This window comes from Rhamphochromis sp. 'chilingali' (genome assembly GCF_963969265.1).
Source record: "Rhamphochromis sp. 'chilingali' genome assembly, chromosome: 10".
Classification (NCBI taxonomy): Eukaryota; Metazoa; Chordata; class Actinopteri; order Cichliformes; family Cichlidae; genus Rhamphochromis; species Rhamphochromis sp. 'chilingali'.
Window position 1 is genome coordinate 20,376,779 of NC_137937.1, and position 278,328 is coordinate 20,655,106.

Genomic DNA, 278,328 nt, shown 5'->3' on the forward strand with positions numbered 1-278,328 from the left:
GTGGTTTGTGCTTTTGTTGCCAGGCAAGCTTTGGGACACAAAGGAAACAGTAATTTAATAATGTGGGACTGCCTGATTTTTTTTCTTATGTTTTTGCTCTCAAGCAAAGACAAATGCAGGCTAAGTCACAGTATACACAAATTTTCAAAGTGAAAGCATCTCCTTTGATGGTTGGACACACAAGCTGCGGCATAATGAAAGAACAGACCTATAAAATAACCACTGAAAAATTCCCTCCAGTTAAAACACCAAAAACCATTTACACTTGTTTTTTTCACTATATTTAACTCCATCGCTTATATTATATAACAGTCTAATATCAACTCATCTATAGGAATTGTGTGTTGAGAATTTTCCAGCACTCGAAGTAACTCAGCATACACTTAATCTAAATGTTGAACAACACAGGTACCTTCAACACCTCAATATTGACACTTTTCTTCTCTTTTCTCTCCTCACTGCCAGCCTCTCCACCCACCTAAAACATCAGATAAGTCGTAGACTGATGAGCCAGCTGCCTCCACCAGAGCGTGTGGTAGTGGGAGACTGCACACTGATTTCATACACGCTCGCTCAGATAGAAAAAGAGCTCTGTGGAGCAGAAATGCTTCTCTTATTAGCAAAACTCATTCACCTGCACGCCACATTGAGTCCCTGGCAATTTCACAATAAATCATGAGAGATGCCTGTGGAGGCCGGGCAGCCGGCTGAAACTCTGCCATGGCCATGCCCTCGCCTGTCAGTTTAGACACTCTGAATCATTTCGGGTTCAGCGGCCTCGTTTCATCTTAGATGAACTGAAAGGTCATCTCACACGCCGCCTAACCAGTATGTTCCTGGCTCCTCCTCTTCATCGCCCGGTGCGTCAAGTGATTGCTCGCTACGTTTAGAAGCACCCCACTGCGGTGAAATATTTCACTGGGGATCATGGAAGGAATTATTTCGAAAAGACAATTAGCACTGGCTGAATACAGCAGAAAATGTGCTCCTGGAGTTATCTCTCAGGTCTGAGCCTGACATAATCTTCCCTTGTAGAGCGTCATTCAGTAACGATTTATCATCTCTTTTGCAATGAAAGTTGGAGAAATGATTAGTGGGAGTGTCACCAATATGAGCTTTCTTCTCTGTGCTGGTCTGCTGGACCTCAGGCAGACAATTAATGTTGTACTTTAAGTCATCAGACAGTCTGGGCTGTTGTTTGGTGATGAAAGAATGAGCTGGCCCAAGTCCAGTTCAGTATCCACTCATCAGCCTGAACACCTTAAAGCTTAACTGGCCAGACAATAGCGGAACAATTTGTTCTGCCAGTATCTAAGGTGGTTAGTTTACTTTAAACTTTGCTGAGACTGGCAACTTTTCCTTTTGTGTGGTTACTAAATGAAGGGCAGTTACGACATGATCCTTCTTGGCTGTCACTTGGTTTGTTGAGACACATTTGTGGCAGCAAGCATGCACATGCTGCAAGAGAGTGAGCCATTTTGTTAACAGTTCACACTTCCTGTGTAAGTGTGCGGTTCTAGAGTTGCTGACAGTGACACTCGCAGGACCGAGTCCTGCCCTACTTAACAGGCTACAGAGAGGAGGGAAGGCCAAGTTGTCAGCAGCGCTAGGTGCTCACTGCTTAGATAAACCTGGAGGATTAGTGGCCCAGTTAAAGTTGGGGCAAAGAGGATTAGCCTCTTCTCTGAGGTGGCGAGAGATTCCCTGTGTCCTTCAGCGCTGCTGGCCTCAGTGAGCGAGGAGAGAGAGGAGAAGGACAAGAGGTGTCCAGTCAGGCTTTGGTTATCATTAGTGAGAATTGCCGTTCCAGCTCCTCTTTAAATAGGGAAAGGTGAGGTGTAACGATGAAATGTGAAAGGCAATGAACCAGTCCATAAATTGTTGCCAGCTTGTGCTTTCATTAGGAAGGCAAAAGCCCATAATCACTGGCCAGGTGTTTCCAAGGGCATCAATAAGACCTGAGGTCCAGTGGGAAAATATATTTCATTGGCGAACCGCATTCTGTTCACTTTACCATATGTTTTTATAACAGTTAGCCCTCACAATTGATTATTTACAGCTATAATTAAAATATACTATATATAGATGCCCTAGAGTCACAACGGTAGACATGGCTAACACTCTGTCAACTGGAATCTCAACTTGCAACAGCGGTAGAGGAATTTAGAGCTCTGCAGCCATCAGCAGGCCAGAGAAGGAACTGCAAGTGATGCAGATGAGGATTGCAGAGGTCAGGAATACTGCATGAGTTTATGAAAATTAAGGTTCATTTTGACTTTTGTATACATTTTATGTAATTTTAAAACACTGTAGATAATGCAGATCTTAGATTGTAGAATTGTATTTTTTTCATGGAAAGAAAGGGAATATTCTTTATAACTATTATGATAATAGCCTAACTACATATGCTCACTGGCCACTTTGTTAGGCACATATGTTCAATTGCTTATTAATGCAAATCAGTCAGTCACCTCCCGGCACCTCACTGCATTTAGACATGCAGACATGGTCAGGATGACCCACTGAAGTTCAAACTGAGCATCTGAATGGGGAAGAAAGGTGCTTTAAGTGACTTTGAACATTGCATGGTTGTTGGTACCAGACGGGCTGGTCTGAGTATTTCAGAAACTGCTGATTCACCGGGATTAACCCACACAACCGTCTCTGGAGTTTAGAGAGAATGGAAAGAGAAAAAAGAAAATATCCACTGAGTGGCAGTTCTTTGGGTGAAAATGCCTTTTTGAAGTCAGAGATCAGAGGAGGCCAAACTGCTTCCTGCTGATAGCAAGGCAACACTATCTCAAATAACCACTCATTACAACCAAGCTATGCAGAATACCATCTCTGAATGTGCAACACGTCAAACCTTGACGCAGATGGGCTACAGCAGCAAAAGACCGCATTCTGTGCCACTCCTGTCAGCTTAAGAACAGGAAACCAAGGCTACAATTTGCACAGGCTCACCAAATTTGGACAAAAGAAGATTGCAAAAACAGATGAGTCTGAATTTATGCAGCAACCTTTGAATAGTAGGATAAGAGTTTACCATAAACAGCATGAACACGTGGCTCCATCCTGCCTTGTATCAATGGTTCATGCTGATGCTGGTGATGTAATGGGGTGGGGATATATTCTTGGCATGCTTTGAACTCCTTATCATTGTTCAAACCTCACAATTTACCTTGGTATTGTTGCTGACCATCTGTATCCCTCTATGACCAAAGTGTACCCATCTTCTAATGGTTGCTTCCGGCGAGATAACGCACCATGTCATGAAGTTCAAATCATTTCAAACTGGTTTCTTGAGGATTAAAATGAGCTCACTATGCTACTGACTGCCTCCACAGTCACCAGATCTCAATCTAATAGAGAACCTTTGGGAGATTTGCATCATGGATGTGCGGCTGGCAAATCTGCAGCAGCTGTGTGATGCTATCATATCAACATGGACCAAAATCTCTGAAGATTACCTTGTTGAAACTGCGCATTAAAAATTAAGGCAGTTCTGAAGACATAAGAGGTCCAATCAGGTACTGGCAAGGTGTAACTAATAAAGTGGCTGGGGACTATTATTAAATGCAAACTAAACAACAGAAGTCATAAACTGATAGCAATTATTGGCACAGAAGAAAAGGAATCCTTTCAGCATTTCCTCAGATGGATTAAACCACATTAGACCGTCGTCTCACTCACTGTGGTCTAATGTCAGGTTTTATTTACCTTTGGGAGTAAAATAGCAACATGGATTTTTAATAATTCAAAACCTAACTGGAGAGTATTTTCTGTAGAAAAAGCACCCAAAAGACAAACAACATATAAAACACAGTCAGTGTTTACTGTTCTGTGCAGCAACGTACAAACAGTATAAAAATGAACAGTCATAGATTGGAAATGTAAACATAATGTGACTTTTAACAGTAATGAATAAGTGAAAATGAAATGTACAGCCCATCAGCTGTTGTGTAATGCAGTAACACAAACAAGCAGTGTTTTTAAAAACAAGCTATATAGGGCAAGGAGCCAATTGCAATGAAAACACTGCAGCAAATAAGGGGAAGTACATAATGGAGGGACTGAGAGTTGATTATGCAAATACCCCAGCTGCAAAAGAACACGGAAGGCTATTGTCTTCCATTTGCATACTTGCTTGACAACTATAACCTGCTCATCATGCCCACCATGTTCAGAATAATGTCTCTGTATACGTGTAATAATGTAAATAGTGTTTCAGTCCAAATGACGGCTGTGTCTGCCTAAGCTGGAATTCCTAGCCTGAGATTGTCAAAGTTTGGAAACTATTTAATTAATATCATATAAAAATGGAAAGAAATAGACTTTCTATAATAGATGTGTCCTCTTTGCAGACACTGCTCCCCTACACTTTAGAAAATGAACATTTAAATCAGCATGTGGAGCGTAATTAAGAACACACGGGGGAGGACTTTGCAAAACACAGTAAGAAAATTAAAAGTGAAAAAGTTCTATTCTATAAGTCTATAAATATTTATTGATATGTTTTCATAAAGAAGTATCTCTTATTGTAAATATAGGTGCAAAGTTTTATTACTATCACAAAAAATGCAATAATATTGTAATTATGCTTCTGCTAGCCTGCTACGATTGTGTTTTCGAAAGTATACGGCACTGTAAATGCTGAAATATTCTCGCTTTCTTATATCCCTGAGTATTCTGACACTGATGTCTGAAAAGTGGAGGTACAGTACATTTTTTTGAGATTTTCCATTCTTATGTGACAAAACAAATTACAGCTCCCTGCTTACAAAACACATTTTTTGTTATCCTTTTTTGGTCTCAGGGTTAGTTTCTAACAGCATTTAATGTCTTTAACTCGGCAATTCTTTATCCAGTGTCTCTGCATGTCGTCTGTCCTGTTACACAGAGTGTGCTGCTTTTATATTCGCGACAGCTTTTCTGAACAAAAGGCACAGGAGACGCGTGCAAATTAGTACACTTATTGGCCAAATCGTTCCCTGCAGAGTGATTTCACTGATGCTGATGGCTTTCTGCTGTCTCCTCATCACAAGGACAGCACTCATCATCTGCGGGAATCAGTGCCTGGGTGACAGCGGCTCCATCTCCACCGCGAGATCATGAGACTGAGAGCCTTTGCTCAACTCCACCGCCCGCGGGACCACTGTGGACCAGCGATCTAAGGCCGATAACAAGGAAGATTAAATGAATGTGTGGTCCAGATGAGTGTACATTGTATCTGTCTTTTTATTTAACCACGAGAATGCAACGAGAATCTCTCACCTCTCCTCAAAGCTCTAACGCCCTGCTGCAACCCGTTGGCTTGGATGGTATCACTCTTTCCCGGATCCTCGTTAATTATCGCCAGGTTCTGATTCCAGTGACACCAGTTAACCTCGTCCACCCTGATTACATAAAAGGACCCCATTAGCAATGAGATTTCTTAGTTGTAGCGCCGGCGCTGTTGAGTGGCACAGATTACGAATCAGACAGATCACCTGAAACACCAGCGCCGATCAGGTGTGCCATCATAGTTCTTCCCCACCGTCACCATCTCTCCAACTCGAAAAGACTTGCGAAGACAGACCGGGAACGAGCGCTCGATGTCCAAGATAGTCGTTGCCCACTGGGAGTACAAATTATGAAAAATATTTGAAGTAAACAGAAACTATCATAACAAAGCAGATTTTGAAATTCAGCAGTAAAGCTGTAACCACAAGGGCAGCTTAATTACTGGTGGTTGTAAATTAGGGAAATATAACACAACATTTTGTCAGTGCTCGTTTACAGTTAAATACTCACAGATTTGGAGCACTTTGCCACCAAAAATAACAACATGAACTGATCTCATAAGTTTTAAAGTAAAGGTAAAATTATAGCCTAAAAAAAGTACATTTGGGATCCCAGAAATGGGTCTTCTATCACTGTTAATTGTTCTTAAATGCTGGATTTACTTGTAGTAGATGCTGTCTGTTATTATTATCAATATTATTATTATTTGCTGCTTTTTGAGTTATATTTGTATTGACATATTGTGTCTAACCAGGGACAAGGTCTGCAAACTAGCGAACTCCTGCATCAGCTGCATTTTTGTTTAAAGCAATGTTAATATCTATTGTCCCTGTTTTATGTATAAATAAATATCAAGAAGTTCTTGATAGTTTGCCATAAAAAATTTGTACATGTTATTATCATTATGTCTAGAGAATAAATCTTTGGCAACTATATGCTTCACAAACTGAAGATTTCCACAGGATGAACTGCAGCCTGATCTCACTGACACGTTTGAGGGATGCTGCAGCCCTCTTAATCACAACATAGTCATATTCTGAACTCTGTCATCTATTTGACTCCACCAGTGTATGCCCATGCTACCGTGTCGTTTTATCCGTTTGTGCTGTTGGCATACTGATATGTTTAATCACAACGAGGAAAGTAACCAAATACGGGTGGCAGGTGTTCATACACTAAACATGGGTCATTTTAGGCCGTTGTTAGGTGGTTGTTATGCATGTATAATTCAACTTCTCTGGATATGAATGAGACGTTACTGTGTGAATTTAATACGATTCAGTGCTTTCATCAAGTGTTGTAGGTACATTAAAGCCAAAAAAACAGGTGTGAGCTTGTTGCTAGGTGGTTGCCAAGTAAAGTGATGGTGTAATAATATACACCATTTTCTGGATTTAAATATGACATTAGTTTGGTGAAATGAAAAATGATACAATGGTCATATAAGGTGCCTAAATGCTAAAACAGGTTATTTTATCATCATCATCATCTTTATTTATAAAGCACTTTAAAAACAACCACAGCTGACACAAAGTGCTGTACTAAATTACTAAATAATACAATTACATTAGATAAAAATAAAAGCCAAATTAAAGAAGAAAAAAGGTAAAATAATTAACTAGTTAGTTAATAAACGGTTTAATTTAAAAAAAAAACAAAAAAAAAAAAAACAACTAAGTCTCACTACGGTCAAAAGCCAAAGAATAAAAATGGGTTTTAAGACATGTTTTAAAAGTGGACAGTGAAGGGGCCGCTCTAATGTGCAAGGGCAAGTTTTTCCATAATTTAGGAGCAACAATAGAAAAGGCTCTGAGCTTCCTCCTGGATCTCAGTACTTTGTTACGTGTTCTCTTTTACAAGTTCCTGTTATGAGTTGTGCTGCGGGATTTTGAACCAGCTGCAGACGTGAGAGCAACGACTGACTGACCCCCACATAAAGTGAGCTACAGTAGTCCAAACAGAAAGAAATAAAAAAAAAACGGGGGAAATGAAAGCATTTTAGTCTGTTGCTAGGCAGATACTGGGCAACATGATGCTGTGCTAATAGCTGAGTTAGATAAGAACCTTCAGGGGCCTAAGATGCACCTGTGCTCAAGTCTGGTTGATCATGTAGGAGGAGCGGGCAGACAAAATAAAAAGAAGAAAGACACAGACAGAGGTGCTTTGTATTACAGTAAGTTATGGTTCTATAATTTTAAATAATCATCATGCTCTTTAAAATAAAACTTGTCAGTAGACACTGAGACCACAAATGTGTTAGGAAAGTCAAAAATCCAGAGTGCAGGAAGTTTATTTTCTCATTGGCTTCTATGTAATCAAACTCGTTTATGCTAGCAGAAGCGTCGCCCCCTGCTGGCAGTTATAAGGCTTTCATTTCTTTTCCATTTAAATTATATGTTTAAATGAGCCTCGTTTTTCGTCGGCTTCCACAAACAACTGACTCACCTGAAGCTTCCAGATTTTTTTGCTCTCCTTGGAGACCTGACCCACTGTCTCTCCCATCAAAGCGATCAACATGTTGAGTAGCAGCACGAAGGTGAGAATGATGTAAGTAACTAACAGGATGAGAAAGACGACTGGATCCTGTGCACTGTAGATCATGTCCAGGTCTCCCATCCCAATGGTGAGCTTGAAGAGGTCCAGAAGGAAAGTGCTGAAAGTGTTATTGTCCCTGCATGCAGGGTAGGTTGTTTGGTCGGTTGGGCAACTACCGTTACACACTGGGCACACTGTCAGCAGAGATACCAAGGCTGTGGGATGGAAACAAAAGGCAGGTTGGCTAAGAGTCTGTGAGCACTTACATGAACATTAACCTGAGAGGCAAGTTCTACCAGTCTGATTATTATAAATATGATGCTACAGCCAGCAGAATGTGTGATTATCATAAGGATTGAAAGCAGTTACTAAAAGTGTGACGATTGTATAATTTTTTTCAAGGTGCTGTTGTCCCGGTAGCTTACCTGATGCAAAACCGATCATGAAGAGCACATACACCAGCAGAAACCTGAAAAGGTCCTTGATAAGAATCTAAGAAGAAAACAAATGTTAAGACACACACAAGCCTTTGGATGTCTTGCATTTTTTTAATTAGCTGTCCATTTTCACAGTCTAACCTTTTGTATCATGATGCTGTAGGTGCCCGTGAGCTTCAGGCCCCTGGTGAAGTAAAGTGTGTTCATCCAGCCCAGGGCGAGTGCAAACACCATGACAGAGACGTAGGCCTTAATTCCAGACAGGTAGAGAGCAGCTGTGACTATGATCAATACAGAGTAGATGAAGCTAGAGAGGACAGAGAATAACTTTGTCAGTAAACCAGTATCACTGGTGAATTGTGTAATACTGAAGTAGGGATGATGGCAGGAAGATACGACTGCTGGCATTTGGCATTTTAACAGAATGTATACATCACGGCTAATGATCTAAATCAACACAGTTCAGAGAGGATGCTCGACATCCTCTGCTCTGTGTTTGGATCATGGGGTGAATTAAAGATTTAAAATATAAAACATGCCAGCGAGGAGGCTGACAAATTAATTAGATGACTCAATTAAAAGGATGCGAAATTTGCCTCGGGTAAAAGCCAGCAAACGATATAGCGGAGGTGAGGATCAGAGCCTGTGAGTACAGAGGATGGAGACTTACTACAGCAGTTGAAAGGATCCATCAATAAATAAAGACTTCACCCCAGGGCACTTTTTCAGGAAGAGGTCCTTAATCTGCAAAAAGAAAAAAAAAGTGAGAGAAACATTTCCACAGTGACAACAACACTGCTGAACAGGCTGAAAGAGACTGGGAGAAAGCATCAACCAAGCGATGGTCAGAATATAACAAGAGGTCGGAGGGCACACACTAACATTTGTGAGGAAGAAGAAGATTCCTGATGCCAGTGTAACAATCTCCCCGGCCATCCGCCAGTAGTCAGACGATGTGGTACGTGGGTATGGAGGCTGGAAGGAAGAACATCTGAACATCTTAGCAAAACACACAAGAAAAGCATCATATGCAGAATGTTTATAAGGAAAAAAGTGACTATGACCAAAAATTAAAGGATTAGTTTATCTTTTTGGAGGCCTATGTGGCTTCACTTCCTCGCTGAGAGTTGGATGAGAAGATTGCTATCAATCTTATATCTATCAGAATAAACCCCAAGCCTGCAGCTTTTATCTTAGTTTAGTATTAGCATGTAATCCCCCGTAAGATTTCAATTTGTCACATTTTACTCTGGAGTTTCACATTTCAAAGTTTGGATAGAGGTATGCTCACTGTTTCCCTCCTGCTTATGCTAAACAAAGATAACTGTCAGCTGCCTGTAGCTTAATATTTATTGTAAAGATATGAGAATGCCATCAATCTCCTTATCTGCCTCTTGGCAGGGAAGCAGATCCCCCGCACCCCCAAAAAAGTAAATATTCTTATAATGTAGAGCACTGAACTCCTGTTAGTGTAGAACTGAGCAAATATGGGACATAAAATTGCTGCTATAGCAGAGGATGCATTGTATTTTATACATGAGACAGAACATAAAATTAAATCCCTGCAATGATAAATGAAAATATTCAAGTGGTGTCTTGAAAAGTCATTTTCAGTCATTTCACACCTACCTTTCCATCTGTTGGTTGGTAATAAGCCACCAGGGTGAATATGATCATGGTGATGAGGTAGGAGAACACACTGATGTAAAAAGTGACAGCAGCAAACCTTTTCCATTTGGCCCTCAACAGCTCATTGATGGGCTCCACTGCCAGCATCTCATGGCGGTTCTGACAACAGAGGACCAAAAACATGATGCTAATAGATGTGATGAAAACATAAAAACATAAATAAATCCTGATATTTGTATATGTATACAATGTGCCAGGTTTCCCGTGTATTTTTTATGCTTAGTTTAGATGTTTTAATAATCAAACGGTGGGCTCAAAAACCTTAATTTCAAGTTTTGAAAGAAAAAAACTAAGAAAATACTGTCTTTGTTTACCTCATTGTGACTGGTGTAGACAAGGATTTCCAGCACAGATGGCTCCTCGCCACATGTATCCAGTGAAGAGAGATCATAGAGGGAGGAGTACACTGGACCATAGGCCCAGTCCTTAAACTTACGGGACAGATGACGAACTTCCTCGTCTTTGATCTCACGTCGGATAATGTGTTGAAAAATCTGGAGGAACATGAACAAGGTGGCCTAAGCATCTTTGATCTGGACTTTCTATAATAAGTGAAAATGATGCTTAAAACATTTTATCTACCCCTATCTTGCCCAATCTGGCAGCCATCATGAGAGGCGACATGCCATCATTGTTCGGCACTGTCTCCAGGTTGCAGTCTGGGTAAAGCTTGGCAGTCTTGATTAGCAGCAGGTCGTACATCTTTGTGAGGAAACGCGTGTTGTCCTTGGTGTTGTCTGCAATGTGCACCAGCGCGTGCAGCACCGTGTTTCCACGTGAATCCTGGCGTCGCAGGTCAGCTTTCTTGTGTGGATTCTCCGTCAGGTAGTGCACTATGTCAGGCTGGTTCGTGCAGGCAGCCAGAGAGAGAGGCAGCTCACCTGGGCAAACAGACAGAGAGTGTGTGTGTGTTCACTTAATTCTGAAATCACAGGAGATTATTAGGAAAGCTGCATTTCAGATTAAAAATAAGCAAACCAACAGGAGGGTTAATTAGGAACTGTAGCTGGTGTCTGTATGTCCCTGCAAAGCATACAAAACATGGATCAAAGATCTGACTTAAATCCCCCCTATGAAAACAGCACAATTAGCAGTTGTTTGAGGGAGGGGCGCAATGGGGCCAGAGTGCCAAAAGCAGCTGCTGAAAATGAGCCGTTGCCATGGGTGACAGATTACTTTGTCACCCCGCATAGAAACGCTCCTCTTCATGGATTTGCACGGGTGCATGCAGAGTGTTAGCGTGAGTCTAAATCCCATTAGCCATCAGCCCTGCCAGGTTCCTGTACACCTCACTGCAAAGCTCCGCAGCAAATTACTCACACTGTGCCCGGACACGCTGGGATTTGGGAATGACAGCCATGCTAAGTGCAAATAGAAATCATCCCCTGTTTGATGAGTAAGGAGTGTGATGCTCGATTGTGACCATACAAACAATTTTTAAATTTGGTTTGGGTAAAAAATACAATAAAATTTTTAAATAAAATTAAAAATAGAGCCCATAATGTAGCAAATCTACTTGTCTTTTGACGTTTTAGGAGAAAAACAATGTGCATCATTTATATTGTTCGATTGCAATTAAAAATGATAACATGTATATAAAGACATTTTTTTCTGGGTACTTCACACAGCTGATGTCAAACCTGTTATATGCTGTCCCTTAGTAAAATCTGAACATTACCCAGCAGAGGGCAGTGTTGGGTTTACTTTACCGGCTCTGATGTAGTTCCCCTACTGCTGTTAGCAGGTCAATGAGGTGCTTTGCACCAGCAGAGGATGTTTACATTTCTCAAATGCAGGACACAGACACCTTTCACTGGATGCAGTCCTTGAACAGCTGACATAAGGTTCGTCTTTTCATGTGTTTTCAGAGCGTGACTAATGAAAGCTCCTCAATATGTCAAAAAAATCTGGGTAGAGGTAAAGGTGGAGCTCACCGCTGGACCACAGCAGTACCCTGAGTGTATTGGCTCTGCCAAAATGTCACTTCATTTCTCCATGGAAACAGCTGTTTATTTGCCAGAAAAATACTCCATGCGTTAACTACTTGATCTTGGCAGCTCCTGCGTTGCGCTGATGTGAATTCTGCATTGTAAAAAAGCTGAATAACCGCTTATGAGCAAAGCAGTGAGAGTGGAAATTGAAAATGTGACCGGTGAAGTCATACAAACCTCAAACAAACCTCCCAATTATATAAAGATTATATGCATTTCCAGGACTCTGTATGTGTGGCTGACTGGGACTGGGAATAGGTGCGCTAAAAGTAGAAAAACAGAAGCACATAAGTTTTTATGTGCTTACAAAGGTCTTTACCAAAGTAGAAGTAACCACCCTCGTCTTTGGGCTGGAAGAAGCGTCCCCTCGCCTGGGCATGAACGTCAGCTCCCTTTTCCACCAGCAGCTTCACATACTGCTTACAGCGTCGTTCGATGGCAATGTGGAGCGCTGTCTGGCCTGAGAACGCCACCGAACCCAGCAGAAGAAATATTACGTTATGTCATACCACTGCTTTGTGTTAATTAAATCAATGTGGAGTAAGGGTTGGGTTTGTGGACAGGTTTTCAGGAGCTCAAAGTTTTAGTAACTGTCTTCTACAATATTTCCCAAAAGTGCAAAAAGGAGTAAAAGCTCAGAGGTTACACTGAGTGACCTAACAACTCATTTTTTGTCACAAGGTGCTACTGTCTCACAGCTAACAGTGTAAGGAGTGAAAGCCAAACAAATGGTGTCTGGACTGTAAACAGTTGTTGTTTACTTCACCATTTCCAAGACATTGCAAACATATTAACTATAAACACATTTTCCCCTGCCAGCTGTAACTCAGGGCAAGAAGAAGGGACAGCAGCCCTATATACTAACCGCAAAATTCACATTAATTTAAAGCACAAATGCATTTTCTGCAACTGCATGTGGTCGTTTTGGGATTATTTTCATACCTCTGTAGTAGACGTCCCTGAAGGGCGTATTTATGAACTCTCTGAGACTCCCATTCTTCTCTGCTATGTCCACCAGCACTGGGATGGTGTTGTTCTGACGGCCATAAAGGTTCATCAAAGCTTTTGGCAGACATGTCTTACCTGTGTATGGCTCTGGTAGAAAGAAAAAAGTTTACCAGAAAGAAAAAGAAAAGACTTTAATCCAGACATATTTTGTTTAGAAAGGGATTTTATTTCTTTATTTAATCTAATCTAAGTGTGATACAAAAGCTTCCAATACCCCTTTAGGCCTCCAGCATCCAAGGCTACCCCAATCCTATCAGATGTGCTGTAGTACACCCCAGAACATGTACACGATAAATTAGCCCAAGTTTTGGGAAATAAATCAGTATTTGGGATTTACAGTAACAGGCTGTTAAAGACAGGGGTCAAACAAGCCCTTTTAAACAAGCTATTATGAGATTCTGAGCCTAAAAATAAAGCACTATTTAAACTCTCTCACAGAGGCCACAGTTTGCTGTGATTTCTCTGTGCTGCCTGACATAAAGCTCCTCAGACACACACAGGAAGCTTTGCACTGGGTCACACAAAGACTCTAACGTCATTCCACCTTTTCCTCTTAATATTGTCAGAGTCAAAACCAGATAGAGACAGGGAGAGGCGAGGAAGTGCAAAAGGTCAAAGGAGCCGGAGGACAAAGCTGAGCGCAGAGCTGACAAAACTTAAAAAACCCCAAAAAACATTAGAAAGAGTAGGAAACAAATATGAATCAACTGCATCTTAAAACGTACCTCTGAATTCCTCATCGGTTAACCTCTTGTTGTTACTTTGCAGGTACTGCAACAGGCCCTCGAGTTCCGCGGGGTCTCCACGTGACACACAGTCGAAGAGAAGCCAGCGGTTGAATACTTTCACGACTTTTGGAGGATCAGAGCTCTGGCTCTCGTCACAGGATGCCTCTGTTTTACTGAGATGACACAGAAACAGGATTTACGTTGCGTTACATGTTCCAACTGAACTGATGATCCAACAAGAGCAGGAACTCCCTGTGAACCAGTGAATTTTTAATATTTCACTGATAGAACATTAAGATTTTTTTTTTACTTACAAACTATATAAGCAATCAAACAGCCTTCACTGCTCCAATAAATAGACCTCTGTGCGTATGGGGCAGGTAGGGCAGCCAGGAACAGACAGCAGCCTTAATATTACCTCAGCGGCTGCAGGGGAAACAACAACATGCTCTCTGTTGGCTTTTAGGGACTGTGCTTCACACACAGTGCGTCTCTATGTGTTCAAACTGCACCACTTCATGTGGCACACCTCTGTCTGCAGAGTGGCCAATGTGGGAGGATTTTGTTTTTAATGACAAAACTTTTCCAAACTAGCCCTTTTGTCCACGGATAAAAATCCAGTATATTTTAACGACAGAAAGGTAAACGCCTAAGGCGAGATGTTTGAATCATTTGAATCATTTTCCATGTTTCCTGGAAGCACACAAATGTTGCAGTTTGAGAACAGCTTAGATCTTTTCTCTCACCCTCTTGGGAGCTTCTTTCTGCGTCTCTTCTGGTTGCTTGAGCTTCCGTAGGTGCCATAGTCAAAGAGTGAGTCCATGGGTGCTTTCTTGGGAGCAGGAACCACATTTGACTCATATATGGTGGATTCCAGGAGGTCCATCGGGTTGGATATGCCCTTCTTGAAAGCACCGTGGAACTTCATCCGTAGGTACTGTCTGCTGTCTGCGGGGTGGCCCGGCTGGGCCGGCTCCAGAATTGACTCCTGACTCGAGTCCTGAGTTGCTGGGGATCCATCCTGGCTCTCGAACAGGTGTGAGAGCTCAGATAAAGGGAAGGCTCCATCACCCTCAGGCTGAGCAGCCTCACTGTCTCCCAAATCCACCGAGAGAGTGTCTCTGGTTGGTTCAGAGCTGATGGTGTTGGCCTTGGGCAAGGCAAGGTGCCGCCTTTTGAAGATAGCAGATCGCCCCTGGAATACAAATGATAAAAATATTGTGAGGAAGCAGCAGGTTCTTTAAATGTCACAAAGGTCTTGTTTAAAACAAAAAGATAAATATTAAATCTGTTTATTTATGTAGAAAAATAACTTTTTCTAATATATTAATAAAGAAAGTCCCAGCTAGAATATTTGATAAGGATCTTTGGTCATTTCATTATTACTATTATTTTATTTCAAGCTCTTGCTTACTATTACAAGAGAGAGAGCTGAGCTGTATTTAATTATAGTGGACCTGACCATTTTCTGAGGTCACATTAGGAAGGAGGATATAAGACACAAGCACAGTCTCCAGTGGTCACCATCGCAAAGCTGCTTGCTGAAGGGTAAAAGCCTTAGAAAGGCGTCAGTGACTCCCATTTATATGCTGTCTGTATGAAATGGTATTAGACATGCAATTTTAAAAAACAAGTTGGTAAAAATCCCAAGATACTGATCAATACATTAAAAAAAAAAACCCAGATTAAATACTTTATATGGCATTTGCTGTGCAGGGTTAAATTAAACTGTAATATGCCAGTTTTATTTAACGCTGCACAGCAGTGCTTTTAACATTAGACAATATGATGAGCAAACTGCACTCAGCAACACATTATTCTGACTAAAGAGAAGATGTATTAAGACTGCAATTACCACAGTGGCACTTGAAATCCACATTTAAAGCGTAAAGTAGATTTAACATCATGCATTTAGGAGTGCTCTGTACCTCATTCATCCCTTTTATCACAATGATGTGCCAAATTCCTCTTCGGGGGGAAACTGGAAATGATGCTGAAGCATGTGGGCGCTGTGCAGAGCAAAGAAAAGTAAGCATCAAGTGAAACAGTGGCACAAGAGTACAGACGAAACATCGGTATGTCCCTAGTGATACAACAAGAGTGTCTGTGTTTAAAGGAGGAATGTATGGAAAACTTTAAAAAAGGAGCAATGCCAACATCAGTACGAGTCTTGACTCCCATTGGTCGGTTGAGCGTGTTTTCTCTAGAAGGCAGAATCACACCACCTTCCTGTTTAACACGGGACATTTAGTAAATGAATGCTCTGAATGTTTTCCTATTACAGATGCGTATATTATAGTATCTCTATGCAAAACACATGCACACACACAGTACAGCTGCAGCATACTCTCACACTTTGTGCAGCATGGACTTTAAAAAAAAAAAAAAACAGGTCTTTATGAATTTGCTCAAGACAGCCAACCAATCTAAGCCAAACTCTGCTGTAAAAGAAGCAATACAAACAAGAAACCTGGGGTCCCACTGAAGCAGGAGAAATGACTCACAGCCCCTTTTGACACACTGGATTATCATGCCTTTACACCTCAGTGGGCATTTGATGGTAAAAAGACAGGCATAACAAAAGGCTGCCCCTGATTATTAGAAGACTGAAACACGAAGAGCAAAGACTGCTTTACTAAGGGTTTAGTGATAGGATGGGATCATAAAACATCAAGTTGATCCAAGGCTCATATCATCCATTAATGGGGTCGAGAAGTAGAAATTCATTTTTAAAAGTTTCTCAGTGTGAGTGACACTGAGGGTCCCCTCAGGGATGTGGGATTTCCTGCTTTGCCAGAGCTAACGTGACATTATCCAGAGCCACAGAGCGTGACGACTGTGCCAAACGAGCGCAGGAAAGAAGAGCAAGCAAAAGAACAAGATTAGAATTATGATTTTGAGTAAGTCGTTAGTTGAAATACATTTTAAGAGTTCGAAAGATAATAGCGTAAAAAATACAAACATCTCTTTTATATTTATTCATAAGTGAGAAAATAAAAGAACACGGGAAAATATTTTTATATTTTTAAAAGCACAAAAACGACGTTAAAAATAAATTATGATGAAAACTAATAAGAAGAATAATGAACATACAAATTCATATCACTTTTTCTATACTAAGGTATTATTATAAAAAAAAAAGTTTGTGCGCAACTCTCATTAATTATTCAGCTAACACAGATACAGTAAAATATATATATTTTTTAATTTCTTTAGCAGAAGAAGCCGTTAAAGAGTATGGCATATTCCTTACCTTCCTCTAACCAGTAAATCCAGTTTTCATTTTCTTAGAAATGTTTACAGCCTGCTCCGTAACTTTATCCCATAGAACGTTTGGACGTGTTTTCTCTGATCTACTGTGCGCTCCTTGAATGCATCTTCTGCTTTAATGCAACTCCAGGCATCCAGATGAAAGTGAATTACCTAAAACAGTTGCCCTAAAGTCTCACAGAACAACGGCCGCTTTCACAAACTTTGGGTGGGACAAAGTGACCACATCCTTGCCTCAAAGCAGGAGCCAACACGGAAGTTTTGAGGTGAAGTACCACGTGTGGCCGCCAGGTGTTGACTCCAATGCCGCTCGAGGCTGACTTCACTGAAGTCTCCGGATTTTTCCTGGAATTACAAAGACACCTGAGCACAATTTACATGCCATTACAAGCCACTATGGTGCACCAGGAATTTTCTCCTCTTCTTGTACCGCCATAAACAACAGTTCCGAGCTGACGTTATCTGTTTCCTTGTTTGTTTGTTTTATGTCTACAGTACCTCTCATTCTGTCATATCAACATTACTGTGCAAAAGTCAGGAGTCATTCTTTATATTTTGGTTACAGTGAGCAAAAATATAAAGAATGGAGCCAGAATTCATGTCATTTTTTAAAAGTAGTTTTGAGCAATAGTTCTCCAGGCTTTCTGAAAGTCTTTTTAAAAAAATTCTTTGGACATTGGATGCTTTTTGAGTCCAGTCCTTGCACCATATCATTTTCACAGGTACAGTATGCTTTTTGTTTGTTAAGCCACTTAACACTGACCTATGACCCTTCCATGCATAAAAAGACACCTAACTCAAGGGATCAACCAGTGTTTTGTTTGACAGCTTAGGAAAGAAACTATTTTAAATTCTATCTTTAGTCTCTTTGTTAATAGCAGCCTGTCACAAAACATATAATTTGTGCTGATTTACTCAGCTGAATCTATTGAAAATGTCAAGATAACACAGTTTGACAGGCACAAAATAGTATTTTTGCATTAACAAGGTGGTCTCAGTGAAAGGGTGGCTGTCAAGAAACCATTCTTATGGAAGGGAAAGAGAGAGAAAAAGGCTAAGGTATGCCAAATCATACAAGAACTGGACTGGGTAGGACTTATGGAGTACTGAATTTCAATGTGAAATTTTTGGTTCAAATCATCGTTGTCAGAATGTACAGAGGAGGTCAGGGGAGAGAGGTGCAACAGTGTCTACACCCATCTGTAAAACACAGAAAAACTTGGTGCGTTTCAGGCCGGGATGTTGTAATCTTGTCAAAACTGATGAATTATGAAAGCAAAAAAGTGCAGTCAGACTTTGATCCACCCTGCAAAACCATCTGGAAAGCATCTGATTGGCAACAGCTTCAATTTTCAGCATGTCAATGATGAAAAATGTAAATTTGATAGAATTGTGCAAAGTCTGCTTTTTGCCTTATATGCTGTATTTCCATGAATATTTGCACACAGTTCAATAAATCACTGCACTTGTTTTCTTTTGCACCACACTATTCTGGAATTTTCATTTTATTTTGAAGGCATCTAATTTTATGCTAAACCAAAGCAGAGATTGAAAGTTAAGTTAATTGTTAACCTGGTTTTCTGTGCCAAAAACACATGAATGCACTGCTGAAACAACATACCTTCACACAGCAGCAGTTTGTCAGATTCTGACACTCTATTCCACTCTTCAAACTCGCACAATGGAGCGGAGAAGAGTTTACTAAATTCCTATGAGGAGGGTGTGGCAAGACCAATAAAAGGAACATGAGGCGCTATACAAAAGAATAAGAATGTCTGAGCAGTTATCAAAACAAAGAGCCACTTCTTTTGATGTTGTGATTTACTGCTTTTAAAGCTGCTTCACTGTGTATAGTTTATCACTGACCCCCACATAATGTAAAAAAGCTTTAGCATTTAAGGTTAGCCCAAGCACTGAGATTGCTGTAAAAATAGAGATGTCTTATTGTAAAAATATTGACAAACAAAACTGTCGTTGGTGGTCACAGAGAAGATTACTATCAAAAAGTATTTCATTACTAGTATAGTACAAAATTTGAGCCACCCTTCATTTCTTTTATATTTTGCTAGAAAAATTGGAAACAAGTGCAGCGATTTAGTATAAACATTAAACGTGGAAACACCGTACATAAGGCAAAAACTGAGGTTATAAAATTCTAATGAGTTTGAAAGTCAGCATTTGGAATGGCCATCTTTTCCTTCAACATGACCTGGAAAGCCAAGCTTCCCTGTATCTTAATCCATGTTAAAAAAAAAAATCCCGGTGAGGAAATCCAAGTAAGTTGATTCTGTTACTGTAACTAGAAATGTCACATTTAGATTCGTCACTCCATGAAACCTGTTGCCACTGATTTTCATTCCAGTTCTTGTGTAATTTTGGCTCTCTGTTTCTCTTCCTTAACAATGCCTATTTGACAGCCACCCTTCCCCTGAGATCACATTATTGGTGCAAAAATACTATTTCATGCCTATCAAACTGTGTTAGCGTTGGCATTTTTCAGCAATTCAGCTAAAGAAATAGGGAGAAATTATATGTTTTGTGACAGGCTGGTAGTAGACAAGTTCCTAAAGATAGAATTTAAGATAGTTTCTTTCCCAAGTTGTCTTTTAGGTGGAGCAACAACACTGGCTCATCCCTTGTGTCGGGTGTCTTTTTTATGCATAAATAGGTCATAGGTCAGTGTTAAGTGGTTTAGCAAACAAAAGCACTCCTTTGAAAATGATACGGTGCAAGGACTGGACTGAAAATGAGTGAAAAATCAGCCAATGGTTAAAGAGAAACTTTGAAAGACCTTCTGAAAGCGTGGAGAACTATTGCTCAAGGCCTCCTTTTAAAAAATGACAAGAAAGTCTGGCTTCTTAGAAGCAAAATATAAAGAAATGGGGGTTGAACAATACACATTAATTACACACATTAATTACACACATTAATTACACACATTAATTACACAATGATAGGGAACAAATTAAAGAAGACAAATAATTTCATTGATAATCACACAAATTGTCATTTTTTTAATACATAATATGAAAGAACAATATTCGTTTTCTTGTACAGTACACACACTGCAACATAATGCAAGAAGACACACCACACTCATCAATCATTTGACATTTACTTGAAATTACTCCTTTAGAGATGTCAAAAACTGGAATGAAAAAGCTTTTTAAAATTATGCTTAAAGGGTAAAAAGCACCTTTAGAATGAGAAACATTGATGAAGCACTGCTTTAGAAAGACAGCACAACTTAGCATAGCAGCTAAGTATATGTTAGGCAGACTTTGCCTTTAATAGTGACGGACGTATAAAACAATAAAAACAATCAAACACAGAAAAGCTGACACAGTCGCTTAAATGAGCTGCACCTCCAGCTTAAGGCACAAACAGGTGTGTGCAATAGAGAATGTTCATGTAGAGCAGGAATAGAGAGAGGAGCCCTAAATACTGGAAGTCATGATAGTGATTGCTGGTTGTAGTGCAGGTAATGATTAAGTTTAACTCCAATCACAGACAGTGTTTGGTGGATAAGCTGAAACATATGGATTCTTCTCTCTCTGTAGTCACTTCAGTGTAACTACCATAGAGCCCTGTGTTAGAGAGATATTGCTTAAAGGTAGCATGACACTATGACAGTCCCATTATAATGGCAAAATTAAACCGTTTCCCAGTTTATATTGTTTCCTCCGTGTGATTAGAAACTTTTTAATTCATAATTAATCTTATATTTTGTGATGACTTGTTACAGGCTGATTAAATATGTCAGCATCAGATATCCCACACATTAACGTCTTGGTCCTGTCTGGTTAAGTTAACTTTGTATAGTTCTAACACATTTCTGTGTACTGAGTACTCATAAGAATAGATATAAACACCCAACAATAATTTAAAACCTGAATGCAACACGAATGTTCAAACACAGAGTAAAGAAATGCAATTGTTATGTAAAAACAATATTTACTTTATAGCTATATTTGGATTTCTCGTCCCAGAATCAAATAAGATTGAGGAAAAGATTCACCAGCAAAGCCGGAAGTGAATATTATGCTCTGTCACAGTGAGCTGTCTTTTAAACATGCGGACTGCAGAGCTGCTGAACATAAACGACTTAATGATTACATCACTCCCACTGAGGAAAACGCAGGGAAGTCCTGCATTCACACTGTGTAGTCTAGATCAGCATTCATCTTATTGTACATGTCGTATATAGCATCAACAGTTGCAGAGAAGTTGATGAGAAATTTTCTGATTTTTTCCAAGCAGTCCTCTTCCTTGACATCCCGACCCTTGGAGAGGGCTCTCAGGAAATCGGACTTATACGGAGCAGCAAAAAGAGCCGCCTATAAGAACAAGCACAGATTTTACTCACAAGCCTATGCGTCTAATGAGCTTATGACACATTTATTGTATAAAGAAAATTTTTGTAGCTACTTTGAATGCACCTTGAACAGTTGTTGCACAAACCAGCCATGATATCTTTTAAGTGCTATTTCATAGGCTTTGGTGACATTGACTCGGATAAGGTTTGGATTGTTCTCGTCCTTTTCACCGTCCACCAGGCTCTGAAGGAAAACTTGGATGAATTTTAGACCCCTTTTGGACAAGAAGACATGCACAGTGATTATGGACGAGGACTTTTCTCAGCTTGACGAAGCAAGTGCAGCACAACAGTCTAAAACAGGGATGTCAAACTCATTTTACATCGATGGCCACATTAAGTGGCATTGACAGAAGAGTGAAACTCCACTTTCTGTCAATGTAAGGACTTTTAACTACACAGTCAGTCCCTAAGATATATTAATAAAAGATGAAGAAGTGTTGTTTCAATAGAAAATCTCAGTTTTTATAATGATAAATGTGTAAAATTACAGAAAAAGTTCTGCTAGCACTCTGGGCTCAGAGTGCTAGCAGAACTTTTGCCGTGGTATGAATGGCTGTTGGGGATTCTTTATCAGCAGGAAAAGATGTCAAATTGATAGTTGAAAGTATTTTTAAAACAACATTTTAAAATATAGTTAAAAGTTTAAAATATATGCCCTCCTTCATGTTTTAGAAAATTGTCCACCGGGCCTACTTGGAGTCTTTGCTGGGCTGATTCTGGCCCCTGGGCCTTATGTTTGACACCCCTGGTCTAAAATGTAGAGTTTCTCACACCTTTTTAGCCACATAAGTGCCAAAGTTGCTCCAACTTTGGGCCATTCTCCTCCATGCATGTCCTTCTCTGCCTCCAAAATCTGCTGGAGAGTCTTGAACCGTCCGGGGTTGCTATCATAAACAGACTTGATTTTCTGTTAAATAAAACAGTTATTGTATCATTGTATCATCCATTAGCAATGTAGAAGTCAAGGGGCATACTTACTGTGATGTTACCCGATATGTCAGCCTTGATCGGTGCGAAAATAGTAGAGCCGAGGCAGTCTGAGGAGGAATATTTACACAGGCTGTGACTCGCAATTAAAGAAGTCAAAACTTATTTCCCCACACATGTGAACAAAAACTACGGAGCTCATATGAGATGATGAACATTCTCTTTGGAGGTAATCAACATCTCCTACTAATTAACACAAAAGCTCAATTTGAATCTGTATTAAACTTGACTTAAACTCCAGTTTGAATGCACAGGATCATCTGTGGGGACTTACGAACAATCTCACAACCCCTTTAGAAGTTAGATTTTTTTAATTATAGCTGTCCTTCAAGATTACAATGGAATCCCAAGAGCTTAATCCCATGTTTGCTATTTGACCTGTCCGTACTTGTAGACTGTTGAACAGTAATGTCTTTAAAAATCTAAGTGGTTTACACATTCGTCCCTGATTTGTTTCTGAAAGCAGACACAAATCCCTTTGGAGTTGCATCAGGCATCTGGTTTTTAAAAGAACTGAAAACTACCAAATCAAATAAATAGAGCTGTGTGCTGTGGCGACCCCTCATGAATAATGATATAGCTTTAGTAAAATGATGGAAAAAGCATGTGCAAACTGCCAGTGGTTTTTTTGCACCCTCTGGTTAAAAGTTTTAAGCCTGTGTAACCTCTGACCGCACCCTGCATCAGTGCTGCACGGCAGGTATGTTGTAGGGTGACAGGTGAGCATTGACTCTACAACTATGATTATAAATAAATAAAGTGCAGGATTGTTTAGTGAACATTTGTTAAGAAAGTGTTTTTCCTTTGTTTTCCCACCAGTGACAGGTCAAAATGTCTGCGGTGACAAAAATCTGCTGTTGGACAGCGAGTATCAGACACATAACACTGTTTTCATTTGGTATCTGTTAATTAGGCGATGCTGAGTGAATAGTAATAATGAACAACAAGACATCTCGAGTGCGGACCTCCCATGGTTCATGGCTGACCTGCTAACACAACAGACAGCCTTTAGCTCTTGAGCTGTTACTGGAAACTACCCATGACTAAGCCTTTTCTATTGTGCAATGCAGTGTAATGCATCGCCACAACACTAATGGCATCATTTAATGTTTCAGATCCCTTTAATTTCCATACACTCCACGGGGAAAAGGTTTTTGTACTAAATATTGGACTTCTGAAACTAATTATTTATCTACTAATTATTTATTACTAATAACAAGCATAAAGTAAAACTTACTAATTGAAATGACTCAGAATGATTTGAGGCAAAGCCATGATGACATTTTACTACTAACTTTTACTACTACAGGTTAAATAACAAGTCTCTATTTAGATATAAATAAAAATAAAATACACTGGTGTGTTGAAACAAGACTAACAGGAGAGTGAACGTGCCAGTGGAGTGAAGTCTATTAGGACACTAATTAGGGAAGAGAGTTTCAGACACCTGTGTGAATGTACTATGAGTGTGCGGGATGGTAATGGCCTGTAGGAAAGTTGGCTCAAAAATTTCTGGGTCAGGAAGAATAATGGTGACAAGGAGGAAAGAGCCTAATATCGACATCAGACTTGGTTCATCTCAAGGGTTTCACGTGGCAAATTCAATGGAGGGACTTTGGCATATTAATAGAGAATGAAGCCGCACAAAGATGCCCTGGCGCACTGCGGCACCGGTGAATGGGCATGGGGAACTCAACACCGTACTAATCAATTTTCACAACTTAAAATCCAGGCCAGTGGAGTAAATTATGCATGCTAAAGGATTGTGGACAGGTTGGTGGAGAGAAACACGATCCAGAAAAGATTATCATTAGGAAGAGCAACATCGTTTTGTTAAACGAGATGGAAGTGTTGTGACAGATTTATCCTCACCACAAGTTCAGTGTTTAATAATCAGACAAATTCCAAATGAAGATTCACAGCAGTGGAAAAAAACACGTCCATTGCATGGGTGGTAATTTTAACGTAAACTGCACATTTTGTGCCTACTGGACCAGTTTAACAGTCCTGGAAGTATAAAGCACGATCGGTCCGTGGCATTAATCTGGAAGCCTTTGAGAGGTTAATCATAAAGCACCACAACTATACATTTTCCCTGCTGTCATCTATTTTTAAAATTCACAACTTCATTTGCAGTCCCATTAATGTAGTCTCCCCTGTGTTACACTGTGGAAACTTCACTTACCAAAGAATGGTGGAAGGTATGACACAGCTTCCAGAAACGGTCTTGTTTCCACTTGTCTGTCAGCTGGCAGCTGTCTGAATTGGTGCTCCATTAGCAGAGCCATCTCTTTAGTCCGGATACACTCCTAACTGTTGAAATGATAGCAACAGGCTGTCAGTCCTCCACTGCAGCTTCACAGTGATAGGAGGAGGAGAACACAGAGAGAGAGAGAGAGAGAGAGAGAGAGAGAGAGAGAGAGAGAGAGAGAGAGAGAAAGAGAGAGCGACATCTCTCTCTCTATTCACACACACACACACACACACACACACACACACAGATAAATCTCTCTCTCACACACACACATAGAGAAACCTCTCTCTTTCTCTCTTTCTCACCCTTACACACACACACACACACACACACACACACACACACACACACACACACACACACACACACACACACACACACACACACACACACACACATCTCTCTTTCTCTCTCTTACACACACATGGAAGTCACCTACACTGAACTCCTGGCTGCAGAGGAGCTCATGTGATCGACATGTTAGTGATAGGTCCGGGCCATCGCCACCTGCCGGGGTAAGAGGGCGGATAAACGGTACCAGACAGAAGAAACAAGTCCAGAGTAAACAGCACCTGATGTGCTCCATCAGCTGACACTGGTCTTCCTCTGCGTTTAATCGCATGTGCTGCTTTGCTGCCAACTAATGGAGTCTGGTGGAATATCGCTCTTTGGTTCCACTTAATTTATCTGTTTATCTGTTAGTTAGTTATAGTTATCCCGGGATTCGTGCAAGCATATAACAACTATGTAATATCTTACTGTAAGAGACAGACAAAATAGTATCACACATGAACTCCGCAGTTTGGTATTTTACGTAGATTATTTTATTTTAGTCCTTTTTAGTTTTAACATTTTGTGTTAAATATAGTTTAGTTTGCAGAGTAGGTTTGCTAGTTCTTATTGTTAATTATTAGTTTCATGTAAGTTCTAATTAATATTAATATTATTAATATCAGTGGTAGTAATAGTATTAGTGGTAGTATCAGATAGATGTGTCGAATCATATCTAATGAAAATTTAAAGGAAAGTTACAAAATTTCAACACACTGACCGAAGAGATAATCACATAAAATCATGACTTATCGACGACGACAAAGACAAAGAAAATTCAGTGGCGGAAACAAACTTCCAATTGTGCGTTTCGCGTTTTCCGCCGCTAACTAAATTTGACCTTCACTTCATCCCGTAGCGTATGAGTAACTAGGAAGTGTATGTATCGGTAACTAAGGAAAGCTGTAGTGAGTAAATTTGAGCTTTCCTTGTTTGAAAGCAAAACGTCGATTTTTTTTATTAAAAGCCAAGGGGAGGCAATCCAAGGTAGCACCGAGAGGTAAAGTGGCTGCTATCGGTGTAGCTAAACGCTCCTTATATCCGAGTGCAGACGGGTAGTTGGAGCTGGTAGTCTTTTGTTCTTATTGTTTTCTTTATGGCCATGAAATTATAATTTTTTCATGGGCAGATCACCTATAACAGTGGAGATATTGAGCTGTCTTCGGCGTCAGTATTTGTTAAGTAACTAGTTACTTTAAAAAAGCAGCATTAGTGAATATATGATGGGGCCAAGAGACCTTTGACTTGTGATGTCTGCATTCGTGCATACTGACTGGCTACATGCCCTAATGAAACTATGTCTGCACTGTTATTTTTAGCAAATTTAATATCAAGCTTTCATTTGTGCTAACTGTTCAGGTTCATGGCTCTGCCGACACTTTCGACCCGTGTGCCCAGTCGATCTCGGGTCTTGGCCGACCAGCTGGCCCGGCAGCGGGAGCAGGAGGCCCGGTGGCGGCAGCAGTGGGAGCTGCATGCTCAGTACTTCAGAGAGCAGAGCATCCGCAGCCAGAAACAGACGGTGTGGAGCTCCCGTCAATCCTACCAGCAGAGGTAACTTCCTCCAGCATAGATGCTCTCACTCACACGGTCTCCGAAACGTTACACAAATATTGAAGCAATCCAACTAAATAACTACACATTGCTTTATATTTGGTGATTTTATTTTTGTATCCTCCTTTCATTTTCTTGTCATTAATTTTACATGATTGCCATAACGTACTCCAGCATTATCATCCTGTTTCTCCTTTATTGCCCTCGGAGATGGCTCTGTAAGTAATCACGCCATGTCATATATAAGTTTTGTGTTATAAAAAAAGTGATAGTACTTGACACTACTCCCTACCTATGGCAAAACTAGGCTAACCTTTATGTTGAAGTCTCGATTTTACAACAGCCAGGGATTGGTCTCATCTCAGGCTGGGAGCAGAAAAATCTTAAAATCTAAAACCTACAGGAATCCAATGTGGTAAAGCCAGGAACATCCTGGAAATACCATAAATACTGAAATTACAATAAATAAATGTTTTCATGAATTTCTTTGGCCTATTAGAATATGCTGGTATGCTAAGAGAAGTAGTGTTAAGTTGTTTGTTGTATTGTGAGTATACCATAGTGTATCTTCCTTTAAATCTGTGTAACAACATATATATATGTATGTATGTCATATTTGTTTGTCTGTATAAATTAGTTTAAAAAATAGATAAATAGCCTTATGTTATTATATTTACTGTGTTGCTCTTTGTCATCAGTTGACAAAAATGCTAGTATTTATTTAATTTTTTTACCCAAGCATTTTTCTTCTTTTTGTTTTCAGTATGTCAGCATACCATAAAGACAGACTGAAGGAAGAAAAGAAAGCCAGCTTGGAGCAGCGCAGGAATCGACTCAGGGTAATGCTGCAAGAGGAGCAAAACCAACTTGAGGCAGAGCTCCGAGAGATGGTGCCCGACAGGAGCACGTTGGCAAGTCAGTTGGTGCAAAAAAGTGAAGAGCTTCGCACGGCAAGAGAAGACAGAAGAAAGAAAGTTGGTGGAATATTGCCCCATAAATATTCACCACAGTGTTGTGCCATGTAAGTTTGCAATCCCCGTTCATTTTTTTTGTCATGCCTAGCTTGCACAGGAGCTGCTGAGGGAGCACTGGAAGAGAAACAACCAAGAGCTGAGAAAGGTAGGCAAGTTTAAACTATTGATGCAAATGTGACAAGTTGCCGAGCCCCATACCTCAGACCTCGAGGTGTTACCACTGATGAAGTGTTTGACGGCTTCAGGAATCTAGTGACCACCCCATACGTCTAGAGAGTTCACCAAGTAGAGGAAACAGACACTTTTTGTCAAGACATCCATTTGATCTGGAAACCCATATGGCCTGTGATGCAGATATTCCATGACTTTCTGTTAACCTGATTCCAGTGTTGACTTAAGAAAAAGAAATGTTCTGGTATCCCTTCCACCCAGGGTCAAGGTCATCAGTATCTCTGTCTCAGCTTTGTCACAACTCACTCTTTCAATCTGTCTGCAGCTGGAGTCAGGATTACATAAAGATCACATTGTCAGCCAATGGCAGGAGCAGATATCTGAGAAGAAACAGGTAGGTGGATCATTCCAGGCACCAGACAAAGTCAGTTATGTTCATTTCAGTGTTTTAATAACTTTGATAGCCAGTATTGAAGAAGTTGCTTCAGTACTTCATAGTATAGCCCTTCTCAGGCCGGTGTTGACACATATGACCCACAAGTCATTATCTTTTTATGTGGCCAAGTTTTTATGTAACACATCTATTTTTAATTGAACAGTGTTCGTGTACTCTGTGAGCACAGTATCACGGCCGCAACCTACTCTGGTCAGCCCCTCAAAGGTGGTGCATAATTAAGAAAGCTTTGACACTTACTGTAAGTGACCCAGCTTGTCAAACATGCAGAAAGAAGTGGCGTACCAGGAGGAGACGAGACGCTTTGAAAACGAGTACGAGAGGACCAGAAGAGAAGCTCTGGAGAGGATCAAACAAGCGGAGGAGAAAAGGAAAGACGAGGAGCGTAGGAGAGGGGAGGAGCTACGCAAGCAGATGGAAGAACTGAAGCTGAGAGAAGAAGAGGTATTCAGAGCATCAGCAAACAATTTCTTCTGTGCAAAACCACCTTTGCAGGCTTTTTTTTTTGTAAACAAGATTATTTTTTATTTTTCTCTTACAGGCCACTCGACTGAAAAAGGAGCAAGAGGCTCTACTGTTGCAGCAGTGGGAGCTGGAGAAGATAGAGGAGGACAGGAGGAAGGCGGAGGAACAGAGGAAGAAGTTTGAGATCGGGTATGTGAAGCTTATTCTCCAGATGACCAAACAAAAAGAGTGGTATGATATTTCAATCTACTGAGGTACTTTACATATGGGATTCATGTTGCACTAGGCGTTTCTTGATCCGTCAGTATCGAGCTCAGCTGAGAAGAAGAGCCCAGCAAGTGCAGGAAGAACTGGTAAATACTTTTTTTACCTGCAGATTTTACTGTGTGATCATCCAGATAACTTCCCCAGACCTTTTCTTTGAAATCCTTTTTACGACACCAGGAGGCCGATCGTAAGATCCTGGCAGCCTTGCTTGAAGGAGAGGAGGAGGACAGGAGGCTGGAGACTGCAAGAAGGGAAAGAGCTGTCGCTGATGCAGCCTGGATGAAACGTGTGATTGAAGAGCAGCTGCAACTGGAGCGTGAGAGGGAAGCTGAGTTTGAAGTCTTACACAGGTGAGCGCCAAGATTTAGTAAGCCTCAACTCTCCAGAAAGGCGCACGTGCGGCTCTGTGAATACAAATCAATGCATCCCATTTGTTCGTAGGGAAGAAGCTCAGCATGTTTGGGAGAAACGAGAAGTTCAGTGGGAGAAAGAGAGGAAAGCCAGAGAACGGCTCATGCATGAGGTAAATTTCTCTTGGAGTAAAACTTGAAGTAAAGCTTAAAGATGTGAGTTCAAATAAAAGTTGTCCTGTTTTGGGTTTTTCCTGTCTTTTTTGATAAGGTGCTTGTGGAGAGACAGCAGCAGATAGAGCTGAAAATACAGAAGAACCGTGAGGCTCAGGAGGAATCTCTAAAGAGACGAGAAGAGCTTATCAAGGAGCTTGAGTGGGAGAGGAAATTCAGACGTCGGGAAAAGGAGCAAGAAGAGGGCCGAAGGACAGCGCGGATGCAAGAGATAAATGCTCAGGTTGGATACTTTTTATTTTGTTTTTTATGGGAGGGGGTTCTCAGGTTTATTTCCCCAACTATGCATTAACCTCCTAGGACCTGGCGTCCACATATATGGACATCACATTTTGGGTTATTAAGACCAAAATACTCAATTTTGCTCTACAAGGGCCTTGATATCTACTTACGAGGACATTATACTGCTACTGTTCGATCGAAATTTTATACGAATATCCTCATTTGTGGCTCTCATTTTTCTTAGAAACAAAAAAAGGTAAAAAAAAAAAAAATCTGGTAAATCTTTGTTTTTACATTCATCAGGTCCCAATCAGCCCAAATATCAAAGAGAAATTAAAATTGCATGCCATGAAAGAGTTTGGTCTTAGGAGGTTAAATAAGAAATCATATGTGAAGTTGTTTGTTTTCATGTTATGTAGGTGGAGCAGCAACAAGAGGCGCAGTGGGAGGAGCGGTGTAGGAAAGAACAGGAGGAAGAGGAAGAACGGGAAGCCCTTCGAATCCAAGAAGAGGAGCTGAGGCTTGAGATGCAGAGGATCGCCAAGAAAGGATACCAGGACAAGGTGAAAGAAGAGTGAGGCAGCCGTATTCATGATTCCAAGCTTAAAATTGCTCTTTAATATTAAAATATGCTTGAAACCATCTCTTTCAGATTCACAGCAGGCCACGATCAGCCTGGACATGAGAGACCTGCCAGACTGAAGTGAAGCCGAACATGAGCTGTTGTATTTTTTCTGTTAGGAATTAGCCTTAAAGGATATTTCATGCTTTTTAAAACAGCCCTATGAAGACTTAAAGGCCATTTGTCACAGTAATTACGCTGTTGGTCAACACTGAGCATGAAGCATTATGTGTTGTCAAATGATTTCAAAGTGACAGATGCACAAAGAAACTCTCCGTCCAAATTCAGGACAAAAACGTCCAATGTTAAAGTTAAAATAAAAGCTCTCACCCATTGCAGTCTTTGAACACATCCTGTGGAAGCAGGCCTGCAGTGGAATTTGACTTTTGTTGTACATTAGTGTTTTTTAACAGCCAAAAGAAAACTTTGTCCTTTGAAAGGATAAAACGTAAAAAAAGAAAAAGAAAAGAAAAGTAGGCCACATGTGCCTCCTGTCATGCCATATTGATTTAATTTCTATTTGTTGGATTCGAATCGATTCGTCTCTGCTCTTAGAGCTCTTGAATGTCTATAAATTTTCTATTCTGTGTGTATTAAAGCTGTTGCAATCAAATCATTTGAGCATTTTGTATTTACAAACCACAACCAGTTATAGTTATAAATTAAGTTTATTTAGAAAATAATTATTTCCCCAAAATGCACCTTCTGCTGCATCACGCATCCCTGCACTCCATGCAAGCACAGAGATGGACGTTACTTAGAACAGATTTCAGAAGGAAAATGAAATCTGCAACACCTGGCGATGATGAACATTGGCTAGCACAGTATTACAGGATCCCATATGTTGCACATTACACACAAAACTAGCAGCAACAGAACGGAGCACAATACACATGGACATACATACAGTATGGTTACTAGCACTAAATATTAACACCAAGAGTGGCTGTAGTGTACAGTGCAATGGGTAGCCTATTAGAAACACACCAAATAATCCTAACTTGATGCAACAACATCTCGGTGCTGGTGAAGATGATAACTTGGCCCCTGAACAAGTGTTTCTTGCATTTATTGACTTGACAAATGGGCACACATAAATAGCTGCAGTAAGTGCACTGCAGACTGGATTACACTTGGGCAGGGAGCAGGTCATATTAATAACTTTTTTTTCCCCTCAGTGTAACAAACATTATCAGCATTGCGCTGAAACTGAAATGTGCGTAAAGTCTTCAACTTATGGAAGCTAACAAAACCGTACGCTCGTTTTTTCTTCCTTTTTTCATATTAAAACTTTACAGTGTAGTGATGCTTAAACAGTGCAATATATTAGAGGAAGCTCCTTTTGCTACAAGAGTGTTTGTAATAGCATCCAATGATAACGATTTCATGGCTCATTTATGGTTTTTCAGCATCCATGCATGGCTTTGGTTTGATAACACTGACCAGTATCATATCGATTTACTGTGCTCTTTGTCCTAATGCAAGGCATTAACTCTTTAATGATATTTTGTAATTCTAATTATCAAAGACAGAACAAGCTATTTCCCCAGCATGTTAGCTGGAAAGTCATATCACCCCCCCCCCCCATCAGAAAATGTGCTTCTACAAAAGCTGGCTAAGTTTCTGACTTTTCCCTTGACACCAAGACTTTGTCTTTAAATATTGTCAATGCTTATTCATAAATAATTAAAAAAACAAGGCATGCATATACCACATATACAAAAAACAAAAACAATAAAATAACTATAAATGCGTATAAAAACAAAACTGAGATGCTGACTTCTTTGCAGCCCTGTAAGTGCTGTTAGTTGGTATTTTCCTTTGTGGTGATGGTGACAAGCTGCTTGGCGGCCTTGGCAATGTCATAAGCACATTGGATGACCTGCTGGGTGACCAGCTGCATGTCCGGTCCTGGGCAGCCCTCCGAAGGCACCGCCTTCCGGCACTCGCCCTGGAGCCTGCACGCACTGGAGGTCAACAAGCGCAGAGAGCCTCTCACCGTCTCTGAACGCGGCTTCTGCAGAGGAAGATTAAATGATCTTAATAAACATAGAAAAAGTCTGCTCACAGGCCTCTTCAGAAACGGGGTGCAGTGTGCATCCAGGTGTCAAATAACAAACAATTAGCAGATCCATTCTTTGCAAGAAAAAATCTATTTACCTTAGGAAATAGGGCAGCCATTTCTGTTACAGCCACATGTATTCTTTCTGAGCAGGGTATGAAGCTGTGAGGTGAAAAGATTGAAGTCACAGTCAGAAAGTAAACTGAAAGTAACAAATACAATGGTTATAAAAGTGATACGAATGATCAATTAGCTAATCACCACTGCAATCAGGTTACTTCACAAAGTGGAGGTGCAATTTAGTTTTCAGAACACACCATGCACCATCATCATCGACAGATTACCTACAAAACATGCCATTTAAAAGACATTTTAAACCTTGTAAGTAAACAGCACTTTAATTCTACAGTAAAAAACGTCAAGATCAAAAACAAATATGCTGTCAGCTATAAGTCACTGCACAGATGCACCTTACCTTTTTTACCTAACTAAAGCAAAGTCAGCGCTTGAAGATAAAACATGAAATGAATTGATGTTTGAAACTCGGCATACTCAAGCATGCAGCACAATATGACAGAAAAAGAGACAGCTTGTTAGCAGGTGAGGCAGACCAGAAGAAGAAAGTGTCTGAGGGAGAGGAAAATAAAACTGTGCCTGGGAGGCAGGGACAGAAGCCAGAGTACCAGGAGGTGGGGTCGGGGGACCGGAGGCTGAGCGGCTGAAGGGGAGAGGGGGCCTTCTCAGCCCAGGGTACCAGAGTGCTGAAACATCCCAGGCTGTGCCTGAGCCGACGCACACCTTCACGCTCACATGGTCTGATGGCAGGAGTGATTGGTGGCGACACCAAAACAACATGATAACAGCGGAGCAGAGAGGAAGTAGAGTGAGGAGGAAGAGTGACAAGAGCAGGACAAAAAAAAGGGGGAAATGACAGGGCTTACATGGAACTAATTATAACAGAGTAGCTATGAATGTAGGAGGAACTTGAGGTTTAAAATGAGAGCAAGGAAACGAAAGTTTAAAAAAAAAAAAAAAAAAAACACACACATATATATATATATATAAATCAGTTGCAGAACGCATAAAAAACCCCAAAAACCTTTCATCTCATTCTGACCTGTCATGTTTGTTCTCCTGAGCAGCTCGCAGCAACTCCTGGATATTCTTGGTGATCTGTTCGGTCTTGCGGATGACGTCCTCTGTGCTGGGAAGCGTGGGGTCAGAGTCCATCTCCAAATCATCAAGTTCAGGGATAGAGCTACCCTCCCCCAGCCAGCCACTGCTCCTCAGCCTCCCTCTCCTGCAGAACCTGCTAAGTGGGTGAAAAAAAACCCAAACAACAAATCAAGCCCCCTGCAAAAACCTGTTTTTTCCTATTGAACTGTACATGAAGACCACTTTGCCTCACTGACTTCTGGGTGATTTTCTTACCCCGAGTCATCCATCTCCGAGTCATTGAACGTGTTGTCATAGTCACTTTCTGGCATGCTGCTTTGCTTCTCCAATTTTGAAGCCTGGGAGGGAAGAAAGAACAATATGAGAGAGATCCAGTATTACTCACGGCAAAACCCAGCAGCAACTGTGGTGAAAATACATTTTCTTCATCTAAAAAGCAAAAACATAAGACTCATCTGTGTGCTGTGCCAACAAGAAACTGCACAGCCACATCAAAGTGGAGTATAAACAAGTAAAGGTGATGCAGAGGACTGAATCAAACAAGCCAGTAAAGCTGTAAAGCAAAAGCACATCTACAGTTTAAAGATTTCACATTAGTAGAGCAGATTATGCTGAGATCATATCATTTATTTGCATTAGTATGACACTTGTTGCCTTTCCTAATACCTTATGAAACCTCTTGAAATGCCAAAGCAAGGCTGGATTTACATGTGACATTTGAAAACAGCCACACAGAAAGCAACAAACCCTAAAACGTTACTTTACAAGTGCGGAACAAGCTTTTCTCCTCTAAAATAAAGACAAGTAAACCCCAGAGGGCCCACACTTGCATATGTGAAGTCAGAGCTCAGTGGTGCATGCCACACAACATAGGCACGCTATCTTCATACCATATAGGGTTTGCTGTGATCTGATAGCGTGACTTAACTTTATGCAAATTCACACTCAACGCTACATCTAAAAAAACAGGAAGTTCACTGTACTACACAACATGTTCATACTCTGACAGTCTGCGTTCAAGAGTCTGAGCAAAATCCTCTCTGTGCATGCAATACTAAATGCAGCACATTGTGGGATTATCTCATGCTTACATAAATTGTCCTCTTAGCAGATGATCAATCGCTTCACACTGCAAACCACTCACAGATTTCCACTGTTTGGTTGTCAGAGAAGTAAAAGCAAAGTAGCTAAGATTTTGTAAGAAACAGGGCAGAAGGAAACTTTGTCTTATTCTTAGAGTATTTCAAATGAAAAAAAAGTCCAACTAAAACAATATATAATGTGCAATTTCTTTCCTTTGTCTTCACATAGATTGCTAAAATACTTTAATATCATCTCATATACCAGTTTCTAGAACACAAAAAAAGCAGCGCTGCATGACAAGCACAGATTTCTGCTCAATGCTCAGCAGTGACGCAGAGGTTTTGCCTTTACAAAACCCCACAAATTCCATTTGTTTAGTAGGACAATGAGGATGATGCTGATGAAGGCAGGTATCTGGCGGTGAGGACAGCCGATGGAAGGATGGCTCATGCAGGGCAGATAAAGAGCAGGAGAACAGAGGATGAACGGGTAGAATTGGGCTCCGAGGAGATTTGCGGCGTCCCGCGAGACGCAGACCGAGTTAGGATGTACTTAACCTTTTGAGCACTGTCGTCCTTCGACCAACACAAGGTGGATGGAAATGAGGGAAGGGATGAAGAGGTGGTCACAAAAGCGCCCCTTTCCGTCTAAAGACAGGGTTCAAATCATAATGTAACACAGACACACACACACAGATTTCTTAAAATGAAAAGACCTGTTTATACGGACTTACAAAAAAGCTGAATGGATATTAAAAAAATACTGTGTATGGACTGGAGTCGATGCAAAGCTGTGCAAAGACCGTGAGCACTGAATTCAAAATAATAAAAGTCTTTCTTAGCTTAGGATAAATCAATAGTACAAAGACAATGCAATGGAGCTTAATCCTCCTATTTTTATTCCCTGAGCTCCACTGTTTCCTTTCGGTGTACAGTGCTTTAAAAAAAAAATATCACTGAATAGCCTGGAAACGAGCTGATAAAGGGAAAAAAATATCAGAAACTATAAGTCACAGGCTTGGATTAAAACCAAACAGAGCAGATGGACAGTTAAAGTGAGTGTGTAAATGTATGGTGCATTACAAAAACACAGAGTATTTGTATGGCAGTTTAATACTTTATCAACATAAAAAACACAGTACAAACCAACACAAACCATGACAGCATGTTTCTGCGTGTACAACTAAGTCTTGTCTAGCAAAAAAATTAAAAAGGCAGCACTCCCATTAACAACAGATGTTTGCAGATGTGTGTGTTATTAAACTGGACACATATTGCGATTGCTCTGGCTCTATCTAACATTGCATCGCATTGTGGTTTTTAATGAGTCAGTCTTTGAAGAAGCCAAAAATTAAAAAAAAAAAAACCCCAAAACAAAACAAAATAAAACGTGCGTAGTGGAAAATGAGTAAGGAGAGACACAAACACAGGCAGGGGAAAATGTCTGCAGACAGGATGAAGACATGAGGGACAGTCACTGAGTGGAAATGGCAAAGGAGAGCAGGGAACAGGTCTTACTTACATGAGTTGGGAAGGATTGAAGGGTGGGGATTCCCTCCTCTGAGTAGGGAGTTTCCCCTTTAGGGAGATAGGGCTTCAGGCCTGAGCCGGTCTCATACATAGACATGGGCCGACTGGCCCGTGCAGACTGCCGGCGTTTCAGGGCAGAGGGACTGGAGGGGTCAGGGTAGTCTGTACCGCTGGGGATCTGATAGATATTGGTAGTGACCTGCCGCCTGAGAGAGGTGTTCTCGCTTTGCAGAGATTGCAGCTGGAAGAGATGTCAGTAATACACTAAGAGGGGCGCTTTAATGCCACTGTTTCTCTAGATTGCTATCTATTTAAATTTTGATAGATTGTTGCCGCTCCTACTGCCAAGGTTATAATTTGGCAGAAACCACCAATCTTTCCAGATACAGAGTTTGAAACATGTTTTTTTCTGGCACGTCACCAATATACAAAACCTGAAGCTGTTTTCACAACTATGAATGAATTATAAAAAAAAAAAAGTCCATAGCTATGGAGAGAATGCTCGCTCAAAGCTCTGATAGATTTTCATCACAACACCCCTCCTATAGAAAAGTGTCTTGCTGAGTACCCTTCACTAATCATTACTAACCATTGCCATTCATATTCAAACAGCTTTAGATTCTGTTTACTTGACGACAGTATCCAGTAGTTAAGTATCTATAGTGCAGGGAAATTCAAATTCAAGGTCTCGTCTGAAACAGCATCAAAGGAATAACATGAATTTTGGTTTGGGTGGATTCTTTTTGCCTATCAGTGCAAAGCTCAAGATAAGCAAGCAAAAGATCATTGTACAGGTAAGAAACACAGGTGCAGTTCAAGTCAAAGATTCAGCTGCAAGGAAAGGTTTGTGAACACTTTGGAATAATCATGATTGCTGCATGAAAAACTAATAAACATGGTCTGATCTTCACCCAAGTTACAATTATAGACCAACACAATCTGACGAAAACAAAAAACAAAAAACAAAAAACACTCCCTCCCAGTATAAGCAGGAAAAAGTAAGTGAACCTCTATGACACAGATTTCTCCAGAAGTACTTTAAGTCACGTGATCCAAGTCAGTCTATGAACAATATCTAGGAGGACTATAGAGGTTTAGGAGGACTAGAGGTGGACAAAGCTGGAAAATACTACTAAAGCATGGATGAAAAAACAATTTGGCTTAAATTAAACAGAAAAAGTATGGTGAAGAGAGCATCATGGTTTGGGAATGCTTTGGTGCCTGAGGGTCTGGAGGCTGAGGTTGAATGACTTAACAAGGCAATGGAGACAGACTAATTGAAAAAGAGGACAAGGTTTTTCAAGTTTTTGAAAAAGCTTCAACCTTTTCAGATGTTTGCTCTTCTTCTTGCACCTTGGGTGAAGTTGTCTCAGAAACCTTTACCCTGTTTCCCCACCTTTTTCAAAGATCACGTGAGAATCTGACTTAACCCAGATAAGATGTTGTAGCACAGCCCAATGCAGGCTGTTCTTCCAGAAATCCTGATGAACTTCCGAAGAAACTGTCCAAAATTCCTCAATGTTGTGCAAATCTCATAAGAAGCTACAGGAAACACCCGCTAGAAACTATGGTTGGTAAAGGAAGTTCAATAACATTAAAGAGTTCACTTATTCCCCCCCAAACCTGAAGTAAGTGCTAACTCGGTGTCAACGAAAAATACAACAGTTTGTGTATTTTTGTTGCATTTGTGGAGAGTCATTGTGTTGGTCTATACCTGTGACTGAGATCATTATCGGACCACATTTTATAGCTTAACCAATGCAGAAATCCAAAGCTTTCCACGGTTCTTCTTCCAGGTTTACAGCACTAACAGACTGACTCAGGAATTATAAAGGGATTCAGGGATGCTCTAAACATCAACATTTGATCAAGAATACACTGGCCTTAAATACTACAACTACTTTATAACTGTGATGAAGATTAATAGCGATAAAGCTAAAGATTGTGCTTATGTGATCATGAACTGATATTTAAATATAAAAAGCTAACAAAATAAGAAACATTTGTACTTTTGAAACTACAAGGTACAACCACAGTAAGCCAAGAAAAGCCACAGTGCTGCACGTTTTCTCCACTACATCTTTATCTAAATGATGCTGTGTGCTACAGTTTACTGCAGGGGGAGAAACAACAGCAGACTGAGTGCAGCTACGTGAATGCTCTAGATGCTCTTCATCAGCTCTAAAAGTAAAACGACAACATTGTAACATCACTGTTACTTTACCCTGGGTAAACTTTATACCAGGTTTACTTTACCAAATAAGTAAATAGTAACTTAATAACTTCCAATTTGGTTTAGTTTTAGCAAGCTAAAACTGTATAAATCTCAAATGTCTCCCATTAAATCATCAGTTGAGTTTAACAGTATAAGGTGAGGTGTTCTGTGAAAAATAGCCAAACAAAAAGTCCACATGTGCTAAAGTATGTTCCCCCAAACAGCTGGAAATCATCCAAAAACATTCATTGCAGTAAACACAGTATATATGACAAAGCAAGGCACACACATACAATTTCAGTTAGTCACTGTGTGTTATCAAAGGGATTAAAAACAAAACAAAACAAAACAAAAACAAAAAAAACACCATCATCAATTATATCATGCTTTTTCTTCAAACATGCTTGTTAGTAACATTAGACCGGCTTTAACTTTAATTTATAAATTAGGTGGGAAAAGTGACCTTGGTGTTAAACCAAAACACACACACACACAAAAAGGAAAAAAAAACAAAACAGAAATCTCTGGTTTACATTCAGACTCTGAAAATTGAACATGCTGGCCATAACAGAGGGTGGACCAGCAGGGTGTCACAGCAGCCTTATCGTACCACAGAGCATTCCTATTCAGGTGGTTCGGCCGTGATTACTAAACACAGGCTGGGCCTCCACACCAGAGAGCGTTCGCACTGTGCAGGAGAAGTGCTCTGCTGACCGCTGTGCCCCCGCCCCTTCTAGTCCGGCCCTCGATGTTAGTGATCTTACGGGTGGAGCGCGGTGGGTACCTTTTTCTGCATGAGCCTCAGCTCATCGCTCAGACTGTTGTTTGCTTTCATGAGTTGCTGGATTTTTGCTTCAGAGGCAGAGAGGGCGGTTTTCACCTCCAGGTATTCTTGCATAGTGATGGGTCCGTCTGAGAGGTCCGAGTCCAGGCTCTGTTAAAGACATGCCAAACAAAACAAAGAGGTGAATGATGCAAAAGAGATTTCATTCAGGGTTTTAGTTTGTGAAAATACTGTCTGGGTACCTTGGTCCTGTCTCCTTTGCTTGATGGGAGCTCTTGATCTGTATCCTCATCAGATGCCACACTATCATAGTCAGGCTGGTCATTGTCCTGGCTATCACTACAGTGTCTGACGGCCACGTTCTTCATGATAAGTTCAACGTTGTCTAGGACAAACAAGAAAAAAAAACCAACTTGTTTTGTTACTCTGTATCTTCATGAGACTCGGGTGTCGGGGGGATTTTTGAAGAAAGTAACAAGAAGACACCGACCTTTGGGACTGACTATCGGATTCCCTTGCTGTCTGCGCTTTGCTTCACTTAATATGTCAATGACCAAAGTTGCAAATTCATGTGCATTAAATCTTGCAAGCTTTTGCCGCCCCTAAATAACACACAGAAAGAAAGAAAAAAAAAACACAAAGAAATTACACAAACAATGCACAACCTTTAAGGTAACAACAGAGAGAAAACCAACACAACCACGTTTGCAGGGGTGTTCTGCACAGCTGACTTGCCTGGTTTCGTGTCGATGAATACTCCGGATTCACAGGAAGGAAAGGAACCACAGTTGTCTCTGTGACCAGCGTGCTGTGATTCTGTGTTGCCAACCACACTGCAGAGAATGAGCAGAGTGCTGTTTAAGGCACGAGTACAGCTGCAATGCTAGTGGAGGTGTTGAAGAGTGCGTGTGAATACCACTATAGATGCATTTGAGTCCTCTGGTAAGGGGTAAAACTCTACCTGCATCAGTCTCTCGCCTGTCCACTTCATCATACACGTCCATGGCCAGCTCCTCAAATAAATGATTACTGAGCTACATTAAATAGAAAAGAAAGAAAAATCACACCTGAGCAAACTTCAGGGGAGAATATTTAAAATGAAACACAGTGAAAACACTTACAGACTGCAGTTTCTTTTTCGCTGCCTTTGCAAGTTCCGATAAATCTGCACTGCTGCAAACAGAAAATTGTGTTTGTGAACATTGCTTAATAAATTCGTAGGTCTGTAGGTCTATTGCTACTATAATGCAGTTTATTTTCAGTAATACTTACATGTTCCTGATCCCAATAAATGAAAGCAGTTAAAACAGATCGCATGTGTCATTTGACGTGCAAAAGTATTTTTCTGCTCTTTTTCTGCTTTGAAATTAGAGCTAATAATGAAAACTTCCCTCACTCTGTTTAAAAGACTGCAGCAAGCTTAACTTCATGTCAGAACAAGACTCACAACTAAAACAACCATCACTAAATGCCTCACTGCATTCACTCTGCTGGCTCAGTTCAACTTAAACTCATTCACTCAGGCGCATGTTAATTGGTAGACATGCATCATACTGACGTACAGCTTCTGCTTTCTTACCTGTCGGCCATTTGTGGAACGATGAAGTGCTGGCCGCTTTTATGATCTGAAAGGAACAACGCGAAAGTTCTGGATAAGTGCCAAAATCCTTCGGGGCAATTACAGGAACTGTATTCACTTTCTGTTAATCACCATTTAAAATCTGTATTTAGCTCATAAGCAAATTTGATCAGCTGTAGAGCCACATCACTAAAACACCTACAGCACTGTGCAAAAGTCCCGGTCTGTGCTGGATTGTTTCACATTTCTTGAGGATATGACTTTTAGATACTGTTCATCTGCTGTTTTTAGGTCTCCCACTTCTTCTTTTGCCCTCCACTAGTCCAGTTTTCTCAAAATTATTAAGTCCACACTGCACAGCATGCTCGGATATGCCAAGCTTTCAGCCAGAAGCTCTTAGAATCACTTTGTTGGTGCAAAAATACTATTTTATTTTTACAAAAACATCAAGAGTTCTTGCACATTACTGCTCACCCAGCAGCAGCAAATGCTGCTTTTTCAGCTTTTTAAAAAAAAATTATTTTAAATGACACATCTCCGCTTACCTGGTTTTCGTCCACACAAGTAAAACGCCAGTCGATCGGTTAGTTCATACTGAATTTCCACCAGCCTGTCTGCCAGGTCGTTGTGGCCAGCTTCTCTACAAAACCATATTTAAAAAGTCAAATTAAGCTTAATATTTTGTCTTATATATAAATAATTATTTTACATAATAAACACGTAGGCTTGCCTTGCACAGTCAATGGGAGTTTTGCCTCTGCTGTCTGGGGCACCAGGATCTGCCCCATAAACGGTCAACAGTTCAACCTGAGATACTTGCCCAGCCTTTGCAGCTACATGCAAAGGAGTGCTTCCCTTTTCCTGCCCAAGACAATGATCAACATAACAAAAGCCAGAACATGAGCCAGAATTTGACAGAAAAAAAAAAACACATGCAAAAACACGGAAATGATACTTTTAAATACAGAAGGTCTTACAGGATGAAAGAAATTTGCTTGAGCTCCGAGTGTCAGCAGCCTCAAACAAGTCTCCAGATTACCAGTGCGTACGCTTGAGTGAAGTTGCTGGGGGAAAAAAAAAAGAAATAAAAAAATTTAACTGTGACTTTAAAAAGCACAACAATAGAGCTCTGTTCAAAAACATGCTTCCTTTCTTTCCCTGGTGGATCACTGCACCCAACCATTTCTCCTCACCTTGCTTAAATCCTTGGCTGTTGAGCTGTCATCCTCTCGGCAAGGTATGCGATGGACAAACACCAGCATTTGATATTTGGCTCTTATAAACTCTGATTTGTTTGGACTTTTGGGATGCCATGAAACACACACACACACACACACACACAAAAGACATTGAGAGACTATGAATGAGAAAGCAGCAAGAGAGTCCATTGTCATTTTTTAATTAAAAAACAAAAAAGTACTCCATAATCATTTCCAAACATTTATGACTCACTGGAGTTTGTCCTGAGGGTTGGCCTTGCGTTTTCCACTCGTCACAGACGCAGGGTCCAGAAGGGAGTGCTCCCAAATTGAATTCGCACCGTTGTTGTATAATGTCTGAACCATCTAGGTTAGATTAAAAAGGAAAGCATCGTGTATAATTTGTCATATTGATTTAGACCTTCAAATGGTGAGGGGAAAATAAATAAATAAATAAATAAATCCCCTTCCTGTGCTGCACTTGCTATATTTGGACAAAAATCAATACACCTCAGGGGATCTGCTGCACTTGATGTCATACAGCTCTACTGAATTTAAAACTGAAGTAATACTAACCCAAACCCAAGTATAACATGTTCTAATGGCTTTAGTTCAGCATCTAAGCACAGAAACTACAAGTAAGACAAGTTCACAGCCAACAGAATAAATATGCATGCAACAGCTGAATGATCAAAATATTTCTGTTGAGGATTATTTACCTGCAGCTGCGTAGGGGGCCATGGCGTGTGCGTCAGGTGGCGCACTTGGGAGCTGTGTCTGCCCAGGCTCCGATGTACACTGCAGCACTCGTCGCAGATCAACACGCCTCTGTTCACCGAGGCCCAGCGAGGTTCTGAGCGAGAACAGAAAACAACCAGGTCACAATTATGATAGATAAATTGTGCACTTAGAGTATAATCTTGGAGTTCGAGCAGTTCACTGGTTTTACTTTGATCAAGCTGAGGAAGTTAATCTTTCTTTCTCTTTTTATCATATTCAAATCAACTCAGTGCTTCTCTTTTGACAACAAGCTGGACCCAAAGAGTCTCCTGTTACCGCTGTTGTAAGATGACTACTACAGGCAGGTGCTTACTTTGTAATAATTATGATATTTTGCTTTTTTGTCCAAGGAAAAAACATCATTTGATAGTTCTTACTCACAAGTACTGCTAATTTACCCAAAGTTTAATACAGTTTATTCTTCTGTGCCATAGGACTCTTGAAAATTATAGCCAAGCCACAGTGATATCAGTACTTCACACACACCATTACGCACCTACAAAAATGAGCTCTCAAATGTTTAGAGGCACAGAAGTAACTGTTTTACATGGATCCTTCATAATTCTGACAGATTTAGCTGGATTGGGCTTAAGACAACTATCTTTTAGGTTCCTAGCACCCTAAAAAGAGTTGTGATTTCATGACAGAAAGGGATAATATCGGAGTTTCGAGACAACATAAGAATTTCAGTTGGGCCAAAGATCCCACAGAATGAAATAATCGACAGAATCTGATTGTTTTGATAGCGTAAATAGTCCCCATATGTATAAGGTATTTAGTTTTTGATTGCTATGGCATGATTTTATGAGTTAAAGCATATTATTTTGAGGACCCCTTAGCACAAAGCTGTCCCCAGACCCGCTCTGAGAAAACAAACATATAGTTATCTATAGCTGAGAAAGGTCCCTGAAAAATATGCTGTTTAATCCTGCTCAAGTGGCATTCGCTGAAAACTAGTGTCCTGCTGGAAGAAATAGCTGAGGCTTTTCAAAATAGTTATTTCATATATTTTATTTTTTTAAAAAATCTTCATTGGCTTTCAACACATGGGATTAACAAAATGTTGGTGTTGGCGTTTTCATTAAATTTCTGGACACTAGATCACAATGTATTATATGTTATATAATTAAACATAATAATATCACAAGATGCTGAGTGGATGCTTTAAGATCTAATGAAGAAAAACACAATCCAAGAAAGAAAGAAAAGAAAAAGCCAAACTCAAAACAGGCTGTGAAAAAGGTCACATTCATAGTCATGTATCGCCTTTCTGACTGCAGATTTAGGTGAAGCTATGGGTTGCGTAAAAAGGAAGTGAAGACTAACAGAGCAGCTTCCTCTTTCAAAGCACTATAAAGAAAATACCTGAAGAACTAATAATCTTAGAACTGAGCTGCAATATTAACCTAATGCGTGGTGTTTTTTGCCCTATGAATTAAAAGTGTACTATGACTCTGTGACCAAAATAAATGTGTTTACTTAACCTTGGCCTATTTTGCACGGTTCATGCAGTGCAAAAGTCACAGAGTTGTCTTCCATCTGTGCACAGACTCTTCTTGACAGCAAACATCAAGACTAGAAACACTGTAAAATGATACAACACTAAAGCCCACTGAGTTTCAAGCAGATAGAGTGACGGGACAGGCGCTGTAAAAATCCCAACAGCAGCTGCAGTGCAAGAGCAACAGATGCAGGAGGTCGCTGGACAGATTGTGGCTCCTGGTCCCAGAGTTTTCAGAATCTCTTTCTAACAACTGTCCCTCAGGACCTCCCGAGTCTCAGTGCTCTCCTCAGCACGTGCTGCTAAATTTAATACCACATCTTGAAACGCTAAAAATATTCACACCCAACAACTGGTAGCAGCCATAAAGTGGGGCAATCCAGGGCAGCTGCTGAGGAGAGCTCAGGGTTAACTAATGACATGAGTGACATGATGACAGACGAGCTTCTTAATATTTGCGTTCCGCTGAATGATGCAAAACAAACCGATGTATTTTCTATTATTAGACTTTGCTTAATTTACAGTGCATTATGTCGCCACAAGAAGAAGAAAAATAAAATCTCTCCTGCATTGAGTATGCGGTCAATTCACTCAGCATCCTGTTTTGCTTCCTGTGCCTGCTGAACAGCATCACGTCATTTCTATACAAGTGGAACTTCTGTAAGTACAGCCTCAGACACAATACAACAATTGTATGCTCAGCTCTCAGAGCTTGGTGCCATTGGTCCCGAAAAACAAAGCTCTGTTAGAGAGTGCTCGTGTACCCTGATGCCATATAAGTAGTTATAGCACTATTTTTTTTACTCTATTACATTACAAGTGACTGGTTACAGATGACACGGACTGCAGATTTGGGTTAATGATGCAGCGACTTTTTTAAATAATCAAATCTTTATGAATACAGTAGGAAATACAATACAGTCATTACTCATTAACACCTTTAGTTCAGCTGAGTTCCATCGTGCCAGAAGACCACTGTTATGCCCCCTTTTTTTATTGCACTTTACTCATGAGAAACAGTTAATCCCAGCAGTTGAAAGTTAATTTTATAACGGGCATATAAAAGGGACATATCATATAATTATAATAGGGTTTTGGTTGGTTATTAAACCAAACGGCACCCTAAAAACTCCTTTCATGAAGGGAGCTATGGCGTTAGATATGAATACTAACTAGGTAAACTGGATACCCTAAATTACTGTAAAGAGAAACCAAAGTGTTGCCAGCGCTGCTAATCGGATTTATTTGGATTTGGGGTGTTTCTTAAGCACCAAATGTCAGCTAACAGACAAACACTGCATAGATGGTGTGAGTTTTACTTACCTGGGACACAGCAATCTGCGCAGACCTCAGTGTTTCGCAGGCGTTTAGACATCCTCAACTCGGGAAGAAACGCCTTTTAAAACTGAGTAGAGGAAATTGTGTCCGTTATGCTAACCATTGATTACTCCGTTAAGATGCCTTCCGCGTTAGCTAAACCCAGAAAATTAAAAACAATCCAACAACTAACTATCGTACTTACTTCCTTTTAACCGTTGCGAGCCTTTTCGTTTTTTGCTAGAGTTGGAGTTATGACCATGATAACATTTCCTCCCGCTACAACGCCGCTCGTCTGCAAGTGAGCTGACTGAGCAGCCACCTGATTAGCTAACTAGCCTGTGCACACTTGGTAGTTTACTCCTCTGCCTCTAGACAGCAGCATTTAGCGCTAGCGCGATCCCAGAGGCAGTTGTGACTGTGACCTATAATTGTGGTTTACTCTGCCCATAGTTTTGACTCTCAGGAAATAAACCTCTCAAAATAATACGAATAAGTCCTGCTTGAAATTTGTTCCGATTCTCTAATTTTATATCTACGGGTAAACATGAAATATGAATACAACACAATACTTGTGGAGCTCGTTTTTGTCGGTACACAACCTGACAAATTAAAATCAGGGTTTTAATTTTCCCTAAAAGAGGTGAGTTTGATCTACTCACCTTGGAGTACACTGTAGTATTTTTTATGTCTTAAATTAATCTCCATACATGTTCACCTACCGACAGCCTTTTAAATCGCGCTTTGTACATCTTTAACACTGATGCAATTTTAGATTAAAAAAACAAAAACGGCAAGTGACCAACCCAGATACAAGACGTGAAAACAGTCATGTGTATTAAATCATGTATTAAAATTTGACTGCGTAGAGCAGAAAAAGGCACCGAACGTAACTGAGACAGATGAGTTTTTAATTAATATTGATTTGTGAAGTTTTAAACAATAAGCCGGATACATACAACGTTATATACTATCTTTAAATTTAGCAGGCGTAGTTATGTACATTATAGTACAGGAGATGTGATTCTGTTCTGATTGATTTAATATGTCGCTTGTCTCTTTGAGATTGTCATTGTTATTGTTCTAAATAAAGTTCATTTTTTTAAAAAGTTATGTACATTATAACCTGGCGGTACAGATTTAGATTTTTAACCCGCATCCACCCCCTCTCTCAAAACGTAATATTGCCAATCCCATTTCAATGTTATAGGGCATAATAGGACAATTAACTTTCTGGGAATTTACATGGTTTGTTTAGCTAATGTCTGCACGATATAGCAGCGCTACATTTCAAGAATTCAAAATATGGGAACCAAAGTTAGACAATATAGAAATCACTTTATTTAGTCATAGTACTAACAATGAAGGTTCTGCAACCCCCACGTCGACATGCTAAATGGTTGATTCCAGACTGGGACTGTCTATTATTTTTTTAAGGCGATGATTTTAACTACGAGTGCTGTTTCATTTGTTTTTAGCCTAAATGATTTTTTTGTAAACCGTATATAAGGTGTTCCTTTAAAATTGACCATTAGGTTACCTTAATCAGGCGATATTTAATGGACTGCGAGTCTGTTTCTATATAGAACACCCCTGTCGTTGCTGGGAACTACTCCTGGCACTTCCTTGTTCAAAAGTTTTATTTAGGGGAAGGCTTGGGGGGGAAAGTTGGTCACCGGATTGGTTATTCCTTCGACGCTGCTGTCAGACATTAAAGGCATGGATCAAAGCTTTTTGGCGTAACTACTGTGGCTGTCCCAGCTTTTCTCATGGCTCCAGTTGTTAGAGGGTGGCTAACGTTGCACTGAAAGAAAGAGGAAGATGTCCATGGCTAACATTAGCGAAGACATCAGGGTGAAGTTTCCCCTACATTCCGCAGTGTGGGAGAATGACTACAGGAAGCTGGAGCAGCTATTAACATCAACGCAGGTTGGTTAAAACCACTGGCGAGGTTGGTAACTTTGGCACCGATACTCAGCTAGCCGGACTAAGCCAGGAGTGAGCTGCTGAATTTCCGCAGGCAGGCAGTTAAAGAAGGCCAGTGGTGTTTACAGATGCTCCGCAGGCAGCCACATACACATGACACTGAGTAGCGCAGCTTTTTACGCATCTATAAGTTTGAAAGCTTTAAAAGACAAAAAAAACCCAAAAGTCTTCCGGTACAGACTGGTAGCTTGTTTCCAGTTAAAATGTAAGCTTCTGTCCCATTTCACTGGATTCCTCAAATACACTGATTAACAGACAGCAGTACGTGTTTTATCACTCGCATGCATAGATTTGTTGTTTATTTTTGCACTACCTACAGTAACTCGGCATTGCTATTTAGCTTCAAAATGGAGAGCTCCAGTAGCTCAAACAATAAGAAGTGTTAGGGATGGGTATTGATAAGAGTTTATTGATGCAAATGCCATTATTGATTTTCTTTATAGGTCAGATTGGTTTTTACTGTCAACTCAGTTTCATTTTCACTGCTTGGACAAAGTGTAGGGGGAAATAAGCTTGCATGTGACTCAGGTGTGTAAAAAGTGCCGCTATCACGAGTCTGGTGTCACTGTTGTGCAATCTGCAACTTTTGGAAAAACATGCCATGTGTCGTGAAAAGATTCGATGTTTTGGGGGGTTTATGATAATCCGATGAATAGTATAAGCTCTAGATTCCCATCCCTACGCCGATAATTACCTCAATACGTGCTTGAGAGTGTATTTTATTTACTTAAAATGGACAATGCAGTTTGACATAGTTCCAGTACAGAGCATGAAACTGATGTGCCGCACGAAGAGTTTATAGCTGTTCCTAATTTTCAGCCCTTGTTGGGCTTATACATCCAAACTATACAATTATTATGATTCCTCTGTACTGACTCCAGCAGTTTTATATCATTGTTAGCCATGACCAAATTGCATGTTGTTGACTGCACTGGTTATAGTAATCGCTTGGAGGTTGTTATGTCAGCTCGGTAGTATTTAATCTAAACAGGCACCTTATTATTTTTCAGAATGACATCGAGGCTGTGGATCCCAGAGGCCGAACACCTCTGCACCTGGCTGTATCACTCGGGAACCTGGAGTCAGTGAGAATCCTGCTGAGACATGGCGGTCAAGTGACTAAAGAAAATGCCAATAATTGGACAGGTTTGTTACGAAGCTAGCTACATAACAGACAAGGAGGGCTAGGATTTGGATTGGTTTGTTGGTTGATTTTCAATCCCTGCTGTCTATAACTCTACCCGTCATCTGCTGTTGATGAGGTTTCTTGTAAATATACTTATCCAAGAATATCAACTCCTACCACAGCAGTAAAATGGTTTCTTTGGTCTTTAATTTCATTGCTGAGGTTTTTAATGGTTAATCGTTTCTCAGGAAACGGATGCTGTTGCATTAAAAGGTTTAGTGGTTTGTTTCTGCTTGACTTTCTATGGGCAGTGCTGCAGGAAGCAGTCAGCACAGGAGATCCAGAGATGGTTCAGTTAGTGCTTCAACGCAGAGACTACCTCAAAGCCTCCACTGCCCTGGGAGGAGTGCCTGAGCTGCTGTCAAAGATCCGAGTGGTGTGACTTCATATATTTTTGCCTTTTGCTTGTCATCATTTGTAAGTGTGCCTGGAAACATTTATAACATTTCTTTTGCTCTTTCTAGTCTCCAGACTTCTATATGGAGATGAAATGGGAATTCACCAGTTGGAGTAAGTTTTTTTTTTTTTTTTTTTTTTTTTTGTGAGTGGAAATATATATTTTTTAAGTAGATTTTTAAAGTAGACAAGTGTATAAATAGTATTATGTTCATGCAAAAACAGCTAGTTTATCAGAAATCCAGTATGCAAAAGAGGGATGGTTTCAAAAGTTGTTTTTTTTTTTTATTTAAGGCAGCAGTCTATTTTTAAAGATTGACACTTTTCCTGTGCGGCTTCATCAGGTCACACAGGAAAAACTACATACCTGCCTGATGGCAGGTGAAGTATTTGTTTGCTTAAGTGGTGTTTTTCACGTATGGATGCTTTTTGTTTCTGTATCCTGTTGTTTCGCAGTTCCTCTCGTGTCCCGGGTTTGTCCGAGTGATGTTTGCCGCATCTGGAAAAGCGGCGCCTCGCTGCGAGTGGATGTTACTCTTCTAGGCTTTGAGAACATGACCTGGATCAGAGGGCGTAGAAGCTACATCTTCAGAGGAGATGGCATGTGTTTACACTCCCTCACACAGACGAGTTTTCTTTGCTGCTGTTTTGATTAAAATGGTCTAAGCGACTCCCTGTCTGCGTGTCTGCAGATTCATTTGCAGAGCTGATGGAGGTGAACCATGATGATGAAGTCGTGGACATCGAACGCTTCAACATATCCCAAGAAATGGAGGATGTGACGTTAGAGTCAATGCAGCCAGCTGAGCAGGAAGTTGCAAAAAGGTTGACGACTCCTATTGTCAACACCTACTTGGACACAAAGGATATTGCTTTTGAGAGGTAAGAGGCATTTATTCCTCCTTGTTCCTGTTTTTCCTCATGTCAGGAAAGGATCTAAATTTGTTTGATAAGCTGCGACAGAACTCCAAAGCTATGCTACTTCACGAGAGTTGGCTTCTCATGGCATCTTGTTTCAGTGGAATTACTGCCTGAGCCAGGTTACTGTGTAACCCATTAGAGTTCATGATCACCACCTCTGATCTATGGATGACATTTCCAGTAGTATAAGATAATAAATATTTTGAGGCCTTACATGGAATATTCTTAAATTTTTCAAAATTAACACGTCAAACCAGAATCTAACATGTTAAAATAGCAGGGTAGATGATTCTCTATTATACAGTATATTGAGTTATTATGGAATTTTTACATGAGATATTCAAGCTTTTTCTTGTCTGTCCTTCTGGAAACTGTAGCATCTAAATGCAATATTTATATTTAGTACTTTTTTTTTTTTGTTGTTTATTCAACATCCAGCTAGAGGACATGTTATCACAATGATGATGACGACACAGGTGACAGACGGCATCTTACTTCAGCTATCCTTACATTAGTAGTTGCTGTTGCACTGTTGGATTGTGAATGTATTTGAATCTAAAGAACAACGATGAATCTCTTCTATTATGATGTTTTATGTTTTCTGGATATATACCAGTCTTTTGTTTTGTGTTTTTCCTACAGGACTAAGTCTGGCATTTGGGGCTGGAGAGCTGATAAAACTGAAGTAGTCAATGGATTTGAAGCGAAGGTATAGAGAAGTTATAAATCAAACCAGAATGTGTTTATAAAATGTGCTGGTTTTATTACCTGACATTGTATTTTTGTCATTTTCTCAGGTTTTCAGTGTGAACAATGTAAATGTGGTAATCAGGACACGGACGGAGCATCTTACAGACGAGGAGAAAGCCAGGATAAAAAGTACAGTTTTTAAGTATTTCAGTATATATATTGTTTTTGTTTGCTTTTGGGGGGGGGGTTTCAGCACATAGTTTAAATGAACTGATCAGTGACAGCATTAATTATTAAGTATCCTTTGAAAGAAGCTCAACACAGCCGGGCTTTCTTTGTGTTAGCTGGCTCACAAAACCTAGAACCTAGTTGATGATAACGGATCTGTTAAGCCAGACTTTCTGCTTCAGGCTCTGCACAGACAAATAAAGCAGACATGGAAATTTCTTTAATTTGTCAGTGGATCAAAGTTGTATTTATTTTTTTTAAGTTTAATAAACATTTTTGGTGTTTGTTGTGTGTTCTAGCAGCTGCAATTCCTGCAGTGTAAAGGAGACTTATCAGCAGATTGGAAGCAAGCATAAAAACATTTATACGTTTTCTGCATCGCCAAAACAATATATGCAAATTTTAAGGGACCTGCTGTGATTTTACAGCTTTGCTTCTTTCATTATATCAGTAAGGTAGGGCTTAATAACTTAACTTCCCCCATCCTCCCAGCAGAGAAAACAAGCTGTAAACAAGAGCACTCAGGGAGATCTCCTTCTGCAGGGCGAGGGCTACACTAAACTTCAATGTTTTATGATGTCTTTATTACAGCACACGGTTTTCAGCCTGTTATGGTGTCATTGTGACATCATAGCGTGTCGTATTTGGTTCATAGCTCCCTCCATGCCCTTTCATATGAATATTACTCTCATGATATATTCTAAGAGTATATATTTAGACAGGTTCCTTGGAATGCGTTTTTCACAGTGAACTTTAGCCTTTGGTGCTAAGAATGAAGGTGAAGGCAATGTGAAGTTTGAAGATGATCTATAAAAATTGTGGGTAATATAAAGTTTTTACAATTAATTTTTCACACTTGGTGTGACCTTGACCTGATTGGTTTTTTTTTTTTTTTTACCAAAATGACATCAGCTCAAGAAAAAGGTATCTTGATAAGAATGCTAACAAACACATACTAAAAAAGAACCAAATCCATACACCTACCCTTCGGGAGGAGAAAAAAGAATCAATGAAGTCGTGGTATATTTTAAACTGAAACTCTAAACATAACCTTTGCCCCACAAGATTATTCATTCAGCACAAGTTACCATAGTGATTTAGCCAGGTAAAACGAGAGCTGCTCTTGTCACACCAAAAACTCCAACTTTAAGCTTGACATAGCTCGCTAACCAATTGATCTCGCTTTGTAGCGCTCTAGTATTAATGTGGCTATTATTTTGCCTTGTATCACTCACCTAAACACCAGCACCAACACTGGCAGGGTCGTCCTCTCTGACATGTATCCCTGACTGATTGAGGCAGATCCATGGATGCCCCATCCACTAACCCAAAGGACCCAAAGTGTCAGCGAAATAAAATAATAGTAATAATAAAGTTTAATTGTTGATGCCTTTCAAAACAACATGAAATCTGCTGCCAGTTCAAAATGTCAGGGAAGTGGTTTGAATGTTGTTATAGTCAACTTTTCTTTACACTCATAACAGAACTGAATCTGAGTGCTGATTGGCTGCTTTTCTTTTGTTTTTGGTCTTTCCAAAGGTGAAAGAAACATCCTGGAGTCTCTACTGGGGACTGTGGAGCAGCACATAAATGCGCAAGGAGTAAGTTGTTCCTTCAGCATTATTGTAAACGTGATACATTTTGTTGCCATGCACCTGCTTATTTTTTGCGACTTCATCATTCTGTAGGACCTGACTCTCGAATATGCAACTGCCAACAATCCCACTGCGATCACTCCAGAGGAATACTTTGATCCCGACTTTGACCTTGTGAAACGAGACATCGGCCGTCCTATTGAACTGAGCATTCGAACACAGAAGTAATTTCAAGTGTTCTAAACTCCAGTCCACTCATTTTCCTAGTTGTATTGTGGAATTTAATGTTTCACTTTATCTGCAATCTCCTCTCACGCAGATTCAAAGGAACATTGTGGATGAGTGAGGACCATCCCCTCTCCCTGGTGGAGCAGGTAACCCCCATTATCGACCTCATGGCTCGCACGAGTTCCCATTTTGCAAGACTACGAGACTTTGTAACCCTGAAATTCCCTCCTGGATTTCCTGTTAAAATAGGTATTTTTGCAGTTTTATGATTTTTATTTATTGTTATTTTTTTCACTAGAAATTTTGGATTTGCAGAAGCACTCTGATACCCTTTCTGTTGTCACTTTGGTATCTCATGTGGCCCTCTCTTTCAGAGATTCCCCTGTTTCATGTGCTTAATGCCAAGATTACCTTTGGTAGTGTAAATAAATGCAGCACTGAGGAGGAAGCGAACACATCAGCAGCAGCCACACCAACATCCACAGGAGACGATGAAGCAGCAGGTTGGAAAGCAGATGGTTTATCCAGAATATTTAAACACAAAACGCACGATTGTCATTTTAAACTGCTCAACTACTGGTTTTTTTTTTTTGTTTTTGGTTTTTTTATCCACCCTACCCAGCACCACCTCCTTTCCAGGTGTGTCCCTCGGTGTTTGAGGTACCTGCGAGTTATCACCGTCGCGGGGGAAGCCGCCACATGCCTGTGTCCAATAACGATGAGGAGCTCTTACAGTACGCCATCCATCAGAGTCTCCTGGAGTCTCGTCAAGGCACTGGCCAGGTCAGAGCAATCGTCACTGACACAAACTTCTTTTTCATGCAAATTTCCCCCCCCCCCCCCCCCCCCCCTCCCCACATGCTGAAGACTGTAACTTCCCCTGGTGTTTGTGTGTTTGTAGGAGGGGCTCTGGGATCATGTTGATGGGGACTTCGCTGATGTAATGCCGATTAACCAGAGTGACAGGTAGGAACAGATTAACAGTGTTACAAGTAACTCTGTTACTGAGTGTTTTAATAGAAGGTGCTTGCAGCTTAGGAGGCCTAGGGATTCACATGGTTGGTTTTGTAGTGTTTTTAGTCAAACTTTATCACATATTTATTCTGCGCACCTTAAGTCTGTTCAGTGTCCACCTGTGAGGATGATATTCTGCCTCGCTGCCTGTAAGCATCAGTAAAGGCAACAGGAAAAAAGGTGAATCTCAGTTTTATCCTGTTGACCTTCTAGGAGTATCCCAGAGGGGGTGCTGGTGGATTATAGAGACACCTCCAGCCCTCCCAGCTCTGCCTCTGCCTCTAGCCCTGATTCAGACCTGCGTCTAGCAATGGAGCTTTCTGCAAGAGCTCAAGAGGAAGAAGAGAGAATGAGGAAACAAGAGGAAGAGGAGCTGGAGAGGATATTGCAGCTTTCGCTCACAGAGAAATAAAGGGAATAAGAGGGAAATATAAATATTAATAATAATTATAATAATACAAATTCTGCTGATCCAGAAAGCAACCACCACACCTCAGTTTTCCTTCCTAACCACTCTCATCAACTATGCAACTGCAGATCTCTTTCTACAACAGATAATTCTTACACAGCCAAAATCAAACTGTCTGTATCCAATATTTTTCAGAAGGTATTTTGGTAAGAGTATACTCTTTTTTTTGTATATTTCTATCTCAGTATAGTGTCTCCATCGTCACGCTTCTTTCCTGGACTGTTTGAGATCATTCTGGATGGGTTCTACTTTTTATTTATTCAGTTTCTTTGTTTCAGTTCAGACTCACAGCGGCAACTTGCAGGTATTTCTGTCACTGTTGTCTCGGGTGAGGGTTGAGTCAGTGTAACGTGGTTCTGTGAACAAAAAAAGTTTGACTGACTGCTCAAAGGTGACTTCATATAGTGTCGGCACACAAATGTGATATTCACGGCCCCGGCAAACAAACACAGCAGTGCTGTCATTGTAAAGTCTCCCTACATAGTCACTTGGTTGAAGATATTGGACTCACTGAAAAGCAGAAAACTCAGGGTTAGCAGTTTTGTTTTGTTTTTGTTCCTTTGCTTTGGAATAACTTTGTTAATCAGCTGTAAAACTGACAGAAGTTAGCCAGGTAAATGATTTTAATATGGTACCACTCTAGCATATCGTTCTATAAGAACACTATGCCAGTGTTAAGTTGGAAAGGTTTGTTGGGTTGATTCAGATGTTCATATGTAAATGTGTCTTCTTGTACTTTGTGAATGTACTCTCTACAGATGGAGTAGAGCATGTTGCTTTGAAAGAAATTTGAAATTAGCCGCATGGTGTAGTATCTCTTTGCAAAAAGGATAAAGGGGGTGGTTGGCTTTCCTTTCCTGTCTTGAGCTTCTGGTGAAAATTGACTTCTCTTTTCTTTTTCTTTTTTTTGTAAATTCTCACTGAGCAACTTCACCTCAATTCAGAAATGCAATAGCAAAGACCAGTCTGTCTGTGGATTTATAATAGTCATGCAGCTGGGAAGCAGTAGTTCCAAAGGGCAGTCTACATTTTGTATCCATGAACAACTCAACACCTCTGTGCGGAAGAAGGAAAGCAGCACAGACCCTGAGGTCAAGCATGAGCGCCATACGTTGGGGTTTGATTTTTTTTTTTTTTTTCCTTTTCTTTTCTTCAGCATGTGCCAAGGATTGCTTCGCTCTGATAACACGTGGTGGAGCTGAAGCGTGGCAAAATTTATATGCAGTGCAACTCAGACTAAACTGTTTAAATGAGTTTCTTTAAAATTTTGTAGTTTGAAAAACAAGGTGTCTCAGCTGTGTGATGCCAAGTAACACTCATTAACCACTGTCAATGATTTTTACTGACAACCAACCACTTTATCAGAGGTCTGTGCGACTGACTGCATCAGAAGCTTCAGCTGAACAGCTACTAACTGTAAAGATCAAGTTGCCAAACTGCTGAAAAGTCAAATTTGAAAATGGTAGCTTTAGTTAATTTAATGAAAATCTTTGCAGTGCGCCATTTGAGCTGTAAGGTTTTTTTTATAATAGGTTGAAAGTTTCAGAGAATGTGTCAGTTTTCAAAATGTTGTGAAATAAAAGCACTTTATTTCCATTACTGCATGCTTCTTTTTTTTTTTTTTTAATGTGGTGTGTGTGACCATGAATAGTTGCCTGTCTCTATGTGTGAACTCTGTGATGGACTGATGACCAGAGTGTGAGTCTTAGATAGAAAGTACTTACATAGAAAAAGCATAGAAGTGCTTGTATGAATGAGTGAATGAGGCGAGCTGTATGAAAGTGCTTTGAGTGCGCAGAGTAACAAAGCACTAAATAAAAACCAGTCCATTTACTGTTTGATTTTATCCTGCACATCAGGTTCAGTCATGACCAGATCAAAACAAAGACAGCAATGATAACTTGCTCTCACTTTTTAATCTCAAAGTTTAATGCTTGCAGAACTTTTGCTTTTCATCAAACAAAAAATACAACCAATCACAAAATTTCCAGCTTTGAAACCCAAATAAATAACACATGGTGCTCTCTTTTTATAAAATACAGGCCCAGATTACTACTTGTGCCATTAGGTGAGCATTTTAAATCAGTTTTGTCTCATTCTATTTACAAAAGCAATTTTACATAAACTAATATGCAGTGGAGCCAAAAAGCCTTAAAAATGAATCTGAATTTCAGAATATCTACCCCCTATTTGAAAATGATAACAGCTAATAGCAAATGATTCAAGGAGTTTCTTGTGATGTGTATCATCTTAAAGTAGTTCCTGCGAGCCCGGTGTGTTGGCTCCTTAGCAGTAATAATATTCTCCAAAACCAGAAGGGTGAAGGATGTCTCTGATGAAACCAGTGGTTCTCCTTGGTCAGGGTGGAATCAACTCAGTACAAGTATCCATCTCCAGAGCACTTTGGGTTTAATGCACTGTTATCCTTCTCTCTCTCTCCGCATATACCCTTGTGCTACTGACACAAATCTCGCATTTACACACCTACCCAACCCAAGAGACCACCGCTCCTCCTCTGAGACCAGACTAGGCGTGGTTATTTCAACTGCACTTTTTATTCTTCTACTTTTTATTTAGAAATGTCCTTATCTGTGATGGAGTTGCTTTTAAGTGACAGTGAACAGCGAGGTTTAGATGGAGCAATTTCTGGAAAGTTTTAATCTGCGATCTTTGTCTAGTCATAAAATGTGATTCAGTTTCTTTTGCCACTATCACCTGAAGATGACACAGGTGATAGTGGTAAAGCAGTTTTCTGCTGGAAACATGAGGCCCAGTCTCAGATGTTTGATCTCCACTGTATCTGTGTTCACTTTAAATTATATTAATAATTGACCTGAGATCAAGATAAATTAAAGACATTAAAGATACACTGATCAGGCATAGCATTATGGCCACCTGTCTAATACTGCGTTAGTCCTTCTTTTCCTACCAAAACAGCCTTGAACCATCAAAGCATGGACTCCACTAGCCCCCCCCCCGAAGGTGCAATTTGAGCTACTGTAGCTCAAATTGCACCTTCGGGGGGGGGCTAGTGAAAATGTTGCATTGGGCCAAGTTGGCCAGCCGTTACTCTTGACGTACATCAGTGAGCCTCCATGCTTGGACCACTTCTGATAGAAACTGACCACCGTACACCGGGAAGAGCCCAAGAGACCCGCAATTCTGGAGATGTTCAGTAGAGTTGGCTATCACAAAGTGGCCCTCAAACTCACTCAAACACCTATGCTTGCACATTTTCCTGCTTCTAACACACCAAATTTGAGGACATAATGATTACTTGCACCCTAATATAGCCCACACTCACCAACAGGTGCCATGATGAAGACATAATCACTGTTATTCACCATCAGTGCTCACAAAGTTACGCCTGATCTGTGTTTATAAACTAACTGCGCACACTGGGCTTTTTGGCAGCTGCTTTTCCCTCAGTCGGTTCCCATCTGCACATGGTTACGGCAACAGAGCGGGTGTAACTTTGCAGACAGAACAGGATTGTCTCTCGGTTCATATGTCCTCCAGATTTCAGCGACGAGACAGCGGTTTGTAGACGCAGACAGCCATAATGATCATCAGCACCAGCACCACCGCCAGGACACTCCCCAGTGTGACTGTAAGGACAAAAACACAAGCACAGCCAATAAAAACAGACTAACGGGCAGACAAGCGCGACGGGTTAACTGGTTACACTGGTTTAAAGGTTTCTGTTGCAGTATATAGTTGTGGTCGCTGGAGACTAAAGAGAAATAAACACCTTGAACCTTACACCTGGATGTCGGGATCATTGAACGGCCCCTCCACAGGCCTCACATTTGTTCTCACCTAAATTCTGCTTCTGCAGGACCACATAAGCTCTCTCGGCCACCCTGTAGTCGTCGGGCTGAGCGATAACCAGCGCATTAAAGCACATTACTGCAACTTGTGTGAGAAGATGCAGCATCTTAGCAGTGGAGGATGGAGATGGAGGATGAGGATGACAGCGAGGGGTTTCTTCTTCCGCTATAGGATCTGGGTCCTAACGCCGTTGGATTATTGTATCGTGAAACTGTCCAGAACAAGGGTGTCAAACAAAAGGCCCGGGGTCCAGAATGGGCCCGGCAAAGAATTCAGCTGGACGTCTTGGAAAAGACGAAGGAGCGCATGCATTTTGTACTTTGAATTGTTTTTAATACGTTTGAGAGCTTTTCATATTGATGAAGATCCTCCCCACAGTCTTTCCTATTCTGTTCCTTCAGTCTTTTTATCTTTCACACGTAACGTAGGTGTCTACAGCTGTGTCCCCACCAACTCCCTCGCCCTTTGTTGCCTTGTGTGTGAACATATTGTCCCAGTCTCCCCTAGGCCCTATTCCCGAAAGTGGATTAAATTAACAACTCTGAGCTTGTTTTTAAAATTTTGAGTTTGATGAACACGCTTCGTGGAATAGCCCTTTGACTGGTTACAGCTCAACTATGAGACTGAGAGATTATTCATCTCAGCCTAGTAAGCTGAGCTAACTGTAGACTCTCTCAGCAGCTCTGACACTGAAAGCTTCAGGATGGTGGAAATACAAAGTGTACAAACTCTTTTCTCTTCTCCGCAACATAAAACAGTCGTGTGGTGTCTCTCACACTCTCAGTTTCTGAAATGTCAAAGAGCAAAGAAGGCTCGTTAGAAAGGTTGAGCTCCTTGAAGTTATATTTTAATATAATTACTCTGCGTGACTGGGGTATAATCTCATCGTTTATAGACAAGTGCACACCATTGCAAACTCATACAGCTGTTGATTACATGCTAGAAAGGCATAATGAGTGTTAAGAAATGTCAGTCACGGTGACCTGAATGTAAAATCGAAGGCTTCCTGGATACATTTATCACAACAAGACAGCATTTCATAATAGCATGAAGCCAGAAATTGTATTGTAATGGAAGGCATTTAAAATCATAAAGTTATGACCTTAACCCTCCTGCCATCCTTTAAAAAACTCACACCCATCACCCTAGGGACCATTCTCAGCCACGCCATAAAAAGACCATATATCCATATTTTATTCCACTTTAAATTAGCCAACCTTGTAAAACTACTTCTCCCTGAAATATTCATGTAAAGTTTTAATTATATTTTCGTTGTTTTAACCCTTCAAATCCCAGTGTTATTACATGAGCGCCCTGTGTTATAAGCCCCAAAAACCAAAAAACGAAACTAAATATTTCCACAAAAAACCAGTTGAAGTAATATGTGATTGTCATTATAAGTAGGCCTTTAGATGGACCAAAGATTGGCACCAACATACATTTTGACCTGCCATTATTTTTTTGCATTTTTTTTGCAATTTAAAAATTAAAACTTCAAGGCCCTGAGTCTTCATTGACATCCAAGAAAAGAAGAAAAAATAAAATCATATGATGATAATTTGGGGTTGAAAAATAGCGTTTATAATGGAAGTCAATGGGCAGAAAATGGTCCCCAGGGTGATGGGTGTGGGGATTTCTGCTGCTCAGCCATTTTAGGCTAATTTAAGGAATTCACACTGGAATATTAACATTGACAGGTAAAAACTATCCTGTGGCAAGTTTGGTTATATTCCACTGAACACAGTGGAAATGGCAGCCATTTAACACATAGCAGTGGCACAAAAAGGTCCCAAGAAGGCAGGAAGGTTAAGCTTAACACAAAAATATAAAAGGACTCATCATTATCAAATCATTATTGTGTGTTTTTTAAAGCTTTTTCAGTACGATGCAAAGTGTCTTCAGATAACGGCTGACATGACTTAGCAATATAGAAACCGAATTAAATTAAATTTTAGTTTAATCAGTGGAAAGTATTTTTTAATTCAGCAGTAAATTAGATGATCAGTCAGTTGAGTTGCTTAACAGTTAGACCTCCAAGTGTCATCAGACCATCTGCTGCAGTTAGGATCACCTCAGCCATCTGTGAATATCAGGGCTAGGCAAGTGAAAGGACCCTCTGGAAGGGGATGGAATCAGAAGTAAATGAGCTGGGGAGGTCGCCGCCTGAGGAATTTGGTTATTTTGGGAGTTTTAATTCCTTTTATTGTTAATACAAGTGTTTGAAGTTTTGCATTCCTTATTCTAGTAGATTACAAGCTTTATTTCTTGTGGCATCTATGAGTGTTTGAGTCCATTTTTTTCTTATAACTCCCCAGTGATAACTTTCAGTTTTTCATCCTGTGTTTTCTTTCATGTATTTGTTTCATGTATAATAGTAGTTTTGATCATCGTGGTTTCCCTATCTGTTTCTCTGTGTTTATGTCTTTGTCCTGCAGTGTTCCCTCGTCTCTGACTTTATGTTCAGTCCTCATGTGTCCATGTTAACTATGTTTCCTGCCTTCGTATTTGTGAATATTCATGTATTTTTCAGCCTCCTTTGTTTACTTCCTGTTTAATTTTAAGGTTTGTTATCTTTTGTCTCCTGTGTTGATTTTGCTTCTTGTCTTTAAACAAAAACCCAACAAATAGATGGCTCAGGAGATAACACGTGTTGCCTACTAGTCAGGAGGTTGGTGGTTTAGTCCTTAGCTTCTTTAGCCTACCTGTAGGCTAAAGAAGCTAGCTTAAAATGCTTATGCTAATCGGTGGTAGAAAAGCATAATACCCAGTATCAGTCCCTTTGTTGTTGAATCTCTTACAACTGTCAGATGTATTTTGTGTCACCACTGGTTAAATCAGCAACTAGAAACTACAGCCATGTACAATGGACACCAACAAGTCAGAGAAGAGTACAGTCAAGTCTAACTGCCTGCACATGTGATGAATGAATGTTATTCCTTTATTTCTATTATTCACCCCTTGTTAGAATTATTAGCATTAACTGGAGGGTTTAACAGTGTGTTCATGCAGTAATTCTTTCCATGTATACTGTTTCTAAAGCTGTCCATATCAAGCAGGAGAGAACCACCTATTTAGCGTTGCCTCTTTTATGTGTCTCCTGTGCTTGCCTGTTCTCTACTTCAATAGCAGTCACTGACACAAAAGGGCTTTGATCTGCACGTCCATCACCCAGCAGCTCATTGGGGAATCAAATGTTTCAAAACCACTTCCCACTCTCGTATATTTTCATACCTGTCAGCCTTGACGTGATGGAGCCGTGCTCAGATAAAACTCTGAAGGGTAGCGTTAGCGGAAATTGTACATGTGTGTGTGTCTGTGTCAGTGTGAGGGCCTGAGGAGATCAGAAGGTTTAAGCTGCTCTATTCGCCCGTATGTGGATGGATTGTGGATGTTGCAAATTAGCTTGTTAATTAGAATATCTAATAGAGGTGAACAATGACAGCCAACAGCCATTACAAAGACACGAAGATCATCATGTGGAAATTACAGTTCAGGAAAAGCACAGGGTGTTTGATATAAATAGTGGAATTTAAAAATCTTATGCAGTGTTTTTCTTCCTTTTGTCACATTTAATCTGTTCTATTGAAAAGGAGTACAAATGATAAAATACGCCATTTATGCTATAATTCATTTACACACACATGTCTACAGAAACCACACCGAAGAGAACAGAAAGCACAGAACAATCATCAACCTCGGGCATCACATCGTTCCCTAATTGTAAATAAAGGATAAAGCATTTCAGATAAGGTAACACTAAAACAGAGCTACTATTTATATGCAAAACACAAACAAACAAGCAAACAAACATTTGAACAGTCTCAAATTAGAAAGTGGAAATATTGTCTGGAGAGGCACAGAATCCATAGATATCAATACAACCTTTCCAAGTTTTGCAAATACAGTATAGCATGTATTCATATTAAGGCAAGACAGGCTATCTGGAGTTAAATGAAGCTATCAGACAAAGACCAGAAAATATTCAACAGTCTCATTTAAAATAATCATTAAATTCTTTTACATATTGTATTAGTGTCTACTTTAACTGTGAAACATACACTCACAGTTATGATAAGAAGATTACACTTTTAACACGGTCTTTGTCTGAGAGTCTCACTTACCTCCACTGCAAACACTAGTAGGGAAAAAAACAACTTTTTCAACTTTGACTTCTTCAAGCTGCTGCCTTTAAAATCCTATGCAAGCACTGTATTACAGACCTACTGTCTAAATACAAAATACATCAAATACACTGTAATACACTCTTTTGTTATTTACCTCAGGTTTTGGTTGTAAATAACACGAAATGACTCACTCAACCGAGATTAACTATGATAGCCTCACTGCTGCTACAACTGCAACACTGATGATCCCACTGTTAGTAAAGCTGAGCATGCAAAGCAACAACGTACATAAAATATAGAAATGTTCCCATGCAAATATTCCCATGTTCCTTGGCATCATCTATCTTTATAAGATGAAAAGAGACCACAGATTTTACCACTTAACTTGTACAACCACAAGAAAGCAAAACGAGAAAACTCTAAACTATCCTGGTGACGCAGGTCTGAATCGCTCTCTCTCTATCGTTTCTGTTTCTCTCTCTCACACAAACACACACACACACATAGGGCAGAGATATGAGTATCTCAAATCCTCTCAAAATTAAAAATTTAGCAGCATTTACCTTTATACAGAGTGTACATACGCAGTGAGAGTTCAACACCATTAACTGGTAATCAGTCATAATGTTAGATCATGTTTAGGTTCAGCCATAAACAAACCTACAACTGTGGTTTTAATGGCAATCTAAAAGCACACAGAGATGTTTATCTCTCTATGGTACAGTGGCCATGTTGAGGTTCTCAGCGTGGATGTCTGGTATTGTCCTCTCGGGCCTCAGACACACGGCCAATCTCTGTGGAAAACAAGGGACGCGTGCAAACGAAGCAGAGGTTAGATTAGAAGAAAATGCATCAGAAACAGTTTCAGGACTTTGCACGCATCCACCGACCTGTTTGAGGGAACCAGGGGTCCACACCAGCTTGTAGACCATGTAGATTGGGACCCAAATGAAGGATGATAAGCCAACGATGTACCCGACTATGATGCTCCAGTCCGGGTACTTGTAATCAAACAGTGCGAGGGGTGGTGCTTTCAGCAGGGAGCTCACAATGATATACTGAGAAGATATGGGATACGCAGCATTTCCATATATGTTAATATATGACCTGTACTGAGTCCATTATTTAAAAATATGTAAAAGAAGTCTTATTGGTGTAGATTTCTAATTCTAAAATGTCATCAGGACAACAACCTTATAGGTGGATGCAAATAAGAGATTAGGGTATCAAACAGCATATGTCTGTGTGCATGCTAGAAAATATTTAAGGAAGCTACTTCACAAAGAGAAGAATTTAATCTACAGAGGGGGCACTGAACTGTCTGCTCTCTTCAACTTTAAAGGCCACTGCTGAAGCTGTCTTTTGATCCTGCAATGAGCTTTCTCTCATATCCTTGTCTGCTACAGCTCACTGATCTCTGAGTGGTTTAACTGGATGATGCTCATTTGACCCAAAGAACTATGTGTTAAAGTATTTACAATGAGTGAAGATAACTAAAAGATCTTGTCGTTTTTATACAGCATAACCGCTGACATTACGACTGAACCTTTGGGTGTTCAGAGTATCTCTCACCGCCAGAAACGCAGGACTGATAGCAACCCAGCACACTTTCCAGAACAGTCCCGGGGCTTTCCCAAGCATAGCCTGAACGTCATTGCTAAATCGATGGATTCCTGAAATCAGCAAAAATAATACAATCCCTTATAGGTCACCAATTTATACTGGTGATAAAAGAAACAGAAAACTAGTCAATAGATTTCTTCTTTTTTTTCCTTTTTTTTTTTTTTTTACCATAGAACCAGGAAACTGCAATAGCCTCAAGGAAACCCACTGCAATAATTGAGCTTCCAACTCCAAACTCCTCCAGCAGCTTCACCACGTAGGCACCACCCTGCCAGTAAGATTTTACAATCATTGATCATCAGTCAGCACTCATTTCCCCTCATTTGAGCAGCAGACAGTAGATAGCACTACTCCAATTTGCTACAATGTATCCAGAGCATTAATTATAATTGAAGGTAATTGTTTTAAAATATTGAGGCGATGCTTTTTGCTCTCTCGGGTTTGATGAGGATATAAAACACGAGTAACTTACATTGGTAAGGGTGCTCAGAGAGCCTAAAAAACAGACAACCACCAAGCACAGAACAAAAAGTTCCCGTCTGTGATAGAACTGATCTGGATATTCATCCAACACAGCAGTGATGATCGCCTCCAGCCCTCCAAACTGAAGCACACAGAGACAGCTGTTATCATTAGAAACATGTAGAGAAGTGTAAGGATGTTTGAAGTTCATGAAATAAGAAATATTGGACTGAATTTATGAATTTGAATCTGTGGTAGTAATCATCATGCACTGAATACTTCTAGGTTTCTCATCTCGTACCGTGCTGTCCAGTCCCAGTGTGATCATCATCACAAAAAAGATGATCGCGAAAAAGGTCGAGCCCATCATGTTTGCAATGGCCTCTGGGTAGGTGATGAAGAGTAGGCTCGGTCCTTAAAAGCACAGAAATGAACATGAACAGATGGGAGTGAGTATCTGTAATTATAATAGTTACAATACATTTTATTTAAAACAATGTTTTACTGTTTTGCCTGCTGACCTTTGTCTCTGGCTACATCCTCAACCTCCACTTGCCTCATCTCTGCCATGTAGCCCAGCACCGTAAAGATGACGAAGCCCGACACAAAGCTGGTCAGACAGTTTACCAAGCTGGTCACGATGGCGTCGCTGCCAAGGAGGAAGCAGCGCAGTCATTGAACTTACTTATAGAAAAACACTTTCTTAAACAACAGGTCTGTTTGCAGACGGAGGCAGAAATGACATTTTCAGCATTTCGCCTGGTTTTCTTTACAAATTTCTTAAAACTTTTTCTGAGACACTTAGCTCACACACACCCAACAAGCCGACAAGATACTGTTTGCTTATAAAGTATAGAATAAATAACTTACAATTAACAGATAATAAAGAATACATTAATTACACATGGAGAAATTAAAACTAGAATTTGCATATTTGAGTTTTTTTTATTTTATTTTTTTATTTGTTTATCAAGAGATTATGGAAACGTATATACATTGTATTGTATGCATCTTACATGACATATTTTCTCAAACATTTCTTTCCCAATCATTTTAACTTTTTCTTGTTAAACAAAAGAGAAATTAAAATACAAAAAACATATTTGAGTTTTAATTTGTATCACACTATGTTCAGCTTTTTAAAAAATTGGTTTATTTTTTTATTTTGGAAATTTATTGCTTAAAATTGTATCGTGCAATTTATCACATTTTTTTCTGAGGTAAAAGAAAATCACACCGTCGGCGCAGAAGTCTCAAAAACTCAAATAGTATCAAATAGTGTATCAAATGTGACACACTAGGCGTTACGGGGATAATGTTTCCAAAGCTTGTCGTTAAAATCAAACACAACGCTCAAAAGGAGATGTGTTTTCACTCGTGCAATGGTTTCAGCATTTCACCCAGAGCATCAGTCTTTACTATTTAAGCCACAACCACAGTTTCAGACAATAACTCAGTGTCTCATATGTCAGCAGGCACTGAGGGATCTTACCGATAGCAGTTGTTTGTGAAAGAGTTGTAGCTTGAAAGAGCCAAGAGGACCCCGAACCCTGGGCCCAGAGAAAAGAATATCTGAGCAGCAGCGTCCACCCACACCTACAAAACACAGAGGCAAAAATGCTCTGGGATGCTGTAGATTATTATGGTATTTAAGAGTATTAAAATAAATTGTCACTGATTAAACACCATCTAATTTTTCTTGTTTTTTTTATTTTATTTTATTTTGCCAAGCAGAGATTGGTTGTGTCAGTGGTACAGTGGGTACACAGCTGTATGCAGGGAGATCTGAAGAGCAGCTCGCATTCGGCATTAAAAAGAAGAGGACAGCGTTGGATATCGGGGAGGGAGACAGAAAGGGAGGCTTTTGTTAATGGCAGAAAATCTAAACCAATTATGCATCTTATTATCCTGCTCTGTGGCTTATTTATGCATCTCATTTCATCTCATCCATATTCTCTTCTAACCAAAGCACTCACACATGTTTTGCAAACAACAGCAGCGAGCTAAGAAGGAAGATGAGAAGGCGCGATAGATAGAAAAGAAATACAGGCTGATACTCAGGGGACTAGTGGGTAGAATTAAATGAATATTTGGAAGATCCAGCTGTGCTGCATGTCTGAGTGTCATCATTTTAACAAGTTAAATATGCATCGGGATTTCTCCTCAGTGTTGGTTAAAATTATCAAGAATATCAACTTATTTGAGTCATTTCACCAGGACCTGCTAAGTGTGAAAGTTCTAAGAGGTTATAAGCACTTTTTTCATATTAGCAAAAAAATGACCCTGCTATAGATAAAATGCTGCTCTAAAAAGTGGCTGCATTGATTCTTCTCACATCGGTGAAAATAAATTATTCTTTTATTTACTTAATTTTTACACATGTCAAATGAGACTACAGGTAACTGAAAACGTATTCTCGTAGAACAAGGGTTTTACGGATCGTTTAAATTAACAGCATTTGTTTGTTTGTTTTTAACTTTAAATAATTATATAATTTATAACAAACCAGCTGGTCCCCCAGCTTCAACTCACACTGGTCTCCAGCAGCTTTCCCCACTGTGGTTTGAGATAAAACACCACACCTCTCCAGGCTCCTGGCAGAGTGGCGCCTCGAATGAGCAGGATAAAAAGCACAATATAGGGCAATGTGGCGGTCACCCACACTACCTGGTGCAGAGGAAGGCGATATATCAGAGTTGGAAACAAAGGTGTAAGAGAACCAGAAATCTAAGATAAAATCTGTGATTCAAGCAAAGAACATCCATTGTTGTGGCAGTAAAGCGACAGCAAAAAATTACCTTCCCTGAAGTCTTCACGCCCTTCCACAGGCTGAAGTACACTATGGTGAAAATGAGAAAAAGGCAAAGCATCAGCTGCCAGCGAACCCCACCAACATCTCTCAGCCCAGATGACTTGTGGATCTCAAGAACATTCCTCCTGTTGAAACAAAACATGGAACATCACGTTTTCAGCAACAAGATCACATTTCCCAAACAAAACCACCAGCTTGACTGTGTCAAGGATTCCCGCACAGCCGTGTACCTATGTGGTTTTTGCTACTCACACTTACATGCACTTACGTGTAAAATTCCTCTGCCGGAGACCTGGAGGCATTTGTCCAGGTGATGTTGTCCATGCCAAAATAGTTGGTGCAGTCGGGGGTGTTCCACACATTGTCGCAGTTAGTCCAAGGCAGGATGCTGGAGAACGAGGAATAGAAGTAGAAGAGGGCCCAGGCGATGATGGTGTTGTAGTAGAAGGACACATACAGAGCGATGATGCAGATGGCGTATCCTATACCTGAAACACACCAGGAAATGAAAAGAGCTTTGTAGCTGCAAATAAAAAATGTGTTTTGTCCGCACATGATCTGTCGAGCAGCTCAGGCCTCACCTTTGAAAATGGGACAGATGTGTTTCCATATTGATATGGCTCCAGTTCTGTGAAACTGTCCCAGTGCCAGCTCCATGTAGAAGAGCGGAACACCACCAAAGATGGCCATCAAAATGTAGGGAATAAGGAAAGCACCTGCATGGAGAGATGACATCTGAGGACATTTGTAAATGACAAAAACACTAACTTAAACCTGATTTTGGTTCCCATCCCAGCTTAAAGAGTGAATCTGCATGATTTAAGTGAAACTGACCCACTTGTTAGAGCAGGCAAAGAAAGAATTGTCCACATAGTCCTGTGATTCTTTTCCTAGTTTTTGTCCCCTGACCTAAAAATCTTATCTTAATATGAACTTGTTAAGCTCTTTTATTTTTTGAAATTATAAACAAAGACCAAATGCATTTCAAAGACTTTTTAATTGAGTTTCTAACGGATGGATGTTCTCTTCAGCACCATGGACAGTTTCTGCTGTCATCTTTTTCGAGCAGAAACTGTGAGATCAAAATCATTTGAGGACAGAACAAGTTTTACAAACAAAGTCCGCACATCCTAACTTATAGATCAACCTGCTTTTAAACCTTTAGCCTACTTACCGCCACCGTTTTGATAACATATGTACGGAAACCTCCAAACATTCCCAAGGTCCACAGCAAAGCCAATCACAGACAGGAGAAAATCCATCTTTTTGCTCCATTTGTCTCGGGACTCCGTCTGCGTGATGACCGGCACCGGGACCGCGTTGTTGGTGCTATAGCCGGGGTTCGGGGAGCTGTGGTGGGTCAGACTGCCGGCCATGACCGCTGAGTCCTGTCGGGGCACCGGACTGTGAAAAGTCAGGCAGAGGAACAGCTCCTCAGAGAGGAGGATGCTTCTCCTGTGATGATGACAGGGTCGAGTGGGAGGAGTTGTTGGTGCTACACTTGGGGATACCTGTCAGTAGAAATCATACCCTCACTTTTTAACCGTCTTTCAACTAAAACGTCCAGGATGATTTACAGACTCTAAAGCGACGATGCTAGAGTTGATCAATGCGATAACTCACTTTAAAGGCGAGAGGCCTGTTTTTGAACACGGTTGAATTTCACCAGCAGCAAAGACTGATGGGATTGCAGCTTTACTCACATTTTTTTTAAACTCCTTTCCCCTGAACGCATCATGATGTGCAGTAAAGTGAATGTTGAAGTTTCGCTGTGTAAGTCATCTCTTGCACGTCACACCATCGAAATTCAAAACTCTGCAACCTCATATTTTCTCTTTTTATCAATATGAATTAGAATTTGTTGCCGCCTGAAACTCAAACTTTAGAATATAAAGACTGAATTTGGATGAATTGGTACATTATGATCCTCATTTTCTGGGGATATCAGTGTCTTTATTTTTGCAAAAAAAGGCCAAGGAAAATTGATTTCAACATCTTATACCTGAAACATGAGTGAAAGATTAAATCAAACAACAGGCTTCTGACACAGTGTAACAGTAATTTTAACTAGTGTGCAATCGGTCAGTTTGAACTTCCACAGATTTAATACAGAAAGCCATAAACGGCACCTTGGACCATCTTGGTTTGCTGGTCCTGTGGCATCATATAGTTTGGTGAAGACAGCAAAATAGAATCACAGTAGCTTAACTGCACTGATTAGGGAAACCTAATAAAATGAATTTGTAATCAAATCTACCGCTTTTAGCACTGAGTAGTTTGAAAAGGCTACTAACTGGATAGTCAGAGAGCCATGGTCATGTAGGTCTGTGAGCGGAGAGAGTGCATCAAATGAAGTTACTTTGGGAAATGGATATGACACAGGATAGGACAGGAGACATCCAGTAATATCATAAAATTGTCACTTAAGAACCAAGTTGCAGCTGCACTGTCTGGCCTGGTGTCACATGGTTTACTGCCCAGCTTCCCCACCTGAAGCTGGGGCAACGTGCTGTGCAGAAGGATTGTTTAATAACTGTTGTTTTGGCCCTTTCCTGCTAAATGGACATCAAAGGAGAAGCAAAAAAGAATATAGATTATTTCCCCTTCAAGTTAGCACCTCTCCGGGTAATAGACAGAGAGGGAGAGGCAGAGAAAGTTATAATACAAGTGATAATATTATTGTCAGAGCTAGGATGGAGAAAAGCTGGGAGGGAAAGGCTGTGGTTATCCAGCCGAGGTGTAGGGGCCCCTGAGGGCCAATAACATAGCAACAAACCATACATTACTGGCCTTCTCAGACATACAAACCTGTCAATCTGCATTGGCATACATGTGCAGAAGAGCATCAGACTGACAGGAGCCTCCCTCACATGCCCTGGTGTCTGTTAGAGCACGTCGACTCTAATCACGCATCGACATGTGCATGTTGGCTTCTGCCAGAGGCTCTGCTGACAGGCAAAGAGGCCTGTATGACACAGCATTGTTATTTCTAAAGCTGGTGTTGGTGTGGTTTAAAAATCCTTTGAGTTGTTGTCATTTAGAAAATAACGAAGTCCCTAAATTTAACCTTTTTCATCTGTTTTGTATATTTATATCAAAATGTATTTAAATCAAGTTTTACTGCAACCCCTGTTATTTGTTATTTGATCTGTCCACTTGCACCTTGTTGTGATTCATAGGAACCTGTCCATTTTTTTAAATACATTTTTCTTCCTATACAGAACAGCATTACGCTAAAAGGCTGCAAATAAATGTGGAGTGTTGATGTTTGTGTGCGTTGAGCTGTGGTCTAAAGACAAACATTGCTAATTAGGCAGAGGATAGCTGGTGAGGAGTTTGGTGTGCTGTGCTGTTTACTCAGGCAGAAGTCCTGTTATGACACTTAAAACGACATCCTATTACCTCACATTAACTAAAGGTGTGAGTCACCCCAGCCGGGGAATCCTGGGTTAAAGAGGATGCTTGTGAGGAAAAACAACGTGGGGGGAGAAAGGGGCCCAACCCTGCACCCCTCAGTCCCCTCAGTCTGTCATCTTGTGTTATCACTCCATCCTTTCACCACCTGATTCACCTGACAGCTCAGTCCTCCAGGCGTGGCTGGACTCATGGCCTTAAGATCTCCCACTCTATAGTTCACTCAAGTCTACTGTGGTTCTCCAACTCACATTGCAGGTTTCTCTAATGTGTTCTGAGTTGGATGCTATGAGAAAAAAATAAAGTAAGTGCAAAATTTAAATAAAAGGTGAAAAATGGTGATCCACGTGGACCTGCTGGTTATTTTTCTTCTAATCACTGGGTATAAATATATATTACACAGTCGCCATCTTCTGGACAGTGTGAGTTATAACTCTTTGTGGGGATTTTCTGTTGCAGAATGACGCGGTTTTTCAAGCTTTTTTTATTTTAAATTTTACAGAAAAATAATGAAGAGTCATATCTGGTTTGACATGCAGTAGAGTGTTACAGTAGAACAGATGAGGGGAAGAATGGATCTTCATATATATTTTATTTTATTTCTTTTTATTCTCTTTTGCGCCTTTTGTTTTTATTTTATTCATTAATTTAGTTAGTTATTTACTTATTATTTTAGTAGTTACGGTTAATCAATGAATTTTATTTTTTTATTGGTTTATTATGTTAATAACTGATTTTTATATAATAATTTTACCCAGAATTTAATTTAATTTCAGTTTTGTTTTGTTTGGCATCTTAATTTAACCGTTCTTCTACATTTTGACCACAAGATGGCGTAAGGACAAAAGATTTCCCCATCTGATAAATTTACGCAAAAACGAAGCTCTGATGTGTTTTAGTCATGTTTTAATTTCAGTAATAGATTTCATCCAAAATCTCGGTTAAACCAAATTATTTTTACTATCCTTGAGTCAGATTGTCGCTAAGATTTCTTGTAACTAAAGAGCGTTTGTAATACGTTGCATCCATACGGGTTGTATCCGTAAATAATATAGTCCACTCCGATTTTAAGGCTAGAAAGCTGTCTTTCGGTGAACATTTATTTCTCTCCCCTGGTTCTGACCCGTTCCCGGAGGGAGCGCAGCGTGTCTTTAAGAGGCGTGTGCTCGGAGGAGGTGGAGTCGTGATCCACATTGTACAAGCAGCTGATGGGAGGGTGCTGCGTTCAGACAGGAGACAGGATCCATGGCAACAATCATGGCAGGTGGGAGCAAAAGAACATTTTAATTTAAATTTATTTAAGTAACATTTGGCTCTGTTTGGGAACGCGGAGAAAGTTGAGTCGTGTCAGAAAGTAAAGATGCGCTGTTTGGTTTATTTTATTTGTGTTTCAGAGGCAGAGACCCGTCAGCGGCTGCTGCGCACCGTCAAAAAGGAGGTGGGTGTTTTCAGCTCAGCAGTTATCGAGTCGGAAAAACAAACATGTTGGTTCGTATGAAGCTCTGCAGTTCAGCCTGTGCTCGAAGAGGCTTGTCAGGTGATCCCTAACAAACACTGGCTGGCACCGTGTCAGCTGTTTCCTGGTGATGATTACAGATGTGTGCCTGTGGTGCTCATCTGTACCTCAGCCAGAAAAACACCAGGAAACAAGCTGATAGTAAGGGAGAAAAAGTAGAATACTAATAATAGTTATTAAAGTCCAGTAACAGTTTATGGTTGGTTAATTTGTTAAGGTCTGTTCTCAGCATGAATGATGTAGTGCTGCACCTCACTAATTATTTGGGTGGAGAAGCAGCACGAAGGAAGCAGATTGTCTTTAGCCAGTGTTTGTTGTGTTTATGGCACAGCAAACCATCAGCCTTCTGCCAAACCATTTGGTGATTCTAGACTCAAACTGTGTGTGTGTGTGTGTGTGTGTGTGTGTGTGTGTGTGTGTGTGTGTGTGTAATGAGTTTTGTGTATATGAAAGCTTCCATACATGTCACTGACATGATAATGACTGTTTAGACTGTTACATAAAGCCTGTGTTAATGAGGCTGGTGCGGGGATGCAAAGCTCGACCTGCAGGAGCATCTGTTTGGAGGAAGGTGTTATTAGATTAGCTAATGTTTTTATGGTTCATAGTGTTAAGCCCTTTGTTCCACAAAATGAATGCCTTAGTAAGGTTATAGAGTTTCATTAGATTATGATGAACGGTCGAGGTGATTGTGCCGCCAACACTCCCCTATACAGTCTTGAAGATAAGCAGGCACACTACATTCAGCTCAGTAAGTATTAAAGTAAACTGCAGGTGAAATTCTAAAGTCCGAGAGCCAAATGTCCTACATGTCACCAGTCATGGAGGGGAATGGTTGAAAATAGATAGTATCTATTGGCATGTTGGCTAAACCTTTGCCTTGATGGTGGAAGCATGATGGAAGTGAACATGTTGTGAGATGTCCAAACTGATGGGCCGTGCCTTTGTGAAGAGCCTCCTTTCATATAGATGCTGAAGGTAAACAAGAGTGGCACCATTTTTTCCCCCGCTTTGCTCCTTTTTTTAAAACATGTATTAAATCTCAGCAGCTTCCTTAAAGTAATAACACCCTTTCTTTCACACATAGCAACCTTATTTAAATCAGCAGCAAGCTTCTGGGGTCGTAATTGCGTCCACCCAAACATGGGACTGGCAGGAAGCTAAAACTCCCCAACAGGAAGTTGATTTATCATAACAGAGACACGTTGAAATATTCACAGTAGAGCGATAACATTCTGACAGCTGAAATCTAAAACGAAAGCACATCCAGTGTATTGGAGATAGATGACAGGTGCATGTCTGTTAGCAGACTGCTGTGTGTTACCTTATTGTGTTTCCATTGTCCTGTAGTGGTGTATACTTTACAGTTAAGCGTTTTTGTTGCCCTTTGTTTGTACAGGGTAGGTTTTCTCAGTGTCATCCACGCCTTTCTAATATAACCCAAACCCTCCGAGTCTTGTTGGTTTTGGTCTCTAAAAGAATATTCAGATGAAGAGGGACAGTAACAGCTGTTTGATTGTTGCATGGAGACATTTTCAACCTTCATTTGATAAAAGTGTTTATGTTTTTTTTTAACTTTCCTCTCTAATTACCTCATGCTCTACTGGGCTTTATTCCTTTAAATCATCACATCCTGAATGTTGTGAAAGGAAGAGTGTAGAGGCGGTGGCCTGATTTGTTTTCCTCTGCTTCTCCAGTGTTTATCTGTGGAGAGCAGACCCTTCCCATGATTAAATATGCTCTCTGTGTGCATAAGGCCTCTCAAAGATTCTTTCACTGGGGCTCTTTGTTAGCGTAGCAGCGACTTTATTCTCAGACAGCTTTTTAATGAAGATCAGCATTTTTAATGATGTAAGAATCTGAAAAGAAAAAAGAAGAGTGGAAAGTGTTACTTTCTTTTTTTTTTACCATATTCGATCAGGATACACACTGAGCTGATGGGCAAACAAATGACACATACAATTTACATTCTTTAAAACATTTTCATAATTAAAAAAGCATCACTGATCCTGGCAGTGATCGGAAGCTTGTAAAGGAGGTCCTTTTAAAATCTTTGACATCTGAGGTTCTCTGTGCCGATGAATGTCTAAGAGTGTGGCAAGTGATTTAAAAAGATATCTGAATTATTTGCAAGGAAAACTATTAGATGTTAAACATTTCACTTTGCCCTCCAGCAAATTTAGCCCACAGGCAGGACATTAGATGCAAAAAGAAGCCTCAGAAACCCAAAATGTCTTTGCATGACGTGCTGACAGTCTTTCAGAGCCTGGTGTCAAACTCCATATATCTACAATCAGAGCAATCAGAAATGTAGCCTGTGTGGAATTTTGTCAGGAAAAGCCTTTGCTGTCCAAAAATAGCATCAAAGCTAAGCTACTGTTTTACAAAGCAACCAAAGACCAGATCATTAGGAACGGAAATATATACACATACGTTTGTTTGGCCACAATATCAATAATGTAATGTGTTGTACTTATGTAGCGCTTTTCTAGTTTCACCCACCATTCAAACCACTTAAAGCACTTTATCTAGATCACAGCCAAAAGCCATTTAGAATCACCAGTTAACCCAACATGCTTGTTTCTGGATGGAGGGAGGAAGCCCAAGTACCCAGCAGATATGTTTGGTTCACAACAAAAACATCTTTTAGGAGAAGGTCCTCATTCCAACTTTGATTGGAAATGGAAATGTTATAGTTTGGGTTTGTTTCATGCAGCCTACAGTCATTTAGTCAACTATGAATTCAGCGTCATATCACAGAGTTCTGGGTCAGTCTATCCAAAAACTGAACCTGAGCCAGAAATGGAGCTTTCAGCAGGATAAAGATTCTGGTCCCAATAGAAATCCACTAAGGAATGTCTCAATCAGGAGAAACTGATGGCTTTAGAGGAGTCTAATAAAAGCTAAATTGAGACATCCTTCAACATTTTTCAGCTGAAGAGTGGCCAAAATCAGAGATAGTGGAAACTTATTCAGAGGTTTTTAGGGTTTTTCTTTTTTTGCTACATCTATTAAATCTGTTGATAACATTTTTGAAAAAGCTGTATCTACTTCTTCAGTCCCTGAAAGGAAAGATAGACGTTGTTGTTGTTGTCTGTGCCATTTTCACATCAGTTTATGGTTTTTATTACTCAGTGTGGGCCGTGCCATATGGTGACTCTATGCTGTGTGTTCTCACACTCTCCTTGCCCAGCTGGTTTTGTGCCATCAGTCTGCTCAAATATACCTGGATGTGGGCCATTATCCAGAGAGCGCAGGATGTCTGTGACAGCTGAATTGCCTTCTGGTGCAAAATTGTTTTAAATAAGAAATCTTATTTGCCTCAGCTTTGATACAGAGCCCCACTCTGTCTGGCTGCATTTCGCTCTGATCGTGCTGCTCCCTCCGCCTTCTTGAAAATCACGTGTGCACGTGCACATGCACACAAACAGAAATACACACCTGTGTTTGCTAAAGGAGAGAAGGGGCAATAGAGAGAGGGAGAGAAACTGAAGAGCTGTGTCATTTAGTTTCCTGTTTAATTTTTTACTGTTGGGTCTTGAGTTCCTCCTGTCTATAAACGAGATTGCACAAAAACTACCAAGCGGAATTTCATAAAACTAGGTGGAGAGGTAGAGCGCGGTCAAGGGAAGAATCTAGTAAATATTTATGCACATCCGGAGTACTTTCTTTGAAATTGCTAAATAGAGCTTTGGCCTTGGCTTAATTACATTTTGAGGACAAAAAAAGCAAATGAATCAAAGTGAGAACTTTTGCAGGTAGTCAAACTGAATAGACTGAGAGATTGACTGTTTATAGAGATTTTTCACTTTAACTGTTTGTGCAGCAAACACAGTGGAGGTCTGTGAATTTCATCATGTTGTGTTGATTGCTTGTGCGTATACTCCTGGTCTCAGGGATTTGTACAAGAACCAGTTCTTCACAGACGTTGCAAGACGGAGACTCTGACTCAGTAGTGAGCAGCTACTAGATACAAAGCAGATTATGGAGTGGCTACAGCACTAATCCAGGGCTGATGCATTCATTTTGCAGGGACAAATGCAGGGAAAACATCAGATATTATTATTGTATTAGAAACTAATATTTCTGAGATTGTTTCATTAAAAACTAGCATCTCAATTCCAAAAAAAGTTAGGATGCTGTGTAAAATGTAATGACCTGCAAATCTGATTATTTTCAGTAGAACATAGAAAAGATATCTATGTTATATTTACAAAAAAAAAAAAAACTTTCTCATGAAAAAATATAAAATAAAAATTTTACAGGGGCAACTAAAAGCTGGAAACGTAAGTGGTAATTGCAACTAATTAGTTTGACTGACAGCAGGTCAGGAAGATGATTGGATATAAAAAGAGCATTTTAGAGCGGTAAAGCTCATGAATCTTCAAAAAGAAATTGTGGAAAACTTTCAGAATAATTTTCCTCAATGTAACATTGTGAAGACTCTTTATATCCCATCGTATACGATACATAAAATCATCAACAGATCGGAAAATCTGGAGAACTCTCTGTGTGCAAGGGACAATGATGAAAAGCAATATTGGATGCACGTGATTTTCTGGCTGTCTGGCAGCACCACATTAACCACCACAACAGAACATTTCTGTTGTGGAAGTCACTGCAGGGGCTCAGGAACACTTACAGAAATCACTGTCTGTGAGCACAGTTCACCGTGCCATCCACAAATGCAGGTTACAGCTCTGTGACGCAAAGAAGAAGTCGTATATAAGCATAATCCATAATAATGCTGCCATCTTCTCTGGGACAAAGCTCATAAAAAAACAGACTAAGGCAAACTGGAAAACTCTTCTGTGGTCAGAGAAGTCAAAATGTAAAAATCTTTATGGACCATCCGATTTATTTTCAGCTCTCAGTTCAAAAGCCTGCGTCTCTGATGGTATGTGGGTGCATTAGCGCTTCTGAAATTGGCAGTTTGCATATCTGGAAAATGCACCATCAATGCTGAAAGGTGTATAAAAGTGACTTATTAAAGGAATATATGCCTCCATCCAGATGACTTTTTTTTTTCCAGGCAAGGCCATCCACATTTCACCGAGACAATGCTAAACCACACATAGCAGCTGTTACAGCAGCATTGCTTCCTGCACTCCATACAATCCTGACCTTTAACCACTTGAAGACATTTGATGCATCATGAAAGGAAAAATATAACAAAGAAGGCCCAGGACAGCTGAGCAGTTAGAATGCTATGTCATTCAAGAATGGGACAACATCCATCCATCCATTTTCTTCTGTTTAGCCAATTCAGAGTCACGGGGAGGCTGGCGGCTGTCCCAGCGGCCATAGGGCGAGAGGTGGTTTACATCCTGGACAGGTTGTCAGTCTGTCGCAGGGCTAACACAGAGAAACAAAAAACCAGTCAACTCACATTCACACCTATGGGCAATTTTGAATCACCAGTTCACCTAACCCCATTAACTGCCTGTGTTTGGATTGTGGGAGGAGGCCGGAGTACCCGGAGAGAGACAACAATTCAAAATGAGCAAATATTACATATGAAATAGTAAAATGTCTCAGTTTAAAGATTTGATGTTTTCCATGTTGGAAATGTGCATTCTGTTTTTATTTACATTTTGCACAACATCCCAAATCTTCCTTTCTTTTTTTGAAAGTAGCCCTAGTGACACTTTTAAATCGATAGGATAGGATTACCTGGCTTTGCTGAGGTGCACTGCTGCTACACTGCTTATAATCAAACTGAACTACAGTACTTCATGCTGTTTAGTATGGCAGTTGAGGCAAATCTGCACAAACTGGACCATGTTATGTGAATGGAGGGCCCTGCTTCCTCTAAAGCTGTCCTGTCTCGACCTCGAATGATACGTCGTGTAAAATTATTTCATGTCAAGGCTGAATATTGACACTGTACAATCAGCGCTTCAAAATCCCACAGCGTCCTCGTAAAGGTGCCGTCATCAGAAAGACGTTTTAGAAAAGCCACCCTGTGGTTAGAGTACCTTGGAACTGTTTTGGGCTGTCTTTTGGTTATATTGACCTTTATGGTGGCATCACATTCTCTGCCATTTTTACAGCTGATCACTCTTTTCATTCGGTATTAAGCTGTAATTCACATAATGGAATCGTGATTCAGCTGGACCTCTTTATAAGAGAACTGCAGCTCCATGTGCCGTAGATTAACATGAATAACAGTAATTATTTTTTTCATTGTGCGCTCCCTTCATTCAGCATTAGACTTAGTGATTATGAATAATGTAGGATGGAGATTTTAATGCAAGGAGCTTTCTCTCTCCCTCTTATTTCCTTTCTCTGCTCTTGGAGGAGTTAATTGGAATACTCAAAAGATCCTTTATCACTCATGCTGTTGCCTTCAAGCAGACTCATCGTGCTTTGCTGATGAAATGAATCATTTTTTTCTCTAAATTTTCAGTTTTTTCTTAAATCTCAGTGAGAATATATTGTTTCTTGGGTGATATTGTAGCACATATGGTTGCTTTAAAAAGTAAAGTCTGGGTGGTATTTCTGCTTTATTGATGCCAGAGTAACAAGATGACGACAACACGGCGCATCTAGATATTAATAGTGGCTGTCGGAGAGCCGCATTCAGCCTCTTATTTCAGAGATGAATGAATGTTTGCGCGTCCTTTTGGCGGAAGTGATCCACTGTGAGACTCGTGACGTCTCCATAGAAACCTGTAGGTTGTCTGTGCTTAGACGTTTTACCATATAAATTCCTCAGAGGCCTGATCTGTAGCCCAGACGAGAGAGATGAGGAGGGTGCTTCCTCAAGTTAGCAGTCAGTTTTCTGTGTGTCAGATGCACTGAGAAAAAAAATTGGTGCATATAAAAGCCCTCTGTGTTTTAAGCGTTTGTGTGTGTGTTTGCGTGAACGCAGGCTTTTATATAATCATTAACGGAGCTGGTGTGCATCACAGTGACTGCCACTTTCTCTGGCGTGTCGGCAGTGTGAATCATTTCTGTTGATGCTAAAGAAAACAATGCTACTGATGCGAACAGTCCAAGTTTGAGTAATGACTGCTGTCTAATTAGTGAGTTGTTTTGCTTTTTTTTATTCCAGGCTTCTGGGTTCATTTGTCGTCCAAGTATTTAGAAAAAAAAAAGATTTGTGGATTTAATTTGTCATCTTGCATAAACAGTGAGAGCTCAGTTGGCAGATTTTCTTAGCAGTGTTTGTGCATCTGTTACATTTTCGTGCCTGTAGTCTCCGTCTTAAAAATAGGGGTAGGAAATGCAGTGTTGTACTCTATATTGCCAAAAGTATTCACTCACCCATCCAAATCATTGAATTCAGCTGTTCAAATCACTTCCATGGCCACAGGTGTATAGAATCAAACACCTAGGCATGCAGACTGCTTCTACAAACATTTGTGAAAGAATGGGACGCTCTCAGGAGGTCAGTGAATTCCAACATGGTATTGTGATAGGATGCCACCTCTGCAACAAGTCCAGTCCTCGCTACTAAATATTCCACAGTCAACTGTTAGTGGTATTATAACAAAGTGACAGTGACTGGGAATGACAGCAACTCAGCCATGAAGTAGAAGGCCACGTAACATCACAGAGCGGGGTCAGTGGATGCTGAGGTGCATAGTGCCCAGGGGTTGCCAGCTTTCTGCAGAGTCAATCGCTACAGACCTCCAAACTTCATGTGGCCTTCCGATTAGCTCAAGAGAAGTGTGTAGAGAGCTTCATGGAATGGGTTTGCATGACCAAGCAGCTGCATCTGAGCCTTGCATCACCAAGCACAATGCAGAGTGGGATTATGGGTTGTTTTTCAGGAGTTTGGCTCAGTCCTTTAGTTCTAGTTAAAGGAACTCGTAATGTTTCAGCATACCAAGACATTTTTGGACAATTTCATGTTTGTGGAACTTTGTGGGAACGGTTTTGGGGATGTTCCAACACGACTGCACATGTGCACAAAGCAAGGTCCACAAAGACATGTATAAGGGAGCTTGGTGTGGAAGAACTTGACTGGCCTGCACAGAGTCCAACCCAAAAGAACACCTCTGGGATGAATTAAAGCAGAGATTACGAGTTAGGCCTTCTTGTCCAACATCAGTGTTTGAGTTTACCACATGATCTGAATAATTGCATTGTGCTTGGTCATTGTGCTTGATTGATTGATTGATTGGTAATTTATTTCAACATGTGAACAATATACAAGTACATTTAGAAAAGAAATAAGAGAGAAAAAAAATACTATACAAATTACATACAAAAAACCATTCTGATTAATTTACATGTTGAAAGGGAGTGGGAAGAAGTATACACTTATTTAATCCCACCCCTTTGCCATAAATTATCAGTGAATATTTAGTCAGCTTCCTTACTGATATAATTTGTAATAAAAATAGTGAACAGATTTCTGATATACTATATACTATAATATCACATCATGAATTTTTTGTTTGTTTGTTTGTTTTTAAATAGAGACATTCACTTAATTTAAATATTTTCCTTTTCTTTATAGATCGAGAAGATCATATTTTTATAACTCTTTTTGAACAGTTTTATGTTTGGACATTGCTTTAATTCCATATTCAGTTTGTTCCATAGTTTCACTCCATGAACAGAAACACAAAAGCCTTTTCTTGTAGTACGTACCTTCATTGTTTTCAAGTTACAAAAACCCCTTAAATTATAACTTCCTTCTTTCAAAAAAAACATACTCTGAATATTACCTGGCAGTTCTTTATTTTTTGCTTTGAATAGAATTTGTGCTGTTTGGAATTTCACTATATCGTCAATTTTCAATATTTCAGACTGCAAAAATAGTGAGTTTGTATGTTCCCTATAACCTGCATTGTGGATGATTCGAATTGCTTTCTTTTGAAGAGTAAAAAGTGAATGTAATGTGGTTTTATAGTTATTGCCCCAGACCTCTGCACAATAGCTTAAGTATGGTGAAACCAGTGAACAGTAGAGAATATGAAGTGATGTTCTGTCGAATACCTGTTTTGCCTTGTTTAGTACTGCAATGCTTCGTGATACTTTGGAATGAATATATCTTACGTGAGCTCTCCAGTTAAGTTTTTCATCTATTATTACCCCCAGAAATTTATTTTCACTGACTCTTTCAATATCAACACCATTTATTTGAATCTTTGCATTTGTATTTAAACTACTATTTCCAAATAACATCAGTTTAGATTTATTCAAATTTAATGATAATTTGTTTTTATCAAGCCAGAACTTCACTTTACTTATTTCATTAGTCATATCCTCCAATAAATTCTGCAGATCATCACCAGAGCAAAAAATGTTTGTATCGTCAGCAAAGAGAACCATTTTTAATACTTTGGACACTTTACAGATGTCGTTAATGTACAAGTTGAAGAATTTTGGACCCAAAACTGACCCTTGGGGTACACCACAAGCAATGTCCATACATAAGGAGCAACCACCATTTATTTTCACAAACTGCTTTCTGTCACTTAAATAACTCCGGACCCAATCTAAAACTACCCCTCTGACACCATAACGTTCTAGTTTTCTTATTAATATATCATGATCTATAGTGTCAAATGCCTTTGTCAAGTCTATGAATAACCCAGCCACATATTGCTTTTTGTCTATGGAATTTGTGATGTATTCTATTGAATCTAATAGTGCCGATGATGTTGATCTGCTTGATCTGAATCCGTACTGACTCTCAGTGAGTAGTTTATGTTTATCTATAAATTTTTCCAGTCTGTTTTTAAACAGTTTTTCAAGAACTTTTGAGAATTGAGGTAGTAAAGAGACAGGCCTGTAGTTTGTGAAATGGTGTTTGTTTCCAGATTTGTATAGAGGTATAACTTTTGCTCTTTTCATTCTGTCTGGAAATCGACCAGTTTGAAATGATAAATTACAGATGTATGTAAATGGTTTTATAATAGCCTCAATGACTCTTTTAACCACTATCATATCAATATCATTACAATCCAAAGATTTGTGATTTTTACATTTTTTGACAATTTCAAGAACTTCATTTTCATCAACGGCTGTGAGAAACATAGAATATGGATTTCTGTCAATCAGTGTATCGGGTTTTTCCTGTGCTTTCCCAGGATGAGTGATTGTTCTTGCTAAATTTGGTCCAGCAGTTACAAAGAATTCATTGAGACTATTTGCCACAACATCCATATTGTATTCTTCATGGTCATTACAAATGAAATACTTGGGATAGTTCTTGCCTGCAGCTTCTAGAAGAATAGTCAAAAATTCCCATAAACATACTCCTGAATCTTGTGGAAAGCCTTTTCCAAGCAAAATATAAAGACGTGGTGGGTGACTCAAGATTTTTGCACAGTATTAAACATCACTATATAAACTTACCAGTACTGCCAAATGTCTGAGTAACTTTATTCAAGTATAAAAAGTACTTTTCAGTTATTATAGTTAACCTCTCACTTAAAATCAAATTTAAGTGAGAGGTTAACACTTTTCACCTCATTTGTTTGAGAACTAGATTAGCATTTTATAAATGAACAATAAACATAAACGTCAGATGCTATGCTTAGAATAAATATCAACAGTAAGGTAGCTAAAATTACTGTCATCTTGATTAACAGCAGTACTTAAATTCCTCATAGCCAGTAGTAATAGTTAGATAATAGCCAGCCTTTAAGTACTGTGTGCCTTCATATTTTAACAGCTCATGTTTGCTTAAATAAAGATCTGAATGCCAAATGGATGACCTGAAGTGATTTAATTATCTCTGTTTTCTTACAGTAAATGTGAGATCAAAATACAGGTGGCATAATCCATTTATGTATAGTGAGTAAACTAGTAATGAAATTATTAATCAATTTAATTGTGCCATAGTGGAAAATCCAATCTGAAGATAGAACTTTATCTGGTGGAAAATATTATGATCCCGCTGTAAATTTCATTGCCTTACAGTTGCAGAAGTGCCACACAGAGAAAATATTTGCCCATGCCACCGAAATATAGAGTTAATGTGCTGGAGAAGGTGTGTGTGTGTGTGTGTGTGTGTGTGTGTGTGTGTGTGTGTGTGTGTGTGTGTGTGTGTGTGTGTGTGTGTCCGTAAGTCAATGTCTTTGTGTGTAGTGGGTGAACCTGGCAGTGCAATATGGTCATTGTGGACAGACTCATTTCAACAGGAAATTACAGCTATCTGTGTGGCCGTGTCCAGGGCTTGATACTTTCCATGCATATTGCAGACCAGTGCCCACACAGTAGGATGTCTCCATAGCCACCAGAGCAGCTGATACACCCAATCATCTTAACTATTGGCTATACAGTTAGTGCCTTATATTATCCGACTACTTACCTTTTTTTGTAGTTTTGCCTCTGTGCATCTCCACAGTGGATACAATCTTTATGTGATCGATATGCAGATTTTTAGCTTTAACAAAAATCTTAGCAGTAAATGGTTTGGAATTACAACTATTTTTACCCACAGTTCCCCACTTTCAGAAGATCAAAAGTAATTAAACAAGCTAACATCATTTTAAATACGAGGATTATTTTAATAATCGGATGAAAATCCTTTGCAGTCAAAGACTACCTGAAGTCTAGAAAGACAGGGACATCACCAAATTCTGTTTCCTCCCTTTAACTGTTATGTTATACCTTTTCTGCAACCACCTACTGCAGTTGTTGCTTGTTTGTGGGTTTTTCTGGCCTTTGGCAATCATGTTCTGTTTGACTGAAACAGGTGACTGATTTGGCCATTAAAGAATATTTTATTTCCCTTGAGAAAACCTTGGGTTGCTTTTGCAGTCTGCTTTTGGCTGCTCTTTATTTGCACTGCGCAGTGTTGTCTGTTCATTTCTGCAGCATTTGTCTGATCTGAGCAGAGGGTATAGCCCTGTACACTTCTGAATTCATCTTTATAGACTGCTTCTATCAGCAGTCACATGTTCAATAAACAGTAGTGACCTGCTTCGACTGGAAAACATACAGTGCGTGCCGAAGCCTCCACCATGTTTGACAGATAATGTGGTGTCAGATCATGAGTTGATTCATCCTGATTTCATCTGACCAAATATTTGTTCTGAACTGTGCAGGCTGGTTTAGATGTTTTCTGACAAAGTCTAATCTGGCCTACTTCTTCCTGAGTGTAACCAGTAGTTACAGCCTGATGATGGCCTCCCTCATTTGGACCTCATATTGAGAGTTCCAGTGAACAGCTACCAATTGCAAGTTTAGTCAACCCGGGGTCATCTGTCTACTAAATGCATTGTGGAATAACGAGGCAACAGGCCTCACTTGGTCATGAAACCAGGTGTCAGACAAATGTCCAATCACTTTTCATCCATATTTCCCTTGATAACATGTATGTGTAGAACATGTTGCTATTCTTAAGCAGTTAATGCAATGCTTTTGTTAAACTCCTCGATTAAAAGCTGAAAGTCTGCACATCAGTCTGTTGATTGATTTGTTTGGTTTTTTAGTTCCACTGTGGTGGTTCACAACTATAAAAATGTGTCATTGTCCAAAATCTTATGGCTCTAACTGTAGCTGTTGGCATGTGATCAGAGAGAGGGACAGATCCCAGAGATGACAAAACCTGAATAATAGCCATTTCTGATGTCTGACCCTCTCTATCCTTATTTAAAAAATGAAGGAAAAAATGTCCATCCCGGTTTTCCCTCCAAGGCACGAGCGATAAGCAGAGTTCTGTCCTTTCCTTCTAAGATTCCTAATTATTTAAAGTAACACTCAGGTATGCCATTCAGCTGGGTTAGTTACGACGTCGGGAGCAGCTTGGGAGAACAAGGAAACACAGACTGCTTCAGGTTGTCTTCCCAAATCGACTCAAAGGTTTATTTAGTACATAACAGCTTATATAGAGAAAAAAAAAGGTTCGTGTGTCAGCAAGTTCTCAGTTCAAACCAGTACAGACCAAATAAGGAAACGTCTTCCTGCCTTGTGAGCAAAGAAGTATCCTGTGTGTAGTTTATCAGTTCAGCTACAATTTATGATCATCCCAGCAAAATACACTCCTAGACATAGAATACAGAGTTCTTTCATTAGTGAATTCTGAAACAAACCACCTGGCCTTTAACGAGCCTTTTTCTAAGAGATAAGGAAGGGAGGATGGGAGTAAGGAAGTGGTCTCATCTCTGTGGTGTTCTCGACCTTGGGGTACCAGCTTGTGAGTCCTACACATTAATTCTTGGGTCAGAGAGAAAGAGAAAAACAACTATTAAATGGGCCTTATTGACTAACTCTTTTCTGTATAATATCACAATAAAACAATATCCTGTAAATGCTACCATGGTATCAAAATATCACAACAAAAAACAAGTTGGGCTTTGATTTATTTGGATGTGAAAAGTAAGAAACAAGGGTCTGTGATGAACTCCCATCCCTTCCCTTTTCTCCTGCCACACCCAAATATATCTCCTTCATTTCCCAGTAGTTTGAGATGAGAGCTGGTGACTCATCCACCAACTTAACATGCATTCTTCCTTCTTCAGTGTCCCTCCCACCTTAATTTCAAACCCCAGTTCATCACTGAGCTCATTTTTATGCACAAAATTACATTAGATTTGAAATATCTATTTATCTTCCTGTGCCACCAAATTTTGCCTGTTGTGGTATATTATTGAATGAGTCACCCAACATCTGCCATGTCATTGACAGGTGAAGCAGATTATGGAAGAAGCTGTCACCAGGAAATTTGTCCACGAAGACAGCAGCCATATTGTGTCCTTTTGTGGTGAGTAATCAAACAAATTGTGAAGCTTTTGCTCTCCAAGTAATTCTGTAATGCTGGAACGGCTTAATGTCAGCTTATTTCAGTCAAGTTACTCAGAACTCTTTCTCTTGTTTATCTTTCGCTCTGAATGTCGAACTATACAACCTGATCTTACGTTTCTCTTAAAAGTGGCCTAAAACTCATGATTAATTTCAACCATTAAAATATTATCAATTATACATGATGCCTTGCTCAAAATTACGTCACACAAATCATACTTGCTTATATCTCACAAGTCATTTATTGATTACAGGACAAAATTAAAAACAAAGCAATCGCAGTGATACTTCTCTTAACCATTAAGCCACTTCATTGCACTTTTTTCTGCTTTTTTGCTTTTTGCTTTTTTTTTGCTTTTTTCTGCTTTTTTCAACCAAACAACTGCTACTGTTATAACTTGCACATTACGTTTCTCAATTTATATATACTAATTTATTGGAAGTTACATGTCTACTTTTAATGCACAGGTACAATACACAACCTGTACTTTTCAAGTTATTCTAAATATTCTTACTATTCAAACATCTTTCAGTATCCTGCTCTGTTTGCACACAACAACCTGGGTTTGCCACTTATCTGTACTTTAATTTTAATAACTGTACAGTATTGTTTTGGTAACTATTGTCCATGATGTAAATATGTAAAGATTTTGAGTGCTTCTGTTCTATGCCCTGTGTTCTGTTCTGTTTGTATATGTGTCTTTTTGCTGCTGTTACAACCCAATTTCCCCTTGTGGGACAATTAAAGGATTATTCTATTCTATTTACACTCATTCCAACGCCACTAACTGAATTTAATTTCTTTAATTAATATTAGATTAATCAATATTCTCATGTAGAGTTATTGATAACAGTGAGATGTTCAGTACATTCAAAGAAAATTTGGTTGTTACAAAGAAATTATCCATTGGTCTGTGTTATAGAATTAGTTTTTCCACAAGGAGAGATGGTGGATGGTGGATGAGTGTGTCAATGCCTACTGCATTAACAGCAGGCAGTGAAACACTTTTAGCACAAGAGTATATTTATTGTTCAGTACAAATAAGAGATATTTAAAGTTCAGTCCTTTACCAAGTGTTTTTGTTCTTGCCTCCAAATCACACTTCTGGATTGCAGTATGATTAGTGCGAGAAACACACTGCCCACATGCAGGTGGTCACGCTCATCGGATGTCTGGCTCAGACCGGAGCTGTAATCAATAACAAGATATATTTGTGGATTTAAGTGTGAATAAAATGACTCTCAGCTTGCAGAAAAGGTGATATTTTTACTAGCTGTGTGCAAAGACAAAGACTGTTGGGGGGGAAAAGGCATGGCGTAACACAGACCATCATTATTAATGGGAAATAAATAATTTCTAATGGTGTTCAGATTAGAACCTAAACTCTGACTCTTGGGATGATTGGTTAGGCCAGGACAAAGCAAGTTATGCGTATTTATGGGGTTTTTTTAAATGTCACAAAACACACAGGTTAAGTAAAAAAAATAAAAAATTAAAAAGTTACTCTGAAGCTCCGGGAATCAAACCATGAATAAAGCTGAACACTGGCAGAAAATAAGGCATGTGACAGAATAACAACTAACAAAGGGATAGACAGAGCTGTTAATACCATAGACTGTATTTAAAAGATGGACATCACCAGCGTGACATCACCCATTGGACTCAAGCATTGGCATTTTGGCCATGGTTATGGTTTGTTTTTGTTTTATAAACCAGCAGTGGCCATATTTGGAAAAGAAGGTGGTGTCATCAGCAAATCTGGGTAGCAAGCTGCATCCATGAACTGTACGACTGCGACATAGAGAAATTAATTAGTGATGAGACTAACAAAAGACTAAAATTTGAATCACCAAAACTGGAGCAAAAAGTCTGTGCCATATTACTTGTCAGATAATTTAACTGAAAATGCTTCAAAAGCACCAACAGCACAAATGTAGCAGAGAAGTCCAGTTCAGTGACTCTAGTTAACAGAGGTGAAGGAGAAAACTATCTATAGAGACAAAAACATCCTTTTGTTGATTTAAAGATAAGCTTTTTCACATTGGATTCTTGACTTTGACTTCTTTGACTTGACTTTTTTCCACTTTAGCGCGTGCCTCGTGTGGCCACTAGAGGAACTGCACGCGGCACACCCACACTGGCTTCATTTTACATGCCCAGAGGCTGTAAATACTCAGACTAGGGAAGAGAATTAAGTAGGGAAAAATATTAAATAAGCAAAATATCCCATTAAAAAAAGGCCTGTGGCGTAAATGATATCATTCTACTACTGTATAAAAAATGTGCAAGGAGGTGTACCAGTGATAATAAAGAGAAACTGGTGTTGTCTATAGGCTTGTAATTGCGCACTTGCATTACTCAGACTAATTGGATCAGACTAATATCAAAGAAGGAAAAGTAAATTAGACGCTGCAGAAACAGTGACTTACCTCTTAGTGTCATTGTTTGAAGAAATTCATTTAGAGGTATGTGAAATCAAAAATAAGCTGATTTAGAAATCAATGTTGTTTCCTTTTTGGGTTCTTATGTAAGCTCACTCCCTCATAATGTCCGTGTAGAGCCTGTTTGGGTTATTATCATAGTAGGAAAAGAATTTGCAGCACAGCTTGAACCTATTTAACAACCATAAGTGAATAATGTTGGACATCCTTCCCATCCAGTAATCAGCTTACCCCAAATCTCTTTTTTGTAGTTTTATTTTTCTGCAGGAGGGTTATGAAAATAATTTGTCACAGAGCTCAGATTTTTGTTACAGTGCAGCTAAAAGACTTCTTTAATACCTCTCGGTGTTGTGTTGTGTTGTGTTGTGTTGTGTTGTGTTGTGTTGTGGGGGGCAGGGTTGTGCCTTTTATGTGTATCCGGTGGTGCTTTCATGTTTCATTTCAACGGTCTCAGCCTGCACTGTGGACATTATCTGTTGGATCATCTAATAGCCTGATTTAATAGCTGCTGTTCTGTCTGAGGTACATCTTTCATCTACTGCTGTCATACCAGTACCAGTGGCAATTCAGCAGCAGGATGACCCTCTCATCTCTGGGTTGTTGTTTTTTTGGGGGGTAGGGGCTCCTGCTACTACATGTCTTTCAGATGTGGTCTATACAGAGAGTGAGAGTGCGTGGAAGATGGGAGAAAAAACTCTGGGGAGCAATTAAGTTCCAAAGCCCAAGCTAGTGTGATGAGCTGCCCAGGCAGAGGCTAAAATGCTGTTAGTGCAGAGGGAATGCAAAAGCTGTTCACTTGAATTTTTTAAAAAAAAAATGTCATAATAAAGATAAAATGCTTTTGAACACTGTACCATTAAAATAAATGATCATCAGCAAATGTGAGCACCTCTATAAAATCAAAGGGCTTGGCAGTTTTATGAGGAACAACTGTTGGTTCTCATCTATTTCCAAACAATTTGAAGTCTATCATACTACAGTAAGAAATATTATTCACAAGTGGAAAATATTCAAAACAGACATCTTCCCAGGAGTGGCCTCTCAGCAGGTATTCCCCCAAAGTCAGGCTGTGTAATCAGAGAAACCCAAGAGCTACATCTCAGACTCTACAGGCACCAGTTAGCATGTTAAATACTTCCTGAAGCTAAAGTAAGATTGTCAACAAGTGTCCTCCACTTTTGCTGTTGGTAGTGGAAGTATTTTGAGCGCACATACACTGTTTTGTTGCCATATAGTTTTAAAGAAGCACAGTGTAATAAGCAGTCAGGCCAGCAGTATCACATAAAAGATTATCCTTGGACCCTAAGACTAGCTTTGCATGATTGACAGTTCAAAATAATGCTCATATGTCTTATGTTTACCGTTAATGCACCCTTCTCGGTTCATTCACTGTCCAAAAAGTTGTTCACTGACTGACTCCTATTCTGAAAAAGAAGGTTAGATCAGCAGGTGGGTATTCTTTTTCAGCTTACAGCCAGAGTTAGGTGTCTACGATTTCCACATCAGGGATACACGCACAGTAGAAAGAAAATGCCTAAAAGTGAGCAGAGAGGAGGAGGCTGAAGTTAACAGGGGTTACGTCATTATTGGAGATGTTTAATACGAGCATTCGTGATGTGATATTATTTATGTGACAGAAATAAAGGGGAAAACAAACACATTCTAAATATTTCACTAGCAACTCTGTTTTAAAACTCAAATCTTACTGAAATTGGGTTGCTAATAACTTTTTAGAACCTCGTGCTGACTCATTCCCACAGACTCTCTCTCCCGTTCATTTGCTGAGATCCACAACACAAATGCCTTGGACGAAGTGTTGTTCAGCTGTGTCACTGCCAAGAGTCTCCTAATGCACTCAGTTGCCACAGATACAGGATGATTAGAGGCAATTTTCTGTATTAGCTGTTTTCACCATTAGGGACTGAATCCATGCATGTGATGCTCATTTTCTTCACACTACATGATTTTTGTGATTGTAATTGCATTAAATAGTTCAGATAAAACTATTCACTTCACTAAAGAAGTTGAAATTCCAGTATTGAAAAAAGTGAGTAACAGGTTTCCCTTTTTCTAAAACTATGAGTACTTCTGCAACAGATGTTGGTTGTAATTGCAGAGGATTTAATTTAAGTGATGCTGCAGAGATTGTGACATAAGCTTCCACAAAAGTGTAGAGGTTTAAAGCTTTATTGCTTTCAGCTTTGGCATCGGAGACGACTTAGCTGAAATGGTGAAAGGGTAAAGGGCATGAAGTATATTTGGAGGCCTTTTAATATAGTCATGACATTCAGCATGTTGCCCTTAGAAAGATGTGAGGGATAATTAGCAAAAAATGTTCAGGGTGGGGAAAACTGAGCCTTTTAATGGCTGTGCTGGAGTAAAATCTTGTAAACCAGATTTTAACAGTGACAGAGAAAGTCCATAAAAAAGGGGTGGGGTGAAGGAAAGAGTGACAGTGTTTAGTGGGGTGAAGATGGTAGAAAGACAACGATCATGATGCCGATGATTCGGCGCTGGCCCTCCCTCCCTCTGCTCATCTCGCTCTCTCGTGAGTTGCCATGGCAACCCCAGCCTTCCCCCTGAACCCATGTGAACAGAGCTACGGGATTAGTCCTGAAAGAGGACTCAAATGTCAACACAGCTCCAGGCGCTGCCACGTAGACCTGAAAGGGAACGGGGGGTGTCTTATTCTTTGCCACGGTCAAGTGACTGTGCAAGTGTGTCCACATGCCTTTAACTTGTGGGCCGCTTACTGGGTAAACTGGAAGATTATCTGATGGTTTGGCATATTTAATAGTGTATTGTAACCAGGAAAACAGTTTAGCAAATGGTCATTCATCAAATAAGAAAACAAACAGGTCACATGACAGATGCTAGATCTCTACAGTGTAAATGCACTGAACGTACATACATGTAGACTATACAAATACACAGTATTAACTTATTAAAGTAACTTCTATGTTGTGGAGTACAGCTTAGAAACTTGAGCTTTAGAACGGTCATCTTGGTTTTCTCTTTCGATATGTAAAACTAAAACAGAACAGAGAACCAATCACATGGCAGTAGCTCAGTGCATTTAGCCATGTAGTCATCATAGTCGAGATGACCTGCTGAAATTCAGATTGACCATCACAAGAAAGGTGATTGAAAGAAGATTAATAAGGTTGATGGTCTCATGAGTCGCTATTCCTGCTGTGGCATCCGGATGGTAGGGGCAGAAAGTGGTATGAACAACGTGGAGACATGGATCCATCCTGCCTTGTATCAATGGTTCAGGCTAGTGGTGCTGTGAAGGTGTGGGGGATATATTTTCTCGGCACACTTTTGGCTTCCTTAGTATCAGCCAAGCGTTGTTTAATCACCACAGAGGATTGTTTCTGACCATGTCCATCCCTTTATGACCAAAGTGTGCCCATCATTTAATGGCTGCTCCCAGCAAGAAGACAAAGCTCGAATCACCTGAAAATGGTTGCTTAAATAAGACAATGAGTTGGACTCAAATGGCCTCCACAGTCCCCACATCTCAGTAGCATAGTGCACATTTGAGATGTGGCGAATCGGGAGATTCACATCATAAATGTCCAATCCACTAGCCAGGTATAAAAATAAATGGCCAGTGACGATATTTCAGCTAACACAAACTTAATTAACAAGGGGGATCCTCAGATGCCTGCTAATTGTTTGCCAAGTAACATGCAAAAGAACAATTTCACACCAAATTTGGATCCCAAATTTAAGGTGTTGAAGGTACTGTTAGTGCAATTAACTGCGCAACAAGCCACATTATTTGTCAGCTAACTGCTAGGCTGAATGAGAATGAATGATAAAAGCTACCCATAAGATAATATTTTGTGTTACCAAACACATTTCTGGGTGATGTCAAAATTGCATTAGTCATTGCCGATCAAAGTTGTGGTAATATTTAATGCAGCTGTAGGTAAAGTTACTCTTATGTGAAAGCTTTAGGTGCAGAGTATGCTGCCCATCCATCATAATCTGCCTGTGCGTCCATGTGACGTGTAAATAGCAAAGTATGTAAAACAACTTAACATGTGAGCTTTCTTTTTATATTTTTACTGTCCCGGCTGATTTAAAAATGCTAAAATAATATTTTCTGCTATTTAAAGTCAAATGAGTTTTGCTAACATAATAAAAAAAATAACATTAAACTTAAAATTTTGTGCCACAGAAGCATTTTCTGCTTTACATTTTGCCCGTCTCTCTGTGGGGTTTGATGATTTTGTTGTTATGATGGATTCACGTGTCCTGTGTTGTTATGCTTTTCTGACATACCTTATTAATCAGTGTGCCCTAATAATGGCATCATGCTTTTGTACACACAGCTGCAGTGGAGGCGTGTGTCCTTCATGGGCTGAAGCGGCGAGCGGCAGGCTTTCTACGTAGCAACAAGATCGCGGCACTCTTCACCAAGGTGGGGAAAAGCTTTCCCCCAGCTGAGGAGCTGTGCAGGAAGGCCCAGGAGCTCGAGCAGATCATTGAGACAAAGTGCGAGACGCACACATCACAGCTCATATCACACATCACAGCAGACTTCAAAGCTTGCACCAAAGCCTGTTTGTTGTTCCAGCGAAAGCACTGAAAACAAATGACTGTCTCTCTGAAGGGCTGGGGTTTATTTTTATGATGAAAAGCTTCTAAATAATTCATGTTTATAGGCATTTTTATTCATGAGTTACTTATGCCACTGTATTTGTTTTATGCAGATGGGGTTTTGCTTCAGGAGTTTTAAAAACACGTCTACTTCCTAAAATTATAACTCTTTCCCTTCTGCAGACGAAGTCAAAGCTTGCAAAGTCAAGACAGCATTCGCAAGATGCCCCGACTGCCCAGCCTCAGCCCGCCTGTAGTCAAGAACCTGTGGATACGGACGGCTCTTTTTGAGAAGGTGCTAGACAAGATTGTCCTCTACCTGGTGGAGAACAGCAGGTAATTTGAGATGGGAAACAGCATCTTGTCCAAATGAGTTACAAGATTTCTGTCTTCCCGCATAATTCCCCTTTCATATTTGTCTTTCAGTAAATACTACGAAAAAGAGGCTGTTCTCATGGACCCTGTAGATGGACCCATCCTCGCATCTCTGTTGGGTAATTATACCAACAGTGGTGGTTTAATATCATTTACATGAAGATTTAAAATTATGACCTAGGGAAAAGTAGGCAGAACAAGGACGTTATGTTATCCTGCCCTTTTTTACAAGACCATTTCTTATATTTACTCATTGTCCAAGCAAGGAAACTGTTCTTTGCTCTTTATATTCTTTCAACTTGTCCTCGTGACCAAATGCTAAACTGCTGAGACGTTAACCTGTTGACATCTGCTGTGCAGCAACACAGGCATAGTCCCGCAGTTGTTTCCCACCAGTGAACAGTGAAAATTGTTTTCACTGGAGGCAGAAGTGCTCCCTGTCTCTATCAATATGCTTGCATGCTTGTCCCCTTATCCCCAACCAAGAGAGTCCAAGTATCAATCCAAGGGGCCTTGAACTGAATAACAAGACAGGACAGCAGCAAAAAAAAAAACGTTTCTGCCATTTTATTTTTGTTTTATTACTTTTTTTCAGTTGATTTTTGCTTGACAGGTCCGAGACAATATACACACTCTAGACAAGAAGGCTTGTATTGAGGGATTGCAAGGACCTTCATACTTTCCAGTGATAGATTAATAAATAGATTAATAAATTCAGTTCAGTCTTTCCCAGCAACTTGAGTCTGTTAATCGTATCAACAGGATCAGCTTTCTGGGATTTCCTTACCTGGATGATTGGACATGCATGAAGTCACTCTTCTGTCTTTTATTTATTACACAATGTGTTTAATGATTGATTTTCATAGAGATTGTTGCTTAACAAAACTGTTCAACAGTTGGACCTTGTGCATTGGAATACACAAAGATGAAGACAGCTGACCACTTCTGGACAGACCCGTCTGCTGACGAGTTAGTACAACGACATCGTATCCACGGTGGCCTCTGCAGGCAGGATTCTCCTACTAAGAGGCCCGCGCTGTGTGTAAGTGTTATTTGTTGTTTGTCATTTGTTGAGTCTCTGTGGACTATGATGTTTACAGATGACATTGTGATCCATGGTGAGAGTAGGGTTCAGGTGGAAGAGAGCTTGGAAAGGTGGAGGTATGCTCTGGAGAGAAGAACAATGAATGTCAGTAGAGGCGTGTGTGAGTGAGACAGTGAAGGTGGATGAGTTTAAATATCCAGGGACAACCATCCAAAGCAACTGACAATGGACCAGACTGGTGAAGAAGACAGTGGACAGAGGTGGAGTGGATGGAGACGAGTATCAGGAGTGATTTGTGACAAAAGTATGGTTTTCAGACGATAGCACTGACAAAGTCAGGGGGCTGAGCTGTAGGTGGTAGAGCTGAAGATGTTGAGATCCATCCTGGTCATGAGGACATCAGAGGGGTGAGCAGATTGAGCAGCTTAAAGACAAAGTTGAGAGCAAGGCTGAGATGGTGTTTACATGTGCAGAGGAGGAATGGTGGACAAACAGAAGTTGAATATCAAGCTTCCAGGCAGGAGGAAAACAGAAGATTTATGGATGGAGTGAAGGAGGACATATAGAGGGATCATCTGACAGAGGAGGATGTTAGGGATAGGGGGAGATGGAGGCAGGTGAGCTGCTGTGGTGCCCCCTAAAGAAACCAGACAAAATATTGTCAGGGAGTTAGGCTGTTTATTGCGATGACTCAGATCAGTGAAATTCATAAATTTATTTGATTTTGGGAATAGTGGGTTTAAATGATCTCTATAATCAGTATTATGGATTATCTGTATGGCCTTTTTTTTGCAGTATTGATAAGTATAGCTCCAGACCTCTGCACAGTAATTCAAACATGCTAAAACCAGTGGAGAGTAGAGAACATGGAGTGGTTTGTGGTCCAGTTCACTCAGTACTGAAATGCTTCTTGAGCCTTTGTTATGTATATGTCATGTATGAGATTTCCAGGTGTTTTTATCCTCTATTGTCAATCCAAGGAACGTATTTTCATGAACTCTTTCCATTTCCACTCCATCTATAAGCGTCTGCACTTGTGTATTTCTTTTACAGCTCCCAAAGAACATAAATGTAAGTTTTACTTAGATTTCATGATCATTTGTTCCTGTCAAACTACATTTTCTGCTGCAAATTTCTAAAGTAAACATATCCAAAACAATAAAAGCTGTATTTTTCAGCAGATGTGAAAGCAGAGTTAGTTTCAGGCTTCTTTTGTTTTTTCTCTGCACATGTATAGTGTCCATTTATGCTGAGATATGAGCTGATATTAGCTTCGGCAGACTATCAGTTCCGTCCCCTTCTGAGATGCTGTTTATCTGTCTGGAGGCCTCGCTAAGATTGCTGCAATGAGTGGAGCTCAGTGTGTCCCAGGAGAAAGAACAGAGTGTATTGCAGACAATCACATTTATTTAGTTGCCAAGTTAAGAGCGAACCAGGTCAACTTGGCCTGTCCTGTACGCCGCAGTGCTTACGGATGCGTTTGTGTGCTCCAAGCAAAATCAGACTGGTTTTTGACATCGGGAACGACTGAAACTGCATTGGTGTAAGTCATGAGTTTTTGATCTGATTTTATATATTTTGTGTGTGTGTGTGTGTGTGTGTGTGTGTGTGTGTGTGTGTGTGTGTGTGTGTGTGTGTGTGTGTGTGTGTGTCTAGATCCAGAAGCGGCACTCCAGCAGCAGCATGGATGAGCGCCCCTCCCCCTCACCATCAGCTCGTGAATATGTGGAGTCGCTGCATCAGAACAACAGGGCGACACTACTGTTTGGCAAGAACAACGTGCTCGTACAACCGGTAACCGTCTCTGTTCACTTCAGCATTTATATAGCTGTGAGATAAAGTCTTTAAAACCTGACGTATATCCTGTTACATTGACGTCCTGGATAAAAGCTGCTCTACATATTATGTTGTCATCAAAGCGCTCTAGCAGATTTTTTTCTCACATCACTGTGATATAATGTGAATGCACACATCTTCCCTTCCTTCTTTTTTTTGTCTTTTTCACACAAAACTAATAAATGCTTTGCTTTTATGTGTTATCAGGGTAAACTGTGGATAAAATTTGCATTATTTATTACATTTATTTATTATTACCTACAAACATAACCTCAGTTGAATCCCTGTGGCTCTTTCAGAGGGACGATATGGAGGCTATTCCAGGTTACCTGTCTCTGCACCAGACTGCTGAACTCATGACACTAAAGTGGACGCCCAATCAGCTCATGAACGGCTCTGTGGGAGACTTGGAGTATGAACGCAGGTGCAAATTTACCTATCTGTAAAAATCATTATGTAAAATGTTGGAAATACTTTTATAATACCAACTTCTATAGTAACACATGCTTTAATATGTCATTATAATTATTTTAACTATAGTAACTATTATAAAAAAGCAATAATTTTGTATAGGTGTAGTTAAATAATTATAGATCTGTTTATAAAAACATATATATTAAAATAACATGAATCTGTGTATTAGACAGGCATATTTATTTATAGCATATATCTGTATTAGATTGTGAACAGATATATAAGATGAGCTGGGTAGGAATTAATACTCCTTTTCAAACAGGAAATGTTCAACATTTGGTTTGGTTTCTTTTCTCGTGTGAAGAGGATAACTTTCAATGACTTCATGTTTATTTGTTCTTCATGTGTATTAAAACTTGTTACTTATATATTTAAAAAAAAGATTTGATTGATTGATCTTAGCATGTAAATTGCCTCCACACAGACGTGTAAGCAGCACATTATTTCTTCTCCGCTGCGTTGTTTGTCTAACACTTGGCTGTTACTGAATAATGCAGTGTGTTTGTGCGCTGCTCAAGGGCTCACTGAATAAATGGTGCTGATCTGATGAGGCTGATATTCACACACCGGCATCCAGCAGATGGTTTATTGACTGAGACACTGTAAAAGACACCTGTCGAACTCGTAAATCATGTCATACCTGTGAGGTGTTTTCTCTCTCCAAATGAATTGATTGTTCCAACTACTTTTTTCTGGCAGCTGTAAAATAATGGATTTACATAAATATTTACAATGGGTTTGTGTGTCGCTGTTATCTAGTATTGTGGTTAGACTAGTCTGGGTCACAGCATTTTGTCTCCATATTTTTCAGCGTTTACTGGGACTATGCCATGACAATCCCTCTAGAGGAGATAGTTTATTTGCATTGTCATCAGCAAGGTGGGTGAAATTGTATCACTACTGTAACTCTGGGTTTGCAGGTTATTACTGTTGATCTGTTACATCTGCTGTTTACCTTGTAGTGGACAGTGGGGGGACGGCAGTGCTGGTCAGTCAAGACGGGATCCAAAGACCTCCACTTCGCTTCCCTAAAGGAGGTCATTTGCTCCAGTTCCTCTCCTGCCTTGAGAATGGCCTCCTTCCCCACGGCCAGCTTGATCCTCCACTCTGGTTGCAGAGGGGAAAGGTCAGCACGGAGGGCTCTCCCACAGCACGCATCATTTATTCTAGTGTTCTTCCACACAAAAGAGCTAGGGTGTGCTTCAGTCTCCTCTGATCAATAAATCAATAAAGAAAAGACATCTGGATGTGAAAGAAATGGATGCACAGCCTCTTTAAAGCATTGTGTGGAGAGATACTGGTGAAGGAGTGTGGATTAGTGTCTGCTTAGACCTTGAATGGCTTTGTTAATGTTTCTTTAACTGAACTGAAGAAAGAGAACCACCCACGCATGTTCAGCCACTATTAATAGGCTTAATCATACAGACACTAAACAGGTTCATCTTCACAGGGGTGGCTTTTCTGGGCTTTAGCGGTTCAGCATATTTGTCATTGCCATTAGTTATTTTTCTTGTTGCAGGGAAAGGTGTTTCCTAAGCTACGAAAGAGGGTTCCTCAGGGATCTGGATCCTCAGACTCGGTCTCCGATAAGGAGGAGGACGAGGCCACGGACTATGTCTTCCGAATCCTCTTTCCAAACAGTCAGTCAGAGTTTGGTGAGTCATCAGACATAAGCAGGGCCCAGGGGCTTCTCCCTGCCTTTGCATTTTGATAAAAATGTTGCCGATTGTTTGTTACAGTGACTGTAACTCATCCTCCCCGTCTGACTTCATCCCTGTCCTTCCAACCGATTGGAAAGTGCCCTACCAAAGCAGGGCCCCTGGTCGTACCCAGGCAGTCCTGCAGCTGTCCTGAAGAATCCCCCTCACTCACAGGAAGCAGCTGTAACACTGTCACACTTTGGCTCGTCTGTCCATCTGTCAGCTTTGCCTTGCTTTAATTCCTTGCGTCTAATATCCTCCTGCCCTGTCCTGTGCCTCAGGAAATGTTTATTGGTGTGCCGTGTCAATAAAGCCACAATGCTTCACACCTCTTTTACTGCACCACGACACAATAGCCTTTAATCAGGCGAACAGTGGACAACTAATCAAACATGGCAACCGAATTGAGAAAGGCGCTTGCTTAATTGAACTTCCTCCCTATATTAATGTAATCAAACACGATGGCTTCATTCCTCACGATTATCATAGTATCGTAAATGCTTCTGTTTGTGCGCCTTTTCTTTGCTCTTACAGGAATCGAGCATAAGCAGGTCACTAGTGATCAGCATAATTGTGTTTCAGCAAAAATATTGCAAAGTGCAAATATAACTGTTCTCGAAAGCCTCAGCAGTATGCTGCTCTAAAGGGATTATGATGGCACGTGTTTGTGTGCATGCTGCAGTGACTCCTCCAGATCTGATGGATCCGGGAGCTAAGATGTGGCATCCCACTCTCAGGAAGTCCTCGTGTTCCTCCTGCTCTCAGGGGAGCTTCTCTGAAGCGGCGACACCCAAGGGGTGCAACCATGAGAGGTGAGAGATAAAACACGCCCCAAGATAGACAGAGCTGTGTTACGACCGGGGAACTGTGAAGCTCCTGAAGGCTGCTGCGATTCACCTGATGCACCTGACAACCTCTGCAATACAGAGGAAACCGGGGATGGAAGCAAGATACAAGAACCCAGCAATTACCCAGAAGACAATTGTGTGACATTTACCTCAGTGAAATGAGAACGTGTTGGGAGAATTGGTGATAAGCTGTGCAGATAAAATGGTAGAGAGCTGTGGAAAGAAGACAGGCTGCTGGCTAATTTGTTCTATATGGCAGCATAACAGTTTATCATTTTATAAAAGGTCAGCCCCGACACAGTAATGAACTCTACATTAGATAGAGGATTATCATATATTCGAGAGAATATGAATTACCTGCACTTAATAATTGGTCTAATGATAGTGTATAGCTGTCTGTGTTTTCTCTGCATACTAATGTGGGTTGTGTCTTTCTGCAGGACTCCTCTGAAGCTGCTATGTGACAACATGAAGTATCAGATCATCTCCAGGGCATTTTATGGCTGTATGTAAATGCTTAATGCTGCAGTCACACTAGGGAAAAAGATGGTTGCATGACGATGTTGACTTCAATTTTTTCACATCTTTTGTGGGCGAATTTTGTGTTCGGTATGTCTATACATTACACAACAGGTTTGGATCTTACAATTCTGAATTTCATGTCGCTTTTTTGCATCGCACTCGGTGCGTAATGACCTTCACTCATAAATCAGCAGAAATCACAAATTCATATGAGAAAACTACTCACTGAATCAGTCTACGATTGTTAGGACACAGCTTGCCTCCTACGCGGTGACCTGTGCAATCACTTTGCAATTAAAAGCTGCAAGCTCAACCTCTGGGCATCGCCGCAAGTCTTTGCAGCCGGTCACTAACAGCAAAGAAACGAAATGCGTTCACCGGTCAACCACTGATTGTTCCTCATCACAGCGAGGTTGCCGTCCTATTTTTACTCTACTGTGACTGAGCCGTAGTGTATACCCTAAAAAATCCCTTCACATTCAATTTGAAAACATATTTTATGGCCTGCTTTAGCTTCTTCAATAACAAACTGCATTGTCAACCAGGGCTGGCATACTGCCGTCACCTTTCTACAGTGCGTACGCACCTCTCAGCTCTCGTAAATCACACCATTGTGGCGCCCGACGTGCCCTGTGCCGCCTCCGGAGGCCTCACCGCAGACGTGTGGCAGACTTTCCTCAAAGACTGCACAGTAAGCACCTCTGACATCCCCTTACTGCAACACAAACTTAATATTACCTTTTTTCTGTTCACACACACAAGCAGCATCCCCCATCACTCAGTCAGTCTTCATATTAATATCAATCCTCTCCTAAAAAGTGGTTCACACTATTAGTCTCTCGACAGTGTGCATGACAGGCGACTAATGGCTCTATAAATCTCAAACTTATTTTTAACATTGTTATATTTGCTGGAGTCAAAGAGAGTCTGAATTAAAAATAAAAGAATAGTTTATTAGCCAAGCACTGCAAACTGGATTGTTCTTAATAAACCAGTTGACACTGAAGTAACTATTTCAGCACCAGCAGCCTGTGACCTGTGTTGTTTTGAAGCAGTGATGAACTATTTACATATGCAGTTAATCAACTGCCTGTCTTGTTTCTTTAGGCCTACAAGGAGCAGGAGCTGCTGCGCCTGGTGTACTTTGGTGGTGTGGAGCCATCACTGAGGAAAGAGGTGTGGCCTTTCCTGCTGGGTCATTACCAGTTTGGTATGTCAGAGGCTGAGAGAAAGGAGGTTTGTAGTTTCTATGCTTATGGTTTTGAACCAGAAGCCTTTTCCACCTAAACACTGATCCTTCATCCTTTACTTTTTCATGCAGGTGGATGATCAGGTCAGAGTGTGCTACCAGCAGACCATGGGGGAGTGGCTCAGCTGTGAGGAGATTGTCCGCCAGCGAGAGAAGGAGCAGCACGCTGCGGCTTTGGCGAAGTGCTCCTCAGGTGCAAGCATGGACAGTTACAGTCAGAAGATTAAGCATCACGATTCAACTGTGAGCAATGAGGTAAAACAGCAACGCGTACACATGCAGACTCAAAGGAAAAACACAGTAACCTTCGGTGTAGACCAGTGTATGTTGTGACCAAAACTAGTAATTCATCCAGGTACAATGACAGAGAAGATGGAGAATTAAACATTAATGCCAATTTTACACTTTGGAGCTTGAATTGTGCTTTTTTTATACTCTTTTTCCCACACATGCCTTTTATTCTCCGATCACAGTCCTCCCAGAGCTCAGACAGGCAGAGTTTGGCTCGCCTGCAGAGTGATTCCAGCAGCAGCACACAGGTATCACAAACTCAGCAATATTTGGATGTCAAATTAGTCTTTTGGTCTTTTAAAGATGGTGAAGATAATGTTGCATTTCTATCATCCATTTCTGTCACTCTGTCCGTTTGATCTCAGCATTTTGAACCAAAACTCCTCACTGCTACCTTCTCTCCTGCTAGTTCTTTACATCCTCCCAACCCTTCCCCTGGAGTAGCCTGCTTCCCTTTGGCTTGTTCTTTCAGGTGTTTGAGTCTGTAGAGGAGGTGGACCAGATTGAGATGGAGCCCAAGAATGGAGAAACCAAACAGGTGCCTAAGCTGCCCAACGGAGCTCTGCAGAACGGGACGAGCTCTCCTGACTCTGGACATCCTTCCTCTCGCAACTTCTCCATCACCTCTGGCCTGTCGGACGGCTCCTTCAGCACAGAGGACAGCGCTGCACAAGATACAACCCCGAGACCTGCAGCTGTCCCTCAGGCATCACAGAGCTCTGTCAAGCCTGCAGGAGGAGAGAGCGAAGGTCAGTCATTGGAAAAGGACGGCCAGGTGCAAGGTGAAGTGAAGGACAAAAGGGTGGAGAAAGAGAAAGCCTCCGATGTGACCAAAACTTCAAAACATGCTGCAGAAACAGGTGATAAAATAGACACGAAAAAGACGAGTTTAAAGCCTGAAATGAAAGATAATATCGAGGAGTCACAAGCTGTTAAAGCAGCGGGGACAAAGCTTGAAGATAAAAGCCTCGATAGGAACATTAAAGGTAACCAATCTTTAGAGACACTAGAAGCGGCAAAAGCATTGAAACCCGAAGAAGCGAATGTGGAAAAGATGGAGGAAGTGGACGAATCAAAGACGAGTAAAGAGGTTTTAGTGACAGGAGGGAAAGAGAAAATATTCAAAGGTCCCGGGGCTCCTGAAGTGGAAAATCTCACTCTCTCAGCAGACACCAGAGTGGTGAAAGCAAGAGAAGCCTACAGTGCCACTCAGAAAGATGAGCCTCACATCATGACTGAGTCAGATGAGTCTCCCTCAGCCATAGAAATGGAGGAGATCCCCAAAGCCAAAGTTTCCATGGTGCCTTGGAGCAGGAAAGGACATTGTGAAACCTCGTCTTCCTCTGAGAACTCGCCCCCTCACGTAGAGCTCAGGCAGAAGGAGGAACAAAGAAAGCTCAGTCCAGAGGGCACAGAGTCCAACCTGTCGGAGCCGGAGATGGAGAGCCTTTACCCTCCCTTTGACTCTCTGGCTGCATCTGAAAACACAAAGAACCAAGTGACCTCTCAAGTGTCAACTGGGAGTCCTTTCTCTGTATGACAATATGATATGAAATTAATTTACATTAAATAAACTCAAATGACCGTAACTATGTTTTAAACATAAGTATCATTTCATCTATTTCAGCAAGAACTTTTGGACCTGTATACACTGAATCTGCACCGCATTGAAAAGGACGTCCAGCGCTGTGATAGAAACTACTGGTACTTTACTCCTGCCAACCTGGAGAAACTACGCAACATCATGTGCAGGTAAAACACCGAGAGCAACACTCAAGGGTAATAAAAGGAAAATGGAAAGGAAACGTGAGTTTCTCGTCATTATTGGCTGTTAAGATTTGACAAAATCTTGAAAAAAGTGATGTCATTCGTTAAGCATTTTACTCCTGAAGAGAGCTCTTGCGGTGAAAAAGATATAGAAGAAGAATGGAGGATTTGTCTCTGTTTAGGCTTAAATAAACTACATAAATGCTCTATAAACGTCATATATATAACTGTGATCATATTTAAACACCGTGAAAAGATGAACACCAATAAGACAAAGCAGTGGGCAGTTCTTTTTTTCAAGAGCTGAATGACTCACTCAGATTCAATTGAGAGCTTCCTTTGTCAATTTTCCGACATAATAACGCTACGAAGCCAGGAATACAAGTGATCACAACACTAAGATGTAACCCAAGGAAAGAAAATCCAACAGTGCAGCAGAAATGACTTTGATCTGAAATGTTTTTATAGCCAGTTGAGCTAACAGGCTACACATTCTTTCTCTCTCCAGTTGCATTTTCTAGTTTTTATGTCTGCTTCTATTGTACATGCCTAACTTTTTTTTTTCTTTCTTGTAACTAGTTGAAAATAAGAAAACACACAAAAAAGACGTTTTCTTAAACAGCAGATTACGTCTTTATTTTCTTTATGCCTTCACTCACGATGAGCCACTCATCTACACCTTTCTAAGCCCTTCTTATACAAAATATATATATATATATATATATATATATATATATATATATATATATATATATATATATATATATATATATATATATATATATATACACATATATATACATATATATATATATATATATATATACATATATACATATATATATATATATATACACATATATATACATATATATATATATATATATATATATACACAGTTTTAGCAGCCCTAATTACAAAGAATAACACGTTTTGGAGAAAGAACATACAGTACTGTGCGAAAGTCTTGAGTCACACATCATTTCTTTATATTTTGCTCCAAAGAAGCCAGAACTTTTTTTTGAGCAACAGTTAAATATTTTTGTGTTTTGGGGGGTTTTTTCTATGTTTTTTTTTTTTTTTTTTTTCTTTACTCGTTAAGATCCTTAACACTAACCTAATATCAATCAATACATGCAGAGGAGGTCAGGAGAGAGGTAGAACAATGAGTGTCTACAGCCTTCTGTAAAACAAGGTAGAAGGGCTTTTCATAGTTGGGCCAGTGGTGCTGGAATTATGAAATTATGAAAAACTGATGGAATCATGATCACAGAAAAGTACCATCAGTTTGTAATTCACCAAAAAAATACCAACTGGAAAGTATTTGATTTGCAGTGGCTTCATTTTTCATCATGACAGTGATCCGAAGCATACTGAATATGAGCATACTGAAAACAGAATAAAAGGCAGCAAACATCCAAAGAAAAGCTTGAATGTCTTCTAAGAAGCCTGGAGAACTATTCCTGAAAACTACTTTAAAAATTACAACACAGGTTGCCTAAGAGAGTTCAGGCTATGCTGAAGAATAATGCTGTCCAGCGAGCTTGTAAGAACTGTGCAAACCCTGTTTTTATTCCATATGCTGTATTTCCACATTTCAATAAATCTCCGCCTTTTCCCCAATTTCCGAGAAAAATATATGATCAAGTCTTTTGCAGAGTAGTTGTCCTAAAAACGGTGATTATTATATGTTACAACTTGAGTGTGGAAACAGCTGTTGACATTAGTGCAGCTCAGAGAGAAAAGCAGCCAAGTGGAGTCAAGTTCACTTCTCTTGGTTGTATATTCACAGCTATATCTGGAGGCACCTTGACATCGGTTACGTGCAGGGAATGTGCGACCTGCTGGCTCCACTTCTAGTCATTCTGGATGATGGTGAGTCAACACACTGAGTCATTATTTATTTTCCCTCCTCTTTGACACTTGGTGTATTTTTACAGTATTTGATGTAACAGCAGAGAAGAGTTTGCCCACTCGATTTTTTCACTCCCGCTTCCTCTCTCTGTCCTGTCAGAGGCCATGGCTTTCAGCTGTTTCACTGAACTCATGAAGAGAATGAATCAAAACTTTCCACACGGAGGAGCTATGGACACTCACTTTGCAAACATGCGCTCACTAATCCAGGTCACACAGCATCTACAAACCCCCATTTCTTCTTCACGTTTTTCTCACACAATTGCTGTCTTAATTTTATTTATAATTATTTAATTTACTTTGACCGTCTCTCGGTATAGATCCTGGATTGTGAGCTGTTTGAGCTAATGCACCAGAATGGAGACTACACCCACTTCTATTTCTGCTACCGCTGGTTTCTCCTAGACTTCAAGCGAGGTAAAGTGACAGCATAGCCTGACACAGTTTGCACCAATTAGAGAAGATTCCTCTCTTTAAGCCTTGCTTGTGGATAAAATACCAAACAATCTGCCAGCTTGTTAGCAGCAGATTCAGCTGGAGGAGATTTTGCATGAATGATCGTTAAATGTTCTGGATTTACGATTCACAGTACTTTAGAATGAGGGTTTGCCCTAGTTTAGCCGTACTTTCTATTATCGTATTTGCTGTATCTGTATCGTCTCCTCTATCCACTGAAAGCTCAACGAACTCACCTCCCACCCAAACCTCCGAACGCCGCTGCAGTTCAGCTTTTGTTTGGGCGCTTTGTCTTGCAGAGCTGGTCTATGATGACGTGTTTGCAGTCTGGGAAACCATCTGGGCAGCAAAGCATGTCTCTTCCAGTCACTTTGTCCTCTTCATTGCACTGGCGCTGGTGGAGGTGTACAGGGACATCATCCTGGAGAATAACATGGACTTCACTGACATCATTAAGTTCTTCAACGGTAAAGCCTTGAAGCTGAAGTTCACATATACATTACTGTGCAAGACTATTTGGCACAATAAAACAAGAACAAGTTTCAAAACCAACATTAATCTAGTAACTATCTGGTTTAATGAGGTTTTATATTAACATTATGCTACTCTGATTACATTACTCTGTTTTGCCTTGTTCTAATACTGCAGATAGATTTTTTTTTTTTTTTATCCTCCAGACAGTGAAACTTCCATTTCTGTCAGTGTAAAGACATTAAATTAAACATTTAATCCCTGAGATGTCTTAATATATGAAAAAGAACTCCAATTTCAACATTTAGTGTTTCTACATGATAAATGTGTAAAATTACAGAAAAGCCTCCAGTAGCTTATTTCCCAGCCTGTCCTATAATTATGAAATATAAAGTTTTTATTGTCATCAGCCCGTCGGGCACGCAGTCATTGCAGTCTGGACATCCAACTCTCTGAACTCAATAACTCGAAGCATCGTAGGATTTTCAAATTGGTACCATAGCCATACCTTGCATTTCATGAAAATCAAGGAGTAGAAAATTTATGCCTTCCTTCACATTTTCCAGAACCGTCCAGTCGACCAAATTTAAGTCTTTGCTGGGCCAATTCTGGCCCTCTAGCCTTAAAAGTGTGCGTGTTAGTCCCCATAGGGAAATAGTTCCTCTGCATTTAACCCATTCACCCAGTGAAGCAGTGGGCAGCTGCCAGTGCAGCGCCCGGGGAGCAGTGTGTAGGGACGGTACCTTGCTCAGGGGTACTTCAGGGTAGCCGTTCAGTGGAGTCGAACCCCCGACCTTCCGATCATGGGGCTACCACTCTACCTACTGAGCTATCCCTGCCCCTTATGTTTGATATTTTACTTATTAAAGTTAATCTATTTGTTATTGTATTACTATTCAGCCTGTATACTACAGCAGATTAATTTTAGCTCTGTATCTTAAAGACACTGAAGAAGCAGCTACAATATAGAGATCACCATTTTAACAGTCTGACTCATACAATAGATTAGATGTTGTAATATTGCAGCCTCTCCCATCCAGTTTTCAAAAACCTGTTTGTCTCATGCTCATGTTTTAACAGGAGAGTTTCTTGTGAGACTCAACCTTTTCACCCCTCCAGGTCCCTGTATCAGGACCAGGCAGTATTTGAAACCACGCATCATTTTTCGAGGGTTGCCAAGCGTGATATTCAGTGAATGAGCCTCAGATTGCTGCTTTGACTAAAATAGCTGTAGCATGTTTTTGCTCCATTTCTGTGGAGCAGGACATTCAGGCAGGCGATGAACTTACACTCAGCCCAAAATCCCAGTGACAGCAGCTGATTCCAGTGCCAGCACACATCAACTGATGCCACAGCTGATATCTCCTTTTACACATTCAAATGGCAAATCAAATATATGCACTGTTATTGAGATTGTTGCACACTGCCTACAGTTACTGTTGCAGCCCTCCTCTACCTGAGATTGTCTTTTACATATTATGTTTGACTTAATCAGTGCTTTGTCCTTGATGCCTGCTCTGTTCTGTGCCTGCTGGGCTTTCACTGCCCTCAGACTGTCCATGTACATTCATGCAAGGGCAGTAAGTCCCACAACAGAGCAACACTGCTCAATATAAACTTCTGCAGCTAAAACAGTGAATCTTGAGACTGGATTGCTCCCTCTTGAGGTTTAAAACATTATTTACTGACAGTAAATAATTTACAACTCCTACTCTGGCTCACTAAAGATTCATATTGTATTTCAAAACGCTCCCACAGATTTGTCTTATCCACAGAGAGCAAGGCTGGCATCGTGCCCTCGTAGTTTTGTAGGTGTTGCTGACATATTTTCAGGTGAAAATTTAATTTAAAAAAAAATATATATAGCCAGGGTTAAGGAGGAGTGAGGCTCATTTTCAGGTACAAATAGCTTTAGACTGAATTATGAGCAGCTGAATACAATTATGTAAATGAGTCAGAGATATTATTTGCTTGCCAGCATGAACTTACAATGTCATGTCCACAAAAACTTTTAATTAGAGCATGAAATGCAGAGTGTGTTATGGATGACTGCGAGTGTAAAGTCTGTGTAAACAGTTTTCTGAGCATGTTTTCAAAAAGTTACAATATCACGGATACGGACAGTTACAGAGACGATCTGTGCAATCTTGCACGGGTAAAAATGTTCAAGCTGTTGTTTGTTTGTGCCTTTCAGAAATGGCGGAGCGTCACAACATCAAGCAGATTTTGACCCTGGCCAGAGATCTTGTGTGCAAGGTGCAGATGCTGATAGAGAACAAGTGATTGTGCTGTTTGTCTTCTTTTCCTTCCGAGCAAAGTGTGACCGGCTGTAGCAGCACAAGAGAAGAACGCACGCTCTCACACATACATGAAGCCTTTACAATCATTTTGCTGCTATGAGCCTTACTGACTATATCCTTATATGTTATTCGATGTTGTTTGTGTTGTCAGCAGGTGTGTGAGAATATTACGCTTAACATTTGTCAGTACGTTGAAGTGAAAACAAATGTAAAGCTGTTTAATTTCCAAATATTTCTTTTTTTTTCTCAGAAATCCCTCAAGTGTCAACTTTAGTCCGAGTGCACTTAATATTTTCAGATAAAGATGGTTTTAGCTGCACACTTCAAACCAAAAAGCAGAACTGAATTCAACCAGAGACTATATTTATGGGAAAAATACATTGTGATAATAGTTTATATTGATTATTTTTCGTCTACAAGATAGAGCTATTAAAGAGATACAGTTATCCTCTTATTCTAACGAAGGAAAGAATGTCTGCAGACTTTTAATATGCTTTACACCCTAAAGCAAAAGTAATTTTTACAGACTGATTCAGGACACTGGCTTGGAGCCCAAAATGTAACCCAGTCCAGTTACGTTTCACACACAGTGTTCAGGATAATTCAGCTTTTAACACCACGTTATTGGTTTAGCCAACGGTGTTTCCAGTGTTCTTGAACTGCCTCGTCTGCCAAATAGTATGTCTTTATTTGTTATGTGTGTTAACTGTGGTGTACCGGGAGAAGAAAACGTGTTTGAATTATTGGAAATAAATTATCTCGTAAAATCATAATCTGACATTTATGTTACCAATTGATGTCTTAGCGGAGATTCGTGTAAAGAAACAAGCTTGGATTGATTAACTTCTTTTTTTTTTCATTATCCAGTGAACCAAGTGTGAACTTTTAAATTGTGATTACTCATCTTGATTTTTTTTTCCTTGTGTTGTCCTGTATTGTCCGGTGCCTGTTTTAAATGTTAATTTTAGCTGAAAAGCGGAGATCATATGATTATTCAGTGTGAGGATGGTTTAAGCAGAGAGCTGAGAATGAAAGTTACCGTATGGCAGATTTTTAAAAGTGCATTTTTTTGTTTTTTGGCAGATTCGACAGACGTATACTCATCATTTAAAGCCTAAAACTTTCAAGTGTTGTTTCAAGGGTGTGGTGGGATGAGCTGCATTTAATCTTGGTGTTTCTTTGTGAATGCTAAATGCTGTCAGAAAGCCTGTTTTAATTTATTGTAACATTTATGCCAAAGTATTTATTTATTCATTCATCCATTTCTTTCTTTCGGATGCTGCTTTGTTTGTAAATCGGATATTTTTATTTTGTGGCCAGTTCTAAATGTGTATTGTAAAACAATCAAATTCTATACTTAGGTCATATATACAATATATTAAATGGTATATGTTCTAATAATAAAAAATAAAATGGAATCATTATTTTTCCATAATTGTAATGTGCATTTTACTAAATATAATCAAAGTGAAGGGGGCTGATTAGGCAGAAATACCAACAGGGCTCTGTTCATTAGTAAGAAAACAAAAATCAAGATTCAGGAAGTCATGTGAAAAAGAAATGACCCCTTAAATTGTTTTATGTATCAGGACTTAATAAAATAAAAACTAAATGCACCCAGAAGACTTCTGGAGGTTTCTTCAACTCCTCCAAACAAGTGATAGATGTTCAGTCCTTTTGTTACATTGCACAGTTGCATTGAATTTGCTGGGACGATGACTCTTGGTGAAGACAACAACTTTCTCACTATAGAATGACTGACTTCAAACTGCTTTATAACCCTTCCCAGACTGATTTAACTGATTTCCCAGATCAACATTTGCTGCTTGGTATTATGTTAACACACTTAAATGCTCCAAACTGCCAAAGCTTCTTCTTTTACAGAGGTGCTCACACTTTCCGATTTGCATTTGATTGGCTAATAATGAATCAGTGTGTAATATGTCATCTTGTGACTTAGATAACTTTAGAACTTATTAAGGATTCAATTAAGTTTTCATTACTCCCTGATACTAAAACCCTTAAAAATGAAAGAAAGTGTACTTTCACTTCACATGAAAGTTTTTACAAATGAAAGAGCTCTTTTTTTTCCTGAGGGTGTGACATTTGTGGTGGTGACTAAATTGTGACTTATTTTGTCAAGAGACTCTATACAGATTTTAAAGTCAAGAATTACACCTTAGTGGAAATCAGCTTCATTGCATTCATTTTTTAAAGCGAGCTTCTCAGCGCGTTTGCCCCCTTACAGGATAAAGAACGCCGCTATTATGCCAGCAGGGTCGTTATGTATTTTGAGTACTTTGAAAACTGGAAACAAAAACTGACGCCCGAACAGGGACTTGAACCCTGGACCCTCAGATTAAAAGTCTGATGCTCTACCGACTGAGCTATCCGGGCGCTCGATGCGAAGACACACGGCTGTCGCAAGCTAACTCAAAATTATACTGAGGTCTAATACGTTTTCGTATTTTAAAATTGTTATAATTTAAGCCTTGCATCTATTAAGCTGTGTTATACGTGTAACAGGCTTAAAACCCTCATTCCTTATAAACTAAAGAAAATAAGTGTGGCGGTGCCAACAAGGAAGTACGTTCAGATTTCAAACTCTCGCTTCCTCTCGTTTTTCCTGCTAGCTACAGCAGGTCCTTGGCTAGCTATAGCATGTGAAGCTAGGTTATCCTGGAGCTTACCTTCCTAGTGAAAGTAGACTAGAAGTGAAATGCTTAATTTTTCTACTACATCTTAGACATAGCTGACTGGCAGCTAGCTGTGTTGAAAATGTCCGTGTTTAGCCTCGCTGCTTCGCGTACATTCCGTGGCGTGTCGGTAAAAATCCCTCGGATGTTATTTAGCCTGCTACCCAATGATGGATACTCAATAACAATCCTAAACAGCAAGAGAATCAGCTGGCCGCAGAGCCACAGCGCAAATACAACGCGTCTGCTCAGCTCTGAACCACTTAACCAGAAGGTACAGTACATGTGTCACAAGTAAAAGTCCTGATTAAGTGCAACGCATTAGCATTAAAACGTGGCTGAAGTGAAGTGTTAGAGAAGGGCTCTGGGTTAGCCCCTCTAATTGAGACATGCCGATTAAAACTTAAGCGTGGTTTTTGACGATATATCTGATAATTTCAACATTTATGTGCGAAGTCTGCAGGAAAGCTACCGCTGTTTGGTGGCGCAGTCAATATGAGAGGTCAGAGGTCACAAAGTTTGAAAGTTGCACAGTATTTTAAGCTCTTTAGATCCAGAGATCTTTTCTTTGCGATGTGATTTTAATTTCTCCTAGCTATTTGGGATTAGTTGGACCTGATAACTATAAACTAAAATTCCTGTTGGACCAGAAAGTTGTTAGTTACAGTTTGTTTGTATTTTATCCCCTCACATGGGGATAATGAGCATATTTTGTAGTATAACACAATAAAGTCCACATTGCTTGACAAAGTATAAAACACCACTAATCAAAATGAACTGTCTTCTTCTTTCTGCTGCTCCCTTTAGGCAGTTCATCTCCCTCCATCTCACCTTATCCTTCGCATCCTCCTCTATCACACCAAACCTCTGTATGTTCTCTTTCGGTGTATATGTGAACCTTCTCTGTAGTCTTACCCTTTGTGTCCTGTGTCCAGTTTATCCACTATCTCTTCTCTGTACATGTCCAAACCATCTCAGAATTGCATCTCTGACTTGGTCTCCAAACTGCTCAACCTCAGCTGTTCTCATTTCTAATCCTGCCCATCCTGGTCCAAACATAATCTTAACATCATCTACTCTGCTACCTCCAGCTTGAGCTCCTGACTTTTTGTCAGTGCCAACGTCTACAAACCATACATCACAGCAGCTTCCCTTTCACTCTTGCTGCTGTCCTGTCACAAATTACCCCTGACACTCGTCTCCACCCACTTCACCCGGCCTGCACTCTCTTCTTCACCTGCCACTTGTGCACTGTCCGTTGTTTTGGTTGACCCCAGGTGTTTAAACACATCTACCTTCACTACCTCTGCTTCTTGCAGCTTCACTGGTACACCTGTCTCCCTCTCATTTACACACAGAAAATTCTAAATGTAGTGTCTTCATATGAGGAGGGTCACAGGGTCTGCCTTGCCTTTTCATACTAAAAGTAACTAATAACTAGAGATGTCAACATAAATATTAAAAATGTAACATTTACCCCTGAAAGTGGGGGTATAAAGTACAGTTATCTCAGAAACTACTTTACTACAGAATTTGAGTAAATATACTTAGTTTTTGCTACCCTCACTATATCCAATATAGCAGCATCTTCTATTGAACAGTGGCTCAATCTTGTTACCAGGTTGTCTCTTCTACAGATACCAAAGGTGGCAACATGGGAACCAGTACCAGAGGAACAGCTTCCTCCGGTAATCCCCTTAACACAGCACAGCACAGCATAGTACAGTCATGACTGAATGTCTGGAAATCCACAGTAGATGTTAGATATTTAGCTGACAGATTTCAGTCATTCATCTTTAGGCCATTACTGGCCATTGAACACCTTCCTAATGTCAGTTTAGTTGATAGTGGGCAGATCCCACAATTTTTTTTTTCAGTGAGTTATTTGTTGCCATGAGGCTTTAGGGTTTTGTATGACATCAAAACAATGTCATACAAAATTAGCTTGGATATGATAAAGCTGTGTAGCAGTGACAGACAGCTAAACTCTTCAAAGAGGAAAATAACTTGATGAAAAAAATTTGGTCATTATAAAGTTGGCTGAGAATAAATGATTGAGGACTTTATTCAATGATTATGTAGAGTACTGGGCATAGTTTAGTGATGGTTGAAGTAAGCTGTCACCCATACATTTCTAAGCAATACACCATTTATCTAACAGCCTGCCCATATTCCTGCTGACCTGGTGGACAAACTGGAGCGACTGGCTTTGGTGGATTTTCGCACCAAACAGGGACTGGCCTGTTTGGAAAAAGCCATACGGTTTGCAGACCAGCTTCATGTCGTTGACACAACAGGGGTTGAACCGATGGATTCAGTTTTGGAGGACAGGTATGGCTGGGGTTGATGTCAGGTATGCACCTGTCAATAAATTAATGGCTGTGTTCACTTGCACGTATTAGCTTCAATGCTGATTAAAGATTGGGTTTTATCCCTGCACAATCAGGGTTTTGTACCTGAGGGAGGATGCTGTGATGGAGGGTGACTGTGCTGAAAAACTGCTTCAGCTCTCAAAAAGCACAGTTGAAGAATATTTTGTGGCACCACCAGGTAATAAAAACCCAAATTTCTTGTGGTTCTGTCAATTAGTGTTGATTTAAAAATGGTATGACTGGATTAATGAGTAGAGAAATTAATAAAATTACCCAATATGTTATGTTATTCATTGTGTACCTGCAGGGGTCTTTAACTATTGCTTGTTTTCTTACCACAGGAAATATTCCTCTACCTAAGGGGGAGGAGAGGACTGCCATGCTGAAAAACTCAGAGTTTTGATGTGTATGAAGTTGAGGCCAGCTTGCCTTCATAGCTACAGTCATAAACACGGTGTGATGTGTGTGTTTTCACATTTTTTCTGCAACAGGAAAATAAAAAAACTTGTACAAGTTGTGTTTCTCACTTTCATTTGCCGCCCATGTTTTGTTTAGTTTCAGTATCGTTTTATGGAAATAGTGAGTGGACGGTTTATTTACAGCCTCTATGAGGACACTGAGGTCAAAGGTAGTACATTATTTTGATCTGCAGTGAATAAAATGAACTGTGCTTAAGTACAGTTTGAGATTCTTGTAGTTGAATATTTTTGTTTTGTGTGTAATTAATTCTTAATTCCAGTACATTTACTGGGAAGTTCTAAATACTTTACATATTAAGATTTGCATGTATTCAAACTTTTTTGTAACTGTTTAGAAACTGTTGTGTGTTTCTTCTCCCTGTGATTAAAGCTGTCATGATTTTTATTCTAGGTCATTAGTGTTAAATATAATTTGGCTCATGGGCCACATAAAGCCCAGTTTCCTCTCATCTGGGCCACACCAGTGAACCTAATGTATAATAACCTGTATGCAAAGCCATTCAGTGGACCAAACTGAACCACCTGCTGGGTGGTCCTGACCCTTTGGCCACATGTTTGATACCCCTGCTTTTGAAAGAGCAATATACATACTCTCACTGGCCATTTAATTAGGTATGCCTTTTCAACTACTCATTGAGGCAATCATCCAGCAAAACTGCATTAACTATAAATTTCTGCGGCGTGTTTCCAAAACCTTGAGTCTGTGCTACAAAGAACTACAAAGGCAGCTCTGAAGCCAAAAGGGGTACAACCAGGAACTAACAAGGGGTACCCAATAAATCGGAGAGTGAGTGTATATAACAGTCACATGAGACATTTTAATGCGTCAAGTACTTTGATTCTCATCTAGAACAGGAGTTTGCCTCCAGGTGTTTTACTTTATTTAAAGTATTTCTTCTATCACACCTGATTTATGATTTACACGATGATCTCTATCTATTGTAACAATATTAATCAGTGCATAATGGCTTATTTTCCTTTCTGTTTTGATTCCATACAATCCACACTCCCAAAAAAGTACAGGTAGCTAAAAAGAGAGCAGCTTTTCCCTGTGATTTGTATCAGTGGATGTTTTCCAGCGGTGTTTCCCCTACCTGGCTGATAAACCTGTTAGGTTATATGTTCATAAACGCGTCACGGGGTGTGTTGATCAATACACCTGTAATGCTGTAAGCCATTAGTCAGCACTGGAGAATAGAAACCGAAACTTATAACAGTTTATAAAGCCTGTTAGATGGAAAACGAATCTTAAGTGAGTGGGCGGACGCTGATCAGCTGAGCGGGAGAGTATATAAAGAGCTGAGCTGAAGCTTTCCGCTCAGCTGTTGTGTGAGCATCATTGTTTACCTGAGCACGACTGAAGACTTCAAGTTTCCGGAGAAGTTTGTTTTGCCTCAATAAGCCATCGCAAGGTAGGAAACTGAGCAAGCCTGTGAGAAATAACTGAAAAGTCTTTTATTTCCTGAGCGTTTGTATTATAAGGAACTATTTTTGTATTCTTTCAGACTAGCCAACATGGATATAACTATCACTATGGTGGGTGGGTCCCACACCGTGAGGGTGAACCCACAGGACACGGTTGGCTCTCTGAAAATAAAAATCCAGAGCATGCTGGGAGTCGACCCCCAGAGGCAGAGGCTGGTTTTCATAAACGGCCAGAAGACCCCTCTCAACGACGACTCCAAACCCATCAGCTACTACGGCTTACAGCACGGCTCCCAGGTGTCCCTGCTGGTCACCGAGCCTCCTCCGACCCAGGTGTTCCTCAGAAATGAAAAGGGACAAACGAGCACCTACGACATCAGGCTCGACGAGACTGTGAGCAACTTCAAGAACAGAGTCGAGAAAAGAGAGGGGGTGCCAGCGAGCCAGCAGAGGCTCATTCACCAAGGCCGGGAGATGCAGGGTGGCAAACTGGAGGACTACAACGTCAGAAACCACAGCACCATCGAGTTGACTTTACGTCTGAGAGGAGGCTGAGGACAATTTAACATGATTCATACACCAGGAAGCCCATGCATGTTATTTAATTTTAATGATATCGACCAATCTTGTATATATATTTTTAATTTATTAGTGCTTTTATTTTGAAGAAAAAAAAACATTCCTCCAGATTGCACCGTCTGTGTTCATTAACCATTCTGTGTTAAAGTTTGTGTTTAAGTCACACAAACCACTGTGTTATGGATTCTGTCATGACAAATTCATGTTAACTGCACTAAATACAAACAATAAAGTTTCTAACGGAAGTTTATGTGTCTTAACATTTCCTGTGTCTGTGTCAGCTGGGGAGGGGGGAGGGGGGGCCGTATGTCGTATAGATCACAAGACAAACGGGTCCCATTAAAAGTAGTTCTAAAATCACAGTTTCAGTGTTTATAAGAGACTCTCAGTCATATAAATTTCCAAGTCGAGTATTCCAAGTGTTACAACAGCAGGATGTAATGGTTCCAGTCCACTGTTTAAGTGTTAATCACAATAGTTTCTGTATGTGAAAATCATTGATCAGATTAAGCAGATTTACAATAAACATAACAGTCTCTTGTATTATCTCAGTTATCTGGCTTTTATTACAGTTAGATACATTTATATACGAGATGTTTCCTGAAGATTTACCTTCATATTTAATTTTACAAACTTGGAGAATTTCAAAAAATGTGAGCAAAACTATTCTCTTCTTACTTTCTGAAAAATCACCATAAACTGAATATGTTAGAGTATTTGGTGTTTAATCACTGGTAGGCTACAGAGTGTGAAAAAGAGAAATATATTCAGTAGCCACATTATTAGGTACACAGCTCAACGGTGTATTATTGCTAGTAACTAATGAACCAAACACACGGCAGCAATTAGATTGAATTAAACTGCATATCTACATTTAAAACTTGTAGATCTGGTCAAAGTGACCTGCTGAAGTTCAAAGTGAGCATCAGAATGTGGAAGAAAAGTGATTTTAAACATGGTATGTTTGTTGGTGCCATATAGGCTTTTCTGAATCAGAATCAGAAAGGGTTTTATTGCCAAATGTTGAGCAGGTTTACAACATTAGGAAATTGCTGCGGTACTTAGTGCAAACATACTAGTGCATTAAATAGACATAAAAATAAGAATTAAAAGTGCTAAGTAGATAGATATATACATGAGTGCAGGTGGTGATCAGTGCCAAACATGGAATGATGCAGTGAACACAGTGTAGGGTCATGTGTTAGGGGTGGGAACAGTCATATGGTTATTGTTCATGAGTCCAACAGCAGAGGGGAAGAAACTGTTCTTATGGCGAGAGGTTCTGGTGCGAATGGACCGGAGCCTCCTGCCTGAGGGGAGCAGGTCAAACAGACTGTGTCCAGGGTGAGAAGGGTCAGCTGCGATCCGACCTGCACACCCCAGTGTCCTGGAGGTGTACAGGTCCTGCAGAGATGGGAGTCTGCAGCCAATCACCTTCTCAGCAGAGCGCACAACACGCTGCAGTCTCTGTAGTCTCTGGCTATGCAAGTTTATTGGACATTAAACTAGTGTTCATCCTGTTAAATACAAAATATTATAATAACAATACTAATTTCACAAACTTAGAGCTTAGATTTTGGAAGACTAAGTCAGGGTCTAATGCAGGGGTGTCAAACTCAAATACACAGTGGGCCAAAATTCAAAACTGAAAAAAAGTCGTGGGCTAACGTTAATATTTATTGAAATATATTTATTCCTCCAGATATAAGAATGAATCTTTTCTTATGGACTCAAACACGTTTTGCTGAAAAACGGAATATGGAACAAGCAAAGCTTAATACCAAACAATATATATATTAGCTGTATAATACCAGTAGGCCAGCTCTAATAGTAATTTGGTATGGCTTCGCGGGCCAAATGTAATTAGGCTGCGGGCTAAATTTGGCCCACGGGCCAGAGTTTGACACCTATGGTCTAATGGAAGAGAGTCAGCAAACAGAACTTAAACCATTTAAGGAAAAACACGGAAAAATATTCTCTGATATAAACATTTAAAATTGACACATTTCCTTGCTGTCCTTTCTGAAAAATCATTTAGTCAGTGATAGACTACACATTGAAAGATCAAGAGAGATACAAACACTCAATGGGCTCCTATTCAGCTGTTCATTAACTCAAATATCTAAACAGCCAGTCACATAGCAGCAGGTCACTACATTTAAACATGATCAACATGCTTTGAGCTGATAAGAAGGAAACAGTGACTCAAACAACCCATCTTTATAACCAAGGTATGCAGAAGAACTATGAACACACAGCTCATCGAACCAGAAGGACTACAGCAGCAGAAGACCACACCGGGTCCAAGCCTGTCAGTAAAAAACAGGACACTGAGGCTATAGTTCACACGTTCACTAAAATTAGACAATATAAGACTGAGTCGCTATTTCTGCTGCAAAATTCAATACACTATAGGAATTTTACACATTTTAGTCCCTCACAGACTCTACTATATCATATATGTGATCTGACGTGTGTTCCTGCATTTATCACTGAAAGCAAAAATTTTTGAAACAATAAATTAATAACTCAAAATTAAATATTGTGGCTGATGCCCGTCTCCTTAATTCAAAGGATATATTTACTAATATCCAAGGCTCTTTATATTACACTGCTGCAGAAGTGTGGTTTAACACTGGAGTATTGTTAGCAGTATTAACATTTGCATTTATAAAAGAATTTAATCCATTAAATTGGCAAGACTATCCAAATCCTGAGTAGGAAGACTTCAGCATGTTCAGAATGCAGCAGCCAGTCCTTACATACACATTACCCAGTACTGACATCACTATAACTTCCATTTCAGCACAGAATGACTGGAAGTGAATTCACCATGAAGAGTGCTGAGGGTGCTGACATTACTGTCGTCATTGGAACAAGCTTCCCGCTGACCTGAGGTCAGTTACAACTGTGTGCGTATTCAAAAGCAGACTCAGATCACGGCATCATAGGATGCCTATGATGTCTATGATATCTTTTATGTTAAGCACATTGACTTTATTGCTGTGACATTTGCCATATAAATAAAATTACCATTAACATTTAATTATGGAAAAATTCGATGCACCGCATTAACTAAGAACAGTTCTCTGTGCTAAGTTTCATTGAACATAGCGATAGCTCTCATAAACTCCAGTAACAATGAAGAAATCTTACAAATGTGCTGATTCTCGGTCAAGTTCTGTTGCTTGAACATTGCTGCCTCGGTGCACCTATACAGACAGAAGTTTTTTTTCATTTTTAGTAATCTGCCAGTGATATAGTAATCTGCTGATAGTTAGCAATCCAGTGGTATACAGCAAAAAGGAAATGTTAATTTAAAAAATGCATATCTTTGTGTTCAAAATGAAATAAATTCATAATTTATTTCAATCTGAGAGATCTCAAAAATCGACATTTCCATATTTCTTAACCGAACACGCCCTTTGACGCACGACCGCTGCACGTGGCTTAATTTTTAAGTTGGTCGAATTGTGTTTTGTTTTGTTTTTAAGGAAGGATAGTCTCTGATCAAACCACCCCAAGCACCATAGCACTGCAGCGTGATGTTTGGAGACTAGAAACCGAAAGTTGTAACAGCAGAGATGGAAAACGAATCTTAAGTGAGTGGGCGGACGCTGATCAGCTGAGCGGGAGAGTATATAAAGAGCTGAGCCGAAACTTTCCGCTCAGCTGTTGTGTGAGCATCATTGTTTACCTGAGCACGACTGAAGACTTCAAGTTTCCGGAGAAGTTTGTTTTGCCTCAATAAGCCATCGCAAGGTAGGAAACTGAGCAAGCCTGTGAGAAATAACTGAAAAGTCTTTTATTTCCTGAGCGTTTGTATTATAAGGAACTATTTTTGTATTCTTTCAGACTAGCCAACATGGATATAACTATCACTATGGTGGGTGGGTCCCACACCGTGAGGGTGAACCCACAGGACACGGTTGGCTCTCTGAAAATAAAAATCCAGAGCATGCTGGGAGTCGACCCCCAGAGGCAGAGGCTGGTTTTCATAAACGGCCAGAAGACCCCTCTCAACGACGACTCCAAACCCATCAGCTACTACGGCTTACAGCACGGCTCCCAGGTGTCCCTGCTGGTCACCGAGCCTCCTCCGACCCAGGTGTTCCTCAGAAATGAAAAGGGACAAACGAGCACCTACGACATCAGGCTCGACGAGACTGTGAGCAACTTCAAGAACAGAGTCGAGAAAAGAGAGGGGGTGCCAGCGAGCCAGCAGAGGCTCATTCACCAAGGCCGGGAGATGCAGGGTGGCAAACTGGAGGACTACAACGTCAGAAACCACAGCACCATCGAGTTGACTTTACGTCTGAGAGGAGGCTGAGGACAATTTAACATGATTCATACACCAGGAAGCCCATGCATGTTATTTAATTTTAATGATATCGACCAATCTTGTATATTTTTTTTTTAATTTATTAGTGCTTTTATTTTGAAGAAAAAAAAACATTCCTCCAGATTGCACCGTCTGTGTTCATTAACCATTCTGTGTTAAAGTTTGTGTTTAAGTCACACAAACCACTGTGTTATGGATTCTGTCATGACAAATTCATGTTAACTGCACTAAATACAAACAATAAAGTTTCTAACGGAAGTTTATGTGTCTTAACATTTCCTGTGTCTGTGTCAGCTCCGGGGCTGTAGCTATACCGTGAAGATCACAAGACAAACGGGTCCCATTAAAAGTAGTTCTAAAATCACAGTTTCAGTGTTTATAAGAGACTCTCACTCATATATATTTCCAAGTCGAGTATTCCAAGTGTTACAACAGCAGGATGTAATGTTTCCAGTCCACTGTTGAAGTGTTAATCACAATAGTAGTCAGATTAAGCTGTTTCCTGAAGATTTGTCTTAAAATTTAATTTAACAAGAAGTTACATACTAAAATGTTTCCGTAAACTGAATATTTTACTTACTCCCATCCTGATGAAGTGCTTCGAACGACTAGTCATGCAACACATCAAGACTGTCCTGCCCCCCTCCCTGGATCCCTTCCAGTTTGCGTATCGGCCCAACCGCTCAACCGATGATGCCATCTCCACTGCACTCCACTCGGCACTCACACACCTGGACAAAAATGACTCATATGTTCGAATGCTGTTCATAGATTTCAGTTCAGCATTCAACACCATAATCCCCCAACAGCTCACTCAAAAACTGGTCCAGCTGGGGCTCAACACCTCACTGTGCAACTGGCTGTTGGATTTCCTCACCGGAAGACCTCAAGCAGTACGGGTCGGCAGTAATACATCCAGCACCATCATTTTAAACACGGGGGCCCCGCAGGGATGTGTGCTGAGCCCCCTCCTCTTCACTCTGCTGACCCATGACTGCACTCCATCATACAGCTCCAACCTCTTCATCAAGTTTGCGGACGACACAACGGTGGTGGGTCTCATTAGCAACAGGGATGAGACCGACTACAGAAGTGAGGTGAGACGCCTGGCCACGTGGTGTGCTGACAACAATCTCTCTCTGAATGTGGAGAAGACGAAGGAGATTGTTGTGGACTTCAGGAGAATGCACACCCAACATGCTCCTCTGACCATTGACGGAGCGTCTGTGGAGAGAGTGAGCAGCACCAAGTTCTTGGGTGTGCACATCACAGAGGATCTCTCCTGGACGTACAACACCACAGCACTGGCCAAGAAATCACAGCAGTGTCTCTTCTTTCTCCGCAAACTAAGAAGAGCAGGAGCACCAGCCCCCATCATGTACACTTTCTACAGAGGCACCATCGAGAGCATCCTGTCGAGCTGCATCACTGTGTGGTTTGGAACCTGCAATGCATCCTGTCATAGAACCCTCCAACGCATAGTGAGAGCTGCAGAGAGGATCATTGGTGTCTCTCTCCCCTCCCTCCAGGACATTTACAGCACCCGTCTCACTAAAAAAGCCCTTTGCATAGCGGCTGATCCCACGCACCCAATGCAAAGCTTCTTCAAGCTGCTGCCGTCGGGGAGGAGACTGCGGAGTCTCCGGGCCAGGACCAGCAGGCTGAAGGACAGCTTCATCCATCAGGCTGTCAGGAAGCTTAACTCCCTCCCGATTCTGCCCCCTCTCCCCTCTCTCCTCCACGGTCCTACTGAACTCTGTCACACACACACACACACACACTCTCTAACTCACTCACTGGCCTGCACCAGTTACCAGTCACTTTGTGGAGCATTGGACTGCCACTACCTCATAAGACTTTGTTGTTACACTATCTCTTACCGTACATTACCAAATCTCCATTTGCACTATTTGCCCATTTGCACTACTCTGCCTGGTTTGCACTCAATGTCATTTACTCATTATATTGTATATTGTATAGCTTTCTTGTTATATGTAAAAATTGTATTGTATTTATTTATTTAAATTTTACTTTTTAATTATTTTACTTGCATTTTTAATCACTCTTATATTTAAATGTTCATTTGCTATTTTATCTAGGGATTGAGAGTAACGTAGTTTCTATTCTCTGTATGTCCTGTACATGTGGCAGAATTGACAATAAAGCTGACTTTGACTTTGACTTTGATTTTAGAGTATTTGGACATTTGATATTTAGTAATCGGTAGGCCATAGAGAGAGAGAGAGAGAGAGAGAAAATATCTAATATTTAATTTCCAAGTCGAGTATTCCAAGTGTTACAACAGCAGGATGTAATGGTTCCAGTCCACTGTTTAAGTGTTAATCACAATAGTTTCTGTATGTGAAAATCATTGATCAGATTAAGCAGATTTACAATAAACATAAGTCTGTTGTATTATCTCAGTTATCTGGCTTTTATTACAGTTAGATACATTTATATACGAGATGTTTCCTGAAGATTTATCTTGGAGGATTTCAAAAAATGTGAGCAAAACTATTCTCTTCTTACTTTCTGAAAAATCACCATAAGCTGAATATTTTAGAGTATTTGGTGTTTAGTCACTGGTAGGCTACAGAGTGTGAGAAAGAGAAATATATTCAGTGGCCACATTATTAGGTACACCACTCGACTGCGCATTATTGCTCATAACGAACCAGCTAAGCACACGGCAGCAATTAGATGGAATTGAACTGAATATCTACATTTAAACCTTGTAGATCTGGTCAAGGTGGCTTCCCGAAGTTCAAAGTGAGCATTAGAATGTGGAAGAAAAGTGATTTAAGTGAGTGAGAGAGAGATACAAACACTCACTGGGCTACTGTTCAGCTGTTCATTAACTCAAATATCTAATGCAGAAGAACTATGAACACACAGCTCATCGAGCCAGAAGGACTACAGCAGCAGAAGACCACACCGGGTATCAATCATGTCTGTGAAAAACAGGACACTGAGGCTATAATTCACACATGTTCACTAAAATTAGACAATGGAAGGCTGAGTCTCTATTTCTGCTGCAACATTCAGATAGCAGAGTCAGAATTTGGTGTTAATGATATAACAACATGGATCAGTGTTTCCTTGTATGAACAGTTCAAGCTGTTACTGCTAGTTTAGTGGGAGATATTTTCTTAGCACACTTTGAGACCCTTATTACTGCATCATTTAGTCACCACAGATTAACTAATTACTGTTGCTGTCCATGTCCATCCCTTTATGACCACAGTACCAATCTTCTGTTCTGACCATTTTGTTGTGTTTCCATGTAATTCAGATCTTAAAAAGAACATTTCTGGTGTGACATCAATACAATGTAGGAATTTTACATAATTTAGTCCCCCACAGACTCTACTATATATATGTGATGTCTGTTCCTGCATATATCACTGGCAGCAAACATTGTGAAACAATAAATTAATAAGTGAAAATGAAACATTGTGGCTGATGCCAATCTCCTTAATTCAAAGGAGCTACATCAGCAATAAATTGCTAATATCTAAGGCTCTTTATATTACACTGCTGCAGAAGTGTGGTTTGACACTGGAGTATTGTTAGCAGTAGCTAGTTAACATTTGCATTTATAAAAGAATTTAATCCAATGAATTGGCAAGACTATCCAAATCCTGAGTAGGAAGACTTCAGCATGTTCAGAATGCAGCAGCCAGTCCTTACATACACATTACTGAAAGGGAATTCACCATTAAGAGTCCTGAGGGTGCTGACATTACTGTGGTCATTGGAACAAGCTTCCCGCTGACCCGAGGTCAGTTACAACTGTCTGTACATTCAAAAGTAGACTCAAATCAGTTTTATTTTCACAGTGTGTGTGTGTGTGTGTGTGTGTGTGTGTGTGTGTGTGTGTGTGTGTGTGTGTGTGTGTGTGTGTGTGTGTGTGTGTGTGTGTGTGTGTGTGTCAGTGCACATATACAGTCAGAAGTTTTCTCCAGTATTGAAATAATCTGCAACACATCCAGTAGAATAAAGCGAAAAGGAAATGTTCATAAATAGTTTGCATATCTTTGTGTTCAAAATTAAACAGAATCATACTTTATTTGATTCCGAGTTACCAAAAGAGAGATCTGAAAAAAAATCGGGATTTCCATATTTCTTAACCTAACACGCCCTTTGTAGGTTGCTCGTAAACACGTGTTTTGTTTTGTTTTGTTTATAAAGAAGGATAGTCTCTGATCAAAATACCAAAAGCACCATAGCACTGCGTGATGTTTGGACACTAGAAACCGAAAGTTATTACATCAGAGTTCAAAAACGAATCTTAAGTGAGTGGGCGGGCGCTGATCAGCTGTTGTGTGAGCATCATTGTTTACCTAAAGATTTCCGACGTTTGTTTTGCCTCGATAAGCCATCGCAAGGTAGGAAGCTGGGCGAGCCTGCGAGAAATAACAGAAAACTCTTTTTTTCGGGTGTAATTTAAAGAACTATTTTTTAATTCTTTCAGACTACAGTCAAAATGAATATAACTATCACTATGGTGGGTGAGTTCCTTAACCTGAGGGTGAACCCACAGGACACAGTTGAATCTCTGAAAATAAAAATCTACGAGAAACTGGCAGTCGACCCTCAGACTTAGTGGATAAACCTGTTTGGTCAGGTGTCAAGGGGTTGTTTTGATCAACCTCCAAACGATCATTTGACGAGCATATGACGCATATGGGGGTTTCCAAAACAGCGCCCCTACAGGTGGCAGGACGCAACTCCACGCGATTTCGTCAGATTTGAAATATATATAATTCCATATTTAAAATGTTATAGCAGCATTTTTTTGTAGTTGCTTTAGTCTTTTATTTTTTATTGTTGACAGGCAACAGAGAGAGAAACAGGAAGATAAAGACTGACCATCCAATTTACTAGGTGCATCTGTTCAGCTGCTTATAAACAAAAATATCTGAACTTCCGATCACAAGCTGCATATAGGTGCATTTAAATATGTAGGTAGGGCCAGTAACGCCTGCTGAAGTTGAAACCGAACATCAGAATGGGGAAGAAAGGTGATCTACGTTTGTTGCTGTTAGGTGGTATGCAGCCGAGGTGCAGGAGGTGTCAGTCCTGTCAGCTGAGAACAGGAACCTGATCATAGTTCACACAGGCTCAGCAACACTGGAGTTTTTATTGGACAACTGGTCTGAATCTCGATGTCTGCTGTGATATTCAGCCGGTAAAGTCAGGATTGGCATAAATATGAAAGCATGGCTCCAACCCGTCTAGTGTGAAGGGTTGAGAGTGGTGGTGATGTAATGGTAAGGGTTTTTTTCACTTTGAGACCCTCATTTCTACCGAGGATCATTTCATCACCGCATTGTTGGTCACCATGACAATCCCTTATCACAGTGCACCCATCTCTGTTCTGCCCTTTCTGTTTTGTTTCCCTGTAAATCATGTCTAAAAAAGTACAGTCAACTAAAATTAGACCGATTTTTTCCTGGTAATCCTGTCAGCAGCTGTTTCCCAGCTGTTCATCCCCCACTTAGTGGATAAACCTGTTTGGTCAGGTATCAAGGGGTTGTTTTGATCAACCTCCAAACGATCATTTGACGAGCATATGACGCATATGGGGGTTTCCAAAACAGCGCCCCTACAGGTGGCAGGACGCAACTCCACATGATATCGTCAGATGGCAAATAAACAGCATTTCACTTTAAAGGGCTCTTTGCTCGGCATGCCAACGAATTTTAAACGTATTTCGTGGTATCTAACGCAATTTGTTCTCCACAGAGTCCACAGTGTGATGTGTGTGCCCACACACATAACCAACAGTATTACCTTTAAAACACAAATGAATAACTATTGTTGCCATTACTGAAGTCACTTCTTTGATTACTGAAGTCACTTCTTTGTTTCCCAGTTCAGCACAGAATTATTTTTAAAATCCTTCAGTGGTTTTGACCCCCAATACATCTATTATAGGCCTACCCAGGTGACCAGATGCCCCTCTTTATGTGGGTTTGTACAGCATTTCTATTCCTTGTCCCACTTTTTGAGACAATGTCCCGCACTTAGACTGACTCCACAGGCCAGGCATTTTTCTTAAGTCTAGATTTTGTGAAGGAAAGGCTTTTTAATTACAGCATTAGAGCCAAGTCATGCTTAGACAATAGAAACTGAAAGTTGTTATGGCAGAGAGGGAAAACGAACCTTAGGTGAGTGTGAGGGTGTGGATCAGCTGAGGCAGAGTGTATATAAAGGCTGAGCCCTTCAACTTAGCTGCTGCTCGAGCATCATTTACGTTTCCACGTTTGAAGACTTGAAGTGAAAACGTCATCACAAGGTAGGAAGCTGATAAAGAACTGAAAAGTCATTTTTCCCCAGTGTGTGTGTTTTCTAATGGACTATTTTGAATTCTTTCAGACTACAACCAACATGGATATAACTATTAACATGCTGGGTGAGTCCCACACTCTGACCGTGAACCCAGAGGACACAGTTGGCTCTCTGAAAATAAAAATCTACAAGAAACTGGAAGTCAACCCTCAGACGCAGAAACTGGTTTTCATAAACGGCCAGAAGACCCCTCTCAACGATGACTCCAAACCCATCAGCTACTACGGCTTACAGCACGGCTCCCAGGTGTCCCTGCTGGTCACCGAGCCTCCTCCGCCTGCTCCCATCCAGGTGTTCCTCAGAAATGAAAAGGGACACTCCAGCACCTATGACATCAGGCTCGACGAGACTGTGAGCAACTTCAAGAACAGAGTCGAGGGGAGAGAGAGGGTGCCAGCGAGCCAGCAGAGGCTCATTCATGAAGGCCGGGAGATGCAGGGTGGCAAACTGGAGGACTACAACGTCAGAAACCACAGCACCATCTACATGTTTTTCCGTCTGAGAGGAGGCTGAGGACACTTTAACATGATTCATACACCAGAAAAAAAATGTATACTATAGAATCTTAATAAGTTTGACTAATCTTGTATTTATTTTTTTATTCACTGTTCTCATTATGTGTTGTGTAACAAGTTAGCAAATCTGTGTTTTCATTTGGCACAACGAACAACTGTAATTCATACAAATCAGCATTTTATGGACTCTGTCATGACAAATACATGTTACCTGCACTGATTACAGAGAATAAAGTTTCCAATAGAAGTTTTTCTCTCTTTGCATTTCCTGTGTCCGTGACAGCTCAAGAAGGGAGGAAGGGGGACTGTCATTCTTAAAGTTTATGAGACTCTCAGTCATATAAACTAATGTATTTTATTAGATAAATTTTAAAATATATATAATTCCAGTCAAGTATTTAAAATGTTATAGCAGCATTTTTATTTATTTATTTATTTATTTTTTTGTAGTTGCTTTAGTCTTTTATTTTTTATTGTTGACAGGCAACAGAGAGAGAAACAGGAAGATAAAGACTGACTATCCAATTTACTAGGTGCATCTGTTCAGCTGCTTGTAAACAAAAATATCTGAACTTCCGATCACAAGCTGCATATAGGTGCATTTAAATATGTAGGTAGGGCCAGTAACGCCTGCTGAAGTTGAAACCGAACATCAGAATGGGGAAGAAAGGTGATCTACGTTTGTTGCTGTTAGGTGGTATGCAGCCGAGGTGCAGGAGGTGTCAGTCCTGTCAGCTGAGAACAGGAACCTGATCATAGTTCACACAGGCTCAGCAACACTGGAGTTTTTATTGGACAACTGGTCTGAATCTCGATGTCTGCTGTGATATTCAGCTGGTAAAGTCAGGATTGGCATAAATATGAAAGCATGGCTCCAACCTGTCTAGTGTGAAGGGTTGAGAGTGGTGGTGATGCAATGGTAAGGTGTTTTTTTTTTGGGGGGGGGGGGGGGGGGGGGGTTTGTGCCTGTCCCGTTTGGCTCTTTTGCCATCAGAATTGTCGTCTAAAGGCAAAGAAAGATGCCCAACGGATTTACTTTACCAAATTGACCATCCCAGCCTTGCCGTAATGGTCCATTTGATTCACCTTTTATTGTTTATTTTATTTTCGCTTACTGAATACGGGACAGACTTGACTGGAGGAAAGAAGGGGAGAAAGAAAGAGGGAAAGAGAAACAGCTGAGAAGAGGGACGGGGGAGAAGGGCAAAAAACAAAAACCAACAGAATGAGCAGAAAAAAAAAAGAAAAAAAGAAAAAAAATGCATATATCAATCACCTGGGTCACCTGCTGAGAAAGAAAAAAGAAAACAAGCAGAACAGAACAAGAGTAATAGAATAAACAGCATCACAATGATATATGGGAATATGACAGTAAATACTAAATATTAAACATTATTGTGCAGCACATAAGATCAACAGAACACAGTGTGCTTTGAGGTAGGAGCCAAAAAGGGTGTAGTTTGTGGGTGTGATCACCCGTGTGTACACCTGTGAGCATGGACGCGCTTGTTTTGTTTTTTTTAAAGGTTCCTTCATGTAATGATCTGCTAGAGGGTGTGGGGGGGCCACAGCCCCGTCCTCCAGGGCATGAAGCAGGTATGGAGGAGATCAAAACTCCAGACATCCAGAGGCCCCCAGAACACAAGAGACCAAGGAAGACCAACAGAGGGGCAGCCGCGCCACTGTCCCAGAAAGAGCTGAGGAGAGTCCCAGATGAGGGCTCACTCAGCAGCCGTGGAGCAGAAGCCAGGGGGGGTTGCAGTGACGCGCCCGTGAGCTCCGCCGGCAGCCAGCCGTGCCTGAGTGACCGAGCCCCAGGCCAAGAGGCCGGGGGCACCCCACCTCCGAAGTGGCCCGAGCGAGCCCCAGGCTCCAGGCTAAGCGGCCGCCAAGGAGTGAGCCGGTGTGTACCTGGACGCCCACCCCCGGACACAAAGAACCACCAACGCACCGATGTCTGAGGGAGTCCGCCACTGGCAGGGGAAGTGGTGGTAGGGGGAGATAGGCCTCCAAACCTTGGAGGGCCTGAGATGTCCCCAGAGAAGTGGCGTCTGACACCCAACCTGACATATAGACACAGACATACAGGCACACACATATACAAACATCCATTCCCACCCTTTTTTTTTTTCTTAGCACACTTTGAGACCCTTATTTCTACCGAGGATCATTTCGTTACCGCATTGTTGGTCATCATGACAATTCCTTATCACAGTGCACCCATCTCTGTTCTGCCCTTTCTGTTTTGTTTCCCTGTAAATCATGTCTAAAACTAAAAAAGTACAGTCAACTAAAATTAGACCGATTTTTTCCTGGTAATCCTGTCAGCAGCTGTTTCCCAGCTGTTCATCCCCCACTTAGTGGATAAACCTGTTTGGTCAGGTATCAAGGGGTTGTTTTGATCAACCTCCAAACGATCATTTGACGAGCATATGATGCATATGGGGGTTTCCAAAACAGCGCCCCTACAGGTGGCAGGACGCAACTCCACATGATATCGTCAGATGGCAAATAAACAGCATTTCACTTTAAAGGGCTCTTTGCTCGGCATGCCAACGAATTTTAAACGTATTTCGTGATATCTAACGCAATTTGTTCTCCACAGAGTCCACAGTGTGATGTGTGTGCCCACACACATAACCAACAGTATTACCTTTAAAACACAAATGAATAACTATTGTTGCCATTACTGAAGTCACTTCTTTGATTACTGAAGTCACTTCTTTGTTTCCCAGTTCAGCACAGAATTATTTTTAAAATCCTTCAGTGGTTTTGACTCCAATACATCTATTATAGGCCTACCCAGGTGACCAGATGCCCCTCTTTATGTGGGTTTGTACAGCATTTCTATTCCTTGTCCCACTTTTTAAGACAATGTCCCGCACTTAGACTGACTCGAGTCAGTCTAAGTGCGGGACGCCTGGACTGCCGTCTGTGGTCTTCAGCATGATCACAATGTGTTATTTATGTATTTTGACTGGCTTACAATGACAGGACAGTAAGCATTATCAGTGCACATGCAATAACCAAAACCGGTTGGAAAATCCCCTGGAATTAACAGCAATCGAGAATGAATTGCTTTCTTCTCTTCTGTGTTATTATGATGTGCAAAGACTAGCCATAAAAGGAGTCTTTTAGGTTGCCCCGATGAGACGATGTAATTGTTTTACTTTTATACTGGTAAAATGTGAAGGATTATTCATACCATTGTACTAGTCATTTACAGACATGCAAGAAATTAAATGCATACCCTGAACTCTTGACCCGTACACGAAGAGATATTGTTGCACTTTGCTGCCATGCTAGGGTCCACTTCTCAAAGGTCAAAGAGTTGTAAAATCATGACAAAGATGCTATGACAGATTATGTTTGTCCTGTGACTAAATATTTGAAGATGGGTCACTGAATAGTTCATTATGAAAATGTTGTGATCATATACCTTTCACAGTCACTCGACCTCAACCAAGACTATTTGGGGGAAATTTGACTGTCATAACATATAGATAATAGCTTTGTTATTGTTTCCGAATCAATTCTAGGAAACACTGAAGCTGTTGCAGAGGCATGTGTTGTACAAATACTTCAAAAACTTGTGTTTGCCACCTGCATGTACACATTGCTTCTGTGGTTCCGGTCTGTGTTGTGTTTTGTTATGGAAATTTTAACAATAACCTGCAACACACCCAGTGAGCTTGATATGAAGTGGGTTTAATAAACACATTGCAATGTGGAGAGAGCATCCCAGTGAAACACTAGGATCATCCCACTATCTGTTTAACGTCTCCCATTACAATGGCCTCACTGTGTTAACATTCCACATGCATGTAAACTGGTGATGGGAGTGCTCGTAAAGTGAGAAAGTGATATTACTATAACTAATGTGATATGATTAAACATGTGATTAATACAAGAGAAAAGAAATTTGCCTCCACAGTTTCTATACAGTTTTGTCTTCTGAGCCTGTTGGCAGAGAATGCTATTTGTGTGCAACTTAATAAAAACATATCAAACATATTTCTCTTTCAATAGATTTTATTTATTTATACTTGCATGTTTTGTCAGTGCCCTTACGATTATTGTGGTGCTGATTCAAAGAAGACCAGTAAGTCTAAGGCAGATTAAAGCCCAACTTAGGCATTCATTAAGTGAATCCACAACTCACTGTTACTATAACACAGGACACTTTATTAAAGTGGATGAAACAGGAATACAGGAAAACAGCACTGCAGGGCAGTCAATCAGTGAACTTGATTATGAATCCAATGCGAGGGGCTTTACATAATCAACTGTGTACAAAAAGTCAATAGTGCCTGTCAGGTACGCTGGAATCATACACGTTACCAACAACAGTATCATTGTGAATGTTACACACTTAAAGAAAGTTTACGATGAGCAGCATTTACTGACAATAGCCATACACAGGTAAATGTGTAGTAAATGGTAGTGCAGTAAATCTGCCTAGTACGATATTAAATACACGATACACTTACGACTTCATATATGTCACATCGTTTGTAACGAGCCACGGAAAGCACCACCGGGCACTGCAGACGTGAAGGCGCGTGGATACCGTCTGTGCCTGAGTGAAGGCAGCGACTCGGTTGAGCAGCTCCTGTGGAGGTTTGGTGAAGACCATACTTCTCACCCGGCCTGCTGACGATGTGCAGGGGCATCTGGATTTATAACACGAATTGCTAGTGTCGCCGTCATCAGGTGTAGCCATTTGAAAACACTAGAAATGGGCGTAATGCATTAGATGCTGGCTACCGCGCAGCTAACATTTACCCTAAAGTAGGGCTGCTCGATTATGGCAAAAATGATAATCACGATTATTTTCACTGAAATTGAGATCTCGATTATTTGACGATATTTATTTAACCCTTTAAGACCTACCATAGAACCAAGTCCGCCAGAGCTTATATTATTTTTTTTACATGCTGTAGTGCCATTTTTGGGAGCATTTCAAGTTGCTATACATCAATACAACTGTTATAGGCCATGTTTTAATAATATGTCTGCATTAAGTCCATAGTAATTACATTAATTGCAAAAAAGTGCAATAGACTACAAAAAAATTGAAAATCGTTTTTGTTTTTTTTTACATATATTTCTGCTTGGGGAAATTTAAGAGGCTTATCCTTCAAAACTTTAAATACAAAAAAGTTGCAAAAAATAGTTTACAACAACAGGAAATTTATTTTGAGTGTCTTCATAGTTTTATTTTAGAGATACAGCAATTTTTATATACTGCAGGAAAAACAAAAAACAATCCTATGATGCAAATTTGCAAAGAAAACAGCAGGTGCATCAAAATAAACTATTTCCAGCAGTGCAATTCGAGTTCTAAGCATCCCAGAAACTATTCAGAAAAGTCAAACGTGACTTATAAAAACACCAGTATAGGCTTTTAAGGCCTACAAGTAAAAACCTACATTTTCCGAGAAAATGATGTCATTTCCGGTTTCGGACAGGAAATGGCGGACATGCGACAGTTTTCGCTGATGTCTGTTTCAATGTGGGAAGTGTTACGCAAAGCGTGTTTCTGAAATATGTTTTTGTTCCTGCAAGCGCTTTTTATGCAATTTTTGCAAAGCTTTATGTGGAAGGAAACCGTGACCGAGGACAAGCTGATGGCATAAGATGTAAGTACAACTCCTCCAGTTTCATATGCAAAACAAATTATTGCGCTAGCTTACGCGGCTCGGTTCTACAGGGATTTAAAGGGTTAACAATAACAATGTATTGAATAATGACTTTAAAAAATAATATAAAATAGTGTGCAAATACTGATAACAGTGCAAATGTTTGCAATATAAAAAATAAATGAAAAATGTAAACATCTATGTTTCGTGAACTTTGCAGTGTTGCTCTGTGGTGCAGCTATGACACCATAGCAAAGTTTACACACTATGTCTACTTGATCCACGTCTGACTTCGCAAACCCATAATGTTTCCACACCACTGAAGTTTTTTTTTTTACCTCTCTTTTCAACCAACGGCAGTCACTCTCCTCTCCAAACAACTTCTCCTTAGCTTTCCGAGCTTCCCTCGGGTCCTCCTAATTGTTGTGATGCGTGTTCGAAATGCAGAGAGGTGCGCTCGATTTGCCACACGGAGCAGCGCGAGAGTAAAGGGAGGGGCTAATAATCGGCTCAGTCATTTTTAATGATCGTTGAAAGCCCAGATCGTAATCGTGATTAAAATTCCATTAATTGAGCAGCCCTACCCTAAAGTAAGAGTTGAATGAACTATTTAGCCTCGTGTAATTTCAGCTAAGTCCAGGAGCATCTTAGAGTCTATAATTTACCCTAAACATAAAAGAAATGCAAGTTTCCATAAAAAAATAGCGGACTTACCGGCTGCTTTGCTGTCCCGGTACATGTTGTTGTTGTGGTGACGAAACTTCCGTCGACTGACGATTGGTAGTCTAAAGTGGGATTCAGCGCTCCTATTGGGCCAGACTCTGAGAATGCAATAGAATACAAATACATTAAAAAAAATACCATCACAGGTCACAAGAGTAGGAACACAAAAATTGTCAAAGGAAATCTATGACGTTCATCTCTTCATCATTTATTAAATGAATTAATTTTAATTCAGCCAGAAAGGAAAACAAAATCATGAGCCTGAGGAATACTTTAAACTTTATGCACAATACTCATGGAGTGGTGTGAACGTAAACCAAACAGCCAACAGGCGGTATCTACTACGTGAAAAATGGCGCCATCTTGTGGCCCCTTTCTGTCACTATAATTCATTCAAGGCTTTGTGGGAAATGCTTCACCTGTGTAGATAACAGCAATGTTATGTTTGTCCATACTGCCTCCTGTTTCTGCTGTTACGGAGAGTTCCAGCAGGTGTCGCTGTGGTTCTCTCTAGGGGTTATGTGTACTTCCTGTTACGAGTGTACGGACGTTCATGTTGGCTGCTAATAAACGCCTGGCATACAGTTACAGCGGACTGATTATTATAAGCAAACCTACAACCTGTAAAAGTTTCAGTCACCGGCGACATTTTTTCATCAGCAGAACGTTGACCGTCACCACAATGAACCGAATTTGATGACGTCACAAAAGTCAGATCGAAGCATAACCAATCAAAATCTTGACTTTGATCTCTGAAAATCCTCAAATAGCCGTTAGTTCGCAGTGTTCCTCACAGCAATCAGTTGCGATTAGTTCACATTTGCTCCGTGTTTTTAAACGGTTTGCTAAAGCGATTTAAACTCTTTTTCAAGGACATTTTAAAAGTTCTATACCAATCAGCTAAAGTTTGACAGCTGTACCGACCAGTTTCCTCCAGTCTATTAAAGCAGACTGTTTTCAAAAAATGGATAGAGGCGGCTCACAAAACCTTGACGATGGTGAACAAAACCATGTTGGTGTAGGGCTAGCAGTCGATGAGCTGGTTTTGGAATGGCTGCAACAGAGAAATCTTATAGCAGTTCACATGATGTTCCCCTGGCTTGAAATCGATCAGTTGCTTGGTGTAGTTGATAATCAACTGCCACAACAAGAGGAGGCAGTTGATGTTCCAGTAGGAGGCATCGAAATAAATCCTCCCCAGGAAATAGCAGGACCCTGGGAAAATAATAGAGCAGAGATGGGAGTAGCCGATAACATTGAAAGAAATCTACCCCAACAAATAGAACGACCCTTGGTCATTAATGGAGCAGAGATGGGAGTAGGAGATAACAGAGAAAGAAATCCACCCCAACAAATAGAACAACCATTGGTCATTCATTTAGCAGAGATGGGAGCAGGAGATTACAGAGAAAGAAATCCACCTCTAGAAATAGAACGACCCTTGTACAATAATGGAGCAGAAGAAGATCCAATGGACGAAATGAGGTGGTGGTGGGAAGATGAGGGATCTGAGAGCGACACTGAAAGTGTTCCTGATAGTGACACAGATGACAGTGATGACGATGGAGACAATGGCCAGGATGCTCCTGTGCTATTGCCCCCCAACCCAGTACCAGGCGGTTCGAGGAGGAGACCAAGAGAGGAGGAGGAGGAGGAAGAAGAAGAAGATGGGAGAGCTAGAAAAATGTCTAAACACTGAATTTTGAGCTGAGCTGGACAGTCAGTGTTGCACCCATCTTTCAAAGCTACATGTGTCCTACATTGTGTTTCTTTCTGCAGAGGAGCTTGCATCTAATAAAAGCAGCAGGAACAAACACAGGAAACAAATAAAAAGGAAAAAGTGAAAAACTGTAAAGCAGAAAAGGAGGAAACAGAGACTCAACGAAGGAAGATAAATAACAGAAAGAAAAGAAGAAAATGTCATGCCTGTGTGAAGGCAGGCAGGCACCCAAGAGCAGGACTCACAGAGACAAACGTGGAGTCAAAACACCCGTCTTTATAGGGAGTTTGCCAATTGAACAGAAAACTAACTAAACTGGGGAAGCAACAGACAGGAAACCGGGCAAACAGAGTAGAATGAAGAATGACGCAACGACGAACAGGGGAAGACTCAGACACTAAATACAAGAGGTGAACAGGACTGAAAGGAAACAGCTGGGAGACACGGCTGACACTGATTACACAGACGAGACAGGGAGAGCACAAAACTGAACACACTGACATAAGACACAGACCTTCAAAATAAAACAGGAAATGCACAGACTGGACTCAGAGACACAGTAACAGACAGAGAACAGAAGGAACACATGGGCAGAAACTAAACAGAGGGAACACAGAACCCAATGTCCTACATGTAACATGCTCAGAGACTGAATCTTGGCTGGCCCCCTCTGACCCACGGACTTAGTTTCCTGCCACCAGGGACCTGTTTACTAGACTTCCCCTTTACCACCTGTGACCCAGTATGATTGTGCATACAAGTGGAAAGCAACATATGTGTCTCATATCACTGGTACCTTGTTAGATGGGGATGATTGTGGTCTCACTGGTCGCAGACATGGAGGGAGTGGTCCTATTGGTTGGCTCCCACATTAGGAAGGCGGGGTTGGGGCCTTCCTATCACCATTGTGCTAACGTAATTATACAATAGCATTTACAACACCACCATCTTCAAATAGAAAAACACATTATGGAATGCTATCAGTTGTGTATTGGCCTCCCCAAACCCTGGACCTCAACATTAGTGAATAGTAGGATCATCTTGACAGAGAAGGGAAGGAAAGGCAGCCAACATCCAAAGAAGAGCTTTGAATGCATGTCTTTATCCTGTCTTCCTTCTCACCCCAACCGGTCGCAGCAGATGACCGCCCCTCCCTGAGCCTGGTTCTGCCAGAGGTTTCTTCCTGTTAAAAGGGAGTTTTTCCTTCCCGCTGTCGCCAAAGTGCTTGCTCATAGGGGATCATATGATTGTTGGGTTTTTCTCTGTATCTATTATTCTACGATCTACTGTACAATATAAAGTGCTGTGAGGCGACTGTTGTTGTGATTTGGTGCAATATAAATAAAATTGAATTGAATTGAATTGAATTGAATTGAATTGAATTGAATTGAATTGAATGTCCTTCAAGAAGCCTGGAGAACTTTTCCTGAAGACTACTTTCGCTATAATAAAAACAAAATTTCAGAATTAAAGCAAAGGCAATGACTAGTTTGGGTGTTGTAGTCCTTTAATAATCAAGGAAAAGTAGTAAATCCACAATTTTAAAAAATGCTTTTATTATAAATAATCCTGGTGTGGATTACACACAAACCAATGTTTTACAGGCAGAACATTGCTCATCTGAGTTTTTACAGACCCAGAGTGAAATTCACACAAGTTCAGCTTTCATCACCTGATGAATGCACCACTGAAGCAGACCCACTCTGCTCTGTCTTTGAAGATTCACCATGAGAAATTGGCATTCCTTGCTCTAACTGTCCACAATATGAAAGTCACAGGAAAAACCGACATGTCTTTTTTTTTTTATGTTTGTTTGTTTGTTTTAACCCACTGTGGTGCCACTTAAAATCCCTGTGTTTGAACAGTACACTTCAATTCTGCTTTAACAGCAATCGTTGATGTGCAGGGAAACATCAGGGTTAGCAAACTCACAACGCGAGTCTTCTTTCTCTGGGCCACATGTGTAATATTTATGTTTTTGTCCATCGAGCCACTCCATAGAGCTTCACCGCAAGTCATGTTTAATTGCAGCAGAGAATAAACACCAGCCTCCCGACCAGCTGCAAAACAGAAACATAAACACGTGGACAAAATGCATAAATTTGCTGTAATGTAAGTTAATAAAGTAAGTTACATACCGCAAAAGCCTATAGCTCCTCCAGTCACACAACCACTGTACACAGCGTTCTTCCAGTCAGATATGCCTCTGTGCTGTAAGTGAAAGACAGTTATTACAAAACACTTTCAGTTATCACACAGAAAGTGTTTTGTTTTTCATCTGCATGGCAGGAGGTAGTAATGGCAGATAATCAATTAATCATTAATCAGCATATATCTGTAACAGTATTCTCATATAAATTACCATCACTTTGTTCAGTACTTCTAACGATTTGTTAACCTATCCTTTAACCACTTCTGCAAACAGCCTGTGCCTGACTTTATCATAATACATTACATGGTGACAATTGAACAAAGCATATAATTACAAAACCAGGTAGCAGTGGGAATGTGAGCATGATTTTGGAAGAAATCATAGAATTCTAGGAAAAAAGGGTTGAAAAATGTTTCTGTCTTCCTTCCAGCTGTGTCCATTTGTTGGTGACAAATGTTGCTGGATAGTGATGTGGACATAAGCATACCTAACTGAGTGTGTGAGGCAACATTTCCAGCAATGCTTGCAGTTGTAAAAATACTATATGCAATGCTAGATGAATATTATAACTGTTACTGTTTTAGGAGCAATAGATTATTATTTTTACTCCTGTTTTTTGCTTCCTGATTAAAACTAAATAAAGAAAATGTTGGACTTTGATTTGTGGGGAATATATTGTAGTGTTATGGCTAAATATCTATGTTAACGTCCATCCCCCTTAAAAAAAACAAGCAAAATGCTTTCATTTTGTCTGTCTATGCTTTAAGAACTGCAATAGTCCAAGGACGGGGGTGCCTACTGGGGTCAGCGGGGGAGCTGGCCCTAGGGAGGGGCATCCTCCCCTCCCTCCTTTTCCTCCCCATCCCCGGCTACCTCCCTCTTCCCGCTCCACCACACTCACCCACACAGGTAGGGCCTTGGGGTGCGGGTGTGTCACCAGGGTGCAGGGGAGACATTCCTCCCCCCCTCTGTCCCCTTCTGGCCACCTGTGCCTCAATTTTATCTCACAACTTAGACATCCACATTACTTACACTCTCATAACACACACATATATATAGGGCCTTGAGGGTGGGCACGTTAACGGCGTCCAGTGGACGGTCTGTGTACTCAAACCTACCTCTGGCGCCGGTGCCCACCTCTCAATTTTTAATCCATGTAGACCTTGAGGGTTCTCGGGAGGGGCCGTGCTAACACCTGCTGCTCTCTGGCAGCAGCACCATGCTCTCCCTTGTTTTAAATGCACTTTAGAACAACACGCAGCAACACTACACATGAGCGGGAGGAGGGAGGTATGGGGTCTTCACACACCCCCGTTCTCTGCTAGCTATCGGGGCGGGGGGGCTGGGAGGAGATGTTGGCTGTCCGATTGGCCTCCCTGCTGCTGCGGAGCCTGGGACGGTCTGCTTGCCTCCACCTCGGGGGGAAGGGTAACATCTCTTGGGTCTGGGTTCTGTTTTCCCCTCTGGGGGCGAGGGTACCTGGACCCGGGGTATAGAGTATGTTTGGGGAGTGTGATTGTGTGTACATGTCCATTTATGTCAATCCTTACGTTGGGTGAGTGCTGAGTGTTTGTATATGTGTGCATGAGGGTGGGAATGCATGTTTGTGTCTGTGTGTGCCTGTTTGTCTGTGTCTATATGTCAGGTCGGGTCTTAGACTCCACCTCTCTGGGAACTCCCAGGCCCTCCAAGGCCTATCTCCCCTCACCACACTCCCTGCCGGTGACTGATGCCCTCAGGGGTCGGTACATTGGTGGTTCTTGGTGTCCGGGGCTGGGCGCTCAGGTATGTACCAGCTCATTTCCCCCCCCCCTTTCTCACTGTCCCTCTCCCCTTCTGTTTTTCTTTTCCTTCCTTTCTTTCTCCCTTTCCTATCCCTCACTCATGTCTGTCCCATCTGTAACAACTGAAAATAAAATAAAATAAATAATAAAAACAAAGGTCGATCAAATGGACCAATACGGCAATGCCACGATGATCCATTTGGCAAAATAAATCCATTGGGTATCCTTGTTGGTCTTCAGACAACAATTCTGACGGCTAAACAACCAAATGGGACAGGCAAAAAAAAGAAAAAAGAAAAAAAAGAACTGCAATAGTCGTGTATTCCTAGAATATGAGTATAATATTTTAACTAGGGGCAGCACGCCCATACGGTAAAAGAATACATTTTTCCTGGCCAAAATATATTTCAAATATATGGTAAATATATGTTGTATTTGTGATGCTCAAAAAAAGATATTTTTGAAATTGAAAATATCTTTTTTCAAAACAAAATGCATTTCAAAAGATATTTCAGAGTGAAGAAAACACATTTCCAACCTTACAGTAGAATGTATATCAAAGTATCCTTTATTTAAAATGTATTTAGTGCAACAATGATGATGATGATAATAATAATACTAAAAGTAACAACATGTTTTATGTTCATCTGCAAAACAGTTGGATTAAAAAAAACAGAGTCAAAGGTTTAGCAAGAATTAGACAGTTTATTTATTTGCTTACAGTATTTCACATTACACAATATCTCACTATAATGCAGCGTTCACTTGACTTTGAAATTATCTGTCAGTGTTACAGTAAACAAGATACAACAACTGCTATGTACACTTTAGTTTTTGACAATATATACAATATAGTACTTAAAGGAACACACTCCACTTTTTTTGGAAATAGGCTCATTCTCCATCTCCCTCAGAGTTAAAAATGCAGCGTCTTCTTTCTAGATCCGTACGTTAATAGGGCTCTGGAGCGTGATCTTACCGGATGGGGCGTGGCCAGGATTTTTGGTTGAGGCGCCATATTAGCAGGCCAAACAAATGCTTGCTGTGTGGTCGGTTGTAATGTTAGATTGCACTACCAGCAAAGGAATAAGCTTGAAAACGGGCTCTCTTTTCATTGTTTCCTCACCTGGAAGCATCATGAGGGAGCTTATGTGTTGGATGTTACCAAAAGAAGGCGTCTAGCCTGGATAGCGGCTGTGAGACGAGCTGATATTCAGTTCTCTACCATCCACAGATATCTGTTGGTGTGCTTCAGTATTTTCATTCTGGTAAGTTACTCTTTTTATTTTCAATGCGCTCTGAGGTCATAGCAAATTAGAACAAACATGAAGAACTACCTTTATTTATAAAGTTGCTCATTATTTGGCATTATTGCAGCAAACCAGCCTATGAAATGAATGACTGGGTTCCAACACTACACATGGGGCACTACGAAATCTTTGTACATGCTACATACATACTATATGCTAACACCATGCCAATCAGATTACTTCTTCCATGTGAGGGTGAAAAGGTGACCCTCCTGGATAAGATGGCAAAGGTTTGCTGCGTTTTGGTGAACATGTGCCCCAGTGTGTTAGTAAAACCAGGGGAAATGCTCTTGTTAAATACTCCTAAAAGTCTTGTGCTGTATATGCAGTGATACATTTTCAAAAGAGACAGTAAATTACAGAATGCTAGCAGTGGGTGATATTATATAAATGCTGTCATCATTTTATGTGAACATTTTGTCATTTGTAAACTATACATGACACTGATTCTACATTGTAACTGATGTGATGTTCTATAAACTGGTTTTAATTAAAAATAGGTAAACACCTGATTTTTTTCTTTATTCAACTTTTGAACAGTGGTAATTAGTAAGTACATAATCAGTAAATGCAAATTATTTACAGGCCCCCCTAAATTAAAACATTATGGGCTATTCAGAACAGAACTATGCTTGGAAAAATATTTTCCCATCAGTTGATCCAACTCCTCCACAGTAGCAGGTGGAATTTTTCTGTTTTGAGGATGGCTTCTTTTACCTGTCACTACAGATGGTCTGTTTATGTTTTGATTGAGAGAGCCTTTTTTTGGGCAGCTGAAGAGGAGAAGTCTATCTTATGGCCAACCTCTGGCTGTATCTTGGTCATATTACCCAGCAAAACCCAGTATGCAGGTTCATCTGTAACAGTCCTTGTGCCACAGATCCTCACTGTTGCTTCTACTTTAAACAGAAGAGCAGGGACATGGGTGCAGCTCTCCGCGACTCCAGCCATACAGCTGCAGTGGGCGGCTTCAACCTTCCCTGTGATGCTCACAATGACCCATGGCTGAAATGCCGGTTGATTCAGTCTTTGAGAGTGCAGTACCTGAAACACACACAGGCAAAGTTCAAGACACGAACTTTAATAAGCCAAGGCCGACACAAATGTGTTGTGTCTACGTTCAAATACATTAATCATAAATGTAACAAATAAAGTGTTTTTATGTATCCATCTACAGAAAGCTGCATGTTATATTTTAAATCTGCATGTTTCTTTTTAGAAACCTATCAGCAAAAGACTCAAGTATGTAATGCAAGGATGTAATCACTTTCAAAAGTGAGAAAGCATAAAGTTCGACTTTAAGTGACAATTGTGGACACCTAATATGATAAGGAGATTCTGCAGGTCATGCAGGCATTTTTCTTAAGTCTAGATTTTGTGAAGGAAAGGCTTTTTAATTACAGCATTAGAGCCAAGTCATGCTTAGACAATAGAAACTGAAAGTTGTTATGGCAGAGAGGGAAAACGAACCTTAGGTGAGTGTGAGGGTGTGGATCAGCTGAGGCAGAGTGTATATAAAGGCTGAGCCCTTCAACTTAGCTGCTGCTCGAGCATCATTTACGTTTCCACGTTTGAAGACTTGAAGTGAAAACGTCATCACAAGGTAGGAAGCTGATAAAGAACTGAAAAGTCATTTTTCCCCAGTGTGTGTGTTTTCTAATGGACTATTTTGAATTCTTTCAGACTACAACCAACATGGATATAACTATTAACATGCTGGGTGAGTCCCACACTCTGACCGTGAACCCAGAGGACACAGTTGGCTCTCTGAAAATAAAAATCCAGGAGAAATTGGAAGTCGACCCTCAGACGCAGAAACTGGATTTTCTGAACGGTCATCCCAACGACGACTCCAAACCCATCAGCTACTACGGCTTACAGCACTGCTCCCGGGTGTCCCTGCTGGTCACCGAGCCTCCTCCACCTGCTCCCATCCAGGTGTTCCTCAGAAATGAAAAGGGACAGATGAGCACCTACGACATCCAACCCGGCGAGACTGTGAGCAACTTCAAGAACAGAGTCGAGAAAAGAGAGGGGGTGCCAGCGAGCCAGCAGAGGCTCATTCACCAAGGCCGGGAGATGCAGGGTGGCAAACTGGAGGACTACAACGTCAGAAACCACAGCACCATCTACATGACTTTGCACCTGAGAGGAGGCTGAGGACACTTTAAAATGGTTCAGAAAACCCATGTATGTTATTTAATATTATAAACTTGACTTAACTCATTTATCATATTTATTAGTGCTTTTATTTTGGAAAAACAAGAACATTCCCATAGACCGTACAATATGGGTTCATTAACCAGTTTGCAAATCTGTGTTTTCTTTTGGCACAACAGATAAGTAACTCATACAAATCAACACGTTGGTGATTCTGTCATGACAAATACATGTTAACTGTACTTATTACAAAGCATAAAGCTAACAACAGGAGCCTACGTCTCTTCACATTTCCTCTGCCTGTGTCAGCTCAGGAAGGTGGGGCTGTCATTCTCAATGTTTATGAGTCATATAAAGTAATAGTTTATTAGATCTTACACTGTTAAGATATAAATTTCAAGTCAAGTATTTAAAATGTTACAGCAACATGTGGTAATGGTTTCAGTCCACTTTAAATTTAATCACAAGCGCTTGTGTATGTGAAAATTAGTGACCAGATTAGGCACAGATTTATGGCAGTAAACGTAACAGTCTGTTGTATGATCTCAGTTTTAAGGCATTTACAAATATGCCAAAACTGTTTCCTGAAGATGTGTTTTCTCTAGAGACGTCTTGGTAGCATCATTTTCTCACAGATGCAAGGTAGGCATACCAAAATAAGGCGATCATGTTGGCAAACAGCACTCGGAACTGAAACCAGAAATGTACACAGAAACAGAAGGCGCGAAGAAATTAATTACATGTGGCGACAGAAAATAACTCATTCTCTGATGAAATGAAGTGAAATGTGTACCTGAACAGGGACAAAGTTGATGTTTATGAACTGGAAAGGGGTCCAAACTTTCCAGTTCATCTTCAAAGCGGTCCAATAACTTCTTCTCATCTTCTTTTCAAAATCAGTCCATCCTTTAGCCTAAGGGACAGTGGTTACAGTCATATTACATGCTTATATATAAAATCTTTATATCGTGGACATGATAATTAATACTATGGTAAATGTCCAGGTTGAATCGGGTACTTTGCCAGGTTCTTGGTGTCAGATGAGCATGAAAATGAGTTCACTGTACTCAAATGGCCTCCACAATCAGCAGATCTCAATCGAATTGAGCACCTATGGGATGCAGTGGAATTGGAGACATGCAACCAACAAATCTGCAGAATCTGTGCGATGCCATCATGTCACTACAGACAAAAATCTCTGAGGAATGTCTCCGGCACCTTCTGTGCCATTAAAAAAAAATCAAGACAGTTCTGAAGACAAAAGTAGATCCAGCTCAATAGTAGCAAGGTGTCCCTAATAAATTGGCCAATGAGTGTACATCATAGTGCCAGTCCAATGTTAGGACATATGTATGGCATTAAAGCTTGTTAAGATACTGGCAATGGTGTGTATAATGAACAACAAAAAATTGTTGTTCATTGAACCACAACAACTACGCTTAAACACCATTCCAGTGCAATGAAAAAGCAAAACTGGACTCCTAAGTTGTGTGAGCTGTTTTGATAAATTAAGAAATAATTAAATGAGGTGAGGGCCTCTGCTGCCTCAGTTTTGACATGACTTTTTTTTGCATTAGAGAGCAGGTGTCCCTCTATACTGAGCTAATTTGAAAGCAATGGTGTCTGAGATGACCCACCTCCAGGATGTTCATTACAAAGTAGAAAAGGAGCAGAAAGCCCGGGGCAAAAATAAGCCGGTCTAGCAGCAGACGTTTGACTACACAAAACCGATCTGTGGTGGGAATCCATACTTCCATCAGCTGGTAAAACAAGTGGCTCACGGGTCCTGTAATAAGCAACCTGAAACACACAACAAGGGCAAATATGAATAGCAGAAGAACATCTAAATGTTATCACATAACTGTGTTATCACAGACACCAATAACATTGGACAGTGTTCGATTAGTTTTATCAGAGTCTAACTGGAACAACATCACAATCACAGACCTGCAGCCTTAAAACAAGTCAGTGCTCAGTCTGCTTTCTTTACTGGATCTCACCCATAAATGGCGTAGCGTGCAGCTCCAGCTGCATCGATATTACTGACAGGAGCTCCCTTCTGGGCTTTTTTTCTCGCCTCCACAAACTGAGACAGAAGGTTTCCTAAAGCAGAGAGGATGCCACTGAAAATACAAAGGACACACACACACACACACACACACACACACACACACACACACACAACTGTCAATAAGTATCAATAGTCCACTTGCAAAAGACTTAGTGGGGGAGGTTTTCAGGACAGATGCTGATTGGCTAAAAGCAGTGCTGTGACAAAATGAGTGTGCGTTCAATGCAAACAAAGTCTTAAAGAACCTGAAGACGAGCAGGAAACAAAACACTGATAAAAACACTTTTCTTAGTTACAGTGTAATAAACGTCCCAAGAAACCTGACTACAGTACAGTGGTTTGGCTGTCAGTAAATGGGAGCTTCTAACTTGCAACACTGTCAAAGTGCAGAAACGCGACGTGTACTGACCTGGTTACAGATTTAGTCAGGATGGGGTATTTCTTCAGGAGGACCAGGTACTGCTGGAGTAACCTGAAATGTACGGAGGAGTCCCGCACGGAGCGGCTCTGCACGGGCATTCTCAGTTTTCTACCTGTGTGAATATTACTACCACTACCGCCTCTCTTCCTGTCGACGTCATTGCGTCACTGGTGGCGCCATGCATTGACGTCTACATCCGAAACAGTTCGGAAACGAGCATGAAAAAGAAAGAAAAGAAAAAAAAATTCACCTTAATTTCACCATCCACCATTAAGCAATAATTTTGAGTAAAATGCAGTTGAAATACGTAAAATAAAATGTTTATTTAGTAAATAATTAATCACCCTTGGTATAAACTAAATATATATCAATCAAGTACATTTCATTCGACCAGATTTAATATTTTAAATTGCGTGTATGCTAGATGGGAAATGTACATGTAATTAAATTAGTTAAGGTCTGTATTTTTTTTTGGTGTATGCTGCATAAATGTTCCATAAACTTGAAGAACATAAAATAAAAGAAAGAAAGAAAAACTACCTTTTAACAGAAAGAAACCTTCAGCATAACCAGGCTCATAGAGGGACGGACATTAGCCGTGACTGGTTGGGCCCCGAGATTATTAATAACTGATTATTAAATGCAGAGTGGTGAATAAATACACAGCAAGGGAAACTATATACTTTCTTCTTCCTATGATTATTATTATTAGAAAGAAAATTATTAAATTAATCTGCAATGTGACCTCTTTTGGTCAGCACTAGTTAGCATGGGCCCCTCACAACAAGGTGATTGAGCATGAATCAAGAAATTTAAAAAATGTTTCTTCTTAAAAAAGTATTCAGTTTCCACAGCATATCTCAGTTTTCCAGTCTACAACCTTCACATGTGCCTTACAGATTTATAGATCGGAGTAGACCTATAAATGTACAACAGATATTATAAACATTTATCTCATATAATTTTTGGTTATATTAGACACAGCTAACCTGTAACAAGAACATTACAATGACTCTGACTACTTTATGTTAAAGTTTAAAAGCAGTTTGTTTTTTTAGCCTAGGTTAAACCCAAAAATGTATCCATCTAAGTATGAAAGCACAATGTTGATTTATAGTTGATGTATGCTACTTTATACTTCTACTTACACCCCATTTAGGAGAAAATAGTTTTAGTTGGTCCCTCAGATTATTTTTCAAGTTAATAGTTTACAAAACTATGAACTACTTTAAATTACTGTGAGAAAAAAAAAAAAAACTACCCTTATTCAACAGCAGACCCTAACAGAACTCAGTGTTACAGACGTCAGAGGTAGTCAACATGCCTGGCATTAAAACACTATATCTGCCTTTTGGAATCACTTTAATTAACCCAACATTTATGTAAAAAAGTAAGAACAAAAAAGGAACTTTATTGTTTAACCTAAAAAGAGCAATAGTGTACAAAACATATTTACAACATGGAAACTGTTATGTGCATACAAAGATATGCAGTTCAACAGTAAGCTTTAGCCAAAAGGCTTTCAAAAAAACTATACAGAAAAAGCTGCCAATACTAAGAAGATGCAAAAACAGGTTGCAGGAAAGCTTATGGGTGTTTTGGTCTGTAGTTGAACACATGCTAGAAAACTAGAATTCAAAGTGCTTTCCAGTCAATGGGAGACTTTCCAGATTTTTGTAGCAGCTCGTTGGCCTTTGAGAAGTGTCTGCACCCAAAAAACCCCCGATGAGCAGACAGGGGAGACGGATGAACAGCCTGCAAGACGTGGTGACGTTTCTATAAACACACAGAGAGAAAACTTAGTATGAAAACACATTATAAAGCTTAAGCTGAATGATCCTGAATTAAAAACAACTGACCCTGTCTATAGCAGCTCCTTTCTTCTGAGCATATGATCCCCACAGCATGAAGATGAGGCCCTCCAGGTTTTTGCTGAGCCACTGCACCACAACGTCAGTGAATGCCTCCCAGCCTCGGTCTTTGTGGGAGTTGGCCTGGTGCGCTCGGACAGTCAGCACAGCGTTGAGCAACAGCACTCCTGGTGAGCAAGGTCAAAAAAAAAAAAAAAAAAAGGAGGAGGAGAGCAGGTTTGTTGCAGCTCTCTTATTGTGGAACTATGATTAAACATTTAACAAAATGGGTTTTTTTGTTTTGTTTTTTTTCAAGTACCTTGTTGGGCCCATCCAGTCAGATCTCCATGTCCCGGGTGCTGGAAGCCTTTGATGTCAGAGCTCAGCTCTTTGAACATGTTCTCCAAGCTGGAAATGAAAAGGATCTGACTCAACAGCACTGATTTCAATTAACTCACAAATTTCCAACACAGGGAACAAGCAGGTATGAAAGTTATTCATTCACAGAAGAAGAAAGAAGAAATTGCATGAAGAAAGCCATTTATATGTGTTTTTCCCCCATCAGAGGTAGTGAAGGGCTTCAAACCTGGGGGGAGGAGGCACTGGTCTCTTCACACTGAAGCACAATCCATGAGCTTGGTTAGGACCGTGATATGGATCCTGGCCAAGGATCACCACTTTTACCTGGAATTGTAGACACACGTTTGGGTTAGGCGACTGTGACAGAGTAAAGGACACCTCAGATAATACATCACACAGGAAATTTTTTTTATGCAGTTGTCTGCTGGGGAGATGGCAGCGCAGAGAGGGTTGGCTCGGTCCTGCATAGTCCCCTAAACCCCATAGAGGAAGTGGGTGAGACGAGGACGTTAGCCAAACTAATGTCGATTATGGACAACACCTCACACCCCGTGCATAAGACTGTGGAGGCCCTGAGCAGCTTCTCGAGCAGCAGACTGTTCCTTCATCCCGACAACAGTCACACTGTACAGTATACACACAGAATAAATACCGTCTAAAAATACATGTGTATCATTATCACTCCCACTGCGCTTTATGTACATCTACAAATATAATAACAGCACAAAAAAAAAAACTGTAACAAGTGAATTTCCCCACTGTTGGATGAAACAAAGTCTATGTCTACGTCTAACAACCAGTGTCACTGAAGCTCAATCTGTACATGGCATCGATTGTCAGTTTACACACTTACATCTCGGATGTCACACATCTGTGTCCAGGTAAATACATGTTCAGCAGGTGGGTAAACTGTGTGGCGTTTCCTCTCTTCACAAACAAAACTCGTCAGCTGTGGGAGAGATGTGAAGTCACTATAACTGTTCAAAACAACAGAGACACAGTGTGCAGTATCCCGTCTCCTCCTCTTCTCACTTGTTTGAAGTACGGCTTTCCAAACTCAGCCGACAGCGCCTTCCTCCAGCTCTCCCCGAACCCTGGTGGTGTTTGAACGGAAGACAGTCTCTCCAGCGCCGCTTTCTTGTTGCGGGCGATCTTGTCCAGCTGCTCCGGGGACAGAGGGGCAGGGCGTGGGCTGCTCTGCTCCGTCTCCACCCCACAGCCCTTCTGCTTTTTCTGGATAATTTTAATGTATTGAGAAACACATAGAACTGGTGAGAAGCGGACAGCCGGGGGTCTAAACGGCTTCAGAAAGTGTCGACAGAGCGGTGGAATCATAGTCGCGCTGCGAGTGTCACGCTGAACACCAACAACACAGCGGTGGCTTTGAACGCAGCTTGGAGTACGCGAACGCGTCGCGGGAAACTACAAATCTCCCAGTGTCTGAAACGCTCATGACTCCACTGTAAGTTTTTTAAATACATGCCAACAAGCTAATATAAAACTTATAAGGTACATATTTAACTCTTAAAATTTAAACTGTTTTAAAAAAGAAATGACACTCACCGGCTCGTTTGCATCCTCCTCGGATTCAATTAACTCCGTAGAAGTCCTCTTCTTCGAAACTGGCGAAAAAAATGAGTTAATAGTCTTCTGTCCAATCATTTTGTCTAAAACACTGCGGTGGTAACCTGCTGTAAACCAAGAGAGTTAAAAAAAAATACCCGGAATGAGAATAAAACAGCAGTCTGCTGCTCCGAAACCCAAATCTCCCCAAGTGGGAATAACACATTTGGCGCCTAAACAGTGACGGCACAGAGATATGTTAATGAGCTGAGGGGTGTTCAAGACACACTACTGTTTGGCGTTTTATGTTGTTAAAAGTAAGCGTGCAGCACCTAGCATAAGGATAAGCGTCTATTTACATGAATAAAAAAAGTGTCTGTCTGACGCTTTTAGGGATTTTTTTGTTGTTGTTATTTAAGGTGTTTGTTGAACGAAACAAAACGTCCACGTAATGATGACCAGAAAGCCTCATATTTAAATCAGTTTTGAGTCATTTTTCATGCAAAATAACTGAGCATATTTTCTGCTGTTCTTCTTTCCGGTAAACTAAACATGCACTCACCGGCCACTTTGTTAGGTATACCGGGTCAACTGCCCATAATGCAGGTCGGCCAGTTGCGTCACATAATAGAATTTTAGTGCATTTAGAAATGCAGACATAGCGAGGAAGACCTGTTGAAGTCCAAACTGAGCACCATAGTGGGGGAAAGGTGAACGTGGCATGGTTTTTGGTGACAGACAGGCTGTTCTGAGTATTTCAGAAACTGCTGGTTTGCTGGGATTTGACCACACACCCATCTTTAGTGTTTACAGAGGATGGTCTGAAGAAAAGAAAAATATCCAGTGAGCAGAAGCTCAGTGGACGAGAATGCCTTGTTGATGTCAGAAGACAATGACCAGACTACTTCCAGCTCATAGGAAGGCTACAGGAAGTCAAATAAACACTTGCTCACAACAGCTGAAGCTTGACGCAAAAGGGCTACAGCAAGCGAGGATGCAGTGGCCACCAAAATTGGATAAAGATCATTAGAACATTAGAAAAACGCTGCCTGGTCTGATAAGTCTGGATTTCTGCTGCAACATTCAGATGGTAGGGTCAGAATATGGAGTAAAGAGCATGAAAGCAATGATCAGTCCTGCTTTGTATCAAAGGTCCAGGCTGCAGGTGGTGTAATGCTGTGGAGGATATTTTCTTAGTACACTCACAGGCACACTTACTACTAACTGAGCATTGTTTAAACCCCACAGCTTTGCTGACCATGTCTGTCCCAACAGTGAATCTATCTTCTGATGCCTGGTTCAAGCAGGATAACACACCATGCCACAAAACTAAGATAATCTCAAACTGGTTTCTTGAACATGCCAATGAGTTCACTGTACTCAAATGGTCTCTACAGTCATCAGATTTGAATCTAGTAGAGCACGTTTGGAATGTGTTGGAACAGGAGATTCATATCATGGATGTGCACCAGACTGCAGCAACTGTGTGATGCTGTCGTGTTAATATGGACCAACATCTTTGAGGAATGCTAATGTTTCCTCTTTCCATCACTCAGGTATTAAAAATCCACCAATGGAAAAGTTTGTGATTCAGGATCGGAACAAACGTCGCTGCACCAGTGACACTCCAGCAGGAAGTCCGAGAAAAAAGATTAAACAGGAAAGAGACGAGAAAATAAAGGAGGAAGACTCTGAAGATGATGAGGATGCAGCCTTTGCAGAGTTCTCCAATCCTGTTCCCTGGCAAAAAATAGAAGCAGAGGGACTAGACTGTGATTATGCACTGCTTTTCTCTAAAGAGGAGGCAGACTGCCTTTTTACACAGCTGGAGGAGGAGGTGGTGTATGCAACAGGTACATCAACCCTGTTTTCTTTAAAGTTATGAGCAGAAGTTGCAGTGCATTTTAACTGTTGCGCTTGTTCCAGGTGAAGAGTCAAAGGTCCAGGTGTATGGAAAGGTGTACAACATACCGAGAAAGCAGGCCACGTATGGAGACGCAGGCCTAACGTACACTTATTCTGGGGTGAGGCGTATAGCCTGCCCATGGACTCCAACTTTGGAATACATTCGAGACACTGTCACTAAAACAACAGGACAGACATTCAACTTTGTCTTGGTCAACAGGTGAGAAATGACTGATGCAAGCTGTAAATGTCACAGTTTTGAGATTTGGAGGTTTTACTGATCAACACACTTTTCTCCATCAGGTACAAAGATGGGCAAGATCACATGGGCGAGCACCGTGACGACGAGAAGGAGCTGGACCCCGGCTGTCCCATCGCGTCGGTCTCTCTGGGAGCAGCGCGGGACTTCTTCTTCAAACACAGAGACTCGCGAGGAAAGCAGAGCCGCCGACAAATTGAACCTGTGAAGCTGGAGCTCGCTCACGGAAGCCTGCTCCTCATGAACCCGCCGACCAACACCTTCTGGTACCACAGCCTCCCTGTCCGCAAGAAGATCCTCCTGCCTCGCATTAACCTCACATTCAGGCGCATTCTGCTGGACAGCAAGCGTGAGACCAAGGCAAAGCCGGGTGTAAGTTAGGGACATGGCCATGTGCACAGCCACTAACAGCACAGCTCCAATTTAAGCAACTTGACACTCTGGAGGAAGACTGTCTTAATTTTTTTCAGTGAATCAGCATTTAACTTTGCTCAACTCATATTCATGTTTCTGTTCGAAAAGAAGGCAAAGACTTCAGATCAATAAATGTAAACAGTTGACTTGTGAGCTTGTTAGTTCTCATTGATTGGACTGCTGCTGCTGTACTCTAGCAGCTCTGGAAAGTAAAAGGTCGCTGGGTTGCATTTAAAGGAAAGGCATGTAAACAATGAAAATGTACTTCTTAGTGGATTGTCAGGTTGGTCCAAATGTAGACTGCTTTAATCAGACTTCTCTTTAATGGGCTTAAATGGGTATGAGAGGAGGGTGCATGACTTCAGCATCAGTTTGTTCCCTGGATATGGAAATATTTGTTGATACAGGAGCTTTTATGTTCCAGAGTTGTCAGATTCCAAGGTTATATACACTCGCCAATTTATTAGGTTGGACCCCTTTTACCTTCAGAGTAGTCCCCAGGTATTTTGGTCCATGTTAGCATCCTATAGTTGTTTTAGATTCATGATGCAAATTTTCTGTTTGCCCCCACATCCCAAAGGTGCTCTATTAGATTGCTGCCACAATCATTAGATGGCAAATTTTGGTAAGACTATACCAATTGTAGCCTCAATTTTCTATTGTTAGCTGAAAGGACTAGCACCCAGTGTGGTCTCCTGCTGCTGTAGCCCATCTGCTTTGCAGTTCCAGCATTCAGAGATGCTCTTCTGCATGCCTTGGTTGTAACAAGTGGTTGAGTTACGGTTGCTTTCAGATCAGCTGGAGGCAGTCTGGACAGTCTGGACAGTCTTCTCTGACTCTGGCACTTAGAACTGCAGCTCACTGGTTATTTTCCTTTTCAGACCACACTCTGTAAACCTCAGAGATGATTGTGTGGGAAAGGCCCAAGTAGATCAGCAGTTTGATTAGGGTGAACATTTGATCAGATAAAAGATTTGCTGCCTTTGGTATACCAGTAACAAGTATACTTTTAAACCTCTTGCAAATTGAGCAGTTTTCAAATTAACTGTATTTCATTCAAAGACACTTAAATAATGGGGTAGTTAACATAATCTCTTAAACGTACCAAAAAAATGTTCTTGCTTTAATAAAACACTCTAAAGACCATTGTTAATGCTTTTAATACCTGAAAACGATCACCTTACAGACTGCACACAAATACAATCTCACATGAATATACAGTAGTGCAAACTGCAAAAATTAAGCAGTTTTGCAACAGATCACTGCTCATTTTGACCTTGTTGGTCAAAAGTTACACATTAATTATAAACAAACAGGATGACTACAGAAATCTGCAGTCATGTTAACTAAGGGCACGTCTCTTATTAACCCGTTTAAAAACACCCACAGCATGTCAACTGGCTGTGATGTGTCACATTTCAAGGAAGGGCCCCGTTCACATTAATTGTAGCACTCATGGTTCCAAGTGTTTAAAATCTCAGGCATTTAAGACAATATGGCACTTAAACCACAAACGTGCAGTTTTATAAATCGTGATAGAGTTAGGTTCACTAGAAACAGCAAAAATAATCAAACAGAAACCGTGTCAATAGAAACATTATTACTGCTCTGGGTTTACATACACTGCTGAGAAGGATTAGGTAAACTACATCTGACAAAGAGAACCGGAGTCAAGGATAATTCCACCTTTGTGACTTTACAGAATATGCAACAGCTCCTAAATATAATCACTGACAAGTCCTAATGAGCCACTTGAAGGCAATGGACAAAATAATAGGAACACCTTGAAGCAGCCTAGGGTGTATTCACATTTAAACACCAGAAACCACACCTCTAGCCAACTTTTGAGCCAGCCTAAACACTGTACGCTTTCAATGTGAACCGCAGTTTGTAGGGTTATTATCTTGGCATAGACTGCACCAATAAGCCACAACAGTAAAACCACCAGTCTAATATTGTGGTGTCACCAAAATCATTTTGGCATTTGTTTAATCTGCTTGCTTGCAGGATGAAGCCTCTCCATCAGATCAGGATTTGGGGAATTTGGAAGCTGGGAATATGGTAAATGGACTGCATTTATTTAGAGCTTTTCTAGTCCTACTGACTACTCAAACCACTTTACATTCAAGTCAGTCTCTCTCACTCACACGAGGAGGTGGGGTTTGGGGTAAATATGCTGCTGGAGGAGGATACTGCCACAGAGTGCCATTGCTTGGGATGCAACAGTCTTTAGGTGGGTGGAGTGTACCAAAGTAGCATCCATATACCATGACCCATAGGTTTTGCAGCAGATCACTGCACCAGTGATGACAACCATTACTCATTTTGCTTGTCAGTGGTTTTTGATGTTGTGGCCGATGCAGCGTTTAATGTTCCTCTTTCTTTATCTGGTAGAAGTCGAGGTGTTACATAAATTATTACATGTCAAAGAAAAAGTAGCTTACCGATAAACGCTAACACAAAAATCCTGCAGTTTTATTATCTTTGGGATTAAAAGGCTCCTCCTCTGGAGCAGAGCAGCAGGCAAGGTGTCCACAACACATCACACTACACCCTAGGACAACTCTAGGATGGCTTTCTTCTCTGGTGTCATGTTCACAAAGCCACCTGTTGGTAACCGTGCTGTCCCCTGCCACATCGAGTGTGACAGTGTGACTGGAAAGGCAGAAGTCATTCAGGCTGCGAGCCTTTGGTTACTGCTCTGACTGCAGAGAGAGGCCAAGCCTTCGAACTCTCTCGTAAAAGAGCATGTAAGCGTTGGAAGACAGCACCTCGTGCAGGCTGGCTTTGCGTACCGAATCGTCTGACATCCACAGCCACTGGCAGCTGAAGGGCGAAGAGCTGCGAGATGAGGAGGGACTGCGGCGGTAGGTGACGAAATGTCCTGAGTGCATGTCACCGTGGTGAACCAGCACCGCCGTGAGCTGGAAAAGGTACTCTGTAGAACTGGAAGGAACGGGACAATTACATGTGGTTTATGATCAGTCCTCGCTTAGACCCTGTGTGGAACAATCTGCATGCACGCTTTTTGGATGCAGTCTTTGTTTCGGTTCATTTTCACCGGTGCGTTCGTTAATAAGGTTGTGACAGACAATGGATGTCAGAAACAATGAAAGTTATTGCTTTGAATGTTATTAAATAGAAATGCTGGTAATGGTATCGATGTTGTTTAAACATAATAAAGGGATACTGGGTTCTTCTTGTATAGTACTTAGTGTAGGTGTATGAGAGCAAAAATAGGTCTAAGACGAAGCTGTAGATTTCCTTTGGGTAGCCTACTTGGCGTTTAAACAATGAAACTTCAGCTTCGTGATAGTTTAGCTTTCAGTAGAAAGGCTTGTTAAGTTTAATACACGCTATAGGGACAAAAGTGTTGGGCCACTACGCTTAATCTTTGAACTGTTTGCCATCCCATTGCCATAGATTTACAAACATCCATCACCTAGCAATGCAGTTTGCCTTTACAAACATTTGGGAAAGAACGGGTTGTTCTAAAGAGCTCATTGAACTCGAGGGTAGAGCTGTAATAGGATGCTGCTGTTGCAACAGGTCAGTTTGTGAAACTTCTTCTAGATATTCTACCAAAAGTGGTATTATTGCAAAGTGGACGTGTTCAAGAACAGCTACACAGCCACAAAGTGACAGACCACATAAAATTACAGAGCAGAGTCAGTCAGCAAAGTGCATACTGTGTAAATGTAATCCATAGTGGCAGCTCCAAACCTCCACTGGCATTAACATCAGCACAAAAACTGTTTGCCGGGAGCTTCATGGTAGGAGTTTCCACAGCTGAGCAGCTCCTGTGGGTGTAATGTGTAGGTGGCCCAGTACTTTTGTCCATATGTGTTGGTTTTAGCTCTACTAGAAAAAAATAAAAATCTGTAGACACATTGATATCTGCTAATTCTGCCAATGCGGAAAAAGGGATTTCAATTACCAGATCACCACTGAATACCCTGATATATTTGAGTTCCTTATTGATTACCTGTAGTCATATGCGAGGCTGAGCTGTGGGTTCACACCAGAAGTGTGAAGGAGGACCGATGAACAAGTTCCATTAGAAAAAGGTTTGTTGTTGTTATGATGCTCTGAATCTGAAACACGAAATACAATAAATGCATGAATCTAATAAACTGAATAATAATAATAATAATAATAATACTACAGATGCAAGAACTCCAACATACCAGAGCCATTGGCAGAGGGTTTTTCTACTGAATCGTCTCTGCTTTCAGCCTTTATGGATTTTGCAGTGCATCTGAGCCGCTGACTCCTCTGTGTGGAAGTGTTGTGTTTGTAATGGTCCATTGATAGATACTCTGCAAACTGCACATGCTCCTGTCGTTTGATGGGGGTTCCTTCACTCGACCACGTCAATCTTTGCAAATGGATGCAAAGGCACTGGGGGAGCTAACAAAGACTGCCAATCATTTACCCTTCAACCTCAAGCTGGATAAGTACTAGCATTTGCCATGTACAGAGTTCCTAAAAGGAAAATAAATAATTGGGTTATTAATGCTTAACCAAAAGAGACTACTTACCTTCCCCAGTTTTAGCTGTTTAACAAATGTTGTCCTTTGGCTTTCTACAACTGGTCCATTTATTGTGGTTGCTTGTTGAAGCTGAGGAAAAATGATCAAAAACTTAAAATTTATACATAAAATCAGCAAAAAATACACCTGTGAAAGAAACAACTGGACCTTTTGTTCCTCTTCAGGCGACCTCCCTACTTCAAATCTTTCACTGAGTAAATCATTTAATGAGAGGATTGCCACAGTATAGCTTGGCACTGATATGGAAGTGAGTGTACCTTGGTGCAGTTTTCACACTCCACTTCTTTGATGGTTTCCGAAGAGATAAAGTGCTGAAGACACTGATCTAGAGAGATCGGCCGCCCCTGAGAACAAGCACAAGTCATATTATAACAAACAGAACAACCATGAAATATACTGTTGTGTACACAGCACAAGATACATTTTCACTTACCCACTGAGGTAAAGGAATGGACAGGGAAAGACTATCAAACGAGTCGTACCGCACTGGACTCTAAAAATGCAAAGCAGAGGTATAAAATCACATCCTGAAAGAAGACAAACAGTAATTTTCCTTTTTTTTTTTTCCCCTCAAAAAGACAAAACAAAAAACTCACCTGTAGCTCGCAGCGCTTGCAGAACATGTTGCTTGTTAACCGGCCATGAAACGGATGCTGAAACTTCCACGGACTTGGTATTGGATGAAGGGGAGCTGCCAAATGAGAATTTCACTCAAATGAAATACAACTTTGTTTTATCATCTAGGTTCTATGATTTCTACTCCTTCTCACCTCGACTTCTGCATGTCATAGTTTTCTCATCTTGATCTGGGAGACTCTGGTATAAAATAAGCACACACACAAAGAATAACTAGACACATATTTCTGATACTTCAACAGCACAGAGACCGACTGAGATTTTTAGAGTGTAGGAGGCAATCTTTGGATTATTATGGCCTACAAACTCCAGATTACAATTGTGCTTCATTGTTCTAGAAGACTCTACAGAGTGTATTGGAATGGATGCAACATGCAAGAGAAATGGCGAGAAAAATGAATTACCTCAAGGGAGTGCATATCAAACAGATTTGTGACTTTGGGCTGACGATCTCGCTCCTCTTCCAGAGAAGATGTAAGGACATGAAACAGCTCATGTGCATCCTAAGAAGGGATGAACCAACACAAACAACGGTTATGAGGTGGACGAGCAAATTGTATACAAATCTAAAGCTGGTGGATCGATCCACTGCTCCTCCAGACATATCCTAGAAGAAGATAATGAACGCTGAGTTGCCCCCAAGAGTGACAGTGTATGTGAATGTGTGTTAAAAAAAAAAAAAAAAAAAGCCTGGAGGCAGATTAAGTTGCTGAATGTGTGTGAGATTGGGTCAATGAGGAAAAGTACTAGTGCACTGCACTATTCATTTGAAATAAAAACAATATCAGCAATAATACCGACTGACCTGCTCTTCAAATGAGCTGATGTGCCATCTGTACAGTCTGAGGACATCCAGGAGACATCCAGCATCAAGAACATCATCCTCACCTGGCTCTTCACTGGATAGCGCTGTCAGTGCAGAAACAACCTCCATGTGAACATTTCAGAGGAACTCAGCATGTCCAGTACACTGTGCTTATATGACACACTGGTTTTATGTACCTTTGAGAAGCTGGAGCAGTGTCGTGGATAGCTGGTTGTCTTTGCAGGACTGGATTGAAGGCAGAGCTGCAAACTTCTCCAGCCACCTGATGAATGACGGACATGCTGCTAAGCCCTGAAGTAACGAGTTCAGAAAGCAGGTGTTCCCCAAGTTTAAAAGACCTGGTGCCATACCTGCAGGGAACCACGAGTCACTGTAGTTTGCTGCAATGTAAACAGTGCCATAAATATAATGTGTGCGCCACACGGTCACAACAGCTCTTACCTCTCTTTCTTTTCTTTCGCTCTGTGATTGGACCCCACAAAACATATACTCCAGCTGCAATCGCAGCAGCTATCCCACCAATGACGCCCCAGTTCTTTATCATCTTGTTTCTAAAAACAACAACGACAACAACATATTCCTATCAACAAAACACAGCAAGGGATCAGACATGGGGGGAGGATTCATAAAAATAGGACAGAAAGGATAGGCATGAGAGTAACATTTAAACATATATAGACTGATAGTTGTATTGATGATGGAGGTGTGTGTGTTTTGTTGTTTTTTGGCCACCATATCTTGCATCACTAAATTTTTGGCACCCAATAAAAGCGATCAGCTCGGATTTGAAACAAAATATGATAAAGGTTCAAGCCAAAAATGAATATTAATTCTCTAATATACCACCAAACACTTTACAGACTAAAGCTGTGAAATATAATTAAACATCAGCTCTGTCATAAAGTTTATTCTTACAAACTGTTTTTTATTAAACTTTTATTCATCAATCCCACTTTTTCTTACATGCCACACTGGTATAAGTCGTCCTAGCATTTGAGTATATAAATATATTTAGAATTTGTAAAATGTTATCCTCTCAGACAGCACAGACAAAACGGGCACAACAATTCCACTCTGATCTACTAACCCGACATCTAATTAGCTAATCTGGAGTAAACGAGGACACGACGAGACTCGATCACATCAAAGAAAACCTCCACCGACATCTGCTCTGATAAAGCTTCAGTTGAACTGCCTGAACTTATGTTTGCGGTTTCAATACAAACATTATGTGGGTTAAAAAAAATTTAAAAGTCCCTGGCGTTACTAATTACCACATCTTTATCAGTAAGTAAACACGACCCAGTTCACATAAGAGGACATACAGGCTAGGTTTAGCTGTAGTAGCTAACTTACCGAGAGCTCCGAGGTAAGGCTACCCTCTGGCCCCTACGTATCCTCCATCAATAAGCACCCACGCTTCTATGTTCAAAAACAGTCTATACCTCATTAATATCAGTGCATATCTCCTGTAGCAGGCTTACTAACTGTGGCATTAAACCAGACAGCGAGTCTGCGCATGTTTCATTTTGGGTCCAACCAAAGCCTACGGCGGCGGCATCGCGACCGCGCTTCTTCCTTCCGCGTGCACCTGCAATTAAGCTGTTTTGTGCCAGGTGGTGAGGATTTACCTGATTACGGGTCCAGTGCCAAGAAACTCCCGAACAAGCTTATCAGAGCTTTTTGCTCTGCACCACAACATCCTGCTCCTTCTGCGGAACTCTCAATGGTTGGTGGTGTGTTTCAGGACGGACCCAAGGAAGAGTGGCACGCCTGTAACGTCATTACCTGCTTTCGTAAGAAAAGAAAAAAAAGTAGGGCTTGAAGCACTGATGCGTTGGTTTTGATTTGATTAGTCTGAATTAGTTTTTATGCTTTCATCAGACTCTTTAAAAAAACAGAATAAAACCACAAAATTCTTTACATTTCACAAATCTTTTAAAATCACACTTCAAGCTGAAACTCAAAACAGTTTTTTTTTTCAAGTTCCCCAAAACATTTTGTAGAACAAAACGAGAGGTTTCACACTTGGAAAAGAAATTAACCCATCAAAACACCGTGCAAGCCTTCCAAATTTCCATAGGTCTTATTTCAATTATTTTCTCCTTTCTCTTTTTACATGTTTTTACAACGTTGTAATGGCCGTAAGCACCTACGAGATCAGATGGTTTTGTTTTTTCAGAAGAAAGACAATTAAATCTGGCCTGTAAACTCTCTAAGTGGCTTTTACGGGAAGTTCAGGAACTTGTGCCCTGCCTCACACTGCCCCTCACTTGTTTTACACATGACACGAGGAAAGTAAAGGATTGGCTTACCCTCTGGTATAGGGCCAGAGCCAGAAGGCAAGTAATCTTTTCCATTGTCCTATTTTCATTTCAAGTGGACTGATAAACACGTATCTGCGCTTTGTTATTTTTTTATTTTTTTTATTTCTTTGTTTAATTTTTTTTTTAATCTAAATTTCAGCTTCTATTTTTTCATATATATAGTTGCACCTGCAAAAGAGGGGACATGTATTAAACGAAGTCCTTCAGTTTTCAAACTCTCTGGTTTTGATTGTATTGCAACTCTTGGAGCTAGTCTCTTCAGAAGTGTAGCCTTTTCTACTGATGATTGGAGCACAGGTGCAACATTCCACCTTTCCTGCTATAAACACACAACCTCTGCATCAAACGTCCCTTTTTGCTGCTACTAAGCTTCATATTGTATGATATATATAAATTGAAAATCTCATACCTTGTACAGTGTATAGGTTTTCTGTATAGCACTATTGTTATAAGTCAGGGGTGGGCAATTCCAGGCCCCGAGGTTTTAGATCTCACCTTGGGTCAACACACCTGAATCACATGATTAGTTCGTTACCAGGCCTCTGGAGAACTTCAAGACATGTTGAGGACCTAATTTAGCCATTTAAATCAGCTGTGTTGGTTCAAGGACACATCTAAAACCTGCAGGGACACCGGCCCTCGAGGCCTGGAGTTGCCCACCCCTGTTATAAGTTATACCGCATCTATTTGTTCTGCACTGTCCACTTTGCTGCCGTAACGTGACTTTTCCGTGAGTGTATGTGAAATTCATTGGCTTAGAAAACAAAATGCCAAAGAAACTTCCATTTATCTCAAAGAAAGCACACGAGTGCAGTTACCAAGCAAGAGTGTAGATTTAAAAAAGGATGTTTGTTGGACTCTTTTAAACAGAAAACTGGTATAGCGCTCAGAATGAAGACAAAAAAGTACTTGGAAACACTAGTGCCCTTTTTAAAGACTGCCAGTTTTGACACGAAAGCTATGTGACTCTAAAAGCGTAAAAGGGAAAGCTTCTACCAGGTTTCCGTCTCACATTTAATCTATCTACACCTGGAATATGATACCTTAAGAGAAAAAAAATCTTCACCTTACTAATTTTTAAACCCTGGTTACGTCACTTGTTGTAACTTATTTCCTAACCCTATTATTATTATTATTATTATTATTATTATTATTATTATTATTTAAATATATAGCAAACTTGCATCGAGTTGTACTAATAGTTTCAACCCCACTCGTACACTCGCTTCTGGGTGTTCTTTCAATAACTTTCACGTTACAGCTTTAAAAATTCCGATTCATCTGTGTTGTGCGTTTCCCGGTCTGGTTTCCAGCGTCAGTGTTGATAACTCGTCATGTGTTGGCTCGTGTAATCAGCAGTCATGCGGTCTCATACCCTCCTGAGCTCATGCCTTTCCGAGAGTCTCGCGCTGTGACTCGCGCAGGGCAGCCTCTCATTGGCTGTCGACGGACACCCGGAGCAGATCGCTCTCCTCGGTGCTGAAATCGCAGCCCGTCGTGACCATGTAAACGGCGATGATGCCAAACGGACCGTCGGCCAATGAACACCAAAATGGACGATGATCTGTTCCAGCTGAGACAGCTGCCGTGAGTACGGTGCAGTCTGCACACCAACGCCTTTTTCTGTGTGTTTTCTCCTCCCGGCTTTGCGTGATTGTCCGACGCATCGCCCTCTGACGGCTTCGCGTCGCCTTTGATTAGCTCCCTGGACCACAGATAGCCTGAAGCTGCTCAAAAGCACCGATCGTGCAGTTTTATTATCCACACATGTGTTCCCAGACAGAAGAGAAACAAAGAACAATAACACCGCGTCTTCTGTCTCCGCTACTGGAGGCATTTTGTTTACAGGCGTAGCATCTTCCTAAGAAACTATTTATTTACTGGAAGCAGATTGGCTGTGATTTCTCAGCTTAATAAGTTTTTTGGGGGGGTTAAACATGATTTTCTTTTTCTTTTTCTTTTTTTACTATGTTTACTGCCATAAGACAATTTATCACAGCCCTGCTGCACATGCGTTAAGGCTGGCCCATGACAGTCTAGCTTAGCCTTAGTGAGAGATATTTAGGAGTCTCCTTTCAGAATCCTGCTAAAAAAAATTAAAATCACATTTTATTTTTGTTTCAAAGGGAAGGTAAACATGTCAGAGCAGTCCACTGCAGCATACTTCCTACTCCCGTGTGCATTTCTTACCAGAGAGATTGAAAGGGGAAATTATAGTCTTTACAGGGGAACACAGACCTCCCCGGAAATCTCACAAACTCATCTGTAATACTGATAGCCTGCTTGCAGTGGAAAGTAGCCTATGTTATGTAATTACAGTGATTAAGACGTCCCACTCTCCGTGTTCTTTTTTAGTCTTTCAGGCTGAGCAAACTATCAATTATCTGCATGTAGAAGAAGAGTATCCCTTCCATCCTTCACATGTGTATCTCTTAGCCTTTAAAAGCTTGTCTGGCAGTGAAGTGGAGTGTGCCAACCTGTCTGCTGGCCTGATATGGTTTCCCCATTGGAGAATAATATCACCCATACACAAAATCAAAGCCAGGAAAAGCTCATATCACCAAGGCAACAGCCTCTGACTCTCATTTGCACTCAGCATTGCTCTGACACCAGTCTTATGAAACTCCTGTGACCTGCCTTATTGCAGATAAGTTCATTCTCCTGAGCTTAGGATAAGATATACTCTATCCTCTTCTTTATGTTTTTTGTAGTGTTGTCCGCTTCCGTCGCACAGGTGAGAGCACACGCTCAGAGGAAGATGTTGAGAGCAGAGAGCAGGATGCAAGGACTGCAGAGCAGACTGATCTGGAGGCTGTGGCGCTCACTGAGGGAGCTCCAGTACCTCGAGAGTTTGCTAATCCGACTGATGGTACAGTATGGCATGGCTTCATTTCTCTCAGACAGCTGTTTTAAGGTCTTACATTTTCCTCCTGGGCTCAGACTCAAGTACAATCTTGCTGCACGCCCTCATTCTCTCAGACACATTCATGGTGGAAGATGCCGTAGAAGCCATAGGCTTTGGGACATTTCAGTGGAAACTCTCCATCCTCACTGGCCTATCCTGGGTGAGAACTGCTCTTTCATTTAAATAAGCACAATACAAAGTAATTATGACAACTGCATATGAATTCACTGAGTATCTTTGTGTGTTTTCAGATGGCTGATGCTATGGAGATGATGATCCTCAGCATCTTAGCTCCACAGCTCCACTGTGAATGGAGACTGCCCAGCCTGGAAGTGGCACTGCTTACATCGGTAATGTCTCTCTTATGTCTGTGAAAGTCCTCCTCTTGCAGTGCAATATGACCGTCCTGTCAGTTATTGATCGAGTTCCCAGGGATGATTTTGTGCTTGGATTAAAACGGAGCCAGCAAATGGCGAAGAAAAGAAGACCTGAGCACACTTCAGATATGTGCTGAATCTTTGCAACCTTAATGAATCTGAAAGTCTTATTTAGAGTCAGAGTGAAATACAGAATATCATTCAAACAAGGAAATTAAGGTTCACTTACTAAAGACACTAAACATTCACATTTTTGTGGCTCAACCAAAACCAAATACTACCGACAGTTTAAGAACAGTGTATAAGAGGATGTGCATGCTATGTCGGACAACTTTTGGCTGCAATCTGACTGGGACTTGATTTTTTTCTGTTTTTTTTTCTTTTCTTTCTTTCTTCTTGATACAGGCAGTGTTCATCGGGATGATGATCAGCTCTTCTCTTTGGGGGAACATATCTGACAAATACGGCAGAAAGACAGTAAGTTCTAATAGCATTCAGTCAGAGGTCCAAATGATTTACAGAGTTAGGGTTTCTTAGTACATACTAGACAACAGGAGTGAGCCGCTTCATTATGCCAGAGTGAGATTTTGCTTATTTATTTATTTAGCAGTGTATTATGTCTTGATTGTATACACATGCAGGGTCTGAAGCTGAGTGTTCTGTGGACGATGTTCTACGGCCTGATGAGTGCTTTTGCACCTATTTACGGCTGGATCCTTGTCCTCCGTGCACTGGTGGGCTTCGGCATTGGAGGGGCACCTCAGTCGTGAGTAACCCTTCATCTTGAAAAAACAAAGCAAAAAAACAATCAAATTGTAATGTATGGCGATTGGGTTCATAATAAAGTGCCTCTTTTTGTAAGGGTGACGCTGTATGCTGAGTTTCTGCCTATGAAGTCCAGAGCCACATGCATCTTGCTTATTGAGGTATGGAGTGCACAAATCTTATATCATTTCAGCACTTAAACCTTCTCAGCCCTAAAACCTGCATTTGCTGCTGTCGTAGATATTTTGGGCACTGGGCACTGTATTTGAGGTCCTCTTAGCGATCTTGGTGATGCCCACTCTGGGCTGGCGCTGGCTGCTCGGACTTTCTACCATTCCTCTCTTCATTTTTGCCATTCTGTGCTTTGTAAGTATGTTGGCAGTCTTGAGCTGCTCTACAATTTGAAGCATGATAGATTACAGCTTTATCAACCTAATTTTTCTTTTGTTTTTTGGTGGGTGGGAGCAGTGGCTGCCAGAGAGTGCTCGATACGACGTGCTGACAGGGAATCAGGAAAAGGCTCTGAACACACTGAAGCGGATTGCCACTGAGAACGGAGCACCCATGCCACTGGGAAAACTGATTGCTGCCAGACAGGTGCGGTGTGCATCTGCAAAAACTCTAAATGCTTTGTGTACATTAAGTACCCTCTATCATACTGCCATTTGTGTTCTGAGGGTTTTTTTTTATGGCTGTTTTTTTTATTTTTTTTTATTAGGAAGATCGTGGGAAGATTCGAGACTTATTTTCATCTCACTTCCGCTGGACCACAGTCCTGCTGTGGTTTATTTGGTAAATTAGCAATTGATAATGTCTTCCTCTTTCTCGAAAACCTTGCGTTTTCATTGTCCAGTGATTTACCTAAAGCAAATCAGCATGAATTGATCTGTGTCTGTTCATGCAGGTTTGCGAATGCTTTCTCTTACTATGGGCTGGTGCTGCTCACCACAGAGCTGTTTCAGGAGGGAGGCGCATGTGGAAGTGAGTCAGATGCTGAGGGCTTCACACACTTTATGGTGGTTATGTTTTTGCAAAAAGCATCACAGACAGTAGGCTGAGTGCTGGATTTGAAGCATCCTGTTTGGTGTAACTCCCTCTAGTGTCCAAAGGTAATAAGGAGGAGCTCCGATGCAGCTTAGAGTGTAAATACCTGAATTCTGACGACTACAAAGACCTGCTGTGGACTACGTTATCTGAATTCCCAGGTACACATCACCAAGCTCTCATAAATTTGTTGTTCAATATATTAAAAACTGTGCAAATTCTGCTCTAAATTATGCACAAATATGACCACCTGCTGGTTATTATGCATTAATATAAATGCCTCCTCTCTTCTTGCTTCAATTATTGTTCTATTGTTGTTTTTTTCATACACTCATGCAGGCACTCATTTTGGTGTCTCAATATGATTGGCTGCACCTGCATTTTTTTTTCTACTATGTGAGAGCATGCAGTTTGATTTTAGGGGTCTGAGTATGCTGATGTTGTACAGGACTGCTGGTGACGCTGTGGGCTATCGATCGATTGGGAAGGAGGAAGACCATGGCACTGTGTTTCTTCGTTTTCTCTATGTGTATTATTCCACTTTATGGCTGTGTTGGGAGGTAAAGGCACAACTGGCCATAATCAGGCTTTTAAATACTTTAAGAATTAGTAATGCTGTCCATTTACTGATACTGATTTATCCCCTGCAGAGCCTCCATGACAGTGTTGATATTCATCGCCAGAGCATTTATTGCAGGAGGGTTTCAGGCAGCCTATGTGTACACTCCAGAGGTAAGATATCTACACAGTGAGCAGTTTTGCTCCTACTGTGTAAAACACATTTGCAGGGCAGAATTAGAAAATTGGCAGCCTCCTATGTATTTCTGAAACTCTGCAGGTATACCCAACAGCGACCAGAGCTTTAGGATTGGGAACAAGCAGTGGAATGGCCAGGGTTGGTGCCCTAATAACTCCGTTTGTTGCCCAGGTAACACTTTGTTTTCCCATGACAACACTGCACAAAAATGTCAGAGTGTTAGTGTCACACATTGTGATTGTCCATGGGCTTCATCCTGCAGGTGATGCTGGAGTCCTCTGTGTACCTGGCTCTGTCAGTGTACTGCTGCTGTTGCCTCTTCGCGGCCATCGCCTCCTGCGCGCTGCCAATTGAGACGACAGGCCGCGGCTTGCAGGAGTCCAGCCACCGTGAGTGGGGACAGGAGATGATGGGTAGGGCCTCTTCCCACAGCGCTGGAGGAGTCCCTGACTCCAGCTCCGGCTCCCAGGGCTGAGGATGCATCAGCTGCAGTGCAGCTGAGAGGAGACCACAGTGAAGAAGAGAAGCAAGGAGAGGGAAGACAACAAAACCAGCTCTCTGTGTTCATCTTTGCCCCCCTTCAATGATCTTCAGTTTAGTCACCGCAGTGGCTGGGAGCCAGGCAACACAGTAGTTACATGTACATGTCATTGTACTTTTTTAGTCTTTTAAACACCATTGCTCTCACAAGTTTGCCACTGTATAACTGCACACAGGGTAATCAAGAAAGACCAAATGACCTACATGAGTGTGAGAGTGAATGGGGGAGGAAAATCGTAAAGAGAGAATTCTAATACTTCAACCAAAGTATTTTAATCAAGCTTTTCTAATCCAAGAGAAGCAAAAGGGATAGCGTAAGGTCAAACAACTATCTTCTTTTCAAAAAGCCTTAAAACTACCTATTTAGCTTGTGGTCGAGAGACCTACTCTTAAACCTATGAGAAAGCTGCTTCTGCTAACGTAGTGGGCGTAGATACATATGTAAGGAACAGCATTATCCTGTGCGCACAATTTGCCTGCTGAAATACACTAATCACACTTGTCTTTATTTTTTAAAACAGAGCATTGATAGATTGAAGGAAAATCCCACACAATCAAAACAACAGGGCATCTGAATGAAAAGGGTGTGGGGTTATTTAATAGTTTCAGCCGTGAGAGGTGAAAGGAAGTCACTAGCTTTCATACACCGAGCATCCTTTTGAACTCTTGTGTTGTATGTGTTGTTCTTGTGTCAGTATTAGTTCACATTTTAACACGGTAAAGACCCATGGAAAATGCAGGTAACATTGAAAATACCACCTCATCTCTTGATCATTATCAGGACAGATTCTTTATAGCAAGCTGAGGGATCTGTTGAAACCTTCACCAGAAGATATTAACATCAGTAAGATAATAACTTCTCATATTTACAGCACAAACATGCTCCATGGATCCTGTATTTACGTTAACATTAAAGTGTTTGATCATTTAAATCTGAGCAGTTTCTCAACATCCAAAGCTGACTGAGCCTAGTTAGCAAGGTTTACATAATTTAAAAATACAAAAACATTCACACATGTATGTGGTGTCATAATCTATAGACGTTGATGCATCTCGTGCCCTACTTCAGCAGACTTTGATGCTGCGTTTCCGAATGTCCACAACGGGATGTTGCGTTCTGTAAATAATGTATCAATACCTGGTTTAGTTGTTGTCTTTGCTTTTGTTTGTAACAGAGGTGACGAGGAGATGGACTGAGGGAAGTTTTGTTTAAAAAAATAATCTCTGTATTTATTTAACGAGTATAGGTCTGATGAGCTGTTACCTGCCAATGTTTGAGATGAAGAGCTGCATTACGTGTCTGTGTGCACAGATCCTTGTCAACGCACTGGATGTAAATGTGTATGATACTGTAGTAAATGATCTTTCAAAGACAAGTAACTGTCGTGTTTTTATTAATTAGTTAAATATTTTAAATTCATTGCAAATCTTGCATTTAGTGCACTAAAAAATTCACAAAAATATGTACAATTTATACATAAAAAGTGCTTCTCAAATTATCCAAATCTCAAATAGATTTCAGCACGATTGTCTTACATATGTGCCATTGTTTAATTAACAATGGTGGCCTTGTCCTTAACTTTGCAGGTGCATGAGACTGTTTGAAAATGATGTTTAATATTAAATTAGTGGAGGCTAGGAGCAATATATGCACTGATGCTGACATTTGAAAAAAAAAGAGCATCAATCGTTACTTCTGCACACCAATTCACAAGCGAGCTTTTGGACCTTTGCCTTTTTGTTCCACGATCTGACCAAAGAGCCTCGCCGCTTCCTCGGCACAGCCTCGGTGAATGGTGAGTCCGAAACCTCCGTGGCCATAGTTGTGTATCACCTGAATAATGCCACAGTATTTTAGACAATTAATAGCAGAAATATGTATTTACAGTTCCGCTACTTAGATCTTAGAAAGGATACCTCTATGGGGGTTTCACCAGACCATATGGCTTCCCTCTCCAGTCGGACTTTGCTGCGAACTGGCCTGAGGCCAGACCAGTCGTCGACTATCCTGGCATGCTGAGATTAGAGAACAAAGAGATGAAAGCTTTTCAGAACTGACAATAAATAAACAAATACATAATAATAAAGGTAACTCAGAAACTGAAAATTTGACACTCAGTTACATCTTTTTAGAATGAGGTCTAAATATATAAAATGAAAAATGTTAAAAACTTCAGCACCACAGAACACTTACTGTAAATAATTAATCACACTTGAATCATCATATCTTTTTATGGCCTTGCTGAAATCATCGTACCTTGAGACTAGGCTCAAGCTGACAAGCTTTTTCCCAGATTTCTTTATGGTCGACAGAGCTATTCTGTTCACTCCAGTTTCCCATCTGTAAAACGCCACCAAGCGTCACAAGACGACTTCTGCGGACACAAATGTTTTGCACACTGATAAAAACAGCTCTTGCTTTCTGTCTTCATTGTACTCCAACCCCAAATCAATACGAAAAAGTGCTGCAGCTGTTAACATAGCGACTGAACTACAGAGAGTAACTACTAGAGCTACTACATTTGAAAACTTTTTTTTAAGGTGAAATATATAAAATCCTCTAACTGCAAATGTAGTAATACTATAAGTCAACAGCTGTGTGGTTCTGCAGTTCAGTGCTTATCAGTGTGGCATGTTACTTGTACTACCCTGGAATGATATATGGTGAATTGTATGTTCCTTTGGTGAAATCGTGGGTAATAATCCAGTGCTTCAGCCAGGGAGCATCGACCTGAAATACAAACAAACACCAGTTCATTCCGTCATTCCTTTATCTCTTGTGCAGTACATACATACAGCCCTGTATATTCTCACCTTCAATATCTGGCCACGGCCTGGTTTCAGGTCTGGATCTGGCTGCAGTTGGCCTGACCACATCCCACTGCAGTTTATGATCACATCTGCTCCGGTTTCAGCCAGCTAAAAAAAGTCAAGGATGATAGGAGATAACAAACATGGTGACAGATAACTTTTGCTCAACTTGTCTGGAGGCTGTAAAACATTACAACATTCAGTAATAAATGTTAATATAGTACAGACTGGGCATAAGTCAGCAAAACACCATTAAAGACGACCAGCTGAAGTTCAAACCAGGCGTCATGATGAGTAAATAAAGTAACTTAAGTGACTTTGAACGTGTGGTGTGGTTGTTAATGGGAGACCAGCTGGTCTGAGTATTTCAGAAACTGCTGACCTACTGGGATTTTCCCACACTGCAGAAAATGTTCAGAAAAGGAGAAACTATGCAGTGAGCAGCTGTTTGGGTGAAAATGCCTGTGGTCAGAGGAGAGAGACCAGACAGCTACAAGAAATGATGTCAACATGAACCTAAATCTCTGAGCAATGTTTCCAGCACCTCGCTGAATCTATCCCATGACAAATTAAGTCAGATTAGAAGGTGTGCCTAATAAAGTGTCCGGTGAATGTATAAAGAACTTGCAAGCACAATACACTGAAAACTTTCACTAACCTCCTTGAAGGACTTTATTTTCCTGTGATAAAATTTCACTCCCCTTTTTCGCAACCTGCAAATAAAAACACTGTGCACTAGAAAACCTTTTATATTAAGGAGCATCGATGCTAAACACACAAGAACCTAATGAAGACTACATGTTTATTACTCTTATTACTAATACATAATAGGATGAAGTCTCAAGTATACGTTACTCAGTATTGTGGGATCATTTCAGTCCACCAGGTACAGCATATATATCGGACAACATTATAAAACTGTAAACACGATATGGTCTTATGTTAAAGGTAAAATATAAAAACAACGGATCTCAAACAATGTCAAATACTTTGGGAATTTAAAAGCTAACTCAGGAGGTTGGACTAAATAAATCAATACTGATACAACATGAGAAGTCAGTTAGGTGATCACTCACCACTCCATAAGCCAAGGTAAGTATGTTTTACCCTCTATCATGAGAGCAGTGTTGAACCACCCAAACCTGAACAAATGATAAGAAGCAAATGTTTCACTAAAACTGCTGGTTGTGCAACATTGTCCATTCAATCACAAAAAATACTGGTAACTTTTAGTGGGACGCTTGTAATACAGTGAAATTCACACATTTAGCATTTTTAAATTCATGTTTATCAAACTAAACATGATTTTATGTTATTTGAAACATGAGTCAACATCCTCAGTGTGACTTACAACCCTAACCCTGTTAGGGTTACAAATGCCAGATGTCGCAAAGAAAATACAACTTAAAACTCATATATTCAAACTTAAATGTAATTTTTCCTTTTTTTTTCTAAATTGGTCATACATTTAAATACACATTGCATTTTTTAATTTAAATTTTCTGGCAATTTTTTCATGGTTCAGAGTTTATGGGGTCAAGTAGTTTCTTTAATTAATTACCACACATTCAAAGTCAACTTGTTCACACTGTATGTAAACAGCTGACTATGTGGCTAACTATTTGTTTATTTGTGTCTTGTCTTTCATTGGCGTTTTTCAGAAAGAGCTTACTTGTATCCAGGAAAAATCTGCAGCTCTCGGTCTGTGAGCTGCCTGAAGCCAAGAACGCTGTCCTTAAACGAGGGATCCTGCAACCAAAAACAAGCCACAGGCAGTGAGAGGGCAATCTTATGGGTGTCACAGTCACCAAATCACATTATTACAGAGGATGTATCCACTGTGAAACTCTGAGTCTCTTGTGGCCAAACACTGATATTTTGTTTGGGTTTTTATCTTCAATAAAGAGATCTTCAACAGAGAAAGTAACTTAAGTGCATCTTGAAAACTCGCTTGTCTTTACCATGTTATATCTGGGCTGCTAATGCATGGGCTGTCTTGGTGATATCGAGTCAGCTGACTCTTCACTCTGGTTATGACTCAAACGCATGTCTGTGTCACACATTCCTCTCAGTGCTATTACATTATGAAAGTCATCCTGTGAACTACTTAGTAATAGCTCAATGCATACAAACTCCCTAAAGATTAGGAATCGAGTTGAAAGAAACATTTTTTTGTTGTCAGATTTCTCAGTACACACTCTCATAGAAGTTAATATGTTAATAAGTGTTTCTGGGTTAGATGGGGTTTCATCAGCTCCTGGTTATTTACTAACTTCCTCAGCCACATTTGCTACAACTGAGGATAACCACTTTTTTTTATGAAATGCCAAATTAACGCTGGGAATAAGCCCTGCCAACTAAACAGAGTTGCTCTATCGTGTATATTATTAATATTTGACATCTTGCATAGATTGCAGTGAAACTTTATGGTACAATATTGGTTTCCGTTTTCCTAATATGGAACAATATAGGACACTGTGGTAACAGTGAAGGATCACCATCAGTACCAGTACAGGCAGTTTTGTGGTTGACGTAATTACCCGGTTTCCTAAATAACACAGAATTAGCCTGATTGTACTTTGGGATTATTTGGCTGCTCTAATGAGATACGAGCCATTTCCATTCATGACAAATAGGCTTTTGATGTAGGCATGACTACAACTAAAAGAAATGTATGTTACTTCATGTTGCAAGAGAAAGCTCAATGAAATGCTTTCTGCTGCTAAGAGCAGATTTATTGTAACACATGAAATTCACAAAAGAATTTCCAGAGTGCACTGAACCCGAAACTGGACATATACTTGAGTTTTGCATCACTATTGTAACTCTGCATTGTGCCAACTTGGATTGGTTCTGCAACTTTCTATTTCTGTTTTGCTAAGCTTTTAGCATAGCAAGTTAAGGGTTAAGATAAAATAAGAATATGAAAAAATAAGTGTTTGAAAGTCTTCCAGTTTCATCGCTTGACCTGTGAACTTTTAACCGGCACTAAACTAATGTGACACAACAGAAAAAAAAAAAAGAGCCCACTGCATGATCTTATTTGCAAACATGCAGAAATCACTCAACAATGTCAGTGCCGGCTAATATACAGTTGTGTTCTCAAGGTTACATCCACTCATCATGGCCATGGATGTACATCAATGTTAATGATGTCTTTGAACTGTTGTTTTCTGGAGTGGAATGATTGTACAGCATGTTTAATGACTTAAACATGCACAAGTTTGAATTCATTTAGGATTTTCTTTAATTCACACAGCATCAAAACTATACATATAGTCTCATATATATACACATTAGCCCCCACTGATTTTTGGTTAAATGTAAGTGGCACCTCACCAGATGTTTTTGGTAGCCATCAACAAGCTTGTTTAAATTGGCTGGTTTTTGTAATGTTAGTCTGCTTTATTCATTCCAAAAAACATTTTTCATGTGTGTTTGTGTTTGGGATCATCGTCCTGTTGTAACACCCACATGTGTCCAAGATTCAAGCACCTAGCTGTTGATTCAAGGTGAAGTTAAAGTTAATGTATGTAAATATTTGAGTCTGTATGTTTAGTTTTGACTGTGTGCAGAGAACATCTAAAATAAATCCAAACTTGAGCACCCAATTTTGGTTTTTTAAAGTCATTAAAGATGCTTTACAATCATTCCGCACTAAAAAGGGAACAGTTGAAAGAAATCATTAAACACCCAAATGCAAGCTTTCTTGTAATTTCTGTATTTTGTGTTTCTTTTTATCATCTGCTAATGTGGATCTCTGCAACTAACTGTTTTTTACCCAATTTAAACTTTTGGTAAAGCTGTGGTATGACAAGAATCTGATGAGTGTAAGTAAACTTCTGACCACATAAGTCCATCTCCGTCCGTGACTGTCAGACCACTCGAGCAGACAGCTGAATATTTCCATATTCCATATTTTCAGAACTGCAGTGTGACAGGGTCCTTACTACATACCGGAGGAGTTTACGCGTGCATTCCTGAATGTTTTGTACGTACTATGGGATGTCATCCACTTTGTTACAAGAGTTCAGAATTTGCATATTTGTGCTTTCTTGTATTTCTAGAATAATTATACAGCTTCCACAGTCTTAATCATGTGCAAAGCAATTTTCCTGCAAGTTTTTCCTCATTATTTGCTAGAAATGTCTGTGGCGTTAGTACACAGAATCCCAATTAACCCTGATTCTGAGTGTAAAAACAACCCTTAGTGGGGCCTCTCTCTTTAGTTTCCAACCAGTGCATTCAACAATCATTTATGTGGCTGAACAAAGCTCTACTTCAGAGCAACTGGACTTTGTTTAGTGTAGATATTGCCCCGAAATGCAATAAATTTGTGAATGAGTTGCTTGATGTTGCACTTTAACCAAATATACACACACCTATGTTCTTGGCTGTAAAAGGTTTCCTAATAATAATAAATCTTATCTTTGAGATAAAAAAAAGTGTAGTTCCAAAAAAAAGAAGCAGTACTCACTGGTGCGGGTTCACTGCAAAGGTTGTAGCCAGACTCAAGGAATATTCCCATTTTTATGGACTCAGGTGACTTGAGAAAGCTGAGCAAGTAGTCAAATGTCTCTTTATTCCATTTTCTAAATGTCAAGGACACATATGGGAATAATGTAGCAATAGTAATGTTTGTAGATAAAAACTAAAATCTAAAGGAAAGTTAAATAAAACACACTCACGTCTCCTGAACGTTGCCCTTATCATACAGATAAGGCTGCCAGAAGCCGGCTGCTCCATCACTAGTGGTCAGTGGAGTGAACTTGTCTGCATACACCTCGATGGTCAGCGGACTGACAATAGAGTGATAGTGCTCATAGATGCTCTGAGCTGTTGACAGGCCAATCACTCCTGCCCCAATCACTGCCACCCGCATGTCTGCACTAACATGAGACACAGTGAGACTCACTAACCCATGAAGGAATCAAACATAAACATTAACCAGCAGATTGACTAAGACTGGATTCAATATTAACATTAAAACGATTTTCTTCTTCTTCTTCTTCTTCTTCTTGTCTATTTGCTCATCGTTGAGAATAAGTTATATGTTAATGAAATATTTAAATAAAATGTAAAATATTTCAACATTTTAAGTCAATCATTACATGTGCGTATGCAGTATCTATAACAGAAATTACAATAAAGACCTTAAACAACCTGTCTCCACTGATCAAACCTGCTGCATAACTGAGGGGTGAGGCACAGCTGTGCAGAACTTGTGCTTCCACATGGTTATTATTAAGAGTACAGTATTACGTAACACTGAGATCTGGTGAAACAAAGAATCCATCTGAGAAGCAACAACTTTGTTACTGAAACTTGAGTAAAAGCAGCATGGTTAGAGGGATCAGACGCACGTGCTGTCAGCATAGTCCACTTTATAGATTACAAATAAGTTTCGCCTTACCTTCACTCTGGTTTTCCACCGCTTTTGGCAGAGTTAAAAAGCAAAAGTGTTTCAGCTCCTACTTCTAACTGGTCCGCCTCTCTCTTGCAAGCAAGGCGGAGATTGCAGGCACGTAGAGCGCAAGACGCGTTCACGGTGTATAGTTTAAACCGCAATCAACCTACTGAGAAAATGTTCTGTCGATCTCGCCTGATAATTAAAAGGACTGCAACGATGGAAGTCACAGTGTTGTCCAAAACTCTTGACCCTTACACAGAAATACAGCATATAAGACAAAAACGTAGTTTGTACAGTTCCTACGAATCTGAAAGTCAGTATTTGCTATCACCACTTTTATTCTTCAACACAGTCGGAACTGTCTTGGTCAGTTTTCTTGTCATTTCTTTAACTAATCTTCAGGAATAGTACTCCAGGCTTTTTGAAGGACATTCAAAGCTCTTCTTTGGATGTTGGCTGCCTTTTGTTGTGTTCTCTGTTTACATGATCTCACACTGCTTCAATAATGTTGAGGTCCGAGCTCCTGGGAGGCCAATCCATGACTGGTAGTGTTTTCTATCCCGGTCTCTTTTTACTGCATTGGCAGTGTGTTTGGGATCATTGTCATTTCATTTCAAAAACTTTAATGTGCTGAATTAAAATCAGAGATTTCGTTAATAATGAAGAAATGTTTTAAAAAAAATGGGCAGATTCTGTGGCAAGTTCTGTCCTGTTCTGCATATCCATCAGTATCAGAATAATCCACCGACAGTCAGAAATACATTACCTGGTGTAAAGCAAAAAGGATACGTTAATAATCAGCAATAAAAATAAAATTGCCATTCCTGTCTCATGAAGCCACACCTCAACACAGATTGACGGGGACACACACACACGCAGAAGCAACACTTTAAGTATATTCAGATATGCCATTATATTGATTCATTATTATAAAAGCAGTCAGAACAGCAATAACAACAATAATAATAATAATGAAATTGTTATTGTACTTTGGGTCGCATTTTGCACATTATTATGAGTCAAGTCACGCCTACTTCTGAACAAAATAGTAAAAACATATTTCAGACATTGCTTATTTTTCGTATATCTGTAAAGCTTTTTGAATATTTCTTTCTTTCGCGATTTTTACATTTTGTTCCTACCCACGAGTGTGGTTTTACATAGCCTTGTTTGTGTTTTCGATCCTGTTGTAAATAGCCTGTTATGTAAACCTGAATTGCCTCGTTTAAAGGTCGCATACAAACAGGCTGCTGTACATGTCAGTTGCCGTGATGTCACTGTTATTCATAGGTTTAGCAGTTATATTATGACTACATAATTACAAAAGAAGTGTCGCCGGGATGGATTGAAGGCATAACTTCCTTCACCGGGGGCCCTGCCTGAAAGGATAACTCGGCTCGGTTCCCTCCAATCATCAGTCTCTCTGTCAGCTGTATGTATCGTTAGCCCAGCAGCTAGCTGCAGCTCACCAGGCCAGAGCGGCCGGCCGGTGCATCATCATCCTCAGCTCCCAGCCATGGCGTTGGTTACTCTGCAGCGGTCCCCGACCCCGAGCGCCGCTTCCACCGCCAGCACAGCAACTACGACCGCGGGGGAGGTGAGTTTGGTGCCGAGTGAAGCAAAGCTTCAATGCTCCGTTGTGGTGGTGTCAGAGTGAGGATGAGGGAGATGCTGCCAGAGGAAGGCCTGCTGATTGAGACTGAATTAGCTAGTTAGTTATGCTAGGCTGTTAGCTCATGGTAGCTAGCAAACGTTTTCGTTACAGAGAGTTGTAGCTGACTATCGCTTATTCCAATTAGTCTGTGAAATCTTTTTTTGTTATTTAATAATATTAAAGAAACGCCACACCTGTTCAATTGGCCAGGTGTCCATTTTAAAGAGCTAACGTTAGCTTAGTTTGACAAGTGCCTCATAAATGATAAGAGCTGTGGCTAACATTAACGTTAGCTGTTTATGATGTGAGTGGCTGACATTAAAAATTAACGTTTTTCTTAAATATATCAAGCACACAGCACTGTCAGGGAGCTTAATGCACTGCTGCTATATTTGCATTAATTTACTGACACTAAAGCTGTGTGGATGTTTTGACTCGGCGGACTTGACCATAAAATACCTATTACAGAAATCAAATTGGAAACAGTTACACACAGATTATCGCTATTCTAATTTCCATCGTGCTGTGTCGTTGGTCGTGCGATTAAGCATGGGAAAATACCATATTCCTGGCAAACAGACACATACGACGACAACTGAAATTGTTAATACTTAACTGTAACAGTAGATAGTCACGGTTTGAGTTTTCTGCATACTTTCACTGAGAAGAAGTAATGGTTTAAGCCATTCAAAATAAGTTCCCTTTGCTATTTAAGTAGTTATTCGTTACCAGATGGGGGCGCTAACTACCAGCTATAGGCAGAGAAGCTTACCTTGTGCTGCTCTCTGCCTGTAACAGAAACTAGAATTACTATCTATAGCTGGCTTTATTTACAACCAGAAGTGTGTGAGCTGTGTTAGGTAAGGATAGGCTGAAATACTTCTTATTTCTACCTTATTTTGTACTCATAAATATGATGACACGTTATTTAGTGCAAGTAGATTGTCTCCTTTTTCTAAAGGGGATTTTTTTTTGGTCCTGCCCTGTATGTCATTGTTGCCTGACGGCTGTTTAGGTGTGACAGATAAAGCTGGCAGAAATCTGCTGCAGCTATGATGTCATCTGCTCATGAGGGGTGGGTGGGGTGGAGGAGGACTACTGTAGGAAGGGGAGGAAGGAGAACTGAGGTAAACAGGGAGGCAGGAGATACTGGTATGAAGGCACGAGGCAGCTAATGTGTGAGGTTATTTTCATGCTTATGCACAATAATAAAGACACTCAGCTCGCTGTGCATTACTTTGTGGAAGCCCGTGCAAAATGATTTCCTTCCGTCCTCCCTACGAATGGTACTCCTCATTTTTATTTTTCCTTTTAGCTGAATGTTTGTTACATTCAGCATCAACTGAGTCCCATTGCCTTTAATGCACCTTCACTGTGACAAGAAAAATCGTCTTTGGAACAACATCTTTCAAAATATTGATGAACTTTAGAGTCTTATCTACTCTTACCTTGTAAGCTTCTCTTGGTGGTGTGGCTGCCTTTAAAATGAAGGTAAAACATGTACCTTGACTACCCTGGCATTTACTTCAGAGTCATGTTTTCAATCAAACTCTACCCTAGCATCCCTACAATCCTGCTGTGGTGAGCTATTGTTGATACGGTTAAGAATAGGTGTTTGAAGTTGTACAGCTTTCTTACAGATCATTTGATCACATGAGTAGCTGTAGTGGTGGTAACCCTAGAAAGTATGCTTTATATCAAAATTTAGTATCTCTGTATGTTCATCTTCCAAAGTGTAGATGCTGAATGTATAGCACCTCTATTGCTGCTTGATTTTTTGCATACATTTATCAGAGTTTGTGCTTAGTAAAATACAGACAAGACTATAGTTCTGCTATAGCAGTAACAGTGCAGTTGAAATGATTTCAGTATGATATAAATCTTTTCTGTTATCTGTTGCAGGATTTTGGGAGTGAAGATGAACGGCGAGTAAATCTGAGGTAAGTTTACTTCAAATTTAGCTTAAGCTTTCTGTGATATGGTACCACACAGGTGTTATCAACTGACTGTCTGCATCTGCCTTTGAGTCATTTAGTAAAACCTGGAATATTGGCAAACAAGGCGCTATCGGTGAATGAGCACACCTGATTGTCAGGGTCATAAAAAGCGTGTGGGTGTGTGTCTGATTAAAGTCTACAGTTCTTAAAAGCCAACTGTAAAAAAACAAAAACCCAAACAAAAAAAACATGCTGTTCCTAGTAGTCTATCATGTAATATGTTGACAATTATGTCTGTTTATTTATCAGCACTTAGACCGATCAACGTGTTCTTGGACTGCGCGCCATTGTCTGAGTCACTTGGCGTTCCCACAGCTTTTCTTTTTTGCTGTTTAACAGACCGTGTGTGTGTGTGTGTGTGTGTGTGTGGGGCATAGATTGGAAAAAAAAAAAAAAAACTTAACATTTAGGATTTGATCTTTTTACTTATTAAAAACACATAATATCAGCATTTTTTTAAAAGTATTTGACTGCAAGCAAATTATTAAGCAGTGTTTAATGAGTGTAGATAAAAGAAAAAAAATGCTTACTGACTCTCTAGTCTGTTCGGATGGATGTGTCAGGTACACTCAGTAGCCACTTTGTTAGTTGCCAGTACCAGGTTGGAGAACTGTCTTAATTCTACGTGGCACAGATTCAGCAAGGTGCTGAAAACATTCCTCAGAGACTTTGGTCCACGCTGGTATCATCACACAGTTGATGATGATTTGTTGGCACAGTCATGACGTGAATTTCCTGTTCCACCACATCTCAAAGGTGCTCAGTTGGATTAAGATCTAGTGACACTGTAAGCCATTTGAGCACGGTGAACTCATTGTCATTTTAAAGAAACCAGTTTGAGACTTTTTGAGCTTCATGACATGGTGTGTTATTCTGATGTAAGCAGCCATCAGAAGATGGGAACAGTGTGGTCACAAAGGGATGGACATGGTCAGCATCCATACTCAGGTAGGCTGTGGCATTTAAACAATGCTCAGTGGACTAAGGAGACCAAAGTGCTTAAAGATTGCACTACCAAAATTGAGGTCTAATTTTGGTGAGCCTGTAGATTCAGTTTCCTGTTCTTAGCTGCCAGAAATGGCATCTGGTGTAGTCGTCTGCTGCTGTTGCTTATCTGCTTCAACGTTCAACGTGTTGTGCATTTGGAGATGTTCTTCTACATACTTTGGTTGCAGCAAGCGCTTTTTTTTAGTTGCTCTTCTTTTCTGTTGTATCAAAGCAGACTCGCCATTCTACTCTGGCATAAACAAGGAATTTTTGCTCAGACAGCTGTCGCTCACTGGTAAACCCTAAAGATGGCTGCGTGGGAAAATCCCAGTAGATCAGCAGTTTCTGAAATACTCTGACCAGCCTGCTTTCTTTCCATTTTGATGCTCAGTTTAAACTTTTACAGGTCATAGTAACTATGTCAGGTGTATCTAATAATGCATCATATATATTATGTGTTTATATTATGTAGGAATATGAGAAATCTGACATGACTATAATGTACAGCAGCCATAATTGTTGTAATCTGTTCTTTTCAGTCTGAAGTGGGTTTCCCTTTGTGTTCCTGATCTTATAACAAGAACAAGAGTGCATTTTTAGAACAGTCAATGATTTCAAGAAACCACTTGGCTCTAGTAACTTGTGTTTTGAGCATTCAAATTTGTGAATACTCCCAAGCTGAATATGTTTGGTTTGTTATCTTTGGATAAGGGATTAATGCATTACAAGTTCTATGACTCAGCTGTGTTCAGTAATAAACTCAGTTTTCTTCCAAAAGTTTCTTCTGAGTCCCTGGGGCAGCTTGAGAGAGAGAAAGAGGTGTGTTTTTTCAAAATAGAGTAATTGTCCCTTTATCGTGTGTTATTTTATTCTTTTTGTAACATTAATGCAAATGCACTGTTTTAGGCTCTTTGAGTTTATGTTGATGTAGATGTGTAAATATTTTTGACAGAGAAAACATGAAGCAATTTTTAAAAAAAGTTTTCTTCCAATAACTGTGCAAGATGTGAAGGTTTAAAACATTAAATGCAATGACTGTAACCGCTGTATTTTGAAAAATGAACTCTGCCAAACTGAATCTCAAAGCACAGGCAGACTTTTTTATTTCACAACAAATCAATACAATAACTTTTGTAACAGCTTAGTCCCATGTACAAAATAAACTTGTCAAGACGGTGAAACAGAGAAAGCCGGTCTTTGTGTGTCACTAATATTGACAGATTTCTCTTTTCTCCTGTTGAAAGTTCTTTGTTCTCATAAACTTGATTCCCTGATTTCTTATTATTCACTTTGGATGATGTGTGCACATTCATCATTTTAAGAGCTTCGTTTCTTTTGGAGTTATGCAATCTTCTGTGCTGTGTCCCCAAGCAATGCATGTGTGAGGGAATGATCTATGTGTGATGCGAGTGCTGGCATGCCTCAAGATTTCTTTCATTTTTTGAGGAGTCTGTAAGATAACATTCTGTGGTTAAAATGCCAGTAAATTCATGTTTATAGTAAGGTGTAATAAGTTGTCTTTTACTTGACAGGCACTGCTTATCTTCTGTGGTAGATATGTAGTTGCATCTGTTAATTGACAGCTGTGCATCTGCCAACTGGGAGTATTTGTGCTCGCTGTTCCTGGCCCACCTCGATAATGATGACGAATTGGAGGGGTTGATTTGGGCCAACATAAACATCATGCAGGTGTCTATGGCGCTAAACCAAGGAATGATTTCATTTTACCACCTTGTACACAGCAGAGGTGGGCAAGACACAGAATCGGACAAAAATGTGTGTTAATGTGTGCGTTAGAGAAAGAAAGCACAGCACAGATAGTGAGATGAAGGACTGGTAGATGAGGTTGTCCACAGGCACTATTATACTTGTACTTTTATTGTCCAGAAAGTAAATACTTTTACTTTTTTTTTTTTTTTTTTTTTTTTTTTTTTTTGGCAGAACAAACTACAGTAGAATCACCAGATCCGGGTCTATTTTTCTCTGTAACACGATGACGTTATTTGTTTCCTGTTCAGGTCCTTCAAAACTCCACAGATACTTGAGGTCTGTTCCTCCATGTCTGGCCCCTCCCTCTCTTTACTGCTTTCAGTGGTGTCAGTGAGAAAAATGCCAGCATTATGCAACTGACAGCCCCGAGAGGAGGCTTTTTTCCCCTTATTGTGCTGCTGTGTGCAAAACACTCTAAGACCGTGGATAAACCCGCCTGGTTACAGCCTCTGTGTAGCCTCTTTGTGAGTGCTCAGTCTAGTCCAGAGTACCTTTCTAACATAGCAGCTCACCTGGTGACTCAGAGCAGTGCTTTAGCAGACATCTGGTCCTGCTTGGCCCCATTCAGGTCCACCTGGACACTTTTACAGGAACAGCCTACACCTTAATTAAATGACATGCCTTTATTCCTACCTGTTGCTTCTAAAGCTTGACCTTAAATGCAGAATAAGTTCCTATGTTCAGGTCTACGCTTCTGTTTCCTGCACCTGGCACATCAAGCTGTTTAGGGTTTCACCTGGACTGCCACAGAGCAGTTTGTAGAGTACAGCACCTGCTAGTAACCACGGGTGTTACAGACGATGTCCCATTGTTGAGGAGAAAAGGAGGGCTATCTTGTTATCCGTGTCGCAGAGCTATTGTTAGTGTCTGTTAGCCAATCTTCTCAGATTAACACAGTAGTGCCGCTTCATTGTAAATGTGTGGGGGGTTAAATGCTTGGTGAGAAAGAGAAAGTGCAAAGGAAAGTTATAGCCTAGGCTACCATGTGGCTGCACGTTTCACCAATTGTTGTGAACTATAATGGCCTCATTGTATTTAATTTCAGTTCCATATTTTCCTTCTTTACCTGCATTTAAAAGCAATAGTCCTTGCTGACATATTAGACATAGAAGATATGCTTGTTTTCACCTCTTGTAATCTCCAACAATATAACACAATGTTGTTTGTTTGTGGTTCATGTGAATGAGTGAGAACCAGCACTGGCCACTTTAAGGAAAGAGCCAAGATAATCCCTCCCTTATAAGCCTGCGTATAATGAGATTTAGGAGTTTTGGGACGTTGCCAGTTCTTACTGTCCTATCCAGCCATGCTTGGCCCATGTGTCAAGCAGCCTGGAGGAACTACCTTGGATTCTGTTGACCTATAATGTGGCATGGAGACATCCCATTAGGGAGTTTCAAGCCAAAATTCCTCAGTCTGCTTTTTTGTCTTTCAAGTGGTTTTGCTTTTCCCCTGCTTTTCCGTCGTTTTGCAGACATGTTTTTAGCAACACAACATCCTGGAGATAAATGTTCTGCATTAGCTAAGGAAGAAACCACCTCTCTTTAACTTTGTCATTCTCAGCTGACACAGATTTCATACTGGAGATCTGCACTTTGAGTGATACTGGAATATCTTAATCGTAACAGAGCTCAGTGTAACACTGCAAAAGTGTGTGATAGAGACAGGACAGACTGGGAGACGAGGGAGACTGGCTGTGTGAGCCTGAGGCAACGGGTGGAGGCTGCACTATGTCCCTGCAGGAAGAAGGCTGACTTGCACAAAGAGACGCTCACATGAGGGAGGAGGAGGAGGTGAAACGGAGGGAGTGGCATCTGAACAGGCGGCACTTCTCTACTGAGCAGCGCAGATGAGTACAGGCTGTCAGTCAGTCTGTCACTCAAGAGTGCTGTAGCCACCATTCTTCTCTTGCTTTGCTCCTTCGCTGTTTCTGGAGGCTGACCAAGAGGGGTTACCTCGTGCAGGAGACGCGTGTGTCTGGTTCGGGTTAACAGGATGTATCTGGTTGTAGAAGCCATTGAGGAGGCCATGATGAAGATGCTACCTTATTTTGTGAAGAATGCAGTGTTGACCCAGAGTGAGATAAACCGCATGTAAGTTAAGTTTAACTTCTAAATGGGATTTAAACAGCTAAGAATGAAATCCTTCACTGATATGATAGTGGTTAGATTTTTAAACAACTTGGTATAGTCTAACTTTTAATAAAATCTGTCAGTATAAGTTGTTGAAGATTGGCTGGATTCTATTCTAACAGATGCCATGGTGTCTTTTCAGGTCAACAGACTAAGTTGGTTTTAGGACTTTTCCTGCTGATATGAGATAATGAACATCAGTTAAAAGGAGTTATGCGATTCCAAAATCTTGGATTCACCATCATTCTGTTAGTAGCTGTGCTCTTGTGACTTTTTCACTGTGATCTTTTCACTATGATGTAAATAAGGTATGGGTACAGCACTCCACATTCTAGCTGAATCATTTTGGCTATCTGGCGAGCTTTTCTTTCATAGTCATTTGTTGTTTTTGTTTTGCTTTGATACCAGATGTATTTTTAGCCATAGTGTTTGTGGAGAAGCTGATAGCAGGGTGCTGCAGGGTAAGAGACAGTAGGTTCAATTAGGATGTCTGAGTGTGATCGTGAAGCTGCGGGACAGCTCTTGATTTTACACGAGGACAAGTTTCACAGATTCTCAAATTTCACCAGAGTGCACTTTTGGTTTTTGGTTTTTTTGCTAGAAGTTATCTAGTATCACAGGTTAAGATCAGTGAACTTACAGTTGGATTACAACTTAGAAAATTAAGGCAGCATGGATTTTGTGCAAATTGCTGAGCAATAATGGGGCTGTTGCTCTGCTCTTGCTCTTGGTATTGCCACTTTTGGCACATATAGTCGTTCCCTGACAGTAGACCTTCCTGACAGCGTAATAAATCCCAAGCAGAGAACACAGTGAAACAAAAATCCTCCAAAGTGAGACAAAAAGCTCTTGTTGAGAGGTGTCCGCCCCCATACTTTGTCACTGAAACTTTTTTGCTGTGCTGCTGGGGGCGGCCGGAGTTTATTGTGAGGTGTACAAAACGAAATCCTTTGTTCCCACAAAATCATCTGTTTTGAGCCAGGCTTGCTCTTGTGTATGTGGGTTGTGAAAGTATGATCAGAGAGGGCTGTTTGGGAGAGGAATTCCAGAGCTGGATATAAAAATGTGCAGTAGTTGATTTAATTCAGATGAGGACATTTATGATAATAATTCATATTTGAGTTTTTCCTCTGAGGCAACCTTAGGAGCCACTGCAGTAATCGGCAGTTTCCCCTGGAAGTGTGATTTCATCTCAATTCTTTTCATTAAACTTCTGCAAACTTGAGAAGCAAAATATTTTTTCTTTTCTTTCATAATCATAAACTGATGCCAGTGTTGCTTTCTAAGCTCACACAACTTGAAAACCGTGATTTCCTGACGACCGTATTTGCAGGCAGGCACTTCTTTAGTACATGTTAGGATTTTGTTTTTTCAAAGATGTCCTGGTTTGCCAGAGTGCACACACAGAATACGTGATGCGTGTGTTCCACGCAGCTGCCAGGTACTGTAGATTTATGAATGCGTTGACATTGTTTTTCAGTGAAATGGAATGATTGAATTCAGCCCGGAGGAAACACCTCACTTATTTATTTATTTTTGCGCCTTCATACTTGTGTCGTCTGTTGACACGTCTTAAGCCTAACCTGAAAAATTCATGGATTTTTACAAGCAGGTGTGACGTAGTAATTGCTGCTTTTCGGTCTTTGTGGAGGTTAAGCGCCGCAAACAGCTGCAGTTTGGTCAGTTATTTGGGCCTGTGCTGCATTATACCAAGACAGTGGAGTCCTGACAGGTCAAATCTGAGTGCAGCAGAAAAAAGACAGATAAGCATTCAGGATCAAAGCTTGATTCATGGCGGCTGCAGACCTGACGTCTGGGCCTGTAACATGGCAGCTGGGCTTTTCCACTCAGCTGTTGAGGTAATTCGTCCTCAGCAGACAACCAGGATTTATTGTCATCTCATTGGATGTTTCCAACTGAACAGAAGCATCCTGTTAAAAAAAAAAAAAAAAAAAATTCATTTGTCTCGTGTCCCACTGTTTGGTTGAGTTTTCCAAAGAGCAACCTGAGCTGTTGCTCTGCTGAGTTGTAGTTTACACACAGTGTGTCTTTTCTAAAGATGTGTAACCCCTGACTTTCCTCTCATTTGTTTGCAGCCTGAGTGAGAGCTTCTTCATGGTGAAGGGTGCTGCTCTCTTTCTGCAGCAGGGAAGCAGTCACCAGGGCCAGAAAGCACATCCTCATCACAAACATGCAGGTGAGACACTACAATACCCACGTCATTCACCCAAACTGAACTCATGAGCTTGTGAATCTCTTCATTAGACTTCTCATCCAGGTTAGCTGGTAAACTTCCTAACACTGCAGCAGATGTTTGCGGCTGAGGTGTGGAGAATGGAGGCTGCCTCGTTGATAAGCATGTTCCAGACGTGTAGCTTAGGCAGATTAGTGCTTAAATCCAGCGTATGTTAGCACTGTGGACAAAACTTCTGCTGACGATTAAAGGAGGGCCTTATCATTTGAACTACTTTGCTTGTGTTAACTTTACCTAGTAACTATAAACAGTTGTACTCAGATTTCCCTTTTGTGACTTTGTTTGGTAGTTTTTCATCATTTTAGATCAAGCAAGATAAACAAAATTATTCAAGTTTAATTTTTTATGTGAAACCGAGTTTGTGGTTCTTTGTGTAAATTAATGCCACAATACCATTATATTGCAATAGAATACTGGAATTTGGATATTGTAGAAATAGAACCATTATGCAAATTGTTTTAAGTCTCTCATTTATGGTTACACTCCTGTGAGGCCTGTTTGAACTTAAACTAGTGATTTATCTGTAATTGATTTTCTATTGATTAAAGTCAGAGGTTTCGTTACAAGTTGAACTGAACTTGCATGTATCTTTAATCACTTTTGAAAGACACAATTATAGCTTTAAAGACATAAGGCTTACGAGTCAGTCCAATGACATTATGGGTCTTTAACACTAGCCAACAGTTGAAGCACTGCCAAGTCACTTGGCAAGTGCTGGCTGCGGCTGGCAGCTTGGTCTATGCTGCCAGCCACTTTGTCAGGTAACCCACATATTTGAAGGTCCTACTTTGTCCTCAAACACATTTTACTATGGAAATACTTGTGTAATTTCCCAGTAACTCTGGCCTTTAAGAAACGAAAAGTGCAGAACAGTGAGAGGGATTCATGCAAAACGTGCATGAGAAGAACAACTGCTCTGTGGGAATAAAATATTTTGGTCTCATCAACCAGTTCTGTGGAAATAACCATGACATTAAAAATACAATGCTCTGCAATCTGGGAGTCAATATTTATGTGGCTGTGACGTGTTTGACTTTACATATGAGTGAGCTGTTTGGTTGTTGTTAACTTCTCTCCAGGCTCAGTGGTTTAAGTGAAGACTTTAAGTTGAACTAGTTTAAACGAGACTAACAAAACAATGCATTTATGTGTTGAGTATGACTGGTAACTTGCAGCTGTTAGTGTTAGGAACTCACTTGACTTTGATCCACAGCATGTGAATAGTTTTCTGAGGATTTATTTCTAACAGCTATGAAGAAGGAACCCAAAGCATAAACAGGGTCTGTCAAATAAATTCAGAGTAATGTTTTAGTACTGAAAGCAATAACTTGGTGGAGGAGCTTTAGAATACCTTCAATATAGTGTTGATCCTCCTCTTTTTTTTATTTGTAGGTTTTAAATATAATGTATATAGTTTAAGCCTGGCCCAAAAATCAGAGCAGAGAAATGACATGACACTGCCAGAAAGAGTCTTTTACCTTGTCTCATGCCAGTATCTGTAAGTTAAACCAGTCAGGATGTCAGTTTGTTTCTCCTGACCTGTTGTGACATATTTCAAAATAGCTGGCTCTCTATCAACTGCTGGTCCATCTTCACGCCCTGTTTTATTATCCAGCTCCACTGACATGTCTTGGCAGATAGATCACTCAGTGATATAAAAGGAGCCAAGACAAGTTCTTGAGTTGTTGTGGTTAGATAAATTTGTGCATGCAATTTCATTGTCAGTTCACGTTTTGTCAGCTGATAAGAATCACTGAGCAGGTGATCTGTTCGTTTTTCCAGGAGCAGGTATTAGTTTTGGCCTTGATGTTCAACACTAGGGAGCAGCCTAATTTCACTTACCTTCAGTATCCTGCAGCAGTGCATTTAATAAGCCACTGTGCTTGCTTTTTATTCTCCTTAATTCTCCTTATTGTTTTCAAACTACAAATGTGTGTATGCTGATGAAAATTTATAATAACTGTCACCACCTCAACAGGTGATTTACCTCAACACCTGCAGGTGATGATAAACATTCTTCGATCAGAGGACAGAATCAAACTGGTAAGAGACAGCTTAAATCTGTTCATACATCTAGATGGAAATATGCACACACACACACACACACACACACACAGTGAGACCAGTGACTAACAAACCCTCCAGAATGCATTTTATTGTGTAATCAGATGCTTATTTGCTCACTGTAATTATTAGCTCACAAGGGCAGGTTTGAACATACTCAGGAGAGCATTACAACATGTTTCCATAGCATAGGGGTGTATGTGTTACCCACTTTATGTTTACCACCTATGTGCCCGCACACATCCTGAGCACTCAGCTACCCTGTTGCATCAAGCGTGCGACACTTTGTTGGACAGAAAAGCAGTTTACCAGAATTTTCTTGCTTCTCCTGTGCATTAGCTTTTCTGCCTGTGTGAAGGCAGTTAACACAATGTTTACATTTTAATTATTATATAAATACTTAAATTAGTGTTTTGAAATTTTATAACCTGGATGAAACACTTTGAATTCCACTGTTTGTGTCTTGTGCAGGCGGTACGGCTGGAGAGTGCATGGTCAGATCGTGTGCGGTACATGGTGGTGGTGTACACCAGTGGGCGACAAGACACAGAGGAGAACATCCTTCTGGGAATCGACTTCACCAACAAAGACTGGTAAAATATGTAGAGTTTAATATTCTTAAAGGCTAAGCTCCATTAAAGATTTGATATTTTTATTGACTTTGTGTTTATTCTGAACAAGACAGATGAAATACTTTATACAATATGTACTTGTGAATGTAGATAGCACTCACCTGCACCACTCTGACTGAAGCTTAAAATATGTCCTTGTTTCTAGCCACACACAAGCTCAAACCTTTGTACCTTAAAACAGTTGACATTTAAATGTTACCATTTCTCTGTTGGAGGTATGGAGTTACCTGTGAAGCTAGTAGTTTTAAACAAAATACAAATTTCTTGTAACAACTGAATTAAAAGTCCATGTAAACATTGTTCTTTCATTCCCCCTTTTTGCCTTTTTTATTCTACTTTTCCAGTAAAAGCTGCTCGATAGGCATGGTGCTACCTCTGTGGAGCGATACAAAGATCCACTTGGATGGAGATGGGTGAGTTTGTTTTTTTTTGTTTGTTTTTTTAAATTCTTTCTTTATGACCCTTGTTTTAAGGACAGAGGCCACAGCTGGAGCATTATCGTGCTGCTTTTTTTTTTTTTTTTTTTTTTTTTTTTTGCATCCATCCCTGACACTTTAGATGAACACATAGTAACCATCTGTTTTATTTGCTCCTCAGGGGTTTTACTGTGAACACGGCAGGTCGGACTCATGTCTTCAAACCCGTGTCAGTGCAGGCTATGTGGTGAGTAATGATCAACCCCCGGAGTCACAGTGGCTGGCTGCTACAGTTGACTTTCACACAACAATAAATCCCCTAATAGACAGACTCTGCTGCAATGGTGCAGGCTGAGGCAGTGCTCAATATGCCACCTACTGGCATAAAGACATATGTGCACAAAAGTGCACAAGGCCAAACTGTAAACAACACAATCATGTGATTTTATTTTATTATTATTTTTTTCATCATTAAAGAGAATCAAACTATCAATTCTTTATTTTCCTATTCAACAACCATCTAGGTCAGCCCTGCAGGTTCTGCACAAAGCATGCGAGGTTTCACGCAGGTATAACTATTTCCCTGGAGGAATGGCTCTCACCTGGATGGGCTACTATGAGAGCTGCATTGCTTCAGACCAGAGCTGCATCAACGAGTGGAACGCCATGAAGGACTTGGAGACCACACGACCAGACTCACCCACCATGTTTGTCGACAAGTCAGTAAACACGGTGCAACTTAAATTTTGTTGAAATGGGTTCAGATTCTTTTGGAGCAGCTGTCTTTAACAAGTGCTGAGAGTTTCATGAGACATCATCTTTTGCAGGCCTTCAGAGAGAGAGAGGACAGAGTGCCTTATTAAAGCAAAACTCAGAAGCATCATGACGTGCCAGGACCTTGAGAACGTCACCTCCAAACAGGTTTAAAAAAAAAAAAAAAAAGTCATTTACTTTCCATTTCATGTGGTTTAGTTTTGAAAGGCTTCCTTTAAATTTTATTCTTTAAAGATTTATCATTATTTATGGAAATACTTGGGCACGCCTGTGCAAATTTCTTGCTTTGGAAGTGAAAAGAACTACTAAGCAAACACCTAAACATGCATCCTACTTTTTTCTCATTAACTTAAATTATAGCATTTGGCTATCCTACCAAGTTAGTTGTTACTAACCCCTCTTTACACCATTTATCTTTTCTATTCTTGATTTAGGATTTTATTCACTTTTTACCATATAGCATAAAGTCTCCCTGCAGAGTTTCTGTTTAGGAAACTCTGAATGCCACTCCATACACTTTGTGCTTGTTGAGCTCTAGATTGGATTTGTTTTTTACTTAAATTTGGTCACTGTAGTCTCTTCATCAAGAAACGGATACAGTGAATTGGGCTTACCCAAGCGCAATGCTTTAGTCTTCTGTGATGAGGTTGCAGGTAGGATTTCCTTTTTAGATGTAGATCCTGTTTCTGCATCAGTGCTGCAGAGTGGAGAGGTGCAGTGCCACTTGTGTCAGCTAAACCTTCCTGCAGCTCCTTTGCAGTTATATGAAGGTCAATATTCTGCTTAGGTTTCACCCAGCAGATGGGCAGTTGTATCTGAAAGTATTAATAGTCTTTAAGATGTTGTCAATACCTCCATGTTATTGCTTTAACTGCCATTTCTTAATGTCAATTTTTGACTGTCTAGCTTGCAAGATAAAAGATTTTTGAATAGCCCCTGTCCTTTGTTTTGGTAGGTCACTTGATGAAATAAAAATCAATGGACTAACTTGTTAAAAGAGATCACTTAAATGTGTGTTTATTGCCCTTCACACATAAGTCATGCTGTGTTGGTTTTTTTTGTTGTTTTTTTTGTTCAGATCCGTACAGAGTTGGAGCAACACATGAACTGCAACCTTAAGGAATACAAAGAGTTCATTGATAATGAGATGCTGTTGATCCTGGGTCAGATGGACAAAGCCACCCTCATCTTTGACCATGTCTACCTGGTGGGAAAACTAATGCTGTCTCTTACATTGACAGAAACATTTGCTACATCTGTTGTTTCCTGCGAGTAGCTGAGATAAAATGATTCCTTTTCTGTTCTACCCCAAAGGAACATTAGTGTTAAAGTAATCTTGCCTTTAAAATCATTGTTTTGGAGAAAGAACAGTCTCCCGAAGATTTGAAAATATACCCAGTCTAAACATTATTTTCTCTCATTTTGTTTTTTAGGGCTCTGAATGGAATGCATCTAATTTGGAGGAGCTGCAAGAGTCAGGGTGATTTATTTTAGATAATAGAGAAGCTCAGATATCCACATAAAAAAACATATTTTCATTATGATTTGAGCAAGAAAGAATGCTGTTGATGAGTTCATGTTATCTTTCCTCCCCAGGGTGGCCTATATACTCAATGTAACCCGAGAAATAGACAACTTCTTTCCAGGCACATTCAGTTATCACAACATACGCGTCTACGATGAAGAGGCCACCGACCTGCTTGCTCACTGGAATGACACATATAACTTCATTGTTAAAGCAAAGTGAGTCCTGAGTGGAACAGAAAACATGTCGATGATATAACTATCTGTATGTCATCATCACTAGAGACTTACTGTCAACAAAGCTAGTATTTTAGTGAAGTAACACATTAGTACATATAAATATACAGCTGAGGTCATAAATGACCCCACTTGGTAACTTCAAGGTTGTAGTACATACACTTACTCATTCATTAGGCACACCTTGCTAATACTAGGTCAGACCCCCTTTTGCAGTCAGAACTGCCTAAAATTCTTTATGCCGTAAATTCAACAAGGAAACATTCCTCAGAGATTTTGGTCCATATTGACATGATAGCATCACGCAGCAGATGATGCGAATCCCCTGTTCCACCACAGCCCAAAGGTGCTCTCTTGGATTATCCTGCTGGAAGCAGCTGTCATAAGATGGCCCCACTGTTTTATGTAATACTCAGGTAGGCTGTGGAGTTTAGTGTTCGGCTGGTAGCAAATATCCTTCATACTATTGCACCACCACCACAAGCCTGTCTGGCACAAACAACCATGCCACGTTCACTTAAACTGCCTTTCTCCCCAATTCTGATGCTCAGTTTAAACTTCAGCAGGTTGTCATGACCGTGTCTAAATGACTGAAAGCCATTGAGGTGTTCCCATGTGATTGAATGTTTAGATATTTGTGTTAAAAAGAAGTTGAACAGGTTTAGTTAACAATCTGTTATGTAGCAGAAAAACAGAATTCCAGCTTAACTTCCTGCTTTAGGGATCATATTTTCTGACAACACTTGAACCAGCCAGGCAGGTTCTTGAAGTGCTGATTAACACAAAATTTGCTTTGATAAAGTTCACACAGTGGGGAAATAAAGGGATCCACCAGTTTAAGTGTTGGGGAGGTGCTCAAGTCCATAAGCTGAGGCCACAAGTGGAAAAAGAGAGATTTTGGGAGTGAGAGAAGGAGCAGCAAGGAGAGAACAAAGTAAACAATTGAGAAAACAAACCTCACATGATTATTTTATCACGTGTGTGTTCCAAAATATTGCTTAATAAGTGTAAAACCGTTTCAGCATTTTCTGGTTTACTTTGATCATCCCTTTCACAAAACAGCTGAATCGAGTAATAGAATGAGTCTGGTTTACTTATTAAGAAAATTAGTCCTCAGATGCCTCTTTTGTTTTTAATCTACTATCCAACCTCAACAGTTTTTCAGATGAGACGAAGGCAAATGTGGAACAGGAAAGTTTGTAGTTTATTTGGTTATTTTCATTGCTAATTGATGTTTATGTGTGTTTTATAAAAATGTGCATGTATTCCTTCCCACAGAAAGAACCGCTCCAAGTGTCTCGTTCACTGCAAGATGGGTGTCAGTCGGTCTGCCTCCACCGTCATCGCTTATGCCATGAAGGAGTACGGCTGGTCGCTAGAGAAAGCTTATAACTTTGTCAAGCAAAAGAGGAGCATCACGCGACCCAACCCAGCTTTCATGAGACAGCTGGCAGAATACGAAGGCATCTTGGATGCCAGGTATAATCCCTCGATTGATCTATGCATAAATTGTAGGTGAACTCTTTAAGCTTTTTTAAACTTGTTTGGTCTCTCTCTGTTTTCAGTAAACAACGGCACAACAAGCTCTGGCATCCAGACGGAGACTGTGAGATGGCCGAGGGACAGCAGGGAATGGCTCAGTGCTGCAGAGGAGAGGAGGGAGGCATCCTGACTCCAGATCCAGGAATGTCTCCCTGCTGTGAGGAAGCACTATCTGATAAAGGTGCAGCGTGCCCCTCCCCATGCAGGACTGTTCCCCTGGAGAACGACCCAGCCTACAACAACTATTACTTCCGCCGTCTCTCTGACTCTGCGCTGGACAGTGAACCATCAACACCTGTGCGCGGCCCTCCCCTTCTCGGCATGGAGAAGGTCTTTATAGAAATTGAGGATGTGGAAAGGGATGCTCTGCTGGATGACGAGGCCTTTGATGGCCGTGAGGGCTTGCCGCTCCCCCACTTTGGGCCGACGGCAGAGGGGACTGCGGCCCAGACCTGCAGTCGCGGTCCGGAGCCCCTTGAGGAGCTGCGTCTGAGGCTGGAATTCAGCACAGTGGAGGAGGAGGAGGAGGAGGACGTGCAAAAGGAGGAGGCAGAGATGGAGGTATTAATGCAGCCAGATGATGAAGGCGGTGGTGAAACGCAAGATGTCGAAGTAGAGGGTAATGGGATGGACCTGGCAAGTCTCAATGAAAATTCCAACAATAACAACCATTTCAGCACTCCATGCAACTACAATGTAAGTTTGAAAATTGAAGTTTAGCCCATATTTCAGACTGAAAATGCTAAATATTTGCATAAATAACTTGATTGTTGCATTTGTTTTTCTGCGCCGTCTTTATTTAGAAAAAAGCTTCCTCCATCCTTCTTCCAGCCGATGCTTCTACGCCACTGCCTTGGTGTGATCAGACCAAGTCTTATCTGAAACGAGATTCTCCAAACTTGGCTTCTAAGCGTTGCCTTAACCTGACTCCTCCCGAAGTCCCAAGTGCTTCATTCCTACAGTCCCATACCTCATCTGAAGGCCTCAGATCCTCAGTGGGACTGCGGTGCCCCTGTGGGCCTCTGTGTGACTGTGCCAACTGTGCTGCCTCCCCAACCAAGGCTCCACTTGAAAGAGAGGAACGGCTTGGAGAATCACTGCAGTTAGTAGAGCCTGAGCATAATGGGGAGTTCTCTGAAGTAAAGACTGAGCTTGATGAGAGTCAGTCTGCTAGTGCCTCAGAGGCTCTCCCTGAGCTGATGAAAATCGATTCTGAGGACGACAAGCCTGCAGTGGCTTGCTACCTTGGCCAACAACAGGAGACCCTTTTACAGCTGCGACAATCTGGGTTGGTCCGCCGCCGTGCAGAGAGACTAGAGAGACTTGCGGGTTTATCTCAGGAAAGCCTGAACTCTCTGAAGCCTTTGCACGGATGCCAAATGTCCCAAAAGAGTCCCTTTCACACTGAGGAGGACGAGGAGTTCTCCAGCGACTTCGCTAAATCTTCAACGCCATGCCAAGTGCGGTTAGAGCCACTGGTCGTGCCACTGACCAATGAAGCCTTGTTGGGGGTGGTGGGGTCTGGGCTGCTTACACCCACCTCCTCGCCTCACGGCTCCACCTTGACACGCAGCTCCAGCAGTGACAGCCTGAGGAGCGTGAGGGGGAAGCCTGGCCTCGTACGCCAGAGGGCACAGGAGATCGAGACCCGCATGCGGCTAGCTGGCCTTACTGTGCCCTCGAGGCTGAAGCGGTCCAACTCGCTGGCCAAGTTGGGCAGCCTCAACCTGTCCTCCGAGGACCTGTGTTCAGTCTGCTCCTCAGATGCAGGAACACTCCTGCTCCTCTCACTGTCGCCAGAGCCAGACCCCAGCTTGGACTGGGACTCCCCGACCACCTCTGCGCTATCCCGGCCCCGCAAGGACTTGCACACTCCAGAGAGGGCACGACCAGGTGAACCTAGAAGCTGACAAATCAAGTGGAGGCTGTATACGGTCCACTCATCCCCTCTTCTGTCACCCTGCGGGGCTGAAGAAGGTTGTACAGATTCTGGAAACGGGAAAGGGTCGAGTCTGAGAAAATAAAAAGAAAGCCAACTGTTGTTATAAGGAGTGTATGCTCTCCTTTGCCACATTGTTTCTCAAACTGCTGTTCACAGTGATGAAAGTCATATTGCTGTATCTGAGAAGTGTGTAAAGCCATCAGTTCACCTCTAAGTTGTTTGATTTATGGACAAACAAGTGCCTTACCTACGAGACCAGAGGCACAGAGCTGTGTGTTCGTCCGCAGAACGAGACGGTACGGTGATCTGTAACCTTTAATTTGGTGTCCACTGGCACTTATCTTATTTTTATCTGTCGGGTACAAAGTGGTAGCCTACATTGATGAACTTGATTCCCTCAAAGAGCTTCACATAAAGCAAACTGTTGAATAAACATAGTTGTTTACCACACGGTTTATGTTTAAGATGCTAGCGGGTTGTAAAATTAATGGTTACCTCATGTTGTGTTCATGGAGCTTTTGCTCACATGAACGCCAACCAAGAGTTCAAGTCAGTTCAGTTGCTGATGTCTAGTTAAAGTGAGGAAATCAGTTTGGTTTTTAAATCCATTTTAATGCATTTACTATGTGTTAGTCCCTGAGTGAGTGAATGGGATGAGAGTAGAGAGGAGAGGTAACTTTTTGCCAGAGGCACGCTCACTGTTCTCAACAAACAGAAACATTTCTGAGTTTGTTGTTCCTTTGCACTGCTTTTTTATTGAGTGAATACTGGTACACAACAAGCTATCTTCCAAAATAACATTGGAGTAATGTTATTGACCTCATCATTCCCTACAATGTTCACTGTTCTTGGAGAGCGGAGTGTGGAGTCACACTACATGGCTGAAAATCATAAAGCGTGACAGAAACTGGGGATTTATGACAGCTAAAGTTAGCTGAACATTCTTGACAAAACAACAGAAAACATTACAACATTCTTTACCTTAAAATTATTTAAGGGTTGCCAACATTTTTAGCTCACAACATTTTTTTACTTTTTTTTTTTTTTCCAATGTGAAAGACCAAAGTGTTTTTGTTTTTTTGTTTTTTTAAGTTTTTTAATTTTGGCTGTCTTAAATAGGAAATGCCGTTGAAGCTGTATAAAACATGTGAATCATAACGTCAATCACGTACATATTTAAATGCTGTCACATCTGTTTTGCACCTTTTGGGAGAAACAAAAGAGACTCGTTGGAGTCACCGGGCTCATAGCTGTTAAGCTTTTACACTCATATCATTAATGAGTTCTGAAGCTTTTGTCACACTGACGTGACAGCGATCACAGTAGGTTACTTCATGGTTTGGTAACCATTTTCTTTTTATATTTAAGTATGCAGTAATTTTTGTACTGTACATTGCTGTAGTTTGAATGCATATTGCACTTTTTATGTTGGTAAAGATACTGTACTGTATGTGTTAATTATGGAAATAAACATTTCTTTTACATAATTGCTTTTGCTCTTCCCTCTCGGAGCATAATTCTTTCAAAACTGAAGAGTTACTCAGGATTTCGTAAAAGATCCAAACGTTGCAATTCGGGGTCAAATGCCAGAGGGGACCGACAGGAATCGCAGTCGTCTCAAAACTGAGCCCCCAACAGTTAAGAACTGGTTCATGAAGATAAAGTAAATGGAAAAATAACATACAACAACAATACAAAATAACACACATGGAAATACAGTCTATAAAGCAAAAATGGAGTTTGAATAATTCTAACCAGCTTTAAAGTTAATACTTGGTATGAACACCTTTCTTATCATACCAAGTCGTCTTTGTGTGAAAAGACTTGTCTGTGTCTGACATTTTTCATAGATTCAACTAAAGTGGGAACAAATTTGCTGTTTTTGTGACAAGCTGCTAGTAATAAACTGCCAAAAATACAATTGAAAATCATTTTTTCACCAAGTTGTTCTCAAGACCACTTTCAAAACAATACAGCAAAGTGGTTCCTTGGAGGAAAAATATAACATTTTGAGCCATAATATACATGATTATCAGCTATGGTAACCCTGACTGGGTAACTTAATCCAACTTAATTTACAGATTCAAAACAACACGTACCTGTGGAATAAGTTTTTATTCCACGATCTTTTGCATTTAAAAACCAAAATGTTTTTTTTTTCTTTTGTATTTTATTGTTTTGCGATTATTTCCGTTTCCTTGCATTTTTACAACTCATTTTTTCTCTGTCGTGCCCAGTCAGTATCTCTATTTTTTTTCCATGTTCAAATTACAAACAATGTGGATGGATGGCAAATGGAAAAATAAGTTTTTGAACTTGTAATAAATAAAAGGTTTTAGTCTTTGAAATGTTTTGGTGAACACAAACAGCTAGAATAATCTTCATGAATGTTCGAACTGTCCGGCACAGATATTCAGACATAATAACGAAATACACGAATCCACTGTGATGGAGTGTGCGCCCTGACATTACATCATGATTGTGCCCTCATCTGTACGCTTTGGCAGAGGAAATATTTTCTAACAGCCAGGTTATATAACATCTGGCTTCCCGTCAGTGTTTGCATGACATCAGTGCATGAGTTAACTTACAGACTCCTGTTTCTGCAGGCCTGCGTGACCGTGTGTATGAATGCTGCTCTTGTGCACAGAATAGCGTGTGATGAGGAAGTGAGGTGGCTAAGCTGCAGTTTTATATCGTGTGTGTGTGTATGTATGTGTGTGAATAAAACCCATTTCTACTTGGACTAGTTTGTCAACGGATGTGAAATGAATGACTAGTCCCCTGATGTAACCTGTTAAACAGTTGTAAACAGGCGCATTAATCTGCTAAAAAAAAAAAAAAGCCTGCTTCGAGTTAAACATCGCGCTAAACTAGTAACAGATTGTTTTTTTTTTTTTTTTAGAGATTAGATTCAAAGTGACCTTTATAAACTCAAACACACCGGCTTATAAGAACACTGGCTGCCTGTCTGTCGGCACAGTAGCTTTCAGTAAGCGGCCGGTGGGTGTGGACGGGCCCCTCTTCCCCTTCGTCTGCCGGTGAATTCTTGGCTGCAGCACCTCCACTTTTGTTTTATTATCTGAGGACACATCCTGTTTGGGACGTTACTCCAGTAACCAAGCGCAAACAAAAGAAATGGCCAGAGCTGTTTTCAGATAATATCCCACTCCCCTGGGCATACAAATGCTCACGGTTTATCCCAGACACAACATAAAAAAACAACAACCCTGCTTTTCTTAACTGCTGGACAGAGGTGTAAAAAAATGCTAAGCTCGTAACACTTGGGTAAGAGTCCGAGGAAGTTCAGATCCCCCCCCCCCCCCACACACACACACACACACACACACATACACATACATATATTTTTTAATTTATTTAAATTATAAAAAATGTTAACACAAATAAAAACACGAATCAACTTTTTTTTTATCTAGCAGAAGGAGGGGAATAAAACTAAACTAAACCAAACTCAAGAAATGTATTCGAAAGCAGGAGGAAATAAGCGCACAAGGAAAAGCAATCACCAAATTAAAAGGGGAAGCGGCCATAATTAAGACACGACAAACAGAGGAAGACGCGAGAAAACACAGAAGACACGGACAAAAGGTAAACAATTAAAGAAAAATACATGCAAGGATTTGGAATTAAATCTAAAAGGAAATTGTTTAAAAACCCAACAGCATTACACGTTTAATCTACAGCCTCAATTGGTTGGACTTTAACACAGTTAGCAAACGTAATCACCCTCCAAGTGGGTTGAAGTGAGTAAAATAGCAACAGTCCTGCCTGTGTCCTACAGTAGGCCTGTGTTTCACCCTGATCACACAGATTCATATTGAAGCAAAAACAAACTAAGTCATTTTCTATATTTGCTAGTGGGGCTTGTCTGCCTTGTGTCTTATGTCTTTGTTCTCATCTACTTGTATTTGTCATTTCCACTGAAGCTGTTGTTTTCAAATATACACAAACTGGCCACTTTATTAGTGACACCATGCTAGCACCAGGGTGGCCCCTCCCCCCACAGGTTGTCTTAATTCTACAAAATGCTCGAAACATTTCTCCGAGATTTTGGTGCATATTGACTCTCCTGTTGCATCACATCCCAAAGTGCTCTATTGGATTAAGATCTGGTGACTGTGAAGGCCATGTGAGTACAGTGAACTCACTGTCATGTTTAAGAAGTCAGTTTGAGCTTTGTGACATGACACGTTATCCACTGTGCTCATAAAATAATCGAGGGCTCAGTCTCCTCTTCTTAGTTGGCAGGAGTTACACCTGGTGTGGACTTCCACTGGTTGAAGTTATACTTTGGTTGCAACCAGTGGTTAATTGATTTACCGTGTCCTCTGACATCAACAAGGCATTTTGAACCAGACAACTGAGTTTTTGAAACTCTGGCACCAACAACAATATCACCTCTAAAGTCGCTTAAATCACCTTTCTTCCTGATTCTGATGCTCAGTTCAAACTTCAGCATGTCATGTCTGCAAGTCATGTGATTTGCTGGTTAGATGTTTTCGCTGAACAGGCATACCTAATGAAGTGGCCATTGAATATACATATCCATTGTTGCAATTACACTGTGCTGCTGACTGCCCTCCCCCAGTGATGATTGATGATTTCTGTTTCTGATCGACTATTTCTGTTCTTCATAAACCGTGTGTCCAAACAGTGTTAGAGATATTTAATTTTACATCTCCAAGACAGCAAAAAATAAATCTACAAGTCCAAGCGCCCCCTGATCTTATTAGTCAAATGTGCTGTGACATCACATGGATGTAATATAAGGCTCCTGTTGCTGGTTTATTTGAGGGAGGACCGATCATCACCAAACAACCAACAAAGAGCACTCTGTCAGTCCTGAGCGAGGAGCGATCGACTTGGCTACAGCGTCTAACTGGTAAGTGTCAGCTGCAACATATTCCTGGGCGTAATATTTAATATTACGCCCAGTGTATTTTGGGAGCAGCAAGCTAGGCTTGTTGCTCTCTTGTGCTTATCAAAGCTTAGGGAAACAGTAAGTTGTGTATTTTCCACATGCTGAAACTTTGGTTTGTGCCTCACTGGTTTTGAATTCCTGGATGTCTGAGTATGCTGGAGCAACAGAGCACATGGGGATCAAGTGATGGGCTTTGGGCATTCAGGAGGGATGAGACCGGATAATTCACGAATTGTTGTTAGCATGGATGAAATGCCTTAAGGGAAGGGGTTCCCTACAATGAGTGAGAGAGTAGGTGGAGGATAATCTGTGAATGTGAATTCTACTGAGCTACGACACTGGCTTCAACCTGACTAGGCCGCATGACGTGAAGGAAAGCAGACGTGTCACTTGTTTTCACTTGATGTCCTCACATCTCCTTCTGCCTTTTATGTGTGCTATCATGCACATCTGCACTCTCTTTCATTATCACAGCTTCTCCACAGAGTTATGCCACCATTGCTTTGTGATAACATTAGCCCCTTTCAACATGTCTCTGGCCAGCATGCAGGCCTGTCAGATGATAAGACAAGAGCAGTCATATGTTGTCACACAGATGGGTGATGAGGCCGTAGACAGGAAACAGACTCCGTGTCCAGATCATTGTTCATTGTATTTAACCATCTTCTCTGCTTACTGCTGCAGTTTGGTGGGTAGTAACCCATTAAACAATTAGACACACTCATGGAAAGGTTTCTCTTCAGCGTAATTGTAATCCCCCCCCCCCCCCCCTTATGCTTGGCTTAATAATAGTTCATTTTACCTCCTCTTGCTAAGGCTGTAATATTTTCTGACCATTTATCTTCATAAGCACCAATGACACCGCCATCATATTTGTAAGAGCAATAGCTGCAGTCAGCTGTGGAGGATAATGTTTCTCCGGAGAAGCCTGCTGATATACAACACAGACCCTCAGTTAAATGAATATACACATCTCCCTACATTTAACATGCAGCACTGTGCTGAAGTCTCTAGCCACCCACCACATCTTTGTATTCTTCTGGGAAAACTGGAAATAGGTGGAGCAGTTTATTGAAACATCTGCAGAGCTGCACAGTATAAAAAGCAAAAAACGGTGTTTGTACAGTTGTATTGAGCTTGAAAGTCAATATCTGCTATGACCACCTTTATTCTTCAGTACGGCCTGAACTCTGAAGCTCCTCTTTCGATGTCTGTTGCTTTTTCTTCCGTTCTCTGTCAACATAATCTCACATGCTTTAATAATGGTGATGTCAGGGCTCTGGGGAGACCAATCCATGACTGATAGTTTTCCACAATGTGTGTTTTTTGTTTTGTTTTTTTCTTTCTTCTATCGAGTAAAACTGTCAAGATGGAAAAATTAAGCTGTTGGCAATAAAATCAAAATCTGAAGATACTTTTGCGTTCTTAATTTCATCAATTTTGACAAGATGTCCAGCACCACTGACTGAAATGCAGCTGCAATCCATGGCAGAGCTCCGCCCGTGTCTTACAGATAGCTGTAGACACTCACTGTTGTACCATGACTTGTAGATGCATCAACTAAAGGGCTGGACTCTTTTTCTATTTTTTGAGGACATGACTCTTAGATACTGCACATCTGCTGTTTCCTCAGATGTTTTTAAGCACACATTGCACACCATGCTGAGATATGCCAAGTTTTCAGCTAGTAGGTCTTTGAGAAATATTTAGTGCCTGAAAAACTATGTAATCTTTAACACTTTTGCTAAATTCAGCTAAAGAAATGTGAACTAATTAAATTCTTTTGAGACAGACTGCAAGTAACAGTTCATCATCTGTGATGCTCAAAAAAACAACAACAAACAAACAAAAAAAAACCCCTGATTCATACATTTACTGGATTACTGATCGATTGAAAAACAAAGTATGGAAATTCACAGGAGAGCTCACTGCTTAATGTTGCAAATGTAATTTGACTTAAAGTCAAGCTGGCCCAGACATTGGAAGTGCATTAAATAGTCAACAGGGACTATACTATTGCAGTTAAAGTAATAAGGTGGGCAATTAACCACCTCCATGAAAATGGCCCGTGTGACTATGAGTGTTTGCAATGTGCTGCACAGTGTCTGCTCACTTCCTCCTCTGTTTTCACTGTTTTTGTTTATTTCAGTTTTCAGTGTGTGATTGAAGGAGGATTTGGTCGACTGTTGTGAGATTAACATCGTGTCTTTCTCCACAGACCATCATGGGACAGAATCTAGACAAAGTGGAAGGAGGAGAGCAAGGTTTCAGTGAAGGATCGGAGGAGGCGAAGCCCAGCCATGACTCTGAATGTGTGGGCAGTCATGCAGGTGATGTCATAAAGGGAGAAACATTATGTGAAGACGAGGGCAGTAACTCCGGGGTAAAGCCAGAGTTTCAGGATCAGGAGCCAACAACACCTTCTAGTAAGGAGCACATGAATGTGTGGGAGAGTTCTGCTGCTGCAAGAGAGGTGAGACAGGGAGGGGTTGCAGGAAAGGAGGAGGAAGGAGGAGGAGGAGGGAGGACTGCTCCACTGGTCCCACATGAGACGGACGAGGACTGCAAGAGCAGTTTGAAAACTGTGGAAAGTGCAAGAGCTTGTAAGCGGTTCAGTCAGATCAAGAGTGAGAAAAAGATCAAGATGGAGTATCCGGCAGAGGAAACATTACCACATGAGGAGAACCAAGGTGAAAACCCAGAGGACGCAAGCTCTTTTCACATCTCTGAACGGGGATCTATGATGCAGACGAGCAGCAGATGTGGAGCTCATGCAGGAAGTGAGTCTCTGCACTTTCAGGATCTGAATGAAACTATGATGCATAAAGTTGAGAATGAGGATATTAAGATTTGCGCGGGAACAGTGGGCCGCTTGAGTGAGGGGAAAGAACCCCCACCTCAACCCCAGCATCCTTTGAAAAACAGCCTTCAGAGAGCGCCTTTATCAGACGTGAGTGATACCATTCACTGTAGACCTTCAAAGGAGAGCGCAGAAAGTAAAACTAAACATGAAGCTGCCACCGATGACCAAAGAGAGTTGGCAAGGGCTTATTCACACGTGGATACAGCTGACATGAATCCAGTTTCCACTGAACCCAGCTCTATTTTGGAGAAGCTGCTTAAGAGGAATAAAAAGGAGGCAACACCATCCCTTTCTAAAATAAAAGAAGTTCATACTGACTGCAAGGACACCTCAGATGTTCCTGTAGATGTAAGTGCAAAGGAGGTCCTTGACAGTTCAGCATTAGCATCGCCTGGTGATTGGATTGATCTTTCAGAAAGTGATATAAAGGGGATTTTGTCCTCCTCTGCAGATGGGATACACAATAAGCATAAAGCAGAGTATGCAACAAAAGATTACACCAGTAAAGACCTGGATGTGAAACAAGCAATCTCTACTCACAGTGCAGCTTCAGATTTGCTTTGTTTTGAGAGCTCATGCCCAAAATCATGTGATTTCAGAGCTGAAGACATAGACTCAACTGATGCTTCAAACAAGCAGGATGTGAAGATAAAGGCAGATATAGGCCTCTCTGAGGGTGTAGGCTCGGATGATTTACAATCAGCTGTTTCACATGAAAAAAGTGAAGTGAGTGGCGAGGAATCTGCACCTTCCTCTCTGTCTCCACCTACAAAGAATGATGGGCAAAAGACAGACACCAGTACTCTCAGACCTCCTTTGAAGATAAGAAGTGATGCTGAGAGCAAAAGCAACCCACAGTTATCTGACTCTGAAAAGGCAGATAGTCGGTCGGTCAGGAGAAAAGAGTCCCTGAAGAAAACTGTTGCACTAGCTGCAGATGCTGGCTCAGTCTCGAGTTCAGGTGTTAAGGTTACCTCAGAGGAAATCCACCAAGTCTCAGTCAGCATGAGGAAGGATGCTCATATGATGCTTAACACAGAAAACAAGATTCCAGAAGATACTGCTAAAAAACCTGGCAAAGACTATGATGATGACTCTATCTCAGAGAGAAACAAGTCCCTGGGCACTCCCCGATCAAGGCCCGTCTCTGAACTCATAAAGGAGACAGTTCAGCTGCATGAAAAGCTGCAGCACCAGGAGCGGCCAAAGCTAGCTGAACTCAAGTCGGATGAGCAGAACCAGTCCGTGAAGGTGGCACAGATGAAGGCGGCTTTTGATTCTGCTCAGAAAACCCCCGAGAAGCCCATCGAGAGGAAGCCATCAATGAGAAAAGGTAAGTAATTTGAAATCTACACTGTAACATACATAGTACTTTGCAGAGTGTAAGGAGGCTAAATCTAAGCCTAAAATCAAAGATCTTTAAATATTAATGCAAATTGCTTTTCATGCATATGGGATAAATCCGGGATAAATCAGAAATGAAATATTTGGTACTTACATTTGAAGCAGCACCACTTCTTTTTAGTGTACGGGTGCACTTTTTTTTTTTTTTTAAGCCATCATTTGTTGCAGGACTGCTTATTACCCTGGTAATTTTTTAGAGGTCATCATTCTTGTTGCAGAATGAACTGGGAACTGATTCAGCTGAGTATTGTGCAAAAAAACAGAACTAAAATAAGACTAAGACTTTTGTGCAGTACTCCATTTACTGCAGCGTCAAATTAACTGGGAGTACCAGGATAGCAGGAAAATGAATCAATGTCCGTGTTTATTGAAGTTTTTCTGGCATATGAGCCCTAAAATGTTGGGAAAGGATGCCTGATAGACCACGGCTGTTTTCTAGTGTCTCTGGATTTGTAAAATACCGCCATCTCGTGGTGCTGTTTTACACTTGGGGTACATAGAATAGAATAGAATAGCCTTTATTGTCATTGTACAGAGTACAACGAAATTGGAGTGCCACTCCCTTGGTGCAAGTTTCAATAATAAATATAAATGTAAAATATAAAAAGTACAAAAAAAAAAACAATCGTAAGTACTCAAACAATAGTATGTACAATATATACAGGATAGCAGCATTAATATAATGACAGTATGAATAGCAGCATAATATAATGACAGTGACGGTATGGAATAGGTTCAATTGTTTTTGTGCTTATTTACTACGGTGATAGCTCTGGGAAAGAAGCTATCCCTGAATCTGTTTGTCCTGGTTTTATGTGACCTGTACCGTCGGCCTGACGGTAATAGTTCAAACAGTTGGTTGCTGGGGTGAGAGTGGTCCTTGATGATATTGCCAGCTCTGCTGAGGTACCGAGAGTTTGCAGTGACCTCCAGGCTGGGCAGAGAGCAGCCAGTGATCTTCTGGGCTGTGTTGATACTTATGTGTTCTTATGGAGATGTGAAATGTAATTTCAGTATCTACTAAGCAGGTATTGGTGTTGCTTCATCCTGAATCACACTTTTTGCTTATTGATGTTGGAAAAAGTCTAAGAAATGTAATCCAACTTTGTTAGCCACATGCCGTGTGTGTGTGTGTGTGTATCCTTCTAATAGTATCAGCCAGCTTGCCCCCACTCACTTACAACTGGATGTGCATGCATAAAGCCAGACTATCCAGCTATTTTTGCCTCAGCCTCATGCCATATTATGAAATCCTCCTGGATCATGAAGGAGTTGCATTTGGCAGTTCATCTAAATGGGTTGTGAAATTGTGCTTTTTCTTAACATATGGTTGTAGAAAAATATGTATATAATAACCAGTATGTAGTAAATGGATAACAGGAGGACATAACGGCGTGCAATAGAGATTAAAATGGTATGAAGCTGCCATAAACACACAGTTTAGGAGTCATTTTCAGTAAGTGGGAACCTGAAGAAAGGAGGTGTGAGGTCTATGCTTGTGATTGGCTGTGAGCTGTGTCCTTCAAAGAAAGTAATCCACGCAGCGCTCGCCAAAGCAGCGGAGGGGCGGGGCCTGTGTCGGAGAGGGGAAAGAGCACACAGAGAGAGCGGCTCGTGTCAGCGCAGCAGCGGCTCCGGCAGAGGGAGGAGAAATCAGTTGGGATACGAGTTGGGTTTTGTGCTTTTTCATTCAGCTTTCGGAGATACTTGCATTTTCCTCTCAGAAGGTAGGTTAAAGATGATGTAGATTATTTAAGAATATTTCGTTTTTCTGCTTCGCTCTCTTAAATTGGTTGCGGCGATCTTCGTTTTTTCCCCTACACCCAACTACAGCAGTCCAGACACGAAAGTGCATGCGCTAGCTAAAATGAATCGGGACAGTCTGTGTAATGGGAACATTTTTTTTTCTCGGTAAAGCTAGCACTAACCGTTAGCGGCAGTTAACTGACATTGCTGAAAAACTTTCTAGCCCCTAGACAAAGATGATTTTTGTTCCTTTGGCTCTTGGGTTTAGAGGGAGGGAATGTGCCGTTTGTACGTTATGGATCGGGGTGGGGTAGCTAGCCATAGTGCGGCAGGAAAACTTATCTCCCAAACGGTAGACCCACATACGCCGAGGTGCAACCGCGCCCTGCCCCCTGGCATTCACTGCTGGCGTCATTGTAGTCTCTTTCAAACTGAACAATGGGCTCGAAAAAATATCCAAATGTTAAGTCTTTAATTCGCACATACAGTAAATTACCCTCTTCGAGTCCATTGTATTCACACAAATGCTGCTAGGTTCAGAACTGACCCACTAACACAGTGTTATGGAAGGGAAATGGGAAGGAGTCAAAGCATGAAAGTGGATGCACCTCCCAGTTGCATAGATTACTGCGTCCCCCCTTCTTCCACCATCACCAAACCGCCTCTGCTTCATCATACGTGGAGAGCTGTATATTAAATGCAAGTGTTGTTTGGCTTGCAGTCAAAAACGGTTTATTGCCTCAATATCTTAATTAAACTGCCCACAACTGGACCACAGATGTAATTAAATGGGTGTTGCCATTAATGAATGAGGGTGTTTTTTGGGGGGTGGGGTGGGGGGTGGACAGGAACATAACTGCGTTTCACAAATGCAGCTTCTCAAGCCAAGATCTTTCTTTTTGACTTCATTATATGGCCAGTACATATTCAATAAACAGGTGCACTGAACAGAGAAAAGCAAACGCCTGAACTAGAGATGATTTGTTTTTGTGGTTTTTTTTGTTTTTTTTTTTAAAGTGATTGAAAGCAATCAAAACAATACCACCATTGGAAATGATTTATTACAATTGTTGACTCCAAATCTGAAGGTTTTATGGAGATAATTAAATACTCAGTGCTGTCTCCTTTATTCCCATTTGGCAGTCATAAGTAGTCTCTGTAAAGAGTCACTAGTGGCTGCATGAATTCCCAAACACTCTTTTGTGTATCGCTGTGTCTGTGCGCCACCACTGGCTCATTTGCTTGTTTATGACAATAGGGTAGTTTGAATTGTAATGACTGTGGTTAGTGTGCCAAAAGGGCAGCATGACTTACATACTTGGCCCCTGTCTTTAACTAGGTTACTCAGCTTCTATGTGTAATTAGCTCTCAGTTGAAGGAGGGTCCCCCCTTCTTCCCATGTGCGAATCATGCTGTGGTCACAAAAGCAGGTGAAGGCTGACAGAGCGACCCTGAGGTCAGCATTACTACAGCTCTACAGCTGTGTTAAGACTTGTTTGCCATTCCAGACACATCAACCTCTGCCTGTTGTGCTGCAGCACACGGTCTTGAGAAGTGGATAGCCTGCCTTCCTATGGCTGGGCTGAGAGAGGAAGTGGGTCAGGAAGCAGAGGGAAACTGAGCATAAGATGTGAGGGAGTGTTTGTTCCTATCAGCTGCTGCAAGGCGCTCTCGTGTGGGCTGTGGTGAACTTTCAAGTGAATTTCAAATATTGCGAATTACATGAAAGTAATATGGTATCCAGCATGTCCGTTACATTTATTTAATTAGTGTTGACTTCTTTAAATCAAGCACTTCCCATCTGGTGGATTTTTTTCCATCTTTTTTCACAAGTAGTTGTGGCTTTTCAGGGAAATACAGAATAAGCACTTTCGGACTGAAGAAACCTTTACACGGTTCTTCTTTTTTTGTTTGTCCAGAGGGCAGAAAGTAGGAAGTGTTAAAGTTATTAAAATCCCACTTGTGGAGTCTTTTTAGTGCCTGCATTAGGGTAGGTAAACCTACTTTCAGCACAGGAAGACCAAAATAAACAAGCTAAAATGCAACAAGTCATACAAAAAACAGAAAAAGCCATTGCTTCCATTTCATCTAATCTTCTGTGGCATCCATGCACTGCACAAAGGTGTAGAAAGAAAATCATGAAACTGAAATGGGAAGCATATATTTTCCGTGGTATGACTTACTGGTAGCTGTCCCTGGCCAAGGACCAGCAAAGGACCAGCACATGCCACAAAGTGTTATGTAGTAAATTTTCAGATTGGTTTTTAGATTAGATTATGGACTGCAGGCCTCTTTTGCAGTTTATCTTATCATGAAAACACTGCACCAAACACAGCGTCCTCCGTGTGGTCCTATTGGAGTACCCCCCCCCCCCCCCTTTGCAAAACAAATCCTCTAGTTGGTGGACTAGTCCAAGTCTTTGGCCTTATGTGTATGTTAGATGCTTGGACATCATCAGTGTCATGTGGAAAGAAGCTAAACATTGAGTCATCGATTTGGCCTCTGCATCAAAGATTCCATTCGCTTACATGCCTCTGTCCTGTCTATGCAAGATGTTATCTCAATTCCTACATAATCAATAAATTTCTTTTTTTTTAAATCTGAGCACAGATACATGTAATTAACTACCTGCTTAGTGCAGTCGTGCTTGTTTAGACTGGACTAGTAGATAAGAAAAGGGACAGCTGGCTAAATCTATGCTGCTAACTGCGTTAGTCCCCATTGCTCAGACAAGTTGCGTCCATAACAAAGACCATGTTATGAAAACAAGCCAGTAGTCAGTTTGGCATCTAAATACCCTTTCTGTTGTGTCCTGATATGTTTGGCATAAAGTTTATTTTTTTTCTTGTGCTGAAGAATGAAGTTAAATCCGCAGTCCACTTTTTGTTAGTCATCTTCTTTACGTTTGTAATGAACTGTAGATGAGCAGTTCAAGCAGGTGCAGTCACACTAATAATACTGTTTTATCCATTGGTCTTTCCCACCACCACTTACATCTGTTGAAATGAAGTGGTGGTTTGTGCATTAGTCAGTGGGGGAGGGGAAGTATCTAATCAGGAAGAGGCAAGGAATATGCTTTGTACACTGAGGCGGTAATATTGAGCAGATTTTCTTTTCTGAGTTGAGGAATAAGCAGGTTTTGACTTTTTGTCTGCTTTTCATTTGGCTTATCATGCAGATTGTCTCATGGGAAAAGGAAAATGTCCACACAGATAAATGTAATCCTACACACGAACACCAACACAAACTAGGGTTTTTCCTGTTGTGAGTAATTTTCTAAGACTTTAAAGTGGTTCCTGTTAAACCTTGACTTCTAAGTAGGATAAGAAGTTTGGGATTTAGTCCTTAAAGTCTTATAGAGCAGAAAGTGATAAAGAGTTTGGATGAAGGGCTAAGCTTGAGCACTCTGAGGCATGGCCAGTCTCATATTGAACACGCAGACGTTTTCTGACACATTTGTTTCTTATGTCTGGCTTTAAGGAGTCTGTTTTTTTTTTTTTGTTTTTTTTCTCTTATGAAACGAGGAAGTTGGAAAACAGCCAGTGTCAGTTTTTTCTTAAACATATTAAACATAGGATCTGAGGTATGTGATCGCAGCTAGTAATTAGTTCTGTGCTGCTCTTGGGTCGTAAATCTAAATATATTTCTATGGCTGAACAATATGGGAAAAAATCTTGTCGCGGTAATTCAAAAACGTTTTGCAAAATAACACAAGCAAAATAACACAAAATAATATCTTAAAAAGCAAAAAGGTTCTGTATCATTTCATTTTTTTCAATTGTTTTTAATAGATTCAAGAACAGTACTGCTCCAGTGAAGTGGGCGGTGAGGCTCATATATGGCTCAGAGCACAAGTCTGGTTTGGTAGTGAAGTATGGCACAGCTGTTCAGATAGCTGGGAATGTGCTGTCTGAGAGAATTGTTTATGACCAGTAGATAGTAGGCATCGAGGGTTGGTTACTTAAATCCAACATTTTTGACTCCCTGTACTGGCGTCTACATGTATTTACATGCCTTTGTGGGGAAAAAAGGTAGAGTATGCAGTGCAAGCTGCTCTGCTTCTTTGGCTACGTTCACACTGCAGGTGTTAATGCTCAATTCCGATTTTTTTGATCAAATCCGAATTTTTTTTAAATTTTTTTTTTTTTGGTCTGCTTGTTCACACTACAAATAAAATGCGACAGCAAATGCGCTCTAGCGTGAACGCTCAAAGAGGCCCGCATGCGCAAAAGAAGACGTCACACACAACACTCTGGTTTAGACCCAGAGCAAACAGTATTGTTTGACTGATGGCCCTTAATATAAAGACTTCTGACTTTACGTTTCCCAATTTTTGCTTTAAGTTATTTACATAATAATGTAGTTAACCTAATAATTATCCTTATTGCTGTTTTAGAGGAGCGGTGCTTCAAAGGATAGTTGCAGATTTCTGTCAGAATCTGCAGATTATACAGTACAAATAAAATGTTCACGTTTCTCCAACGTTGTCTTCCCAATAGTATCACTGACATCTACACTGGATGGCCAGGAAGCTTTCGCGATGTCTTCTCCGGCGCTGATAATTGGCATCTGTCTTGCGTCAGTGATGTAAAAGATGGATTTAATGCGACATGACCGTTCAAACAGCAGTCCCTTTCTAAAACATCGGATATGTATCGGATTCAGTACCACATACGAAAGTGACCCAGATCGGGTTTGAAAATATCGTATTTGTGCCGTTCACACTGTCATACCATGATCGGATATGGGTCGCATAGGGTCCAAAAAAATCGGATTTGATGCACTTTCGCCTGCAGTGTGAAAGTAGCCTTTGTCACACTTAAACGGTCTCCTCCTCCTGGTTTTAGCTCCTTTCTTCAGGGAGTCACCACCAAGAATCATATTGATCTCATACCATGCCTATCATCTTCCTCTGTTACACCAATCCTCTGCATGTCCTCCTTCATTAAAACCATGACTTCTTTGTGGTCTTCCTTTCTCCTGCCTGGCAACTCTTCAATATATTTTTTCCAATTTATCCACCATCCGTCCTCTGCACATGTCAAAACCATCTCAGCTTTGATTTTTGAACTTGCTATTATCTGGTGAACCTTTCCTTTCACTCCTGTTGCTATTCTTTTGTCACAAATCACCCCTGACACTTGTCTACACCCTACCTGCACTCTCTTCTTCATCCCTCTTGTGTATTCCCCATTGCTTTTGATGATTAAACTCATCTGTCTTCACTACTTCTACTCCTTCTCATTCACACACGTTCTGTCTTGCTTTTGCGGTCTTTAATTCCTCTTCTCTCCAAAGCATACTTCCACCTCTCCAGGCTTTCTTCCAGCTGGGAGGGGCATTAAGCCATTGTATTCCTAGTGCCAATCCCAAACCTAGATAAATGGGAATGGTTGTGTCAGGAAGAGCATCCAGTGTAAAGTTTTGCCAGATCAAATATTGGTTAACAATGGTTAAAACATCTGAACACTACATAATTCCTCTGACCCTTCTTTTCATCAATGTCATCATCTGTAGTCATTTGGTCTTTTATCTCACTCACACTCTTAATGTGCTGGCGTCCACAGCTGCACTCGAATATTAGCAAATGTGTGGCTGCTTTAGTGCGGATTGTAGTCTGTCAAAATGTGGGTGGAATGAGTTCTATAGATTTTCCATTGAAGTCAATGTACAACAGTTACAGTCAATATGCAGAATCAAGGAAAGCCATTTTATAATTATTTATTTATTTTTAGAGTTTTATCACTCAGTCCTTCTCATTTTGTCTACAAACTGTAAAAGAATACAGCTGCTTTCCTTAAAACACTATCTGTGTAGTGTTTTCTATGCTTACGAATGAAAGCACAGATTGGGGTCGGAGAGAGGTGGGGGGAGAAAAAGAACTAGGCACGTTATCTCATTGTTTCAAAAATTGCTGGAATGTAGCTGGACTCTGATTACAATAGTGGTCCGTGGCCTTGGTTACAGGAAGGGGATTTAGGTGGCGTCTCATGCGGTCTTGGTGACAAAAGGCAAAAGGCAGCCAGTGTGTGAAGAGCAATGAGGCGACATTGGCGGGTGTGTGTGTGTGTGGTGTGAGGGAATTTGAGTGTGAGAAAGAAATGTCTGTCCTATACTGACTGTTACTAAAGGTACAATATGATACTCTTTAACCACAAATACAATCCCATGCACCTTCCTCTCTATATTACCACCATATTAGTGTGTCATTAGTGTGAACCTGCATGGATGGCTAGCAGTGACCTGGGCTGAGTTTAACAAGGTGGCACTATTTGGTAATTTAAGAACTTTACATGAAATTAGTATATTTTCATTTTTGATGTATATTGCTGTCCTTGGTTTGGTGTTAAACTTCATTTAAAATGATCTTAGAACTAATAAAAGTAGTTAAAGTTTAACTTCTTTATATCTGTTGACTAGAGCAGGGCGATATGACCAAAAATATTTATCATGATATACATTTGAAAATTTGCGATAACGATATAACTGACGATATAATTGACACTAGACAAAATACTTTACAACTCACCAACTTTATTAGTGCAAAAAACCCCATCAAGGTATTACCGTGAATGGTATGATATGGCCCAGCCCTACTGTTGACATGCTGATGGAAAAGAAAGTAGGTTGATGTAATTCATATGCAGCTAATAAGAGTATATAGTATACAGCAGTTTTCCATAATGACGGTTGGTGACCGTTTAGGCTCTGTCTGTAATTCCGCTCTAATTCCGCTGCCCCTCCCTCTCCAACATCAGCTCATCCTGATTTGTGGCTGGGATTTTCATGTTATGTCACATCTTACTCACCAAGCAGCGAGCACACTCTAAAACACAAAGCAGCAAGTGCAGTTTTGCACCCTGAAAACGGTGATTAAAAACATATAGAGCCTGGAAGTGGATTTTTAACTGATATATATTGTTTACTCTTGATTTGAGTTGCTTTGATTTGATTCACAAGAGGTTATATTTGGGTTTCAGCACCATAACAGAGACTCTTTACTGCAGCTCTGTCTTTACAACGGTGCAGTTATGTTTGGTAATATCATTGTACGTTAGTTGTGTCAATGGGAAACCGGTTGGAATACAAATGGGTGTTGACAGATTGAGGTGGCCTATGTTTTAACTGAAATGTGTGAACATAACTGACTGTGGCAGCATGAGATGTCTCCTGTCACTGAGGTGCTGCCACAGTGGATGACTGTTTTATAACACAAATTAAAGGGGGCCATTTATATTTCCTTGGCCAGTGGTCACCCACTCTCGTCATTGATGAGTGACAGAATATATGTAGAAGATAAATCGGTTTCCGCACAGCAAAATAGCCCAGCACGGCAGTGTGGAGTGACCCTCAGTCTGAGGGCCCAATCTAGCACCGGCCCAAAGGAAAACCTTGGTTTTAGAAACTCTGCTGTTCCTAAAGGTAGTATTGTCTGTTGTTTGATACTGGTTACACATGACTGGAATACTGTTCAATTGCTTAACAGTGTCAGATGTGAGTGCAGTTGAGGAATACAAACAAGGATGTTAAAATCTGTGTCACACTGGTGCTACTCCTGTTGGTAATTTCCTCGGGGTGTGGGCCCTCCTCCTGTCTCTGCACATCAGGCTCAGTGCTGCTGGCTCAGGAGGCAATAAGGTACATGGGTCTGCTTTCATCTTATTTGCCCAAAATATTTTTATTTATTTATTTTTTCTTGACTTGGGGCTGAATCAGTGAACTGTAACTCTCAGGAGGCTATCATTGAATACACACAGCATTTCTCCTGGGAGTGTCTCCGTATCACTAACGTATGACTGAAGCTGTCAGTCCAGTGCCAAGCCTTTACTGCCTGAACACACAGGCCCCGCTGATTTTACATGCCAGAGCCACTTAACACTAAATATCTGCAGTTTGAAGCTGTAATCAATTTAACTATTTAGAAGCTGTTATTTGAGAGTTCTTCTCTGTTTTTGTGTTAACTTTTGCAGTTTGAGCAAATAAGATGATCAATCTTTGAGTTTGAACACATTCAGCACCATGTGCGCTACCAAATGAGGAAAACTGGTGTGGTCATGGTTGCTTTATATGTGTATTTAGAACCAAGCAGATGACGGCGTTCTAAACGGACCTGACATAACAGATTTTCTGCTTTAATAAATGGCATGGCTGGATAACTTTTTCTTTTCAGTTCAGCTGTGACACTACTGCTGCTTTTCTGTCCTTCCTCTTGTCAACACCTGAGCTTGGCCCTGGTGACATTTCCCTTCAGTGAGATCCGAGACACTGGAATACGTACCTCTTTACACATTACACAAAACAACTGAGTAGAAATGCCAACCCCCTCCCCCCAAAACAACTGAAGAGGAATAATAGCAGTGAAAACATAACAAATAACTGGTGATTAACAGACTTGATGTATAAATCGTGTACATGAAGTATGCGACTTATTTGTCACACACATTGTCTTGTAACAAACTAGCACAAATGGCTGCCACACTTCTAATTATGGACTTACACTTTTGCTCCTATTTTCCTGTTGTTTAATGGCTCCCAGCTGAAGAGTTGTTTCCACTGACTGTTAATTAATTGATCACTAGAGAAAGTCTGGAGTTTGGAGCATTTCAATTTGAGTCAGAATGTAGTAAAAAACTACTGAGAGTCTTGCTTTTTATATACAAGTGCAATACTTCTGGAATAAATGTAATTCTAGTCTGCAGTGAGTATAGGAGGCTCAAAGTTCTTTCGAAACTGTGCCGTCTTCCTGATTAAATGTTGTTGGGACACGTCACTACCACACAACGTGGCCTATTCACCATGACCCAGTGTTGTATTATCAACTGCCACCCCACCCAGTCTGCTCGGACCTGCAGCGTGTACACTGTCCATCCCTCGTGATTAAGGTTGCATATCCAATCTAGAAAACAGTGGATCAGTCTGGTTTCATTAAGCATTTGTAGTGTAAACACTTCTTTCTCAAAATAGTTACATCACTTTTGAGTAGCTGGGCATTACATCAGTAATGTAATACTGGGCTTTTCTGCTGCTTGATTTGCTGATGACAGTGTGGCAAGGACTCTGGCTTCTGGTATTTCAAAACTTAGCTGCACCTGATTATCCTGATTGGTAGGCTTGCGTTTTCAAACAAAAGAAACTCCACTTAAATCGTCCACCAGTTTACATTTAAGGTGAAGAATCAGCCCTAAGCTAATGCTTCACTTTGTATCAGCAATGCTTAAGTAATTCCTGAACTTTAGTGGTTTACCTTGACAGTGTTAGCATAGGTAAAACTCCAAAGACACCGCTGCATCTCATGTTTTGGAGTTTACGATTGGTGTGGTTGTGTTGCAACATCTCCCTCTGCACAGTCTGGGACTCTTTGGGCCCCTGTACTGATCTGTCATTGAAATAGCTGTTAAAACCATCACAATCTTGCACGTCTTGACAGCTGCGAATACCAAAATGGCCTTTAGACTACATTGCAGGGACTGTTGGCGTGTGTCGTGAGGATTGTACTTACAAGAACAGACTAGCTGCAGTGTAACACGGGCCATGGCATGTGTAATTCTGTAGTGATCACAGGGAAATAACTGTTGGCCAAATAGCAAGTGAAACTAATCTCACATCTGAGGTGGTGCAAATAAAGCAGATTTGATGGATAAATTGCTGTTTATGTGGATGAGGCTTTAGTTTTGGCTGTGTCACTAAATGGAGCTCAGTCATGCTGTGTACCCATCAGTGGAGGTTTTCTTCGTTGCGTTGATTTGTGCAGAAGCAGGCTGCCCACCAGTATGTTGTATGGAGGGCAATTTATTTAAAATGAAATGACATTACAAGATTTTTTTTTTCAGGCTCACAGTGGATATTAAGTTTTTGTTATGCATGTAAGCATAATTGTACAGTACAAGCAACATGTCACTCACCACACCAAAACGATGCTTTTGACAGCCCCCCCCCCCCCCCCCAAAAAAAAAAAAAAAAAACTCTATGCAGGGAACCCAAGTATGAATTCATTTTTGTGATCATGTACATGCTCAATCATCACCGCCACCACAAAAAAGCAAAAAAAAAAAAAAGTGAGTTTAAGCCCTCTCTAAACACCTGCTGTGCACTCTTTGTTCATTCCAATATTCATACCATATCCTGACCTCAAGCAGTCACGCCATCACGTCTGATTTGTCTAATTCATATGGTGCACACAGTTTATTTCCACTCATGTGTTTTTGATCTCTCTGCACAGAATAAAGTACAGTCAGTTTGACTTTAGAATATTTCCTTTAACTCCACAAAGAGAACATTTGATGACCTCCCCTGTACCCTTGACGATAAGTTTTGACATCTCAGTATATATCAATACAGATGGGGTTTGACGACCATATGAATGATTTCCGGGTTTTTCCAGGGTAGTCGGATAGGCACAAACCACCCTCACTAACTTCTGATGAACACCCAGTCATTTTGATCTTTAAGCAGGCTGAAATATGACAGAAACCGCTTGGTTGAGAGTTCAAGGGCACATGTAGGCTTTCATGTGATATGTGTTTTCATGTGTCAAGGGTTTCCTTGTATTTGTTAGAAGAGATGCATAAAAAAGGACAACGTTAAAATAATAATCAAATTATTCACCTGTAATTAAAAGAGCTACGGGCAAATAAAAGCGTGCAAATCTGCCTCATATTTTGGTGTCGTCAGCACATTTTCCTCCAGGGAGGCATCTGATTTCAGTTTCTACTGACATGCAGCTATGTGACAAACAAAGCTGTACAGGTATGCAAACAAGGCTTGCCTATCACAAGTTTTTCCTGTAAAGTGTTGACCCAGATTGCGATCGCCTTCCTGGAAAAACACCCCCCACCCCCCCCACCCCACCCCATTTTTTTATTTTTATTTTTTCCTTCTCCATTTTTGACACACATGAAAAGTAATTATAGCTCATTATATAAGGTTTTGTGAAGTTGCAGAATAATTACCTTTGGTTATCTTTGAAGGACTTCAATGTAGTTGATCAGCTTTTTCCAGAACTAATCAAGTTTGAGTTTCCTACACCAATGCACTCCTGAACCAGATAAATGTAGGGAGGACTCCTCCCTGTTTTGAGCAAGATTACAATTTGAGATTAAAAATGTAATTCCATTTTTGAACAAATTAGCCTCTTTAGGTTTATAATAACTTATTCATTCTACTAGTTAATGACATTCTATACTTGTTTTACGATAGATAAGGGCTGTTCGGACACTCCCACTGCTCAACAGGACGAACTTCCTGCTTGTGTTGTGATCCTTGTCCTGTCGGAAACATGCCACACAAGTGTTTCTCGCTCATAGTCACTCTTTCCTCCTTGCTCGTTCACTCTCCTGCTCTCTCCCCGTCTCTCTTTCTCTCTCTGCACACAGTGGAAAACCTCCTTCAAAACATGTCTCACATCCTGTGCCATGCTTTAGTCGTGGTGATTCAGGCTTTGAAACTGTTCCCATGTCGAATATTTAAAAAAATAGAATAAAGGAGTCCGAAACCCACCCAAGAGTGTTTGCCTATCTATAGGTTTTGGTAAGATTGGACCTCATTCAGTTGTTTGTCTGAAGTTGGATGGCTTTCCATTATCTTTGGAAGTGGTTTGTTATTGTAGGCAGAGCTGTGGAACTTGAAGCTTTTGAATGAGCATGTTTTCCAGAGTGCCTTTGTCTGCCAACAGATTGTTGTCTTGGTAAAGATTTTAGCTGAACCAGCCACAGAGTCTGTTTTTGTTTGGATTGGGTATGTCCTATTTTTCCCTCTTAGAAGTGGCTCTTTCTAAAAGTGTGCCACAGATACATGCTGTTAGTATGTCAGATGTTTAATGTTTGGCACAATGGAAGATTTAGGAGGCGCGACAGGGGTTACAGCTACCCACTGGAAATAGTTTGAAGTCTTTAAAATCTCATGAAACACATTCTGTTTCACAGTACCTTTTTGGAAGTGCTTACCTGACATTAGCGAAACCATGAAATCACACCATTGTATTTCACTGTAGCGTCCTCACATTATTTAAAAAAAGGTGATAAATCTGTCAATCTGAAACATGCATGTGACAAACTCCTCTTTCTGAGGACCAAATAGATACAAGGAGACTGTGCATAGCGACAACTTCAGACTTTTATCAAATCTCTAATGTTCTCAGTCTGTAATCACAAATGTGCTGAACGTTTTCGTTGGGTGTCTCACCCTCTCGAGGCTTTCACTAGTTCACATACTCTACATTTGTGTTGGTGCATATTGCAGTTGCGGCTTGTGCAAACCTCTGCTGAAATGAATAGGTTCAACATCACAACGGCAACAGTGTGTCTTTAAATAAATGTGCTCTCTGCCTTTTTTTTTTGTTTTCTGCAGATATGAGACGAGTTGTACGGCAGAGCAAATTCCGTCACGTCTTCGGCCAGGCGGTGAAGAATGACCAGTGCTACGATGATATCCGGGTCTCGAGGGTCACGTGGGACAGCGCCTTTTGTGCAGTGAACCCCAAGTTTGTCGCCCTAATTATTGAGGCCAGCGGTGGCGGAGCATTCCTCGTCCTCCCTCTGCACAAGGTGAGTTTATTATGTGTTGTGCGCCCTTTGGACTGGGCTGAGGTGTGCAAATGGAGTGAACTGAATGTGTAAGCATGGTTGCATCCACTTTTAAAAAATCGTATTCTTTATCATACTACATGATTTCAGTGCTCCCTGATTATATTTTGAGTAATATGAATATAAAGTTGAACTATAAACCTTTGGATTAATGTTTAACAGTGGGTTGTTTCACACAAGCCACGCAAGCACAATGCAAGCTACACGGTCTCCTGATCCTTGCCTCCATGTTGATGAGTTTTTGGATGTAAACAAATTAGCAGGGTACATGCCTCCCGTTTGTTTTTACCTTGTGTCATAATTAGGTCAGTTAAGGCGCAATAGAGGTCCAATGTCCTGGCATGTCCCACAAACCTCTTGGCTGCTGTTATGTTTGATAGTGGTGAATTGCTGCTTGCTTGTGTTTGTTTGTCAGCGTCAGGCAGTGGCCAAGTAGCAGGCCCTGACATAGAGTGACATAAGCACTGCAATGCTGTTGACAGATCTACCCTGGACCTGTAATTAGTGTACACCACTACACTGCCATGTCATATGAGCTAGCCCTGGCACTGGAGACTGGATCCTTAGGCCTGTCATCACACAGCTTAACACCTCTCAGCACCTCATTCAATACAAAGCTTGTACTGGAGGTGGGCTGCGAGCTCAAACCGGTTCACACTCCTCCTGGGTCCTCCTCTTTCTGTGTCTGTGTACTACTGAGCTTCCCTTTGCATGCCATGCTGCAGTACAGTAATGGTGTGTCTCCTGAACAAAGTCTACTTTCACTGCTGAATTTAAAAAAAAGTTTTCAGTGAGGTCTTTCTGTACAGCGAAAACCTCTAGGCAGTTTCCTCAATTGAGACTTTCAGATCTTCCCACGTATTTTCTTGTAACCCTGACAAACTAGTCCTTCAAATGTGAGTCTTTTCTTCATAGAGCAGCCCGTGCTTTGAGGGCCTGGCGCTGAAAGGGGAATTCTGTTAGTTAAGATTTGTATGTATGCATGTTAAAGATACTTTGACATGTATTTGTGCCACCAAACCTGTTTTACAGATAACCATAATGGGAAAAGACAGTTATTAGAACCTACAACTAACATAAAGATTTAAGCTTCAATTAATTTATTTTTTTTCCTTTTAACTTCTATTTCAAGTCTTTATGACCTTACTATTCTCAAATGATTTTTTTTCTTTTTTCTGACAAAGCAGGTCCATCTGGAAATCTCAGTATAGCCTCAGCTGGCAATGCAGGTCTCAAAAGTGGGACAAGTCTGTTCTTGCAAATTGTATGACTAGACTGCAGAGCAGTGGATTGGTATTAAAGATTTGATCTCTGCACTTAACGCCATTGCTAAAAGACTACATGGGAAAAGCTATTTCTCAGTTATGAATGGATTACAAGTTTAAGTTTTGTGTAAATGAGCCTGTTTTTCTGTGTTCTCATTTATGCAGCTCTGCTTTGTGGATAAAACTCTTGAGTTACAGTTTTTTGGGTCTCATTCCACTTTTTTGCAAGGGTGCACATCCCCTCAGTGTCTTCAACCTCCCTCCCCTTTGGATTTCTAATTTGAGGGTGCATCTGTGCGGCTAACCCATCTGCCTGTGCTGTGTGGCTCCTAGTCTCTACGGGAAGCCAGCTGCTCTGGGCCTTTGTCCCAATGCTTACTCCCAGTACAGCCCTTTGTCATTACTCCACTTATGGGGGGGGGGGGGGTTCCGCAGCAGGGGTGCATCGGGGGGTGCAGCAGAAGTGTGATGATGCAATCCCCCCCCCCCGGTAATTAAGCTATAAGTAACTATGCACTGTCTTTGTTACTGTCATGCAAGCCCAGACGGGGGGAGCAATATTTCTTTTGTCCTCAAATTGCTTTTTTGGGTAAATAAAAAGCATCACCTAAAATTCAGATCTGTGACCTGACCTCATGGGGGTGGCTCTTTTTTGTGACTCACTAGGTTGTGGGTTAGTGCGGCAGGCCGCCCTGACTCAGCACAGCCACGAGTATTGTTGCCTCTTCCTGAGAGAAAAATGAGATTTATAGAGAGGGGATCAGATGTCTAGCTTTGCACATGTCATTCCCTTCCCTCATGCTTTCAATCTGTCCCTTTCTCATTCTTAGCTGGATGCCTGCTAATTTATTCCCTGATTTCCATATGAAGGAAGTTGTAGAAGTGAATACAGCAGCTAGCTCGTAATTGGGAGAAAAAATCCTGGTGGCTCCTCTCTGGTCAACACGAACGAAGAGCGAAGGATGAGTGAATTGTTACTGTGGATTTTAATTTATAGTCCTTTAAATCGAAATCTGATTTGTTCATCCTATGATGGGAGTGTTATAAAAAAAATCCTGCTCAATAAACACTTTTACCCAGCAACACCTTTATGTTCTAAGCACTTTACAGAAATCAAATTTGGAGTGTGGGTTTTAAATCAATGGTACCATTCATTCACTCTGCTGAGCCTGTGCCTGTTAGTAATCCTTGGGCATTTCTACAGTGACACGTTATTTCTCCTCTGTCTAATATTCACTAGGTTTTACTGCCTTTGTAGCTGCTTCCTGTGTCTTTATGCAAAAATGCACTGGGTGTGCATGATATCCAGGGTCTTTCCCCACACTTTGGTCATTTTGCTTCTGCCTTTGCCGCTTCTGCCTCTCAGTCCTGCTGACTGCAGATTTTACCATATATGGTCATTCACTGCTCCCTGCCTGACAGGCTTCCAAGACCATTTCCTCCCTGCCCTGCCATTGGCTGCTTCGTGCAGTGTAAGTACACATGTGAATTCTGGGATAGGCCGAAATATGAAGAGCGGCCAAGATGAGAGAATTGGGTTGGAGTCAGATGTTGTTTCTGTCAATGAGTCACTCACTGTATCCAAGTGCCGTATTTAAATATTTTAATGTGATAATCAGTATTACTCCTGGCTTTTTTCTTGAAGTAGCAAATCTTTAAAGAAAATTTTTAGAAATAAATCTTTTTTTAGCTATTTATTTAGTTTGCAGCCATTTCTCATCTATCTACATCTGAATGCATTACCAACTTAACATATATATGCTCCAAGTATGTTTTAGCAGCTTTCAGCCAAAAGTGCAGAACTCTGTCACAGCATGTCCTCTGCTCATAATAGACGTGAGGAGAGTCCATCCCTCAGGGGGTGTAAAATATCTGTTTAGACGTACTAGAAGATAATGGAAGCTTTGATTTTTCATTTGAGTAATCTCTGTCACCAAAGATGCTGCAAAGATGTTGGCTGCAAAATATCTAATAATAAACTCTACACTATCTACAGGTATGCTTGCTTAATCTGTTCAGTGAAATACGGCTCTGGTTTACAGCCAGCTTTGCATTGTTCCTGGCCTATCATTCGGAGGTTGTAAATCTTGGGATAATGTTCCGTGTGTAACAGAGCCGCCGTTGCTACTTACTCCTCAGCTGTTTATCTCTACCTTAGCTCCTCGCCTCAGCTTTATAGGCTGAGACTTGCAAAAGTGGAAATTTCCATGAAGCTCTTAGCACTGGACGGCATGCATGCAAGACCCTGTTAGTGGTGTGCATGTGTGAATCACATGTTGAGTTGCAAGGAGAGGAAGTGTGGTGTGCAGGCCTTGTGTGAATGAGAAGAATGTCCTCTTTTGCCTTCAGGGAATCTCGTTCATGCATTTTTCTTCTTTTTTTTTTTTGTGTATGTTTCAGTGTTGTGCTTTGTATCCATCGGGTGTGATTCACCCTTATTTTCTGCAGCCTTACTTGTTGCTATGCAACCAGTTGTTTTCTAGGCCTCAGACATTCCTCTCAAAGGATTCAAATGTCTGTAGTGTAGTTATGGACATGTTAGGTATTCAGCAGTGAGCACAGTCGCTTGCTGCTCGTGTAGGCGTGGTTTATACTGGTGCAGTTTCTTGTTCCTCAAATGCTGACTTTTTTTTTTTTTTTTTTTTTTTTTTTTTGCTGAGGTGTGGACAAGTTGCCTTATCACTGTACACTCCTCTGCTGAGGTGTTAAGGTCTTATACCTGCCTGAATACACAGGGCCTAAAGGTTGGGTTATTTACTGATCAAAGGTGCTGGGGTTTACTGGCAATGTACAATTTGAATAATCTGTTGACCTACACCCAAACCCAAACTGAACCAGAGGCTTTATGTTGTTGCTGAGATATGGTATTGGGTAGTATTTAAAACTGCCACGTGAAATGAGTTGGGTTCCTGCAGTATGACAGCAGGAAAGGGCCAGAGCACTGCTAGTTAGCAGATATAATTTTTTTTTTTTTTTTTTTTAAAGCATGCCTTGTCTACTGTAAAAACGGCAATAAAGTGCAGAGTTCTCTAACACCTCAAATGCACAATTTCTAATTCACTGCTGTCTCTCATGAGGCAAATGGTGTAAAATAAATGATCTGCTTAACCAGTATAAAAGTTGTCATTCATATATGCAGTACTGAGCCAGAAGGCTAGCCACAAACTATAGAAAGCAGGCAGTTTCAGGGACTCTAAGCAGAGTGGAATGAGGAAATTGGCTGTAAAAAATAATTTTTAGAAGTAGAGGGTGTAGGTGGAGAAAATGTCCAGTCTATTGATTTTTTTTTTTTCCTTTCTTCTTCTTCAAGCTTTCAAAGTTCACACTTGATTTAGCATTTGAATCAGTTGCAATAACCAATAAGCAGGCCATGGGATGATAAAGTGGTTAATGCTCTTGCTTCATGGCAGAAGTGCTCCCGGTAAAAACCTGCTGACCATCTGGGGGGTTTCTTTGTTGAGTCGGTATGTTCTCCGTGTGACTGAGATTACTTCTGCTTCCTCCCACCATCCAAAGAGTTGAATAGTATGTTTTTGATTCTATGTTGGCTGTAGGTGTTAATGTGAGCATGAATGTGTGTTAGCCCTGTGATTAGACTGGTGTCCTGTCCACAGTGTGCCTTGCCTCTTGCAAAGTGACCCCCAGAGTATTCTGACCCTGAATTGTATACACAGTAGAAAGGATTGGTGGATGGATAGTTGTATTGAGTCTTAAGGAATCTCTATTCACTCTTGCAACCAATAACAGAAGATTTGCAAGTAGCTGCAGTTTAATGTGGAAAGTTGAAAATGGCTTTTAAAGGTGGATGTATGTAGATAGATGTAGTGGAGGAATGAAAGTAGTAACATATTTAAAAATGTTCACAGCTTTTGTTTTATGCCTCCAGGTGGGGGAAAAACCACAAAACAATACATTTTCACAATATGAGACTTTTAAGATGCACACAATAGGTGTACTGCTATACACAGGCAATCCCACTGGTGCTTGTTAATTTCCCATGCTCACAATTACTGATGCCCTGCTTCATGCCAGCTGCGTTCCTGAACTTGTGTATCATGTCATCATAACTTTCTGCAGACTTGAGGCAAGCCGCTTGTGCTCGCTCTGCAGACCCTGAAATTCCTAATTGTGTATATCAGACACAAACACCATTAACACCTCAAAGGGTGTTACATTTGACACCCTAGCAGCCCACTTGCTCTCATTAGTCATACTCATAACAGAGCTGCTTGAGGCTGAGGTGTGGAATGTGAAGAACGCCTGGCTCTCTGGTCGAACTGTCGGCCTCTTCTGCCATGCCTGGGTTTTCGGGAGTTTAGTTGAAGTGTTATTGGGACTACAAATATCACAGTAGATTTGAGCATAAAGTATGGATTTAACTTATCCTGTTAGTAGAAAAATGATGAGATATAAACATCAGTTTCTCTTTTGGAGTTTGGTATTCGTGCTTCTGGTTCCATCTGAGAACTATTTCTTACTGTAACATGTCAGCTGTAGTTAAAACCTCCACACCACAACAATGGATGACATTGACGCGATGTGTATCTGCACCTATGGCTTTTTGTGTTTATGTTTGATTCTTGTGAAGGAGTCGCTCTCGTGATTCATCCAGTGACATCACTCCTTGGCCAATCAGTGGCCTGCAGTCTGACATTATATTTTCAGCTCGACTCAGCTTGCTTGAAAGCCCAGTTCTGTAGATACTAACACGCACCTGTTACCAGGTACTACCATATAATGGAAAACACTAAAAACTGAGTAGAGTGGAGTTGAGCAGAGTAGGTGCTATTTATTAAAATAAATAAATAAAAATAGGCAAAATTCTCTCATAGAGCATAGGGGGTCATATTATGCTCAAGTGTGTGTTGTACAAATTAAGCCCTACTTGACAAATCAGTATGGCCCAAACACAGAGGGGTGCTCGGTCTGTGTGTATCTGTTTCTTCATAAAACACACTAAGACGAGGATCAGACGAGACTCGTAGGCTGTAAAACGGTTAGCACAGGCGGGAGGCGGAAGGGCAACGGAGACTAAAGGGGCTGACATGTTTATGGATTGATCCTTTTTGCTTAGCAGAACACAGGAGTCATAATATGCAACGAACATTGTAGTAAAGTTATTATCAGGATGTTGTAAGAAAAATCCTTTAAAATTGCTCAATTGATTCAAAATGCTGCAGCAAGAATACTGACAGGGACTAGAAGGAGAGAACATAGGTCTCCTATACTGGCTTCTCTTCATTGGCTTCCTGTTAAATCCAGAATGAAATTTAAAATCGTTCTCATCACATACAAGGTCTTGAATAATCAGACCAACATTTATTATTAACTTCAGAAGCGTAGGACAAGGAAACCAGAAGGTCTGACACAGTTTGTTAATTTTTTAGCTCTACATATTTGTTTTTGGACTCTACTCTAGTAGCCTTGCATGATTCCCTGTGCAGATAATCTTTGTTTATCTCTTATTGGGCCTTGATGCAGCCGCTCAGCTCATTCTTTCACTGAAACAAGCCCTTATGGCTGTTCTTCCTGTAAGGGCACCTGCCTTTAAGTCTGCTTTCTTCCCATTGTCTACCCCTCACTAACAGAACATAAAGTAGCTTGATGTTGCTGTTCAAACTGCTACCAGAGCTATGCTAAAAAAGAGTTTAGAGCGTTGGCTCTAGAGTTGGCTCACAGGGATTACTTGCAAGTATCCTGTTGTTTAATTTTGGCTATGTTTAATATGAGATTACCATTTTAAAGAGAAGCATGATGGGAAATGTGTGCTACAATTACTAATTTACTGTGTATTGTTTTCCAACTTGACACTACAGACATATGGACAATGTCTTCATGCCCTCTTTGGAATGCTATAGTACTAGAATAAGTGGAAATGCAAATGGCTCTGAACTGTTGGGTTATCTTATCTGTGTGATCGGTTTGTTCTTTTCCAAACTTGTTTATGCAGTTTCTGTTGAAACACCTGGTCATCAGTCCATGTCCTTCCTGCTTTACATCCTGTTCCTATTGCCTTTGGGAAGTCTTGTCCATGAATACATTTAACTGCGAGCTAATATACATTCGCATGTGATGAAATTATGTGCCCAGAAACATCCTGGCTCAATTGAATGTAAGTTACTAAACAAAGAAAGGTGTATATTTTCATAATGTAATGGTAGTGTTACGTGATATAAGCTGGTAGCTCACAGAAACCTATTGACAGTAGTGTCAAAGTCAGCTTATTGTACACTAGGCTTCAGGGTGGATTTGAGGGTGTGTTCAGTAGGGCAAGGTTCTGGCACGATCTTGTGATTTTTTTCTTATTACATGTACACACACACAGAGATCATTGTCACATAAACCAGACTTTGATCACTAAACTTGGAGTGTGTGTCACAGCCCAGCTTTGTGTCAGGTGACAGCATTGGTACAAGCGTGGTATATTTCACGTAGCACAGGGACACTGCAGGTCTGGACTGGCCCAGAAGACACTTGCATCAATGTGGACCTCTTAAATGAGTCATGTTATTAAAAGTATGCAATAACAGCAAGGTTGAAGTGCCATCTCATTGCCTGTGTGAGTTTAAGGGTTCATAGTGGTTATAATTAGTTTATAAAAACAAAATCTGTTTGCTATGAATCAGAAGTAAAATGTTTATATTTAAAAGCTTTAAATACATTAATTGTTTGGCTATAAAGTCTGTCATGTACAATTTGCAGTCTACTTTAATGCCTCAGTGGTCCTGACTCTTGCAGCCAGCACTCACTGACTCATTACAGAATATACGGTTCTTGGATTTAGTAGCTCGTGTCAAGCCATTCAGAATAGCTGTGGGCAGTGAGGGACTCCTTGTATTATACGAGCCATGATGCTTTAAATAGGCCTGCAGCAGAGGGACTATTTCCACAGTGGGTGACATCATTTCTATGGCTCTGCAGTGGCACAAGGGAGTCAGCACAGACTAGGGTGTGTCACCCAAGCTTTAGAGCATAGGTCACCTCACCATGCAGAGAGATCACCTGGCTCTCTGGACTCATAGGGTTTAGAGGTGAAATCCATCTGCAGTATGACTTTAAGGATGTGCAAGTGCATACATTAGAAATTCATTTGTAACCTTATAGTCAGAATTGCGTGAGCAGATTATATAAAGAGCTTAGTAATGTTTGATCTGGGGCTACTATTTAAAAGTAAATCGCTGCACTGAATCTCTGGCATGTTTCTACTGTCTACTGACGTCACTACTAGAAACTTTCCTTAATTACTATGGGTGGTCCAGCAGGAGCTAAATCTAATCAGTTTGTTTTAGACACAAACTCAGATTGCGGTAAAACCCAAGTGTTTTTGTTTTTGTTTTGTTTGTTTTTTTGGCTATGGAGATGTTATAAATCAAGGCTGGCTTTAAGCAATTTAATTTTATTTTTCATGCTTAAATTGTTTTATTGAGCCATGTAATGTGACTTGATATCTTAAATTTGATTTCAGTGATGCTGAACTAGTTTGTTTTTTGATTCTTCCATTAAAAGAAATCTCTGACTCCGCACAGTTAATCTTGTTCTTTGTATTTTCTCACCAAACTGTAATTAACCGTACACAAGGATGGTTAAGTGTTACCTTTAAATGCATTTGTTTTGGGGGGTTTCCCCACTCTGCAAATTTAAAAAATTGAAATTGTTTTATTGGGTCTGAAGTTTTTGTTTGTTTGTTTAAATTCATAATTGCTCTGGTAGGCTGCCTTCACTGCAAATGTACATATAACTCATTTCAGCCAGCATTAGTCATTAACTAATTAATTTATATACATACATACATACATACATACATACATACTAGGGGTGCAACGATATTCGTATCGATATTGAACCGTTCGATACAGTGCTTTCGGTTCGGTACGCATATGTATCGAACAATACAACATTTGTAATTTATTTTATCAACTTTCCTTCTGACTATGCTGTCTGTGTGGAGCGCTCAGTGAATCTGCGTTCGACTACTCCGCCTAGGGTCGACAGTGCAGCCTAGGCGGAGTAGTCGAACGCAGATTCACTGAGCGCTTCACACAGACAGCATAGTCAGAAGGAAGAGCGCAGGGCACCTCCCCCACTCTCATTCAGATCTGGCGTTTGGAATTATTTTGGTTTTCATGTGACGTATGACCCTGAAGGTAAGCGAGTCATGGACTAAAGTAAAACAGTATGTTGGATGTGCCATGCAATGCTCAATTACATGGGTGGGAACTAGTGTGTTAGCGCAGTTAGCTCGTTAACGTGTTGGCCGTCTAGCCCCATGCACGGGGCGATCGGCGGTAGCTCGTTAACGGAGATTTGCCGTGTTGTGGCGTTAAGGTCATTTCAACGAGGTTAACCTGAAAGCACTAGTGGGAACGATGTTATGACAAATGAGACCCCTAATACATACATACTAGGGGTGCAACGATACACAAAATTCACGGTTCGGTTCGATACTTTGGTGTCACGGTTCGATATTTTTTCGATACAAAAAAAATGTTCATGCCTTTTTAATTTGTCATTTATTAAAATTATAAATATATATTTTAACTCAAAAGTACAGTTTTTAAATTTAACCCTAACCCTTGTGCGCGTTTTTTATTTTGACAGCGAATGCGCACCTGCGGACCACTTATGTGCAGCCCTGGTTATTTAGCTCGTCATATTGCAGCCACAGAAATTCTTTTGTCCATGAAACCATAAAGCTGCACTTTCTTTTTGCCTTATAGTCTGATTTGTCATAACTTCTCCGTTTTGTGGTAAGCTTTTCTTTGGCTGTCACTTCTTCACCCTGACCTGTCTTATTTGGCTCAGCAGAACTAAAATATATATCCTGCTGCTTTTACACACGGACTCACATAAGCTCAGCGATTCTCTGCGCGATCAGCCTCTCACATGTTTAAGCTGCGGGAGATTTCACTTGTCATGTTTGCATAGTAAGCTAACGATTAATAAGACGATGTCAGAGGAATTGGTGCACAAATTATCATCACTCACAGATCAGTGCTGTCGCTCTCTATACACAGTTCGCATGATTGCAAAGTGAAAGCAAAAAAACAAGCGCAAATTCAAACGCGACTTCAATATGTCACATATTGACAGTGGCTCACCGATGCCAATGACATAATTACCCAGCTACATTTCTGAAAGAATGCAAAAGCATTGACATATATTTTTCCTTCCTACAATAGCCCGACGGGCAGGGTAGCCCGTCTGAAAAAAATCGCTAGCCCGATTTTGCGAGCCCTGTATCTGATTGAGGAATCACTCATCTTTGGAAAAGAGAGTTTATTACAGAGAAATGTCTCTTTCCAAAATAAAAGCTATACTATCCGCTTCTTCTGGGCTATATTCTCAGCAGCATAAGGAGAATCATGTGCTAACAGCTGTCTAAATGACTCGGCTAAAGTTAGTAGCATGCTTGTTGTTTTTGTCTTTGCACTAGGATGATGTGGGCGTAAATGTGCAGTCATATTCGTTGTGTTCCCACTAGTGCTTTCAGGTTAATCTCGTTGAAATGACCTTAACGCCACAACACGGCAAATCTCCGTTAACGAGCTACCGCCGATCGCCCCGTGCATGGGGCTAGACGGCCAACACGTTAACGAGCTAACTGCGCTAACACACTAGCTCCCACCCATGTAATTGAGCATTGCATGGCACATCCAACATACTGTTTTACTTTAGTCCATGACTCGCTTACCTTCAGGGTCATACGTCACATGAAAACCAAAATAATTCCAAACGCCAGATCTGAATGAGGGTGGGGGAGGTGCCCTGCGCTCTTCCTTCTGACGATGCTGTCTGTGTGGAGCGCTCAGTGAATCTGCGTTCGACTACTCCGCCTAGGCTGCACTGTCGACCCTAGGCGGAGTAGTCGAACGCAGATTCACTGAGCGCTCCACACAGACAGCATCGTCAGAAGGAAAGTTGATAAAATAAATTACAAATGTTGTATTGTTCGATACATATGCGTACCGAATCGAAAGCACTGTATCGAACGGTTCAATATCGATACGAATATCGTTGCACCCCTAATACATACATACATACACGCACAAGATAAATCCAAAGTACTTTTTAGATTGGAGTTTGTGTGATCTATGAGCTGCTTTTTGCAGGTAGGATTTAGGATCATCCTGTAATTGTCCTGTTTCAAAACACACTCGCTCCTCCAGCATGGATAATGTTCTCTAGACTGAGACTAATCTTATTACTCTGTTGTTTATCTGTGTTTTTACAGACGGGCCGCATTGATAAATCCTACCCCACAGTGTGTGGTCACACAGGCCCTGTGTTGGACATTGACTGGTGCCCCCACAATGACCAGGTCATTGCCAGCGGCTCAGAGGACTGCACCGTGATGGTAAGGCTCGCCTCACCCATCACACCCAAACTCAAACCTCCTCGGGTCAACAGGAGCATACATTCTTTAGATCATAAGAGGCAAGAGTCTACATGCTCTTATTGCGAAAGGCAAGGCTGCGGTTACTCATGAATGGTTGCAGGCCTCACCCTCTGGATTAGATTAAGCTCAAATATGTGTTGTAGGAATCAGAGCTGGGGAATGATTTAGCTATTTATTGAGCTGAGGTCACTGACTTTTTTCAGGCTGCTGTTTTACTTTTCTCCATATGTCCTTATTTGGTATATAATAGGCTGGGATAGGCTTTCAGCCTGTTTAGATGGCAGCCACTTCCTCACCTGAAAGGCCTGACTTCCTGTTAATCCCATGCTAAATCAAGGCAGTATTTATTTGGTTTGTTTTGCAGAAGTGTGAGCCATGAAGAGAGGAACTATTGCTGGTTCCTCTCTTCATATCATAGAACATGTGACGGTAAATTTCACAACCTAAATAGACTCTCAGTGATGTTTAGTTTAGATTTGGTAAGAGTGGGTTGGCTGGTGTACACAGCAGGCCTGTAAAGTAGGACTATAACGTAGGCAGGGCATAAAACGTTTATTGTAGATTAAGGAATAGATTTTGTTATCACAGAGTACACACTGGACATCAACGAAGCTAATTTAATGTTAAAATGTGCTGGAGTGGCCTTTATTTTCTTTTTAAAATGCTGCATTAGGCGTACCCATTCTATTCCTCTGAAAGGACAACCTTTACAGGATGCCTGTGCCAGGCACCGAGCACTAAAGAATGTAAGGAAAAAATTTAACCTCAAATTCTTTTCATGCAGCAGTGTTATGACAAAGTAGATCAGATGAATCAACGTAATCATGTTATAAATAGTGTTAGTGAATAGTAACCAATCAGTACTTGACATCCTGAAGTCTTAAATAGCTGGTTTTGAGGTGGGGTAGTAATGTTGCATTTTTCTGCACATCTCTTAAAATTTGAGTTGGGTTTGGCACTGCTGAAGGTCCCGGCTTTCAACCCATCTGGTTTTGAACATGTGAAGTTTCCATGTTCTTCCTGGGTTTGTGTGGGTTTCCTTTGGTCGGTGTTATTTCTCCTGACACCAAAAACATGTTGGCTTAATTCTCTCGTCATTGTTCCCTAAACCATGGCAATGGGTTACATCTGGAGTTAGTTCCCTATGTTCTACAGTGGCTAGCCACTGCTCCTGATAACTCCAGGTGTTGTGCCAAAAAGTGATCGTCTGCCAGAAAGTGATTGCCACCTGCAGGAGTGTGCGCAGCTACTTAAAGCTGTAGCGCCCAGATTACTTACATAGACAGCTACTTCCATGCAACTGATATAAGGTGCGGTAAGCTGAAGACAGCTTCAACCGTCTGTTTGTTGAACAATAGTAATGCGACTGCACCGCATTTTCTTGTTAGTAACGGTAACGGCGTTGTAACAATAGAAATAGTAATTAGTTGGATTACTTGATACTGAAGAAAAGTATATTTTGCTAAGTCTAACTGTGTGTATCAGTCAGTAAGGAACATGCTGTGAATTCTTAGTGATTGCTGCCCCCCTCTGGTTCCTTTTTGTAATTACAGTTTAGATCCAGTAATCATTTTAATTGCTAGACTGTGTTCAGCATAATCATCATGAAATCCTTTAGAATATATATATTTTTTCAATACTTCAGAGAATTTTTACTGTCTGCTCTCAGTTTCTGACTTCCTGGTCTCTTTACAGGTGTGGCAGATTCCGGAGAATGGCCTAGTCACTTCCATGTCTGAGCCAGTGGTGATATTGGAGGGCCACTCCAAGCGTGTGGGCATCATCACATGGCATCCAACAGCACGAAACATCCTCCTTAGTGCAGGTATGAGCTCTGGCAGTGTTTCCAAATCTATAAAACAATGCTGCCTTCAAAACTTGATGATCAGATTGAACACAAACCTCACCATTACCTTTATCTGTCACCAGGTTGTGATAACCAGATAATCATCTGGAATGTGGGCACCGGCGAGGCCATGATCAACCTGGAGGACATGCATCCTGATGTCATTTACAATGTGTGCTGGAACCGCAATGGAAGCCTTATCTGCACTTCCTGCAAGGACAAGTCCATCCGGGTTATTGACCCCCGCAAGCAGGAGATTGTTGGAGTAAGTAGTTTGCAAATAAATTGTCATATTTTCTGTTTTTATATTGAACTGTATCTGAAGTATTTAAAAGGTAAATATGAATTCAGGTGCAGGGATTTTTGATTTGGAAGTAGAGAGACTAGTAAGCCCCGGTATGGTAACATTGTTCCCTTAAAATTGTTGTTAGCTGTGAGTCTGAATTATGAATTACCAGTTTTAGTTTGGATTCAGACCAAGGACTGTCATGGGAAACAGTAATTTGCTACCAAGGTGTTGTAAAAATTTACACAATGTGCCTTGGCTGCTGTAAGCACCTGAGAAAATAGGGCAGTAACAGCACCTAAAGTTTAATAACAAGTACAGATGCATTCAAATTTTGCTGTGAATGTCGGAGCGGAAAAAAGACAGAGTGCAGCCAGAATTGCATTTGAGTTCGTTTATCAGGTTAATGATATAACATAGACCTCCAAAAACCAGAATGCAAGAAGTGTCGGAAAGTGGTTTGTTTTTTGTTTTGGTTTGTTTTTGTTAAATAAGAGGTTATGTTTAAATGCGTTAACTTGATTGATAGTGTTGTAGAATCGTCAGCCTCTTAGATTTCTGGTATTGTGACATCCCTGTTGATGCTGGGTCAGGCTTCCCTTTGATCTCACAGCAGTTTCAGTTCTTTGTGGTGTGGATTGGGCAAGATGCTGAAATCCTCCCTTTGAGATTGTGCTCCAGTGTTGACATGATTGCATTACGTTATTCTGACAGCTTCTGATTTAATGCTTTGATTCTTCTGTTCCGTACATTCCAAACATGCTCTGTTGGAATCATACGAAATCTTTCCTTGTCCCTAAAAGCCAAGGATTCATCCTGGGATTTGTAGATTCATGGAGTTTATAACCAAAGCCTGAGCCTTCCTTGGCAGAACTAAAGCTGAGAAACATCACACCAAACCATGTTTTTCCCAATCTTCAGCTGCTCACATCGAATCAGTGCAGAACTGTGCTTAGTGGAGTTTTGTTTAAGCTGTTCTGATGAAACTTTGGAGGCTGTTGTGGTGAAAATCCCATCAGTATCAGAAATGCTGAATATTTCTGATGCATTCATGCCACATTTAAAATCACCCATACCAGAATTTTCCTTTCATAAAACATCAAAAATCTTCATTCAGACTTGTGTTCTGCGTATTATTTCACTTCTGCCTGATGGTTGTCTGATTAAATGATCACACCAGTAAGCAGGTTTATGAGTGTTCCTACCTCTGACCTCAGCAGAAACAAACATGATGAACTGCAGATAAGGCAGTAACACGGACTCGCAGGGCTAACCATTAACCTCTATTTCACAGGAGAAAGAGAAAGCCCACGAGGGCGCTCGCCCCATGAGGGCCATTTTCCTTAGTGATGGAAACATCCTCACTACTGGCTTCAGTCGCATGAGTGAGAGGCAGCTAGCTCTCTGGAATACGGTAAGCTGCTTCACAATAACTAATGATGAAATGCAGAGTGGTGTATGAACACAATGTGAGTGGGTGAAGAAGAAATGCTCAGTGCATCATGGGAATCCCCCATTCGCATGATTAAAGGAGGGTTCAGGGTCGCCCGATCGCTATAAGGTTTGTTACTGATCATTGCTGTTGTAATGATAAACTTGTGTGAGTTATAAGGGCTTCAGAGTTGATTAAAGATCTATTTCCACACCTGTAGCACTTCAGTTTGCCTCATTATGGACTTGGTATGTAAAGCTGTGTTTTAATGTTTTTGAACAGTATTGCCTCAAATTAATCTTTCTTCTGTTTTTGTTTTAAGCAAAACTTGGAGGAGCCAATGACTGTCAATGAGATGGACACCAGTAATGGAGTGCTTCTGCCCTTCTATGACCCAGACACCAATGTCGTTTACCTCTGTGGAAAGGTGCGTTTCCTTCTAAGCACCCAATAATCAAATCAAGCATTGTTCTAACACAAAGCTTAATGTCTCAATTTAAATGTGCACACATTAGAAATAAAACACTTGTTTATATCCTGATAGGGAGACAGCAGCATCCGTTACTTTGAAATCACAGACGAGGCTCCCTATGTTCACTTTCTGAACACCTTTGCCAGCAAGGAGCCCCAGAGGGGTATGGGCTACATGCCAAAGAGGGGCCTCGATGTCAATAAGTGTGAAATTGCAAGGTAACCCAAGACTGGTCCTAAATCATCATCTCTGAAACCAGAAATCGTTTTGATTTTATTCCATCATCTCTAATGTGGAGTTCATTGATTGACCACTAGGAGGCAAACTGTAACCGTTATGCAACAATCCACAGGAAACTGCTGTTTTTATTGTGTAATGATGTATTGAACTGTGAGTAACACCAGGCTTTTTATGTTGCAGGTTCTATAAACTGCATGAAAGAAAGTGTGAGCCTATTGTGATGACTGTGCCTAGAAAGGTGAGTACTCGCCCTAACATGCTACTTTGCAGCAGCTTTTAGACCTCTAATCTACTCTTTAAATCACAAGCACCACATTCACAAGTTCTCTTTTCCTCACAACTTATTGCTCTATTCTCTCCCGTCAGTCGGACCTATTCCAGGACGACTTGTACCCAGACACAGCTGGTCCAGATCCTGCTTTGGAGGCTGAGGAGTGGTTTGATGGTAAGAATGGAGACCCCATTCTCATCTCTCTGAAGAATGGCTACGTCCCGGGCAAGAACCGTGAATTCAAAGTGGTCAAAAAGAACATGTTGGACAACAAGGTCACCAAGAACTCAGAGAAGTCGAGCTCTTCCAACAAGTCCTCCCACCCAGCTCCATCAATTGTGAGTGTTTGCTTTCATCAGTGTGTCCAGTTAAAACCGGTTTAACAGTACGTTGTCACTCAGTCTCAGACGTGTAGTGTTGAGGAGTAAGGTCGTTTTTTTTAACAGTTATTTATTTTGCATGATTAGATTAAACAGTAGATTGAGATGCCTTATTTCACAGTCTTACACTGTATATGTTGAGGTCCCTGCATGTAGGTCATGCTATGCCACTGTCTCATCTCCTTGCAGGTGGCTGTCTGGGGCTCCTAGCGTTACATTTTTTTTTTTTTTTATTAGTCATGGCAGATTGCTGCCAAACTTAGATGAGGTGGTTTGTAAATGTTACTCGTCCCACTCTGGCGCATAGAGGGAGAGGTCTTCTGCTGCTCTGGGCCCCTGCTCCTGGGCGTCCAGCAGCACCTCACCCACAACACAGCCTTGGTCCCAGCCCATGTGTCTCTGTGAAGGTCTGCTCTGTAATCATAGCCCACTGGGCTCCAGTGGTGTTGAAAGATGTTAACCCTCAGACTGCCAGATCCTACCACACTTGATTTAAAACAAAACTTGGGATGTTGTCCCAAAGGGCCTTACATGTAGCACAGATTAGAGAGTAGTCTGCTTTAAGGTCATTCTTGCTAGGGGAAATGAAGCTTTTGTCTTAAGGACACTTGACTTAAAGCTGTCAGATTATGACAAAAAAAAGAGAAAGAAAATTAATAACCAGCAATTTTGGTCAGTGTAGATCAAGATGAACATTTTAACTTGAGCAGTAAATAATGGATTCATCAAACTTTAATAATGAAGAAACTTGTCTCTTTAAGTAAATTGATTGATCTTAAGGTAAAAGTTGAATTTAAATAAACTAAACCTGCCACAATCTGTTAGGGAGTGGATTTAACTAGACTCTCACTCCTTGTGAATCCATCTTTCTATGATCTGCCCTATTCATCGGTGCAGTCATTAAGTTCAGTGTGTGCAAATCCAGCTTAAAATTCCTAGAAGTTTCTTTGACCCACGGATTTCAAGGCCTACTACTAAGGGACCCACCTTAGGTTTACCTCATTTTAAAAGTGACTGTAGCTGTATTTTCATAAAGATGGTTAAAAGCCCATTAAGTCTCACTTTTGTTTCTCGTATCTCTCACAGAAATCTGAAGCCAAGCTGGAGGAGATCTTGAAAGAAATCAAGTCCCTCAAGGACATGATCAGCAGTCAAGAAAAGCGACTCGTCCAACTTGAAGAGCAGATGTCCAAACTTGCCATTTAAGGACCCTTTTGCCCAACCCGCTACAATTCAGGACGCTCCACTGGCTGGGGGTGGGGGTGGGCGGGAACACTCACTGCCTATCTCAATGACAGTGTTTCGTCTGCCTAGCAAAGATCCCTAGCAACATTCCAGATGAACTTTTTCTTAGCCAGCTCCCAACCCTCAGTTTAAAACAGGTGGAATAAGAAGAACATGTGGCAGATTTAGTAGAAAATACTTTCTTTTTGGTGGCAAAGGACTTTTCCTTTTATTCTGTGGCAGTCTTTTTTTTTTTTTTTTTAAATTGTGTCTACTTGTATAAAAAGATCTTACATAATTCTTTGCATTTTAGAATAATGATCAAGAAAACCATGTCAACAGCCCCCCACCCCCAATTTATCATTGTATAGCATCATGTTTTATAAGTAGGCCTCAGTGTTTGGTGTTTGCCCTTCTCCAAAATTAAGACATTGCCAAATCTGGACTTTTGTTTACACTTCCTTAGCAGTATTTTTTTAAAGTACAGAAACAAAATCAGTGATGCACTATGAAATTAAAATAATTTAATTGGATGGTTCTGAAAGAGAGACTGACAGATTAAATTTGTAGTTAAAATACATTGCAGGTTGCCACAGCGGACACCAAACACTCAGACACAACCTTAAGTGACTAATTCTTGCTGTCTCTGTTGAAGCTGCAGAAATCCACACTTCGCCTCTGCTGTTTCCTTTCATTCCTGTCGCTTTTCCATCATTCCGACTGTGGACGTAATAGTCCAAGTAAACATGCATTCCTTTCTACCTTGCTTTACCAACATGCACTCTGCACTTATTCAAGAAAGTGACACATTCCACAATTCCTATTGGCTGTTCTTGGTATGAGGGGGGGGGGAAACACACTCACTGCGGTGACTCGGTCGCACTGCTTAGTTGTTGGGATTCTTTATGTGGTGCTCATGGAAAGACGAGCTTTTGCATTTTCATTCTTTCTGCGAGGAAAAACTCCAACCCGATTGTTTGGTTATCCATGTGCTTGCTCAGCACATCACTGTAGTCAAGTGCAGTGGGCTCATTTTTTTTGTCACTGCTCTTTTGTTTGCTTTGCCATCTGATGTCTGCGTTTTCTGTACAAGCACAAAAGAAAGTTTTCTAAAATGACATCAAATAATCCCGCAGCTACTTGACTGCTTTTAAACATGTGATGTTAAAGCTGGCTAGACCTCAAAGGCCTAATCTGGGTCCTCATGTCTCTGGCCTTTTAGGTACCAGCCACTGTAGACTTTCCACTACAGAGTTTTCCTTTTAATTTAGAAGAAGTAAGTAGTTGGGTTATTGCTTCAATGTTCAATTAAATCCTGTTTCTTGTTCCAGCTGTTTCTACATCCCTCTTAGCACTTCCACATCTTGGCTATTTCTCAGATGCTCCAATTTAGTGCAGTCAAATTTGAAAATGGATCATATTTTTCAACCTGAGTTGTTGTTGTTTTTTTTGTTGTTGTTTTTTTTAAAGATTGTTTCCCTGTGGGAAGCTGAGACGGGTAATGGTTCAATCTGTTGTTTGCCTTTAATAAATGTTACCACTGTAAAGACCTGAAAGTGCCATAGAGGTGACCCTGGAAGTGTTTTATTATTTTTGGTTTCTTTGTAGGTCGACTGTTCTGTGAGTAGTTTTGTGGAATAAATGGAGGCGAGGTGCCTGGAGTTTAAACCCACTTTGAGGTGCTATACTCAGTACAAAATTCAAAGGACTCAGTTTCTTACGTATTGTGTGACATCATGAAGTCCTGCCAGTCCATAATAAAGTTCACCAGGCAGCATTACTTTGTCAGGGTTTGTCAAACACATTGTGCCCCTGACGCTGTGACACTTTCCTCTGGGGTACAAGCTTAAAATGTAAAATGATGTAAAACCAGGAATCTGTTAGCTGAGTCGTCAATAATCTGAGAATATTAGTGACAGGAAATGTAGAGTGTGACGCATGTTTGGCTGACACTGGTCATACTGCCATATCTTTTATATGAGACTGCCACTCTCTGGGTTAGCACTGTTGGCACAAGAGCGGAGTTTTGAGGAGTAGTAGCTTATAGAGATCCAAAGGGACACTGTAGGTGGAAAAATAAAAAATGTGTTGAAAGATAGATGTATGTTTGTAATTGAGGTCTAGAAAATGAGTGAGAACTGTGTAAATAACGTGACCATATCTATTTTTTTCCTCCCCATTTCTTTTGTTTTGTGGATGTGCTGAAGAGGGTATTTGTGTGGGAGGTGGATTTTTAAACATTCCCCCTGTTTGTTCCTTGCACCTTGCCATCATGAGAAAAGCAGAACCTCCGTTACGTCGGAGGTTATCAAGAAAGAAAATCTGATGAAAAATGAACCAGGATGAAAGCCTCGTGTGGAGGTCTGCTCAGCATTTTTGTTCATTATTCTTGCTTCAAATATCAAACCATTGATTATAAGAAAAATTAATAAAGAATTTTTAAAATGAGTTCACTGTTCAGTTGTTAATTAACAAATACACCAATTAATGATCAATATGACACTCACTGGACACTTTATTAGGTACTACTGTATGACACACACACAGAGTCAACATGCATTCCCAAAAGTCTTGAGTTATTTCTCATTTCTTTGTGTGGCTTGAAAATAGTAGCAGTGGGGTTTTTTTTGGGTTTTTTTTTTTTTTTTATCATTTGAATAAAGTAAAAGTCAATTCTGAGTTCATACAGTTCTAACAAGCTTGAAACTCAATACTTGGTATGAGCCATCCTTAAGATGGACCAACTGAAGGGAAAAATCTTCTCTCATGTCTTGTCAGGTCTTTGCTAGATTTTTTTTTTCTTCTGTTTCTTAATCACATAGATGTGTGCAGGTTTTGGCCAACAGTTCTCTGGGAATCCCCTTGTTGGTGCAAACATGCTAGTTTGTGCCTGTCACACTTTAATCTTTACCATTTTCTACAGATTCAACTTAACAAATAGTTACTACCAGCCTCTTATAACACCTACTTTATTCCAAAGTGGCTAAATATAGAACTTGGTTCTTTGTTTGTTATGTGCAGACACAACACTGGTGCCTTTTTTTAATGCATGGATGATTCATGGGTCAGGGTTAAGTGGCTTAAAAAAAGAAAAACATTCCTGTGAAAATGGACGGGTACAAGAACTGGACTGAAAATGAATGAAAAAGCAGCCAATGTCCAAAGAAAACTGAAAGATTTCCAGAAAATGGCCTTCAGAAAGTATTTTTTCAGACCACTATAAGAAAGGTTTGGCTCCCTGGAAAGAAAAAAAAACTATAATTGACACTTTTACGCAGTACTGTGTAACAAGACGAGAAACACGAGCACCCTTAAATAAATGCCCTGCAAGTTAAACAGTTATCCAGTGCTCCTAAAAGTCCATTTAGTTCATATATTTGCTCTGTACATGTGTTTCAGGATGAAAAGAGTGCTTTCTCCCTGTACTGGTCTTGTATGCCCTGCAGAGACAGGCTGTAATCAGCAGGAACGTAATTAGAGAGTATTCAGTGCAGGCCAAAAAAAAGTTGTGGAACTCGCCCCACCAAGAATAGAAAACCCTTTTCCGAAGAACTTGGGACTAACATGCACCAACTGCAACATATTTGTTTTAAAGATAAACACTGAGGCTAAGGTTGTATCTGTCAGTCAGACTGTGAATGGACGAGCACATACTGTGGCAAATTAGCCTTTCGTTGCAAATAAAGACTGTTTCTATTTGTAGAGCATCCCGCGTATCTTTTGTCCTGTTAGTGTGAAGTATCACCATGCTCAGATCAAATGTTTCTCAAAAAAACATATGTATGATAAAAAAATCTGGTCCCACATGGCCGGCTACATGAACTTACCAAGAGTTAGGCTGTTGGAGGATAGAAAGTTCAGAAAGAAAAAGAGGGAGGAGAACCTGAAGATGGAGGGCTGGACATGAGTTTGAGGTGAGGATACTTTTAAGAGCTCAGTAAAACAACAAGTCGGCACAAGTCAGCAGGGAGGGCGAATCCTCGGAAACGGTCTTCCACTCTTACTTTCTCGTCTGTCCGTCTTGTCTTGTCTCCCCCTTTTCCTCCCTCTTTCTGCAGTCTTACTCACTGCTTTGTGCTGCACAGAAGAGAAGCCGAGGCTAGCACATCCTGTAAGTATACATTTTACATTTGTAGTGAAATTAAGTTCAAGGTTAAAGAGAAGCCAAATATTTTCAGGATGTTTGACCTTTCATACGTTGTACTTTTATACATTCGTTTCACGAGTGGCAAATAGTGATGAAGAAATAAATGAAGTCTGAATGTTTGTGCAAAAGTACATTCGGTTCAACTATTTTATGTCAGAGATTCAAATGTTGCAAACTTTTCCCATAATCCAACTGTAAATCATGTGATGCATCACTACAGATTCAACTATGCTGATAATCTTGTGCTATAATTTACTCACTGCAAGGGAAAACCGCTCAACATGCAACTGTAATAGTCGTAATATTGCAGCAAAAGTTAAAGGGATCGTTGGTACAGTTCTTAAATACTTCTGTAGTTTTGAATGCACGACTTATTTAAGGATTATTTACTTCTGAATACTTCCTTAAAAAAACGATCTAAATGTCTAACCTTGAATCTGCACCGTGTACCAGGTAGCCACAATTGTATGTCAAGAAATATTTGAGATGGTCTAACATTTGTTTAGTAAGTTGCTGCACACTGGGTCATCAGGCTGAATGTGAGATAGGTATATGTGTAAAATATGGCTCTGCACGTTCAAAGTTTTTCATGTAATTAAGTTTATAAAAGCTTTAAAGTGTCACAAATTAGAAGGCTTTGAGCTGAAGGTAAGGGCGACCCTCTAGTGAAATACAGGAAATGTAATTTTAGCTGTAATTATGGGGACTTAAGGGGCAGGGCCATCCTAGAGCTGTACATTCAAGGATGGAGACCCAGCCCGCCATCTGGTGCAGCACAGTACATGCTGTATGTTTGACCACACTGGGAAGGGGAGCTTGTCTTTACAGCTTAGCACTGTGTAATTACAGACTGGGTTAAAGAGTTAAACAGGTTTGCAGAGCTAACAGACTCACTGGTTTCAGTTAAATCTTCTCAGTGAGAGGAAGCCAAAAAGAAAAGGATGGAGAAATGTAACACTGAGCAAGCTAGGAGGTTTCACTCAGTCATGGTGTAAATGCAGCTTTTCCTGGAAGCAGAAATATCCTCAGTGAGACTGTGCTGCTGTGGGCTGGTGAACAGCAGCTGCTGCCCAGCGTAAATATAGAGGCGAGAGCCGCAGGTCTCCCACGCCTCTGTGCTCGCTTTAGAATACAGTTTCCTCCTGGCTTTGGTGTGGTGGATGGGTGGCCTCCCTCTGCTTTACAAATTATAAGGCCTCCAGCTCCAAACTCACTGTCTCCACCCCGAGTAAGTAATGGCTACTCTGCTGTCTGCTAAAATAGATCTGGTGCAGGAGAGAGAGAGGCAGCAAATGAAAAACCCGGGTCAAGATGGATACCAGTCACACTTGAGATGTGATACGGTAAATATTTAGGGTGAGTGAGGAGCTTAAGATAAAGAGTAGCAACAGTTAGTGAGGCTTTTGTCCTACCAGCACCTGAAAACCAGGAGTCACTGCAACAGGCTGCTGGTCTTAAGGGAAACAGTCAGACCACATTAAAACTAAAGCTATTACATTTTATGTCTTCCTAATGTGTGAGGATGAAACCAACAAGATTTAGAGCTGTTTTAGAGGAGCTGTTGGGCACATTGTCATCCATCAGAATGAAGCCAAGCTTTAAAAATAAAATAGCCAACAGAGCACTACACGTGTGCACAACACTTGCCAACAGAGACAGTACAACCAGAAACGTGCACGTCATAAATCTTACCCAAGACAGGACCACATGCCTTCTGATCAGATATTAAAGTTGAGAAAGGCAGTCCCAAATCTTTTCACCTAACAATCAATGTTATTCTTTCAGTGACTTCGAGTCTATGTGCTGCCTGAAATTAAAAGCATCCTCTTGTTGTTTCTGCAGGACTCAAAGAGAAGATGAAGTCTCACTTGGTGTTTCAGGTCTCCTGTGTGACCCTGCTCTCGCTGTGCTGCTCTGTGTGTCACGCCACACCTCTGTTCTACAACATATCCATGGACGGCAGCGGAGATGAAGCCGAGCTGGAGCTCCTTTTCCCGGTGTCTTTCTCCACCCGCGCGCCTGTTCACGTTACCGCCGCTACCGGGGGTCCCACTCTCACCAACACCATAACCACCACCATGATCCGTCTGAAGGACTACGTCCTGACCCGAGTAGTGGACTTCCTGCAGGAGAACATGCTCATCATCATCGTGGTGACCTCTCTTCTCATCGTCATGGTCTTCATCATCTGCTGTGCCTCTGCAATGAGTCACAAGCGCAAGCTGGAGGCATATAAGCCCCTACCTCATCCACCCAGGAAGTATACGGCCGATAAAGCCGGAGGACGCAAGGATTCAAGTGACCTGCAGGAGAAACCGTACGCCGTCGATCACGTCAAGAGGGTCCAGACTCAGAGCATGTCCTCCCCGAAGAACCTGCGGATGCCCTCCAAGGCGCTGGTGGGAGAGAGAGGGAGAGATGTCCGGTCATCACCTCGACAGGAGGTCAGAAAGGTCAGAGATACAGAGGCAGTGGAAAAGCGGAGAGAGGAACCAAAACACAAAGAGAAGGTGAAGCACAGGGAGGAGGTTCAGCAGAGCTCCAGTCCCAGCACCAGCTCCAGCTCTAGCTCCAGTCAGCCAGTCTGCACCTGCCATCTGAAAAAAGGCCACCACTAGGTCACAGTGGTGGGCTTTTTCTCGCTTTTTAAACAAGATCAGAAACGGGCAAAGGCAAAATGGGTCCTCAAAATGTGTTTTCATTAGAATAGCCTTACAGAGGGAAATAGGTCTATATTTAAGTGAAGTCATGCCTCATGAAGAAAAATTACCCATCATTAAAGTCTAAGATCTAGATTTAAATATACAGTGAAGAGGATTATTACCCAAATCACTGGTTACTGAAAAGATTACAAATGGTACAGCTCAAATTGTTTGATTGATAAGCAGGCACGAGGAAAGATAGCAGCATACCGAGACCCTTTTAACAGCCACTTTGTTTTCATGTGCCGAAAACAACTTTAACTTGGCACGGCAAGCACAGGATTTTTCTTTTTCCTGTAATTACTGAAAAAAACATAACACCACTGTGCTACTGAGGCAGTAAAACTTTATATAATAAGTATTATTTTCCTGTGAATAACACTTTCAAAGGGAACTAAAATAAAGTATTATTCCACATACCTGTCCAAAGGAATCTCCTCATTATGTCCTGCTGGAGTGAAAACATCTGGATCTGTCATTTAGAGCAACACGTTCGGTGCTGTAAATAAGTCAAAGTGAAATGTCAGTAAACTTGACGTGATAAGTAGCAAAACTTTCTCTTTATATTTACAGTTATATTTACTTCATTTTGTTTGCATCGGGTTGTTAAGTTTCACATGATATCATATTTTATTTTAAAAACCTTTTAACTGTGTTATTTTTAGGTATCTGAACAAAGGCTGTATAAATTACCACAAATCTACTATGTGTACTGCATGTCATGGTAAAAAGAGATCACAGTGTGTTTCAGTTCTAAGGTTTCACGTATCAGGACATATTAAAGAATGATCAGGTCTTAAATTGAAAAACTGCAGACCAAAATGCAGAAGCAGAGTGTGAAACATTAAGTACGCTCCTTTTGCGGCGATAATCTGAAGTCATTGTTTTCTGAATGACTTTACGAGACTTTACGTTGTGGAGGAAGTTTGGTCCATTCTTCTTTGCTGCAGTGGTTCAGTTCATTGAGGTTTGCGGGTATTTGGCCTGCAGCATTACAATCGAGCTGAGGTCTGAAATTTGGCTGAACCATTGCAACAATCATTCTGTTGTAGATTCGATGTTGTGTTTGGGATCATTGTCCTGATGTATAACCAAATTTAGGCCAAGCGTAAGCTGTCAGACAGATGGTCTCACATTAGACTCAACAATACTTTGGTATGCAGAGGAGTTCATGGTGGACACAGTGGCTGCAACCAACGTGCTTGACAGCTGTTATGAAGTGTTTGTGCTGATATGCTGTGTTCAGTTTTCCCTAAACATGGCGCCGTGCACAGTGACCACACATGTCTGCTTTGGTCTTGTGGTTTAATCAGATGTAACTTAAACCTAAGCATCTCTACTGGCAACCCTTCCAAATAAGCCACATTTGTTAAGTCTTTTCTTTGATAATTGTTTTGTCATGAACTTTAACATTTAACATGCTAACTGAGGCCTGCACAGTCTGAGCTGTAGATCTTAGGGGCGTGGACCTTGTGGTGAATTTGCTGGGACATTTTCCACTTGTGAATTATATTTCTCACTGTAGAGTGATGGAGTTCAGTTTGTTTGGAAATGACCTTATGACCTTTCCCACACTGATGACTGTTGCTGATGTCTTTCATCCTCAGCATTGTGTCAACACACCTGAATACCACAGACCTACAAACCTCTGATTTTATAAAGGTGCTCACACCTGCCAATGATTAGTTAATCAATGATTAGTTAATCAAATGCATTTGATCAGCAGTACCTGGCTGTTAGTTACCCCCTTACTTCATAATGGAAGGGTGGACTTAGTTTCCACACACTGCTTCTGCGTTTCAGCTTAGTCTTTGTTAAATCAGTGACATGTTGTAATATGTCACAGGATGCTGTTCTGAACTGTCTTGAACTGAAAGAGGGTCACTTTCTTTGTACGATGACTGTACATATTTATTCGGCTAATACCTTTGACCTGCTCTCAATGGGCAAATGTATAAAAAAGTAGGCAGTAGAAAACAAATGTTTAAGTTTTCCTTTTAAATAGTTAGTGCATTTATGTATACGATAAATTATGCTTTTTTATTTTAAGTGTAAACGTTTGAAATGTGAGTAGAAGGACAGACAGTTGGCATGTTTAGCTTACGTGTATAGGCTTGACAGATGCATATTTGTCTCTCTTGTCTGATTTTCTTTGATTAAATTACTCTGTCTCAAGTTAATGACCTTGAGCATCTAATCTAAGCCTGAATTATGTGCCGATGCTTTTGTCATGCTGACATACTGTTTTCCGCCTAACCTCAGCCACAGTTGCTTTCTTTTTTGACACTTGAATTGTTTACAAAAAGACCGTTTTGTTTTGCTTATATTTAATAAAGCTATCAAAAAAGATGTCTCTGAGTGCCGTAAATGTAGCAGCGTACATGGCTGAAGCTACGCCAAATGAAGCACAGATACAACCCTGTGGAAACCTACAATTAGAAAAGGCGAGGAAGGTCTCGGAAAAACAAGAGGACAATCTCAACGTGCACATTATGTTCCACTTGGGAATCTGTAATTTTGACCTGCGTCCACACAGAAATCACTGGTAACTATTTTAAGGTAATTACCGAAATGCCAGATCTGTGATATCTGCTCTGTGCTGATATAGGCTGTCTGAACTGCAAAAGAAAAAAAAAACACTGCCAGAGCTTTCTGATTGGCCGGGATGAAGCCGCTGGCACCATCACCTCGCAGGACTGCAGAAGAAGGTACTCGAGCCTGGAGATGACGAGAGCCCCCTTTGTCCTTTGCTGGCAACTGTACAGAATTGTTTAATATTTCAATAGCAGTAATCCAGATACATACGGACCCTTTGGCACAAAACAGGAGCTCATGTATTGTTTATACAAATCCTGGGGACCCTGATTTGTTCCCATTAGAATTATGATAAAAAGTTGAATCCCTTTTGTTCCATATTTTGAGCAAGTAATGAAATATTGATGCTGTATGAACAGTGCAACTCTTTCAGTTGTGTATTTTAATATATCTTATTTCCAGTGTGACATGGATAAATCATGATGCCATCTGAAATCTGTTTTAAAAATGTAGAAAATTCATAAGAATGTTTTTTTAATCCTCAAACATAAAACTTCTTTCAGGTCTTAAGTAGGTCAAACTGCCAAAGATCAAACAGGACATGATAGCGCACCAGCTGAAAAGCAAGTGTAACCATGTGGTGGCTGAAACGTGAGCCCAGACAGAGCCTTACACCGGGCTCAGATTCCCTGCTCTTTTATCAATGAGGTGCTAAATAATTCGAGAAAATGCTAGCCCCTTACTTTCACTCTTCCTTCCAGAAAGATGCAAACCTTGTAGCACATCTTCACTAAAGTCACTAATAACCTCCACCTTAGCTGGGCTCCAACAGGAGAATATTTAGGACATCCTTTTTTTCATACCATTTTTTTTTCTGAATGTCTTTTGTATTTTCAGCTTGTTCATCATAAAACAGCTGACAAACAAAAGGACTTCTTGGTCAGTTCGGATGGAGAAGATGATCAAGAACAGGTAATAGAGCTCCTTAAGGCTGTCATTAAACTTTGATGAGCATCTGCCTGGAATTATCAGCAACGTCGGTTATCTTTAGAGGGACAGTCGATCACGTAGGGTGCATGGGAAAGCACCCCTGCCTGTCTCTTTGGAGGAGCAGATAATACACAGAAAGAAGAATGGTAAGTGAGGCAGCTTTCACTCTTTGGCATCACTTTATAACAAGTCACACCTTATCATGGGGTTTTAAGACGTAAGAAGTGGCTTTATAAATAGTTTTGGCAATTCCATGAATGGGTTTTACACTCTGCAGCTCTTTTCCATAAGGTCATTATATGTACCAGAGTGTGCTGGTGGAGTACTGGTATTAATAAATGGTTCATTAACCTTTAATAAAGCTGCTTTTGGCTGTTTCCTTATCCACACGGGATTACCACAGCAGGTGGCTCCACGTGTTTGTTTTGGCAGAGTTTCTATGTCAGATGCACTTCCTGATGCAGCCCCAGTGGAATTTGTCTGTCCTTCCTGGATCAAACCAGGGATCTTTCAGCTGCTTATTAACCGTTAATTAAGCCATATTATAACATTATACCCCTTCCTTTATAGAACTTTTAGAAGAACCATATCCTCTAAATTCATCTAACTTCTCATCTTTCCTGCATTATTCTTGCAGTGAGTCATGCTTTGGTGCAGATGTGGTGTCCTGCTGGCTCTCTGCATCTGTCCTCTAGCCTGCCTTGCAGTGTCTCCCTGTCCTACTGGGTGCTGCTGTCCAGGATTTCTGGTTCTGTGTGAGTCACTAGGCCTGAGGTCACTCCCTCGCTTGGTTCCTCTCAGTACCTCGGCTCTATCTGTGGCCAGAAACCAGCTCTGTAATGTGGACCACCAGCTCTGGCCCTTCTCTGGCCTCCAGGAGCTCAGCCTCAGTCACAATCTGCTAGCCCGCTTCCCTCGTGGCCTGCCTCCCAGCCTGGAGTCCCTGCAGCTGCAAGAAAACCGCATTACTTACATCACCTCAGGTGTCCTGAGGCAGCTGGGAAACCTCACTCACCTGGACTTAGAGGACAACCGTATTCGTGCCATCCAGCCCGGGGCACTTCAGGGTCTCCATAAGCTGCAGGTCCTGATGCTGAAGGGGAACAGGCTTACCAGTCTCCCCATGAGTCTTCCACCATCACTGACCCACTTAGATCTTTCAGAAAACTGCATCTCTGCCTTGGACCTGCCCTCACTGTCTGCCCTGGTCAACCTGCAGGTCCTGAAGATCAACAGCAACTGCCTGCGGTCAGTCCCAGAGAGCGCCTTTGACAGCCTGCCACGTCTCAGATCTGTGGACCTCACCAACAACCTGTGGGTGTGCGAGTGTGACATTCTGTATCTGTACCGCTGGCTGCTGAGCGGTAGGCTTAAGATGGCCACAGACATTGTGTGCACAGAGCCTGATCATCTCGCCCACCGTCTGCTTCTGAATCTCTCTGTCGTGGCCATCTGTCCTCGTGTCCTGAAGCCAAATGACAGGACACACGAACGTGACCTCAGCTCTGCACAGGCGAGGATGCTAACAGCGCAGCCAGCAGAGAAAATATCAAAACTAACCACTAATGGACTGCTTTCTGAAGCTCTAAACAGTAATCAAGACTCTTCCAAGACGCGTGTCTTGCACTACTCTTTAGAGACTCTTACCTATGAGGAGTGTTTATCCCTAAATAACAGTCAGTCAGTCAGCCCCTTCCATTTAAAGACTACTACTTCTCTCCCTGAGGAGGAACAGAGGTGCAGAGACAACATTACAGCTCGATACCCTCAGAGTAACGTAACCCTTGCTGAGGGGACACAGTTCTTGCTTTCCACACATAGAGATGCACTCGTGCCCACTCTCGTCCCACAGCTGTTCACTCAGCAGGCCTCTGCAGCGATAGTCTCTCTGCTCGTTGTGCTGTGTGTGTTAGTGGCTCTCGTAATGCTGGCAGTGCTGCTCGTGCTGAAAAAGGTGCTTGTGCGTCAGCAGAGGGTGGCTCCTGCTGATTCAGGATCAGCAGGATGACATTTACACACACACAGACACTGAAGTCTTTTAATCTGTTTATTCACAGTAAGCAAAGCACCTCATACAAATTTTCTGAACTTTTTTTTGTATGTAAACTTTAACTGTTGACATTCTCATACCAAGTCTTTCATCTGGGACCTACATTGTCTCACAAGTGAGCCAGAAAGAGCCTCAAAGCCAAAAAAATAAAACTACAAACCCACATCCCTGCTTCATTAAAGATGTCTTTAATGCTATGTGTATTAAAGTGTTAAGCTTCACCATGAACCCATTGTTAATTAAACAATTCTGATTGTGTGATAAAAGCAAAGAATCCATAAACGCTATTAACACTTGAACAATATGGGACCCACACCTGTGGAGAATTCCCCAATGGATGCAAGATCTGATGCGATGTGATTACAGCGACCCGTCTGCACTGCTCTGGCACTAGGAGAGGCACAATATCCAACAATAGGATACATCTATTATTATAGTCAGTGAATAAAAACATTAATTGCTGGCTTTAACATGTTCCTCCTTGTTCTGTTGCTTTAGCCGGTAGTCTGACAGTGCTGCTTTTATGGCATCTTCTGCAAGCACTGACAAAAAAAGCAGATTTTAGAGCCACTATGAGCATAATTTGGAAAAAAAGCATTCAGTTCATGATAACTGGGTGATTTGATTTCATATCATCATTATGTAGGTGTGATTAATACAGTCATTCATTCTTCCATAGAGACGGGTTACACCATGAAGAGCTCGCCAATCTGTTGCATGGCTAAGACATAGAAACAGAGCTATTCACACCATCATCAGTTAACCTATAGATGTGGTCAGAAGTTTACACTTATCGTGGGGAGGACTGACATAGTATTAGGGGACTTTTAATGATTTCTTTGAACTGTTCTTCTGAATTTATTATGGACTTTCTCTGATTCTCACACAGGGTTAAAAGTATACACACGGGGTCTGGTAACTGTGTTTTTGTCAAAGTCTGGAAGAAGACCCAAACTGTCACCGTTAGATGAGAGTAAATTGGTTTAGATGTTCAGAAACAACTCAGGAACTGCTGAGGCTCAAGCCTGCTATGAACTCATCAAGCCATTAAAGATGTATGTAAAGATGGAAATACAACAGTTCAAAGAAACCATTAAAAGACCCAAATTACCATGAGATTCATGCCAATGATGAGTGAATGTAAACATCTGACCACAACTGTAACGTGTGTTTGGACTGTGGAAGGAAACCAGAGTACCCAGAGAGAGCCCACACTGTTGAGAGATATATTTATTGCACAGGAAACACCTGATCTGAAAGCATAAATGTATGTGCTTTCAAACAGAGCAAGAGAAAGAATTTGTTTCGGGGGGGAAAATGGTGTGCATGGTCCTGAAGCTATTTTGGAAACTTAACAGCACATTTTGATCTTAAGTGGGCTGGACCAGGGAAACTCCCCTTTGTTGTTGTAAAGCTGTTTAACTACATATTTAATCCCTGAGATAGCTTAATGTAAGAAAAAAAAACAAAAAACAGTTTGAATCATATTTCTCAGGTTTTCTACACAATTAGGAAATGCTGCCATACTGAATTAAAGAAATCAGTCAGCATGACCCTTTATGCTTAAATGGTAAGAAATTACTGTCTTTTTTTATTAACTGACCTAAAATACTTTGGTTTAGTATGAATGGCCACAGTGGAGATCCTTCTATTAGGAAAAGCTACAAAACTTGAAATGAAAATACAATTCACATTTTCCAAAGTCTTCCAGTGGGCCGGACTGAAGTTTTTGCTGGGTCGATTCTGCCCCCCAGACTTTATATTTGATATATGATATATATTCTGACACCCATGTCTTAAGAGGTGTTAATAACGACTGTGAACTTACTTGAGCAGTGAAGCTTGACTGGAGGAAGGCAGAGTTCTTTGGCAATGTCTGTGTTCTTGATCTTCAGAGCATCGTCAACCTGCAGGGTAAAAGCAGATTCATGAGATCCTTTACAATAAAGCGGAGAAAACAGCACTTTTAGGGTCCATTTGTTGGTTGCCTGTACTTTGGTAATTTAACATACCGACTTCCCCTTCACCCACTCTGTTGCTAGAGAACTGGAAGCAATGGCCGATCCGCAGCCAAATGTTTTGAACTTTGCATCGACGATCTTTCCATTTTCATCCACTTGGATCTGCAAACAGCACAGAGTCAAACATCGGAATTTCAAAGACATGACAATACATTGGTTTCTGCTGCTGGCTTCCAGCTTACCTGAAGTTTCATAACATCACCGCATGCCGGTGCACCCACCAATCCAGTCCCCACATTTTTGGAGTTTTTGTCCAGGGAGCCCACGTTTCTCGGGTTTTCATAGTGGTCCACAACCTTAGGGAGAGGTCACACTCATCAGAAAATATATATATCTCTGATCTGTTGGTGGGGCAGCTGACAGACAGGGCAGTGTTACCAGTGACAACAACAAAAAATGTCAGCTAACTCTAAGTAAGGTGACGCATTTTCACTCGTTTACCTTTTTGTGGTACAAGCAGACAGCGCTCAGCTCCGGTTTGAAAATCCTCCTGCTGAAAAACAGCAGCAAGGACGAGGAGCTTCGTAGGCAGACGTTCGCCATGTTTCCAGCACCAACTGCGAACGGAAATCAACGAGTGAACACGAGGAAGCACGAACGGCTTGTGTTGACAAACAAATGAGAGAAGAAGGTTTTACACAACCAGAGAGCGCCCACTAGCGGCCACGGGCGGGGTTAGACGGTGACCCGTGTTGACGGGCTCCGCCTCTCGTCGTCCCGCTGGCTGCTAGCAGGCTGTTACCAGGCAGATAGGCTTTCCAACATGGCAGCGTCAAGCAACGCAGAGCAAACGCAGTTGCAAGATATGGAGGAGGAAGATGCAGGGATGGAGGAGAGGGAGATGGAATCGGACGAAGAAGAGGAGGAAGGCATGGGAGTGGAAAATTCAGACGAAGACGAGGAGGACGATTCGTCGGAGGACGAGAAAGAAAATGAAGCCGAGATCCAGCGACTTGAGGAGCAGGTAATTAGCCAGTGTTAGCCGAGGGGCTAATGAGAATGAATGGGTGGTAAACACGGCCAGCCACAATCGGGTTGGCAGCATTAAAGCTGTGAACTCCTCCGTCATGACATGGTAGAGTAAAGGCAGAAAATATACGTGGCGTTGGTAGCTCTCGTTAACCAAAACATCTAAATATACAACCACGTCATTTATATAGCTGTCGTGATTAGCTGCCTTGCTAATGTGCGAGGCTAATAGTTCGCGTGCCTCGTATTCACACGCGCCTTTTTTGTTGCAGTCTCAGTCTACGGCGGGATCCCAGCGTTTAGTGTGGGTTAGAAAGAAAGTACAGTACAAACAAAAACAGTACACGCTGTGCTAACTTTAATGGGCGTCACGTGATCAGTGACCCCTTCACATAGCATTGAATCTGCTGTAGTCTTAAGTACGGAGAGTGCTTCTGCAGCGTCGCTGGTGTTGCGCTGAGTTGACTGTGTGGTAGGTGTAGCTCTCCTGCAACCTACAAATACACTCAAATATAGATCCAACTGCATGACTGTACACGAGTCCCTCTGCGAGCATCAGTGTGTGGTACTGCTGACTGTAGTGTGCTATATACAGAGATATTTTTAAATATTCAGTCTCACTGCTGTAGCCCAAAAGTCTAACAGATCAAACTACAACCCACGAAACTACCTGAATTTTCAACCAACAACTCAACAAAATATAAACATTTGCTCTCATGAAGGATTGGGTTTAGTTTATTTAGGATACACAGGGTGCAGGGATTTTTTTTGCATATAACAGATTTGTATTTTCACCAAAGAGATCTTGGCCTGCCAAAAAGCTTCATAAAAATATTTTTACATTCATAGAGAGATATTAAATAAGGTAACACACTTTTCCTACATGCAAACCAATTGTAGCTGTTTTATGTGTTCACCTAAGAATCAAAAGATCCCTGGTGCGATCCTGGGAGAGGTTGCGTCATGAAGGGTAAAAATTCGGCCAAATCAAATATGCGGAGCTACCTGCTGTGGCGACCTCTTGTGAATGCAAGAACAGCTTAAAGTAGATTTTACATGCCAACCGATTATGATTTTGTGCCTACAAAACCCCTGAAGTGCATTGTCACGTATCTCATTTCTTCTTCATCTTTGTGTAACTCCTCAGCTGTCCATCAACGCTTTCGACTACAACTGCCATGTGGATCTTATCAAGCTGCTAAAGCAAGAAGGGGAACTTTTCCGTCTGCGAAAGGCGAGGCAGAAGATGAGTGAGCTTTTCCCTCTCACTGAAGGTCGGTGCACGGCTAACATGCTTCTGGGGTTGGAGGAATAAGCGGCTCTGCATTATTTACAACTGAAACCTTGTTTTTTTTTAATCCCCCAGAGATCTGGCTGGATTGGCTCAAGGATGAAATCCGTCTGACTGAGGAGGAGCCAAACCGAGAGAAAGTATATGAGCTGTTTGAGAGAGCTGTTAAAGACTATATCTGTGAGTGCGCAACACCATCGCCACCACCTTCCGGCCTGATGATTAGTAATTACACGATCCTAACATTTAACTTTACACACACAGGCCCCGATATCTGGCTTGAGTACGCACAGTACTCGATCGGCGGTATGGGCTCACCAGGCGGAATCGACAGGGTGAGATCCATCTTTGAGAGGGCGGTGACAGCAGTGGGGCTTCACATGACCAAGGGACAGATGGTGTGGGAGGCGTACAGAGAGTTTGAGAACGCCATCCTGTCCACAGTACAGGTTTGTGCGCCCGTCACTAGGACAGAGTTCATCATTCACACATAAGCTATATTTGTGTTTTTGTATTGATTGTGTACATATGCCATATTGTTTCAACCATTGTCTTAGAAATTAAAAGCTAGTGGAAATAATTTTGTTTCCATGTTAATGATGTCAAATATAACACTTCTTCAGTTCAGATTGCTGACTTGAATTCTTTCCATGTTTAACCGAATGGCTTGTGCTTTAACACCCATGTTCTCTGCTGGCTTTCCTCTCAGCCTCCCCCTGGCAGGATTCCCAGCCGTGAGGAACAAGAGATGCTGAAGACCCAGCTCGAGCGAATCCATACACTGTTTCGCCGACAGTTGGCCATCCCCTTAATGGGTAAGCATGACGTGTCTTCTGGCCAGACTGGTTGCTGTAAAATGAGACAGATTCCTGTTGCGAGAGCCATATGTCAGAAATTACCCAGTTTAAAGAAAATGATGACGCTGGCTTTTAGGATAAAATTAACGTGTCAGAGTGACGAGTGCACTCCTCATTAGTTTACTGGAGAGGTAACCGGTTGTTTTGGTATCGTGTTGTTTTTCTCTGAGTGGAGAGCCGTGCCGTTTCTGAAACATTTGAATCTCTAAATTTAAATGAAGCAACAGATAAAGTAGAACATAAACTGAAAAATGACTATCGACGGTGTGATGTAAATGTAAAATCTGTGATAACTGTGCTCTGCTGCTTTGTAGACATGGAAGGCACCTACGCAGAATATGAGGAGTGGTCCGAACATGGCGTCCCTGAGACGGTTGTGCATCAGTACAAGAAAGCTGTGCAGCAGATGGAGAAGTGCAAACCGTTTGAGGAAGCACTGGTAATGCACTTTGCTAAATATGATGTCCATTCGTTCTCTGTAATGTTTTTAAATGATGTTGATCGTTTTTGTGAACGCTGCTGTTGTTTTGCTGCAGATGGTAGCAGAAACTCCCAAGTTAGCAGAATATCAGGCCTACATCGACTTTGAACTAAAGGAGGGCGACCCAGCACGGATCCAGATAACCTTTGAGCGTGCTCTGTCAGAGAACTGCCTGGTGCCAGACATGTGGGCCAAATACACCACATACCTCGTGAGTTGTTGGTCACACACACACCCCGTCTAATGTATAAAACCTTGCTGTTCATCTCGTTCTTTTTTCAGACTGTTTTAACCATTTTTAACTATTTTTCTTTCTGTGATCGTCAGGATCGTCAGCTGAAGTTCAAAGACTTGGTTCTCTCCACTCATGAACGTGCAGTCAGGAACTGCCCCTGGACCATGGGACTGTGGAAGAGCTACCTGCTTGCTCTGGAGAGGCACGGAGCCGACCATCAGACCGTGTCAGGTAAGAACACGAGCACAGCTCGAAGCTGTTCACACAAGAGCGCCCGCTGCTTTCAATATTGAAACTATTTGAACTCCTTTTTTTTTTTTTCCTTCATAACAAATACGACTGAAAAAGATTGATATGATTTTTCAGTGGAATTTAATTTGCGTTCATTCTGAATGGATGTGCATTGGTTTTAGAGACAAACTGATAATTGTTCTCATTATAAGTGATGATTTTGTTTATTTCATTTATTATAAACAGAATTTACAAGTATTTGTGGAAGCAATTACTAACACAGGATGAATATTAACTTAGTAATAATGAAACCACAAAGCAGAATAAACAAACTATGTTTGAGTTTAAAAAGATTGAGCTGTGTGACTAATGAAATGTGGAAAAATGTAACCTTTCTTAACCTTGCCTGACTTCCAAGTATGTAAGAGTTTTAAAAAAATGATTGGATGGACTTGGCTCCATCATTATAAGATCACGTAGGCCTGCACATTTTTGTGTTTATTTTTTCTTGGAAGTTGCTAAGGGAGACCAGTCCTTATCACATTTATATTAAATGTGATGACAAAAAGGCAAAATTAGTCCATAATATGGCCTGCTCCCTGAAAAATACAGCATATTTACGATGTGAGATGTGGAAATATTTTATTTTAACTTGCAGTATAGTTATTTCTTTGTTTTCTGAAAAAAACCTGACTATCCTAATCTGGTTTATTATGACTTTTATGGTTAATGTCTACCGCTGTAGCCCATAAAGAGTCATAAAACAGGCAATAGATGAAACCAAACACAACCCGAATTTTACCTTGATATTAAATCATTAGCATTATAAAGGATAATGAAAGACGTGTGCTTGTCTTTCATTCATTTTAAAACCACCTTGAATTTATTGAAAATACTAACGACCTTATGGAGAAATGTTGTCGTCTGATGTGTATTATTCTCTTTTGTCTTCCACGCAGACGTCTTTGAGAAGGCACTAAATGCAGGCTTCATTCAGGCTACCGATTACGTGGAAATTTGGCAGGCGTACCTCGACTACTTGAGGAGACGCGTGGATTTCAGTAAAGGTGAGAGCGGTTTCGTGTCATGAACATTTTGTATGTCAAAAAAAACCCAAAACACAACTCAAATAATTTATTTGATGATGTGTTACCTTGTGTTTTTTTTTTTTTTTTTTTTTTTGCAGAGTCCAGCAAAGAGTTAGAGGAGTTACGAGCAGCCTTCTCTCGATCTCTGGACTACATGAAACACGATGTCGAAGAGCGTAAGCAGACGGCACCGACATCTATTTTTGCTGTCTTCTTGTCCTGGTTTAGTTTTCACATTATTCACCTTCCTTTGTCACTATAGGGTTTGGTGAAAGTGGCGATCCTTCTTGTATCATCATGCAGATCTGGGCACGGATAGAGGTAAGCGGTGTTACTATGACAACCGTTTTCAGGAGCATGCAGTGTGTAGTAGTGTTGTTGGATTGTGGCGAGTAAATCAGTTAGCACAGTAGAATGAGCCAGGTCAAATCACGTAACAAAAGAAGTAAGCTTCTTTATTTAAATTAGGCCTTAAATAAAGAGTTAATATAGCTCCACAGCTTCCTACAGACATGTTTGAGTCACAGTAGAATCACTTGTAAAAATCACCTTTAGCCTCTTTGTAATGAGATGGAGGGTAAAGGCGTTCTCACTGACAACTTGGATACAGGAGTTATTGTGTTTGTCATATAGATGTTTCCTTTTCCTTGTCAGGCACTTCACTGCAAGAACATGCAGAAGGCCAGAGAACTGTGGGACAGCATCATGACAAAAGGAAACGCCAAGTATGCCAACATGTGGCTCGAGTACTACAACCTGGAAAGGTCTGTGACTTTGTCTTTGTCTCTTCTTCATTTACTTCTAAGTAGTGCATTATACAATATATACACCCTACATTGTTGTGCAAAGGTCTCAAGCCCACCACTCATTTCTTTATATATTGCTACCAAGGAGACAGACTTTCTTGTAGTCATTTGTAAAGCAGTCTCCGGGTTCCTGAAGGTCTTTCAAAGACTCTCTTTGGACATTAGTGATGTGTCGGTCGCGAACGAAACGGCTCTTAGAGCCGAGTCTTTGAAGTGAACGACGCAAGCCGTTATTGGGAGTCGTGGGTTTTTTTCCTTCTCTCACTTTATTACATTTTATGTGGAGTGAATAAATAAAAGTATATTTACGGTGGCCCCTAGAGACAAAGCACGTACAAACTCCAAAACACGTACAAAACACAACAGAAGTGCTCCAGGATGCTGGGCGCAGTGTTGAGCTTTTGTTATCTTGTGGCTACACAAGCCAGCAAGTACCAACGACCGTATTTGGTGTGTGGTAGTAACAGGTAAATGAACATTTTTTTAATTATTTGAATATATATGAGTGCCTGTGTATAAATACACAAACAATACACACATGCTTTCAATTGTGTAATTTAAGTGATCTAGTAGCTCTGCTTTGGAAGTTCAGGTAATGCTAGAAATGTGCTTTGGAGCTTGGACGTGCTTTGTCTCTAGGGGCCACCGTATATAATTATATATAAATATATCTAAATAAAACCACAGGTTTTTTTTTTACACTGGTAATTCCTTTTGTGCGTAATTTTATATTGTTGTTAATAATAAATTAATTAAAGCAACAAAACGACCTGAAGAGCCGGTTGGGAGCTGAAAGAGCCGGTTCTCTAAAAAGAGCCAGAAATCCCATCACTGTTGGACATTGGCTGCTTTCTCGCTCATTTTCAGTCCAGACTATTTAGCTGACCACATTCAGAAGAATGTCTTTTTGTTGTTGAGGCGTTATTTCAATCTATGAAAAGAACCAAATATAACACAATTAGAAAGTTACAAGGTAAGAATTTTGCACAGACAAACAAGGTGATTTCCAACCAGCTAGAACTTGGCATATCTCAACATGTGTGCCCTTAAAAAAACAATGAAACTTGTCAAGTGGATGACAACAGAAAAAGTGTCGGGCTTAAAAAAACTATGCAGAGCAGATGAACAGTATCTGTTATTTACCGGCAGTTTGTCCAAATGTATTTGACTGCACATCGTTTCACAGTCAACATGTTGACTGCACACTCACAGTACACACATGCAGTACATGTCAGTGTAATTGGAATTTTCAGTGTGCGAGTTAGACGGGACATGCCTGACTGGGAAAAACTTTCTAACTAAAAAAATGGGTGTGCTTGATGGTTTTTGCTTTTTTTTTTTAATCTTCAGGTCATACGGGGACTCGATTCACTGTCGAAAAGCTCTCCACAGAGCAGTTCAGTGCACCTCAGACTACCCGGAGCATGTATGTGAAGTCCTGCTCAGCTTTGAGAGAGTGGAAGGTGAGCCTCAAACTAAAAATGATTATAAATTCATTATAAATCATTATTTTTAAGAAAAGGGAGAATTTGACACAGTATGGCTTTATACTACACGTTCCCACCTACAGGTTCTCTGGAGGACTGGGACTTCGCCGTGCAGAAGACAGAGACCCGGCTGAACAGGATTAATGAACAGCGAGCGAAGGTAGGAGCAGTACTGCACCGGCCAGGTGTATCGTTTGGCTGCCTTTGGCTAATGTTACCATGTTCTGACCATCTGTTAGGCAGCTGAGAAAGAAGCCAACCTGGCTCGGCAAGAGGACGAGAGAGCTGAGCAGCGGCGGAAAGCCAAGGTAGAAAAGAAGGCTCAGAAGAAGGTCCAGAAGGGAACGCGAGCTGGGGAGAAGAGGAAAGCAGAACAGGACGATTATCAAGATGAATGGAATGAGGACGCAGGTGAAATAGACTCCTTAGCTGATGGACTAATTCTTTTTTTTTTAACCAAAACTAAGTGTGATTCTAACTTTTTGTTTCTCTGTGACATAACAAGGTCCTAAAAGGCACCGAGGAAACGCTGACCAACCCACAGATGAGTACATGGAGACAGAGACTGGACTCTTTGGAAAGGCCACGCCCCCTGGATATAAGCCTGCTCCGCCTGCTACTAAAAAAGCCCCACAAGGAGCAGCAGCAGCAGCTCCGTCTGCCCACAGGCAGAACGAAGACAACCCGGAGCTTCGAAATGACAACAGCAGCGTGTTCGTCAGCAATCTGGCGTACACCCTGGAGGAGCCAGAGGCGAAACTCAGGACGCTGTTTGAGACCTGTGGTCCAATCAAGCAGATTCGCCCCATCTTTACTGGTAAAGGAAGCTTCAGAGGCTACGGTTATATACAGTTTGAATCCCCAGTGTCAGTCCCTGAAGCCCTGAAGCTGGACCGACGGGACGTGGAGGGCAGGCCTGTGTTTGTGTCACCCTGTGTCGACAAAAACAAAAATCCTGACTTTAAGGTAAGCGTGGCTCAGTTCCTGCATTTGTGTTGAACTTAGACGCCTCATCATTTTTATTCATTTAATACAGCTATCAATGCCACTTCACCCAGTCCAAGATTATTATTGTAGGGGCTAAAATATTGTGAAGCACATAATTCAATTAGTTTTTCATCCAGCTTGGCTAACATGATTGGAGCATGCAGTGCAAAGTGATATCTTCACGCTTATGTCCTTGTAGGTGTTTAAATACAACACGATGATGGAGAAACACAAAATTTTCATCTCTGGACTGCCGTTCTCGTGCACTAAGGAGCAGCTGGCGGAAATCAGCAAAAATCACGGCACCGTCAAAGAAGTTCGTTTGGTCACGTATCGCTCAGGAAAACCCAAGGTGAGGAATAAAGAGCACAGCGGTGAGATGATGGAGCTAGTGATCGCTGCCTTCGACCCACACGCAGGGCGAAGTTGTTGGTGTGTTAACCCTCTTATGCTGTGTGGCTCTGCAGGGTCTGGCATATGTTGAGTTCGCAGATGAAACCCAGGCCTCTCAGGCAGTGCTGAAAATGGACGGCATAGAAGTGGAGGGCAACAAAATCTCTGTTGCTATAAGCAACCCTCCTCGCAGAAACACGATAGATAAGCCTGGGTCGAGCAGGCCCACGGGAGACGCCATGCCTCGCCAGGTGTACGGAGCGTAAGTTTCCCAAAATGTTTCTCCCACAAAATGTTTGCAATTGCTCTTCCCTGATTCCCAGATCTATATTGGTAATAAAGACAGGAAACAAATTTGACTGTTTTCCTTTTTTTCCCAGGAGAGGGAAAGGACGCACCCAGCTCTCCATGCTCCCTCGTTCCCTCCACCGACAATCCGTGCCCGCCGGGAAAGTGGAGAACGGGAGCGCTGCGGATGGAGAGCCAGCCAGCGCAGCAGGAAATGCAGCCGGAGAGCCGAAGCAGTTGTCAAATTCAGACTTTGCCAAGATGCTCCTCAACATGTGAGAAGACAGGCAAGAGCGTGACGACCGCCTTCACACTGAAAGCCATCTTGTGTCCTTACAAATGGATGTCCTTGATTAATTTTTTTTTCTTTTTTGTAACCGGTTACCTGATGTCCCTTTAATCCCGGTCATGCTCTCACCATCCGTTCTGCGAGGTTGCCTTAAATCCCCATCACGAACCCTTTTCAAAGAGAGTTTCGGATTGTTTTTGATGGGTGTGTTTTGAAGATGGCAGCCAGGATGTTTTATTAAAAGTGTATCATATTTGTGTGTAAATATACTGTATCTAAAATTGTTGCAAGGTTTCCTTTTTTTGTTTTTCTCTTTTGTTGTTGTTGTTGTTGTGCACTCTGTAAGGGATTTTAACAGAAGCATATGGGAGAGTATTTTTTTAAATATTCAAAACAGCCAAACTTGTGAATGTTGTTTTAAATAGGTATATGCAAAAGTTTGGACGTGGTGTAATATAGTCGGTGTGTGTACATAATGTTGGATGTGCTAGTGGTGAAAAGACACTCTCCAGATGTTTTTAAGGAGCCGAAATAGTTTTATTTCCTGACCTTCTAGTACAGCTGATTCATTATTTTTTATGTAACATCATCACTGAGTCTCCGTCAACTACCGTACTAATGTCCAGTATTATTATGCTATAGAGACCTCTAAAGCTACCGTCAACAAAAAAACAAGACCTTTTAAGACGGTGTGAAAGCTGCTGTCCTGCAGCACACAGCTGATGCTTGAGTTAGTGTTCACAAATCTGTTTTAAGTAACCCTGCTTATATTTTTTATGTTTCCGTGCGTGGCCCGTCTGTTCAGGTGGAGAACGTCAGTCACCTTTAAAGAGGAACGAAGGGTACCTGCCTGAAATTTAAGAGGGTGCACATAAGCAGGAAGCTGGTGATTCTGAAGTGCTTTGATGGCAGGAAACACCTGGCTTCACGTGGGCTTCGTGAGCCTGTAGTCACTCAGAAAGAAGAAAGGCTTTGTCCTTCAAGGCAGTTTTCAGTCATTAGTTTTGTCTACATTGGCAAATTTTTAATTGGCTTTCAGATTATTTGATCTTAACTCTTAGCGAAAATTACCACAGCAGATTATTTAGTAAAAAAAGAGTCACTTGCAGCACTCTAACATTTAATATTGAAAGAAGTAAAAAAAAAAAAAAAAAAGTGAATATAAACTCAAGCTGTTTTTATAAGTGCGGTTTGGTTTTCTTTAGTCAACGGCACTCTCTGGAAAAACAAGAGAATGGTCAGAATCTATGCAGTTCCCATTTCAGTAATCCCATGTTTCAGGGGGTCGATCAGCTGTCCACTTGTCTTGTTTTACACATTAATAAAATTCTGTTTGTGTACATGATACTCGGTAAACACGTTTAAAAAAAAAAAAAAAAGGTCAGCATAGTTTGTGATGAATCTTAAGTTTTCAAAACATGTAATACAAGCTGTATGTATTGCTCTCACCGCAGTGGCCTAATTTAAAAAAAGGAGAAAAAAAAGTTGAAGTTGTAGAAGTCACCTTCTGTTTTGTCTATACTAAAAAGGTTGTATTATGTGCATTGCCGTTTGTATAATTTCTATAGTCAGTGTTTTACATTTGGAGTAGAGGTAAATAATAAAAGGCTATTTTTTGTTCGTTTAATCTCAGTATTTATTTTTGTGCTTTTTCACTTTCATTCTTTGAAATCATGTCATGTTTCTTTTCCCTCCCTTCTTTTCTGGTCTGAAACTTGTTTTAATAAAGTCATACAAATGATGCCCTACTTTGCTCATTGTAGACCACTTTTATTTTAAAATAAATAAGAAAATACAGGAAAGTGCATTACAGTGTCTGGAGACATCATCTTTACGTCAAAGAACTAAATGTTCACCGTGCACATCCGCAGTTGAAACTGAAGATTCAAGTCCGACAGAAATCTTGTTTTGTTTCCTGTTTCCTATGATAGAGAATTAAAACGCCTAAACTCTCCCACAACACAACTTTTCCTTGCGTGGGAAAATTAGGGTGTGGTAAAGCAAACCTGACACGACAAAAAGCAAATTTCAGTTCACCTTCCTGAAGCAGGCTGATGAATTCAGCAGGCACAGAATCCAAACTGTGACGAGGGAATGATGGGTATGATGTGGACAAAGGAATTCGCATTTTATGATGATGAGCTCTAAAATGAAATGACATCTATGTTTGCATGCCAGTGTTGCCATGCTCCTGTATCCCTACCCTATGGTCAGTTGTGGAATGGGATGGTCTGCTTGCAGTCGAAACAGGTCTGGTCCTGGCCTGCTCCCGGCAGCCCCACGGCGTGCTCCGTAGTAGAAATCAACAACGTGTCCAAAGTTATTTCTGTACATTTGGCTATGAAGCGGATGAAGGGCCGCACATCACCCTCGTTGGCTGTGTCCAGAGCGGCGTAGTATTCAGCCCGTTGTTCCTTGCGGATAGTAATTGGTGGATATCTCGCTTGCATGAGCACGAGGTTCATGAGCAGCCGCGACGTACGTCCGTTGCCGTCAACAAATGGGTGTATGTACACCAGTTTATAGTGGGCGAGTGCAGCATATTCCACGGGGTGAAGCTGCAGCGCCTCGTCGGAGTTGAGCCACTGAACGAGCTCCTGCATGTGTCTCTGCAGGTCCCGAGGGTGAGGAGGGATGTGGTGGCCCACAAACACCTGATTGGTGCGCAGCCTCCCTCCTTCCACGGGGTCTACGTAGCCGAGCACCCGCCGGTGGATCTCCAGGATGTCGTTGACGGTGATGGCTCCTGATCTGGACAACAGCGTCGTGTTGATGTACTTCATGGCTGCATCCACCCCGATCGCCTCGTTCTGCTCCTGCAGGCTCTTTCCGGGGACGGCGTAACGCGTCTCAATGATATGACGGATCTCTGACAGCGTGAGCGTGCTGCCTTCGATCGCCACGGTGTGGTAGATGTGGTGGTAGTAGGTCTCCTCCATCACTCGGCGGAATGCAGAGTTCCCTTTAGGAATGGACATAAGCTGGCGCACTTTACTGTCGATGATGCTGAAGTAACGCTGATCGATCTCTTCCACCAGGGGAAGGGTCCGGTCTCGGCTAACCAGAGCTCTCTCGTTGCACGGTGAGATAGCCAGGGCCTTGGTGTACAGGTGATCTGCCTGGACGACATCCTTCTCCTCCTCTAAAATGGTCCCCAGCTCCGTCAAGGCATCCACGAAGTCTGGGTTCATGCTAAGTGCATGCACCAGCAGCTTGTGAGCCTTCTCCCTCTTCCCAAGTTTCTTCATCTCCTGAGCCAACTGCAGTGCAGCTTTGGCCTCCAGCTCCATCTCTGCAATCACGACATGATTGACAGGGTGAGCAGTGAAGATGCAGTAAAACAGCAGGTCATGTCATGACAAAATATGAATAAATTCATTAATTAATTTAAAAAAAACGTTATTACACTTGGATGAACTAGAATTTTCAACAACTTCAGAAATCATTCAGGGAACTAATATTCAATTTAAAACACTGAAGCCGCAAATTTGTTATTTTTACATTTAGTTGTTGTGCTTCCTCTTTTTCCTTAACAGTTCGCTGGTCTTCACAGTTAGAAAACAGTGTGAAAATACCTACAATTTGCAGAGGATTTGGAGAATTACAAGCTGACGTCTTCACAATGTCATCATTCAGAAATCCCAACATACAGGAAAAACCAATACGATCAGAGCTTGAAAGCGATAAAGGGAACGCAGTTTTCTCTATGAATTTGTTAAATTAAGCCCTACATGAGTTCACACCGGCCTTCTTTCTCGACATATGGTTAATATTGTTCTGCATATGGCACTAAGCTGACCTCCACAGTAAATAACGTGAGTGTACCTTTGGTCGGCTTGGGCCTCTGAGGCAGCAGATCAAGAGCAGTGAAGGGGACGGTGAGGCTGGTGGACTGCACAGCTGGATGCTGCTGTGGACTTCCCCACAGCTGGCAGCGGAGCAGAGCGATGCCTCTCAGGGAGGCACAGCACTGATCCTCCACCCCAACCATGGGCATCAGGAGCGCCACGAGTGAGCCGAGGGCGATGCAAAGCAGCGGGCCCCATCCTCCTAGGACACGGGCGCTGTAGTAACTCCACACCTTCACAGCAGCCATGAGGACCCCTGGTTAAATCCTCCATCTTCTGGTGTAATGCCCCCCATCTAATTTCACTCCAGCATGGAGACCCGAAAGGTGGCGAACAGGAGGAAAACGAGCAGCATGGCAGCTGCCGCGAGAGATCAACTAAACGAGACAACTTTTAACGCCCGTAAGTTAGGAAGCAAGCTACCTTTAGCTACAAACGGAGGCTCTAAACCTTAAGCTAACTTAACGACCAAACGGCGGCTGGCTTTTTGTCAGAGTCGGAACAGCTGTACACATAATACACACATCTCCAACTTCCTTAGGCTCAACGTTTGAACATCCTCGAATATCATTGGTCCGAAGTGTATTGAAGGGCAGAGCCGATTGGGTGAAAATACAGCAATACAACTCTCGTTTCGTAGCCGTCCCTGATTGGCTGAGTCATGGAAACCTTTTCCCCGAGTTTTACCTTTCAGGGACAAGAGCGACATTATGTAATCAGTAGGTATCTAATGTAATCTAATTTATTTTTTAGTTATGGGGTATTTTAAACATGTAAAAGAAGAAACAAATCCTATTTAAAGCCCCTCTATTGCCAAAGATCAAGGCTGTAGAGAAATCTTGAAACACAACTGGGTACTTATTTTGTAGTTATTTGAAAGCATTATATAAATTAGCTTTCATTTCTGTGTTCAGTGAGATCTCAAGCTACATGTTTAGAATCTCCACACAAATTAGATTTTTAAAAATTCACAAAAGTTTATTTCTTTGCTGCAAAATAGGGGTTTAAAACGCCCCCCTGCGGTATATACTTCGACCATCATTGTGGATCTCTCCCTTAATATTTTAGTGCCCTCTTGCTCATCTTATACAATCTCCTTTGCTTTGACCTGTTATCGAAGAAAGAAAAAGCAACAACTCACTTCCATCCTTATCGGTGCCTCGTCCTCTCTTCAGGAGATCCAGAATCTATTAATATGTAAATATTTTTTACATTTTAAAAGCCAATGAGAGTGAAAGACTCACCTAATGCAGACCAAATCTACCTACAGGTGCAAACAGAGTAATTTCACAGATCATGTTTGCAGGATCTGGGCGGGCACAGCATTTTTCCACATTTAGAAAAATAATTTTTTTTTTAAAGTAAGTAAGTTTAAGTATTTCACTGTCAAACTCTGAATATAGCTCATTCTGTTCAAATATGAAACCTTTTTTTAATTTCAGGTTATATTCATTCATGCAATTTTGCAGTGTTTGAGACATAAACACAACAAAAGATCATTTTGATTTGACAAGTCAGGGTAAACAACATACAGTCCTGTGAAAAAGGAAGTTGTCAAAGCACTCTGTAACCATCATCATCATCATCATCATCATCATCGTGGTGCATTCCTGTGAAACACTAAATACTCCCTATGGGGTTGTAGAACCACTGTTAGCAGCAACAACCAATGTAATCACTTTCTGTATGACTTCATCAGTCTCTCACTTTGTTGTGGGTGAAATTTGTCTCATTCTTCTCCACAGTGCTGCTTCAGTTCATTGAGGTTTGTGGTATTCGTTTATACACAGCTCTCTTAACCACCTAGTCTGGGCCATTGCAACATCTTGATTATTATTTTTTTCAGCCATTCTCTTGTATATTTGCTGCTGTGCCTGGGATCATTGTCCTGTTGCGTGATTTAGTATCAGCCAAGCTTTAGCTGTTTGACTGATGGCCTCACATTTTACTTTGGCTTCAAGGTATCCAGGTGCTGTGGCTGCAAAACAAACCCAAATCATCACCTCTCTACATAGCGAAACATCTCCTCTTTGGTCTCGTCTGTCTAAAGGACATTTGGGATGAATTTGCTTGGATGTTCCTGGGAAGATCGTAGCATCATGTTAACACACATCTAAATGCTCCAGAGCAATAAAACTGCCAGAAATTCTGCATTTATGCTTACACTTGCTGAAGATAAATGAATCAAATGCATTTGATGAGCAGAACCTGGTTGTTACCTATCCCTTTTGCTTTGGAACCAGTAAGGGTGTACTTGTCCCCACAGCAGTAGTCGTCTTAGATACAGCTGTTTGTACAGCTGCAGCTCTTCTAAACCCAAAATAAAACAATTCTCCTCTCCAAATTTGTAATGCACCCACTTCATCAGGTCTTAAGGTAATAAGCAGGCATATCAAGCAAAATGCAATCACCATGAGGAGATGTAAATCTAGTGTTCTCTGGTAATTACACTGTTTCTTTTTAGTCTAGCACCTGGATTTGCCCGTTTCAATCCCAAACCCGACTGCCAGCTCTTGCACTGCTTCTGGTCATAACAGGAAGCTACTTTCAATTCCTCCACCTGTGACCATAAACTGGGAGTAACTGGTTCTAGGAAATAAATAGACCAATATTTAAAAGACACACTTCACCTCCATTTGCCCTTCTTCTGCCAGCAGAATGTAAACTCCCTAACAAACAGATGAGGGCAGCATTGCTTTTTACGCAAACAACTCGGTCTCTGTCCAGCATATCCTCTAAAGACTGCAGCAGCGCTCTTGGCCTCAAAATCACTATGATCAGGATTCAAAGCCATTGCTATCAAGTCTTTGAATATAACAAAAAAGGAACCCATGCTCGTATAAACCAAGAGTAACATCCTCATCCTCAGCTTCTTTCTCTAGTGACATTTTAGTAATCCTTCTCATCTGTTTATCTCTTTGTCCTTCACATCACTGCCATTCTATTAGGCTTTATATATGTCTTTTAAAGCTTAATGTGCATCCTCTGTTTATAGTAAAATGGCTTTTATAGAGATTACCACCTGCTGTGGACAGCTTGAGGTGCTGAGGATATATTTCTGGCTGCGCGCCAACGCCAACACTATTAGGCATATCTTCAGCAGATGGCCATGGCGGGCTATCAGCTCTAAATAGCTGGTATTCACGCACAGCCTGTAACTCTGCAGCAACACACTCTCACCACAGGTATCTCAGGGGAGGTTATGAATTAGCAGCCATTCTAAGGTCCGTCTGAAATCTGAGGTTTTGAATTCACTGCACCCTTTTCTGCAGCTGCACACTAACATCATTTCCCACCACAGAGCCTTTGTTGTTCTGACCCACAGCAATTTCGCCTTGGAGGATAATGGCGCTTGCTTGACTTGCATTATTTCTTTACCTGTGTTATTCATGCAGACTTCTCAATGCAAATAGGAGGGTATAGTGGTAAAGGGTGTATTTATGTCGCCATGTCTTCTCTGAGAGTCTGACTGGAGAAAAGAGAGGAAGGAAGATAGAAAACTTGGGAAAATATTTAATCAGTATTCTCCCAGTGATGAGCTGTGATTGGTGCAAATACACCTGCTGGGGCACCTTTTTGTTTTTAAACTTAACTTTAATTGCACCAAATGTATTTTTGGTATTTGGCTCAAAAGAACCTGCCATCGATAATATGTGAAGTATGGCTGTGGAGAAGCACACAAGGTCCCTCCGAACACTTTTCACTCATGGTCAAATAGTGCATCATGGCCAAAATCTAAGGTACTAAAGCACAATCATCACCAGAGCCAAAATCACAGCCTGCCTCAATCAGCCTTGGCAGCAATCAGCGAGGGTTAAGTGAAGCAGCTTCTGTAGTTATCTGACTTCAAAGTGAGCTTCTCAGAAGCACCACGCTGCTGAGGGCTCAGCTACTTTGTCTGTGGCTGCAGTTACCAGCTGCTTATTTCATATTCACTTACTTCAGAACTGCATATTGGTTTAACAGACATCGGCACAGCGACGTAACTGGTGACACCTTGTGGTTTGTCAACTCCCTTTTTTGAGACCCAGATGGTGTTTTGGCCATCGCCTTTTTGGTTTTGAAGAACGAGACCTTACAAGCGAAGGGCGGGCCTCACTGAGAAAAAGGCACCGCACCCTCATATCTTCCTGAAACACAGAAGAAAAAATGTTTTTATATTTCATTGTTAGATTATTTAAATATTGCCTTTTAAAGAAACATGCTACAGCGTCAATTGAAAAACAAATAGAATAGTTATCTATTTTTTTTATCTTCTGTCCCTGGTAATGGACATCAGGTCCTGTTTTATTACAGAATAAAGTGATGTTATCGATATTTTTCTTTTTTCTGTGAATTTCTGGACATTTTTAAATTTTATTTTTATGAACATTAAAACATTTAGATGAAGAGAACACTCTCCATTCTCCACATCTAACACTCAACTAAACCTGGGTTGCTAGGTAATGGATGTATGACAGAGGGTGGAAGACAGGATTTTTCTCAGCACGGTGCAAGTGGAGTAATACTTAGAGGGCCAGACAGTGGAGCAGGAAGGTGAAAGCTTGGAGGAGGACATTTCCAGCTTTTAAGAAGCCTAAGCTGGGAGAAAATGATGTCACCTAAGTACATTATGGGTAAGCAGCATAGTGTAAACCAGGGTAATGAAGTGTTGGGATTTCGATTACTCAGCAGCCTGTGAAGGAAATCATCCGTCCATGGTGTCAGCAGAATGATGTGGCATGTTGCACTGTGCTTATGAGAGGACTCACCATCCGGAAGGGCTTGTTCCAACCTTATCAAAGACATCAAGTGCATTTGTTACTTTGATGGACTGCCTAATCTTAAAGAATCTGTCCTGACTTATAACCTGGAACTACTAAATTTGGATCATAGGTTATCTGAGTCATGCCGCGAACACTGATGTGCTCAAGGATGTTTTCTTAAACATGGTTGCTTATTTCCTGTTTGATGTAATCAGAGGAGCAGCTGTCTCTGTGGTTTGTTGCCAGTGTTGTCCTGATTCCATGTTTCATGCAAAAAAGAAAACCCCAACCTCATTTAAATGTAATTGATAAAGACAGCAGATAATGCACTTTTAACATATATATTATTAATTATAGAAATCAACAGAATAAAAGAAGAAATTACATTTTAAAGAAGTGTGTTTTTGTGTGTGTGTGTGTGAATTCAAGTGAAAAGGCTCCTTCTTCCCTTTCTAGAAATTGTATTGCCTAAAATCTTCAGAGCCCTGCATTAAAAAAAGAAAAATCTTATAACATGCCACCTAAAAAGCTGGTATATCCTCCTTTGTGCTTTTATCTTCCTGCTCTAATGTCTGTTCTTCCTCCACCACATCTGACAGCCACCGACCCTCCTTCCACAATTTTGAGTAAAATCCCTGCTATCTCATTGTGCCCTGTGCTTGCTCAAGTATGTACACGGATTGAAACTGTAAGGTAGTAAATCCTGCTGTCCACTACAAAGGAAACCGAATAAAAGTTTTGTTTAGCTACAGAACCATAATATCTGCAAAAAATAATCCTCATCATTTCGAAAAGAAAGTCCCTGTGCTCTGTTAGCCCAACTCACATAAATGTGGCAGCAATAGAAAAAGAAGGCGCAAGATGTCCTCTTGAGAGCACAACAGGACTTTTTCATGTTTGTGGCTGTAATGTGACAAAATGTGGGAAAGTTCAAGGGGGCCGAATACTTTTGCAAGCCACTGTATATTGGTTAATCCAACGAGCACTGTCAAGCAAATCCTTTTTATGCAAACAGAAACTACGAATTTCAGTCAATCACAATCACTAAAGAGTAAGATATATTGTCAAACCTTCAGCACCACTTATTAAGATGAGTGACTGTTTGCATATATTTGAGCCTTTCTGTTTTGACCCTGTGTGCTTTAGAAAAAGTCCAAAATAAATTCAAACTTGTTCTCCCAGTTCTTATTAAAGATGTCTGCTGTACAGTCTTATATAAACAGGAAAAAACACAGATCCAAAATGATCATGACATTCATGCCCACGACGAGCGTATGTAAACATCGTAATAGCAGCTTGTCACTGTCATCGTAGCTACGTCCTTATCTGGCCTTGCTTTGTCTTCAGTTATCATTCTAAATCTGACAATAATTTACAAATTGAACAAATTACTGGTTTATTAAATAAACCAATAAACGAGCATGTGAGGTCACAAGATCATAACTAATGCATTCATTTAGGATATAAATAAAAACAAATGGGTCATTTTCCCAGAGATTTCTTCTATTATCAAATAAGTCGCCTCCTATTGGCCATTCAAAGAAATTACCTTCCCTTTCCAGACCTGAAGACTTCCTGCAGCTTTCATATATATATATATTCTGTGATGACAGTAGAGCTCTGCTTCTCTCGGTGGATTAAAATTAATAAGACATTAGCTCTGGAATAATTCCACTGGATAACACACTTCGTTTCCGAATGGTTTGTGAAATGAGCTGTATCTGGTTGTTCTCATTTATCTCTGGAGCCACTCTTGGCACTTGCTTTACTGTCACATCTACAAGTTGGTCTGTCTGTGTCTGCCTTTTGTTGTTATTCAGAGATCCTCAATTATTAGGGTGGCTGTGGCTACAATAGCTTGCCATCACCAGTGTGTGAATGTGTGTGTGAATGTGTGTGTGAATGGGTGGGTGACTGGATGTGTAAAGCGCTTTGGGGTCCTTAGGGACTAATAAAGCGCTATACAAATACAGGCCATTTACCATATTTATTTATTTCAGTTTTAGTGCATGGGTGATTGACTTCTTTACCTTACTGATGAATGCAGCGACTAATCTTCTCTGAGTTCCCTTCAGTTATTGACTCAACCAGTGGAAGTGAATCTCTGGTATGACAGCAGCACAAGTAAGACACAAGGTGTGACAATAAATTGTCACCTCGTGTGACAGTACACTGATGTACAAAATTGGCTCGAATAATCAAAGTTAACATGAAGCAGGCCAGCGATTTAACTTGTTACAGTTTACCTATACACAGATTCCTGCAAAAGCTCAGAAAACAATGTGTAATCTTTGACTCTGGATGATAACTAAACATCTGTAGTGATGCAAAGCTGATGTCATCAATAACTTTGTCATGGAGACCAAAAATGAATAACATAAAATCTCAGTTAGAAACTGACAGCATTTGACAGACATGAGCAGTCAGGATGATCACGAAAAGGTGCTCGCTGTTGCATTAAAGGAGTGTAGCACTCATTATTTTTACACTTTAAGTGATAGGAAATGCTGATGCTTCCTGGAAATCGAAGTATGTAAGATGCTATTTACAGTCTTCAAAGTCAAAGATCCCCCACAAAGCTGGGGCAACTAGTAGAATCAACTATATCTTTTTTTTTTCTCAAATCAAGACTTAAGAGAATGTGTAGAGGCTAAAGCGACTTCAGCGTACCTCCCTCCATTCTTGAATTCAGTTCAGCTGGCGACAACACAGACAGGCATCAAAATGGGGACATATTGGCCCTTTCTCCATCTGAAATGTTCACAAAAATGGTTTTCTTGACTCCCCTTTAGCTCAAAAGTCAGGCCAAATATGGCAGAATGAGTAACTGATGAAGGATAAATGATGGCATGAGATGAATGCACTCCAGGTCAATTGTGGACTTGCTTTATGCCCATCTGGCACATGCTGACATGAGCTAACCCTCTCAGCTGTGAGAGCAGATAAAAACCACACGAGTCTGCAGTTAAAATCATTGATGAGTGCTAATTCTGTTATTAACTGCCTTAAAAGCCTTGTGCTACTTTGGGATTAGTTAGGCATCTCTAATCTTTAATGCATTCCTGTCATATGCTTTTATCTCTTATAGCAATGTTTTAATTAATGTTTAATGTCTATGCGGCATTTTTTTTTTTTACAAGCTTTCATATTATTCTCTGTGCAGAATAAAACAAATGTTGTTTATTCACAGGTTGCTACATGCGTTATCATGATCTTCACACCAGCTGACATGTTAACTTAAAGTACACTCCAGAGATGACCTGTCATACACTATTAAAATAACACGGTGTCTTTCTGCTGCTGGCTAGAACTGTGCTTCTAGAGGTAGAAAATCCATCTGCCCACCTGGAAAAAAAGCAACCTGTCAGGGCAGGAAATAAATCCCTCTGGCACAAGCATTGTGCCTCTTCCCCTAACGGTTCGCTCTTCTCCATCCAGCCTCTGTGGAGCAGTCAGTCTGCTTGCTTTTCTGTCTGAGGCGAGGCTTTGTTCTGGGTGACAGAGCTGGGTGTCAGAGATAGAGGATCTCGTTAGGGAGTCAGAGGGGGAGAGCGATGGTGGCACTCTTTGCAATCTCTGGAGTATGGATGGTTCAGCAGGCAGGGATGAGGGGGTCTCAATATGTATGAGAGTGTGCAGGAGAGCCACACTGAGAGCAACAACTGCCCTTAGATGTCAGCATCCGAAATACCCATGTCACTGCAGGATCGACTCTCGGTGGCAGAATGACAAGTGCTTCTGCAAGACGATTTGGGAGGTCAGGATGTGTGTTTTTCCCCTCAGGTGACAAGATAGAGGACAGAGAGCTGTGTTTGGCTGCCCTTAACATGTCCACGAACACCTCCACGAAATGAAGAAAATCAGACTAAATCAGACTAAATCAGACTTGTATTTTTATTTTTTATTCCTATTTATTCTATTTATCCCCTTTGTATATTTTATTTATATTTGTTTCTGTATTTATATGTGTGTGTGTGTGTGTGTGTGTGTGTGTGTGTGTGTGTGTGTGTGTGTGTGTGTGTGTGTGTGTGTGTATATATATAACAATTCTGTAACTGTAACTTCGGTCGTTGCTGTGCTTTTTTTGGAAATCGAATTTCCCAGAGGAACCCACCCGAGGGATTAATAAAGTTCTATCTTATCTTAAAACATATGCAGAAAATGAGCTTTACAGACCCCTCGACTTCATACGAATATTTTGCCTTTGTCTCTGTTGAGGTTTTAGTGGAGAGGTTTCACACAGGAGACAAGAAACAAATAATGACAGTTTTAAAACTATAACAACAACGACTCCCTGTTTATATTGTTCACCTATTTACATGCAAACTGCATAATGTACAGAAATCAGCTGCACTGTCATCATTATATTCAGCGTTCAACAATTCCAAATACAATATATGAGAAAATTTTACATGCATTGGTAGCTTTTTCTGGCTTTGCATTTCTTTTTCTGTCCCTGATGCTTTTTTCTTAATACAGCGAAGCGGGTTTCGTAGTTCAGCCACACTCATACATGACAATACCCATGCATTAAAACCATTTTGCACAATTTACAGTAAGGTTGCCTCTTTAAGGTGTTATTGCTCCACCCAGCCCTTTTCTTCTGTGTGGTTGTTGACTGTGCTGCAAATACTATAAACACTTCCTGCTATCATACTGCTGCTGATATGATCTTTCTGAATAAGCTGCCCCACAAACTGTGAGTTAACTGAGTGAACTTGCATGGTACCCGTACAGGGAATTGTAGATGATTAATTTTACTGAATAACTGAGGTGTAAATACAATAGTGAAGAGTGTGTGTGCATCTTCCTCGTGACATTTTGCCTAAAGCGGCGCTCATGATTTATTCAGTTTGCATTCTTGTCTGCCTGTCCTGTTTCTTCCAATCACAAAGAATTTCAAAAAGATGCTCCCTCCATGAATGTCTGGACAAAATAGATAATGTGCTATGTTGCCGTGTAAATGCTGTACCATTTGTCTTCTGTCTTTGCATCTGACTGATGGTCTTGCTGGTATCTTTGATTGTGTTAAACACTGTCATATTTGTTTGCTCGTCAGTAACATATCCCCTTGGATAACAGTCATGCATTATGTACCAGCTTCATGTACCAGCATGTCAGGTCCTGCACCAGCTTGAAGAAATGAGCAGAGTCAATAGGTGAGTGAATGATCTGGCGAGAAAGACAGGGGACCAAAATAATTGGGTCTCCGTTGAGGGACAGCTATTACGATGGCCCTCCCTGAGGCGGTTCTTGCTATTTCACTTATTATTGCACTTCCACATTGGCCCGTGTTGTTCAGAGGCGTGGGTGAGCGAGCCACTAGTTCTGTCAAATGCACACAGTGATGACTCAGGAACCGTGAGCTGCTCATTATTTCCTTCACCCACCAAGAAATGACTGGCAGGTGACTTGTTTTGGTTACTTTGGTAATACACAGATGGGTACAAAATAAAATTAGAGCACCTTATAACCTGATTAAATATAAGACAATCCTACTGGATGACAACCTTTGATTTTGTGCGCTCGCCTGAAGGCGCCTGCCTTTAGCTGCTTTTCTAGATATTATAAGGATTTTCCAATGCAGGGTGATGATTTTGTGACAAGGGAAACTAAATCACACACTTGGTGGAGGTCTTTACACAGCTCAAGTAGGGATGGCTTTGTTTTTAAGGGTGGGTGTATCATTTGAAATCCATTAATAGTAACACCCAAGGAAAGCCCCCTGGTATCACCAACAAGTCAGTAATCAGATCTGTCACCGTGTTTCATGTATAGTCAGAGTTTGATCCAACTGTAAATAATGCCCTGAGGTGATTTGTGTAATATACAGTGTAGGGAGAAAAGAGGAGCTGCTCAGCCATAGAAAACTATCCCATGAAGCTCCCAGTATACAGTTATACAGAACCAGCAAACAAACTTTTACACACTATGCACCTCAGCAGTCCTTGACTCCCACTCTGACACTTATTTCTGGTTTCAAAATACTTCCACGTTGCATTAATACCAGTTACAGATGATTGTGGAACATCTAGAAGGCAAGACGTTTCGCAAACTGACCTGTTGCATCAGCAGCATCCTATTACAGCATCTCTCTCAAGTTTAGTAAGTTCTTTAAAATCACCCATTCTTTCATAAATGTTGGTAAAAGCAAACCGTATGACTGGCTGCACCACAAAGGTTAAGAGGTGCGGCCCAATATTTTGTCTGTGTATTGTTTGCTCTGCAGAAAACGAAATAAAGTAAATAAATCAACATATGGATAGTTGGCTCACTGCAGAGAAGGCTGTAATTTGTTTTCTTTTCTGAACCCCAGAAAATAAAACCAGATGACTTTTATTGTTAAGCGTTATTAAGTTTATCCATCGTTTCTTTTGTCAAAAATTCATTAACTTGTGTCTGCTTGCATGGTTATTAGACTCATCAGAATCTGTGAAAATGTGTCATTTGCCATGTAGATAAAATAGGTTTATTTCACTTTAACACACTCTTTGACATCTCAAAGAAATGTACACATCACTGCCTCCTTCATATGACAGAGTGATCAGTCTGTGTTGACGGCAGGTGGAATCTGAGCAACCGAGGCATTCAGCGCCAACGAGTCTCATAAATCACTGTGGGCCCATATGGTAATCATTCTAGGATCCCATCTGGAGGCTGATTTCATCATATTAAACAAAAACAAACAGCCAGCGGCATCTTCCTTTCCATCCATTTCCCGCCAGCTTCGCATTTTAAAGTCCTGCAGTTTGGAATCAGAGCGCCAGAGCTTCATTTTCTGCACACTTCGTAGCACAAACAGACTTGAACCCAGCTGCAAACTGAAGAAAGTTTAGCATTAGAACTTGCAAGTGATTACTTAGCCGACCTTTAGTGAAAACAATTTATATTGTGTCACATATCGATTAGAATAGTGTGACTTATATACTCTTGCAATTTGAGTAGAACAATGTTGTGACACAGAGATTACAAGCATCATTACTGGGAAGAAAACAGTTTCTAACTGAGCAGCATACAGATTTCTTTGTAATCTGCTAAACAAAAGATTTCTGACAGAGTGGGGTGGTGAGGGGCAAATCTAGTAATTTTAGTTTGTTCCGCGTATCAGTTTTGGTTAATTTAGTTGTAGCTGTGATGCCCAAAAAGATGCACCTTTGCCCCTGTAAGCTAACAAGCTGGTTAAGGCTTCAGTCACATAGACCTAGAACTTACTGGTGACCACAGTTACCTGCTACTATTTTACCTGTTTGTGATTAATTTGACTGCCAGCAGACACCCAGCAAATATGCATTTGTTCAGACCAGAGGTTATCAGACCAATGCCAACTGGTGACAAAAATCCCCCCAAAATAACAGGAAAGTTGATGAAGGAGGCACCACTTTTTTGTGTGAAGGGAGGCTTTTAGCCTTGTTTTTGGATAGAGACAGTGTAGCTGGACAGCAAAGTGGGGAGAGAGAAGGGAAGACATGCATGACAGGGCCACGGATCAGACTTAAACTCAGGCCGTACGTCATATAGCCACCTGCTCTTCCACTGAACTAAACTGGCACCCAGCAGTGCAGTGTTGAGGATTTTTTTTGGACTAAATTGTGCATTAGACATAATTATGGATGTAAGTAAACTGTATACTGATGTTATGATCGTTTTCCAGTGTGACCCATAGTGAAAATAACCCAAAGTCCTTCATTTAGAGATTAAAACAAACAAAAAACAGCATCTATATCGCCATAAGCATGTTCTGTTGTCACCGAATATATGGGGATGAAATACAAAATGACACTTTCCTGAAGCTGTTTATGGGTCTGATGGTCCACTTCTGGTCACACAGAGACTGACCTGCCAAGTGGCATCAGCTTGGCTTGAAAGGTGTATTTTTCTCTTAAAACAAAGAGGTCAAAGCAACAGGTCAGTAAAGTGGAAGCAGGCCTTTCTTTTCATGCATTTTGAGCTTTTTTCTCTGTTTGTGCTGAAGGTTCTATGGTCGCTTGTCTTAAGGACAGACAGCTGTGTGAGTTCTTCTTTTGGTCTGAATGAACAAGAGGCTTTTAATGGAAAGATTTACCTCTGGGTCTTGTTGGTCTGTCTGTGCACACTACAGTTGGTAAGCTGCCAGCTGTAATCCTCCTGAGGGCGATCTCCATGTATGAAGATGTTTATCTTCATTGAAATGTCCTTCAAGAGGCCTGAAGAAGTAACTACTTAAAGAATTACAAAAAAGAATACATTTCACACCAAATACTCTTTTTTTCCTTATATGCTGTATTTCCATTTATGTTTGCATGAGTATTAATACATTGCTGTACCTATTTCCTGTATTCTGAGTAAAATATATAAAATAAAAAAGAAATACATGAGGTGGTTGAAGACTGTATTTTTGGAATTTCCTTTTTGGGTGTATATTTGTCAAAGATTCCTTTTCAGAGCACAAATTATTTAAATGACTCATACAGCTGTGATTTACTAAAGTTTCCAGCAGGCATTTTACTGCAAATTGCATCATTATTTCAAACCGAAAAAAGCGTGTCTTATTTTGATAAGTTGAGAAAAGTTGCTGCCAGGAGCATAATTCATTTGAATTGCAGTGCAGCGGGTGAAGTTGGCATAAGCAACACATTGTTGTTCCGTGTAGCTGCCAAAGCTTTGCCTCTGTCCCAAAGTCATGACTGATATCTTAGCCTAAAACATTTAGAGCGAGCCCTGCATATTTCTGCACTGTTTTAATGTAACAGAGTGCAATTTAACATGGAGTGTTGGAGGGAGGGATACAATAGTTAGTGAAGACAAGACTCATGCAGGCCACAGAGTCAGAGGGCGAGAGCAATATCGCACGCCCACATAACAAAACACATGAGGCCTACTGGGACCTTAGCAACCTGAATTTCACAACAGTCCAGGCAGATATTTTAATGATAACCACAGACGGGTTTGTCCGCTGAGCTCCTATAAAACAAAAAGCAAAAAAACCCCAGTCAGTGCATTGTAACTGGATATAGATTCTGGTTGCTTTTGTTTATATAGTTCCATTTCCCAACAACTGAAACTTGTGGTAGTTTACACTGAAAGAAAAGATGCTGTGCAATATCGCAGACCAAAACCCAACAGTGGGAAGACAAAAGCTCCCTCTTTACAGGAAGAGTCAATCAGTGCTTCTGCAGTCAGGAGTGAGCTCTAATCAGGTGATTGACTGGACTACTTAACTTGCAGCTGCGTTGATGATGGCCTCTAATGAGCCACAGGGGCAGCCAGTCAGACCTGAGAGCGCCAACATACGTATGCAAATAAATCTTTGACATATGCTCATCTCTGCTCGGTGTACCGGGAATGTGGGTAAGGGGTTTATCATGTCAGAAAGCTTCCTGTGATTCTGATTATCTCTGTTGACTCATTTGGCATGTTTAAGGACTCCAAAACAACCAAGTGTCTTTTTCCAAGTCTCTGTCACAGTGATATCAAGATACCTTTTTTCACTTTGAGAGGCAATTGTCTGAGTCTATCTGAGATAAACAAGGACAAATAACCTCAGTAAACCTGAACACAAATCGGCGGTTTGCATGAACGAAATGGCCCGTCTAAGTCCAATCGCATGTTTATTCAGCATACAGGTTGTAGGTTGTATCAGTGCCTTGCTGTTCTCAGCAGCTATACTATTTGGCGAAGCTGAGTCTCTAAATGTGTCCATTATGATGGTGAGTTCCTGCCTGATAGACTGTTCTAATAAAAGACTTAACAGGTATCTGAGGATGTGCTGTGTGATAAACTGATAAAATCACATCCTGAGGTTAATGGCACGCTTTGTTCTACAGATCAGTTTACCACAGCATCTATTTGCAGTACTGTGACTCAACAATGCATCCCACTTTAATCTAAGGTAAGCAGATTTATGCCAGTGACGGGTGAATCTCTGCTAGACTCTAATGTGTAAAATGGATTTCAAGCAGTAGAGAGGAAAGCAGTAATAACACTCAAGTTACTTCAAAATACAATTCAGATGGCCCACAAGCACGAGTGAAAGCTGACACTGTACAGCAGAGGACCCTCCGGCTATGAGGGGAGAAGGGTTTGGAAGAAGAAAAAGTGTGTTTGAAGCTTAAAATCAGCCCGAGTACACACTGTGGAAATCTACACAGTTAATCATTTTCATTGGTATCAGTATTACCATGGCAATCAGGATATAAGGAAGGAAGTTTTTTTTAAGTATTGATGTCAGAAGATATGAAATAGTAACTTTCATTTCCTCAAATTTGTGATCAAGTTCATCACTTGACTCACTCGAATTAGGAAATTGCAGTGATGTTATTTATTTTTATTTTTAGAGGAGCACATACCCACATGTTGAACCTCGCTGGTTCTCATTTTATTGTTGAATTAACTCTCCAGCAAGCTTTCAGGGGGAGCTGAAGTAGAACGATCAGGCTGCACAACAAAACGAGGGAGTCTGCCAAACACAAAAGAAGTCTGGGCAAAGAGCTGCTCCATTTTCGGTGCTGCTGTAGTCACATTTTGTGGATAAAAAATTCCACTTGTGGCTCAATGCCAGAGTTACACATGACCAGTTTGCTCATGTACATTTCCTCTCAGAATGACACAGGGTTAACTCAACGATTGCTCAATAGAAACCTATTCTTAAAATATCA

At 40.8% G+C, this 278,328-nt stretch overlaps 24 protein-coding genes and 1 long non-coding RNA gene across 42 annotated transcripts; 15 read left to right on the forward strand and 10 right to left on the reverse strand.

Annotated features, from left to right (window-relative positions):
• Positions 1 to 3,684: 3,684 nt before the first annotated feature.
• Positions 3,685 to 17,188, reverse strand: trpv4 (transient receptor potential cation channel, subfamily V, member 4). The gene is made up of 17 exons (XM_080894882.1): positions 16,925 to 17,188; positions 15,600 to 15,680; positions 14,418 to 14,866; positions 13,669 to 13,844; positions 12,878 to 13,030; positions 12,255 to 12,395; positions 10,527 to 10,825; positions 10,259 to 10,438; positions 9,885 to 10,043; positions 9,138 to 9,230; positions 8,926 to 8,999; positions 8,397 to 8,562; positions 8,244 to 8,310; positions 7,729 to 8,033; positions 5,490 to 5,617; positions 5,275 to 5,396; positions 3,685 to 5,170 (listed from the first exon to the last, which is right to left on the reverse strand). The coding sequence occupies exons 2-17, from the start codon at positions 15,606 to 15,608 to the stop codon at positions 5,070 to 5,072; spliced, it is 2,622 nt and encodes an 873-aa protein (XP_080751008.1). The 5' UTR covers positions 15,609 to 15,680; positions 16,925 to 17,188; the 3' UTR covers positions 3,685 to 5,069.
• A 2,662-nt stretch (positions 17,189 to 19,850) lies between these two features.
• gltpa (glycolipid transfer protein a) lies at positions 19,851 to 25,139 on the reverse strand. 3 transcript variants are annotated; one of them, XM_080895088.1, is made up of 6 exons: positions 25,000 to 25,139; positions 24,492 to 24,619; positions 22,298 to 22,356; positions 22,093 to 22,226; positions 21,381 to 21,531; positions 19,855 to 21,278 (listed from the first exon to the last, which is right to left on the reverse strand). In XM_080895088.1, exons 2-6 carry the CDS (start codon positions 24,592 to 24,594, stop codon positions 21,096 to 21,098), a joined length of 630 nt encoding a protein of 209 aa, XP_080751214.1. In that variant the 5' UTR covers positions 24,595 to 24,619; positions 25,000 to 25,139; the 3' UTR covers positions 19,855 to 21,095. The 3 variants fall into 3 exon arrangements, with proteins under 3 accessions (XP_080751215.1, XP_080751214.1, XP_080751213.1); XM_080895089.1 differs by lacking the exon at positions 25,000 to 25,139 and having other exon boundaries at positions 19,851 to 21,278; positions 22,093 to 22,217; positions 24,492 to 24,677; XM_080895087.1 differs by lacking the exon at positions 25,000 to 25,139 and having other exon boundaries at positions 24,492 to 24,677.
• A 617-nt stretch (positions 25,140 to 25,756) lies between these two features.
• tchp (trichoplein, keratin filament binding) lies at positions 25,757 to 30,757 on the forward strand. Its single transcript, XM_080895086.1, has 13 exons — positions 25,757 to 25,890; positions 26,250 to 26,444; positions 27,208 to 27,418; positions 27,507 to 27,563; positions 27,915 to 27,983; positions 28,314 to 28,487; positions 28,585 to 28,697; positions 28,795 to 28,861; positions 28,953 to 29,125; positions 29,217 to 29,298; positions 29,397 to 29,582; positions 30,001 to 30,144; positions 30,234 to 30,757. Exons 2-13 carry the CDS (start codon positions 26,254 to 26,256, stop codon positions 30,264 to 30,266), a joined length of 1,500 nt encoding a protein of 499 aa, XP_080751212.1. The 5' UTR covers positions 25,757 to 25,890; positions 26,250 to 26,253; the 3' UTR covers positions 30,267 to 30,757.
• Positions 30,758 to 30,852: 95 nt separating this feature from the next.
• git2a (G protein-coupled receptor kinase interacting ArfGAP 2a) lies at positions 30,853 to 45,796 on the reverse strand. Of its 8 annotated transcripts, none has more exons than XM_080895080.1 (22): positions 45,634 to 45,796; positions 45,435 to 45,516; positions 42,550 to 42,683; positions 42,084 to 42,196; positions 41,825 to 41,930; positions 41,609 to 41,695; positions 41,362 to 41,492; positions 41,177 to 41,271; positions 40,632 to 40,677; positions 40,174 to 40,222; positions 40,014 to 40,086; positions 39,788 to 39,885; positions 39,543 to 39,654; positions 39,295 to 39,437; positions 39,053 to 39,202; positions 36,046 to 36,294; positions 35,082 to 35,171; positions 33,697 to 33,779; positions 33,383 to 33,577; positions 32,949 to 33,080; positions 32,364 to 32,427; positions 30,853 to 32,220 (listed from the first exon to the last, which is right to left on the reverse strand). In XM_080895080.1, exons 2-22 carry the CDS (start codon positions 45,484 to 45,486, stop codon positions 32,008 to 32,010), a joined length of 2,415 nt encoding a protein of 804 aa, XP_080751206.1. In that variant the 5' UTR covers positions 45,487 to 45,516; positions 45,634 to 45,796; the 3' UTR covers positions 30,853 to 32,007. The 8 variants fall into 8 exon arrangements, with proteins under 8 accessions (XP_080751206.1, XP_080751205.1, XP_080751204.1 ...); XM_080895079.1 differs by having other exon boundaries at positions 33,383 to 33,574; positions 40,174 to 40,225; XM_080895078.1 differs by having other exon boundaries at positions 40,174 to 40,225.
• LOC308404842 lies at positions 32,364 to 33,317 on the forward strand. The gene is made up of 2 exons (XR_013973222.1): positions 32,364 to 32,434; positions 32,927 to 33,317. It is a non-coding gene; the product is annotated as an uncharacterized lncRNA (long non-coding RNA).
• A 1,056-nt stretch (positions 45,797 to 46,852) lies between the features above and the next one.
• ankrd13a (ankyrin repeat domain 13A) lies at positions 46,853 to 55,055 on the forward strand. Its single transcript, XM_080894713.1, has 15 exons — positions 46,853 to 47,357; positions 48,425 to 48,560; positions 48,852 to 48,976; positions 49,065 to 49,110; positions 49,453 to 49,596; positions 49,689 to 49,878; positions 50,560 to 50,626; positions 50,715 to 50,796; positions 52,375 to 52,436; positions 52,524 to 52,654; positions 52,750 to 52,907; positions 53,033 to 53,161; positions 53,281 to 53,441; positions 53,560 to 53,624; positions 53,886 to 55,055. Exons 1-15 carry the CDS (start codon positions 47,250 to 47,252, stop codon positions 54,082 to 54,084), a joined length of 1,803 nt encoding a protein of 600 aa, XP_080750839.1. The 5' UTR covers positions 46,853 to 47,249; the 3' UTR covers positions 54,085 to 55,055.
• Positions 55,056 to 62,554: 7,499 nt separating this feature from the next.
• Positions 62,555 to 68,384, reverse strand: slc6a4b (solute carrier family 6 member 4b). The gene is made up of 13 exons (XM_080894057.1): positions 68,168 to 68,384; positions 67,575 to 67,709; positions 67,262 to 67,481; positions 66,980 to 67,118; positions 66,714 to 66,848; positions 65,674 to 65,777; positions 64,703 to 64,830; positions 64,483 to 64,595; positions 64,192 to 64,323; positions 63,888 to 63,987; positions 63,669 to 63,769; positions 62,987 to 63,154; positions 62,555 to 62,890 (listed from the first exon to the last, which is right to left on the reverse strand). The coding sequence occupies exons 1-13, from the start codon at positions 68,367 to 68,369 to the stop codon at positions 62,810 to 62,812; spliced, it is 1,758 nt and encodes a 585-aa protein (XP_080750183.1). The 5' UTR covers positions 68,370 to 68,384; the 3' UTR covers positions 62,555 to 62,809.
• A 3,221-nt stretch (positions 68,385 to 71,605) lies between these two features.
• sgsm1a (small G protein signaling modulator 1a) lies at positions 71,606 to 109,438 on the forward strand. 2 transcript variants are annotated; one of them, XM_080894494.1, is made up of 25 exons: positions 71,606 to 71,671; positions 71,802 to 71,845; positions 85,520 to 85,595; positions 92,419 to 92,581; positions 92,870 to 93,022; positions 93,113 to 93,180; positions 93,958 to 94,103; positions 95,763 to 95,900; positions 96,242 to 96,366; positions 97,228 to 97,295; positions 97,379 to 97,542; positions 97,936 to 98,071; positions 98,799 to 98,928; positions 99,405 to 99,469; positions 100,032 to 100,177; positions 100,594 to 100,722; positions 100,808 to 100,990; positions 101,209 to 101,274; positions 101,436 to 102,560; positions 102,654 to 102,778; positions 104,586 to 104,668; positions 104,808 to 104,917; positions 105,028 to 105,124; positions 105,463 to 105,630; positions 107,829 to 109,438. In XM_080894494.1, exons 1-25 carry the CDS (start codon positions 71,653 to 71,655, stop codon positions 107,915 to 107,917), a joined length of 3,816 nt encoding a protein of 1,271 aa, XP_080750620.1. In that variant the 5' UTR covers positions 71,606 to 71,652; the 3' UTR covers positions 107,918 to 109,438. The 2 variants fall into 2 exon arrangements, with proteins under 2 accessions (XP_080750620.1, XP_080750621.1); XM_080894495.1 differs by having other exon boundaries at positions 101,499 to 102,560; positions 107,829 to 109,437.
• A 1,098-nt stretch (positions 109,439 to 110,536) lies between these two features.
• gatc (glutamyl-tRNA amidotransferase subunit C) lies at positions 110,537 to 113,515 on the forward strand. Of its 2 annotated transcripts, XM_080893846.1 has the most exons (5): positions 110,538 to 110,904; positions 112,268 to 112,318; positions 112,792 to 112,961; positions 113,077 to 113,180; positions 113,344 to 113,515. In XM_080893846.1, exons 1-5 carry the CDS (start codon positions 110,713 to 110,715, stop codon positions 113,403 to 113,405), a joined length of 579 nt encoding a protein of 192 aa, XP_080749972.1. In that variant the 5' UTR covers positions 110,538 to 110,712; the 3' UTR covers positions 113,406 to 113,515. The 2 variants fall into 2 exon arrangements, with proteins under 2 accessions (XP_080749973.1, XP_080749972.1); XM_080893847.1 differs by lacking the exon at positions 112,268 to 112,318 and having other exon boundaries at positions 110,537 to 110,904.
• Positions 113,516 to 114,738: 1,223 nt separating this feature from the next.
• On the forward strand, positions 114,739 to 115,749 carry LOC308404013 (polyubiquitin-like). Its single transcript, XM_080893848.1, has 2 exons — positions 114,739 to 114,893; positions 114,987 to 115,749. Exon 2 carries the CDS (start codon positions 114,997 to 114,999, stop codon positions 115,459 to 115,461), a length of 465 nt encoding a protein of 154 aa, XP_080749974.1. The 5' UTR covers positions 114,739 to 114,893; positions 114,987 to 114,996; the 3' UTR covers positions 115,462 to 115,749.
• Positions 115,750 to 119,106: 3,357 nt separating this feature from the next.
• LOC308404014 (polyubiquitin-like) lies at positions 119,107 to 120,099 on the forward strand. The gene is made up of 2 exons (XM_080893849.1): positions 119,107 to 119,247; positions 119,341 to 120,099. The coding sequence occupies exon 2, from the start codon at positions 119,351 to 119,353 to the stop codon at positions 119,813 to 119,815; it is 465 nt and encodes a 154-aa protein (XP_080749975.1). The 5' UTR covers positions 119,107 to 119,247; positions 119,341 to 119,350; the 3' UTR covers positions 119,816 to 120,099.
• Positions 120,100 to 125,912: 5,813 nt separating this feature from the next.
• LOC308404185 (polyubiquitin-like) lies at positions 125,913 to 126,833 on the forward strand. Its single transcript, XM_080894088.1, has 2 exons — positions 125,913 to 126,128; positions 126,209 to 126,833. Exon 2 carries the CDS (start codon positions 126,221 to 126,223, stop codon positions 126,692 to 126,694), a length of 474 nt encoding a protein of 157 aa, XP_080750214.1. The 5' UTR covers positions 125,913 to 126,128; positions 126,209 to 126,220; the 3' UTR covers positions 126,695 to 126,833.
• Positions 126,834 to 139,478: 12,645 nt separating this feature from the next.
• LOC308404137 (polyubiquitin-like) lies at positions 139,479 to 142,193 on the forward strand. 2 transcript variants are annotated; one of them, XM_080894030.1, is made up of 2 exons: positions 139,479 to 139,985; positions 141,711 to 142,193. In XM_080894030.1, the coding sequence occupies exon 2, from the start codon at positions 141,723 to 141,725 to the stop codon at positions 142,185 to 142,187; it is 465 nt and encodes a 154-aa protein (XP_080750156.1). In that variant the 5' UTR covers positions 139,479 to 139,985; positions 141,711 to 141,722; the 3' UTR covers positions 142,188 to 142,193. The 2 variants fall into 2 exon arrangements, with proteins under 2 accessions (XP_080750156.1, XP_080750157.1); XM_080894031.1 differs by lacking the exon at positions 139,479 to 139,985 and adding an exon at positions 141,056 to 141,630.
• A 60-nt stretch (positions 142,194 to 142,253) lies between these two features.
• pxmp2 (peroxisomal membrane protein 2) lies at positions 142,254 to 144,834 on the reverse strand. Its single transcript, XM_080894029.1, has 5 exons — positions 144,668 to 144,834; positions 144,188 to 144,310; positions 143,825 to 143,987; positions 142,981 to 143,100; positions 142,254 to 142,877 (listed from the first exon to the last, which is right to left on the reverse strand). Exons 1-5 carry the CDS (start codon positions 144,775 to 144,777, stop codon positions 142,809 to 142,811), a joined length of 585 nt encoding a protein of 194 aa, XP_080750155.1. The 5' UTR covers positions 144,778 to 144,834; the 3' UTR covers positions 142,254 to 142,808.
• Positions 144,835 to 146,056: 1,222 nt separating this feature from the next.
• Positions 146,057 to 148,686, reverse strand: unga (uracil DNA glycosylase a). Of its 2 annotated transcripts, XM_080893733.1 has the most exons (7): positions 148,453 to 148,686; positions 147,922 to 148,122; positions 147,743 to 147,838; positions 147,116 to 147,213; positions 146,849 to 146,937; positions 146,539 to 146,717; positions 146,057 to 146,455 (listed from the first exon to the last, which is right to left on the reverse strand). In XM_080893733.1, exons 1-7 carry the CDS (start codon positions 148,549 to 148,551, stop codon positions 146,315 to 146,317), a joined length of 903 nt encoding a protein of 300 aa, XP_080749859.1. In that variant the 5' UTR covers positions 148,552 to 148,686; the 3' UTR covers positions 146,057 to 146,314. The 2 variants fall into 2 exon arrangements, with proteins under 2 accessions (XP_080749859.1, XP_080749858.1); XM_080893732.1 differs by lacking the exon at positions 148,453 to 148,686 and having other exon boundaries at positions 147,922 to 148,348.
• On the forward strand, positions 148,215 to 151,844 carry alkbh2 (alkB homolog 2, alpha-ketoglutarate dependent dioxygenase). Its single transcript, XM_080893734.1, has 4 exons — positions 148,215 to 148,351; positions 150,009 to 150,305; positions 150,379 to 150,577; positions 150,661 to 151,844. Exons 2-4 carry the CDS (start codon positions 150,026 to 150,028, stop codon positions 150,995 to 150,997), a joined length of 816 nt encoding a protein of 271 aa, XP_080749860.1. The 5' UTR covers positions 148,215 to 148,351; positions 150,009 to 150,025; the 3' UTR covers positions 150,998 to 151,844.
• Positions 151,845 to 151,850: 6 nt separating this feature from the next.
• Positions 151,851 to 158,820, reverse strand: usp30 (ubiquitin specific peptidase 30). Its single transcript, XM_080893729.1, has 13 exons — positions 158,677 to 158,820; positions 157,487 to 157,596; positions 157,222 to 157,395; positions 157,025 to 157,128; positions 156,624 to 156,722; positions 156,354 to 156,399; positions 156,180 to 156,274; positions 156,017 to 156,076; positions 155,841 to 155,927; positions 155,572 to 155,652; positions 155,218 to 155,440; positions 155,016 to 155,124; positions 151,851 to 153,976 (listed from the first exon to the last, which is right to left on the reverse strand). The coding sequence occupies exons 1-13, from the start codon at positions 158,745 to 158,747 to the stop codon at positions 153,724 to 153,726; spliced, it is 1,512 nt and encodes a 503-aa protein (XP_080749855.1). The 5' UTR covers positions 158,748 to 158,820; the 3' UTR covers positions 151,851 to 153,723.
• Positions 158,821 to 160,753: 1,933 nt separating this feature from the next.
• Positions 160,754 to 166,158, forward strand: svopa (SV2 related protein a). Its single transcript, XM_080893728.1, has 16 exons — positions 160,754 to 160,959; positions 162,084 to 162,241; positions 162,352 to 162,437; positions 162,529 to 162,627; positions 163,060 to 163,131; positions 163,296 to 163,420; positions 163,517 to 163,580; positions 163,660 to 163,785; positions 163,888 to 164,016; positions 164,138 to 164,211; positions 164,324 to 164,400; positions 164,520 to 164,624; positions 164,912 to 165,023; positions 165,114 to 165,195; positions 165,302 to 165,391; positions 165,483 to 166,158. Exons 1-16 carry the CDS (start codon positions 160,913 to 160,915, stop codon positions 165,693 to 165,695), a joined length of 1,659 nt encoding a protein of 552 aa, XP_080749854.1. The 5' UTR covers positions 160,754 to 160,912; the 3' UTR covers positions 165,696 to 166,158.
• Positions 166,159 to 166,345: 187 nt separating this feature from the next.
• On the reverse strand, positions 166,346 to 174,122 carry LOC308403942 (D-amino-acid oxidase-like). Of its 2 annotated transcripts, XM_080893730.1 has the most exons (11): positions 173,985 to 174,122; positions 173,260 to 173,460; positions 173,049 to 173,163; positions 170,244 to 170,320; positions 169,648 to 169,713; positions 169,230 to 169,284; positions 168,575 to 168,679; positions 168,409 to 168,491; positions 168,018 to 168,135; positions 167,678 to 167,776; positions 166,352 to 167,594 (listed from the first exon to the last, which is right to left on the reverse strand). In XM_080893730.1, exons 2-11 carry the CDS (start codon positions 173,451 to 173,453, stop codon positions 167,469 to 167,471), a joined length of 1,038 nt encoding a protein of 345 aa, XP_080749856.1. In that variant the 5' UTR covers positions 173,454 to 173,460; positions 173,985 to 174,122; the 3' UTR covers positions 166,352 to 167,468. The 2 variants fall into 2 exon arrangements, with proteins under 2 accessions (XP_080749857.1, XP_080749856.1); XM_080893731.1 differs by lacking the exon at positions 173,985 to 174,122 and having other exon boundaries at positions 166,346 to 167,594; positions 173,260 to 173,499.
• A 623-nt stretch (positions 174,123 to 174,745) lies between these two features.
• ssh1a (slingshot protein phosphatase 1a) lies at positions 174,746 to 195,393 on the forward strand. 2 transcript variants are annotated; one of them, XM_080893726.1, is made up of 15 exons: positions 174,746 to 175,578; positions 177,538 to 177,575; positions 184,618 to 184,718; positions 186,754 to 186,818; positions 187,311 to 187,432; positions 187,816 to 187,884; positions 188,069 to 188,134; positions 188,412 to 188,606; positions 188,715 to 188,808; positions 189,740 to 189,868; positions 190,095 to 190,141; positions 190,258 to 190,404; positions 191,701 to 191,901; positions 191,988 to 192,660; positions 192,768 to 195,393. In XM_080893726.1, exons 1-15 carry the CDS (start codon positions 175,498 to 175,500, stop codon positions 193,872 to 193,874), a joined length of 3,135 nt encoding a protein of 1,044 aa, XP_080749852.1. In that variant the 5' UTR covers positions 174,746 to 175,497; the 3' UTR covers positions 193,875 to 195,393. The 2 variants fall into 2 exon arrangements, with proteins under 2 accessions (XP_080749852.1, XP_080749853.1); XM_080893727.1 differs by lacking the exons at positions 174,746 to 175,578; positions 177,538 to 177,575 and adding an exon at positions 182,221 to 182,482.
• Positions 195,394 to 201,396: 6,003 nt separating this feature from the next.
• LOC308403615 (coronin-1C-A) lies at positions 201,397 to 237,702 on the forward strand. Of its 2 annotated transcripts, none has more exons than XM_080893194.1 (11): positions 201,397 to 203,044; positions 217,207 to 217,403; positions 228,939 to 229,061; positions 230,799 to 230,928; positions 231,033 to 231,214; positions 232,530 to 232,649; positions 232,990 to 233,094; positions 233,212 to 233,357; positions 233,560 to 233,617; positions 233,746 to 233,988; positions 235,117 to 237,702. In XM_080893194.1, exons 1-11 carry the CDS (start codon positions 201,493 to 201,495, stop codon positions 235,234 to 235,236), a joined length of 2,976 nt encoding a protein of 991 aa, XP_080749320.1. In that variant the 5' UTR covers positions 201,397 to 201,492; the 3' UTR covers positions 235,237 to 237,702. The 2 variants fall into 2 exon arrangements, with proteins under 2 accessions (XP_080749320.1, XP_080749321.1); XM_080893195.1 differs by lacking the exon at positions 201,397 to 203,044 and adding an exon at positions 204,688 to 204,842.
• Positions 237,703 to 239,213: 1,511 nt separating this feature from the next.
• tmem119a (transmembrane protein 119a) lies at positions 239,214 to 242,532 on the forward strand. 2 transcript variants are annotated; one of them, XM_080894332.1, is made up of 2 exons: positions 239,214 to 239,365; positions 241,244 to 242,532. In XM_080894332.1, the coding sequence occupies exon 2, from the start codon at positions 241,258 to 241,260 to the stop codon at positions 242,017 to 242,019; it is 762 nt and encodes a 253-aa protein (XP_080750458.1). In that variant the 5' UTR covers positions 239,214 to 239,365; positions 241,244 to 241,257; the 3' UTR covers positions 242,020 to 242,532. The 2 variants fall into 2 exon arrangements, with proteins under 2 accessions (XP_080750458.1, XP_080750459.1); XM_080894333.1 differs by lacking the exon at positions 239,214 to 239,365 and adding an exon at positions 240,656 to 240,757.
• A 5,129-nt stretch (positions 242,533 to 247,661) lies between these two features.
• iscua (iron-sulfur cluster assembly enzyme a) lies at positions 247,662 to 250,297 on the reverse strand. The gene is made up of 5 exons (XM_080894996.1): positions 250,141 to 250,297; positions 249,882 to 249,995; positions 249,691 to 249,801; positions 249,507 to 249,585; positions 247,662 to 248,220 (listed from the first exon to the last, which is right to left on the reverse strand). Exons 1-5 carry the CDS (start codon positions 250,240 to 250,242, stop codon positions 248,132 to 248,134), a joined length of 495 nt encoding a protein of 164 aa, XP_080751122.1. The 5' UTR covers positions 250,243 to 250,297; the 3' UTR covers positions 247,662 to 248,131.
• Positions 250,298 to 250,422: 125 nt separating this feature from the next.
• Positions 250,423 to 260,728, forward strand: sart3 (spliceosome associated factor 3, U4/U6 recycling protein). The gene is made up of 19 exons (XM_080894992.1): positions 250,423 to 250,663; positions 251,816 to 251,942; positions 252,035 to 252,139; positions 252,224 to 252,408; positions 252,669 to 252,774; positions 253,131 to 253,255; positions 253,353 to 253,508; positions 253,625 to 253,763; positions 254,723 to 254,830; positions 254,950 to 255,027; positions 255,114 to 255,172; positions 255,506 to 255,615; positions 257,008 to 257,120; positions 257,228 to 257,304; positions 257,384 to 257,555; positions 257,650 to 258,110; positions 258,331 to 258,483; positions 258,599 to 258,786; positions 258,905 to 260,728. The coding sequence occupies exons 1-19, from the start codon at positions 250,463 to 250,465 to the stop codon at positions 259,089 to 259,091; spliced, it is 2,850 nt and encodes a 949-aa protein (XP_080751118.1). The 5' UTR covers positions 250,423 to 250,462; the 3' UTR covers positions 259,092 to 260,728.
• A 122-nt stretch (positions 260,729 to 260,850) lies between these two features.
• Positions 260,851 to 263,496, reverse strand: ficd (FIC domain protein adenylyltransferase). The gene is made up of 2 exons (XM_080894995.1): positions 262,927 to 263,496; positions 260,851 to 262,393 (listed from the first exon to the last, which is right to left on the reverse strand). The coding sequence occupies exons 1-2, from the start codon at positions 263,195 to 263,197 to the stop codon at positions 261,312 to 261,314; spliced, it is 1,353 nt and encodes a 450-aa protein (XP_080751121.1). The 5' UTR covers positions 263,198 to 263,496; the 3' UTR covers positions 260,851 to 261,311.
• Positions 263,497 to 278,328: the final 14,832 nt, after the last annotated feature.

What these genes read in the sequence shown, in the direction of transcription:
- trpv4 (XM_080894882.1), bottom strand. An exon ending in GGGTGGTTACTTCTACTTTG is followed by an intron (nt 10,826 to 12,254) that starts GTAAAGACCTTT and finishes CTGTTTGCCCAG; the next exon opens with GTGAGCTGCCTCTCTCTCTG. An exon ending in ACAGCATCATGATACAAAAG is followed by an intron (nt 8,311 to 8,396) that starts GTTAGACTGTGA and finishes TTTTCTTCTTAG; the next exon opens with ATTCTTATCAAGGACCTTTT.
- gltpa (XM_080895088.1), bottom strand. Translation starts at nt 24,594, where the DNA reads ATGGCTCTGCTAATGGAGCACCAATTCAGACAGCTGCCAGCTGACAGA. An exon ending in GCACTTATGTGGCTAAAAAG is followed by an intron (nt 21,532 to 22,092) that starts GTGTGAGAAACT and finishes CTTGTCCAAAAG; the next exon opens with GGGTCTAAAATTCATCCAAG. An exon ending in TTGTGCAACAACTGTTCAAG is followed by an intron (nt 21,279 to 21,380) that starts GTGCATTCAAAG and finishes TTGTTCTTATAG; the next exon opens with GCGGCTCTTTTTGCTGCTCC.
- tchp (XM_080895086.1), top strand. Translation starts at nt 26,254, where the DNA reads ATGGCTCTGCCGACACTTTCGACCCGTGTGCCCAGTCGATCTCGGGTC. An exon ending in GAGAACGGCTCATGCATGAG is followed by an intron (nt 29,299 to 29,396) that starts GTAAATTTCTCT and finishes TTTTTTGATAAG; the next exon opens with GTGCTTGTGGAGAGACAGCA. An exon ending in TGCAAGAGATAAATGCTCAG is followed by an intron (nt 29,583 to 30,000) that starts GTTGGATACTTT and finishes CATGTTATGTAG; the next exon opens with GTGGAGCAGCAACAAGAGGC.
- git2a (XM_080895078.1), bottom strand. Translation starts at nt 45,486, where the DNA reads ATGTCTAAACGCCTGCGAAACACTGAGGTCTGCGCAGATTGCTGTGTC. An exon ending in CTTGTGTGGACGAAAACCAG is followed by an intron (nt 40,678 to 41,176) that starts GTAAGCGGAGAT and finishes TGTTCCTTTCAG; the next exon opens with ATCATAAAAGCGGCCAGCAC. An exon ending in GCAAAGGAGACAGGACCAAG is followed by an intron (nt 39,203 to 39,294) that starts GTACCCAGACAG and finishes TGTCTTTAACAG; the next exon opens with AGCCTGGACTCGGACCTCTC.
- ankrd13a (XM_080894713.1), top strand. Translation starts at nt 47,250, where the DNA reads ATGTCCATGGCTAACATTAGCGAAGACATCAGGGTGAAGTTTCCCCTA. An exon ending in GGAGAAAGCCAGGATAAAAA is followed by an intron (nt 50,797 to 52,374) that starts GTACAGTTTTTA and finishes GTCTTTCCAAAG; the next exon opens with GTGAAAGAAACATCCTGGAG. An exon ending in AGGAGACGATGAAGCAGCAG is followed by an intron (nt 53,162 to 53,280) that starts GTTGGAAAGCAG and finishes CACCCTACCCAG; the next exon opens with CACCACCTCCTTTCCAGGTG.
- slc6a4b (XM_080894057.1), bottom strand. Translation starts at nt 68,369, where the DNA reads ATGGCCGGCAGTCTGACCCACCACAGCTCCCCGAACCCCGGCTATAGC. An exon ending in CCGGCAGAGGAATTTTACAC is followed by an intron (nt 67,119 to 67,261) that starts GTAAGTGCATGT and finishes TTGTTTCAACAG; the next exon opens with GAGGAATGTTCTTGAGATCC. An exon ending in GGATGTAGCCAGAGACAAAG is followed by an intron (nt 64,596 to 64,702) that starts GTCAGCAGGCAA and finishes TGTGCTTTTAAG; the next exon opens with GACCGAGCCTACTCTTCATC.
- sgsm1a (XM_080894494.1), top strand. An exon ending in TTTGCATTGTCATCAGCAAG is followed by an intron (nt 97,296 to 97,378) that starts GTGGGTGAAATT and finishes TTTACCTTGTAG; the next exon opens with TGGACAGTGGGGGGACGGCA. An exon ending in CATCATTAAGTTCTTCAACG is followed by an intron (nt 105,631 to 107,828) that starts GTAAAGCCTTGA and finishes TGTGCCTTTCAG; the next exon opens with AAATGGCGGAGCGTCACAAC.
- gatc (XM_080893846.1), top strand. Translation starts at nt 110,713, where the DNA reads ATGTCCGTGTTTAGCCTCGCTGCTTCGCGTACATTCCGTGGCGTGTCG. An exon ending in CTGAACCACTTAACCAGAAG is followed by an intron (nt 110,905 to 112,267) that starts GTACAGTACATG and finishes TCTCTTCTACAG; the next exon opens with ATACCAAAGGTGGCAACATG. An exon ending in ATATTTTGTGGCACCACCAG is followed by an intron (nt 113,181 to 113,343) that starts GTAATAAAAACC and finishes TTCTTACCACAG; the next exon opens with GAAATATTCCTCTACCTAAG.
- LOC308404013 (XM_080893848.1), top strand. Translation starts at nt 114,997, where the DNA reads ATGGATATAACTATCACTATGGTGGGTGGGTCCCACACCGTGAGGGTG.
- LOC308404014 (XM_080893849.1), top strand. Translation starts at nt 119,351, where the DNA reads ATGGATATAACTATCACTATGGTGGGTGGGTCCCACACCGTGAGGGTG.
- LOC308404185 (XM_080894088.1), top strand. Translation starts at nt 126,221, where the DNA reads ATGGATATAACTATTAACATGCTGGGTGAGTCCCACACTCTGACCGTG.
- LOC308404137 (XM_080894030.1), top strand. Translation starts at nt 141,723, where the DNA reads ATGGATATAACTATTAACATGCTGGGTGAGTCCCACACTCTGACCGTG.
- pxmp2 (XM_080894029.1), bottom strand. Translation starts at nt 144,777, where the DNA reads ATGCCCGTGCAGAGCCGCTCCGTGCGGGACTCCTCCGTACATTTCAGG. An exon ending in CTGACTAAATCTGTAACCAG is followed by an intron (nt 144,311 to 144,667) that starts GTCAGTACACGT and finishes TTGTATTTTCAG; the next exon opens with TGGCATCCTCTCTGCTTTAG. An exon ending in GCACGCTACGCCATTTATGG is followed by an intron (nt 143,988 to 144,187) that starts GTGAGATCCAGT and finishes TGTGTGTTTCAG; the next exon opens with GTTGCTTATTACAGGACCCG.
- unga (XM_080893732.1), bottom strand. Translation starts at nt 148,224, where the DNA reads ATGATTCCACCGCTCTGTCGACACTTTCTGAAGCCGTTTAGACCCCCG. An exon ending in GAAAGCCGTACTTCAAACAA is followed by an intron (nt 147,839 to 147,921) that starts GTGAGAAGAGGA and finishes TCTCTCCCACAG; the next exon opens with CTGACGAGTTTTGTTTGTGA. An exon ending in GACTGGATGGGCCCAACAAG is followed by an intron (nt 146,718 to 146,848) that starts GTACTTGAAAAA and finishes CTTGCTCACCAG; the next exon opens with GAGTGCTGTTGCTCAACGCT.
- alkbh2 (XM_080893734.1), top strand. Translation starts at nt 150,026, where the DNA reads ATGGAAAAGTTTGTGATTCAGGATCGGAACAAACGTCGCTGCACCAGT. An exon ending in GGAGGTGGTGTATGCAACAG is followed by an intron (nt 150,306 to 150,378) that starts GTACATCAACCC and finishes CGCTTGTTCCAG; the next exon opens with GTGAAGAGTCAAAGGTCCAG. An exon ending in AACTTTGTCTTGGTCAACAG is followed by an intron (nt 150,578 to 150,660) that starts GTGAGAAATGAC and finishes TTTCTCCATCAG; the next exon opens with GTACAAAGATGGGCAAGATC.
- usp30 (XM_080893729.1), bottom strand. Translation starts at nt 158,747, where the DNA reads ATGTTGTGGTGCAGAGCAAAAAGCTCTGATAAGCTTGTTCGGGAGTTT. An exon ending in ACTGCTCCAGCTTCTCAAAG is followed by an intron (nt 157,129 to 157,221) that starts GTACATAAAACC and finishes CTGCACTGACAG; the next exon opens with CGCTATCCAGTGAAGAGCCA. An exon ending in AACAGCTAAAACTGGGGAAG is followed by an intron (nt 155,441 to 155,571) that starts GTAAGTAGTCTC and finishes AGTCTTTGTTAG; the next exon opens with CTCCCCCAGTGCCTTTGCAT.
- svopa (XM_080893728.1), top strand. Translation starts at nt 160,913, where the DNA reads ATGAACACCAAAATGGACGATGATCTGTTCCAGCTGAGACAGCTGCC. An exon ending in GGAGGGAGGCGCATGTGGAA is followed by an intron (nt 164,401 to 164,519) that starts GTGAGTCAGATG and finishes AACTCCCTCTAG; the next exon opens with TGTCCAAAGGTAATAAGGAG. An exon ending in CCTATGTGTACACTCCAGAG is followed by an intron (nt 165,196 to 165,301) that starts GTAAGATATCTA and finishes GAAACTCTGCAG; the next exon opens with GTATACCCAACAGCGACCAG.
- LOC308403942 (XM_080893731.1), bottom strand. Translation starts at nt 173,453, where the DNA reads ATGCGGGTGGCAGTGATTGGGGCAGGAGTGATTGGCCTGTCAACAGCT. An exon ending in AAGGGCAACGTTCAGGAGAC is followed by an intron (nt 173,164 to 173,259) that starts GTGAGTGTGTTT and finishes CTTGACATTTAG; the next exon opens with AAAATGGAATAAAGAGACAT. An exon ending in CTGGTGAAACCCCCATAGAG is followed by an intron (nt 167,595 to 167,677) that starts GTATCCTTTCTA and finishes GGCATTATTCAG; the next exon opens with GTGATACACAACTATGGCCA.
- ssh1a (XM_080893726.1), top strand. Translation starts at nt 175,498, where the DNA reads ATGGCGTTGGTTACTCTGCAGCGGTCCCCGACCCCGAGCGCCGCTTCC. An exon ending in CAACTACGACCGCGGGGGAG is followed by an intron (nt 175,579 to 177,537) that starts GTGAGTTTGGTG and finishes TATCTGTTGCAG; the next exon opens with GATTTTGGGAGTGAAGATGA. An exon ending in GAGGAGCTGCAAGAGTCAGG is followed by an intron (nt 190,142 to 190,257) that starts GTGATTTATTTT and finishes TTTCCTCCCCAG; the next exon opens with GGTGGCCTATATACTCAATG.
- LOC308403615 (XM_080893194.1), top strand. Translation starts at nt 201,493, where the DNA reads ATGGAGTATCCGGCAGAGGAAACATTACCACATGAGGAGAACCAAGGT. An exon ending in CAGAGGACTGCACCGTGATG is followed by an intron (nt 229,062 to 230,798) that starts GTAAGGCTCGCC and finishes GTCTCTTTACAG; the next exon opens with GTGTGGCAGATTCCGGAGAA. An exon ending in AAACATCCTCCTTAGTGCAG is followed by an intron (nt 230,929 to 231,032) that starts GTATGAGCTCTG and finishes ATCTGTCACCAG; the next exon opens with GTTGTGATAACCAGATAATC.
- tmem119a (XM_080894332.1), top strand. Translation starts at nt 241,258, where the DNA reads ATGAAGTCTCACTTGGTGTTTCAGGTCTCCTGTGTGACCCTGCTCTCG.
- iscua (XM_080894996.1), bottom strand. Translation starts at nt 250,242, where the DNA reads ATGGCGAACGTCTGCCTACGAAGCTCCTCGTCCTTGCTGCTGTTTTTC. An exon ending in GTGATGTTATGAAACTTCAG is followed by an intron (nt 249,802 to 249,881) that starts GTAAGCTGGAAG and finishes TGCTGTTTGCAG; the next exon opens with ATCCAAGTGGATGAAAATGG. An exon ending in AGTCAAGCTTCACTGCTCAA is followed by an intron (nt 248,221 to 249,506) that starts GTAAGTTCACAG and finishes TTTTTTTGTCAG; the next exon opens with TGCTTGCAGAAGATGCCATA.
- sart3 (XM_080894992.1), top strand. Translation starts at nt 250,463, where the DNA reads ATGGCAGCGTCAAGCAACGCAGAGCAAACGCAGTTGCAAGATATGGAG. An exon ending in AGCTGTTAAAGACTATATCT is followed by an intron (nt 252,140 to 252,223) that starts GTGAGTGCGCAA and finishes TTACACACACAG; the next exon opens with GCCCCGATATCTGGCTTGAG. An exon ending in TTAATGAACAGCGAGCGAAG is followed by an intron (nt 257,305 to 257,383) that starts GTAGGAGCAGTA and finishes ACCATCTGTTAG; the next exon opens with GCAGCTGAGAAAGAAGCCAA.
- ficd (XM_080894995.1), bottom strand. Translation starts at nt 263,197, where the DNA reads ATGGCTGCTGTGAAGGTGTGGAGTTACTACAGCGCCCGTGTCCTAGGA. An exon ending in GAGGCCCAAGCCGACCAAAG is followed by an intron (nt 262,394 to 262,926) that starts GTACACTCACGT and finishes TCGTGATTGCAG; the next exon opens with AGATGGAGCTGGAGGCCAAA.